At 45.2% G+C, this 288,358-nt stretch overlaps 2 protein-coding genes across 6 annotated transcripts; one reads left to right on the top strand and one right to left on the bottom strand.

Moving 5' to 3' along the window:
- Positions 1–32,903: 32,903 nt before the first annotated feature.
- GC (GC vitamin D binding protein) lies at positions 32,904–37,859 on the top strand. Its single transcript, XM_086464467.1, has 12 exons — positions 32,904–33,012; positions 34,236–34,305; positions 34,748–34,880; positions 34,972–35,183; positions 35,575–35,707; positions 35,841–35,935; positions 36,236–36,365; positions 36,507–36,709; positions 36,928–37,060; positions 37,181–37,278; positions 37,570–37,702; positions 37,806–37,859. The coding sequence occupies exons 1-12, from the start codon at positions 32,904–32,906 to the stop codon at positions 37,857–37,859; spliced, it is 1,503 nt and encodes a 500-aa protein (XP_086320593.1).
- A 10,797-nt stretch (positions 37,860–48,656) lies between these two features.
- Positions 48,657–282,696, bottom strand: SLC4A4 (solute carrier family 4 member 4). 5 transcript variants are annotated; one of them, XM_086464769.1, is made up of 29 exons: positions 282,627–282,696; positions 281,347–281,465; positions 278,942–279,135; positions 278,026–278,173; positions 276,555–276,670; positions 202,521–202,594; positions 184,446–184,625; positions 136,741–136,876; positions 130,944–131,104; positions 128,523–128,702; positions 117,197–117,273; positions 100,823–100,980; positions 91,571–91,658; positions 90,097–90,251; positions 89,529–89,642; positions 87,929–88,103; positions 82,607–82,740; positions 77,732–78,003; positions 74,628–74,698; positions 71,572–71,760; positions 69,347–69,460; positions 68,844–69,005; positions 64,045–64,223; positions 62,607–62,679; positions 58,522–58,590; positions 56,711–56,884; positions 54,027–54,188; positions 50,708–50,804; positions 48,657–48,700 (listed from the first exon to the last, which is right to left on the bottom strand). In XM_086464769.1, the coding sequence occupies exons 1-29, from the start codon at positions 282,694–282,696 to the stop codon at positions 48,657–48,659; spliced, it is 3,885 nt and encodes a 1,294-aa protein (XP_086320895.1). The 5 variants fall into 5 exon arrangements, with proteins under 5 accessions (XP_086320895.1, XP_086320896.1, XP_086320898.1 ...); XM_086464770.1 differs by lacking the exons at positions 276,555–276,670; positions 278,026–278,173; positions 278,942–279,135; positions 281,347–281,465; positions 282,627–282,696 and adding an exon at positions 122,414–122,509 and having other exon boundaries at positions 202,521–202,593; XM_086464772.1 differs by lacking the exons at positions 276,555–276,670; positions 278,026–278,173; positions 278,942–279,135; positions 281,347–281,465; positions 282,627–282,696 and adding an exon at positions 72,003–72,005 and having other exon boundaries at positions 202,521–202,593.
- Between the last annotated feature and the right edge of the window lie 5,662 nt (positions 282,697–288,358).

The following is a 288,358-nucleotide window of genomic DNA, read 5'->3' as shown; positions in this document are numbered from 1 at the left end:
GAGGAACCCCTCACATCAAGTCCCCGCAAGAAGGTTGATAATAAGCTCTGCGGTGTTTCGACTGGACAAGTGCCATCAGAGCACTTCTGGCTGTCTTGCAGTCATCTGCCACTGCAGTAATTCATTAAAAACTAAACACCAAGCAGTCACTCATTATAGCTAGTTACCAACATAACAACACGCGTACACCACGTGCAAATGTCCTGCTAGAAAAGGATCTCGTGTGCGTGCGTGTGGATGCAAACAACACTGAATGGATGCAAAGCGAACCCTCCTAGCTGCGGAGAGAGCTCATCAGCTGACACTAGCCATCTCTGCACTCGTTGCATTTCAGAGGCCAAAGAGGCCTCAACAAAGTCTCAACTGCGCATGGAAAAAAAGGGCTGTCAGCTTTCAGCTCACCCTGGTAAAGGCTCACAGTACTGGTGTGAGCCGAGAGTGTCAACGGCATCAGGAGAGAGTAGGCTGGAAGTACTGATCAAGGGCAATTTTCATAGCAAAGGAGATTTTTGGTAAATAAAACAGCTTTTGACAATTATTTTTGCCTGTGAACTAAACCCAAGATTTTCATATGCTCATCGTGTAAGTAGGAAGTCAGTGCACTAGCTCCACTTACAGTAGTTCAATTATGCAACTCAGGATGAAAAGGAAATGTCTCAGGTTAAAAAGTGTAGTTGTACTTGGAAAAGGGTTTCTTTGTGCGAAGCAACATATTGCCAGAATAACAGTGAAAAAATGAAAAAGACCATTTGCTTGCACTGAGATAAATTATCCAAACAAACTCGGAAACTCCATGGCTTTATTCTTTGATAGACTGTTTGCAGACCTAGGCAGTATTTTTGTCTAAATTCACTGTACATGTTCTGTTAAGGTTGAGGTATCTCGTTAACAAAAATGCTGATTTGAATGATGCTTTCTAGGGAAAGACTGATTTTCTAAGTGGTCTGCCTAGCCATTTTCTGGAAGACAAACATTTTGACATTATTTCATTAAGTCCTGACAATAACATTTTACTCTGATACAATTCAAAAGCAGATTACAAAAATTGAGAAGTTGTTACCAAGTGGCAAACACAGCCTCAAACCACCCTGGTCCATTGGTGCATTACCGATCTGCTGATCTTAAAAGTATTTGCAAATAATGGTTGCGGGGTTTTTTCCCCCGTTTTCCCACTTGTCACTCTAAAAATTTAAAACACCAGTTAGAAAAAGCCCGCTGCTTGCATTTTCAAAATAATTCAAACAATCATCAGAAAACTGTGAAAAGATCTGAAGCAGAACTGTGATATTCGGCAACTGATTTGCAAACCAGAAAACCTCTTCAATGAATTAATTTCTTTTCATCTCATAATATTTGACTAGTCATCTCATAAGCTATGGAAATATTGCAGTACTTAGGCTGCACATGCTGACTCATCTGTCAGCACTATCTTCTCAAAACAGGATTACGGTCTCCTTTTCAAACTGCCCCTGTCATTTGGTTTTCTCAAAGAGAAATTAAGACATTGCTCACAGCAGTTTAAAGATTAAGCTATCGCAAACGAAAGTAAAGAATAAATATTCATGTAATAGACTTTGTAATCTGCTGGGCTGAGTTTGGAAGGTTAAACTATTTGCACTACAAAAAGACGAGGACCTCAAACAGAAAACAAAGACTGTCAATTGGTCTATAAAAGCACCAGTTTGACAAACTAACTATTAGACTGTTGGGGTTTTTTTACTAACTTTTCAAATCAAATTAAGCTGATAAGCCTAAACTTTCAACAATGCTCCATCCCGCCACTCTGGAATCATCACACAGATGATGCATTTAAAGCACATTTCCAGAAAACATGTAGAGAAGGTATAGACGGCACAAACTGGTGTTTCAGGCTGTAAATAGATGCAAGAAGCACACAAATCCCCAGGTGAGGTGGTATTTGCAGTGACAGCAGCTCAGTGTGCCTTTGAGCAAGAAAGTATTAAGCAGCATGAGCAGAGCAATTACATTTTCTGTGTCCTTAAATGTCATGCTTACAAAGAAAGAATTCCAGGCTGGAAACGCAACATCAGGGACTGTTTTGCAACTCTTCAAGATAACCACTGCCAGACTTGTGAAGAGAAAATCTCACCTCTTCAGCTGACTAAATGGGTACTGGGTGCAACTAGTCAAATTAGACTGATGCACTTGTCTTCCTTGTGAAATAAAAGTTTGTATTCACCTAATAAAGTTTTGCTAGCAGAACAGTAGACAAGACCCTAACAGTATGGGCAATGAGAAAGGCTTTAACCCAGGTGTAACACACAGTATGACCTTCACTTCTTAAATCTCTGTGTGAGCAGTGAGCTAAGTGACTGTGTACACAGTGCACTCAATCAATCCATGAGATTTGAGATTGATGACTAACCTATCGACTTCTTGAACTCAAACTCTGGAAGAGGGAAAAGGCAGCATTTACACCATGCTGCTCCAGCTCATCTGAAGGTGCAAAGCAGCTCTGCAAATAACCTGTGTGGTTTAGATTCACAAGGCAGTGAAAAAATAAGCAGGAGAAAGTCCTATGTGTGAGGATAATGTTTCAGTGACATTCCCCAAGACAGATTTTCAGTTGCAGACATTTGTTACAGGATAGTATTGTTTCACAAGTTACTTGTACTTTTAAACTGGGCAAATTCGGGAGTTTCAAGGGTGATGGTTGCTGCTTTTGCATATATGCAGCAAGAAAAGCCTTATTTTGGACAACCACCATGACAGGCTTCAAGCACTGATTCCATTTCAAAACAGTATCCTTCATCACTAGAAACAAACCCTGTTGTGACCCATATTGACCCCTATGCAGGATACACACTGAGGAACAGCCAACTCAGCGCCGCTGGCACGCCTGCGAGAGAGCCTCCCTCACCTGATGCTCGAGCCAGCCTCCACCTGCACACCCAGGGCACACCCTCCCTCCCTCGTTCTCCACTATTTGACCCACTTGAACCGTTCTGGTTGATATTCCAATACACTAGACACAGACCCAGGGTAGGCCAGGCTGCTCAGACTTCATGGTGTCAGTAAGGGTCACAGACTTACCAAAATGCTCGAAGACATCTAGGGAATAATGTTGTCCTCTTTTCTGCAATTGCAAAAAACTGTACTTTCTGCTGGGTCCAGAGCCAGGAGGGAATGCAGAACACTGGACAAGCACTGTTTCTCACTCGGTTATAAAAAGCAAACCATATTCTTCCATGGAGATCACATGCATGGGATCTTTCTGCCTATATTGCACTGTGCTGTTCACATCCACAGAAACAATGATCCCATGAAATAAAGTGGCATAGAGTATTTTTCAGGGAAGGAAACGGAAAGCACTGGAACCGTATATACATTTTAATGTGCTTTACCACATAATCCAATTTATAATTGGACTGCTGACCTCCTACCTGGTTTAAAATACTGGGAGACCAACCAATTCCTGCTTTAAATCTACAGAAATCAGCAAAGTCCTGCCAGGATTAATTATGTTCTACACAGGCTTCTGAAGAGCAGAATACCTAGTTGCTAAGGTTATCCTGAAGCCTAAAATCAAGCCATTCTCATTACTGACAGAGCCACAATTTATGCGGAAAAATATAATAATTGCACACCAGGATAGTTCTCCTTTGGATGCAGTAAGCTTACTAGTTTTATACACTTAAACTGTTTAAGAATGCATCACTAAAATCAATCATATATTTGACTGTATCTATCGTCATTAAGTAGATACACATCAATATGGCCCATTCTATTTTACCCTTTGTCCCCCATGGACAAAGAACAGAGATGGCAAAAGGAGCTTTGCCTTGTAGGAGGCTTTTGGAAGCCCCACACGATTTGTGAAGGCTGGATTAAAAAAAAGCTGGTCACGTGCCGCAGAACAACCAGGGTATTTTCGGCACTTTCCAAATACACAGATAATCATGCATTAGAGTCAAAGCATCTTGATACAGAAATTACAAATAAACCACAAAATGCAATACATTTTGCTGCTCCACAGGCTTAGCAGCAGATACCAAGCCTCTAAGAAACAGCTGAACCTTCTACTGTCTCACTTGGGGCTTTGGAACAGGTCTTTATTTATCTGCCTCACAGATACCTCTGCCTTGTATTACTTAATAAATCCAAAGAGATTTCTCTGATAAAAGCCGCAGCGCTCATTTCCTCTGCATTTGTAGTTGTTACTGTTAAAAGGCAAAGCTAGGCAGAGCATTACATGACACAGCACGTATTTTTTTAAGTGAACAACACAGAAAAAAAAGATACTACCCTTTCGGGCTTAAGACATGGAGAACATTGTGCTTCTTCCCTTTGCCCTGCTCTCTATATTGTTTCTAGTGGCAGCTGATGCATCGTCCTGTGTTGCCAGTCAAACAGCCAGGAAGAAAGGAGAAAGATGGGAACATAGAGAGCTACTGACAGACAGAGCACAAGATTCTTCTTCCCAGGTGAGAAAAGACGCCTCTGAGTTCTAAAACTAGTTCTCAGCTCAGCTTTCACCAGTGGACTCAGCCTCAGGCAATGAGCTGTGCAGGAGGAACGGGTGCTGGACCCACTGCAGAGCTGGCAAGCAGCACAGCGTGAGCAACGTGCTGCCAGGATAGCGGACAGTGGGAACACCACCATTTCTGGGGGTGCTGCGACAGCCCGATGCAACAGGCAAACAAGGGGGTACGAGACACACCAGGAGTGCAGAGGGGCTGTGGGAAGGCTATGCAAGGACCTTGCCACTCACCAGTAAGAGGAAGTTTGCCTCCACGCTTCATTATGCTACACGAGCGCCTGATAGGAACGAGGCCTGTGCAGTCTTGGATGCAAGGAGATTTTTGTCTCTGCCAGAGCCACTTCGCCAATGCCCATGTGAGCACAGCCCTGAGGCTCACCCGTCCCATCCTGCCATTGCTTGGGCTACACAACATCATGGGAAATTCAACCCTCCTCTCCCCACCACCCTCAATTTTTCCTTGGTGCTTTTTTTCAGCTGTTCAGTACATCCTGCAGCAGTCTACAGACCCATGGCAGATCTTCATCTTTACACTAATTTCATCATCTGACACAGCTCACTGCACATTGGCAAAAGGTACCAATGACCAATTGCTTGCAAAGGGAAAAACACATAACCTAACAAGCCCCACAAACCCAGGAGCCCTGTCAAGAAACAGTAAAAAAAGGGCCAATTCCTACCACCACCCTGTGGGCCATTAATAAACTTGTCATGCAGATGGTGGGCAAATAAGAATGTAAATATAGGTAGGAAAAAAAGAAAAAGAAAATCCATTAATGAGAAACATGCTGAGCACGTTAACAGTGCAATGTAGAAAACCAAATAGATACTGTTATTCAGAACTGCACACTACACATCGGTGGGAACTTAACAGCTCTGGAAAAGTTAATACTCCCTCTAAAATATTGAATAAATGGTATATCATTTTTCACCATTCTTCACCTCAAGAGCTATGCTCACCTCTCAATGGGAATCAATGAGAATTGATCCTGAGTGCTGAAGCTGTGAGCCAAGCCAGGGACATAACTAACACATGATAGCAAGTCTCCTACCCTTCCCAAAGACACACACTTTTGCAAAGCACTTTGGCCTATGCAGTCAAAAGGGAGCCCAAACACCCGGTCCCATGAGTACAAACCTTGAGGGTTCAGAACCCATATGATTCCATCCATTCCTGGCTTGGTGCATAGTTCCCATCCTTCCCAACTCATCTTTTATTCTTTGTTTGTCTCTGAAATCCTGTGCTTCTCATTGGCCCAAATTTCCACTATAACCTGTAAGCAATCACCAAAACCTTATTAATACAACAATTATTCCATAGCAGACGTTACTGAAGACAGAAATATGAGAGAGTAATCCTCATACATACAAATGCACACAAGATACATAATGATCAAATTAAAAGGTGGTGCATCCACAAGTAAGTCCAAACACTTGAAAATTTCTTGGTTTATGGACCCCACAGTGGAGGTGCCTCTCTCCTGATGTCAGATTAAACCTACTGACAAGACACTGCCTTTCCTTAGTTACCTTTTGTGAAGCACACGCAAGGAGGTCACAAACCTCTGGGTACCAGAGACCGCAGGCAGCAGGTCAATGCTGTGCACTTTAAACACTGATTTTTACTGCAAGGTGCACTTAAGATCTCCGAAGTTGTTTAGAATTGCACCATGAAGAGGAAGAAATCATACTGTCTCAGTTTTACTGATGGAGAGCTCAAGTGCTGAATACTAACGGGGACACACTGACACGCATGCCACAAAAGCTACGCAACACCCGACTTCCATGACAAACCTTTCTCTGAAGGACAGGAAAAGGAAGGGACAGGAAAGCAGAAAGACTATTTCAGGGGAAAAAGGCTCAAAGTAGTATTTGTCACCTCTGCAGCCGCTGCCAAACTCCGTGGTCACTCATTTAAAAATGTCTTCACCCAATCCAGGCTGTTCAGCTGTAGCCTGGCAGCATCACAGAGGAGTCTTGTACCACACAGGCACACAGAACAGGAGACAGGACTCAACATATCGCACTTCTGCGCACAAATGCAGCTCAGTCTGGCTCTGACACTGCTGGCTTCACACACAAAACCCAGAGCCTTCTCCCAGCATGAGAAAGGTGACACGCTTTGACATCAGCAATGTGATTTTGAGCTCAGGGCCTTTCTCATCTAGGCAACAGGTTTCCAGCCTGTGCGGTTTGAGGCAAGCTACACATTTCTCCTGTCTCTGACAGCTGTGGACTGCTTGACTTGGCTCAGACCTGTTTCCACTGAAATTCATAGCACATGAGACACGTTCACAGGTGACAATCCCCTGACCATGGCAAAGCGGACAGCGATGGACAGGCAAGGTAAGACAGCTTGGTTCAACTCCCAGACTTCCTGGCTTGCCTGGGACATCGTTCACATGCTCACCCCATTTTGTTTGGTTGAACCACAGGATCCTCAGAACAGGGGCTGTTTTCAAGCCAACGAACATGCAGCGCCCACACAACGCCTCTCAAATGTAGGAATATGCAGAGGAACCACTGATCCCAGTTGGAGTTCTTGCCTCGGCTGGAAATGTAATTACCCTCCCACAGCCTGGGAAGTGGTTTCTGCAGCTCAGCCAGGACTTTGCAGAGTAGCTGAGCCGCAGGTGTCCCTGTAATGAACAGCTGGGGCTGAGCAGCATGACTGACCTCTTCCGTAGTGTCCTCCCAAACATTTCCGACAAATTCATTTGCAAAGAATAAGCAAGCACATAAATCAGCACCATTTTAATATGCCTACTGCCTTACTCTGCAAATCAAATACGTATTCTGTATGCTTTTTTCCTACTTTCCTTACAAATTATGTAAATATTTATATCCTCAGTGAGAGGCCCTAAAGAAAGCCTATACTTTGAATAACTGAATTATCACTGGCTTCAAACGCGTACTAATGCTCTTGCACGCCTTTGTGCTCAATAGCCCAAAGGTTCAGATGTTTGCAAGATGCAAATTATTTTCTAGTTTGATATCAAGCATTTAAAAAGAAAGATGATCTGCATGCAATGTATTGTTCCAGCTGACTGATACAGTACTATATTCTCTTAATGACACTCTACATTAGACCTTAAGGTAACAGCTTAAGAAAAAAACCAAAACACATTAGTGGGCATGAATTTCAGACAAGTTAACGAGAGCTAGCTTTGTTCAAAAGAACCCATGATAACACTCTGCTTCCAACAGCAAATTACCAAGTACATAAATCTCACTCTGGGCAACAGCAGCTGAGAGAACACTAAGAAGGAAGTCAGCAGAAGGAATTTCCCCCAAGTTTCACAGTCACAGTGACCTCCAGAACTAGAGCTATTGCAGTGTCTATACAACTTCTGACAAAGTTTTTATGAAGAGTTTACCTTGAACTCATCTAAAGACTGCCTTCAAGAGTTCAAGTCTTCAATTTTCCTTCAAAAGAAAATGGAAACATTCTGCCACCCTCCAAAGAGAGAGTGGGTTGCAGGGTTCAGTGTACGGTATCATGGCGCTTGAAAGAGTGCTGACCTACACTCAGGCCTGCTCTTCCACCCCTTTTGAGGTTATGGAAGTTGGGCTCCCCTCTCCTCCAGAATAACGGTGGTGAGGGTTTCTGTTTAAGCCTCAGGCTTATTTAGATACCAGGGATGGGCTTCGGCTTATTCTGTCAATGAACAGAGGGAGCAGCTCCCATAGAGCGATCCTCCCACAGCAAAAGGAGCGCTTACTGGATACGTTCAGAAAGAATGGAGAAGAAAATAGGCCCACACACGTGATAAAGGCAAAGCCTTCTCCCTCAGGCACATGGACTCATGCCCATAAAGTCTCTGCAGCTCACTGGCCAAAAATGAGGTGAAAGGCAAAGTGAGAGGAAACATAAAATTTATGAGCAGGTCTGGGAGTAAAAAGAAGAGGCATCGTGATTTATAGTGAAGACTGTTATAAGGGTGCACCTGACCACATTTATTTTCCTGCACACAGCTTTCTGATAGCATGAGCACTGCACCATCCCACGGGTCCAGAAGCACTAATCATTTCACGGTCACAGAATTATCTCACAGCTTAGGAGCCAAAGCACAGCAGTAGTATTACATACGCATGCCAGTGGAAGCATCCAAAGAGAAGCACCTGTGGCCTTGTTCTGTAGAGAACTATTATTCTTTCAGCAGCTTAGAGTGCATCCACTGGCCTTTAGCTGTGACTGCCCCTCACAGCTGTCAATCAGACCATGAAATATTCGCTCAGGCACCCAGCAAATGCCAACTGTGTTGCCACTGAATACCTGCCAAATTAGCCAGACTTGCCTAACATCAGGTAAAGGCTACAGCAAGAAGAGGTCTATTTTTTCATCCTGATCAACTTCTGCTTTCCATAAGAACAAGGCACACCATACACATCCCTTGCTGCTTTGGAGACAGCTTCAGAACACCCTTTTGCCCAAAGATAGCAAAAGCCAAGTTTTGCGTGGCTGCCTTCATATCGTTTGGGCTTTTTCTCTCCATAGCTTGCTTTCTCACTCAGAGTTTTAGTATCTCTTTTCTGTTAAGATATTCTCTGCTGGCATGTATTTTTAACAGACACAGCATTAGGTTCTTGTGCTTACAGGCACCCACATGCACACTGAGAAACTTAAGTGGTTTGATGAAAGTAATTACATTAAGTTGTCAAAATGAAAGACGCCCTGAAAAAAAGTGTTAGTTTTTGACCAGCAGATCATCATCTGGTTTTTGGAAACTTCAGCTGACACAGTAACTGCTGAACCGTCTACTGCTCTCATTCCCGTAGAGCAGACATTTGACTTCCCAAACAACAGCCAAGAGGAACCTGTCAGTCATCCACATCACAACATGCCCCCATCTTGGCCCTGTGAGTTGTACGTCCTTGCAAGAAACACTGCTCCCTTTCTAGTCCTAAAACTCTTCAGTGTTGGTGGGTATTTTTTATATGGTTAAACAAAGCATGTTTGCAATGGTGTTTCAACTGTTCTCTTGTAAGACTTCAAAAAATAAGTTGAAACAATAGAGAAAGGGTTTCACCTTTAATTTAATTTAATTTCCCCTTTCATTATCTTAACGTTAAGTCAACCAATTAAGTGCAACAAACCAAGAAGCAGCAGCTATTGTCAGAGTTCTTGCCCAGAAATAATTTCTTGCCATGCCACTGGAGAGATATGCCAAAGACAGCTTGAAAAGAAAAACAAGGACATATTAACAAAAGAATCTTGACAATAAATCATACAACCTAACTAAAAGCCTGCACAATGAACAACAGCAGTTCTTGCATGGCAATTAGTTGGCTTGCCTGAAAACAGAAAAAATACAAATTGTGCATATGAGAATAACGGTAGTTCTCCAATAAGTAGCGACACTGTGTTGCACGTCAGAGCCAGGACGGCTGGGGAAATGAGGAATTTCTTGTTGCCCCAGAAAATATACAGATTTAACTCATTAAATTTTTGACAACAAGTTCCTAAATTTTACAGCCCTCCAACCTTTGGAGCTGTTACTGTGTTTGTGAATGCATCGGTGAGAGGCTCTAAACGAGCTATCTTTCCCACACAGCCAGTGTCCTGTTGATATTTTTCTAAGTGCAAGTGGAGTAGAAATTGCACTGGAGCCTGTGAGCAAATGCTCATCTCAGACTCAAGTGGGAGAAAATGAAGAAAGCAGCTTTGCTCAAATAATCCACAAGACATTTCACCAGGTTTGGGCTTCAGACTTAATTTCAGAAGAATTAACAAATACTCAGGTGCTCCAAAGCACCACTGATGATACTAAATTAACAGGACTACTAGACTACTGCCACAAAACCAGACATGGCTAAAGCTCCCCAAGTCGTTCCCAAATGCTTTGGTGTAGGAGCGCATGGGTCACAGCACCAGGGAAAGTGGCCAACTAGCAAAAAATCCTTCCTTCCCTTCACAACCTCCAAAATGTACAAAGAGAGGATTGGTTTTCCTGCTGAAAGGAACCAGGTGGGAAAATTACAAGCAGAACAGTAGTGCCAAGAGACTGGTAGGAGGTAATTGATGGTTTTAATGAGATAGCTAGATTTGCTGGTTTGTGTCTTACTAGAGCCCCAGCTGCACACCCCCTCTCACAGTTTCAGTGCATTTGTTTTTCTTCCTCGGTCATCTTCTGTTCCTTTCTTTCCTCATAAGTCTCAAACTGTAGGACCGAACCTTTGCAATCAAGTGACAATAGAATTGTTATTAAAATGTGAGTGTCTCAGACTTAGTTATTATTTGGAGAACAGTGCTAGCACCAAGTGACTTGCATCTGCCTTGAGCGATTATCAGGTGGAGCAAGACAACGGCCCAGCTCTGTCTGGAAAGATTCAAGATAATAAAAAGTAATTTCACTTGTCTCAATCTGACCCATAATCAAAGCAGGCATGTAGGACAACACGGACTGTTCATGGAAGGCCACACTAAGGATGTGCGGTAATGTTTAGCAAGCAAAGGGCAGAACAGCAATCTGTGTCAACCGGCATAAATCCACTGAAAACAACACAACCAAATTACTTTTTCAGAGTGAGGGCTATTATGAAAATCTGAGGAAAAGTTATCTCTTGGCATTTAGAAAAAAAGAAAAAAAAAAAAAAGAAAAGAAAAAACAACACCAAAGCACACAGAGAAGCCACTGACACCAGCTGCTGTTCCAGCTCCATGCTCAGCTCGAGCTGGCCTGACAAAGGGAAGCAGTCAGACGGCAGGAGCTGACGATGCTGACCCAACGCTAACGAGCGGGTACAAAGTCTGCTACCGACAGGACTGCCTGATGTCTCGCTGTCCCCTGCAAGGGAGCTGCTGAAACCTAACACATGCAGGACACTGAACCTGCTGGGAAAAAATTGTGTTCAACAGAACATGTTGAATGATAAATCCAGACAGTCATAGCAATAGGGGACTTTTGACCACTTGCAAGTACCTCAGACTTCCACAACCCCCAAAGTCCTCATTCAGCTGGGGAAAAAAAAAACAAAAAAACCCCCAAAAAAACACAAACTGAAAACCAACCAAACAAAAAACCCCACAAATTATGCTAAAAATATGCTTCTTTCTTAACATGAATATACAAAACTAATTTAAGCCAGAGAGGAAATTACACACCAGAAAAAAGCAAAAAGTAGTGGGAGGAAAAAAAAAGGATTGAACAGAACACCGCAAGAAAACAACAGACAGGAGTTATTTTGCCGCAGACACCCTCCTTAACAGCTCCTTTTATAATCTGACTCAAATATTCTGTGCTGAAACACAGAAGTCCTTTGCAGAAGCGGTTTAGCTCAGGTGGCTACTGCTAAATGAAAGGGGTTGGCTCCCGCATCCCTTCCCACACAGGAGCTCTCACAGGAGCTGCACGCAGTTCAATTGCTCCAAGGCCAGCAGCCAGAAAAAGCCAAGAAGAGGGTTTAGCAGCAGGATAGCCTCGCCCCTCAAGAGCACGTTCTCAGCAGAGCCCCTACCAAGTCATCCATCAGGGAAGCACCTGCGGTGCTGGGTAACTTACTGCTTCTTGCTTCCCTAGCACTGAATGTGGGGAGTAGCGATGGCTCTTCTCATTTCCCTGTGACTCTCTCAGGAAAGAAGCTTCACCGGGACAAGGAAAAATTAAGAGAAAACTGAGCTGTAAATCTTCTGAAACACACTTGAGTGTCAGTCCCTCACTGTAACGCTGCTGCATCTCCAACATCTTCATCTACCTACAGACTCACCCAGTGATAAACTATTTGATCAAAGTAGATCCGTTACAACACAAGTTCGTAGTTAACACGAAAAAAATTAATCCTGAAATAACACTAGCTGTAATGTGCTCAGATCCATGCCTGCAACAAAACTAACTGCAGCCAGACTCTCCTTCAAATAACTCTCATCTTCACTGTATGTCCTTCAGAAAGCGAGGCAGTCGCAGACAGCCTGAGCGCTTGCCATGCAAGAGCAAAATCACAACACCCCTTTTAAATTTAACACCAACCAGAATCCAGTGAAGTGAATGCTACTGAGTTACAAGCCAGCTGCTTGACAGGACCAGCACTGATTCTTCTCCCAGAGGTGTTACAAAGTCAGGGTGCAGATTTACTCCGGCCTTTGTTCCCAAACAACCTCTCTCCAGCCCAAATCCAGTTTCTCACAGACACAAACTAAGCTAATCTAAGGCAATTGTTCCAATCAGCACCTTGAATTAAGAGTTTTCCATTATCTTGATCGCTTATCAAAAAACTCATAGCAAGCTTGACAACAGTCCAGAGATCTCTGTCTTCAACGGAAAATGGAACCTGATAGGACACAGCCCTGGCACCAAATTTTCCTCTTATTTCTGGTGTCATGGAAACAGCGATAAACACAGTTGCTCAGATCTTGCATCCCTGAGCACAGCTGCTAAACACAAGGCTAACTTGAGTTTTAACAAGCTCTCACAACCTGTAAAGTTTCATTAAAACAAGCACAAGCCAATCACTTCATCCAGCACCATCAAATACTCTCCTCCAATAAGTCTTCAGTGGTCTAACAAATAATGGTTTTCTGCTGTCCTGCTCCTTTCCACAGGCTCCTCCCCAAACCTTAACTGCATCTGTTCTCCCACGACCAGTGCTTGCATCAAGCCCAACTTAGAGGCCGTCAACCACTCCTGCATGAGTGGTCACCCTTGTAAGATCTGAGAATAAACAGAGAACTTGGGTTCCTGCTGTCCTAAACCCTCAAACCAATTCTTAGACCCTCCAGCAGCAGGGGATATCTGAAGGTTAAGCTGGCAGGGTTTGCCCTTTGGAAAGGTTTGACTGGAGGACAGACAGGTAGGTTCAGTGAGCGACCTGCAGCTATACCTGTCAGCAATGGACATGGCAGGGGGATGCTGGAAGTCCTGAGCTTAACAACACAGGAGAAGAGAGGATCTTCTGAGCCAGCAAGATCATGAGCTGTAGACCCTTGACCTGTTTCAAGAAGATATCACAGAAGATAATGATCACCACCGGGGAGAGAAGTAGCATGATGCTACCACTAATTTCAGTAAGACCTCCATCTTCTCATGACTAATGACCCATGTTGCTGAATTTGACTTAAACACCTATCAAGAAAACAAAAAGAATGAATCATCCTGCAAGACTGGTACAGAGCAGACCACGCCTCAGGCCAAAAGAGCTCTGCAGAACTGAAGAGATGGAAAAGCAATTGGCTAAAATTCCTGCATCCCCCAGTAGGTAAAGGTCCATTACAGGCAGGTACAGATAATGCTGTTAAAGCAGCCACACACTGGATGTACACAAAGACAAAGAGTGTTCCTGCTGTTGTTCAAACAAGTACTATTGACAGTAAGAACAAAGACTGCTTCTTAATGTGTTGGAGAGAGAAATCCTTGTAATTTTCCCCTCCTTCTGCAGAGATTGTTCTGTCGGGAAGTTTCCACTGTCATAGGGCAGTAAGGGAACAAAAGCAATTTCTCAGTGAAACCAATGATGACTCATTTCTTTACAGCCAACTCAATTTCAAAAACATCCCAGACTTTTGTGTTTGAACCTTTTCTGTCTGAACAGTTCAAGACCACAAGGCTGAGGAAAAAAATGAAAAAACCAAAAAAACCAAAAAACCCACTGTCATAGAATCCCCCAACATAGATTATAGGGAGAAATCACAAAGTTAATACAGAAATACCTCAAAAACGTGACAAAGAAAAGCTTCAAGATATTTCAGAAAACAGAAATATGTTCACGCCTTGCCACACCAATTCCATTACATCTGACCTCTGCAGATGAGGCAAATACTCAACTTCCTCTAGTGCAAACACCGTGTAACCACACAGATGCTAATCCTGGACAGCATCTATAAAGAACTTTTTAAAAGCAAAATTAAAATTACCTTTCCTGTTAGAAAATGAGTGGTTCTGATTAGCCTTTCAGAAATTCTGGACAAATTTAATAACATCACTTTCATGTGATAACCACAGGTTATGCATGTCTCCCCAGCCCAGTTAATAACAGGGAGGATAACTGAAGGAAAGACCTGTAAACACGGCCTGTTATCCGCACTTATTTCCTAAAGAGTTCTCTCTAGCTGGATGCTCTTTTGCACTTTTCTCCTTGTTGAATTGATCCATCACTGGATTGTGATCAAAACAGCTATTATACTGAAGCACTTCTCCGCTTCTTTCAAGAGGATGAGACATGAACAGCCCATGAACAAAGTAGAAATTATTCATCAAAATGAGGACAGTGATCAAGCCCCAGATACATTCAGCATCACGTGTTTTCAAACTTCACATAACTAATGAAACTGAACAAGAAGCAGATTCTTGCTTTCTTCTTTACCAACATAGAGCAATCTGGAAAAAACAATACCCGTTTATTAACATTCTCCAACTCTCCCCTCACACCTCACCTAATATTGTGCATAATGTGCTAACGCACTCTATCTACCTTGCTGTTACCTTTTGAGCTCACCATCTGCTTCCCATCTTGTGCTGGTTGTATCTAATAAAATACAGGCCTGAGATGTTTAGTGGAGATCCTGGGCAGCTACCATACCACTGATTTAAAGAAAGAAGAAGAAAACACCAAAACAACACACCTGTATCTCCAGGATCAGTTAAAGAACAGCACACAGAGGGGAAGATACAAGCTGTGAACACACTGCTGCGTAGACACCTTTAATTCTGTGAACAGTTTCAAAGTGGGCATGAACCAAAAGGGGATTATGTGTGTGCCTTGCTGTTTCAGAATTAAGCCTTAAATATAACATCAATTAAAAAACACCAACCAAAGGAGCGGCTGTGGGAAGAGGCAGCCGGTGGCAAGCAGAACACTTCCATCCCTACATGCTCTGCTTTAGTTGCTTCAGGAGCATCCAAGTCTGAGTCTCTTCCACAGTGCTAAGCAGACAGGGGAGCAAGTCCTCAGCCAACCCTGCCAGGTACTGCAATCTGCTGCAGCACCATTTCTCTGTTTAACCATCCTTTAGCTTTCACTTACTTACAAAACTATTACTACTTCTTTTAATCTCTTCATGTGAAGTGTTTCAACTATGGGCTCAATTGTCAGGCTGCTGCCTAGTCAAGTGAAACAGCCCTCCCTTCTATTACTCTTCTCACTGTAGGCCTTCAGCTGGTATATCACCAGTTCCTCACTGAAAATGCCTCATCCTACACCTAAAGACTTTAGCTCTTTACAGAAAGAACGTAAGCACTTTATTCTACCCATCTTATAAACCAGCATCTTATGAACCAGGATGGAGGTGACGATAAACGGTCTGTTATGCAAGGGAACTCTTATGCAAATCCACTCTGGGGAAACACTCTCCCGTAAGTAGGAAAGGGTGGTGTTTAATTCCACTTTTTGACCAAAACAGACTAAACTGAACACGATGCGTGCAGTAGAAAAGTTTACAGTCATTGACATAGTAGGGAAGCAGATAGTTTTATTACACACAAAAATCACACACAACGAACACTGAATTTTGAGCTGTAACACAAAGAAGTTCACAGTCAGCAACTGCAAGAGTTGAACACAGGACTAGAGAAATGACATCTGGGGCTGGGAAGAGTAAAATCTTATCAGCTTGCAGAGGCAGGGAACAAGGCCTTGCTGACCCAAAAGGATTCATGCATCAGGGCTAACAGTTTGCAGCAAGAAGTACTGCTCAACCAGCAAGTGAATTTGATATAATAACAGCAGGAGTGGGAGCTTCCACCTCTTACTCAAAGATCATTGAGGGCTGAAGCTTAAATTAACCACCAAGGTCCTGCATCACCACCACCTCCTGTCCCAATCCCATCCATGAAGATTCTCTACTCAGCCTTCTACCAAATCTCACCACACTCATAGCTGGCTACCGGCTGGCTGAATGCTGCAGAGCAAGCCAGCGCCAGTAGCAGAGAGCAGACAGTACTGGACCAGCCGCCTGGGGAACAAACACCAAGAAGAAATCACTCTGCTTGGCACAGGCATACTTGCATCCTAGTCAAGGCTATTCTTATTTTCTTCTTTCACCTCAATTAGTCTGGAAAGGGAACTTTTAAACAAGTCTATACAAAGGGAAAGCATTCCCTGGAACAGATCCTCCAAATAAATTTGAACTATATTTACAAAACCTTAAGCAAGGACCTAGAAAATGCCAGTGTGATACACGATTATTTGGAGTCACAAGCAACTGAGATTAAGGCTGTAAACAAAAGGGGAGTAAACAGCTTCAGCTTGACACTCTAGCCCCTACAGCAAGCAGAGCTTTGTTGGAATTTCATGTCAAGTCAGTCTCTTTCAAGCTGAAAAACAGGTAGCCCAGGATTTGTTGTCTTTGTAATTCAAATGGCACAAACTCACCAGGAGAAATTGGAATCAAAAGGTAAATCTAAAAAACTGCCTTCCTGCCTGCTGCTTTCTGCACATCTTCAGGTAGCATGTATGTGCACTCACCAGAGGCAGGAAACTGCCTTTCCATTCATTACAAACTCTGTCCTGAAAGACAAGGATGCCAGGGTCAAGGAGCAACTCTTCTTGGTGTTTCTGCTTACATGTGTTTTACTCCTCCTTTCTTTCACAGCCTCTTTTCTGCCAAGTTCATTTCTATATTTTTTTATCTTGAGAAACGTTCTAGCAAATTTGACTTTGTGTTAACTGTAACCACCACCTAGAGAAAAAGAAACGATCCTAAACCACTAGATGTTTAACACAAATTACATCTGATCCGTGGAAAGAATATCCACAACATAAATAGGAGTTAATTCCGTGAGACTTGCAATTTGCAACAACACTTCCATGTTTAAGCTGTTAAAAATTACATTTCCTAATATTTTTAACATAGCTCATATAAGCAAGGCTGCTTCTCCTAAGTTTAGGAGAGAGAGGTTACCTCCTTGGTAATTCATTCAAAAAGAGCAGAACAACCCCATAGCACAGCTAAGCTGACTGTTCATCCATACAAGTTCTGCAGAAGAATATGAAGGGCAAGTGCTTCAAAACAAACAGGAAAATCTTTTGGCCACCAAAGGTCAGCCTCCTGTCATGGTTTTGTTTCATATTACAGAGCTCATCAACTAGGTCTCAGAAGTAAAGCAAGAAAACAACTTTGTGGAATCACATTGGGCCAACCCACTCAATTAGTCCAGATTAGTTTCCCTCCCTCCCAAAGGCATGGTGTTCACAGGCAAGCTGGAGGCAGCAGTGACCAGCAGTCAGATCAAACCTGTAGACACAGAGAGTAAAGTTTTTCTTGAACTTAAGTCTATTCAACTGGGAATAGAAACCAGGGTACACTTACAGACCTGCAAGGTGCTAAGAGGCTTTGAGACTCTGCAGACTCCCAAAAGGCCTCAAAAAGTGGGCCACCAAGTACCCAATGAAGAATACACAGCTAGGCAGGAACAAACAAATCCTCTGCACTGCAATGGCAGCTTCTGAGCCATCCATATGGTGACAGCAATGCAGCACTCCCATCACCACTGAGAAGCAGACTGGAAGAGCAAGGATGCCATGTGCAAAATCACCCTGCCTCAACCTGCGCACATCACCAGGCAGTTAACTACAAGTGGTCACTAGTGTTAACTTGAAATGCAGGCTTACATCAGAGGATGGACTCTGATTCAAGATATAAGTACTACGATAAAAGCAATACAGAGTAATTTTAACTAGATCCAAGTAGAGCAAAAGAAGCAATATTCCCACATATTGGTGTAGCGATGCCTACAGTTTCACACGACAATTATTTCAAAGACCAAGAGTTTATGGTTTTCTGATGGTTTTGAACTCATTGGTTAATACCAAATTACTCCTCTGAAACCAAAGCCTATTTATTTTCCTCAGAAGAGCACAGTCAAATTCACTTATTGGACTACACTACGATTGCATAAGCAAAGCCTTCTGAGTATGGTTCATGACCACAGGTTACAATCTCACATTTATATCATGCGGCTGAGTGTTCAAACATAGTCATGCAGGATGTCTGGGTAGGCAGCTGTTATAAACATTGATATTCTGCACATAAAGCTCCAGAGCCATGATTACTTCATATATGTGGAAGACAGGAGACATGCTTAGTTACATACATGTGCTGGATGCAGCACCTACTTGGAGTCTAACAAGCAGAGAGGAAAGGAAACCTTTTTAGCACTAGTTATTTTAGTAGATCCAAACCTAGGCAGAGTCAGGGGATACATAGAAAGCATCCATAAGGCAGCAACTGTGCTGTGCTCTCTCAAACCAGTCCAAGTTACATACCCACATATTTCACTGGTCTCTACAGCAGCCAAGAGAGCACCAAGCATGTAAAAAACCCAAAGCTTAAACTCTGGGGAAGTTTTCTCCCTGCACTTAGTTTTTGAACCCATTGCTTCCTCCTCTCAATAACCAGTACAAACACACAGGAACCAGCACTGCCTGTCACAGCATGACCCAGTCCAGGAGTCATACTTATTGGGTGCAGAGAGGAAGAGTTGAAATAGCAGGGATAGCATCGCAGCAGCCGATTTATGTAGATCCAGACCTTGAGCCAGCTTGACTCAGCCAGTAAGCCTGAACTAGTCTGTGCCTGCTCTGTTTGCACAGCTGTACAGCTCATGCTAGGCTTTCTGCTACCCAAGGGGCTGAACCTCCTGGGCTGGTCAACAAGTTTACAAGTTGGCTTAGCAAATCGATTCAACTACTGTCCTTGTTCTATCATCTTTGCCTCTTCCCATGCCTCTCAGTGTCAGGAGAAAAGCTTCCTTCTTCACATTAATGCCTACACCATTTCATATCAGCCAGACACACCTGTAGTTGCATCTGTTATGCTGCCATGTATGACAGCATCATTGAACAAGTACTAACACTGAAGACTTTGCAGCACTGGTGCTTCAGGAAGGACGAGTTCAGGTATCTAGGACAGCTGAAGGACATACACCCCCAGACAGCCTTTGCTGCACTGAACTAAGTTTGCTTTTTCATAAAAACTGGATCATCTTTTTCTTCTTACATTTAACTCGGCAAGCGTAGTACTGTTAAGCTCCATGCTCCTTTTGGCAAACAGAACCTTGTAAAGGGCCCCAAGCCTTTGCATCCAGTTTTCTCTTTTCTACACAAGACAGGCTATTTCACTATTCTTTCAGAAAGAGCAGCATACTAACTTGAGCACTATGGCCTGCTGTGCAAGCTCAGCATACCACATAATGAAAAGGATTATTGAATTGTCTTTCTGAAGCCAGAACACCCCTGGCCTTGTTTTTCCATTAAATATTTTGCTACCAATGCAACTAAGGCCCTTTGAGTGTTTTTCAAGTGTCAATCAGGGAATTAAAAAACCCCATCCTGTCAGCGAGTGCTGTCTGTGCAACATGAAGAGGATTCCAAGCCAGCCACTGATAACACTTTGCTTCTGAAAACAGGGCAAATGGGCAAACTCCATGAGATGCATTGTGTACGAGGACAATGTCAGGCAGAGCAGCAACAGCACTTGAGCACAGCCATGGACAGCCCAGCTGGAGACTCTGCCTTGGGGAGGTTGTAGAGCTGAGAAATTGCTTCTGTCACAGAACACATAATAAACCCTGCATCCACCAGAGAACTGTTGTTGCAGGAACAAAATCTGGTTTTGGAAACACCACAAGTCAACCATAAGGTATCACTGGAATTGAATCTACAGCACAAGTTGTGAGAAGCAGTTAACAAAACTATTGACCTTATAGGTAAGGTAAGGGCACGTGCTTAACCAACATGCAGCTTAAGTAGTGAGTAAACACCTCACCAAAATATTATTAAAAGAAAAGCCAACAACTTTAGCAGCACTTCCTTTTTTACCTAACTTTTTCAAAAGCCAAACCAAAGAGTTTCAGACACTTTGAAAAGTTCATTCCATTTAATTTTAACAAAATTCTTGGACTTGTTTTCAGCCTCCTGATGTTCATTTCTCTTCTCAACTTGTACATAGCTGCCAGCATTAGAGCTAATTCTACAAACAAGTATAAAAAGGTTGCCTGCAACCTGTCATTTCACCAGTCCTTGCGAACATTAATATAACATACAACACATCAATGTATGCATTTTTAAGTTCAAGTTTTGTGCCTATAGATGAAATATTAAACACAGCAATGTCAGAAGATAAATTCCAAGAAAGGACCAGAGCCAATACACCACTTGACACTACATGCCAAATACCTAATGGATAAGGAACAAGCTCTTACACTTATCCAAATAGAAAGCAAAATAATTCTGTAAATACCAAACCCTCTCCCCGAGTGTTCTGAGTGAACAGCCTTGTACCAGCAACTTACACAGCATGGCTGTGACTGGAAAGACAGCACACAGCCATTAGCTGCTGCTTCAGGGCTGTGTTTGTGCCAGTTATCAGTGTCATCAGGATTACCCTGCGAAGGCCAGGGAGCCCACATACAAGCTACTTGCAGGGCAGGGCATGAGCTTTCCCTCTAACCCAGGCAAATCCTGGAGACACTAACTGAATAGCTAAGCAGAAGTTAGTTTCCACCCCTTCCTCTGTGGTTAAGCGTACCCTTCAACCACCTGTCTGGGTTCTGATGTCATGGACTTAAATTGGGAAACAGGTTAAAGCTATAGTCTTCAATCCTTCAGCAGAAAAATATGATGTAGGCAGCATCCTCCTGTTCTCTCTGTGCATTTTGGGCTATCTGCATACATTTAAGTCATGTCTTGCTCCTCAGTTATCTTCCAGCCCACAAGATCCAAAACCACATCATAAAAAGGGATAAACTAAATAGTTTTTCCCAGTTCTCTTTGAAACTCCTAAAGTTGTTTCACCCAGATCCCAAATGTTCATTTCTTGGACTGTTTGAGATGTTTATAACCCCAGTGTTTCTAGCATCACCCTGTGCCCCTTCCTTATCAGCCCGGTACTCCTCACTGCTCCATGTTTCTTCTCTTTCATTGCCTCCACTATTATGTCAGACTTGTCTTGTAGACATTAACAAGTACCAAAAATATCTGCCTTTACACAGTAGCAAAACACTTGACTGCAACCTAGATAACTGATGTGTTACACACAGGCTATAGAATGGTAAACCCCAAGTTCATCAGCTTCGGCAACAGCACCCAGTCATTACACAACACTACAGCTTCTTTTGCTTGTTACAGTTGAACTGAAACCAGCTCCACAAAGACAAGTTAGAATAGAGATGTGATACATGTCAGTCCTGAAACCTTGCAAAGTCCGTAGTAGGTCAGTGGCCCCTTACTAGCCATGCCAATGGCTCAGCAAGAAATCAAGCAAGCACTCTACAAGGCTGTTGGGATCTAGAGCACTGAAATTCTCCCTGCTACCTCAGTCTTCTTGCCTGAAAAACCACTCTTTCAGCTGCCTGCACCCCCACCCCTTATCTCCTTTAAAATAAAAACCATCAAGCTTCACCTGGATCCTCCTGGTGCTGTGCAGCTCCCTCACTTCAGCAAGTGGATGGCAAATGGAAGAGTGGTGTCTGTACCAAGATCAGGCAACACTGATACAACAGTGGGGCTCACACCAATGCTGAGACATCTTAGGGATATGTTCTTTTATTTGCAGTGTAAGAAACATTCAAGCAGGCACACTTTTCCACTAGAGGGAAACAAGGAGTGACAAACAAAATGAAGAGGTATGAAGAAATATCCCAAGTACAAAGGACGCTTGATCCTAGGTTGTGCTACTGCAGGAGATACAGTGGAAGAGAAGTTTCCAATGATACATTCTTTTTCCTCTACAAAGTGTAGGCCACAAGGGAGCCACAGACTCAGCACAACATCCTAGGACCTGACGGCATTCTCGCATCTGATCAGCAAGCTCCTGGATTAAGCACAACCTGCTCTGATGCAAAGGCCAGTGAACAAAGACTCAGAGGTAGAGGCTAAGTCCCAAAATGAAACTAAGGGGCACAGCTCAAAGGTACCTGGGCCAGCTACACGCAGGCTGGGACAGGACAGCAACAGCACCCACTAGTCTCTAGCTGCTGCATGGACCTGTGGCCAGATAGGATCCAAATCCATGTGCATCACAACAAGCCTTTGATGTGGTCCAGCTGCTCATTTCCAGTCATGACCAAACATCCAAATCGAAGCATCTTTAACTCACTAGTCCTCTCTGCCCTGAACCGTTGTAAACTAGACACACATTGCCACTACGGATTAAACAGCCAGAAACCCACAATGCCACTATGAAATCTGTCCTCCCACTGAAGACATGCCAAACAGCAGGAACATTTCTCTTGCTCTCCAAGCACTGAGACCTCCAGTTCAGCATACAGTTCAGGTAACATGAACTTAGCCCTGGACTGTGAAACAAGAGATTGAGAAGAATCATCTAAAAATCATCCCTGCCCCAAGGATGTCCAGGCCCAGGAGAAAGTCCTTCCCACCATGCTGCTCCCTGCATGTCCCCTCCCTGCTGCTCGGCTCTGTGTCCGTTTTTGGAAGAATTTATCTCAAGCTGCATTTCATTTCTGTTCAGTGCAGACATCTGGTGGTCAAGATGACGTTGGCAACTGAACAACAGTAGTGCTGTTCAGACAAGGAGAGACAAGTAGACTTGTGTTCACTGCCTGCTTGAGAAACAGCTATTGCAGTCCATCAGCTCTTCCCAGCAGGTCTTTTCCCCCTTGCAGTGGTAACTAGTGGTAGAAAAACACATTCAGTCAGTAATGTGTTGTCTAATCTCTCTCCCTCAACTCATTTCTTCTCTACCTCAGGCTTCAGGGACTTGCTGGTCCTAGGTCTTCAGTAGACCAAGTGCTGAGTGGGTGGTAGACCCAGACTGAGTTACTCCTGTAAAATCACATGACATCACACCCAGGAGAAAACAAGCTGGGATTTTATCTGCATACCAAACAGCACATTCCCCAGCAACATGAGCTTTGTGGATGCTCTGCATTGCAGTTAACAGCCTCAGTCAATCCCGCATGGGAAAGCATCCTGTAAGAGGAAAATGAGCTGACAGCAAGTACTGTTGCCAGCTGACCTGGCCCTCATGGACAGCTGCAGTCCCTGGAAGGGGTAAGACATAGTGCCTTAACTCTATTACTGTAAGCTACTGCAAGCCCTGTGGTACCAGGATTCTAAAAAAACCCACATTTAAGTCAGCAAAAAGGTCTCCAGCTGGTGTAGTTAACCAGTAGATCCTGAAATATGTTTCCAAGTGTTAAGGAAAAGGTGCTGAGCAGGCTAGAGTTAAAGGTACTTCAAGCACAGGTTACCTAAACTACTGGGAAATGGTCTTCTGGCTTTTGACTGCTGCCCCCCAATACTTTGTGCTTTCCAAACAACAGCCATCCTTTCTGGCTAGGTCAGGAAGAAGGGAAGGAGTGTTAGACCCTGTCTGGGAACCTCTAGTCCCACTTTCAGTGACCAATGACACTCAGTGTCTGCAGCAATCACCTGCGTTCATGTCACTCAGTAGATGGTTTCATGAGACTCGTTAATGACCTAGCTGCACACAGATAAGCAGAGAAAGCTCTAACACACAGGCATTATATTGGCATTAGCCTTAGGGCTTAAGGACATAATTAAGACAATGTAGATTGCATGAAAAAATACAAAATCATACTATTTATCATGCTCAGTGTTTTTCAAGTGGTATATCACACCATCTCATTGTAATCTTGAGAGCGTCAATGAAAAAAAAAAATTAGGCTAGCAACCAAGATGTCAGTTTTATTACACTCCTGTCACAGAACTACTCCCAAGCAGATTTTCTGTGGGAACCTTAAATATTTGTGCATTTCAAACTACACCCTTCTAAAGCAGTCACTCAGGAAGATGGCACTTCACATGTTGGTCTGCTAGGCTCTAATTAGTACTTTCAACACATGTAAAAACATTTTAAATAAGAATGAAGTCACTTGGTTACAGAACAGCATTAGATCAGGAACACCAAGAGACTCTCCAGAACATACTCATATCCATCCCCATCACTCTACAATTTTTACAATCCTTTTTTTTTTTTAAGATACTGACTTTCATTTCAAGGATTCCCATCAGAAAAAAAACACTGTTCCTTTGACTGCTGTTAACAGAAGGACATCACCAAGCCATTTTTTACTACCTGCAGGTAGGTCAGACTTAAAATTCAGCAGCTTTAACAGAAAAAAATTAACAGCATTATGATGACTAGACATCTTTATCTGCAAGTGTTTAATTTTTTAATTTCCATCTGTAAAAAAAAGTTAAAAAACTCAAAAATACCTAAGTGTCCTCCATGAGCATATATGCAAGACCGATAACAGCTCCTGTAAAGGAAGTGGAGCTTCTGAACTCCTGTTCCAAACACAAAATCAAACAAGATCTACATCCCTCATCTCAGATAAGCTTGAAGGCATTTCTCATGAAAAGAAGTTACCAATTTGCTTTAGATGGTTTTGTCATCAACAGAAGGTGTTATTTGGACATACCTAGGAAATTAACCTCTCTCTGAACCCTTGGAAGCGTAACACCATGCACCCCACAATTCTACCTACACTGAGTGACAATGCCCTCCCCACCACAGGGATCATCAGCTTCAGCAAAAAATCTGGTTCCATTCCCCATATTACACAGCACTCACAGCCCAGCTACACAGTGAAACACAACACCGAAGTACTACAGAGTGAAATAAAGCAAAAATTCACAGGTTGCTCAGGCCCCAAAGACAAATATATCACTGATAGCTACGCACAAGAAAAATCTTACCTGACAAAAGGAAATAGCTCTTGCCTTTTTACTTTGTTTCTCAGCTATACTGCTTTGCAAGTGGATGATGTACTCACCCTCAGCCACAACCTTCCCCAAAATGCAGCACTTCGTCCCTGCTTCTGAGCCCCAAAACTCAGGACTGCTTCACACCCCCAAAACACAGCACTTGGTGTCTGTTTCTCAGCTCTGAGCCTGGTTTTGAGTCCCCAAAACACAGGACTTAATCCCACTTCTCAGTCCTAAATACAGCCATTTCAAGCCCCCCAAATACAGCACTTTTAGTTTCTAATTTCAAGCTGAAACACACTCTCTTTCTGAGCACTACAATGCAGCACTTAGTCTCTGTTTCTCTAACTCTGGTTAAATGAACCTGGTTTCAAGACCCTAAAACACAGCACTTAGTCTCTGTTCCTGAGCTCCCACATGGTCCAGATTTCAACACTCCAATGTGCAGGACTGACTGACTGAGTTTCTGAGACTAAGCACACAGGACTTGATCTCCACCTCTGAGTCCTACATGTGGCTGCATCAGTGTGGTTTCAAGCCCCCAAACACACAGGGCTTCGCCTCTGTTTCCAAGACTGGAACGTGTGTAACCGTCTTAATTCTGTGCCCAAGCCCAAACCCCACTGGATTCACTCCCTGTTGATGGACCCCCCAAACCAGCCACTGAGCCTGGTTCTGACTCTGCCCAGTGCCAGACCTGGGCTCTGTTTCTGAGCTCCCAACTGGCCACAGGAGCCCAGTTTCAAGCTCCAAGGAACCAGGACTTGGTCTCTGTTTCCAGGTGTCCTGGTTTAACCCCAGCCCCACGCAGCCACTCGCTGCTCCTGCCCCCTCCCAGCGGGGTGGAGACGGGAACGGCGGGAGAAAAGCGCAACTCGTGGGTTGAGATAGGAACAGTTTAATGACTAAACGAACACACAACAGTAATAACACCGATGCAATACAATAAGGACGGTATTTGCAATGCAAAGGAACAGAACAGAGACACAACGCCCAGCGAAGCCCCGTGATGCAGCACCCCACCGCTGACCGATGCCCCGGCAGCAACCCGCCCCCGGCCAGCTGCCCCCAGTTTCTGTACTGGGCACCACCGCGGCCCGTGGGGTGGAACATCCCCGCGGCCAGTTCGGGTCGCCCGTCCCGGCCACGCTGCCCCTCGGGCCCCTCCTCGCCGGCAGAACGGGAACCCGAAACGCCCCGCCGGGGCAGAAGCTCCGCTGGAGCTCCCAACCCGTCAGGGGGGACCGCCCGGCCGAGCCGCTGCGCTGGTGCCGCTGCTGGGGAGAGAACGAGCTCCGCCCGCGCCGAAGCCGGGACACCGAGGCTGGAAGGCGCGTCGCTGCCTCGACGCCGAGCGCCCGAGCCCCGGGACTCGCTCCTGCGGGTGAGCCCCAAAGCAGCCGCTGCGCCCGGGCCCGAGCCGGCCCAGCGCAGGGCTCAGGCTCTGTCCCGGGGCCGGGCCCGGAGCCCCCCGCAGCCGCTGAACGCGGGGCTGGCCCCGGCCCGGGCTCCCCAAAACGCGGGGCTGCCTCCTGGCTCTCAGGCCCAGCTCCGGCTCTGAGACCGACCGACCCCCAGCCCACCCGCACTCACCGCGCCGGGGCCGCCACCGCCTCTCGGCCCCGCCCACTCCCTTTAGAGACATCGCCCCGCCCGCTGGAACCACCCCGGGTACCGCCCACTCCTTTTGTGGCCATCGCCCCGCCTGCCGGGGCCGCCCCGGGTCCTGCCGCCCGCCCGCCCGCGCCCCGCTGCCCACTCGTCCCCCGGCCCGTGGCCTCACCGCAGCGCCAGAAATCCCCCCCCCCCCCCGCAGGGGTGACCGCAGGCCGTAACGACACCCCCGGGGGTGCGGCGGCGGGGAGCAGCGCGGGTTGCTCGGCCCGGGGGGAAGCGGCGCGGCGGGGTCACCAACGTCCGAGGTGGTGGTGGTGGGGAATCACGGGAAATAAAACCCCCGATCAGGGCCGGGAATGGGACGGACACAGGAGCCCCGCAACAGCAGCGCCCCCAGCTTGGTTGTGACACTTCCCTTCACGCCCCCAACCAAAACGCGACCCCCAAAGGAGTGGAGGTTCCCGAGGGTACCTAGTCCGACGCCGCTAAACCCGGCCCTTTCGGCGCAAGGAGCTGGCCTCCGCCGGAAGCCCACCCCTCCTGCCGCCGCGGGAGGCCGGTGCCGGGAAGAACGGCCGCTCGAGTCACCGTCCGCTTCTCGCTGCCGCCTCCCTCCCCTCGCCCGGCTCCTAAGCCCAAACGCGCCAAGGCGGGGGCGGGAGCACGGGCCGAGTCCAAGCCAAAACGCAACCCCCGTGGGTACTTCGGCTCCCCCCGGGGCGCTCAGCGCTTCGGCCCGAACTGCGCCGCAGCGCTCGGGAGCGGCTTCTCCTGGCGCCGCGCGGCCCCGGGGCTTCCCCAACGCAGCCCTAACCAGCCGCCCAGGAAAAAACACTTCGCCTCGCCTCGCCTCGTCCCGGCCCCGGCCGAGGGGACCGAGGGAAACCCCGACACGGCCGCGCCGACGGCGCCACGCGCCCAACGAGCACCGGGCCGGGGGCGCCGAGCGCCGCCCGGGGAGGGCTCCCCACCCCGCGGGGCAGCGCTCTGGCCACGCGCGCTCCCCACTGTGGCGATCGCTCCTCTCCCGCCGCCGCGGTGCCCCAACGCGGCGCTTGCCGCGGCTCACGGCGCCGGGCTCCCTCCGGGGCCGGGCCCGCCGCCCCGCCACGCGGCCCAAGGGCTCTGCGGTACCCCGGGCGGGAGGGCAGCAGTGGAGCTGGAGCCTCAAACCCCAGGGAAGCTCAACAGCCCGCTTGCACCCCGGCTGCCCAAAAGCACACGTCCCGTCCCGCCCCCCGCCCACCCACCGCAGGGGCGGGCTCTTCCTCATCAGCGGGAAGTGCCCGCACCGGGGAGCTGAGCCGGCTGCTGCTTCCCGGAGTTGGGAGGAAAACCAGGGCGAAACGAGAGAAAAAAAATTTGAAAAAAGGCGGGGGGGGGGGGGGGGGGGAGGGACGCAAAGGGAAAAAAAGGAAAAAAATAACTAAAAAGCACAGGAAAAAAAAAAGGTTAGAAGGGAAAAAAGAAAAGCATTTAAAAAAAAATGAAAAAAGTGCAGAAAAGAAATTAAAAAGGGAAAAAAAGAAAAGAAAGAAAAAAGAAAAAGAAAAAACAGGGGAAGAGAAAACACGTGAAAAAAACAGGAGAAAAAGGAAAATACCAGGGGAAAAAAAAAAAACAAGAAAAAAAGAAAAAAAGCACAGGAAAAAAATTAAAAGAAAAAAAAATTAAAAGAGAAAAAAGATTAAAAACGGGAAAAAGAGAAACAAAGAGGAAAAAAAAATGGGGGAAAAGGGAAAAACTTAAAAAATATTTAAAAAACGCCCAGAAAAAGTAAGAAAAAAAGGACAAAAATATTTTAAAAAAGGAAAAAGAAAAGAAAGATTAAAAAAAAAAAAAAAAACAGAAAAAAGAAAAAAGAAAACAAAGCACAGAAGCACACACCCCGGCCCCCCAGACACACACAGACCCACACCCTCACACCCCCCCCCCCCCCTCCACACATTCACACCCTTCCCCCCCCCGCCCCCCGGAGCGGAGATGCCGGCGCAGCCCTGACCGCCCATTCCCAACCCCCCGTGGGCAGCCGGGGTGGAAAAGCCGGGGCAGCCGCAGAACTGCTCCCACAGAGATCCTGCCTGGGAACCCCACAAAGCCCCAACCCCCGCCCCGTGCCCGGTGACCCCGCACAGTCCCGCTAGGTGCCGCGGAGTACGACGCGGCTGCAGGTCGGCGCCCCTCGCCCCGGGCAGGGCAGGGCAGCCCGGCCGGGCTCGCCCGCATGGCACCAGGGCGGGGGTCGCTCAGGGCAGCCTCGGCTGCTGGCGGGGCCGGGGCCGGGGGCTGGGCCCAGCTTGATGCCCCGGGGCGTCGATTTAACGAGTGAACCGGGAGGGAACGGCCGGGTGGGCATCGCTGTGATGGAGGGGGGGACATCCCCGTTCTGGGGACGCCGCTTGGGTTTTTCTCCCAGCCGCCCAGGCCCGGGCTCAAGGGCCGGCCGCGGCCTCTCCCGGACCCCCGGTGCAGCACCGCCCCCGAGCCCGGCCCGCCCTGGCGAGAGGCGGCTCCCGGCCGCGCCCCGGGCCCCGCCGTTCCTCCGCCGCTGTGAGCCCTCGGGCTCCGGCAGAGCTCGGTGGGTCACCAGGTGGTGACGCTGGGGGCAGCCACCCATCTGTCCATCCCTCCATCCCTCCCTCCACCCTTCCTTCCATCACCAAGGGAGAAGAACGAGGGGGTTCACCCCCACACCCCGCCCCAGCACAGGGCTCCCACCAACGGGAGGATGACGGGGATAATCCTCTCCCCCGTCTCTCCCCGGCATCCAAACTGCTTTTGGGAGCCAGCCCCAGCCAAGGGCGGGAGCACCGGCTCCTCGTGCCCCCCGTCCCCACTGACTGGGCTGACTCCACACAGGGCTCAGAACATGGGGCGCAGCTCTGCACCCTGGGGTGTCACGGCCAAGGCAGGTGGAGGCATTTTAGCAGCTCCGGGAGTTTATTTTTTAATGGCAACACCCTACAGAAGGACGAGGGCCATGTCGATCAATGCAGCAACGGAGCTGCAGGTGCCTGGGTGCTGAGGACTCTCGACACAGCTGCCGTCGGTATGACCTGCGTGCCCGCCACGGGGGCCAGTTCAGCAGCAGAAGCCCCAAACCCTCTCCTGGGTGCCAGGCAGCTCTGTGCTGGGGCCTAGAGTGCTGCCATGAGGTCGGCGTTTGCAGATTCGGTCCCAAGCTGCAGTTCCCGGTAGGTGCAGGGCACTGGGAGACAGTAAACAGCTCGTAAACCTTCCAGTTGCACATAGATGCATGCCCCCGTGTCAGCTCTCGGCTGAAGAAATGGCTATTTTCACAGTCTTCTGTCCCAGCTCTCCTTCCCTCTGCCGCCACTTGCCTGCATCCAGAGCAGATTTTCACCACTATCAATTAAAACTCTGTATTGGGGAAAAAGGGGGCTCTCCCCAGCCCGCAGAGCAGCGGGGAAGCACAGAGATGGGTCACAGCAGCTGCAAATTGCATCCCTATAAAGATCCTGGCCCTCGGGTCCCCTCCCAGCCTCGGGCACTGCCTTGCAGCAGGACAAGGTTCTCCCTTTCAGCCCTTTGTCCTCAGCTACCCACCTCCTCTGTCTGAAATACCCTGAGGGAGCCCACCGAGGGGCGAGGTGGCAGAGCCTGAGCCTGCCTCGCTGTGCCTTTGCCCAGTCTGAATGACCAACTGGTTTTGGGGGTGAATAAGCAGTGGTGAAATGCTTGGCTGCCACTGTGAGCCAGGGGGGACTTAGGCACCCCGCTCCCTTTAACCTGCTCTGCCCTCACCCCAGAGGATCTGGTCTAAAGGGAGAACATCTGGTCTCAAGGGGAATGGAGGCAGCGGGGCCAGGAGATCCTGCTTGCTGCATGGTGCTCACAGAGGCTGAGCAGATTTGGGGTCTGGGCACAGTGCCGCACTTGGATTTCCATCCCTCCATCCCTCCGGACCCGCTTCCCTCTCAGCAGTGTGCTCCCCAGGCAGGATTGGTGAGGATCTACCCTCTGGGGTGCATGCTGGGGGACCCAGCCTGGTGTCTCATTAATGATTACACCTGACGGGGGCCGTTGTGCCAGCGGTTCGAAGGGACAGGAGGGCAGCCCAAACCAACCTCCAAAATCCTGTCCTCGTCGCTGCATGGAGTGAGCACGAGCTGAGCCGCTGCCGAGTGGGGACGGGAGGCAGGACCACCTTCCAGGCAAATATATAGCTTTTCATTACGTGAAGGAGGTGTTTATGCTTGGGTATTTTCTGATGACTTTCTCAGTCTCGCTTGGATTTCCCCCTCTCTAATTCTTCATTAACTTCCCCTGCCGAAAAGATGAGACTGGAGAGCAGTGAAATCTTGTATAAGGGACGACTTACATACATACCTTAGATATGCACAACCCCTGTAATTGAACATCATACACACACACACACCTTACAGAAGCATCCGAGCGCAGATGAGGGCACCCCCTCTCCCCTTATTGCGTTACAGAGAGACACCTTGCAGGACACAAATCCTGGGGGATTCAGGCACAGCGGGATGGTGAAGGTGAAAGGGGCCAAATTTGGGGGGTGGGGGGAGCAGGGCTGGCTGGTTTCAGCCTAGTACACCACCAGTTTTTATGATTTTTCAAGTCCTGCCCCACCAGCTGAGGAGCTCTTAAGCATCCCCGTGTTTTGCAGTGATTTTACAAGCAATTATCTTCAACTTGGTTTAACCCATACCCGTGTTTTTGTTGAAAACAGGCTGAATAGGTGGTGATTCAACAGCGAGCTGCTGGGAAATTACAGCTTGGCTCATACAGGCCAGTCACAAAAGAGACTGAATACTGTGTTTATACCCAAACAATCCATTACCCAGGTTTCTTCCCCAAGCACAGTGTAATCAAACCCTCCCCCGATGTCTAATGGCCCTGAACACTCCTGAGCATCCACAGTGTGCCACTGTTTCTGGTTTTGTTATTCCCCAGGTCTAAAAACATCACTCCTGTACTGAAGAGCATCTCAGCTGGCATGTTCACCTAAGTGGGGCTGCTCACAGGGGAAAAGCACCTTTAGTCCCAGTAAAACCAAGAAAAAAACATTTCCCCACACATCGGGATGTGCACACAGTCCCGGTCACCTCTGTTTTAACCCAGAGCCACCTCTAGACCAGAACCATTGCAGGACTGTCCCAAGAAACAAGCCCACCGCTGCAAGATTTGGAGGGTAGCCCAAGACTAGCAGCAACCAGCTCAAAAGCTGCTTGCCCCAAACAGCTGCAAACTCTCTGTACACTTGCCTGGAAAAAGGGATATTTAAGATTTCATTGCTCTAGTCACAGAGGAACTCTCTAAAAGCCCCAGGGCAGCACCAGTCTGTCCCCATGGGAAGCCACCCAAGAGGAGCCAGTTGCTTCAGCAAACATTGCTAACCTGGGGCAGTATTTGCTAGATATTTATTTTGCAGCAGCCTCGGGCCATGATGCCCACCGTCTGCTTTCCTAGGGCTGAATAAATAAGCTGAATAAATAAGTGGCTCTGTGGTCCCTCTTTCCCCAAGCTTGAGCACCAGCCCAGCACCTTGCCAGGGCCACATACAGCACCCACCGCCCCTTCTGCTGCAGCTCCCCGGGGGGCTCTGCTGTCAGCTCGAGGAGGGGAAAAAGCAACAACGTGCTCTCAGAAAGCAGCAAAGCTTTGGGCACACACGTGGGCGACACCCGGCCACTGGTCATTTCGGGTGGGAGTCACCCTGACCCAGTGCTGGTTCAACGTGGTCACAGCAGAGCAGGGCACTGCATCAGGCCACCATCGCCTTGCAGAGCAATTGTCCTCACCTCGTCCCTGCCCGGGAGAGTTTGGTGTGCTCGCACCCTAAAAGTGTGGGCTCCTTCCTTGCATGGGGCCAGGAGGACCATTTCTTGGCCTGACTGCACGTGGCTTTGTGATCATGGGATGCATGGGACACTTGCCCCGGCACTTCTCCTCTTGTCATTCGTGTTGTGCCCATGATCCATCACGGGCAGGAGGACCCTGCTTGAGGTCCCACAGCAAGGCATCCCTGTTTGGCTGAGTTAATAATTGAAATCTTTCTGATTTTGGAGGCGCCAGCACCCAGGCTGTGGCAGGCAGGCCAAGGATGCTTGCCCTCTGCCCTGCCGCTGGGATTAATCATTCACCTGGCAATTGGCACTACATCCATATAAACACCGGGATGAGGTTCCCAGAGCTGCTTTTTGGCAGGAGGAGGGAAACCAGCCCCGACATGAGGGCAGCTCTCGCCCTGCTGCTGCTTTTAGCAGCCACGCATGCTGAGCACCGAGGTAAGGGCATTTATCATGCGCCTGGGGCTTTGCTCTCCCCCGAGGACGAGGGTTAGGGGCTGGGGTCCATCAGCTGCGGTGATTTTCCGTGGCTTCCCCTCTCCCCAGCCCACTGCCAAATCACTGGGCAGGAATCAGAGAGAGGAAAGGGAAGGCAATGGGATGAAGTTTTGGTACCCAGGACTCCCCTTTGTGGTGATGCTGGAGGAGCTGGGAGGGCAAGAAGCTGGGCTGGGTTGGGGTGTGGAGGGAGGAGGAGAAGACAGTGTTGTAGGGCCCAGCTTCCTCCTTTTGCAAGAGAAAATGAGGTTTTCTGATCCTCTTCACAAGCACCGTTTCACTGCAAAAGCCACCCTCAAATGGAAGCGATGCTCTGTGCCACCCATTGCTGCCTTCACAGCTCTGCAGGGAATCACCCATCTGCCATGAAAAACACTTGAAATTTACTGGTTTATGAAAATGAAAAGAAATGCAACATGTTGGCACTTACAGTGGGACCGAGAGCTGCTGTTCCTGCGAGGAAAGGGAACTGCCTTTTACTAGGCTTTCCTTTTTTCCTGGTGCTACCAGCCTTGCAAAGGCCTCCTCAGCCTTACCTTGCCACCGAAGAAATGTGATCTTCAGTGCAATGGCACATAATCTCTTGGTTTTGGGCAGATGACCCCGCTCCACACTGTAATACCAGTAAATACTGATATCAGTATTTACCCTGCCGGTACCAAGTCTAACCAATGTGGCCTCTAGTGAGAATCGATAGCATTCTCCCAGGGATGACAGAGTCACAGGGATGTCTTCACTGCTGGGGCCATGCCACGATCCCACACCATTGCTGCTGCTAGGGAGGGAAGCGGAAAGTCAAAGCAAAAGATGGGGTCAGGGGGAAGCAGGCTGTTCCCCAAATGATTATTTTCCCTGGCAAAAAGCAAAAGACCCGAGCTATTTTCTGTAGGAGGCTCAATTAATCAGAGCCATTATGCTTTGCCTTTTTTTTTTTTTTCTCCTGCAAAGACAAAGGCTCGTGGAACTGAGCTCTATTACCACCTGAAGAGAAGGGCATAGGAAAGCACTACCGCAGGGGAAAGCAAAGCTGGTGTTTTTCCAAACCCCAGCCCCAGCAGATGCAGGCTTGCCGGGTCCTGGTTCCCCAGCTACTACCCAGGCTGCACCCGCGCGAGCCAAAGCACAAATCCTGCTCACAAACCCTCCTTTTTCTGTGCTTACAGGTAGACCTTATGTCCGGGACAAAGTCTGCCAGGAGTTCAAGACCCTGGGGAAGGAGGACTTTCGAACCCTGTAGGTACCTCCTGCCCTATTTGCCCTCCCAAGACACTCAGCACCTAAGCCCAGACTAAAAAAAAAATTAAATAAAAATAATCTTAGAAAGGGGAAAATTTATCCACACCCTGCAAACGAGGACTCTGATTGCTCTTAATGAGAGAGAAGTTTGCTTCGTTGCTGAACTCCTCTGAACCAATTAGGTGCCTAAATAGGAATTCTAACAGAGCAGGTGCGTGATCCCCTGGAGAGGGCAGCCCCCAGCCTGAGACTTGCTTCTGGTCTTTCCTGGTTGTTTTCCAAGGTATACGCTGCTATTTCTTGCAGCGTCACAGCTGCTCCCCTCCAGCGGACGGCGTTAAACCCCATTTGGCAGAATGATGCTGCAATGCGATTTTTTGCTTTAAGAGAGAGAAACATGCTGCCACCAGCTCACTCTCTTCTTGTTCCCTGCTCCCAGGAACATCATTGCCAACAGCAGGAAATTCTCCAACGCCACCTTTGAGGAGATCAGCCACCTCGTCCACGAAATCGTCTCCCTGGCTGAAACCTGCTGCGCTGAAGGTGCCGACCCCTCCTGCTACGATGCTGGGGTAAGGCTGGCCGAAACGGGTGATGGACCCTAAAACCAGGGGCTGGAGGATAGGATGGCCCCCAGCACGTAACCTCCTCTCTCTCCCGCAGTCCTCAGCTCTGTCGGCCAAATCCTGCAGCAGGGGCTCACCCTTCCCAGCCCACCCTGGCACGGCCGACTGCTGTGCCCAGGAGGGGCTGGAGCAGAAGCTGTGCCTGGCTGCCCTGCAGCACCCACCCCAGCATCTGCCCCGCTACCTCCAGCCCTCCAATGAAGAGCTTTGCCAGGCCTTCAAGAAGGACCCCAAGGACTTCGCAGACAGGTAAGCTGGGCTGGGGATAGGCACTGATAACGCCTGGGCACCCACCAAGCAAACGTCTCCCTCTCTCACCCCTCTGCCATTGCTGATGCGGCTCTTGGTGGCCGTGGGGCTACCAGCGCATCAGGGTAAAAGGTCTGGGTGTCCTGCATTTCCACATGCCCCAGGAACAGGATTTTACCAAAGGCATGAGGGGTGCCATTGCCTGTGCGAGTGGCCGGAGAGGGCCCACCAACCTGCTCGATGGCTTAGTGCAATAAACTGGCAGCATGGGGTGGTACCTAGAGACGGCTCCCGTCCCCGGGCAGCCCTAATGCCCCCAAACCCCCACACCTCCTGCACCTGAGCACCCACTCCTGGGGTGCAGAGTCTTCTCAGCCCTCCTCTGCCGCAGGTTTCTGCACGAGTACGCCAGCAGCTACGGCCAGGCACCTCTGCCCGTGCTCGTGGGCTCCACCAGGACCTTCCTTTCTATGGTCTCCACCTGCTGCATCTCCCCTGCGCCCACTGCCTGCTTCCTGAAGGAGGTGAGGCCCTTTGGACCACTGGGCTCATCCCCATCCTTGCTCTCCGGGGAGATGGGCAAGCACCTGAGGAGAGGTGGTTGGGAAAGGCTTGTATTTCCCTTGGAGGACACCTCCATCATCTTTTTTGTGGCAGAAACTGGAAAGGAAAACCATCTCCCTCCTCACCCTGATGTCAAACCGGGTTTGCTCCCGCTTCACGGCGTATGGGAAAGAAAAAGTCACCTTTAGGTAAAAGTGGGAAATGGCCTTTTCTCTCCTTGAATGCGGGTCAGGCTGGGAGCACACTCCTATTCCAAGCTGCAAACCCTGTTTGCAGGCAGCTTTCACAAAGACAAATTTTAATTAGGGTGCAAAAACATGCCTGCTGTAGCACCCCATGGAGATACTCTGTGTAGAGTGGAGGTGCAGAGCGAGCCCTGTGGCTCCCCGTCATCTCCTTCCTGCATCTCTCTGGCAAAACCCCTGCTGTTCAGAGGGGAAAGGGGAGCTGAGCTCCCTAAGCCCCCTGCATGCCTTGTGCCTGCCCAGCTACCTCACCTCGCTTGCTCAGAAGATACCCGGCGCTTCCTTCGAAGACCTTTTCCCTCTGGCAGAAGATGCTGCCGAGGGGTTTTCCCAGTGCTGTGACTCGGTGGCTGAGGACTGCATGCAGAAGAAGGTAGGGGAGCCAGGACCTCACCCCAAAACCAACTCCCAAGTCACAGGAGGGGCACAGGGAGCAATTCCCATCGTGGTGAGGGGGTCGCAGCCTCCCCAGCCCTGGTAGGACCACAAACACCCTCTGCTCCCCTTTTTGCAGCTATCTGAGCACACAGCCAAAGCCTGCAGCACGCTGTCAGCCCAAGACAAAAGGTTTGCCGACTGCTGCAAGGGGAAAAACCTCATGCAAAACTATTTCTGCATCTTGGCCTTGCCACCGGCGCCTGCCCCCAAACTGCCGGAGGAGCAGAAGCCGACGAATGAGCAGCTGTGCGGAGAGGATGGGGCTCGCCATGCTAAGAGGTGAGTGGTGCCTGCAGCTGCTGAAGAGCTGACCCTTCCTTCTCCCCTTATTTTCGTTATATGGTTTGATGATCATAAGGATAGCCGGGGAGCATCCTCTCTTTCCTCAGGGGTATGACCCCCAAGGGCTGCGCAAAGATGCGAAAAGCACCCCCCATCCCATCCTGAGTAGCACAGGTAATAAAAACTCGTACGGCAACTCGTTTTCCCCGCTCCAGGTACCTGTTTGAGCTGGCACGGAGGCACACCAGTGTCCCCGATGCCTTCCTCGGCAAGATATACGACACCTGCGAAAAAGTCAGGGGGGAGTGCTGCTCTGCCAAGGACACCTCCGCCTGCCTGGACAGAAAGGTAAGCGATGGGGACAGCTCTGTTGGCTCACCCTGCTCTCCCCCACACAGCCCTGTATTCCCCCCAAACACCCTGCAGAGGCTTTTCCCAGCCTGGTTACAGCCATCCTTTGCCACCCAGCACCAGCAGATGACAAAAGAGCTGCCCCTCTTCCTGGAAAAGGCCAACCAGCTCTGCGGGCAGTACAACGAGTTAGATTTCCTCACCTTCAAGAAGAGGTAAACCTTTGTGTGTATCGTCCCCGTCCCGTCCCGTCCCGTCCCCCCCCCCCCCAAGCAAAACCCCAAATCAGCAGATGCAATCAAAACTTGGCCGAAATATTGAGGACACACGAATGGAGCTGGTGATTTTGAGCCTAAATAGCAGTGAAATACGGGGAAGCACATAACACATCCCTTGCAGGGCATCTCTCCCTGCTCCCGCTGCCATCCGAGCGTGCTTCCCCCCATAAAAACACTGTGTGGGTATTTAACGTCCCTGCTAAAACCCACCGGTCCCCCCCATCGCAGGCTGCGGGAGAGCTTGATGCGGACGATGCCAGAGGCCAGCCCGGAGCTGCTAGGGCAGTTGGTGGAGCAACGAGCCGACTTCGCCTCCACCTGCTGCCCCCCCAACTCACCACCCCTCTACTGCGCTGCCAAGGTAAAACTATGCCGCCCCCTCCCCGCCCCCCACTCCCCACGCAGTGCCGGCGGCCAGCCCCCGCGCCCGGGGCTGCCCCTCGGCTCTTTCCCCCCTTTTGCAGGTGAGCTCGGAGCTGGGAGAAGCGTGCGATGGGGGGTCCTGCCTGCTAGGCTAAGTACCCAGAGGTGAGCGGCTGGGGCCGGGGTCCCACACACCGGCATCGGGGACCACTTCTCTGGTCATGCATGGATGGAAGGGGGCAGTTATGGGGGCTGGGGAAAGGGGTCATGGCCATGCGCCCGGGGCTGAGCTCTGCGGGGCACGCAGGGAAGCGGGACGTCGTAAGGGAGCTCGAGGGAACCTGGCTGGAGGACGCCCAGCAGACAGCTGCTTTTCCTCGCACCAGCAGAGGAAGGTGCCATGGAGCCTGCAGCTACCCGCTGCCCGCTGGCAGCACCACCGACGTATTCCTGCAGCTGTAATAAAGACTTTAAAAAAGCACCCTCGCTGCTGCTGGAAAGGCTTTCTGCACCGCTGGGGTTGTGGGGAGGGCTGGGAAGGGGCACAGCCCTGGCTCTGCAAGCAGGAGGAGGAGAAGGAGGTCCTATCTCTAGTCCTAGGAGCTAATGGTCTAAAAAAGTAGGCAAGAAGACCAAAAACACTCATCAAGTGCCCCCAAAGATGGCTCTGTGTGGGTATTTGGATATGCAGCCATTTGGAGGCATCAGCCCATCACCCGAGATGGAGCTTCTGTGCACACCTACTGCTCCAATTTTCCCATAGCCCAAATCCTACTCCCCTGCCCCTATGGGACCCCTGCAGTCTCCCCACCTGCCTGCCTGCTGAGCCCTGCCAAGCACCGTCCGAGTTCTGCAGGCGCTGCAGGCAAAGCAGCGCCAGGGTAGGAGGCAGGAGAATGGCAAACCCAGCTGGGAAAGCAATGAGAAAATCGCCTGAGCCCAGATTTGACAGTGTTTTTTGCAGAAGAACGAAATCTAAATACACCAATGTGAGCAGATAATGATACCTCAGCACGCAGAGCTGTGCCGTGCAAAGATAAACCAGCAAATGAAAACAGCCTGTGCTGTAGCAATGAAACATGGATGAGCTGAAGCAATGGTCAAATGAAAGCAGTAATTAAAATAAAGGGATACAACAGGAGCAATGGCCTCACCCACGAGGTGGAGGGATTCCATCTGAAAAGGCAAAACACTGCAAGTGACAGCGGATTAACAGGCAGAATTCGGGAAAATCAAGCTCCCCTACCTCTGACCGTGGTTACCCTTGCAAGCCACATTCCACCCATCCACCCACCCGCATGCTACATCGTGCTTTTGGCATCTATTTTCCAAAATAATTAACATTTGGGTTTTTTATCCTCTTCTGTGGGGGTGAGAGACCCACATCTCTTTGGTGTATTTGGCATTGCTGGCAAATTCTCTCACCTTGTGTTTCCATTCCAGTTTATAGCTCCCAGGGGGTACCCAAAACATCAACCACAGTCACCACTCGGCATCCAGGTCCTGGCTGGACAGAGGGCTCCATCCCACCACTCCTGTAAATGCGGTTTAGTCTCTGTCAGGCACAAGAAGTTAGTGATTGGCCTGAGCTTTCGCTCCCTTCCAGCGTCACGTTTGCATCCGTCAAATTCAGGGTGCACATGGTAAGGGCTAACAATTAGAGTGGCTTTCTGGATTCCTAGAAAAATTGGACAAATACAGTGAGATATGCCAAGAACATCTCCTCTGCTGTGCGCCTGTTTCTAGGAAATGTGGTGATAGATATTAAAAAAAAAAAAAAAAGAAAAGAAAACAGCAGTTCTTAATATCATTGCAGCTTCCCGGGCGAGAAGCCTGGGCTCACTGGAGAGAGCAGCAAGCCAAGCCCAGGCTCTCTCTGCAGCAGGCTGGGTCACTCACCCCCTCACGACCCCAGCACAAAACCTCCCTAAACCCACCCACGTTCAATGCGTTTTGACTCTAAAAGCACTTGAGAAAATGCTGCCTACCTTGGCAGGAGTCTTTGGGCAGGGACCTGCCTGCTCTGCCCTCTGTATTGACCAAGCGTGTTTATTAGCCTCCCGTTAGCTTTAATTACGTGTGGGAAAGCCCAATTCTGCTGCATTTTCCTCCCCACTGACTAACCAGGCAAGCGACCATGCCAAGCCATTAGACACTGCATCCATTAGTAAGGATTTAATTTTTCATTCTCCGAAACATCTCTCAGGACCTTCCCCACTGCTCCACCCCCAAGCCGACAGCCCTCTCCACCCCCCCCAGCCCGGCACGTGTCCCTTTTGCTTTGCACCAGAAGCTGCCCACGGTCACCTGGGGAGCTTCCAGCTTTTTGGACAGAGGAGCTATGTATTGCACCACACCAGTAGAGGAAAACTAAAATCAGGAAATGCCTTGAGCCCCTACCCCTCCTTGTTTCCCCACAGCACCCGGCAAGGGCTCCTGGACAACACCAGCCTTGCACGAGGCAAACGTACCCCATGATGGCAAAGCCTTCTCCGCTGTCACTGCTGATATGGGAAAAAAAACCCCACCAAAAAATAATCAATTGCTGTTTAAAAAAAAAAAAAAACCAACAAACCAAAGCACAACAATTTTTTTATTAAAAGTAGTCGAGTTCTGAGAAAGCCCAGGCTGGTTGGTGCAGCAGCACGGCTGCTCTTGGCTGATGCCACTCGGGAGCACTGAGTCAGCCAGCAACGCGCCCCTGAGGGATTCCCATCCAGCCCTCCGCCAACCCAGCCAGAAGCCGCTTCCCTTTTCTACTCCCCATTGCAGTGATGCTTCTTGTTTGGTTTTCTTTTTAATTGTGTTTACTGGGTCTCCTTCCTCCTGCCCTCAGTAACCGCAACAGGCACGAGGCAGATTTGCCTCCTGTGTTCTTATCTCGGCAGCTCTCTAACCTGTTTCTAAAGAGTTGAAAGAAGCAGCAAAGTTCCTCTTTTTTTTTTCTTTTCTTTCTTTTTTTTTTTTTTAAAAAAAAAAAGAAAAAAAGCCCAAAACCACCACCACCACCACAGAACCGACCACAAACCATCCTTGTAGCTCAGAGCAACTCTCCCTGGCTGGTCTGTCCGCACACCACCCAAACATCGCGGTGCCCAGGCCAACCTCAGGCCACCTCCAGCACCCTTCTGCCAGGAGGTTTACAAAGCCCGAGGCGGAGCGTTGGAGCAGGCAACGCAACGAGGACAGAGAAAAACCCCAAGCAAACCCCAAACCAAATACCTCCGCCAGGCAGATACCATTCCCAGCCACAGCCCTCTTGAGCCGTTAGCCACACTAATTGCACAGCTGGTACAGCAGTAATTAAGCAGCAAAGAATTGCAGGGGCAGGAGGGGAGTAACATCACTAGAAGCTTCCAACCAGGGAAATGCCATGGGGAAAGCGTGATGCAAATTGCTCGAGGCACTAAAAACCTAGTGGCGCTGAATAAAACAGCTCCCAGCATCTACCTTCCTGGTGTTCGCAGCCCATCCAGCGATGTGTGGGCTCCTGTGGACAGGAAAGTGTGGAAGTGTTCGGTAATTGGTATGCAGCAGGATGTGTTTTCCTAAAAAGTGGAAAAACCCCCTCCAGTCTCGCTGCGGCACCCCACAGCCTTTTGGGGGAGCATAGGGTGTTTCCTGCCTCCCGGCCAGGCGCCCCACGTGTGTGGCAAGTGATTTGTTCCTGAAGAGCAGGTGAGTCCAGCACAGAAGTAAATAAGCTGTCCAATATCTGTCTTTTTTTAAATAATTACTGTTTGAATCAGTTACTAGATTCACGGAAGCATTAAAAGGTTGAAAGTATTAGTTTTATCTGCTTTTGAGACCCACAGGGCTGTTTGCTTTCCCAGTGACTCCTTTCCGCAGCCATTCAAGACAGAGTTTGCTCTTTTGGGCCACCAGCATCCCTGCCATTGACTTCAACCTCACAAAAAACCCACCAAGTAAACAGGCTCATACCTCCTTTTAATTTTATTTTTCTTTTGTACTGCATAAAGCACTTTCCCAAAAGGAGCAACAAGTGTTTTCCTCTTGGCTTGACACCCCAAACACCTGCAGAAACAGGCTCAGCAAAGGTTTCTGGCCAGCTGCCAGGAGAAAACCATCAATCTATGAGGGACGGGACCAGCTCGCAGATGATGCTCATGCCACCCACTCACACCCAGGGCTTTCTGCAGTTGCAAGGAGTAAGCAATTTATTTCCCGAGGGGATAATCCTGCTACCCTGGTGCAGCAGTAGCTGCCCAAAACATAGCAGGGTCCCAAAGCATCACAAAACACCTTCCACACTCACAAAATGGGGGAGATGCTGGACAATATACGGCTTTTGGTCCCAGTTTAAGAGTGCAGAGCTCAGTGCTGCCTAAACTGAGCCTGCCAGGTCAGGTACAGGAGAGCAGCAGCCAAGGGGAGAAGGCTTTGGGGACCTGCAGCTTGGTCCAGCGCTGCCACTGCATTGACAAGACACAACCCGTATCCTTACTAAAAAGTTAGCTCAAAATACCCAGGTTAAGTGTTTTCACGACCCCATCTCCTCCTATGGCAGGAAGGGACAGGGTTGCTGGAGGAGCTGATGCCCCGTTACAATTCCCTGTCATTGGGATGGCCGCTCATAGTGTTGGTGGAGCTGGAGAGGTGTTGATGGTCACTCTTCCCCCAGCCCCACGTCTTTACCAATGGTTTCTCCTGGCCAAGGAACAAGCAACGGAAAAAGCAAAATTTGATCGTGACCAGTTTCAGCCCAGAAAACAGAGGTTTCTTGGAGAAGCCCAGGCCACTCTGGGCTCCCCCTTACCTGTCCAGAGGTGGGCAGAGAAATGCTGTGTCACTCCAGGGCCTCCTCTGGATCCAGCCCCATGGCTGCTCCCCCAGGCAAGAGGTGTCACCCAAAGCCCAGGGACCTGCTACCTACCAAGCGATGGGGCGAGGTTGCACCATGATGGATCACTCAAAGCCAGGGGCTCATGTGCCTTGAGCCGTGAGGACGGGTTCACCGTGGTGATCCTCAGCAAACCTCTCCTCTGGCTTGGTCTCACCCTGAGTAACACAGAAAGGTAAGTGCCCACCCCCAGGAGCACCGGGAAGGGCAAATCAAGCCCCAACTCGGCCCAGCTGAGGAGCCAACCCTTGGTGTCCCCGGGCTGCCAAAACCCTGGCTTCTCCCCAGCAAAGGGCTGGCCGCACTGCCCGGCTGCAGTGTGATTCCCCCCTGGTGATCCCCAGGGGGCGGCAGGAGCACGGACTCAGGCAGAACCCCGGAGCTGGACTGCTGGGGCTCCCTGTGCCTGCTCCCTGTAAGTTGCACACCCAAGATGTGTCTGTAACGCCTCCCCCTTGCCCTGGGGAGCCTCTTTCTGTAGGCAAGTGTTTTGCCGGAGCAACAAGGCAGCCCCGCGAGGAGGACGGTGCTGCACAAACCCGTGTGTCCCCAGGCCCTCTGTGGTGGTTGTATGCCACCCTGACAGCTCCAGCCACATTTCATGAGCAATATCGACCATTTTCTAAACACTTCTGATGCAAAAACACAGAGGCTGGTGCCTATTGAAGACATGTGGGAGGAGCAGCCCATCACCACAGAGATGCTCTGTGGCTGGCGTGCCGTGGCTCACCAGCTTCAGCATCGCGGTGCCGTGCCAGGGAAATGCCTGCTAGATAATGAGAAAAACCCACGTGAAAGGGATAAAGGGATTCAGCCAGCCCTCGGGGCAGGCGTAGCCCCGCTCCCTTCATAGCCCCGTGGCCACGAGGCTCTTTGGGGCACTCTTGGGGGCTCACCCCTTTCCCACCATTGCCCGCTGAAAAATTAGCCCAGTCCTGGTGATGGAAGCAGGAGCAGAAGCCCCAGCCCCACCAACCCCATCTGCCGCCACTGCCCAGCACCAAGCCCCTGGCACCACCACTGTTCCCATCTGGAATTTGGGGTGCAAATAGCTGTTGCTGAACCCATTCTCCACAATCTTTCTCTAACGCCAGGTTCGACTTGGGGTCCCACAGCATCGAGCCCCTCGAGGGCCTTCTCTGCATCTTTAACTCCTCTATGGTTCTGTTAAGAGACTTTCCCTACGTTTTCACACGGATTAGTGGGACCTTTCCCAAGCACCCCATCCCTCCGGAGAGTCGCCAAGCATCTTCCCTTGGAAACGGTGATCACAACAGTGATATGGGGATCTCAAGTCAACGAAAGAAGAGCGAGTATACAAGAAGGAAACACAAACACACAAACTCTCCAATAAATGCATAAAGTTACTTTATTTTCAGTATACATTTAATTTTGAAAAATATAAATGCTAAAATATCTCATCATCTTCATCTTTTGATTCCATAAAAGTCACAATAGAAAGCTTCATAAAACTGTAAAATACTATAATGTTATAAGGAATTTCATGTTTTATATTACTGGAAAAAAAATCATTTTAATATATTGAAATGTTTTCTGCTTTTTTTCCTGTTTGTTCCACCATCTTGATCCACTTCATTTTACACTAAGTTTTTATTCTTTCCTCCAAAGCAAATACAGAATTATGAGAATTAAAAACAATAATAAAGTATCTGAAAGTGCGTGTTGATTCAAAAAAAAAAACACCAACCAATAAAACAGAAATACAAAGATGTGTCGGCCACGATGACAAACAAGCGTGAGCTACAGAGGCAGATGGCCACCACGTTCCCGGGGCCGGGACAAAGCTGGCTGCAGCTGGGTGGCTGTCACAGCATCGCACCACGAGGTGGGACCTGGCTTTGTTCTGCTCTGGGAAATCCATTTCTTGACGGCCACCTCTGATTTCAGAGGGCTTTGGGTCAGCCTCCACACCTCTTCCTACAAGTGCTCACCCAGGCTCTTCCCACAACATACCCCATTCTGATTGAGAAGAAGTTTTCTTTTCCAAGGTCTATGCAGTGCAGTGAAACTTTCCTCGTGATGCCTGCAGGCTCGTTTCCCTGCCCACTGGCTCCTGGTGCCACCAGAACCCTCGGCTGCTTTCTTCATGTTGGGTTTTGTCTTGTTTTTTAAAGGAAAAACCAACAAAAGAGAGGCAACCGCCAATGAAGGGCCAGTGCTAGGCACCAGGAAAGGAAGTGTTTCTAGCCCCTGTCACCAGAGTTGTGGTTTTTTCCCATAAAGCTACAGAAACCTTTGTCCCGTCCCTTCGGCAACGCTATGCTTTGTACAACAGCTCCCTTGGGTTAAAATAAAAAATAAAATAAAAATAAAAAAAGAAAGAAAGAAAGACCTAGATCAGCAGTCAATACATTTCAAGTACATTTAACGCGGTTCGGAAGTGGAAGACGTCATTTTTGTGGAGACCCATCACCAGGTGCCGGCAGACGGGAAGCTGTGCGTGGGGGGGTGTGTGCGTGGGCGCAGTGCCCTGCCCGCGGAGCCTACCGGGAGCAGGAAAGCCGCTTCTCTCTGTTCATCTGGCTTGATCCTTCCTCCATCAGTTACCGGGATTCCTACAAATCAAAGGTCCGGGCAAAAAACAACAGGCTCCTGTGTACTCTGTACGTGACGCTCAAGTCCATTGCCCCTTGGGGAGCCGGGGACTTGTGTTCACCAAGGGATGGAAACTTGGTTGAAGCTGGCATTGCGCTTCCCACGTTATCTGTCCTCCAGCTAGTGGGAGGGATCACAGAGCTGCTCCTTTTCTGGCCATTCCCGACATCTCCCCAGCTTTTCCGAAGCGGGGTCAGGCTGGGTTCCCAGGATGCCGATCTGAGAGCCAATACGCATTTCATGGAAACCGAAATGGAGACCCCTCGAGAAGGAGTGGGGGGATGTACGGAGGTGTGGGCACGTGTGCACGCTGTGGAGGTGCCTCTGCAGCTCCATCGTCTTTCTGCAGCAATGACCCTTGGCAGCAGATTGAGCTCACGCTAGCAGGGTCCCTATCAACTCATCCTGTAACTGAAGTGCTGTAGGGAAAGTAAGGTGGCCAGCTGCTTCTACAGCACATCTGGGAAAGAAAAGAGCAGCCCTATTCATAGAACGCCAGGTTGGAAGGGACCTCAGGGATCATCTGGTCCAACCTCCTGTTGCCAATATGGTTACTACGAGTCAGCAGATGCTAAAATTTGGCATATAAGGTCTCAGCACCATCATGAAACTGTGTTTACTTAACCAATATGGACTTTGGTTTCGCAAGGACAAAAGCGTCAGCGACGTGCCTGTCCTCTGCGGTGGGATTTCTCTCAATTGGGGAATTAGCCCTCATAGCTGGGATTTTTTTCTTCTTTTAATGCGTTACATGTAGTCCTCAAGTTTCATCAAAGAAATGTCATGGTGAAGCCCAATTTCCCAAACACGTGTTTACATGCACACACATGTACATACGCATACATGCCACGGAGAGAAAATCGTCTCTCCCAAGGTGATATTTGCTCGCTTGGTTTACACCCAAAAGCCTGGGCATGCCCATGCCTAGCCTGCTTGGTACCGACGCATCGCCGTGCACAGGTCTAGGACCGAGCAGTCAAGATTTAGGGTAAATTCTGTAGATGATGGTCAACAGATGTGGGATGCTAAAGGATGCAGATGTTCGTGAGCCTGGCGAACACGAGCGTGGGGACAAACACTCTTCAGCTGCCTTCCTCCTCCATCGTGCCATCGTCATGTCTGAAGCGCACCCGGGGTCTTCTCATGTATACACACGCGCACGCACGCACACATGGGTATTTCAAAGGAAACAACTCAAACAATACCGCGTGGGAAATCAACAACACGAATACAATCAGCATCTGTCCACTGATGCCGGTAGCTGGTCAGTATTTCACCAGCCACCATTACATTTAAGACTTTTCCTAGATCACAAGAGATTTAAGTTACATCCCGTCTCCTTCATAGTAAAGTTAGATTACTCATAAACACAAAACAAAACAAAAACATAACCCTAAGCAAAACAGATGCTTCAGAGTAGAAGGTGTTAATCAAACTGATCCAGCCCTATGCCATGTCCTGGAGATTGTGGTATGGTGGTGTGGTTTTGTGGCTTTTTTTTTTTTTTGGCTTTTTTTTTTTTTTTGTAAAAATCACATCATATATGGTACAATACATTTTTTACAGAAAGCCTGGCATCTAGAAATAAGAGGTAGAACTACTCATAACTATATGTTTCCTGCTGCAGGAAAAATTCATTTGTCTTTACAGTAATTAAAAAAAGGTTAAAAAAATTGACAAAAAAAAAGTCGTAGGTTAGGCCCCCATAATTTAAACAAAATAATCTAGGAAAATAACACTCTTCAATGTACCTGACAGATTAAGTCCATTAAAGTGTTTCTTTAAAAAAAATTGCATAGGAAAGGGACATTGCAAAACACATGCTACAATGATGGCAATGGTTTGTCTGTGCTGGGAGTGAAGTACCTTTTCCTTCTCCTTCCTGTGTTAACTACAAGTACGGGCTTTAAGAGCAGGTTAGTATTAGCAGCACTTTCCAGCATCTTCGAGCAGTGTAAGCAAGACATCGAATTAGCCTGGAGGTCAGTTTTGTTCTGCCAGCTGACAAGCAGTCGAACGAACACGCACCGATTCGCACCGGCAGTAACGCCAGCTCCCCGCCAGCTCCCACCAGTACGACAACCACAGCCTTACTGCTTCTGCCCTCTGCTTGCCAACGAGCGAGACGCTTTTGCGAAGGCAAAACGAATCTTGGTCAGTGTGGGAAACCGGGTGAGGAGGGACTAGGGGAGATCTAAGGGGGTGAGGGCGGAGGGGCAGCGTGAGGTGTCTCATTTACCTATGCCGGTGGGGAGCAGAGAGCATTTTAATATTTGGCTAGTGACAAAGTAAATTCCATAAAAGATTCAACAGACAGACAAATTACAAAGTAGTTTCTGTTCCCTTGCTCCTCCAGAAATAACCATTGTCTTCAGGCTCAAGTTCTATTCTAATTTGAGGCACAACTTTTACTGGAGTTCGTGGAGGGCTGTGAAGAAAAAGAAAGACCAGGTAAGTGTGGAGGCTACCTCCAGGCTTCTCAGCCATTCTTAACGTGGTCTGCCGTGCCCAGGGCTTCTGCTAGCACAGCTGCCCAATGACCAAATCCTGAAAAAAACATAATAATCAACAACTTGCAAGAGGAAACCAGCATTTTACAAACAAAACAGAGGGGCTACTGGTGTAAACTGGGAAAAGTGCAGATCCTGGGACTTACTGGGACACCCATCAGACAGTATCACATCTAGAAACGGAACAAATGCTCGACTCCCAGTACCTGCATTAGCTCATACACCGCAGCTTTCTGAAACTGGCAGCGTACAGATAGCAAGTAAATACCCTTGAGAGCCAGTGATAAAATACAGCTGGTCTTCAGATAAGGCCCTTACATCACATAAGATAATTTTAATGAGTTGGTCTGAACACTGCTCATGTCAGGAGGTAAACACACCAATTTCGTTGACCGAGGAGCTCCAAGTATCCATCACTTGTGCTTGACACCAAGCTGGGGCTACACGCATAAACTGCCTTTGAAATAACCTGGTTATAGGCACCGAGATTCATTTCACACACTCTCCAACACCTGGAAGTGTAGATACTTTTTTGACACTTCTGGTGCCTTGGTCTAAATCTGACTCCTAGCACCGGGAGGTCCAAGGCGGCCCCAGGGGGCTGCGCCACGGCTGAGCTCTGAGAAATTGTTACTTAACTCCTCCTTGCTGTGATTTAAGGTTATTATTTATTCTATTTTCCACCACAGACATGGGAAAACAGATTACCGCCTCTTCGCCACATCCTGTTACACATAACAGCCATTTTCTCTCACTGTCTCTCTTTCTTTTGTTGGTAATCAACTTGGGGTGCTGTAGGCTCTCAAAGTGCTTTTTAAGAGTTTCCTACAGTGGGACAGAAGCTTTGCCTCGTTGAGTTTTGGTATACTGCGGCGTAGATGAGCTGCTTTTGAGGAATCATTACAAAGTGCATTTTTTTGGCTGCTTACCTTGGCATGGTGTGTGACTGAAGGAAAGGAATTGTATCAGCACGACGTATGGCGTTCAAGGAATGTTGGTGATTTTTCTCCTGTCAGGAAAGGAAGAAAGCCTTAGTTTTGTCATTGCCTGCAGCATTGATGGCTTCTCAAGCCCAGTCTCAGTTTCTCCAGTATACTCTCATCTATTTGGCAATGCTCTTTTACTGCTGACTGCCTGCCAGATGAATTTCACAGCTTATCAATAAAAACACTCAATTTCTCTCTCTCTCCTCCAACATAAAACCCCTTGAACTGCCAACACAACCCAAAAGACCCATTTCCCAGGACTTTCACCACTTTTAGGTCCTGACACTTACCTTTTATTTACACCTCTTTAGTTACCCTTGGCTCTTCACTGTCACACCCAAACCCCATGCGAGAACATAGGCGGCTTGTTGCCTGTTATGGCTTTCCTTTCCTGACCCAGCGTGGGGAAGTGCACTCTCTCTTAATAATCACCCTATTCATGCTATTGCTGAAGGAAAGTTAATGTTATTAGTAGTATTAGTAATATACTTTGGATCGCAAAGCACAGTTATATTCAAGGACAATACCACAAGGTTGATGGATTCAAGCTACTTGTTCTAGTCCAAGGGCCAGATTTTATCCTTTTTTTTTTCATTGTTTCTAATTAAAAAACAGGAAATCAATTACTGAATTATAAAAATGTACAGATACGCAAACCAACTACTTGCTCGGCCCACGGGTGATGTACCCCGTGTTGTCTCAAAGGGTGTTCCAACAAACAGGTTTGCAGCAGAATTAACTTTTCCTTAACTATTTCAGCCTTAAAGATGTTGCGAACAGTGCATCTGATCAGAAAATCCTGTGTAACGGCATTTAGGATACAATTTGATTTTAGCAGATCAGGGCATTTTGGCCAAAAAATGAGGAGGATCTGATTGGTTGTCTGAGGCCGATTTCGCTCCCTTTTTCTTATCAGCAAAACATGGAGAATATCTGAAGAGTCAGGGAAATGCCTCTTTCTCTTTGGCTTTGTTTTACAATGCCAATCTCTAAGTATTCCTGTAGCTAAAAACCACAGAGCAACGCTTAAGATTGCCGATGGTACCTAAATGCCACCGAAAGGCAAGGGACTTGGGTACCAGCTCTTAAACAACAGTTAAAGGATCTAAAGATCTGTGGTGTGTAGGTTCTACTCCTAGAAATCATCAGCCTCGCAGCAGTACTAATTTCTTCCTATCACTCCTACTTCTCCCCTCCCACCTCATGACAAAACACCATATTTATCTCCAGATGGCACCCGCTGCTCATCATATTTTAAAAAGTCAGTGCTAAGGCAGAAGAGCCAATGTCAGTTGTTATTCCCGATTCCTCACTTAGATTATAATATGTGAAGTGAAAAGGACTGAAAATGAAGATCATCGTAATCAGTTATGGATATTCACATAAGAAATGAAAAAGACACAGAATAGCACAAAAGCAAATCACCTACGAAGGGAAATATGTTAATCGGCAACTGATCACCGCCTTGTCAGTTTAATGCGCAATGCGGATCAATGACACACTCAATTTCACTTTTAAGCACTGATTTTTGCAACTGCTTGGCACCTAAGGAAACAAACAGTAATGGGACAGCGATGCAGTCTAGACATGCTGCAAATCCAGAACACCAGGCTCAGAGGAAAAAATAAATCAAACCATCAGCAGAGTCAACACAAAATGGGACAGGTCAGAGAAAAGGAGGAGAGAGTGAGTGGCCAAGAGACCCGTTAGTAGCTGGATAAAAGCGCTTCAGCTGGAGGCACCAGAAGGAACAACATCAATTTTGTAACAAGCAAAGGAAAAAAGCTCACAAAAGCAAAATCTGGCATAAATCAGAGGCCTGGAAATTAAAAAAAAAAAAAAAAAAAAAAAAAAAAAAAAAAAAAAAAAGGAGAAAAAAAAAGAACAAGGAAAAGTATTTCAAGTAATAGGAAAGGTTTTTTGGTTTGGTTTTTTTTTTTAAAAAAAAATCACTCTAAATATATACATATCTATATTTTTGTACTGCAAGGCAGAGTCAAGCAGGCATGCAAGAGGTTAGGTCTACTCACTGTCGGCAGGTTTGCTATCACTTAGGAAAGGTTCCTGCTCCATGATGTCCATTGGTATTTTAATACTTGGGACTTTTTCTGAGTAGGGGCAGTCAGACTGTGAAAGAAACGTGCAAAAGGTCTTAGAATATTTCCATTGCTCTCTCTCTTATTGTCTCCCACAAATTAAAATTATCCTTCACACAGTTTCTGTAGGAATGAGGAAAAGAAGAAAAAATAAAAAAGCATCGTCCAGCTTAGTTGCCTGCTGGTTTCCACCGGTTCCCCACTGCACCCTGCTTTCCCTCTTCTTTCACACTATGAAAGTAAAACAGACCAAAAGAATCACTTGTGTAACTGTTATCTTCCCCTTCCCCGCGTCCCCCCCCCCCCATCCCCATCCCCCCAGCTCCTTTGCCACCAGCTTAGAAGACACCATCCAATTCAGCTTGGACTGGGCTGCAGGAAATACAGACGGAAAACGCATTCGTAGGCAGAAACAGCAGGGCACTGGCTTCGGTGAAAGCTCATCAAAACATTTTATCCTGCTGTGATTTCTGTAAAACCCCTTTTTTCTTCCCAACTGCTCTGTGAGGACACGGTATGGCAGAGGTTCCTTAAGCCAGACTGTCTCAACTTCCCCTTTTATTTAAGTTGAGTTAAACCCAGTCTCAATGACACCTCTATTTACAGTGAAATAGTTCACCAAATCCAGGGCCTTGTACAAATTCAGTACTCCCAGACAGACAGAACAGCAATCTGGCCAAGAAGAGGCACACATGCGGAGAAAAGCCGTACACGGGGTGCCTTGGAGCTCGGGTTCCAGCAGGATTCACACCCCGTTGGCTTCAATAGTGCACCTGTTGATGCTTAGTAGAAGGTACTTGGATTTATCTCGCTTTTTGAAAATAAAAGTAACTTCTCATCACCAAGGAAAGGCTGATATTGCATAACTTGACAAAGGATGTAAGGTGGTATTTGCTAGAAATGTTAATACATCTTTGTTCCTGGAGAGAACCAGACATAGCATGACCATAATGCTAGGGTGGAGGGAGGGAGACCTCCAAGGCAGGGCAGGAAAACATTAGAGGCCACAGAATCGCTCTCCCTAGATGTTTCCTCAGGAGTATTTTTATGAGGCTGAGGGATAAGCATAGCTCAAATAAAGATGATTCTGCAGAAAAGCACTGAGGCAATAAAGCCATCCCAAAATCCCATCTGTCTGGGGCCATGCTGTAAGCAGAGCGTAAGAGTTGGGCGACCTCTCCAACATATCGCCGTTTCGGTGCCAACAAATAAATCTGTGGAACAGCAACGCTGACATTCAGGGTGTACTTTAAACTTCACCATCTAAAATGGACCGTGAGACACAGGAAGTATCTGCAGTTGGCAAAAACGCCCTGAGGGGGGAGAAGAGACCATCACACAGCACTTCTGACTCTGAAACTAGATATACTAGCCCAAGATTTTTCACAAAAAATTGTCTAGCCCTTTTTGGGTCATGTATTTGCTGACATAAAATTGGAAAGAAAAACAAGGCGCTTGAGTTTTCATTAGGCAAATGCAGCAGTTAGTTGCACTAATTCATACGTTGTAAAGACAAGCTGGAGGGAAAAATGGTGAGATTACCGAAAATCTATCTTTGCAGCTCTGTTTTTGCTGCCCCCGATTGCTAGCAAGCCCCCAGCGACAACTTTAGGTGAGCCCTAACTAGTGCTGGGAGCAGTCTTCACTAAAGCTGGGTTTTGCTGTACTCATTCATCTCACACCATCTGCACTAGCAAGGCCCAGCAATTCTCTTTGCTGAGCTCTGATCAATGTTATCGCCTGTCAAATCCCGCAGAACTAACTTTGTGGGGGCAGATTTCTGGAAGGGAAAGGGTGAAAATTAACAAACCAGTGATGCCAAGTGCTTTACATTCAGGAAGCTGGTAAAAGCAAGTGCTGAAAAAAAAACGAGATGAGTTAAGAACCAACATTTTGCACAAATTCTCTTACCCGTTAGATCAATTACTGTACCTGAAATTGATGAAAAGCCTAAGAAGAGAGGAGATAGCTTAAAACATAGGAGGAGATAGCGGAGCCATGGCTCTGGATACGATGCTGCCGGATTCAAATCAGTCAAGAGGAGGGGATGGAGTCAGAGCTTGGCTGGCTATTAGCTACGGGCATTTTCTCTTATTTTGGTTTGCACAAAGTTATCTGCTGAAAGAAACCCTCGGCCTCCCAGTTACTGGAGGAACGACAGAAAAGGCAGCTTGCTCTCTGAAATAAGAGCTAATCTTCCCAGCCAGGATTCAGCTTGATTTAAAAAGGCCTGGATCCAGGCGACCTCCTACAACGCCATACCCGCACCTAACAAATTCCTAGTTTTGTCTCTTGGAGTGTACATGCTCTACTTTAGACAGCACGTATTCTTTATAGAAAGGACTGTGTGTATTTCCTCATTGGAATAGCCTGACTTTGTTGCCTCTAACACTGATCTTCAGAGGTGTTATACGGCTCTCGCATAAAGGGCTCAAAGGACTACAAAGTGCTATATAATCAATGTGTTTAGCACTTCAGTATAAATTTACAGGATTTGAGTTCATGCTAGACCTGGGTAGGACAATGTTTAAAGGCACGAGGACTACATTCCTTCTTATTAGATATACAGTAAAACAGTCGAAGGCACGTGGATCTGGTCTAGTAAGGTCACTGCACTTAGTAATGACATAAGCAGCTACGTTTCACTATTTTAGGGCATGCTACAACCTGAGGTAGGACCAAAGAGTATACTGCAGAAGGGCACATATGCTTTGGAAACCTTTAGGTCATGAGTATTATCAACAGAAAGCAGTCTTTCCTGCAGTATGAAAAGTCACATCTCTTTGTGCTTTTAAAAAGAGTAATTAAAAAAATATCAAAAAAAAGAAAACCAGAATATATTCAGAAGTAACAGAGCTGCTGGCGAAAACCATCCTCCTCCTAAAATATAAAAGACAATGACGGGGGAGAAAGACAGAGGAGGGAAAGATGAACAAGGCAGGGTGATGAAAGGCATTCTAGTAAAGGGCACGACATCTCAGCAGGTAACTAGTGCTCTTGTGGAAAGTGTGATTTCATTCTTGGCAACACAAGTACCACCTACCACAGGCTGGTGAAGTCTGGAAAAGCGAAGGCAATGTAGAAAAGAAGTTTTGTTTGGGGTTGATTTGCTGCAGCAGCAACAGACCAAGCTGGTCGGCTGCAAAAGAGGCTGGGAAATCTCCAGCCCCAGAGCTGGGGAGGGGCACAGGCAGTCCCCCCGGGATGAGCTAGCTAGAAATGAGTGATTTGACAAGAGCAGAAAGCTCCTTACATCATCATTGTCACTGTCCACACTGCCCTTTTTCTTCTTCTTCTTCTTCTCGTCCTCTTTCTTTTTCTTGTCCTTTTCTGGAATGACGTCGTCAAGAAAGCTTAAGTCATGCTGGGAGAAGAGGTAGTCCATGGCTTTTCTGACTGCTACGAGTGCCAGGATCTGAAAAGGCAGAGAGGGGCTCCTCAGTCACGTTTTATCTCTATGCATCCCTCTTAATGCTGCTTCTTAATCCCCCACACTTTAATTCTGGTTGTAAATGAACATACAGACAAGGTGAACACCTGGGATAGCTCCACCAGCTTGAAAGTCTGAACTGTGACTGTTTCACGTCAGAATAAACAGCAGCAACGTACAGAAAATAAAAGTATGTAATCACCTAGCACTCCTGTAGAGACAATGGTCATCTTTAACATCCAACTGACAGGCATCAGGCAAAATAACAGAGACACAAAAAATGAGTATTTTCATTTACTTTTGGATTTGGCCTATATATGCAGGTTCACAGGGGCAGCCTGAGTAATTGTCTGTACTTTTTTCCTCTCCACTTCCTCAGATGTAAGAGCTCTTCAGAAATTAGACAAGGGCCAAATTGTGCCCTCAGAGTTTGCAGAATAAAGTTTACTAGGATTGTGGCTGCATGAAACCAGAGGAAAAGCTTTTTCTGTGTAAGACAGCAATCAAAGGCACTGGGAAAAAAAAAAGAAGGGACATGTCTGAAACAGGTGTTTACATCGATGCTGGATTTAACACCACCACCAGATGCCTACCAAGATCACACATACACTTTACCAAAGGGTACAGTGACAGACTGAAAGCTCGACTTGGCTACTAAAAGCTATAACCCATTCCTGATAACTGAAGACTGCCTTTAAGATGAAGTTTGCTCTGAGCAATGATGATCAACGGCACAAACAATTCCTAGGAAAGGATCTCGACCTTCGACTTACATAACTTAAGACGTGATTACAGAAGGGAGAAATTACTCAGGGAGTGGAAAGATGCCATATAGACACCCATGATTACCCCATTATGAACTACTTCTGTATTAGAAGTGCTTTTCTTTCAAATAAACAAGAAAATTGGCTGTTGGCCGGATCTTCGCAGACTGGAAGTTTACAGTCTTTTTGTTCATGAGTGCAAACAATTGAGGTTTTATCATCAGATCCAGCTACATCTAAGCTGTGACTGTACCTTCACTAAGCTTGCACCATTACAACAAACTGTAGCAGACCTAGCGTTCACTCAGATTCTCTCTATTATGGGCAAAAAGAAAAAGCATCCGGATTTTAGATTCAGCTTTCAATGGCAGTTCAGCACAGCCATGAAAAAGCAACGGAACGGTGTGTCAGTGGGAACTGCTGATTTCTAATGCCTTTATATAGGAGCGTGTGTCCCAGCAAGAACATTTGGAGGTTTTTTTTTCACTTGCATCATCTTTTCTCTCCTCATTTCACCAATATCAGAGAACAGACACTTGTCCTTGTTCTCTTTTCTGCTTTCCCTCCTTCTCGCCCTTAAATAAGCACTGCAGTTCATAACTGCGCCCACAACCGAAATTTTGCTTGGCTATAATCCTGAAACTAGGTGACATCGGGCCCAGATTTCTTAAGAGACTTCTATAAAGCTTTGACTTTGCAGCAGCCTGACCCATCTTGAAGCCAGAGATCAGACTCAGCAGAATCCCTATGTGTGCAGCTAGGGTCCCACTGGATCCACGCTAGATCCATTTGGCTCTACAACCACCTTCCTCCCAGCTGAGCTACAGGTCAAGCACAGAGATGGAGAAGGATCTACTTCGTGCTCCCTCATTTAGGGTCCATGGTCACTTGCTTTGATGCCTGAGGCAAAGCATACATATAAACTCCCCTTAACGCTCGCTTGTTTTTTTATTTGGTCTAAGTGCCTAATTGTGTCTGCAGCTCTAGTGATAATCTAAATGCACAAAAAGCTGTTTCACTATTCCCCTTCCTTGATGTAGAAATACTATACCAGACTGACTGCATAGTGTATATTTAAGAAACAGTTCTTCTGTGTGATGACATTTTATCTCTCAACATCCAAACCAAGTTTTAACATGACTCTGATACGCATTATTAGAAAGAGGACATGCACCCTACAAACTTACATACCATCCTCTGATGTGAAACACATGAATCAACATTATTGCCTTTTTCTAACGTTCAAGGAAAAAGACATCCTTTTTTTTCACTCTTGATTTAGGTCATCCTTTCCCTCTATTTGGCACACCTCTTCGTAGTGAGCCCGATTCTTGGTTTTGTCAGTTTGTGCTATTTAAAAGCAAGGGAGACATTTTCTGTATGGTAATTAGCGTGGACTAAAAAAGGAAAACTATGCACCTCTCATTTGTTCATGCAGCTCAAGGAGAAAACGTGGCAAACCTAACCTTGGCAGCTAAGAAGGGTCAAAACTAACTACACCTTTCTGGAAAAAAATTAACTTTCCAGGCTCATTCTCCTCCAAAGGATTTATGTAAAGGCAGCCATGGCAACATTGACCCTGTGCATGGTGCCATGTCTTACATCAGTGCCTTGAATGGAGGCAGAGCCCTGAGCTAGGGATTTGACAGGGAGAGGTTGGATTTGCCCGTTTATGGGAAGGTATGACATGTGTGGAAGGCACAGGCTGTGAAAGGGTGGGAGGTGAAGGAGAACGTCACCTACCATGACAGGGAATATGATAGCAGCCACGGTTGACTTGAGGATCCAGAGGAGGGCCAGGCACACCACCTGCAGGAAGGTGAACAGATGGACCCTGCGCAGCGGGACGTGGCGCAGGTAGATGAAGTCAGGCTGGTGTTTTAGAGGCATCAAGAGCAGCTTCAGACGATCCATGAACTGGAAAGCAAAAGAAACGGACATTTAAATGAAACCCAGGGCACACAAAAGATAGATACAAAAGCATTATTCCACTATGAAGTGTGACCTTGAATCAACTTGTTTTCCTTCCCTAAAAGAAACCCAGCAAAAAACCCAGCACAGCTCCTCTATCCTGACTGACTTGTGCTTAATGCAGGGTGGGCTAAACATATTAACTTAGGTGAAGGTCCTAGGTCTACAGTATATCTGGCCACTAAACAGAGACACAGGGGCGAAGCATCTCTCAAAGCAAGGCCTTGAGGTGCCTTTATTTAAGGAGCAGAACTCCACGTGCTCTGGTGATCAGTGTGTAAACCAAGCAGCAAAGGTGTTGGTGGAAATTGCTCCACTGTCTGCAAAAGAATAAGCCTGATCCGCTGTGGCTGTGGACACAGGGAATTTTGAAGGGAGAACTTCATTACCCACATAACAGGGAAAACAAGATGAATGCCCAAAATACGGGCAGCATCAAACTCTGGCTCACTTCTGCCACCCTCCCCTGCCCCGTTCCTGCCAAGGAAAATCATTCAGCATATAAAACAATGCGCTTTTTTCCAAAGAAATCAGGAGCAGAGGTCAGCAGAGGTGAGGGCAGACATCATGTTACCAGAGAATAGAAAGGCATCTAAGCGAAGAGTGAGGAAGACGGGCAGTTTTTCCAGCAGTGCCCCTTGCCCCATGCTGGACTGGATGGACTTGGAGTCAAACCAAAATTGGGATTTCTCATTGAGCGAAAAACATCCTTGATCAGGGAAAAACAAGCTGCCCAGTGCCCTGACCACCTGGGCCGGGAAGCAGGGGAAATCCCCTCCAGAAGAACCAACCCCAGGGTGAACATGACAATCCCCTTGTTGTTGGGGCTTGCTGCCCGCTGCTGAGACCAGCTTGATCTCCCACCAGTGAATGAAAGCTGGGGCCGTTTTAAAGAATACCCAAGGAAATTCTCATGGTGCTCACAGAACAGGCAGTCTTTTCCCGTTAGAGCACAACCGAGTGCTAAAAAGAAAGGCCACAATTAACAGGGTGCCAGAAAGCAACAAAACCACTTCCAGCTTCCTAGGGCCAAATACAGGCGCTGCACTGTGAGAAAGACTCCTTACGTAATATTTCCTCAACGACAAAGAAAGGGGCTTGGCTTCCCTTCCCCGGCAAACAGCAATGTTCCCGCTCGTTAACACTGCAGAATAACCCCGCCGCCATAAATCATCTTCCCTTGTTTTCCCTCAGTCTGTGACAGACGGTCTGAACCACCCCGGGAGTGAGCCTGGGGCTTCCGCAAGCATACGCTGTCCTCGGCATCGCTGAGCTAGGGAGCAGGGGAAGACGGACCCCGCGTCTTCACAGAGCACCCCACATCACTTACAGGCCCCAGACTTGGCTGCTCTCCCACTGAGCAGATTGCTCCCCTTTGGTCTCCATCTCAGGGCAGCCAGCCTGCAGCAATGTTTGTGAATGGTTGCTACCCTCCCCGGGATTTCTTGGGAAGGAAAAAGGGGGTGGTGAAAGAGAAGGGAAAAGCATGAGGGTTGTGAAAGGACCCCTGCACTGGTTAACAACTGCCATCTTCTGGAGAAGGCCCGGTGGGGAGTCTGCTCCCTGCTGTTGGAGGGACTCACCTGCACGCCATTGAGGGAAGCAACACCCATGTAGAGGAAGACGCCGTAGAGCACTGGCATGGGAATGAACTGCGGGCGGAAGAGCAGGAGAAACGGAGTGAACAACCTCCCCATACACAACGCGCCGTTAACACGCAGAGGGGACACAGTGCCTAGCCTGCGATCAACTCAAATTGCACCTATGAGTGGGCATTGCAGAGTTAACAAAGCAAGCAATCCTTCTGCTGTGTTTTGAGAGTCCCAATAACATTTGTGCAATCACTGGAGGGCTGAGGAGCAGGGCAGGGGCTGAACGAGCCCCAAGTTCTCCCACTTCACTGGGACTTGGATGTCTCTCCAAGAACCAAAGGGAGCGAAGCCAGCCAGTGCCAGTCAGTCAGCAAATTAAAGAGACGGGGTAAGTGTGTTCCAGTAAGCTTCAAACTGCTTTTCACCTCCTGGTTTCTGGTGGGACTAGAAGCAGAAGGTAGAGAAGAAGAAAAGGCAGCATGATGCTGTGGTACGTCCAACTCAGTAAGCTGTGGAAATCCACCCAGAAAGGCTCTTGAGTCCCACCTCAGCGATGACAGTCATGCAAACTAAATCTCTGACCGCTCCATCTTTCACTCACATTAATCCATATAACTATTCACAGATACAGGACTGTGAGTTACCTTCTTCACTGCCAGGAACTGTCTTTTCAAACATCAATCTCTGCTCCCTCAAGTGCTAAGTGCTGCCTGTTCCTCCATCGCTGGTCCTGCCACCGGGGACATCTTCCTTCGGCAGTGAGGAAGCAGCATGGTAACACCACACACGCTCCCCAGAACAAGCATCCGTCCCTCTGACCTGAAGCACAAAGCCTTCCTCAACGGCAAAAGCCACCGCGCGGCTGCCAAGAGGGGGAAGTGCTCCTCGGCCCCGCAACAGAACTGTGGGCAGCCAGCGTGGCAGGACGTGAACGGGGATACTTGGGTACGGACCACACGCGGAGCTGAATAACAGCCTTTGTGTGATTTATTTGAACCCGAGCGGGAGGGAGAGAACTCTGCCGCCGTCGCTGGAGGAAAGCATTCGTGCAGTGACGGGCAGCTGCCACTGAACGGCAGCCGCAGCGCAGCCAAGGCTCCCATGCAATGCCTGCTGCTGTTGGAAGGTTTGTCTTTCAACCTGAGCATGTAACTCATTAAAGAAGCAAGTAAACTGGCAGTTATTCAGTGTTTTACCGTATTCACCACCGTATTATTCATGGTTTACTGGGCCAGACACACAGCGTCATGGACATATCCCTGGAGCCTTGATCCCGAATGCAGGCATTTCACTTGGGGCTCATGAGCACCGAAGTCACCAGGCTACGTGCCATTCCAGACCAAAGCTTCCCTGCCTCTGTTTTTCCCTTCTCTCCCCTGAGTCTCACTCCCTATCACCTCCTGTGAGCTTCTTGATTGCTAATTCATCCTCCCATTGTATTTATTTGCTTCCTTGAGTGAGCTGCGTTGATATTTCACATTAAAAGCCAAATGTTTTTTCCACAGCCTGGGTTCAATGGTCTGCCATCACCGTGTGCCATTGTGAGGAAGGATGGGGAGCCAGTGTGCAGTTCACATAGCTGTGGGTGTCCAAGGGATTCAAAGCCCTCACTGGATCTGAGGGATTAGATGAGACAAGATAATATCTCCGCCGGCAAGCTGGCTAGGAGGCTTTCAGAATTTAGTCTTCTAGTTCATTTACATTGCTCTCTCTCCCTCCCCTTCTATTTCTTTCTGGTTTTTTAAGAAAAAAAATGTCCAAATATTATTTCACCATTCCACGATAATTAATCCTGTAAATCATCCCGAGGTGAAACTTCAGAACATTACCCTGCAGAGTAGCAAGCGGCGATTTCATTTTGGAAGACTTTCTTTTGGCAAAGTATTCATTAACTATGGGGTTGCTGGCTTAGGCACTCTGAGCAAACTTGCTGCTAGCCAAAAGAACTAAATAAATGTATTTATAGGAAAGCGCCTGTCATTCTCCTAGCAGGGCCGAGGATGTTTCTGTGGAGATCTGCCATAACTGAGCAGAAAACTTCAAAACCAGCACAAACACTGCAAAACCCTCAAAAAACAAAGATGAGATTGTGGATTGCCTGTTTGATTGAATTTGGGATAGTTAGCTTCCATTTGCCACTGGCATGAGGAGACTTAAATGTTCTGCAATGCGTTTAGCAAAGCAGTTCTCTCGAGCAGGAGACCCTGCCACTGGAGTTTGTTAAAGGTCCTGAAATGCTGCCAGGTACTTCTCGCTGGCACGTGGGCGAGGAGCGTGCCGATTTGTCCTCAGGCGTCCTCCCGCGAGGATCTTCCCCATACGCATTCTTAGGGGAAGCGCAGACAAATAAGTAATGAATGAAGCAATAACAAGGGAAATAATAGACCCCAGTGGAATAGAGGAAGAGAGATCTTGCAGGGAAAGGTCACATGAACTAACAAACAGGATTATTACAATCAGGCTTTAAATTAAGGGCTCAGAATGCCTGTTTGTGCAGAAGAGGACACTGTTAACAAGACATAAAAATTTGCTAGTTGTAAAAACAATCTTAGAAATCAAGAACAGGAACTCACTGACTTTGTAAAGCCACTTCAGACACAGGCAGCACCACTGCTCTCTGCCTGCCTCCTCCCCTTCAGGCTCACATCTACCTGTGCCTCACAGCCCCTGTGGTTTCCAGCCTCCTCATGACCACAAACTCGTTTGCCTCCTCCAGAAACGCTTCTCCCATCTGCTCCATCACGGAGTTATGCTGCATGGTGCCACTGTTTCAGTACATACGTTACTGTTTTGACATCATCTGCTTGTACCAGTGGTCTAAAGATCCATAGAGATGGACTTCTGCAGTTGACATCTCCTGTTGTGCAGTATGCCTGCACTTGGTGCCACATCAGTCATCATCCCCGGAGAAGGCAGCATCCTCCACAAGACATGGATAAACAGGTTTTCCAGTTTTGTTCTACGATCTGATGAGCCACTAAGGATGTGTTTCTCTGTGGCTACATGCCAACAAATTTCAGGCCTTGGAAAATAGCTACCTACCTAGATTGAGAGCTATATCAGCAGCACATCTGTCCAGAGCCTCGGCTAAACTCACAAGAAAAAAAAATTCAGGAGATGAAAAAAACCCAAATTTTTTTTTAAAAAAATCACATTTAATTGCACCGCTTCCTCCAGAAACACGTTTTCCACGCTGCTGAGCTGGGCGCTGCTTCTGAGTGATAAGGGATGTGCTATTTTAGGAGTACCCAGCCGAGAAGAGTGAAAATTTGATTGTTGTGCTGGCTTTTTTAAAAAAAAGCCAGGCAAGCTGCAGCAGCCTTGCACTGCTGAGGTGTGTGCCTTGGCAGCTGCCCCAGGCAGGGTACAGCTCCGCTATGGCAGTGGCAATGGTCCCAGAGATTTTTTTGGTCAAAACCATACCCGTGGACTAAAACCGTCAGATCTAGGCTCTGCTCATTGCCACCAGATCTGTGTATTCTCTCTCATCAAAAAACCCACACAGTGGGCCATGCATGCAGCCTACGAGTAAGCACTGAAGGAAGATTGTCTTCATGTGTATGTGCTAAGAGCGTGCACACCCAAATAAATGCACACGTACTTTTAAAACTCCACATCCATCTGTTAACCTGTGTCTTCCACACAGCGACTCTTCTGCATTGCCAACCACCCTGCCATCATGCCCCCAGCAGGATCTCAATCTTTATCCGCAATACCTTTTCCATAAAACACAGGCACAGCAGAAGTATGAGTGTGCAAAATAAAAGGAAACTTAGCTTTATGCAAACATGGAAGAAAAATCTTAAAACGAAAAAAATCACAGCCCCCAAGACCACCAGCCCTGAACTCTGTCACTATTACTATCTAGCACACTACGATGATGTTATTTTTTCCTTCCAAAACACTCTGTATTTAAGCTTCCAGAAAACTGTAAAACTACATCAGTAATTCTCACTAATCTCCTTTTCCACACTTCAACGATGAGCTTTTTTAGTAGCACAAAAAAAGCCTGGCAGTTGCTGGGGCCCTACTTTGGTTGTGTGAGCAGGAGGAAGCAGAAAAGGTGACGTCCTTACCTTTAGGATGGGAGCCATAAAGACAGACACACCGGTCAGAATGAAAACGATGACTCCAGTGACTCTCTGCTCCCTGAAACAAAATCATGGCTGAGCAGGATGGCTTCAGTTTTCACTCCAGTTTTATTCTCTCTCAGAGTACTCAAACCCAACATAAAGCCTGACAACTTGGTTTTGTAGCCACATTTTCAAAGCAGACTGGCCATTACAAGCCAACAGCATCAGGCAGGTACCTTGATGCTGACCAAGCCTCACACGCCTCTTTTTTTGACACATTGCACCAGTTTTTGTACGCTGCCTTAGCTCCGCTGTTTGTGGATCAACAGAGTACTGCTACTGAGTAAGGAGGAGTGTGTTTACACATTAAACATTAGAAACCGTTAACTGGCAATCCAAATTCTCTGCAAGGCAGTATTTATAGCATGCAAATAGGTAATAAATCATTAGCTCTCCACTCTTAGACTAGTAGCATACTTTGAATCCTGGTCATAGTACTCCAGCAGTTGGACAAACAGTCCAGACCTTCATGAGGTGCTGACCATGTGCCTTCATTGGCACCCACAGTCGCTCCCTACATCCAAAAATACTTTCACCAGTAATATTTCAGAGTACTGAAAGTCAGGCCATTAAATTTCTGTTTAGCTGTCTAAACAAGCGTCCTGATTTCCAGAAGTGCTCCTATAGAAAGCACTTCAGACCACTTAATTAAGGCAGCCAAATAAAGAAAATATTGCTTGATTAAGTAGAGTTGATTGCTCTAGGCATGACAAGTTTACATGTTTTACCATTATGTTTGCTAATGCATGCCTGTCTAATTTCCATGGACACAGAAATCTGCAGTAAATTTATCTCCTTTCTCAGACACCAGAAAACTGTGTCTGATCTGGCCAAAGAAACTTTTGAGGACTTACATGGGGATTTGTCCAAGGAATTGCCAGAGACCTGTGCTGCTACATCTCACAGCTGGGTTTGGAAATACAAAGAAAGCATCACGAAATTCCTCATGACAAGTTTGCAGTATCCCATGGGCACCAGAGCTCATTCTGTAAAGCTTTGTGTGTTTTGGGGTGACTTCAACGTGCATGCTCAAAGCAGACCAAGAAATGCTTTAAGCCCTGGTGCAAAGTTTCCTTCCTTTGCTCTCACACATTTACGGGCTCTCCCCCATCTACAGGCATGCATGTAGTACACCAGTTTTCTTCCTTTTCAAGAGAGGCTATTTACAAGAGGGCTACGCCAGATACGCTTCTAACTGTATATAGCCTCTGTGGACAAAAAAAAGCTGCAAGGAAGTACAGCTGATCTGAAGATTTACAGCAAATCTAAGAGCTATTCCCCTGAACCTCTGTACTTGTCCTGCTTGAAGCAAGACCATTTATAGCACAAACTGATCTTTGCAGGCAAACAAGGCAATTAAGGCCTTTCTGGTTTGACATACCTCACTCCCAAAAACTTGGGCTGTTCTCCAGGGGCTGAAGTTTCTGTCTCCATCTTCAAGCTGTCAATATGAGCAATGGAGATCACCGTAGCAGCAACATACCAGGGCAGACCCATAAAAGAGCATATGATCATCAGAATGGCCACCCAGAACAAATCCAGATGATATCCAGCACCTTTCTGCGAAGGGAGACAGACAACCTTCAGCTTAATTATCCTAAATACCCAGGGGCAGAGGCACACCAAACAAGCAGCACTTCCTTCTACAGCATCTTTCTGGCCAACAGAAATTGTCATAAGAAATAGCAGAGTAGGACACACTGCTCCTTAAAGGACGAATTGCCTGCCTCCACAGGGAAAACAGGTAAGTGTTACAGTTCTGACAAGCTCCAAGAACAACAGCACACAGCAAACACAGGAGAGCAGTAGACCTGCAAGCAGTCTGGCAAAAGACCAAGCGCCTTGGGTACACTACATAGTGCTTAGAGGTTGAGTTGGTACGAGCCAAGCCCTGCGACCAGTCAAACGGCTCTTTACAGAGGCACCTGACACAGCAGACCATGAGTTAAAGACAAGCAGAGAGCACCACTTTCATCAAAAAAATATTTGGTGAGATACACGTATCTTGTCAACAGTAAGGAAGCTCTCAATATATATCTCTATTTTTTATATATATATATATACACACACACACACATATACCCACATCTCTTGGTTATAATGGGTTTATAGTGTTCTAACATTGCCTCTTAAACAAGAAGAATGAAACCCCATTATGAAGTGCTATTTTTATAATGATACGTTCCCACTTTCCCAATGAGGTAACACAGTGACAAGAAGTCCAATACCCAGCACCACTCCAACCCTCTGCTGCCTCCTCGCAGCATGTGCAAAAATATGATGGCCCGTTTTCACAGCACGACAGCGAGAGAGTTCAGGGAGGGCGAGCGGATGGCAGATCCCCTGCAAAGCAGGAGAGTGGCTTGCAACGGCGTGAGCCATTTGTCCTACTGCTCTACGCGGGACTTCTGTTGAGGTGGGGAGAGGCCAAGATCGGTATCTTTTTGCACCAAGTCATTTCCCATCTAAGTGACAGCTTGAGTGTGCACAAAGCTTTAAACACCCAAACCACCCTTTAAAGACAGCCCCAAGCCTAATTTTAGTGTTAATAAGCTGTTGTGAAACAACTCTCAGAGTAATGAATTAATGAAGTCTACCTGAAAGCAATCTTACAGAAATATAGTGCCTGCCTAAAGGTAACATTTGCCATGTACTGTCTCAGAGCAAGATCTCAACTCCTGTATGTAGGATAGGAAGCAACTGCAGGATCTCACAACTGGTCTGAGCCCTGCTGACCGTGCTGGGTGCTGGAGGCATCTTTCTCAACACCCAGCCCTAGGCTCTCTTGGGGAAAGCAACAAGAAGAGTTGATGGGCTCATACGTACTTAAAGGAGAAAGCTGCCCTCCTTCTTTATTCCTTTTTAAATACCTCTGATCTATTTTTTAAATCCTTTACTGAACTAACACAGGAAAACCACCAGCCACGAGTGCCAAGAGAAGACGTGAAGAAACAGAAGAGCCACTAGAGAAAGGGATCTTCAGAAAAACACCAGACAAATGTCTAAGGCTTGCTATTTTAAAGAAGATTAACCTTTCTTTAATCCTGTTCAATTTGATTTTATTGGAAAGAATAAATGATCCAGACCTACTTGGTGACCCAGGAGGGAAAGCAACTCAGCTCATTGTGAATAGTCCTCATTGTTTTCCTCATACGTGCGCTGCTTACCTTGGCTGGCCAGCAGCGCTGGGACGGGCATTCAGTGACACCTTGCCAATACTTTAGCAAGGCACTACCAGAAAAACTCATGTCCTTCTTCTGACCTACAGTAGATTTTGTGTATGGAGGTGTTTTTTGGTGCAGAGCAGCAGGATCGGACTTGAGAACCCCCAATTCAACAACAGCATGTGCTCACAGCCATAACAAAGGAAGCAAGAAATAATTTTTATATTAAACAGGACTTTGCTGGAGTGTTTATACTTTGTTACTAAAAAAGCACACCCAGTGCTGATAGTATAACCACGTTCAGTGCCTATAAGCTGAAGAGATGAGGGGCCTCTTCTTCATGGGGGAAGAACAGTGAACATACTCTTCCAGTGATTAAGAAAACGATACGTCTGCTTAGTTAGGTGCAGGAGACAGACCTAAAACTGAGACCATGTCAATGACTAGCCTCTCCCCAAGAGAGATGTGGGCATGGTATTGAATATATCTCCGACTTTCTCCTCCAGGTCAGGCTCAGGACGGTCTTAAATCACATGTCAGTTGTCTAATGTCCACAATGACCATATGAACTGAAACATCCTCCTCTTTTTCAAGTAAAAGCTCCATTCATATTTCCAACAGCTCTCAATATAACTGATGAAGCAGGTATCTAAATAATGACCCTGCGTTACCCATGTTTTGAGAGAGTCTTTACTCTCATGGGTTAGACCACTTGAAACGTGTCCCATTAGCAGGAAGGGAGTCTCCGTTTACAGGAATTTAATATTTTTCAATAGAACTGATGGTGCAGGGAAAGGAAAAACCCTACAGGCATGAAAAACTGCATAGCGCTGGCCTGGAAAGTTTATTTTAAAAACATTACTACATCCTAGACTGTTACATGTCAGCAGATACAAAGCTCTTCTTTAAATAACATCCAACTGTGGCTATGCCCTTGGTATGTCCCAAATCTCTTCAGCTTATTGCTTCTATTTTACAGCGCTGTACAGACAACATAGCTCTCATACTTTGGCCGACTCTGGCCATACCCACCACTGGTGGGGTCCTGCCATCACCCCGGCACCCCAAAATCTTCTTTGGAGCGGCTGACAACCACACCAATGTACCATTCCTGCCCAGGGATGGCTGTGACACGAAGAGACCTTGTTCTGCCGATGGCTGGGAACATCCACCAGTGATCGCCTTACACGATAAACGCAGTAATAGGGGCTTGTCAGATCCAGAGAAACTTTGCCCGTTGTGATAAGGGTGAGAGGGATTTGGGCTTGGATGCAATAACAGTGCTGTGCAAATTAAAATTAGGTCCCAGCTCAGGTTCAAGTAGCAATCCTCAGAGAGGAGGCCCTCCCAAATTCACAGCCTCTGCCCACCACAAACCTGAGCTCCCAAAAATATGCAGATACGTGTGAGACCTGGTGGACCCGTTCTGGCCACCCTCATTTTCCTTTCCATGCTGATGGAATTCATAAAGTCCTCCCTTGTAGTCTATGACAGAAGCGCAGGAAGAAAACTGACCACAGTCACAAAGCAGCTGTCTCCTTAAAAACAGCAGCAGATGACAGGGACTAGGCCTGTGTCTTTGAGGGAAGAAGGTGGCAGGAGGACAATTAGATTTTAAGAGTCATTTGACGCTAGAAGAGAGGTTTGAGTCAGCTGGACTTGAGTCTGGGACTTGTTTCTCTAGAGAACTAGAGTTTGTGAAGTGAACAGCCATTTGGAAGCATCACCACCACCAAAACCCAGCAGTTTTGCACACCAGCTGTAAGGCAGCAAGCAATCAGAACCTTCTGCTGGCCCAAATGATCTTCCCAAACACCTTGTTTAAAAAAATGCCAGAAAGAACGTCTGCCAAGCATCCTCGCTGGAAAGCATCCTAGGTGTTCCTTAACATCAGAGCTGGGGACTTGTTTTAAAGCAATGAACAGTTTTGTAGCATGTATAACCATATTTGCTGGATATAGCTGCCAGCATACGTTTACCCTATGCAAGCAAACAGAATGACAGTCATCAACTTTTCTCCCCCATTTCTGACTGCGTTTAATTTAATGATTTCTCATCTCCTACTGCAGAAGCAGAGCATGCCAGATGGACAACTGAAGAGGACAAGCAAGTAACTTCATGTTTGTGGATAGATGTGTACCCTCTTTCCTTTTCTAATTCTTCAAATGTCAGGGTCTTGCAGAATTACCAAGGCAAATGACACCTCTGGGGTTAGGGCTAGTAGATTCTGAAATAAACTTAATCCAGTCCTTTACTAAGGTAGACCAGTACTACTAACACGAGGGCAAGGTTAAGAAGGCAGCGAGACGTTGTTTACACCAGTAGTCTTTACAAGACAAGCTTTGACTAGTCTATACATCCAAGTTTCCTATGCCATTCTCAAATGTTTACAGTTGGAGAGTGAAGCTCTTGCAAGGAAAGAGTAAAATACTGTAAAGGTTTTAAGAAACTTTCAGTTTTATGTTGACACAAAAAGGGTCTTTAAACAAAAGTTCTGCCTCTCAAAGAGGGGCTGCTCTAATTTCTTCCAGCTCCAGCCATGTCTTTGCCAGATGAGCCATGGGTAGGATCCGATGGGTCTAGAAGGGAAGGGGTGCCTGGCTGGTTTTGTGAAATCTGACTGTTCTTGGCACGGGATCTGTTTTCGAAGGAAAAGGGAGGAGCAATCCCAAAGCTTCTCATGTGGGAATGCTTCAGGCCACATGATGGCGAAGCCAATCAAAATTAGTAAGTGCTTACTGAACGAGACTCTGTGAGTTGGCCCTGCACAGGGTTCTTGCTTTAGGAGAAAGGCAAACGCTGTTTGCGCAATGCTCAAGACTTTCAACTGAATCAGTGGTTTTCCTGGCAAAAGCTCTGTGCTAGTTAACAAAATAAATATTGTTGTTGAACACCAGCAATGACGTTTCTGAGGTGGCATGTATGTTCAACACTGCCACAGGCTGTCCACCATCTCTAGCACAGAAAAAGGACCAGGCAGCTCCCTGCACGCGGGCAAGACACAAAGCACACCCACCTTGAGCTTGTGCTCCTTCCTGTTGACGATAACAGCTGTGATTTGCTGGTCCATGAAGATGAGGATAGTCACCAGCAGTGCAGGGATGGCTGCTGCCAGGTACACCCACCACGGGTTTCCTCCAAAAGGTGGGATAAACCAACCCCTCTCGGGACTGGTTGGCTTTTAAGGGCAAGGAAAAGAAAGCTGGCATTAGAGCCGCAACGTAGGAGTGACAACATCCTAAATACACTTGTACTTCCAGCAACGGGGCTACAGGGGTTTGCGACAATTTCACCCTTCCCATTAATAGCAACAAAAGGTTAAAGGTATGGAGGCAGGATTTAGGAGCTAAATCAGCCAACCAAAGTGATGCTTATACAAATGATGTCATCTGAGTAAAACGGTCCCTTCCAGAGAGCTGACTACTTTCCTGTTTTGAGGGCAAGTCATTTTATACAGGGCAGACGGGTGGAAAAGGAAACCTCTTCCAAAGGCCACCAAACAAGCTGACAATGACATACCTTGAATTCACTTGGCACAATTAGTTTTGGTGTGTCCACACCTACCAGGGCATCTATTCCACAGAAAATCAAAATGGACAAGATAATGGCAAAGTCACTGATGAGCTTCCGGGCCTGAAACAGAAGTTGATATCATAATAGTAATCAGCACTACGAAACACCATTTCACCCATGCTTTAATCTCTATGTGATACTCCAGGCTTGCATTCGGTGGCAATACAAGCTCATCATTTCTTCTTTTGTAGAAACAAAGGCAAACACTGTCGTGTCTGGTGCTATTTGCCTAAATGTGCCCTGGTACTTTACTGCATTGTCTGAAAGCCAAATGATTAAGCCTAAATGAAGGTACAAAAAACAAGCTTAAGGAGAAAGAAAACTGCTTTTCTAAGAAACTCCCACATGAATTCTTCGAGGCAGTCTCACTCATATTAGGTTCGACAGCAGCCAACAACCACTGGTATGGAGACCTAGTTCCTCTGCAGCAGTGTCTGCAAAGACTTTTCAGGATCAGCTTCCAATATTGACAGATATGGAACATTTAGAAATAAACCTAAAAAAACAGTGACTTTTTTAGACATATAAAATATCACGTCCTTCTGTTTGCCTTCTGATCTCATTCTTTAGCGTCCACATATGCATGTTTTCTATGCATGGCTTTTCTGACACGAGTCAAGCTTCTCGTCTTATCACAGGATTCCTAAGGTACGTGGCTTTAACAAAAAAAAAAAATACTGTGTTATCCCCAGACTCCATTCTTTTAATATGATCAATTTTTCAATGCAGATAAAAAAAAAAATGGGAAAGGGAAGAAATGGTATTTTACACCAGACAACGGAAACAGTTACGAACTTCCCTTTAGAAGACGGGAAGACCCAAACTTCCATGAGAGCTGAGACACTCTGCATGATTGGCAGAGATTCCACTGTTTTCTGTTCAAGTAATAAGTCAACCTAAACAGGCAGGAAAACAAACTGGGCTCCTCAGCTAAATCCTCAACATGCCCTAAGAGGGCAACTCTCCTGAAGACATCGGAATATCACAACTTAAAGCTTCCACTGGTCAGATCCTGAAATTTAACTGGGCAGGACCCACTGTGCTTGTTTGTATCTGTGCTATCTTTCCAGTGCTGTTGTTCCTTCCAGGTTTCCTGGGTTCACATGGTTACAGAGAAATTGAGCTGCATTCCAGCCCGGATGGAATTTGTTTCCTTTTTTATTAAAAATAATAGAGGTTCAATTGTAACCCAGCAGAACAGTAAACATCCATGCAGGACAAATCCCTGCATGTCAGAATGCCAGAAAATGGGAGTGGGGGGGCAGGTCCCAGAGAGAAACATGGCTTTGGACGCATGGAAAAGGCGAGCTTGCACACATGTCGTGGTAGTTGGGGAGACAAAACAAGCAGATGCACCTGAGAGGTGCATGTAAGTTGGCTGTAAGTCTGAACAAAATCTTGTTTAAATCAATGCAGAGGTTTTTCACGTCATCCTAATTTTGCATCTGATCCTCAAAGAAAGGGAATTTCTGCTTTAGGTCGCTACTGTCACAGGTAGACCAGGCATGGACTGTAGTAGAGTTCAATTTTTGCATTGACTCCCGAGTGTTTCAAACGCTATATGGTAACATCAAAGATGTGCCTCTCTTCTCCTGTTCTATACCATAGCTCATTTACCCGCTTGTACTCAGTGACAAAGCGAAGGGCTTCTTTTGTCCTCCCCACATACTCCCCCTGGCTATCAGCAGGGAGACTTCTGACAACGATTAATAGCCTCTCTTGGTCATTTATCTCTGCAGAACGGCCATGCATCCTACCTCAGAGTGAGGACATCAAGTTAAGCTGTGTATCTGACACTAAAAATGGCCAGCTGAAACTGTATTTGCCTGGAGGACTCTTCTAATTTCTTCACACTGATAAGCTACATCATTGCGTATCACAGCTTGGAAGTGTTGTCTTCAGCACTTTTAAAATCACTGCCACATCCCCACGACAGATTATGGCTCGTTTTGGCTCTTCTGCTGCCTTACTCATGCCCTCCAGAAACCCTGGCAGTGACAGCTGAGCAAGCCCAGACATACCTTGGTTAAGTAGTTCCATGATTCTATCTCAACCAATGCGACCTTCCTTCCATGCAAAGCATTTCTCCCTCTGTGTGTGACAGCTATACCAAAATGATCTTTGCACTCCAAAAGAGTAAAGAAACAGCTTGAGTGAAAGGAGATACTTACAGTGGTTGGAAAATACCGACTGGTCTTGAATTTCTTCAGGGCCATGGAGCAGGTGTAAGTGCCAAAAAAGAGGATGAAAGACATGAGGGTGATGTCAGGGACATATTCACAGCTGTTGCCCACAAGTTGTCCTCCGTATTTCAAGCACTCCTTCGTTGTCAGAGATGACCAGTCAATGGTGGTGTTGTACTGCATTAAAAAAAAAAAAAAATAGAGAACAGTTCCATAAAGCTGTGCATAAGCTGCTTGTGCTAGGACAGGAACGAGGAAAAATACTGAGAGTTTTCAAAAGGAGGCACGGCACAGAGGCTAAAAATCCCTGTGCTTGTGTGCAGACAGAACGGCTTTTAACCTGGACAGAGGATGGTATTACCTGGAAATGAGGACAGTCTGGGCCTCGGAAAGAAGACCTCTGCTGTGGTCTGCCAGACATGCTCTGCGTTTCCTCCAGTGGAAAGGCAATGCTGGAAACCTCACACAGAAGCTGGAGTGGCCTGAGACCACCTCTACATCCAACTCCCTGCTGCTTGCTCACTGCAAGCAACACCAAACCCAAACCTGCTTCCCTCGGCTCCAGACCAGCACTGTTCCTACAGCGGAAAATCTCCCTCCTTGCCCTTTCTAGAAACAAGGCTTGAGCTCTCCCAATGCCCGCTGGCAGCTTCTGCACACACCGTGCTGCACTGCAATTACCGCGAACCATGACACCAGACAGAAAGAATATTTTAAAGTTACTCAAAATGAATAAACCCATAGAGAAGAAAGAGTATTTTACTCCAAATAGTTAAGTTATAGAGAACTTATCACAAATGTGGGCACAGACTAATTCAGCCCAACTAGTAATTAACCAGAAAAGCATGTTCTTTAGGCAAAAGTGCAAGGCACAAAATATCCTTTTGTTTACAAGTGACATTTTCAAGTAGGAAAGAACCCGCTGTAACTTATATTAGAAATCTTGAAAATATCTAAGGTACTCGCTGAAGGCAAAACATTCATGGCCTCATGTTGCATCTATAAGTATCTTGGTCATGTGTGTACACTGAAAAATACATCACATATGCCCCTAGACTGGATGCTTAACAAGTCGTGGTCTGAAGCTGCATGTAATAAATTGCAGCTTCCCCAGCAAATATTGTGAATCCCAAGGGCTGAGGTGTGATTTTGCTGACGCTGATGGTGGTAGGGAGAAAAAAAACAAACAAAAAACATCAACAAACCCTCCAGCTCTGTGTTGTTCTTTGACAAGGCGCTGCCACATTTGCTCTCTCAGCACTGTCCCTCTCCACAGCACCAGGCAGCAGCACTTTGTCCCTCTGCAACAAGATTGCTGCAGATCTGCCCTGACTGCTAACTTCAGGATGGCAAACGGAGAGGAGAGTGAACACGGTTTTCAAAGCAGGGAGACAAACTAAAAAACCAAATATTTGGGGGCATATTTTACATCTTGCAATTTTACATAGACAGAAATAAGCACCAGAGAGTGTTTGATAGGTAAGATTACCACCCGGAGTATCGGAGAGCAGAAAGAAGAGGGCATCCCTCTTCTCTGGGAGATCCCCCAATGGGATCTTGTTTTGTCCTGCCACCAGCTTCCTGGCAGGATTTGTACCAAAGTTGCTCTTCCCCTTCCTAGCACCCTCATCGTGTGTCCCCAGACATTTGTTTTGCTTTGAAACTCTAAGGCATCCAAAAATGGGCCTGGAAACACAGCTAAGGTCCAGGTGGGATGAGGGCTAAGGCAGAGCATACCATGGGGAGAGCACAGCCCCCTGGCTCTTTTAAAAAGCAGGCAGAGAGACAGAGTCAGGACTGCACAGAGTTCCCTCCAGCCCCACTGCATTGCAGGAACGGTGTTGCAAAGCAAGGTTTTGGGGGAGGAGGGCTAAGATGCTGAGATGAGTGTTCTAAGAAAGGACAGCCTGAAAATGCAACTTGGGTTGATGAGTTGTTTTCATGTCGCCTTCTTAGGCATTCCTCTCCTCTCCCGAGACTGACAATCAAAGGCCAAACCCACAAAACCCAAGAAGAGTTGTTCTTGTTAACAGAACAGAAGCAGCAACGGGCACCCTCCTCCTGACAGGTGGATGTAGGTGTCCCGACAGCTGCTCCTCACTTCCCCAAGCATTATTTTCTGTGGTGGGCAGCTGAACAAGGAGGCCCTCATTTCCAGTCCTTCCAGAGGCAGCCAGCTCAGATGCTCAGGGACCACAGCCAGCCGACGGGGGAGGGCAGGGAAGAGGGCAAGGAGCAGTAAAAGGCACACAAGCTGCAGCTGGGCCATCAGGAGACCTATTTCTTCACCCTGAGACCAACCTGCTTGGGGACCTTGGGCAAGGCTCTTGCCTTCAGGTTTGTGTCTCGTGCTCCTAGTGCCTGCAGATAGCGTGCCCAGCTCTGAAACCATTCCCTTTCTGCTGGGCCACTTGATGCCACACAGGAGTTGGCCACCACATGGAAAGAAACACAGACAGGTAGGACCTGTATTCTTCAGAAGAAAGTTGTCATTCTGTGTCTCAGTTTACTCCCTGTGCATCAAACACAAATGTATCTGACCCAATCAAGCTCCATTTCTTTCTCCTCATCATCCAAAGCTCACCACTGGAGTGAAATGTGGAAAAGCCAAGGATAGATACAGAAAAATCAAAGAACGGGATAGAAACAGGACCTTCCAGAGGAAGAGCTGGCCACAACACTCCTACCATTACAGCCCTGGACAGAAGGATCTGGCTAATCCCTTGGGAGAACCATTTGCATCCTGCCAACACACACATATCAGACTGCAAGAAAGCGGGCGCTATTAGCCAGTAATTAATATTATCAAGTTGTGCCCACAGTATTCTGTACCCAGTACCACCAGAAATCCCTGCAGGATCAAGGGAGCATGCTGAAAGGAGCAGTGTCCCATTTTCACAGCATCACAGGCAACGAGGGAGTGTGAGCGTGTGGGTTTTCTTGATGCGATTGATTCCCAGTCTACTGGCACGGCCCAGCAGAAACACACGGCATTTACAGCCTTCAAACACCGTGCAACCCCTGCCCTAGCAAAGGGCACTTACCATCTCTGTAGAGGAATAAAACAGCTCATTGGCTGACGGCACCGCTGTCCTGTTAAATAACGAGCTATTAACTGCAAGAGAGGACAGGAAAAGGAATACCGTGAGTGTGGTGCTGAAGCAGCTAGGGAGGAAAGCAAATTTCAGCTATTAAATCATTTGTTAACTCCATCAAACTGTTCGCAATCTCTTTGCTCAAGTAAAGTGAGTAAAAAGTATTGTTTCAGAGTGACTCAAAAGCATCAATCATCAATCACTTGAAAAATGGAAAGAAAAGGCTAAGTGAAACATAATTCAAACCTAACTGGGGTTTTTTTTGGAGTTCATTGTAAAAAAAAAAATATAGAAAACCAGACAGACAATACAATATTTCATGGCTTTTCAATATTTTTCTAACAATTTCTGGATTAAAATAAATATCCACAGAACACTCCTAATTATTAATTTAAAATTAATGTGCAACCCCAAAGATAGCCAGAAAAGCAAAATGCATTTCAGAATCCAGTACAAACGTTTTCTGAGTTGAAAAAAAAAACCAAACAAGATAAGGAGTAATTAAAATCAACAGGATGGAGATAATTTCTTTGAAAAAAGGGGCAGTGTTCACTGTGACAATGATACGTGTTTCCCTTTTGTTTTCATGGGATCAGAAATCGTTTATTTGAAATTTCATTTAGCAATGCAATCCTTCCTGAAAATAGGCTTGTCAACTATGCCCTCATGTTTTATATAGGTTTTGCGTGTACTTTTATGCCTGATAATATTGAAGCTGTACTAAAATGCTGCATAGTTCACATTTGTTTAGCTGAGGAAAGAGTAAGTGCATTTGTCTTTCATACTACTGAAATCATACTAGGGTCTAAGTCAGTAGTAGGACATCTTTGTATGTAGGCAATCTTTCCAGGGCCCTCAACAAGTACGATCTCCTGGATTTTGCTGTGCCTCCAAGCATTATTGTAAATTTTGCCACTGGCATCTTCCTCGCGACGACAAGGATCTCTTTGGAAAGGCCAGGTACGGAAATGCCTATGCAGCCTGGGTGGGCATCTCAAGTCCAAACCCCCTTGGCTTGGCACATGAGGTGCCCCATTGGTGTTCAAGCACACTGCCCTGACGCTTTGCTTTTGGCTAAACAGTTGCTACGTGGATGCTATTGCTCCTGAAAGTGGAAGAAGCATGGGTTTGGCTGCTGGTTTTGCCTTTTAACTCCTTGACCCATGTTGTAAAACATCGTGTGTTTGCTCAAAGACACAGACTGGAGGTGCAAGGATCAAAGGCAAGTCCCTGTGGGACACACCAAGTAATTATTGCCAGAGCACACACAGAGATCCTGTCGGTGATTTCAAAAGCATTATTTCAAGGTCCTGCAGAAAGAGTGGTGGGGCTGGTGAGACGCTACTCCCCAGCTTCCCGAGGCCCCTGCAATGGTAGTGCGGGCACAACCCACTGCAGAAACGGAGCAATGCAAGCTAAGGGCTGACGCAAAACTCTGGAGCCAAATCTTAGTGATGCAGAGATTAAACCCAACAGTAAAAAGCCTGAATCAGAGTACTAGGGAAGAGGAGTCAGCCTCACCTGTGGCATGACAAAGATCAATAAGGCTTTACCTGCACTTACGTTGGAAAAAAAACAAATAAATCTCCCTCCTTCTCCAGCACAACCCTTGACAATTTATCAACCACTGCTTACAGTACCCCAACATCAGCAGACAGTATCTGCACTAGAGGAAAATTGCTGGGAAGAGAGCACCAGCTGCTGCATTATACTTTTTTTTCCCCTACAACCAGGCATCCCCTTTTGCTCATCTGCCACGTGTATTTTTATTCCATTTCCTGATGCATGAGAGAAAGCTTCCAAACTTTCAGGAAGGAAGTATTAGCATAAAGGATAATTGATATCCTAATGCTCTCTTGGTATCTGCTTACAAAACCCGCTGCTGCAAGACCTTACAGCTTTGTTTCGAAGACCTTCACGGCACCGCTGGGATCGCAGCTTGATTTGGGTCAAGTTCAGATCTCCTTGCTTATCTTACGCTGTGCCATGCTCCTCAGTGCCTCCATCCAGAGCAAAAGGACAAAAAGCCCACCCAGCTGCTGGGACACAACTGCCCCTTTCCCCAAGCTCCCTTGGTCAACTGACAGCGTGCTGAGCAGCTAGCAAATATCCCCAAAATGCAAGGATGATAGTCTGCCTCTGCTTTGCCATCTTATATAGGGCTTGAAAAAAATGCAGGACATGGAGAACAAGGCCACTTAGGTGCCATCCAAATTGAAGCAGAACTTGATCAACATCCAAGTGCTTGCAGAGATCCTACATTTAACAACTACCGTAAGCACACAGCTCCTAGGGATCCAGTTCCTGACCTTTTCCACAGAGGCAGCCAACATGAACCAGAAGCTTTTCCTGTTTGACAGGTATGTCGAGATAACCTGAAGTTTACTTTGAGCACAAACCAAGTTTCTTACTCACTCCTCGTTGTTTGAAGGATCCTAGGAGTGGTCACAGCTTCCTTAATGGTACGAGCCAGTGTATTTCTGTTTGTATTTGGGTTTTGTAGCCTTTTGTTCCCGGTTGCGTTGCCAGATCTATACGTATGCTGGCTATACCTGCCTCGCAGCCCACGCTCTAGTGATAGGCTGAACTTCCGCTCTACCGAGGAACTCTGTGCTTTTCCACTCATACAGGTGGCCAGGAGGTGGAAAGCCACCCATGTTTGGGTAACGCCTTGAATAAATCCAGCTCCTGCATTTGATGAAATGTCACAGGAGTGACCTGGCCACCACTTCTGCCCCTTCACAGACTTCCCAGAGGAATGCCATTCAGAATTAACAGCCACATGGGTGCAAGGAGACAAGGGTACACAGACAGCTTCTCCTCTGGTAATGATGCTCTCATGAGGAGTCCCAGGAAGGTCGGCTATTCCAGTTTGCATGCAGGGTGAAATTCACCCCTCAGCTTCTAAATAAGGCTAAAATAGGATACCTGAAGACAACTGATAAAGGAGGATTAATCTACCTGTTTATTATCTGGACTGCAGCACAACAGAAAAAGAAAGCAAGTGCAATCTCCCATCTGCAAATTGGAGAGCTAATTAAACATTTTCTTACCTGGATCTAATGGTTCACAGGCACAAGAGTAATGTGTGATATAGTCCACCTTGAACTCAGAGTTGATTGGGTAATGATCTGCCAGCTTGATCATCTTCTTGAATGCATCATAAATGAAGATGAAGCTAATAAGGGAGGAAAAACCTTCTTCGGTGAAGCGGGTGAAGTACTTGACCAGGAAGCTGGCATCGGTAGCGACGAGAATGAGACACTGGAAGGCTGACCAAAGGCCGATCCAGAGACGAAACTCCAGGTAGTCAAAATCATTGTCTCTGCAACAAGACAGAGGTGGCAGGAAGGGAAAATATCGGGGTCAGGTAAATCCATGCAGGATGGTGACTTCCCAGTGGGAAGTGGTGAACGCGCAGCCCCTGAGACCTGTGCTCATTTAGACTCAGGGGGAGTGTTCCAAGAGCTAAGCTCTCCGCTTTCAGCCAGCCAACTCCATAAAAGTATGCGGTGTAGTTTAATAGCCCGGGTGGCAGAAAAGTAAGCAGAAGTCATTAGTCTTGCTTATGTCCCCACTAATAAATGCTACCAGTGAATTTAAACTCTTTCTAGGCTTCCTGGTAAAAATCCTCCCTTGGCAGACACACACAGAGCTGTAAAGGCCCAAACATCCAGCTGTCCAGACCAAGAGCAGCTCAACGCTGTCAGCTTTCCACCAGCTGAAAAATGTAACCACAGTTTACAAAACTCCTTCAGAAAAGCCATCTCCTGCCAAGCCTCACACTCAGGAGCCTGCATTTCCATCTCTCAGGTCCTCGCACTATCTGCAGAAATCTAAATATCAACAGGAGAAGATCAAGAAGTACCAAGCAGAAGACGACAAACCCTGGTGCCAGGACGTGGCAGGCTATGGAGAACAATGGAGCGAACTCCATCGTTCCTTCCTGGGAAGCTTATGTGTCCTTTGTTTGCTGTGCCCTCACGGTGCAGAGTCCAAAGGCAGCTTTTAGGACTGAACAAATGCAAAAAGTGAACACCAGAGCAGATAAGGCTCTGCAAGGGAGTTTACTGCCTGTTCTGGGGAAGGGAGCGGGAGGTGGTGGGGCCAGTAGCCCCAGCCAGCCAGTCTTCCCTGAAAGCCAGGAGCCCTGCAGTGTTGAAGGACAGAGGAGAAAGGGCAGTTTCTGTGGAAAGTCTCAGAGCAAAGACTCTAACAGTGTCAGAAAGCTCTGGGGAGGGGATGGGGCCCTGGAGTTTAGTCCTTCCTTCCCCCAACTATGTCAAGTGTTGTAAGAAAAACTGAATGTCTCTTCCTGTGAGCCTGCATTTAAATAGGAAGCAGCAAAAGCCGTCTTCAAGATGCCTCAGGAATGCAGGCTACAACAAATAACCACCCACAGCTCTAAAAAGTAATAGCAAAAAAGCACCTTCAAGTCCCTCTCCAAGGCACGAGGGAGGAGGAGATTGCTAGATTGCCCTGCAGCAGGATCCCTCCAGGCCTGTTTGTGGCAAGAGGACAGGTGTGGGTTGGCGTCGGCTCCTCCAGAGACCCACGCGTGCCTTGGAGTGGGGTTAGCTCCTAATGCCAGTGTGCTTTTACCTCAGCAGCAAAACACCTCGTAGGGTGTTTGCAGCCTGGCAAAACTGGAGGCCTTCAGAGCTAGCTACAGGCTCGTCCCACCATTTACTTAAGCCCTGACTGCAGACAGACTTGCACAGTAATCATGAAAAAATGTCCTTGCATCTCCCATGTACCTGTTTCCACACACTGTTTCCAGGCAGACACAGTGTGCTGTCACACCTCGCTACCCTTTGGCAGCATTCAGCCGCAGGCAGCAATTTTCCACGGCACACCCCAAGCACCTATCCCACCACCAGCAGAAACCCAGGCCAACAGCAGGGCTTGAGGGCAATTTTCTAATGCCTGGTATAAAACTGCAGAGTGAACAAAAGAGCACCTGAGAACTGCAACCTTGTGATTGTAAAATGGGAGAGAAGGCTGCAGACCAGGCAGGGTGCCAGCTAAAGGCTTGCTGCTGGGCAGTGTCATGCATTTCTGTAAGGAACCCGGGTCAGATGTCAGGTACACTCAGACAGGGTCATGCATCTGCATTCAAACCAAGTCTCTGCAAGGCTTTCTCCTTATTGTAGATACACATCTCAGGGAGGACTTCAGCCTCCTCACACTGAGAGTCTGACCTGGAAGAGGGGTAAGGAGCAAGGAAGAAATGAAGCAATGATTTAGAAAAAGAGGAAAAAAAAAGAAAAGACCCCAGTGACAGCTCTTTGAAATATCCGGAGTCAGTGCTTTGGAGAGCAGGAGCTGCCATCCATCTGACTGAGCGTGGAGAAGAGGGATGGCAGAAGCCTGGATGGCACCCTCACTGCACACCATTAAAGAACTTCAAAAGGTTTTAAACTAATTTTTTTTTATTTTTTTTTTACCCCTGAAAGTCCTGCAGCATTTCTGAAGCTCACAGAGCAAATGAAAAAGCACAGGACATTTCACATACACAATACAACAGGCGAAGTACTTTTGCCATGATCAATCTTCCTTCCGAGGTCTCTGGAGGGGAAACTTTCCCAACAGCCTGCACCTCCCTTCCCGCTGCTTCCAGCTCAGAAACCCAGGCTCATCTCACAGCGGGTATCGGAGAGACCCTGCATGGGAGCAGAGCTCATCAACCAGCAGGAGAGTTAACCCAGAGAGTCCTGTAGCACTGACCCACTCTGCTGGCAACACAGCCAGCACCGCTCCTGTAGGCTCCCAAAGTTAGATGCATGGCTGGGTATGCGAGGCTTATTTAGATCTCACACACACACACACACACACACACACACAGAGTCAAACTTCAAATGAATCAGTAGATGGGAAGTCTTTCTAATTTTGCTCCCAGCAGGGAACAGGGTGTTGTGAATATGAACAACCACAAATGCATTATCGAAAAAATCACAGTGCTTGATTCCAATTTCCTTGTGAGAAAGACTCCCTCAAAAAATCCTGCCGTTCTGCTCCAGCAGGTTGTTAGGACAATAGCTTTTATAACCACCACCTCCTTGGGTTAAAAATAACCACCTTCTCCCTCCCAAAACCATACTAAGTGTTTTTCCATCTTGTTTTTTTCCTTCTGCGTGCCGCACCTGGGCTTAGACCTGCCCACCAGATGCAAACTGCTATAGCATGTCTATTCCTGATTTTATTCATTTATTCCAGTCAAAGAAAGAAAAGAAAGGTGCCCCCCTCTTGCTCTGCTGCAGAGCTCTCACCAGCCGGGCAGCTTCCAGCTTCCCTCCCCGGGCTAGTCTAATTTTCTGTCCCTTTTTCCTAGCCTCCATCCCTCTCTGCCTGTGCTTCAAGGCAGGGGGGAGAGACGGGCCCAACGTCCACCTCCTCTGCCCCTCTTTGGAAGGATGGAGCAGACTGTGCTGAGGACAGTGGCAGTCCCAGGGCCAGGCAAGAGGGGACTGCATTGCATTTGAAGGTGCAGGTCATCTCTCCATGGCCTCCTTGACTCCAAGATGAACTTTTCCCTGGCTTGGCTCTGTCTAACAGCAGTCAGAGCGCACTGGAAGGCCATTCAAGCTTCATACCCAACAGTGCTGATGATAAATTAACACCAACTTTGACAACGCAGCAGGAGAATCAGACCCTGCCTGTTTCATCCTGCCTTGCACTATCTTCACACACACTGCTCTCACTGCCACAAGTACTATCAAGTGAGCTAAGTAACCAAATTAAATCATCTCACTACAAAAGAGTCCAGTGCAGCACTGTGTATATGGGATCCCATGTAAACAAGCTGCCTTAGCAGAAGCTCTGTACCTCAAAAGACTTCTCCAACGTGTAGGGTATTCACAGGAAAGACATGATTATATGCTCTCAATTATTTCTAACTACCCACAGAGATTAAATAGAATAAGGAAGGAGATATAATTAAACAACCAAACATATACCATGACTCCTGCCTTATTGCAACCTGCAGCCATGTTCAGCTTAATAATTCAATAGACCTTTTCTAAAAATAACCAAACGGCCAAAGAGCTGTTCCACATCACAGGCGACTGCTTTTGAAAGAAAGCCTAGTAATGCCTTAACTCCAAAAGCTCCTGGTTTTGTGTACCGAAACACAAGTCTTGCACAGCTTGCCATGCTGTGAATGCTCCCTGATAGGCGAAGGGAGGGCTACAAGTGATTTGGGGTGTTTTCCTGTATAACCTAAAATGATCTCCTTGCAAAGCACCATCCAAAGTATCAGTAGTCCTACATGTAAAATCATCAATGAATATGCACGTAAAGTCATAAATATGCTGATTCCTTTAGGGATTCTCATACTATTTTGTCAGCATTGCAGATGTGGGAATAGTAAATGCAAATACCTAACAAAATGGGCTCCCTTTAGCTCTGGGTGTCACCTATCATCACTGCATCAACATTGACACGGTGGGGAGAGAGCCCAACCTCTTTATACCAGTTAAAAGTCATAGCTATTATTTCAAACGAGTACTGACTGAAGGACAAATTTTTGGTAACCTTGAGACCTGTGGGATTTTGTTAGTGAAATCACGGAGAGCTGGATTCCTTTCTTTGCTCCTACGGGAAATACACAGCAGCCAGGGAAACACGTGCAGCTGCCGGGGGAGGAACAGCACACTGACTGTAACTAGTGCAAACCCCTCACTGAGGACAGACTTGCCCAGGAATTTCCAAGAGGCCCCAAGGAGATAGGCACCACACGGGGCAGCGCTCTGGGACATGCGTGCCTATGAAAATCCCTGATGTGATTGCACAGCCGTCTCCACAAGGAACAAAGAGATGTTTCATTTCATGCACTAAATCCCCTCCTTCCCCACCGCTAGCCATCTCATTCCCTAGCTAGTATTTCATTAGCGTGAGGCATTCCTCCCCTCCTCCACCCTGGTACTTACCTGCTGAAATTAAAGAGAAGACGTTCAAAGACAAGGACAGGTCCTGTGCTGCTCAAAATTGTGAGTGGCTGACCAGCAAAAAGGCAAAATATCGCGCCGGTGACTGCTGTGCCCAGAAAGCTCTCCAACACGCCCTGTGGTAGACACAGAGAAGCAAGTTCTACTGAATAACCCTTTCTACTAGCACCGCTGCAAGAAAATGAGTAGTTACACCAGTGACCGGCTGCCTGCTGCTATGTCCAAGACTAAGGGAAGACCACCTTCTGCTCTTTCCTGCAGCTGTACACAATGATATGTTCATCCCACAACACTCAGAGTCAGGATAACCAGTAACCCCCTTTTGTTATTTTTGAGGCTCAGAGCTTAATTACACTATATTCCATTTCATATCTGGCAAGGGGAGGAGAGTGTTTTCAAAAAGCACTTAAAGGATTTGAGAACTCCTTGATCATCTCCCACATCTTTGACAGTAAAGACACATGTTTGCAGGGCTCTTCAAACAGCCACGGCAGAGCATGGCTAGAGGACAGCGTTGACATCCTCCAAGACAATGGAGGTGGGCTTTTTTCTTCTTTCTTCAATTGAGCAGACATTCTTTCTAGATAAACTTGATGCCTCTCTTTTAAGTAACTGTTTCAGTAAGTGAAACGCAAACCAAACAAGGCTACTTCATCCAGCAGTCACATGTTGAGACCCAAGTTCACCAGATGTCACCAGCAAGTAATAAATTCCATATTTAATGGGCTCTACAATTACCTTTGGCATATGCGGCAAAACAGCTTGGATAAAAGAGCATGCTTGATACATTCCTGGATTTTCATGTCCAATTATAGCTGGACAGTATCTACTTTTAAACTGCAAAATGTGGGTGAAATAGACGACTGTGTATCCCTCTACAGGAAAGGCAGAATTCGCTGGACCTTACCTCGTTTGCTCTTATGGAAACTAATCTGTTTACACTTGACTGAGTTTTAAAGGAACAACAAAAGCATCAATTCTTACTGATTAAGATGTGCCTAGGTGTCAGCATCACCCTCTCCAGGAATACTTACCCAACAACCAGGGGCAGATTTAAGTATAGGCCTATGTGCTTCGTTGTAGCTGTGTCTGAATCATCAGCCTCATTAATACTGCACATGCTGAGCAACCAGCAATTAACGGCACATGCAGATCCTTCTTTCCATCCATGACAAACTGCATAGTCAGGGCTGCAGTTTTTCTGACTTATCAGTGGTAACGCAAAGAATTTTAATGAAGTTTTGTGGCTTTCTTTCTTGGAAAGACTCAAGTTACTGTTTATACTGAGGAAAGTATATTCAGATTGTCATATGTCAAACCAGTATGTTACCATGGAGAGCAGAAGATTTTTTTTTTTTTAATCTACTAAATTACTAGCAGAACTTCAGAACTTTCTCTACAGCAATCATAAACTATTTTTCTGGCCACAAATGTTATCTCAAAACACCAGTGGTCAAGCACTGTTGTGGCTGGGTAATGAATGCAGTAGTATGACAGCTGTACAGAGAAGCAAAAGGTGACGAAGGTTTAAAAGCCGCCTGTTCTGACACACATTCAGTCACTTGTCAATCTAGACAGGCTGCTGTAGAGTGGACAGAAACAACCTTGCCTTGGCACGAGGTGACATCCTTGGTCCTTTCCGTTTCTAAGTGCTACTGGTGATGCCCACCGCTAACAGCCCTGGCCCTTGCAGGGATCAGGGCAAGGGAAAGCCACTTGCTGGGACACCCTGCAGCCTTCATACCAGGATGGCACAGGTTCTTAAAGGGGACACAGATGGGAGTCTATGGGCCTTTGCTTGTTGCCTTTTGACAGGGACTTGTGAGGATGCTCTTGGGGCAAGGAATGGCATTCGCACAGCTGATCCCCTTCGCTCCTCCCGCATTACTCATGGAGAGGGCCCTCGCGGCCAGCGCATCTGGAATCTCTTTTCCCTGCATTCTTCCACGCGTCTGTAGCTAAGAATAGTGTCTTTTCTCAGAAACATAAAACTCTGAAGTGAGATTTTAAAGAAACGTAGGCCGTGGCAGGCTCTCTGGGGCAGGCAGCACGGGACAGGCGATTTTTAGTGCCTCACCCAGCAGTAGTTGTTTATAAGAAACGAGCAGCATGATCTGTGACGTGGGAGCCCTCAAAACACTGTTTTCTATGAGGACAAAACACGTGGGGGAAAACTTCTAGGTGTTGCTCCTCAGCTGTAGGAGCTGGCATAACCTCACATTATGGAGTATGAAGATTCAGTGCAGCTCATGCTCTGAGATGTCTTACAGAAAACCACGCTTCCAAACTTTTTCCCACTGCAGGAATAGGCAATGGTTTGAGCAACACTTGACATGAACCTGGACTCTGATCCCACTGAGCAGCTCCTTGGAGGAACAACTTGAACCAGGTGCCTTGGGATGTTTCACTCTGGCTCTGATGATACAGGGGCATTTGAGAATGAAGAACGCATGATATTTCTCTTCTGTTGAAAACCTGCAGTCAAAACCCTTTCCAGGCACCCGCAGCAGCCAAGAGACCTAACACCTTTTCAAACAAATAATAATGAATAAAGGTGAATAAAGGTTTGTTGAAGGAAGATAGCAAAAGAAAAGTCAGTTGTGTCCAAACTCTCTAAACTTCTGATCCACCAGTGAATTTTTCAGAAAAAACTGCTAGTACTTCAATTAAATCAGTACATAAATAAAAACCCAGTAAATTCAACTAGTGGGTGTAAGATGGAAGTTAGTAAATGCTGAAGTGCACAAATCAGAAAATAACAGACAATGTTTTCCTGCATTGAGCCTTGGCTATGTTAGGAACTGACTTGAGGGATTTGTTTTTTCTAGCAACAGTGATGATTTTCCCTACTCCACTTCTGTGAAATGAAATTTAATGCCAAAATTGCGACAGGGAGCGGGTGGCCAGGGGGTCACATCCACAGACCACCTTGCTGTCAGTGCTCCCCCAACTCCCTCCTCACTGAGCACAGACCCCTGAGAAGCAAGGCACAAAGCATTCTACAGGACTTGTGTGTTGGGTCCTTCTGCTGCTCTTGGAGTTTTTGTCATTAACAGCTACACCGCGTTTGTACTTGCTGCAGAGCTTCCCCATTACCAAAGCGGTACTCTTAACTGCAGAGCATCGATGGTTTCCCTTTTCAACATGGAGACTAAATCACTGAGCTCAAAACAGGCTGTTCCTGCAGCTTTTGTCTTTCTAGGGACTTTTTTTTTTTTCCTCCAAGCAATAGGAAAATTCAGACTGGGTTATATTCCAGAGAAAACCAGGAACTAAAGGCAACCTCTGTTTTCTCTTCCTTCTGTCTTCACCTCATTGTGTCTCCCCTCCCATGCAGATCGCAGTCTCCGACACACTTTGGCAAAATGAGACTGTCACATTCAACAAATTAATACCTTTTACATCACAGGAAGGCTGCACACTCAGATATAATCCCATCGAGAAGGCTCCCAAGGTTCTTGGAAGAATAGCCTCACCCCAGCATGAGAGGTATTAAACGGGAACACGTCTATGCATCAATCCCTGACAGGTGGAAGACAGCAGAGGGGTCCCCCAGGAACACAGGGATTATGGGCTCTTCTCCAGGAGACTCACCTTCTCTTATCACCCCTCTCTTTCCCTGGTATATGCTGCAGGGCCTGGCAGAAGAAAATCTCTCAAGGAAAGAGAGGCGGCAGAAAAGAATAGCTGCAAACTATGACTGGGGCTGTGCGTGGCCACGCTGCCAAGGAAATCAGGCCAGGCCAGCCAAGGGCCTCCTGGGGAGGCGCTCTCTGCTGGAGACAGGGGCCGAAGGGAGGTATCTCCTCCCCTTGCAGAGCTGACCGTCCAGTAGCCAAACCAAAAGACAGCAAATGCATGTGTCTTACTCCAACAATAGGAGCCAGTGCAAGCAATGGGACTGTCACTGCTTAATGGGGTAGCAGTTTTACCCTTTGTCAGATGAATGGCGTATTTTCCAACTTCCTGACATGCCAGGTGCTTCTTTTCTAAAAAATGCCTTTTTTTTTTTTTTTTTGTGAACACTAAGAAACTATAGGGTCACTTTCAGCAGCAAAAAAATGTTTTGCTACTTGATAATATGTGTTCATGGGATGCAAAGGTAACAGAAAAGACTTTTGGACACAATAAAGTAATTAAGGGCACTGAATTTGGAAGCAGGTAACATTTCCCCTTCCTCCGAAAGACTGCACCCATACAGATACAGAGCAGACAGACTGCTCTGCTGCTCAGTGACAGGAGAGTGACGCTCACTGGTGGATCCTGGAGGTCTTTCCATTCTCCTCTTCCATTTGCTATTATTTAACGTTGTGCATGATGCGTTTGTTTGCATGACTGCTGCAGAGCTGAGTTTTGAAAGGGATGAACTGTATTTGTACAGGGGAGAGGGAAGTTTGGCTCTACTAGCTACTGAACCTTACTCTAGCCTGTAATTTATCACAGGAAAGCATAGAGCTCTGGATAGGTGCCCCCCTTTTCTACAATTGGTTTAATTAAACCTGTGTAAATTAATAATTTGGTCATTGTCACTATGAGCTTAATTATTGTTAGCAGAATCAATGTGTCTGCACTGAATCTATCTAAATACAACCTCCTATGTTTTCTTCCTCTCCAAAAAGCCAAAGGAATCCTGAAGTGCACTGCTACAGCATAACTCTGCTCCAGACAAACATGAAGGCCCTACAGCAGTGTTAATACAGAATCCCTCTCCTTTAGGGTCCATCTAAAACTGAGCCATCTTTTGAAGCCCCTAATTCTGTCTTCACTGCTGATCCAGCTGGTCTCTGGATATGCAATATGGTTCTCAGGATCTCATCTCCACTATTCCAAAAGTTGTCTTTCTGAAGAACTTGCTTTTTTTCTCTGTGTCGAATCTCCTGATTTACTATGGATCTTACGATTTTCTTTCCGCCAGAAAGGCCGACATCCAGGGATTGTAAGAGTCATGCAGAGAATACAGTGCTAAGCTCTGATGACATGGAAAGTCTGAATCAGGCTTAGTAAACTTAATTGGACTGAAACGGTACAACCAAGACACAAACACAGAGAGCAGATCAGAAGAACTTCTCTATATAGAAGGAACAAGGACCTTCTCTCATGCCTGGCCATCTTTCAAACACCATTTAAGGTAACAAAGGACAGCTGTCCAACAGCAGAGGAAGCAAGCCAACTTTCAATGGAAACGCAGGATACCTCTGTTCATTGTACCCAGAATTCAAGCTTTGTCGGTGGCCAAACACCCCTCTGACTGCAGACAGCAAAAGACAAATGATGTATTTGCTGCTTCTGAAAGCTCTTGCTAACCTGCATGTTTTCCGTAGCATCACCGAGCAATCCTCCAAAAGTGATAGCATTGGTTACTGTGGCCAGGTAGATGAAAAGAATGGCTGAAAGGGCTTGAATATTTAAAGCGTCGTAGAAGTCGCTGGCGAAGAACGGTGCTTTCCTCTTTATGTCTTTGATTAAGCCACCACAGAATCTGAAAAGGCAAGCAAGAGAAGACTTGTGAGAAATGTTTTACGGTGAAAGTCACCAAGATAAGTAATCAGAAACGTTGCCAGAAATGAAGTATTATCTGAAAGGAGTGAGATCATCACATTACATAATAGTCTTACTGCAGCTGCGACGGTCCAGGGATATCACTGAGATAATGTTGTAAAGAGATGGTATCTTGAACATGTGGTGCAGCTGGAAGGACACACATTTCAGGAACACAAGCCCGACTTCTGCAACAGACCACTAGAGTTTGCAGTTCAGGAAGCTTGCCTGTTGTTTTTTTTTCCCAACTGTATTGGTTGATGTACTAACATATGTTAACTCTGGTCTAAATCCCTGCTTAAATCTCTCCACATGGCAGACACAATGGCTGGGTGAGCCAAACAATCTGTTAAATGGAAAAATGCTTTCAAGTGTTAACCAGAAAAAGAACTAGAAGTAAAAGCACAAATAAGTGAAATCATCTTGGAGAACAAGAGAGCCCCACTTGCAGACATGTTCTTTCTGTACGACCACAGACAAGACAAGACAATATCTAATTATTATAAACTCCATGTGGCTCTGACATTGCCAGCAAGAAAAATGTTTCTGTTTTGCCTCGTTCCCTTGTACAGAGCTTGCCACCAACTCCAGGATGTTCAGACACTCCGTATGCAGAGAGGTACGTGGCAGATAGGTACACATCACTTTCTGACTCAGAATTGGGATGTATCGACTGCCTTGTACACACCAATGTGTAATTTCAGACTTTCAGATTTTTCTCCTAGAATTTAAACATTCTACTAGATCTAAAAAAATACAGAGTGGGAGGGAGGGCACAATGCTACCATGAAAACCCATGTATTGACCCTGAAATGCTGAGCACGCTGTTTTATGGCCCCCTGAACTGCACTCTCATGCTAGTGGACTTTTACGTGGCATATAAGCAGAGTAATAAAGCAGAGAGTAAAGCCTTGGGCTCCATTACCTTCTGTATTTCTATCCCATAAAAGCCTTCATCTGCAAAATTCAACTACAACAGGAACACCTGGAAAAGGGAACGTCTCTGCTTTTGGCTAAAGCACTTCGAGCAATCCGAGTGGAAACTGTAGCTGTACTTGCCACGTTTACAACCCTTACAGTTCGTCTAACATCACAGACTTTCACTAGCCAGCACCTACCTGGGCCTTCTTTCATTTTTGAGTGCCTCATTTAAGACGCTTCCTAATTTGCTGAGGCTGGATGTTCAGAACCCTTCAGTTTCAAGTTGAGCACTAAAAACCCCAGGACATGTTTTGGGGTCACAGCTCAACCTACACAAACAGCACGTCAGGATGCAAATCGGAGGGAGAAATGGTTCTGCAAGGGAAACATTGCCACCTTGCTTGGACCACACTGGGCGCACGACGCTGAGCGGCACATTACTGACCTGCCGGTTCGTTGCAGTTCTTCACAGTCCCCGTGGCCCCCGCCGCCGTGTCCTCCATCGTGAGGTGTGTCTCCATTCATCTGTACATTTTCTCCTCCAGAGTACATGTTTTTCCTAGCAAGAAGGCAAGCCAAACTGAGGCTCACTGCCTGGCCCGATGGCTCCACAAAACAGAATCCACACACAGCTCCTCCGAACAAGTGTTTCATGGCCTTTCCTGAAGCCATGGTGTACAAAGCAGACTAGAAGGCTGACCTGCTGTCAGCCAGGTGTTAGAAACACAAAGCAGAACCCCAAGGAGTCTTGATAACCACCATGTAGGTTATTACATGCCTACAACTTCACCTGGAACGGTACAGAATTGCATGAACATCCTCCCTCCAGCTACTAAGAAAAAACTGAAAATATCTCTAGCACTTTCTGAATACAGAAAGACAGATGCAGGTCACTTTGGAGTTATTCAATAAACCTGGTGTACTCAAAGCACTGGCAATTCCCATCACCTTTTCAGCACTGATGCACACTGTCCTTCCTCACAGAGCTAGACCTGCCTGCCTCCTGCTATTACCTTTTATCTGAAGAAGGAAGAGACTTGGGGGGCTCTATCCGAATGGCTGGATCCCACTCCCCAGGGGGAAGCACAATCACTTCATCCAGAAATTCATCAATGCCAGCAATCAGGTCCTGCCGGTCCTTGGCTTTATAGGCAATGTCGTGGAATACCTGCAAGGAAAAGAGAGACTCCACGTAGAAAAGGTCTGCTTTTTCTGCAGCCCAGACTCCAGAGCCAGCTACCGAGCTACAAAAACAACTTAATCTCAAGAACCTCTCAAAAATTATCAGGACACTTGGCACAAGGGTGTGTGAACCTCAGGAAAGCCCTTTCCTTTGGTTGGTTGTTTAATGATAGAGATTCTTTTCTTGTGGACATGTCTATAATTTTTAGCAAAATACAAATTTCTAACCTTTTAAAAAAATGTTACTAAAGCAATTACCCATTTCTTTGATCCAAAAAAAGTCTTCCTACAAATAAGGAGTTTCAACTATACTTTGAGAAAACACTTTTACAAAGCCATAAAAGTGTGGATCCTCTTTTCCTACCTACTTCAATCTATCAAAAAATAGCTAAGTTTTTAACCCCATGGACATGGAAACGATGACAATATTTACTCAAAAATAATAACAAGAAGCACAAACTGCTTTTACTGAAAGGCCTAGAATTACTGATGAAGAGCGAATGAAGAAGAGAGGAAAAAGAGCATTCACGCCGAGTTTTACAGAAATCTTTTGGACTATTGGGAGTGAAGGTAGATCAGTACATGTAGTAGACTCAGTAAGAACAGTCGGTTGTAGGAAGGAGGACTTTGGGGCTATGGAAACTAGTCCATTGCTCCGAGCAATGGAATGACAGAATACAGAAGAGCTGAGACTGAGCAAGTGGTAATTAAGGGAACCATACAAGAACAAAACAACACAAGGAGCAAGCAAGAAGCAAACGTAATGTAAATCAGCCCCAGAAGCGCAGAGCCCAAGGGACACTGGAAGAAGGAAGCCGTAAATGAATCCTGAAAGCCCAGCCATCTCACCGAGGTGTATGATTAGCGAGTAATTGCTAGCTACTCATGGATAATACATAAGGACTGCCTGAATGAAGAAGTGCTCTGGGATACAGCGCAACACACAACAATATGTCCTGGGTGTAACTATTTCTGTGGTAATTACCTGGAGCGTAGCTGCAGGTTACTGCGATTGTGGAATGTGACACAAGGCGCACACCTCAACAAGACTAATGTAAAGATTAATTGCTAGCAGGAAAATACACACTATGGACAAAACCTTCCTACAGTCATGCTTTTATAAAAACATGAAGCCAGATAAAATAATTATGTAAACAGGTGGAACTAGGAGGTGACATTTGGGTATTTCAGCTTTATATGTATGCCCATTCCCATCGACCATGCTGGAGGAAGGGACATCGTTATTAGCTAATGAAGTGAAACCTGGGAGAACCCATTTCACACAGGAGATGTCATGACACCTACCTCATCCGACATTAGGGTTGCGATGGCTCGGCCGATCTCATGGTAGGACTTCGCTTTGCCCTTCGGTCCCAGCAGAATGAATAGAAACCTGATGATAAGGAAAAACTTTTTCACTGTGAGGGTGACAGAGCACTGGAACAGGCTGCCCAGAGAGGTTGTGGCATCCCCTTCTCTGGAGACATTCAAAACCCGCCTGGACGCTTTCCTGTGTGATCTACTCTAGGTGGTCCTGCTCTGGCAGGAGGCTTGGACTAGATGATCTTTCGAGGTTCTTTCCAACCCCTAACATTCTGTCATTCTGTGATTCGGTGAAACAAACAGATTGTTCTCATTTAGGACCACAAAACGGATCATTGATTACTTACACAGTTATCTAGACAGAAATTCAACTTTAAAAAGTTGTGGCCCTTGTTAGAGATCCAGAGGCTGCCAGTGGCCTCCAGCTAACTTGGGAGCAGAGGTTACACCGTGCAGCACATCATGCTTACTTGGACAAGCAAGACACTACCCAGTTTTTCTCCCAAAAAGCCTTAAAAGCAGCCTTGAGACCACTACAGCCAAATGCTATCACAGCCCTACACAGAAGTCACTACCATCCAGCAACCTAGACTTCAGGATGCGGTGAAGAAAGGACCTCCTTCCAACACCCAGTACCTGGAAGTGAACTATGCACGACGGATGCAGCTCCACTACAGATCTGCAAATCCATGCCCTGAGCACCACAGAAAGCCCATGCACCTCCATGGTGATTTATTTGTTCAGATGTTACTGGCTCCTTGTAGCTGTTCAATCCTTGTATAAACTATCTGTGTTAAACATTTCCTTAGTGCTATTCCAGTGCCATTTACGCGACAATAGCAGTGACATAACTGCTGCTAAACAGCCAGGAGGGGACAGAAGATGTAAGGATGGCTTGCTCCGCACAGCTTGAAGGGCAGTGACACACCCAAGCACCCTCTGCCCACAGGATGGACCAAGTGGGGCCAGAGGTAAGATGCCATTAACTAGTGACATGGCTCACTGTAAACTACATCGCTCCCCCGAGCTATCAGATAGCACTCCACGTGCTTACTAATGCTCTGCTGGGGTTGAGATCTCTGTTACGGTTCAGCACCCAGAGTAGCTACCCGCATGTGAAAGGAAAGCACTAATAGGTCTTTAGCTATAAATAATTAAGCCCAACTTGTATGCCCTGAATTGCCATTCCGAGTATACAATACAGACCATAGACCTGTAAGCCCATCTGATGGCTTCATCTCACAGCTTAATTCTTAAGTAAGTGACTTGAAGCTATTCCTGTGGTAGGCACCATCAGCCAGGGTGACTGCATCTATGAGGTATTAGGAGTTAATTTCTAACATGATCTCTGTGGGCAGCAACTATATCCCAAGTCACTGCTAATGAGTTTGAAAAACACCATGATATGAAACCTTTGGAGATAGGAAATTACTGCTTTTTATCTTTCCTGCCCTTGCTTTTATCAGTGCTAACCTGCTATGAATCAGGACTTGCCTATATGACTGTATGTTCTAGTGAGATTCCTTAATGGAAAAAGCTATCCATGGAAAATGGATGCTTCTGCCAATAAAATTGGCAAGCAGTTGTGCCAGAACAATGGGAATGTTGGTGAAAGGTGGCTGGGTTTTCCAACCTCTTAACAGACACCCATTAGAAAAAGTTTTAAGTACGGCCTCAAGGCTGGATTTTCAAAGGTACCTAGATCCTCCTGGCCTGGAATGAAAAATTAAAAAAAAAAGATACACCCTTCAAATAACAAGTAAGGAAAGACCTAAGCCATATCTTAGGTACTCCCAGTTCCTAAACCAAGTTTCATACACAAGGCCAAGGTATCAATGCTGAAACAGTAAAAGCCATTACCTCCTGCAGAAATACTCTTACTTTAAAGTCAATTTCATGCTGCAGACAGGTGCAGACACAGTATCTGCAGCCTTGGCTGTAGAAACACAAGCTTCTTACAAATCCCCTGCTCAGATTTCTCCCAGAAAAGAGAGATTTGGTTCATGGCTATGGCATGAAAACATATCTGTCTTGAGGCTCACCTCTTCTTGTTAATAAAGCCCTGTTGGTTCTGTTGGCCACTCTGCATAATGGCCAACATTTGGTGGCCTGTGGGATTTCAATGGAGACCATCATGCTGGTCAGACGGTGTCGCTTTGAGTGTTCAGCCCGAGCTGGACTCTAACTAGTGACCTTGAGATAAAAGTCTCTCTCGCGTGCACATCAAGTCATCCTTGCAATTAGCAACAAAAGAAGTCATATGGCAGGAGACCAGCTTCTCTGTTTCACCTAATTTAGCTAAGACTGGGAATTACTGGGGCAATTTTCAGCAAACTCCATATTAGCATGCGTTTCAAACAGAAACACTAATAGCTGCTCAAAACAACTTTAAACCTTCCTGAATTAAGCCTTTTTCCAATTTCCAGCCGTACCTTTCAATCAGTAATGGAAAACAAACACACTATAACATTTGGTAAGTTGTCTCATCTAAAACCTTTTGCATTACTTCTAGTGTGAATTTGTGTTGACTTCAACTTCCAGTCATAAATTTCCATTGTCTCTCATAGCTAGCTTGAAGAATCCTCAACAACTAAATTTCTTTAAATATCCTTCCCTATCGATCCAGTCATCTGTAGTCATCTGTCAGTTAGGCTAAGCTATTTGAGGCTTTTCTCCTCTCTTCAGTCACTTTGATGGCTCTTCTGTGAACCTTCTCTGACGTATCAGTGTCTTCCTCAGGGAAATCATCCAAAAGCCAGCAGTTTTGTCAGTGAATATATAGATCAAACAACCTATGGCTACTTAGGAACTTTGTGTGTGCCTGCTTTCCCGTGAAAAAGAAGTCAGGGGACAGGCCTTCAGGACGAGCACAAGACATCTTAGGAAACATGGCAGGATGATGGTGAGAGCTGGGATTATTGCCATGGTGGAGCGAAAGGACATGGCACATACTTCTTGGAAGCCAGGTTTTGGCAGTTCCAGCACTGATGGAATAACCTGCTACACCCAGAGATGGCCCCAGTCCTTTACCTACAGCACCATGCAGAAGAAACTGGTTCTTGGAATGCAGCCCTTTCACCTGCACTCTCTGTCCCTAGAGGGAGAAGATGACATGGGGCCCAGTTAAAGCACAGATGACCAGATTGCTCTGGGCCATGGAGACACCCTCTTCGGTATCTGTCAACTTTTACTATGTTGACTATATGTTTCCTCAGAAGCTGCTGATAAAACATGAAACACAACAGGGTTGAGCAGTGTGACACCTCACCAGAAGTATTCCCCTTACAAGCATTGTATTAAGTGTTGTTTTAGCTCCCTAAATCAAAATGTCAGGAGGTATTAAATCGAACATCTTACAAGGTATATTACATCAAAACAAGTAATGTGTATTTAAAAAAAAAATTAAATCTAGAGTCCTATTAAAAAAGGCACCAAGTTAGTAGGACAGGATCCATAAAACCATATTAATTTGCATTACTAACAGTAACACTTCCTAAACGAGTTCTTCATGAGGCTTTCGAGTGTTTTACTTAAGGTTCACACGAAGGTGACTAAGCCATACACGCCTAGGTCATGTCCTCTGCTCTCCTCCTACCTCCTGGAACCTTCCCTGTGCTTCATAAGTTATCATAAAACAACATTAAAGACAAACTTTTCCTCAGCCAACTCTTTTAAATCTCTAGGATGCAAATTATACAAATATATTACTTTTTAAAAAAAGATTCCTAACTCCACAAGTTGCAGCTCAGCATTCTCCTGATTTTCCAGAGGAACATGACGTTTTCATAACCATCTTCTGAAATAATTACATCAGCTGGCTCTCTTCTAATGCATAACAGAAGTACCTGACTGCTCTGGCATTTACTAAAATGTTCTTGAAAACAAGCAGTTTGTGACACTTTCTAAATTCTTTGTCCTGACTGATTCAGCTCAGAATTGCCTTCAGCATGTAGAACAAGACCTTTTAAAGGGCCAAATATTATAAACACAAAAACATTAATGCATTTTAGTGGTTTAGACTAAATTATGTTTCCATGCATTTAATATTAAGTTATGAATACTTCCACCTAAGAAAGCCCTTGCTTCCAGTTGTGACATACTCTTCCTCTTCATCTGCCAAGACGAAAGCCAGCACAGAATTCCCCTGCTGCATACAATACATGCCGAGTTACCAAACTTCCATTTCTGATACTTAACATTGCTAAGGGTGCTTCAATGTGAGGTTTCACCTCATATCGCTCAGCTCAAAGTCTCTCTCAAGCAGCAACAAAACTCAATGTTTCTCCCAAGTGCTCTGGGCAGTGGCTTACAGACAGGGCTGACAGCCCTCACACCCAGGATACCTTGTCTCCAACTTTGTATGACAGCACAGTCAAAGCACTCAAAATCCTCTGCTTCCAAACTGATAATGAGCCAGAAACTCAGTAATTTGTTATTCTGTTTTACCTAAAGCACTATTCCTCCTGTCGTTTTTACATGCTTTACCCTTCTTAAGCAGACGATAACCACCGACTATGTATGATTCACCTTTTAATCATACGGACTACGCCGCCAAACCCAACAAGAATAAATTCATTCTCACAGATGAGTAATTCCAATTCGAAATGGAATTTTTGCCATCCATTTGGGACATCCTGCAAGAAATTTCTAATGTCCATGACTATCAAGATCCTATACTGGGTAAGGGTCCCTGTGAAAACTGTCTCAGGACCAAGCCTCACCACAGTCTCTTTGCAAGCTAACTGTCAGTGCAGGAGACAAGGTCATCCTGTCCCTGCCCCCCACCCCCAAATTGAAAAAAAAAAAAGAGGAAGAGCAACTAAACCAAGATTCAAGTTCAGCCTGCTCATCCATGCCTATCTTCAAATCTGGAACAAGCAAGAGCAGCAACTCCGTAAAGGTTAAAGGCACCTACACAAAGGACACTCAGTAAGTTCCTGGAGAAGACATTTTTACTTTTGAGAGGGGTGGGGGGAAGCAGTCCTTCTGTTCTTGGACACCATGTGAGATGCCTGCAAGGCATCCAGCATTCCCAATAAAGATACATGTTGATGGACTCAAGGGCTGAAAGAACAACCTCTTGGTGTACTTTTCTGTCAGAATCTGTGGCTTGGACCTCTCATGAAAGGAGCACAACCTGAGACTGCAGTCATGGAAGGAGATGGCAAAGCATTTGGTCCATCCTGTATTTCATACAGGTGACCCTTCAAGTTTTGGGCAACGTACCAGTATTGCAGGCTTCTCACATGGAGTCAAACACATCAATGCAGACAGACAAAGGTAGTCCTTTGCTGCCAGAGCTCTGACTTCCCAGAGCAAGTCCTTCTGCTGGAAAGGCTGCTAAGGACATATTGAAAATGCGCAGCAGTGCTGTAATTAATGAACGAGACATACATTTCATCCTCACTTATGAAGAAGAAAAGATGCCTTTGCAGTTAAAAGCTTAAGTTAGGAGGCAAGGGAGGAAAATCTGACTCCTAGTTCTGCCACATGCTTCCTAAGTGACCTTTGGGCAAGTTACTTCATTTCATTTGAGACTTGTAGACACAGGCAATTTCCCAGCACTACATATTAGACGGTGCAAGTCTGGACAGCTTATCTCCAAAAAAAATCTTTCCCTTGCTCATTCTTCATCTTTTTTTCCCCATCAACATTATATTAATGCAGCAGACCCGAAAGTATGATTGCACATTTCTTTTATGAAAATAAAAAACTACATCTATTGCATTGTCCAAGGGAGAAGCAGCCATACCCAAGCCACAGTGCAAGCACAGCAGCTAAGTGCTTGCCAAAACGAGGAGTTCATAGCACATAGTGGAACTAAATTCAACACGAGAAAACCAAAGTCCTTTAAGGTTTTTTTCAGTAAAGACAGAACTCAACACAGTGGAAGGCTGTGATCTCTCTATACCAACTTCAGATCTCTGATTTTTATTACTAGGGCTGTATGAAAACACTCTGCTAAGAAACTTTGCTTGGAGAGTCCATCAGATCTTGCTGGTTTCTTTTAAGTAAAAATTTACTTCTAAGTAAGTTTATGTATTCAAGGAAGAGTCATTTCTACACAGGAAATCTTACTTCTACAAACCATCCAAAATTCTGTAACTTACAAGAAAAATCCAAGCCAAAGAATGTGGGGAGTAACAAAAAAAAAAAAAAAAAAAAATCAGCAGAAATCACATAACCCATTTAACTAGAAGCCTACATGTCGAACAGTGACTACCTTATGCACACAATAACCCCTTTTCTTTCTGCTGTACTAGGTCAACACAAATAAACCAAACCAGGGCAGGGACTATAGATACCATGAGCCTTTCAACTCTGCAGGGCTTGGTGCCATGTTTGCTCCTACATCATGAGACTGTGGCAATGTCTTCCAAGTCCAGCTACGGATGCAGCTGCTATATTGATTCTCAGCTAATCTAACAAAAGCTATCGCTGGCCTCTCCCTGCAAACTGTGCCCAGTTAGTGCTTTGAAAAGCAAAACATCAAGACGGCTTCACACATTTCTGCAAGCTGTGTGACACCATGTCAGGGCTGGGAATGCTTCCTCTCTTCTCCCCATCCTTCCAGTTCCTTGGGGCGGGGGGGCCTTTCTCCATCCTTCTGCCACTGATTCAACAAGCCCTGCCACCACCACCTCTTTAGGGCAAGGCACTTTGCTGGCTCCTGGGACGTATTTAGTGTATCTGTAGTTGCTAAAGAGCTCAAGATTCTTCCCTAACATAGCACACCAGAAACATCAACTGGATTGCTGTGCAGAGGCACCTCCAGCAGCGCATGTCACTGTGGGAATAGATGGCCATGACGAAGTCCACCTCCCCTCTGCATTACAGACCAGCATACCCGCAGCCCTGTGCCGAAACCTGGGTGTTTAATCCCCAGACCACCCCACACAAAAACAACCTGCTGCTTTCTAAAGTGAGATCCAGGTGCAGGTCGTGCTGCAGTTCAACGATAGACCTGGGTCACCATACTGCTGCAGCAACCCACAGTGCTGACATGTTAGCTTATGTTTATTTAGAAATCCCAGGTGGTTTGCACTGCCTAGCTTCGCTGGTGTGGTTTTGACAAGTTTACCAAGAACTTGATAATTTAACAAAACAAAAGGAGAAGCGCCAAGGGAGAGAAAGGGGCTGGGGGGAGATGCCAAAGGCTCCAGCTCCAGCATCTTGCGGAGTCTGCAGGCTGTTAAGCGCACGTTCACAATAGGAACGCCCTCCGCGTGAGACGGCCAAGACACTCAGTGCTGACCGAGGAGACAGCCCGTCATAGCTCGTCTGGGCCCTGATGGGATTTCCTTGATTGAATTTCACAGGATGCAGCCATTGCAAATGGCTCTTCATTACTCACGAATGCCATCTAATGAGCCTCTCTGCTTTGATTAGGGCTAGCATTTGGTTTGGAGGACAGCAAATGGATAATACTATTTCCTGGAAAAAATTTTGGCATGGAAGGACATATTGTCTTGATTAATGCTATTGAGTAATGAGGTCGTTCAGCAATCCTAGATCTAACTTCCTGGCTCCCACCACCAAAACAAACAATACCTAATTTTTCATCTGCTGAAAAGCATTCAGAGATGTATTTAAAAAAAGGGGTAAGTGGGATTAGACTTCAAAGCCGAAATACTGCAGTATACAGAGCTTACACAGAGCTCAGTAATGCTGAGGAATGAAAAATAACCTTTTATAAAATTAAGCCACTGTTGTCTCCCCATACTCCTACCAGAATACCCAGTGTGTGCAAACAGCTGCCGACGCGGTTGTTGTAAGGAGCCACTTCATGAATCGCCAAGAAATACAAACACTGCTGCATTACTAGAAGGCAATTAAACTAATAGCAAAACTAGATCGTCTTTTTCCTTTGTTTTGTACATGGAAATAAGGTACAGATTATAAGCACCATATAACCCTCATTCCAGATTCATTCCAGTATCAGTAACGCACTAGCCATGTGCTACTGTCATGGCACTACGTCTCGTCTCACAAAATACTACTCAATACCACCTTGAACCCTCTAGGCACTATTCAAATGATTCAAATCATAGCTTCCCGTCTGTATTGAAAGCCCTTGAAACCGTTCACATAAAATATATATTTACACACCAGTGACGTGAAAGGTGCAATGTGAACCCCGTAATTACAAGGAAAACGCAAAGCACACCCTTTGTAAGCTGATACCCAACGCACAGCAGAGCCCAGGTGCGCAGAGTGCCAAGGGACACGGCACTGCAGAGACCACTGCCGAGCTGAAAGGGGATACGACAACCAGCTGCGGCCCCTCCCGTCCTTGTCACTGCAACTCTGCTGTGCTCCCTTCTCTGTGCACTGCATCACCTTTTAACACTAATCATTTTCCAGTTCTTACCTCGGTGGGGTGTTTGCGTATGTATGAAGCGAAGATATACTACCACGTAATGCTCACAGACAGAAGATGTTCTGGACATCTATACTGATAGTTTTTCTCTACTATTTTACATGATAAATGATATGCAATTGTATAACTAAGGGTAATATTGCCAAGAATTCAGACAGGACTTTAGCTTTGCTACTCTGGTAGATACGTACACTCGCTGTACAGTTATGCATATTCAAGCAGTGAATTCAAATACTTAAGAACGTGAGGTATATTCGTATTTGTGAGACTCAGACTAATTTGCACCATGAGTCACAACAAATAAAATATTTATATGATGCTTTTTGCTGAATCATTATGCATTACAAAGCAGCATACAGTGTGACCACCCCGACAGAACTGTATGCCCCAGGTTACCTGACTTTTTTTTTTTTTTTCACGCCAGCAGGACCAGAATCGCATCCTTCATCTAATGTGAGTTTTTAAGAGGAAAAATCTGTACTGCAAAAACACGTAGAGGGAATCTGAGCTAGGTACAGTGCATGTTGGAGAGGAATCATAAGGGGCAGGAAAAGAGCCCCAGTAGTCAAATTTCACATCGATAGTGCCCCTTACTGTTAAGTTGTTAAGCTAACGTCTTTGTGTAATGTCTGTGTATTTTACAGCTTATACCTTATAACCAAATTCAGGACCTGAAAATCATTAAGCACCTACAGTGAGTTTTGTTACTTTGAACCACTAACCCTGACCGTTATGCACATCACACGATGAAAAGCAACGGAGAATGTCTTCTTCTGGCCTGGTGTTTTTATTTTAAAAATGTGGAAATGCAGTTTCCAATTCTTGTGTCCTGCTTGGGGGCTGAATTCTCTTACCGCGTAGGTACAGGGACTTCAGTCAGAGCACCCAACATGACCGCCTGCTGCAGCCGGATGAAGGCAATGAAAGGGCTCTCCAGGAAGTCGACCTCCCCAACCAGCACATTGGAGGCCTCGGCATCACGTGGCAATTTCTTCATGAATTTATTCTTCAGCTGCATCAGTGAAAGAGGAAGGAAAAGAAAATCAAGTCTTGTTAGGCAAGCAAACAGGAATGGGCAATAACATTTACCCCGTTTTCACCTGCATTTCCTCCTTGGTCAGAATATATCTTCGGCCAACATGTATCATCCCCACAGACTGAGACACAAATGCTAAGAAGATCAGCCCCAGAAGAACAACGCCGATATTGGTGCTTGAAGCCAAGTCAATGCTAAGAAGATTATGCCTCTTAGAGCTGCTGTTTCTGTTTACAGACCTGACACAGTATCGTTTTGGGGAGAAAAAGGCATGCAGCACTAAGGAAGACTAGTAGACCGGGCAGGGTTTCAGGAAGAAGCACCGCACCACCTCGCTGCCCGGCCACTTGCACGACGGCCAAGGGCAGGCACTTTTTACGAGTGAAAGTGCAACTCCATGTTCTGCAGTTGCTGCTACACAAAGGACTGGCCTGAGGAAAACTAACTCTGAAGGATGGACGCCAGGAGCTGGGCACCTGCATTTCACTGCATGCATGTCTTTTCAAGTTCCAAGGGAAAGAATAAGCTTAGCACAGGCTTTTAGGAGCACATTTCCCAGCCTGTGGCTTCTCCCTTCATCTAAAATTTGCTTGAGGTTGTTCAAAGCCATTATTCCCACTGCCTGTGCAGGCCAGCACAATGAGGAGTCAGGAGGCAAAAGCAGCAGCTGTGCTGGTTTTGAAACTGCACTAATGGTCTCAATAACTGTCTAGGTGAGAGACGGGCTCGTTACTGCTTCCCACCATCACTGCCCAAGCCTCCAGCCCTCCCGCAGGCCCTCAGAGCACAGCATGGCCAAAGGGGGACAGAGGAACACGTGCCATCATCAGAGACCTCCTGTCCAGGAGAACCCCCCTTCTCAATCCTTCTATAGAACAACGCTGGATGGCTACTACAACCCTCACCTCCTAAAGACCTGAGGAAAGAGAAAACCTTGGGAAGAAGTGAAATGAGAAGGGGCATCCATGATAAAATATAAATCAGAGAGGGTTTCTGATGAAAAAGTACCAGGCCTGGACAGAGAAGCCAAGGTGGGAGTCTAGGGGAGAGGCAGGGAGATGAGGAAGGTGGTTGTGAGTGGCACACACGGCCTCTGCACGGGTCCTAAGCCAGGAAGGTTGGGTGGCACAGGGAGCACCCCCTCCAGCCGCTCACAGTAGGGGCTCTGTGCTAACTTTCATAGAATCACAGAATGGTTTGGGTTGGAAGGGACCTTAAAGACCATCTAGTTCCAGCCCCCTGCTGTGGGCAGGGACACCTTCCACTAGACCAGGTCACTCAAAGCCCCATCCAACCCCTCCTGAGGAGGCTCCTAGCACTTTGCTAGCCCAGGTATATACCAAGTATAGACCAAGCAAGAGGGCTGTGTACATATCTATACCTATCTCTCTCTCTCTATATATATATCTCAAACCCAACTATTTCTTTGAAGTACAACATCTACCATTAATGAATTTCCATAATTTGTACAACAGCAACACAACTATGTACATGGAAGTCAAAGGTAAGGGCACTTTTTTGAAATGGGATCAACGAGCAGGCAGGTAGCAGCAACCGGCTGTCTTCATCTTTACTCTGAGAGCACACAGAAACTCCTTCCTCCATTCCAGCCACGTAACTGAAACATAGCTAAAACTGCACCACTGAAAGGGAGCTAATGAGGTTGCTAGTCACCATGTAGCTAAAAGACCTCTCATGTTTTCACCATCAATTAAACATCCATTGCTTTACAATCAAGTTACTGCAGCTGTTTTACCCTGCCACAACAACTCCTAACTTGATCCCAACTCTGTCCTCTATCCCATAACACCTATCTGTCAGAGAGACATTTTAAGAACCTCACACAGAAGTTTAAGTAAATGAACTGCTAACATCTGGAGTACACACATACATACCATGCCCCCTGACCTGCTGAAAAATCAATGTGGCCCAGTGGCAAAGAAATCCACTTCAGCACAGCTACCTAACATCCACAGCAGCTCACAACACTGTCTGGCTCCACAAGCTCTCATAAGCCCCAAAGCACACACACACACTGATGGTTTTAATATTTATGAACCAGAACACCTTAAATGCACAAGAAAGGTGTATGATAATTCCCCAACAATCTTTGTAACTTTAAATTGGTGCTGCCAATTGTTCACCACTTGACAACATAGACCTCGGAGGAACAAGGAAAGGACAAAATGCTTGGACACACGAGTTTTAGGGGCACGCTCAGCAAAAGCTGTCAAGGAAATCTGGTGCTTGTTAATGGAGAGCTTCTCTGCAGCAAGACTTTGCTGAGCCAGGGTTTGTCTGTGGGGGGAAAACACTTAAGTGTCCTCCCCAAATGGGTACAGGACCCACTGCTGCGGACATGCATCCGAGTCAGGCAAGGCTGCGGTCAGGAGGAGAAGAAAGGTGAGATGCCCAGTGGCGGACAAGGCTGCTGCTCCTCAGCCCCCCTTTTCTAGGCAGCATGGTGGGGTTTTTCCCCCCTGCACCTCTAAGAGCCATGAAATCACCCCCTCTGCCAGGCCACCACAGCAAGATTCATAAAAACAACCTTCACCACACTCACAGGAAGCTTTTCTTTCATGACCAGTCCCATTTTCCTGCAAGAGACATGTTCATGAGCAAAGGAGGAGCAAACACTGAGAAACCTGCTGATGATTTGCCACAGGGTTTGGCAGGTTCTTCCCCCTTAACTTTTGGGCTGAGATACAATGTGGTGTCATGGCAGCAGCAAGGTCCCATGTGCTGCTGAGCTGCTGTGGCGCAAAGATAAAACCATAAAGATGCCTAACTCTTCTCTGGAAGAGGTAGAAGGACCTCCCGGGAAAAGGAACCAAACCAGCTGGCAGGCTTACTCTGATCAGCTGTTTATCCCCAAAGGCTCAGGTTACCCCTTCTAAAGGATGGTGAAGGGGCGTATTGAAGATAAGATCAAAATCATTGTTGGAAAAGGAGAGATTCGAAGTGCATCCAGGTAAAGAGAGACACGGCATATGAAGAACTCAGCAAGTATTCTGTAGCAAAAGAAATTCAACTAAGACACCAAAACTTCTCTGTGATCACTCCAGTAATCTCATTTTCTTCCTCACTCGGGTTATTTCAATGTGTCCTTCCTATGATGCCCTTCTAGCCTTACTCTTTCTGTGTACTCTGGTGATCTTTGACTGCTCCCTTCTCCTCAGTAACATGAGCCTGAGCAGCTATCTGAGCTTTTTTGGCAGTGGTGGTGCTTTTTCTAGTGTTCTTTCACTCTCTTCCTACATCTTTGCCTTTTTCTTCATTAACAGTGACAACAGCCGTGCCAGGAACATGAGCCGGTGAAGCCACCACGAACATACACCAGTGCAAGTGCACTGCTTGTCTTCAAGCTTTCTCATACTTAAGATCTGGATTTTAGTCTATTTGAAAACCAACACAACTTCATTTTTTAGTTTAAAAAAAATCTGTAGCGCAAAGCAAAAACAGTGTAGGTATTTACTACATTCTGTTGTATTAAAAATTTAAGTATTTAGTAGAATTTCCTATCAATTTTTGCTGCCTGATGAGTAAGAAAAGCACATGTCAATATACATATTTTTCATCAAATCTGGAGTTTTAACTCTTCATTCATGGCAAGCCCACTGTTGACTGTGGCTCTAAACACGGTGCATGCATGGCCTCTCCTGCCTCCTCCAACACTGTTACACCTGGACTGCAAAGCGCTGCAGTCAACATAGCATCACCTAAGGCAGCCTGTCACTATGGAGTGCAGATAAGCTCTGTGCATTTGACCTAGAGACAGCTACCCTGGTTCCTGCATCAGGATATGCACGAAGCCATTTTCTGACTTGAAAAGGGAAACCAGAGCAAGACATTCTGCTCTCTGCGTCTCAGGTCTTCCCAAGGGCTGTTTGCTCGCTGCACAAGCGATGGGAAAGCAGCACCGGAGGAGCTCACATGAGGTGAATCCACCAGCAAGGAAAGCAGCGTTGGGACGTCAGTCACGATATAAGCAGCACTTGTAGAAATGCAGCAAAGCATCTGTTGTGTTACTCAACAGTGGGGCTCAAAACTGCAGGAAAGAGAGCTTAGGAGATGACCTATAAAGTTCTATTTAGTCATTCCCAGCAATCCTTCCCAAGGCATCCAAATGGTATCCGAGGTCCAGTTCTGTGCTCATCACCATTAAACCAGAGTGCCACAAGGAATCTACCGACCAGCATCGTTCTCATCAGCAAACTGCCAGCGTTACTCTCATTTATACATCTTCTCCCAAGTGCAACTACAGTTTCACACTAAAAATAGTTCCTCACAGCCTGAAGGTTATTCTTCTCATCTCTGCACCTATCTACAGTAATTGTACCCCAGCGGACGTGAGCAGGCTCACGGGGCTCTGTAACATGCATCCTCCAGCTGACAAAATATTAACTAAGTCCAACTAAGGAGAAATGTCATCAATTGTTCCTGATTTGATAATAGGAAAACACTGCAGCAGCAGCAGCTGAGTTTCAAAAATCAGCCTCTCCTGGCTCTCTTCTGGTCTCTTCCTGGCACTTGAAATCTCTTTAGCCTGGCACAGGACTGCCTTTCTGCTAGGTTATTAAATTAGCTCAAGCAGGCCTGCAGCACTGATCTGAGCAGCGCAGCTCTTACGCCCAGCCTTCCCCATAGCACCAGCAAAGCTCCTGCAGTCTTGGCCATGCTGGTGGGGGGCACCACTGCCCCCATCTTACACACACCCCTCTGTCCGGCTTAGCACTCAGCCTGAGTCCTCGCAGCCAAGGAGGGATTCCTGGGTGTCCTCAGATCCGAGACGCCTTTGTTTGTACCTTCAACAGCAGCAGAATTAATTTGAAGTCGAAAGCTTTTAAAAAATCCTGCCCCTAGCTGGTTCCCAACCTGCCCCCCCGCCTCACCCTGGGTGATCTTTGGAGATGCTCTGTGCTTGGCTGGCTAAGGTTGAATGGCAAGGGAGGATGTACTGCCAGAAACACCAACGGGGGGTAACACTCCACTGGGCTATGTACCCACAACAAGCTTTGCCAGACGACTCGCGGAAGTAGAAAAATGGAAAAAGTCTCATGAAAAGGCATGTATTATTGATTCAGCAGGAAGAAAACTGCTGGAACAATCCTACTCCTGCATGCTTCAGTCGCGATTACCACCAGCAAAAATATGAAATAAGCATCAAGGAGCTCTGTGGAGGAAGCCTGTGCTTCCAGTTCTCCCATGAACAGTGTTTTGGAGGAAACTGGAGGTACAGGAAGGTGGCAAATCCCCAGAAAACGTTCAACTTTGCTGAACAGATTGGTCGTGCACTTATGTGTGACGGCCCAAACCCAGGGCCGTTTTGAACCAGAACCGACAAGCAGGATCTCAAGTCAGAACAGCATGACTAATTTTCAAGAGCTATCATTATACTGTTTGTTTTTTTTTTTTCTCCAAATGAGTTTTGCAGCACCACTCACCGCTGTCTTAAATCATTTATCAGATAGGTTATGGGAAGGGTGCAGTCAGCACTTACAATCAATTTTGAACCATTCCCCGAAAAAGCTTCAGAAAGATTCGAGTCCTCAGCAGCACCCAGGAGCAGGTAAGGAGGGAGGGAGGCCATGCAGCTGGAAGCATTACATTTGCTTTCCCTGCACTCTGCTAAATTGAGCACCGTTTCAACCCAACCGCTAATGCTATGTTAAGGGCCACAGATCTCGAATCTGTACTTACAAAAAGGCACGACAACCTGGAAATCACAATTTTCCTAAATGTATTTTATCACTCTTATCAACAGCATCGCTTAAGATTTATCGGAAATGAAAGTGATTCCTAAGTACACTTATTGCATCCATTGGTTTGCTCTCAGGCATGCTACCTGCCTCCCCCGCAGAGGAGGCTGCTACAGAGCCTGCGAGGCAGCTCTCAACCACTGCAGTTCCCAGCCTGAAACGCAGGTGCAGAGGAAAGGTGATGGGCCAGCTCACAGGCCTGGGAAGTGGGAAGGAGCAACCCCAGTCACCAGGGCCAAGAGAGCCCAGGTGAGCTACGTGCCCCTGGACCTCCTGGCAAGATATGAGAAAACAATTTAAGGGACCAAGTCAGACTGATTGTCCTAAATCACTCAGCATGAAATGTTTTGTAAAGGGTGGAAAGCTGCTTCCTTTCTTTTGGGAGCACCTAGCACAACCAAGAGCATAGCTGCCCAAGAAGATGACAAGGAGCACTTGGCTGAACCAATGCACGGCTCCTGCCTGTGACCCCTGGCACACTCTGCAAAGGAGTTTGTAGGCTTGTCCAAGGCAAGAGAATACCCAAGGCAAGTGGAAACTCCATTAAATGAGTCATTAGCTGAAGCATCAGAAACACAAAGCTAACCAAAAAACCCACGACATAGCACTAAAATCACAGCTAGAGAAGCCCTTTAGCTATTCACATAATGTAATGATGCTCCACTCTTTGCAGAACCGCCTGCAAGGGACATGTAGGCACTGATCTTTGGAAGAATCTGTTTGCCCTTATGTGTCATAGTCATACTTGATCACCCCTAGCCTGAGGAAGAGTTACCAAACGAAAACCTCCGGCTGTGTGAGCTGGAGTTCAGGTAGAACACACCATCTGTTCACAAACGGCCTCCTTTGCAATTGAGGTTACAAGCCTATGAAAGCTTCAAATCAATTGCTCTTTGGGGATGGAGTTCTGCAGCGTGCCATATGGCATCAACAGCCACCTCTGCCTTTGCACGGCACGCCTCAGCCCATTGAGCGCCGCGATCAATGCCACTTGACTTTGGCTACTCATCCGATCTGGGCTTAAATGCCAGGTGCCTGGCTAGACTAGTCATGATTAATAGAGATGGGACGCAGCTAATCCATTCACATGCCATCTTATACCCATTTCACACAACGTAAAGCTTTCGCAGCTACACCCTGTTTGAAAAATCAGCCCTAAGCGAAAGGAGAGCTGGGACAGGAGAAAACCAGTTAGTGAAGGGCAAGGCGGTGGCTTATTTGAGCTTTTCTGCTATGGGTAGAGCAGCTGCCTTTATGGGTTATCACCACTGTCCTCACCTGATAGAGCCTGCTGAGGTGTTTGCTCACAGCAAAAAGAAAAATAAAAGAAAAATGCTATTCAGGTCTAATGCCGTTACATAGACACAGTAGGCAATGAATAACCCCTGTTTCATCCTTACACTAACAATACTAATAGAACAAAATCTGAATGAAAGTGCCATCCACTGACTGTTCCTAAGGAAGCTATAAGCAGAGACTAACTTCATAACCTGCCTTCCTCCAGCCATGCAGGAGCTGAAGCGCCAGCTTGAATTCCCCTTCCCCTTAGCAGCATTTAGTTGCTACCGCCAGTGGAACTGAGCGACCAAAGCAAACGCCACTGACACGAGAAATTGAGAATGCTATTTATCTGGCAAACATCACAAATACAGCTTCCAGGCTTTTTGCTTAAAAGCCCAGGAAGGGGGCTTTTGGCAGCCCTGCTCTGAGAAAGCAAAGCTACCAGGGCTACTCCATCCAGAAGGCAAAGTGTTCCACCCCTCTTCTTTACGCCCTTCATAGGGCACACTTGTGCAGGCTGAAGACCCCTGGATTATATTTAGCAACCCCAACAGAGAGTCCATTCCAACCTGCTCTTTTTCACTCCACCACATCCCATTTTCAAGTTCAATATATTCAACAACCTCCAGCACTGGACTATCAAAACTAGCCAGTGCTGACACAGGGATAAGGAGTGGAGGAATCCATGCGAAAGTTAGGGTATGATTTGGCTGCAAGCTCCAGCTCCTGCTTAGCTCACAGTGCAGCAAAACTCAAACCCACCAAACACAGCTCTTCCCCCTCAAAGTATGGCTAAACCAGAGCATTCAGAATCAACACGGATCATACAGATTACCATCACAAGCCTAACTGCATATGCTTTGTGTAACTGAAGGAAGGTTAACGGTCCCTGATCACAGGGAGAAGGGATCCAGCTTCCCAGATTCCTGTTACATCAAAGCCAAGTGCAAAACGGGGGATCCTCCAGCCTGGCAGGTGGCACCAGGCTGCCCAAGAGCTCAAACAACGGCTCAGGGGAAGAAACCTCTCCGCAGGTATGGGGCAGGGGGGAAGAAGAGGTGAGGGCTGCACTATTTAACAAAGGTCATTTAAAAATTCACTCTACTTTCTGTTTACTCTGCGTGGCGGTATGTGTGCTCACCTCATCACAGCGTCAGATTTCATCACAGGGTTCCTGCACCTGAGCGCAGACACACAGAGCTTTTGTACTTAAGAAAGGTTAATTCTTTGGAATTTGAATCTGCCTTAGTCTCTGTTTTTCTCTATCTATTCACATATACGTTTAAGATTACCTTCCCATAAACTATCCCATGAATGCTTATTACCTCAAGGGATACCTTCAATCCCCTGTGTTTTGTCTATGCACAGAACTCCATCACCCAGGCATGCTTTAGAGGCGTGCTGCTGCTACACCGCGGGGAGAAGCGATGCAAGCAAAACTGCTCTCTACCTCAAAAAAAAAAAAAAAAAAAAAGGCCAAAGTAAATGAAATTCCAGAGAACTAAACTTCCTCAAAACTTCTCCTTTCCTTCAGAAAGGTGGCAGTGCTCTGTACTGGAAGACAGTCATTTTCCTTGGAGCTCCATGGAGTGAAAGTAGGTCATCCAGGCTGACAGACCTAAAAATTAGGAATGTCCGCTTTTGACTGTGGAGATGAGGAGATGTTCAAACAGGAAAAGCAGCAAATCACTCCTACCATTAATCACAGGACTTCATTCCAAACAGTGGGATCCCACCAGCACCCTCCCCGTCCATCGGTCCCCCAGGGAAGGCAGGAGGGTTTCTCTCAACAAGGCCAACTTCTTTTTGAACTTTAGAGCTGGCTTTGGCACAGATTCCCTGTTGATATGGAAACACCGGTTTGAATAAACAGTGCACACACCACAACAAATAAGAAGGGTTTTGTGCCTCTCTCTGACCGACCATATTCATTCAGAGCTGGTTTTTGTCCCATATACAAGCCCTCGGAAAGTGGATATAACATAAGGCCAGTTTACTGGCCTGGCATCAACTATATTCATTTTCTATATGCTATTGCATTAGCTCAGTAATAACAAGACCCTGGTAAAACAGGTTTTCTTTAAATGTCCCCTTTATTTTACATCTTGAACAGTAAAGAACTCCTAGGAGATTCAGTCATTGGGAGCTGCCAAGGACATTTTAACAGAGCACAAACGAAGGATTTCTCACGGGAGGAGGGACAGAAGTGGGAAGAGCAGTGGGAACTTCCACAGCTTCCTCCGGTCCGCTTGCACTACAGCAACAAAGGGGCTGACAGAGGCTGTACTTGACTCTTCTCAATCACTTTCATTCACAGATAAAGCTGAAAAAGCAATTTAAAATATTTTCAAATTATTAAGACTACACGAATCAAGAGCTAACTTACAACCCTGGCTGTAACACCATAAATCCCCTGGGCATTGCAAAGAAGATGAAAACCTTGTTCTCTCCAAACGGTTGCTCAAACGGAGAAGGGATGAGGCTGCAGGCACGGTGCGGTTTGCGATTCTTACACGGAACAGGCGGAGTGAAACTTCAAGCTATGTTGCCAAAGGAGAGCTCAGCCCAAACATGGCTTAAGCAACACTAAGCATAAGCAAGGCCACTAATATTTCCACAGATTAATCATGTGGGGACACTTTCATAAACATTCTCCTGAAGCATCTGTGATTCAGATACTGCAACTACAGGTCAGCATGTAGCAGTGTAATTTGGAACTGGCTAAAAAGCTGAAAACCACAAAGAACCCTGTCTTGTGTGCAACCTGTGGTGTGCACTGAAAACAGCAGAGAATGGAAGAGTAACACTAGCAAAACGCCCAGGCAGCTGTTATCTGTACCAGCAGAGGAACGGAGAGCAAAGAGCTGGGTGACAAGGAGCACAAAGCCAACCTTCCAGATCTAGGCACAATCCACACACAGAAGTTTCGCCAGTGTAGCCACATCAGTTGGCTGTATGGAAAAAACCCCAGAGCCTCTTGGCATACACAGCTCCTACCAGCAAAAGCATCGCTTCCCACCAGTGCAAGTCATCCAGTTAAGTGGCTCCTTCCTGCAAAGTCCTGGTCTTTCAGACACCACTCCAGTACCACTGATGTATCTGGCAATAGAGAGCTCAGGGCCCAGGAGAGAGCAGGAAGCCCAGACACTGATTTATTAATTGGAAAACAGAAAAGAAAAATAAATTGTCCAAAAGTGCCGCTGCCTCTGCTTGTCTATCTAGTTGCAAACGACCAGTACACCAACTGCAGCCAACACCTCATAAAACAAGACAAATGAAGGCAAATCACTTCTCCACACTGCTACCTCAGAAGCAGTGTTCTGCCAACACAAACACAATGAAAGGGAACATACCTCCTCTTCCCTAATTACCCTTACAAACTGCCAAAATATCAAACAAGCCCAAAGCAAAACCATGATAAAACAGCAAAACCAAAATTCAGTGGCCTTTACTGAAGCTCTTTATCAGCAGAGTGGTTTGAGTCAGGGCCCTGGCAGCTTCTGTAAGACACCCAGGATGCTGAACCAGCCTCTTTTGCAATCTCAGTGTAATACAGTCCAATGAATCAAGCTGTCATTCTCATGGCAGAGAGGAGCCGGTTCATGCAAATTACCTGATTTCAATATTCATAAATAATACACTCTTAACCATGCGGAGCTGTTTGGGTGCTCAGCACTGCTGACAGCCACAAGAGCGGCAGGAGGAACGAATCAAAAGCCTTTTGTTAAGCTACGGGGCCAGCTTCCCACGCAGGCTGGAGGCGGAAAGGGAAGACTTCCTCCGGAGCTCCCCTTGTCATTTTTGAGTTGTTACACCTCCTGCAAGACAGCATGTTTATTGAGCGTGGCAGTGAAAACGGCAATAAAAGCTTTCTTCCCCTCTTCTTCCCCCACAAACCTTCGCCTATTGTAGGCATCATTAAATATCCTGTTATGGCTTTTTATCCCACGAGCTCAGCTGGGAATCTGATGTGCAAAAAAGCTTTGTAACGCTTTGGTGGTCGTCAGCAGATCCCAATGCCCCAAAATAACAACGTAAGAGTAAATCAAGGCCAAACATCTCTCTGAGAAAATACACATACTTTTGCTCAACCAGAAATCCTGTCTCACTGCTGCCTGCGGATGCTCTCTACGATCTGTTCTATGCAGGCGAACACTGTACCAACAGCACAGCCACCTCGGCAAAGCTTCGGTGTTCACGCACTGTGTTGCCACTGACCGTAACCGACTCTGTGCTATCGAAATCAACAATAAAACACTGTCCCATTAATTTCCCTTTCCACAGACCACCAGTTGTGACAACCAGCCTACCAAGAACAGCCTCTATGTGCAGGTGAGGCAGGGGGGCACTGTGTTTTGTCTGTCACAGGCACATGAGATCTAAATCAATATTATTGATGCAAGCTTTGTGATGAGTAATCTGCAGTTAAAGATTTTCTGCAAACTCTGTGATTTGGTAATTGGCCCTTCCGCTTGTTTCAGCTTTACAGTCATTCGTTTTCCATAAATCAAAGGAGAAAAAGAGTAACATGACATTTTTAATTTAGCAGACATCCCAACCTTACAAGTAATCCAGGACTTTATTACTTTCACATTTCCCCATCATTTTACAATTTCATGCAGTCTTATTCTGAGGGCAAAATTATTTCATCCCGTCTCAAATATAAGGAAGAGAATTACATGAAACCCATGAGCATGTTCTAACTCCACCATTTTCCATGAAGCAATCTCTGCTTTGCTAAAGCTGCTAATCTAACTGCTTATCACACATCCGTAAATGCTTTATGTCAGAGGGGAAAGAGAGAATAAAGAGACATTTAAGTTATGGCAAGATTTTTTTGGGGATTTGATGGATGGCGCTTTGCCCTGGCAGTGAGAGAACGGGCAGCACTTTTTCAGCTGGTCCTTTGGAAAGAGCCTGAGCGTCCTCTGTCCCTTCCTGACTCCAGCCTTTTCCAAGAGGGATCCTAACTTCATTTTCTTTGTGCAAGAGCTTAATGATTACCCAGTAAGAAGATTAACTCTAAAAAGTGTATTAAGAAGGCAAAGAGTATGAGAAAAACAGAACAAAAGCAAAATCAAAGTAAATCCAAAGTAAGCATAAAAGCATCCCTTCCCTAAGGGTAGAGGAACCAATCTCACAACACTTAATACAGGTAAATCTGAGTCCTATCTACAACATTAATAAAACCATCTCTCTTGTTAATTACCACTGGCTGTACTCGTGTCAGTGTGCCTTGGGACCACTGCAAATACTGTCCCTTATCCTCAGTGCCATCTGTCTTCTAACTCACCTTTGCAACCTGCGAGAAAGCCACTGAGCTGAAGGGCACATCTAACCAGGTTCAGCACCTGTGTAGCAAAGCAAAGCCCGGCTCCTCCTTACACAGAGGCTCCAGTCACGGGACAGCTCAGGGTTCTTGTCTTCTCTCCCTCCTCTTCATGACTTACTGTTCCTCTGTCCCTGGAGGAGGCCAACCCAGTTGTCACCACCTCCACCGTGCATTCGCCTTTGGACACTGGCATCTTTCCTCGTTTCTCTGCAGGGCAGGACAAAACAGGCCCTTGCAAACCTCAGGGAGGATTCTCTGACAGATCTTCAGGGAAAACCTAAGCATGTCCAGTGCTCCTTAATACACCCCACTGCCATGCCCTCAGCTAGATCCCAAGCGATTTTAACACCTCTCTGCCCTGCTGTAACAGAAGCACCCACCTCCCCAGGTGCTGCTGCCGCACAGATGTATGAAAGCACAAATGCATCTGTCCCAGCTTAAGTCTCCTCACAGAGCCGTGTCTGTTAGCAGGACTTCTTCTGTAGCTAGCGAGGCAACTGCCCAAGAGGCAACCAGCCCACCAGCCCACCTGAAACTGAACCGACTGTGCAACTCCAGTTCTCTGTGAGAACTGGAAAATAAGCTCAGGAAACCAGACTTGACAACAGGGACCTCAAAGAAGTGTCTATGTTTGGAGGGATCAAGCTGGGCTTTTGCCTTTGTAGCTGAGGTCCCAGCTGCTTACTGCTACTTAATTGGATTATCTAAGAAAAACAACCACAACCCAAGCCACCTGAAAGCAGCCTGGCCCAGGTGACCATGCTCAAGCACTGCTGCCAATAAAAGTCCAGCTCCAGGAAGAGAGAGAAGTGGCCAAGTGTATTAGATAACACACCAACACATGCCACTCTTCTGCAGACAGCATTCCCCTCCCAGAGTGTCCCCTTCTGACCTTCCTTCTCCAGGCTTGTTTTGTTGCCTCTAACCTCAAAGGCTATCCTTGGAAACCACCAGTTGTTGCAAACATGGAACTGAACGGAAAAATTCAGTACTCGCTAGTGGTGAGGCAACCGCAGCACACCAAGAGATCTGCTCCTCGTTTAGCTCTACAGAGAATGATCCCAAATAAAGAATTATTAGTGTCATACAACAGGAGACACCAGTTTTCAACTCGGATCTTACAACGTCCAGGGAAAAGGAGCAGGGAAGCTGCAGTCGGATGCCCAGGACCTGCCTGCTTTTCCAAAAGTATGCAAGGGAACTGCTGCTAAGCAGAGACAGGGCATCTCAGGATGGAAAAAGTTAAATATCACTGGGTGTGGAGGCTAGTACTTGGGTAAGAAGACTTCCCCAGGTAGGCTTCCTGTGTCCCTCTCCACCTCATCATGTGAGTGACAATCACAAAACCTGCTCTGCTAACCTAAAAAAGGGAGGGCTTGAGGTCATACTGCAACTACAGAGCAGGGGCCACCAGCATGGCTCCATAAAGAGAAAGGGATAGACACAGAAAGAAAAAGAAATAAAAAAAGAAATAAAAGCATAACATCTTCAGGAGGAGCACATTTCACAGCTTGAAGAGAAAGCATCCGGAACTTCTAATTTAATTTTACTTAGGTGTCTTTCTGCTCAGTAAGAACCTACTGAAGCACAGATTAAAGGAGTATTCTGGTTATAATGACGCTACACTGTTAATTGCACCATTCCTGTTAGCATTAAAGGTTGCAGAACTGAAAATTAAGGATGTAGGTAGGCAGAAAAGTTATTGAAGGTGTACAGAAGTTTGTCCAGAGCCTTTCTTCCTTTAAAACAAGGGCACACAATTCTCTCCTTTATCTTTGCAAAAATAGTGACCAATGAAAGCGCTTAGGTCTCAGTCCTGCTCCAAGCAACTGTTATAAACTGACTTCAGCCTGTCACAGTTCTTAGACACACATAAATAAATAAAAACTGGAATAGCCTCTTTCTCCAGCAGAGTTATACTCACTATATGGCCTCGTTAACTGTCAGGCTTCCAGATGGGATACCAAAATAATGAAAGCAAATCACTCTGCTGTCAAGGCAAGAAAATCTGTTCTCTTTCCAGCTCCTGTTGTCATAACATGATGGATTATTCTCTTGCCTCCTGCTGTACGGCATGCTAAGTTCCGCTCCAGAAAGTTGCCAGGCATCACCACAATTTCACAAACCTTATCAAGACAGGAGTTTCAGTCAATAAGTAACGAAAATCGAGATCTAAGGTGATTTCTCAGGCCAGCTTCAAAAGGCGTACAGTACAAGGGTTCCATTGTGCAAAGTTCATCAGCAGGACACGGGCTAATTAACTAAGCGGCATTTTGGAACTAGTTAGTTTTCAAGGAACAGTTTTCACTACCAACAGTCAGGCATTCTCTACACTGGAAGTTAAAAACTTTGGAGTGGACTTCCAGACTGGATTTATTAACAGATTTCACCATTAGCACTAGCGAAACATCTATTTTTATACCCAATCCTACACAAAAAGTCTATTATCTGTATGTGTCCAGAGACATTTCGGCAAGGAGGGGCAATTGAGACTGTTTGCACTACTGAGATCTATGAAGCCTGCTGCAACATTCAGCTCTAGTTCTCTGCTAGTCTGTCTGTAAGGTTCCAATTATAAAGTGATTAAAACCAGAAAACATAGCAGTCTTTCCAATGAAAAAAAAGCTATTTTACAGTCCTACTCTTTCCTCAGGTGTATATTAAAGGAAACAGATATTTTGCAAAAACAACCGATAGGTATGCTACAACTCTGAATGACACAGAGGTCAATGCAAAACACATCGCCCTGCTTCACTTTCCATGAAGTACATTTATTTATACAGATACATGTTTATTTTTTAAATATTTAATTACTCTGAACTTTTCTGCATTGATTATGTTGCTGTGTCCCTTTAAGGCAGAGTTGCACTTACAGAAGATCACAACCAGCCATCATTTGAGGGCCTAGAGTCATTCTCAGCTGGCCAGCATTACTGCGTTACCCAAATAATTTTCCAAAGTAACTCACATTTGCATTCAGGATAACCATGGGACTAGAGAATGCAGAAAGACATGGGGGAAAAAAAAAAAGATTCTCCAAAAGAAACAGTCACGCTTTGAGAATAACCCACTTTTTGAATCAAGACAAAGGTGTTTTGAAATTTGCACAGAGACCTTATTCAGACAGCAGTTTTCTAAGAGCTGAAATAAACTCACTCTTACCCCTCACACTCTTCAGCTCTCAGAAAGGATGAGAACACGCAAAAAGGTAGCCCATATGATACACCGCAAACATTACCCTAGCCTAAGAAACTGGGCAAATTCATGGAGACTTGGCACTAAAGGCCAATTTTAACTTTATTACTTATCTCCATTTTGGAGCTGTTCGTCCACAGTTACCTTTCTGAAGTGATGCAGAGTTGCACAGGCTGAACTAGCGTCTATTACTCCACCAGCTGCTGTAGTTGGGACACATTCCCCTGAATAATCTACCCCATGGCCCTTGTGAACACACGTCCTGGACCGCTATAGGACCTTAGCTCCTGTGCAGTCCCTTGCTGTAACCCCTGAGGACCCGCTTCTCAGCAGGAAGAGGATGAGGAATACATCAATATCTGGATATTTCCCCTCCTTTCTCATGGGTATCAGCAAAATGCCATGTACATGGTGTTTTTTGCTCTGGGCCTTGCCTGAGTTTAATCTGCTGTTTCCAAGGGCTGGTGCTTAAAAAGTGGAGGATCCATTAACAGGACTCAGAAAAACTCTACTCACCTTGTTGTCCCTCTTCTTCTGCTTCAGTTTTATGGTACAGAGACTCTTCTCCCAACATCCAGCTCCTAACCACACACATCACCAAGTGAAGGCTGAACCTGAGGCTTACCTGATCTTTCTCAGGCTTGTCAGAGATGTCATTCAGACTGGTGGAAGTCAGGTTTCTGTGAGCCATGGCTGGGCTGCCTGTAAGAACAATGTCAACACCAATTAAAGCACCTGTTTCAATCCAGTCAGAAGAACACAGAGGCTCCGGCTACAGCAACACCTTTCCTTGCACAAGGGAGGTTTATGTGAGGAATTTAAGACCCTGACAGGCTGCTTTCTGCGACTTTACGTGGCACATGGGATCCCATGACTCTTAGGAGAACAAGAGAGTCTAACGACTTCCATAATTCCTGCCTGTGGGAGAAAAAGCAAAGGAGCAACAGGTTGCTGACACTGATGCTCTGGGTCACCCAGGACCCAGTCAAAAACACAGTGGTCACCCTGACCTGCACACCCCTCACCTTAGCTCTCTGATGTAGATGGCATCTGCCCTACGCTCCTCAGCAGCCCAGACTCTGGTGTGCAGCTCACACAGCGAGGGAGGTTGGCAGCTCCTGGTCCTTCAGAACAGCCAATAATAAAAAAATCTACCTTTCTTCAAGTAAGCTCATTAACTAAGATCATGAACCTTCAGCATTTTACCTATTAAAACAACATGTGCACCACATTGACAGGCCAAAAGTCACCAATTCCTGACACCAGATACCCCAGAAAGATGAAGAAACCTGCCAGAGACAAAGAGCTGAAGCCGTTCACCTCCACTTCTTTTTTCAAAGACAAACTGCTCATCTGTAAGCACGACACATTGGCATTCAGGCACTGCAGAACAGCTAGTGAAGAGCTGCTTGCTCCCTTACGGACTGCTTATCCTACTTACACTTGTGTTCTCAGAGACTAGCAGAACATACAGGAACAGTTCTAAAGAACCTGGAAAAAAGCCCCATGATTTCAGAATTCAGTGCTACAGTCCCACTAAAAGCATTTGTAGTTAAAACTGAAGAAACCCAGAAATAGCCATAATTGTAAAAAAAGAAAACTAATTAAAAAAAAAAAAAAAAAAAAAGGACTTCTGGGATGGATACAGTATCATAAAGCACAGCAGTCAGAATGCATTTTTTTAATTATTCTGAAATTTTCCTATCCCTTCTCAGACATAGGAGCTCATAGGAACCAGAAGCATAGCAACAGGAGCTGTTACCACAGAGTTTCTGCCCATAAACGTAAGGGGAAAGACAGAAAATACTCAAAAAAAATTGGTACTGAGGGATTTCCCAACTTAGGCTATGTTTCCAGAAAATATTGATTAAACTTATGCTTTGATAGTCATATCAAAGTGAAAGCCCAAGTTTTCAGTGTTCATCAGCTCCCACCGCAAACAAGCTCTATAATAAATCAGCATACCAAGCACCAAAAACAAACAAACAAACAAAAAAACCCAAAAAAAGAAGTGGGAAGAAAAAGATCTGGACTCTCAGAGTTGGGTTTTCTCTACAACACACTCAATGTATGTGAAGATAGACTTAAAGCATTCTTTCTTATGAGCCACTTGGTCCACACAGAAAAAACCAAGCACAAATAGATAAATCAGATACTATAAAAGGGGCACCCCCAGCTTTTCCTCTTCCTGCTGTTATTACAAGCCAGATTTAATACCCCATCCTACCTCTACAAAGTTTTTACAAATATGTTTACTCATAGAGTGGGAAACGCCACTTGGAAGACTGGTTTATGCCACATTTATTAGTAACCATTCTCCTAATTATCAGAAAGACAGTTAGAAATGCCTACAAAATTTGACTGAATGTTTGATATGAATCCGTAGGTAGGAGATAAACACACGAACGAAACAGGAAAAAAACGATCAATTTGCGTGTGTTCTGTCTGTTACATGGCACAGACGTTACTTTGTTCTTTTATTTCTATTTGGTAAAAATCAAAGGCTGGACCAAAAAAGAAACCAAAATAAAGCCAAGTTATTGTAATCCTGAAGCCTTACTGAAACCCAGGGCTCCTTTTTCTGGTATGTTGTAATTAATTATCTTTAAAGGTTTCAGAGACACTGCCAATTCTGGGAAATCTTTGACAAGTATATAATGTACCCATAAATTAAAATTAAAGACTGAAGCTCAATGCAGAGATACACATGGTTGCTTTGCAAATCTGAGCCAATAATATCAAATAAAGAATCACAGAAGCACCTTCTTTAAAATGCGAAGCTTGTTCACGCTGATAATTGGTGTCACGCAGCTTGGCGAGTCAAAGCAAAGTTTCTATCACCCGAGTGTTACCGAGTGAGAGAAAATAAACAAGAAAGTCTTCAGCAGAGTTAAACAGCTCTGGAGAAGTTCAAAGACGTGCAGTGATGGGAATGCTGCTCTCAGAGCTGGGTATCTCACACTGCCCAAAGCCAGTTCGTGGGTTGTGGAGAGCTCTGTTCTGCTGTGGATGGTGAGACAGCATTGCAGAGATGGATTTCCCCTTGTTCAAGCCTCACCACGAGACCTCCAAGTCCTGGCATGGCTAATGACTCCAACTGAGAAGGAACTAAGCATGGCTTCCAAAAAGCTTTGAACGAGGGCAGAAAATACTAAGGATTTTATTTTATACAGTCATTTAGCGCTGCTTCCATGGATTTTATTCAGAAGAGCTGCACTATGTAGCTGTAGAGAAAGGCATCTGCTGAAGGTATCCCTTCATTTTCTGCAGACTGCTTTGGAGGTTTTCCAAATTTCTAGGTTCACTTCTGGAGTAAACAAACTAAAATGAGGGCCCACAGCCTTCATAGCTGATATTTCTCCAGATTAAAACATTTGTTTGCTTTGTTTCTTGCATGATCAAGGCTGAATGTTTCTTAGGAGATAATTACCCTTCTTTCTAGAGGAAGCAGCTAATGACTTCACCGCCTCGCTAGCAGCCTCTTTCTCCCAACATGATCAACATAACCACATCAAACTCACAGCAGCTCTTCTCAAGACATCCCATACTTATTCCAGACCTGGACAGACCCATGTGCCAAAACACTTGTCTGCCTTTTCCAGTTTTACCCCTTGGTTTAATAAATACCACACTTCCCTACAAACATGACCTTGACTATACTCTGAAACCACCACAGCTACAGCAGCGCTACCACTACCAGGCTGAACAAGGACAAGTGCATGGAGCCTAGAAGTGGGGGACATCAGACAAAACCCTGTACAACAAGAACCTCGAACCTCCGGGCAGAAGAAACCCCTTTTGTCACAGTTAGAGCATTTCAGATGAGGAATATCCCCCTCATGCCTGTAAATCCCTCACTGGCAATTCAGCACTGCTCTGACATCTTCTCTAAAGAAACTGCTTGTGTGATAGCACTCCTATTTCAGTCAGTGACAGAGCTCCTACAAGGAAGGAGGACCTGAGCCCAAGAAGAAAGCTAGCCTGCCCCTGCACTCGTTTCTCAGTTATCCCCACAAAGAGCTGAAAGCACGTTAGCCATAGCTCCATCTTCTTGGCACAACACACAGACCTTATTCACTCCCTCTTTCCACCATCAGTCTGGCCTTGCATTAAGAGATCTGAGCACCAGAACTTCACAACATGCTCTGTTCTTTGGAGGTAGAAAGTGTCTCATAATCCCAGTTTAAATAGGGCTCTCACAGGCTAAGATGACTGGTATCTCCATCTTGCAAGAGTTTTTACCCTTAATGCTGACAGCCAAAACCTCTTAGACATGTAATAGGACTGTTTTCCCCTAAACTTTGCTGTCTATGCATATCACCTTTTCAAGATGCCTTACAAGGTCCTCAAGTTCAGACTAGTCCCACTCAGTACTGACTTTGATGATGTCTAGAACAAACTGGAAACCACAAGCCTCACCTTTTACCAGCTTTGCTGACCTAAGGCAGTTGACAGTATCCCAGCCTGCATTCAGAAGTTTTCCCAAAATCCATGATTTCATCTTGACTGCCAAGCAAAGTCACTAACAGAAACAGGCTGCTAGGAATGCAAGACTCAACACGCGCAATGTTGGCTCAGAAGCCATTTGGCTTTGTGGACACTGTGGCCCAAATCTGTACAGCCCAAATCCCTTCTGGTTGTGCCCCTTTGAAGACCCAGGAAGGATATGTCCAACACTCATTTTTTTATGTTTGTATAACAAGTCTGCTCATACCAGCAACTCTCTGCAGCAGACTCAGCCATTTGGAGGTTACAGTCTCTGGGGTAAGCCTAGCAATGCCACTTCTGAAAAAGACCTGAAAGAAAGGAAAAAAACCCTAACCTTAAAAAGTTGGGAGTCCTCAGGTGAGCAGCTTCTCCAAATCGAGAGGAAACATGGGAGCAGAAGGAAGCAACAAGCCTCTCAGAGCCCTGAACAAACCAGCAGAGTAAAAAGTTTCTGCTGCCGAGATCTCAGCCAAAGACTTCGGCACACGATGTTCACCCTTAGCAGTTTGCTAACCAAGGATAATTTCCTGATTCAGGCCTAATTTACATTACTGTCTCTCTGGCAAAGGCGATGCTAGCCTCTCCTTGGCTGCGTTCAGCCAAGTGCTGGTGCAAGAAGTACGGCAGGCAGTCCAAATCCCTCCGTGCTATTATCTCATTCTACCTACAGGCCCCATAGTCATCTTTCATGGGCAATATCCTGAAATTCAGATGCCTGTAGACTGCTATGGCCTATAAAGAACACATCTGCCACCAGTGCATGCGCTGTGCCTTGCCAGGGGAACAGGATGCTCCTCTGCTATCTGCAAGGCTCCTGATAAGTCACGTTTTACAAAAGATCATCAGAAAGAAGCAGGACCTGAGAAAGGTCCAGCTCTTTGCTGAGAGAGAAAGCTGGTGGGGCCTGCTAACTGTGTGACAAAGGGAGCCTATTTTTGTATTTAATTTATATGGAAAATCAAATATTTAAGCTCGTTGCATTTATAATACTGTAGTGGCAGCAAAAGCCCTTTTAGCAGCCAAAGGACACTGTAAATAGATGAAAGAAACGTCACTAGGTGGCTCAAGAGGGGAGACCACTGTCTGAAGAAGGGGACTGCAGGCTGACCTACCTGTTTCATCCCAGATGAAGGAAAAAAAAAAAAAAAGAAATAGGGTGAAACAGAGCAGCAGGAGGGGACAGTGGGGGTAACATAGACAGCCAGAGCAGCAGCCATTCCACAAGGAACACATTTGCAGTCTTCCCACTGTTAACGCAGCAGCAAGCGTTAGGAGACCGGCTGGTGTGGGTTCCCCCTTCCTCTTCCTCACCTCTCCCCCAACCCACCCGCCCTCGCCCCTGCCCGTGACTTACTGAGCCATCCCACGCTGGGGCTGCGCTGCACCCGGATTTCATCATCCAACGTGCGGGTGGCTAGGCAGGGCACGGAGCTCTCGAGCGGGCTGCGTGCTTGTACGGTGCAAGCAGGAGACAGTAGCAGCAACAAAGAGGAGGAAGAGAGCAAAGTTGAAAAGTCAAAGAAAAGAAAAAAAAAAAGGCAAGAAAGAAACGCTCAAGCAATTGCACAAGCAAGCCAGGTAGGAGACAGAGTGTTTGAACAGTCGCAGTTACACACGAGTGCACCTTTCTGCACAGAGGGGTGACCAAAGGGGCAAGCCCACTCATTGGGAGCATGGCATCCCCTTCATAGCTCCGGCTTTTAGTGTTCAGTTGGCAGGTCTGGAGCCAGTTTTCCAGCCCTAGTGTCTAAAATTCAGGCATCTTTGAAGCAGATTTCAAGCAACCGAGCAAGGTAGCAGCAGCGCTAACTGTGCTGAGCCGTCCCAGGCTGCAGGGCGGTCAGCCAGAGCAGTAGACATACAGCACTTTTAAAAAAAAAAAACAACAAAACAACCAAACCAAAAAAAACCAAAAACAGGTCACATCCCTGTAGGAGCCAATTTTGAGCATCCTGACAATGTAGGTACCCAGGCACACCAATTCAGGCTTGGAAATGTACACCTTAGTCTGCAATGCTTCAAATAATGCAAACAGCTAAATACATTGGTGTTTTTTTCTGAAGCATTCTTTGAAAAAGATCTCATTTCTGACTTAAACTTCTCTGCTCCTGTGCTGGTATTATTCAGCTGACAGCATCATTCAACTCTCTAAAGGGACAGAGGATGCAGTTTGTATGAAAAACACTTAACTGAATAAAGCTGAACTGTATCACAGAATAAAAACTTTAGAGAAGTTTTCATCTGTTGCTAGCTATCCTTCCTTCCTTCAGTGATCAGCCAAGGCATTGCAGACAGCCTGTTATTTTAACTCCACTGTTTCCAAACTACGCTGTCAGCACAGTGAAAATAAATAATGTTCACGAGGTGTTTGGGCAGCACAGACACCATCCACACGGTGATGGGGAGCATGCCATTATTCACAGTGGTTAACCACTCACACTTAAACACATCGCAGTTTTCTACAGCCTCTGCCAGCTCGGTTTTAGTACAGTTTGACCACCTCTCCAACGCTTTTGCCAAAGGCTCTCACAGGTGTTAAATCACGCAAACTGCTGGCAGGCAGGAAGCTTTTAAACAAAAATAAAAGTCAGAAATGCATAGCAAATGTCACCACTGAAGCACTGGTAAACACTGATCAGACACCTGCGTAAGGAATGGTGACCACGGTTCTCATTTTATACAGTGGGAAGCCCAGGGCAGACCTGCATTACAACCCAAAGGTGGGCAAGGACTGCTGGAGAGCTGCTAGCGTATATACGTTATTTATTGCAGGGCTTCACGTCAAGTGCCGTACCCTGTGCCAGGAAAGGACACAAAGAACTCTTAGAAAGCCAGTCAACAAAACAAGACACACACAAAAAACCCTGTCAAAAAACCCTGCAGGAGTTCAATTGAAATGTAAAAATCAAAATGTCCTTGTTGAACACTTCATACAGCTCAACCTCCTACCAGTAAAAGAAAGGAAAAGGGCGGTGTCTTTGTAAGGTAACTTTGAGTAATCACTTGGTACAGCTTTGTCTGCTCCGCTTTTTATAATCATCTTTTTGCTGTCGAATGGACAACAAAGGAGTGCTTTGATTCATCCTCCTCCATCCGATGCTGCACAAGAAATTACCATCTTTTGCCCAATTTCTTTCCTGAGAGCAAAAGGATTTCTGAGAAAACCTCCTCCCACAAGCATGATCCAAATATCAATCTTTATGACGCAGCAATGAATAAAAGGCATTCAGTGCACACCTTTGCCACTCAAAAGTTCTGTGTTTCTGCCAATCTGATTGCTACTGAGTCTTATCTTCAAAAAGAGCAGCGAAATGAAAGAAGGGGGTGGAGGATGACTTTGCTACCAGGGACCACAGAGCCACAGTCATCCCTGGTGAGGTTTGCTTTATGCATAAAAAATACGTTGGGACACACTCAGAAGTTTTAATTATGATTAAACATAATACCAGAACAGGAGCTTATGCAAGCTTACCATGAAGCTAAGAAAGACACAAAAAATTTTTGAGCCCCTGTGACTTGGTTATTTAAGCGCTCTGAAATAACTGAGATACAGGCACCTCAGTAGCTTTGAGAACACAGCCATGGGGATATTTCCAGATTTCAGATCTAACAAACACCCTTGAAGAAATTTGTCATTATTTAATTTGAGTTTTAAGCCTAACTGCCCTGGTAAAAAAAAAAAAAAAAAAGAAGGAAAATCATGGGCAGAATCCATGCCAATGACATTATGCTAAAGTGTTTCCTAAATAAATGTTTTTGAAAAGTAATTTAATACAATTAGGTATCGAAATCATAGGTTCCCAATCAATTGTGATTGCCCAGTAAGAGCAATAAGTTGCATAATATTTTGACCCATAACCTACAGCAGGGTCTGATTCTGCTTCAGTAATTAACAGCCCTTAATGAACACACAGGTACTGTGTCCATTAAATGCGCAGGGTGCTCTGTAATGTCCATCGCTGCATTTTATGGGTAAACTAGAGATGAGAAGTTCCCCCTTTCGACAACAGCAGCTAACGTCAGTCGAGCAGAAAGCCAAGCTGCTTCCCAAAGACACCAGGCTGTAGACCTATTGCGCCAAGGTGAGAAGCAAGTGATGCACGGGGGGGGCTGTCGTTCTCCTGAACCTGGTGGCAGCATGAATATTGGATGAAGGTTTCATTGAGGCTGAAATGAAAGGTAGACACTGAAAGAAATACCTACCTGGAAAGAAACTCTAGGGAAATTCATGAGCGCTTAGGGCCGATGGCACTTTCATTATTGTGACTAGCCACGTTGAGAGACAGCTGCACTCCTGTTGGCCTCATTAAATTTTTATCTATCTAAAGGACAAATTCTGCCTGTAGAAGCACATGAGAGGCACTCACTGAGTTCCAGGGAGCGTGGTATAACTTGATCAAATACATTTTGGAGTTAGTTTTTCAGTAAAGTGTAAATAATAAATAACAGTAACGACTATTCATGAAGTATTTCCCTTTGCATGTAAGCCTCTCCCTCCTTCAGTCTCAAAGCACTTTAACTGTCACGGAAAATAATGCATTATACATTCTCATAACACATAAACATCCCAGGTAGGGAAACAAAGGCAAAATGACATGAAAGGAGTAGCTGAAGGTCAGCCAGTGGGCTAAGCAAAGAATCAGTCCAACTAAGACAGGACCTGCACAGCCCCTTTGAAGAAGAAAATGAAATGAATGAAAAAGGAAGTCACCTAGGATCCGGGTAAAGGATGCCCTTAGCCATGAAAAATAAGCAGGGGCTGGAGTGAGAACGTAGAGGAACGCCCTTTGTCAGCATCGTCCTTCCCAGGATAAGCATGTTGTTATCTTCTCTGTAACCAGCCCTGAAAGTCCGGCTCTGTAGAGTGCAGAGACAGGGCTTACCGTCCAAGGGAGAGCTAAACAACACACCGAGCATGATGTACCTTCAAACCCCTTAAGTAAGTTCTAATTTGTCTTTAACGCCCTGAGGTTCTGATGGCTCCTCAAGGAATGACTTTAGCTGCAGAAGGGAAGAATTCGACATTCACCAGCTGCTGAGAAAACAGGAGGCTGTTACAAGCATACGGTGCAGCAAAAATAGATGCAATACGGGGCGGAAGGTGGATGGACACTGTAAACAGAGCTCATTTAACCATTTCAGTTCAGACTCTTGTCATGTCTGAAGGAGGCACTACTCATAGCAATGCCAGATAGTCAATCCCAATGGTTTCCTTACGTTTCTACACCTTAGGAACTCACTAATACAGGTACTCAGAATAAAACACTAAACTTGATGACTTGTTCAAGTGCAACAGAGGCCAAAAGCGTATCACTGCCCAAGCACAGAGGCACTCCCAACAGTCAGGAGTTTACCTGCTCGTCTCCCACGCAATACGGGAGTGGTTAGGTCTGCCTGTGGAATCACAAGTGTAGCGTGGGCCAGCCTGGAAACATCTCTCCACATTACTATAACCCTCGGTGTCGCAGTGCCTACCGTCAGGAAAGGGAGCTAGGCTGGAGCCAAGAACTGAGGGCATCCCCTATGCCATGCACAAGGCCACTGAAGCACCCCGGCGATGTGTGCTAAAGACCTGTCTGTCTGATGTTTTGCCTCCCATACAGCACAGCTACGATCCAGGATCCTTCTCCTCAAAGCAAACCTGTTCATCTTTTCAGTGGTCCAGAAAAAGCAGTAGTCACAGAAGGGGTAACTGATAGCTATTGACACCACCGCAACTACTGCCTATGCGTTTTACCTGCCACAGCTGTTTCCTTCTTTTAACAGAAAGCAGATGCCTCCCACACAAACAGTGTGGAGGACACAACGGAAAGCCCCAGAGTGTGTGCTGGAAAGAACATAATTTCTTAATCCCAAGTGAAAACAAACACAACTCACTCGCCAGGTGCCCAGTCCTGACACAATGGAGGCATCCTCCAGGGATCTGAACTGCCTGGCTGATTGAAGGGCAAAAAAACCCAAAGCACCTACAAGTTTTATGCCTGAGACTAACAGGGAATGAGCAGGGCAGCTTGGGGAGCAACAGTTCAGCTAGAGCTCCTGAACACCACCTCTCCTGGGTCTGGCCCTCCACAGGTACTCCTACCCATCTGTATTACCCAGTTAGCAAGGTGTCTGCAGGCCAAAAGCAAAGCTTGGTGGTGCCCAGAAGAACCTTTTCCCTCACTGCAGTGTGCCCTGGAAGAGGCTTCCCTATCTTTAGTATCTGGCCACACTGAGCTCCTTTCCCAGAACTGGAATTTCTTTGCAGCACTCTCCAAAGCACAGTCCCTCTCTTTGCTCCATTGGACTCCTGCAGGGAGATTCGCTGAAAAGCTGCACGCCCAGGACATTCCCTTGATTCATGTTATTGCGCCTTTGTGTTATTCTCTTAATCACGGCATTATCAAGGCACTTGTACATGACAAGATGCATCATCAAGAGCAATAAATATTCTTCACATGCACATACACACCTGTGGCAAAAGCAAAGAATAATAAAAAGTAGGAAATACTAATAAAGTATGATAATAGGTTAGGGAGAAATGTTAGGGTGAGTTTTAGAAGCAGAACACAGAAAGCTAAGAGGCCTTAAATGTAGCAAGAAGAAAGTAATTTCTTCGCTTGCTTTCATTTCTGCCTATTTTGAAATGGCAACTTTTAGACAAATTTCCAAACTGCAACAGGAGGCAGTTGACAGAACCCCAAGACACGATGACAGGCTTAGAATTCCTCTTTTTTCATTATCCCTAGTAAGACGACTGCAAATCTCAATGTACGGGTAAGCACAGAGTCACTGCCAAGGCCTCTATAGCTGACTGCATCCTCGAGCACACGCACATTTGTAGACGCCACTATAAACATGGCACTATCTAGAACACCTTTTTTAGAGACAGACAGACATATTCACAACATACGCCACAAAACAATTTTAGGATGAACAAAGCAAGATGGAAATCAGCTTTACCCACACTGGACAACGATTGTATGGCAATAAAATGCAAGCTAGATGTTACCACCACGTAAATTTTGCTTAAGAGTGCCATCGACACCATCTGTTACAGAAATCGAATGCACATGAAAGCTTTGTCTCTGCCCAAACATTTCAGATGATCAGCCTTTTAGGTTCAGGCACAGCTGGTATTTTGCAAACCTCTTTTTCCCATCACTGTTCCTACACCATCTCCTACATGCCAGCTGCAAGAGCATCTCTCTGCCTTTCCCTGTGCCTCCTGCACCCTGCTGCCTGCCTGCTGCCTCCCCTCCTCTCCTCTCCTACTCAGTCCAGTGAAGATACGGTTAGAGCGATGTGCCACGGCCAAAGCAGCCTTCGAAGCCCACCACTGATGTGTTATCAGTATGGGACTCGCTATACTAATCATGGGTTAGAAAAGCATTGTCAGGGCAACGCAGTTAGTTTTTGGCGGGCAGGTTTGGTGGGTTGCTTTAGAAGGGAAGGCTATAGCCAGTTAGCCTCTGCATTACCATTATCGGGGTTGGTAAACATCCTACTTGCACTGGAGACGGTCTTTCCGATGTCAGCCAGAGAGCGCAGGTTGGATTTCTTGGTCTGGTGCCGGTGCTTCCTGAGCAGCGTGTAGGTGACTTTGTCCTTCAGTTCTGATTTCAAAAGCCCCGTCTCGATCTGATTGTCGACGACCATTTCTGTCACATGCAAAGAAAGGGGTGAGGGAGAGGAGAGGACAATTAATCAGAAAGCACAAAATTCAGCTGCAAACGGAGAGCAGGGGGAGAGAGATGGACCATTTTCACCCTACCTTTTTGAAGGCTTTCCTTCCCATCTCAAAACCACCACAAGTTTTTGCCATTTTATTTTTAATGGGAATCTCTGTTAGCCACTTCTTTTGAAATAGAACATAAGCATTTCCATCCAGCAAAATCCATCAGCCATCGACACCTACCTATTGCACTGAGACTCTCTTCTTCATATATGCCACTGAGCCTATTTCAAACCAACTGTATCCAGGATAAGATGGTCCTTGGGTCACAAAGGGAATTTGCTCTGACCCTGTGCTTTTATGAAGAAGCTACAACACGGTAAAACTTCTATCAGATTCATCAAGGTCTGTTCACCTTGCAGGCCCCCAGTAAAACCTAATCTAATGACAGGAAAAAGTCCTGAAGATGAGTAACTAATTAAATCACTCACTCTCAGAACTGAAGTAAAATGATGGCAACTACAAAAGGCAGAACTTGCTCCAATTGTCACAGGACGTATTATGTGGCTCTGCCTTTAACTGAACCACCAGGAAAAAAGGCTCGTGGCCCACTACAAAGACTACTCACTTCCATCAGTTCTCTCCTTTCTGATCCCCTGTCCCAGAGCAGAAAGAAAAAAAAAAAAAGGTAGCCAGATTTGTTAAGACTCTCTATTGTGCATTAAATCTCCCATTAAGTTTTTCCCTTGATTACTTCAGTTAACGTGCTGTCCCCCAAGGGAAAGTGGCAGCTCTTATTTGTCTACCAGTAACTTTTATTTGTGCTAATAATAAAAGTTATGGGAAACGGGAGGCAGAACATGCATCACATTTGCTAACTCAGTGAGTCAGAAAGTCATCCTGTACATGCTGCCCAAGAATTAATGCCTCTTCACATCACTAGGGAAAAAAGCCTATTTCTTCCACCCAAACTCAGAAAAGGAAAGCTATAGGCACGTAGGCACAGTTACACAAAATGTTTGGCAAAAGGTTTATTTTTGTACACTGCCACTTTTCTGTAAGCTTTTGTTGTTCTTTCATTTCTGTTAGTGATTTTTGGAATACTTCCTTCAGAACAATATGTCTTTCTTCATTGAGTTTATCCTTCTCCATCTGGCGAGTATTTCGTCCCTTCCATGTTTCTGATATAACACAAATCAACAAAGAGAGCTCTTTTGAGTTTTTCTTTCCTGCATGTCACTATCAGACACCAACCAAGTGATCATGATTAAATAATTCTGGAAACCAAGTCTGCAGGCTTCTCGGACATCTCTATCTGATTAAGGACTTGGACCAGCAAAAATACCCCACTCGGGACAGTGTTACAGCAACAGCAGCCACAGATCTGTAATTTAATCTCCCAGGAATTAGATCTAATTTGGGTGTTGAAGAATGATATTGAAGGTGATGTCTTGAAGCAACTTCAAAAAGAAATTTAATGTTTGAGGGTTAAAGTACTGGACCACTGACATCAGCTGCTATCTTCTGAAGCAGGTTCGGCTTCAGCATAAAACTTAAATTTGCAAAGCTGTGCCTTTAGATACATAAACACAAAGATAAAGGAAGATAAATGCCACCGTAAGCACCTGCAAAACTAAGCTCAAAACTCTGTAGGTAACATCAGAGGCAGCTTTTGTAATTCCAAGTCTTACAAACTAGTGCAATACCTGATACTTGATAATTTCATGCCAGGACAATTTTGAGTCTGCTTCCTGAGCTTATAACTCCAAGCACTGAGTTCTGTGAGGGGTTTACTTCATTCTGCTCTTCTACACCTTTTCACATAATAGCTCTAAAATGTAGTGTTTTGGTTAAATGTACCTCCACTGGATGGCTCACTTTTAAAATTTATTTTTGTGTGTCTCCTCACACGTCATCAGGAACATGGTATAGCTCTCAGCAATGTCACCAAGTGTCATCCCAGGCCACAGCTATTTTGACTGCAAACCCCCTGGCATCCCATGCAGCAGAGTGAAGCACCAGCTGATGCTGTGGCTGCTCTCCACTCTCCTTTGCTGGAGGGGAGCATCCCATCCTAAACAGAGCCTCACCTGCCTGCAGTGGCCCACCCTGGGACTGAACCCAAAAGCAGCACTTTTTTATTAAAACCATCAGTGAAACCATCATGAGAGTTAACAAAAATTTGTGGGGAAGAGTTGAGGCAAAGAGCCAAGGCAGCTTTACTTACCCACTACCTGCGGGAGAGAAGAGGCCTCCATATCCAGCATTATTGAGCCTTTCTCTATACACGTCCTTAACTCAAACAAGCTGTGCAGGGACAAGGTGGCCACATGAGGTTTGCTCCATCGCTCCCCACCTTGTTCTACCTTCTCCTCAAACTTGATCCACCTACGAGAGGGCAGAGCAACGAGACCATGTTAAAGCTGTTGGCTCCCTGCAGACACACATCTCTGAAAGCAGTGAGAGCCCTGGATCATCACAGCATACTGACAAGTTCAAGCACACACATTTTCCCACACCCCTCCAAGGCCACAACTCCACGATCAAGTTGCAAAAGCTTAATGAATTGCAGTGTGTCGGCTGAGCAGTGATAATGCTCTGTCTGCTTGTAAACTATCGCAAATGTGAGGTAAAACATGTTATCTTTAATAGCTTTCACCAAGACTTAAACTAACACCCTTTAGCTGATGTTTGCTCCAGGCCAAAGGTACATCGGCAGCCCTAGAGACGCAGCCGAGACCCAGACGTTCCCTCCCCAAGTTTGCACGCCCAGTCCCTAACCTGAGGCTGCATCAAACCAACCACAACAACTCGACAGCCACTTTACCAGACCCAACGGGGAGAAAGTCAGGTAACTACATCACACTTAAATAATCAGTGAGAAGGGCTGAGCACCACAGCTCCACAAAAAGGACAATGGGGAAAAAAATAAATAAATCAGCACTTCTGGAAATAAGGTGACAAGTATTTGAGTATTCAAATCCAGACAATAAATTCTGAAAACTTCAGTCACTGCCGAAACTCAGCAGCACCAAACAATACTGCCCCATACCCACAGGCTGCATGAGGCAAACGGTGGAAGAGAGAAGCACATCCCACCCAAATCCAAAGATGTTCTTAGAAGAACAAGTGAGCCACCAAAGGAAAAGACACAAATTAAGGGGCTGGTTCTTTCCCTCCACTTGCTAGCTGTTTAATGATTTAACACAGTAGGTCTGAAAAAAACAGAAAGCCCATCTCTAGTTGAAGATTAGAGCAAAGGTTAAATCCCGTTCTGTGCAAAACACTCTTTCCACCCCTAAACCCATGTCCTAAGAGCAGGCAAGCAGGAGGCTTCACCTCCCCGAGCGCAGGGCTGCAGCCCACCTCCACCTCCAGGCTCGACCCTGCCCTTGGCTCTGCTGCACCCAGCCAGGGCTCCGCATGGGTGGGCAGCCCGGGACGAAGCAAACCGCTCCTTCGGGGGCTTGGGGAGGAGATTTTACCCAGCTCCTACCACCGCTTCACCAGGAGAAGAAAAAGAAATGCCACAGGCCTTTTTCCTTTATGGCAGCACCAGGCGACGGCTTTGCTATAAGCTGGGCGTGCAGGAAAAGGAAGGTGGTGTAATATCATCTAATTGCAAAGCAGAAGTGCTTTTTAACCCTGTCTTGAGATAGTTTTTAATTTATCTGGAAAATGAAAATTCCAGTGACTAATATAAAGGGGATTATTAAGACAAAAACTACACACATAAAGGTAAGGAAGCTCATAAATATCAGGAGGATATTATTAACACCAAGTGAAATTACATTTAATCCTGACAAATGTATTACTTGAGGATTAATCAATTATCCTTTTGAACGGCAATAATCTCTTTTTGAAACTTTTTTTTTAAAGCTGCTTTTTAACTCAACCTAAAAGACTGAATCTGATCTCAAATTAATAAGGTTCTATTTAGTTCGCAAAATCCAGGTATTTCCTAGGACACCTAGGTGACTTGGGTAGCTGGAAGCCTGTGAACTTCAAAGGCTATATATTACTATTTACCCTGCAAAAGCATAAAGGCTGCAAATTACAAAGAGTTTGTCTTTTCAGTGCAAGTGTATCATTCACAACTATCAATATTCTCCTTCTGTTTACTTTTCTCACTATAACCCACTATACAAACACAATAAAACAAATATTAACTTGCAAACCTGTTTGAACCATCCCCTGCTCTATTCGGTACAGCCCCTGGCATCACTCTACTCCCACCCATTTCGATGGGAAGATACAAACAGCGAGGTGCCTTCCAAACACCCTGAAACAGCTTAGTATTTAGTTAAGCAAAGCTATCCATGTGGCTTCCCATACCTCTAACAAATGCTGCCTTCTTTATTTGTTTTTGGGTGGGTTTTTTTAAAAAAAAAAATATTAAAAAAAATCTGCTGCTGCAGAACAGCTTGCTCCCAACTATACAGTTGCATGGGCAGCTGTCAAGCACAGGAAGAACGTGCCAGGCTTTCAGGGTGGAGGAGAGCAGAGAGGGCACAAGAGATGGCCACAGGGTTAAGGCTGCCCAGCGCGTGAATACAGAACCGTACAGCTCTCAGCAGGGCCCCGAGCACTGAAAGCAATGATGCTTGCAGCCTAGCAGCTGCTGTTTCAGGGCAAAAGATTATCTCCGCTGTTATTTGAGAAAACAAACAACCAAATTACCTTCCTCATCTCTGTCCCGCTCTGTTCTTGACATCTACATATCCTTCCTGTCTCAGCTGTACTTCACCTTCCCGTGACCACATTAGAGAAACAGCAAGGTATGACATAAACCACCCATGTTCTGTTATGCCTCTTGGGCCCTGGAAGCCAAGCTGACAGCTCCAGCAAGGCTCTCTTGGCACTGGAGCCTTCTTAATTCAGGTACCCATCAGCATCGCTGTCTCCAAAGGACTGAGGCTTGTGAGAAAAATCCACCACCAGTGCACTCGGTTGCCTCCAGAATAACACCCTGCACTTCTGGGAGCCGATGGTATAGTCAGTGTAAGCATACTGTGAAGACAGCTAGTATCTCTGCTCAAGGTGCAGTAGCCATCTTTTTTTAGCTATTTTTAGAGCTTCAAGAAGGATTGCATATAATGTGTAAGAGTGAAGGATATAAGTGTACTGCCTGACAGAGCTTATACAATCAAAAAAAGACCATAATAGAAGATTTAAACCCCCTATCTACCATCTCACAGACCTTTCATTCCTTTTCTCTGTAATCTCTTTCTACCATTTTCCTGCCTTGTGGAACGACAATCCCCATACTATGGTGGACACAACTTGGTCCCCAAATGTACTGTGCTCAGCCTCAAAATAGACTGGTGGCCTCCAGCTGCTTCAGGTCTTTTCCTGTTCCTAGTTTGTTCTGTATCCTGTAACTACTGCTCATAGTTCATGTGTTACTGCAAGAACTTGTTCATCCACGCCAGGTAAATCGATTACGAGCATCAACAAAATGAACGAAGAGCACCCAGCGACCCAAATCTTCAGGTTACCTTTTAACAGCAATAAACCTTCCCTTTTACTGTTCCATTACTAATGCACTTACAGGGCTTTGTTGTGAAACCTGGTGTACGCAAAGGATGCTTCCCCAAAATGGCCTTTTATGGCAAACCACGGCCCAACACCATGATGTGCTAACGGGCAAGAGGACTGTGCAAAGGAATACGACATCCTGAAGTCCTGGTCACAGGCTGATCCTACCTACTGTCAGACACGTCACCATGTGCAGGGGGACAACTATAGCCTGTTTGTACTGGGGTTGCAACGCAGACATGAATCAAGAACCAAGATGGTCAACTAAAGTTCCCCTTCTGGAAACATTTTTTAATCAGTAGCTTTAAGATTTTTGCTAGAAATTTTCCGTGACATGTGCCAGTTACTTTTCTATTGACCAGAACAGCTCTGGAAGGGAAGGTACCATTTGCTAAACCCTTTTAATACAAACACTCTTCCCTGACAGCTTCCACGCTCTCTCAAGCCTTAGACGGCAGGGCAGCAGGAGCAGCACAGCTGGCAGCTCCTCTGCCCACCGGAGCATGGAGCTAGCCAGCTCTCGCTGGTATGTCCTGCAGTAGGAGCCGCTCCATAGCTTACAGCAGGTTTTGTTGTGCAAGATTAAGTAATTTCAGGAAGATACCGAAAAATCCTGAATGCTATGCAAGATCACTATCAACAAAATAGCATGCAAGTCAGGAGCTCGGGCCAAGTTTAGGAATTACACAGTGCCCCAACAGGGTGCTTAAAGCATGTAATGTGTACATGTATCTTTAAAGAGAGAATCATACATACAGCTCCACCTAGCACTTCTACCAAATACATGTGAAAACACATAAAACCAGAAGTCATTTGCCAGAGAAGAAGAAAACCTCCCTTTTTCTCTACAGCCACCTGACAGTACGAAGAGTGCAAGGATGTCCCACTGTAAGGTCCTTCGAACGTAAGAGCGGAGGGCTCCTGACGTGTGTCCCTCAAGAAACAGCAGTGCTTTGTGACCTGCTGCGCAGGGCACAGGGCATCTTTCTTCTGATGGCTGACATGTGGTGGGCTTAAGGATAACAGAGCTTCCCAATATTCACACTATACAGGAGAGACCGAAGAGGCTGTGTAATAAGAAATACCACACTAAGATCTGAATCATGAAAAGGCTTTAACAAATTGCCGTTGAAACCCTCTTCCCAAAGACCCATCCATGGGCAGAGGAAAGCATAATTTGCTGTGAAATGCAGAGGTGGGGGGGTACAGGTGACAAAATGCAAGTAGTGAACGAATGATAAGAGGGAAGAAAAGCAATAAATGGAGAAAAGGATGACCAACAAGTAAGAAGTTAAAGGGTAAAAGGTGAAAAGTCTTTAAATAGGTTCTCCAAGCGACCGAGAAGTAAAAATAAAGATAGATAAGGGGGTAAAGGGGTAGGTGGTGGAGCAGTTCATTAAATCACAAGTAAAGAAGATTAAGGTAACCAAACAACACGGGCTAACTACGAACACAGTAGGTGCCCTTAAGACTAGAAGGTGGGGAAAGAGCTTAGCCCAGCCACAATAAAGGAAAACGAAAAACCCCAGGTTAAGTGAGGGGGATTGGGAATGGGGGAGATAGAGCCCCGGACCTCTCTCCGGCTGGATGAGCACCTCTTTCTAGTGGGATGTTTCAGGCTTTCACAGCAACCAGGCTGCAATTAGGCATTTACCTTTTAAGGCAAACCCATGAAAAATATTTTTACTGCATAAAAAACCCCAAAACTTTATGAGGCTAGAGGCTAAACAACAGCCTTTAGATCATGAATCCAATCCAATGGCTCTTTCGCTGGTGTTCAGAAATGAACTGTATGTGACTTGTGTCAACTAGATAAAAAAAGAAGCCAGTTTTTTGGCATGGTTTTTTGACCCTGGTTTTGGCATGTTTTTTTGGCCAAACCAACAGCAGCAGCAAAGAAACAGGCAGAGACCCTAACCAAGAAACTCAAAGCAGGCAACCCAATCCAGCATTTAACACATGCCTTGAAAAATTTCCTCAAAAGAAAAAAACTTTTCATTTTTTTTTGCCTATTTAAAATTAATTTCATCAGTAACTCGCTAGGAAAGGGACACAGTTAAAATTTCCCAACATGTGGTGGGGTCAGGCTCAAATCTACTTTTGGACAACAGAATTGAAGGAGTTTTGACACACCTGTAGAAGCTTTATTCAGGCACTGATTGCTGACAACTCTGGCCAAGACACCACCATTCTTTGCTAAGCACTAATAAGCCCATACAGCTGTTGGCTCTCCATAGGCAAATTATTCAAATAAATCCGGTGCTCTATTTTTGTCTAGTTTTTGTTTTAAAGGCATATTTAAACAAATCCTTGAATTCTCTCATTTATGAAAGAAAGGTAATTTCAGCTATACAGGCTCCTTTCTGTGGACTCCCCCAGTGATCCTGTAGCTCAGATATTACCCCAGTTGAACGTTCTAAAGGAATTTCCTACAGGGGTCCTGTGCGGCTGCCCTTCCCTTTTGGGGTAAAGGAAAACCAACTCACCTTGCAGTCTCCTTCCATTCCATCTCTTGTCCATCGATGGCCAGGAGTTCATCCAGCTCTGTGAAGAGCTGCGGGGGAGCCGGGCTGTCATCTTCCTCTCCGAGGATGAAGCGGATGCGTTCAGCAGCGGGGGAGACTGCAGAGGTGAAAATACTGCGGTTAACGGCCTGAGAGATGACCAGGGACATGCGGCTCCTCTCCTTCTCCTTCCCCTTCTCCCCAAAGCCATTCAGCTGTTTCTCCAGGCTGTCTTTTCCATTTGACATCCTAGTTGCTGCCGACGGAGGGGCGTGAGCAAGGGCACGTCTATCTCCCTCTCTCCCCTTCCTTGCCTCTCACCTAACTTCTTAAAAGTTTAAGCTGGGAGTAAAGTTCAGGAAAACTTGCCTCTTCCTACAGTCCTTAACTATGTTACAGCAATTTGCAGCCCTTGTAAAAAAAGCGCTATCAAGCTCAAAACCAATATGCTCTATGGTGCGTGCCCAGGGACCTTTCGTACTCTGATCAGCTGAGATCCTTCGCCCCCTTTTTTATATGACGTAAAACCAGTTTCAGCCAAACTATTTTGGGGCTTGCTGTGACAGCATCCCATAGCTGGCTTTCCCCTCCCTGCCAACAAGGCTCGGGCTCCCATTGGCCTGCAAGGCAGCTGTAACCTCCCCAAACCTACTCCTGGCAAACGCAGGAATATTTAACAGAAAGGCTGTCTCATCTATACATGAAGAATGCGACCCAACGCATTTAGTCAGGCACCAATGCACTGAAAAAAAACAACCATTCCTATTGGGAAAAGACTGCCCGTTTAGGTAAAAGAAACTATGTTCAACACACGCTCCTTTGATAGCACAAGTAAAGTTCACTTGCCTTATTAGCTCAAGAAAAATTAGCAGAAACCCCTTTCTGGTTAAGAAACACATGCCGTTCAAAATTAAAACCCGAGAACATCACTGTCCACATCCCAAGACCTAAGGGCACCTCCCCAAGGCAAATGGAGCTCATGCCACAAGAGTCACCTTGCTGGAGGAATTCTTGGGGTTTACAGTCTTTTTTCTGACCCTATCACCTTAAAACGAAGGTGTGATCATGTGAAATTTTAAGACAGACATCCTTTCTGCTGAATGTTTATTAGCATTAGAGTTAAACAGCAGACTATGAACTTTGAACAGTTCTGCTAAAAACTCCTTTCTTTCCAAAAGATCAGCTGTCTGTCTGTTGCAAAATAATTAATTACACCAGGTGTCCAATCACCATTGATTTTTTCCAGGGCAAACAAAATCTCAATTTGTAATGTGAAAAAAGGAACCAGTAAGAAACACGTCCTTTCCTCCCTTTTCTTTTCTTTTTTTTTTTTTTTAAATTTTATTTTAAATAAATGTTCACAGCTTTCTTCTTAAATTACTCGGCAAAGGTTGATATAAATCCATTTCTTCATTGGTTAGGGTGACAAATGCTTCCATAATATAAACCAGGTTTCTTTTCCATTGAAAGTATATTTACAGCCATAAACACTTGGTAGGAGGGATGACAACACACACAGCCACACATCCGGAAACCCCTGCAGCACCCAGGCCAGGATGGTATCGAGAGTATAGGTCGCTGGCCACCCCAGCACGTACCAGCCTCTTGGCTTTAAGTGTTTATAGAGGAGCCACGTGTCACTTCTTTAATATCCCAAACCAGCAACAGAGCAGGCAACCTCTGAAGAGGTCTTCAGAATACTGCACGTCCTGCTAAATGGGCTGTAAAGTGATTTCCTTCTCTCACTTAAATGGCAGCAGGGACATGTACACACTCCTCCTTTCTCCTGTCACAAAGTCCTCAGCAGCACTGCCTTTCATCACAGAAATCCCACTAAGAAAAGCTATAAAAGTCCATCCCTTAGTACAGAGCCTAACAGCCCAGCCTCTGTACCCGCCAACTAGGTCTATCAGCCTGTGTTTCCCACCTCTACCATTGTGTCTGCACAGTTGCAACCCACCAAGGCACCACACACCGGTGCTGGTCTATACCCATTTCCAGAAATTCCACCATTTTCACCTCCCTGCTGTGTAGCCCTTACTGCACCACCCTTGCCAATCCCCGACACAAAGAACTAACTGCGTATCGCCGCTCCTTTCCCAAGCTCATCATTTCAAGGGTACCGTTTCATCATCAGAGTTACCTTAACCACGACTGTCTCAGAACACGTGCTACAGCAGCCTTCCAACACAGACTGACTGTGCTCTGCCTCTGCCATCACGTAAGCCACACATTGCCCATCATTCAGTAAAATTCCCAGACTGGCTACACAAAGACTTTTGCATTTCCCATCGGTCCCTCCTTTGACAAAACCCATCACTTCCCACAAAACCACAAAGCTTTCCTTTGATATGCTCCTAACGTAGGACAGAAAAATATTGCTAAGCTGGATTTACAAACTTTTAGTTCTGGAAAAATATGCATTAACCCTCTTGGTAATTAGCTCTGTTATCTAACCACTAGTTCCTACAGAATTTACCTTTTTTTCTCAGATATTTTTCTCAGAATCTGTGAGATTACTGCATAATTAGTATTGGATTATTTGACTTGGATATAACATGCCCTTTGCAAAACAGTTCCAAAATATATCTGCAAACACCTAATCTTATGCATGAAAATTGTCCTTGCAATTATAAAAACAATTTGGACTAAAAATCTGCATCTAAAACACATTTAAAACGAACATTAGTATAAATAATTAAGATGATCCTATTCTAAAAACACAATTAGGCATAACACTTGAGCTCATCTTTATATAGTCAGCCTCAATCAACCACTGGTGCCAGAAGCTTGTGCCAAAACCAAAGCACCCGAGCATCAGGAGGCAGGGTTCAATTTCTTGCACATGCTCAAGGGCAGAATCTAGTCAAATAGAGGCCAAGGATTCAGCTAAGGCCTTTAAACACAAAGAGTTAAAAGATTATGCCTGGCCGAAAGAACACAAAACAGCTGACTGCATGAGCCCACAGACTTCCATGATCTACTTTCTCATCTTCCCTTAACCAGTTTGAATTTAGCTGAAGACAACCATCATCAAGCTGTTGCCACTCTCCAGCTGTTCGGTGGCTTCACAGCGGTGGAAAGGGCCTGGGGAATTTAAGATGGATGACTACAGCTCGTGTCTGAACTCTGCTGTCATCCTCCAGATGAAAAGCAAGACCTGCTGGCCGAGTACCCCTAACATGCATGTTTCGTCATCTTCCCCCTCCATCTGCACTAATGACTCTCAATATACTTTTATATCCTGAATAGAATTTAAATATCACAGCTAGAAGAGTAGCAAAATAAATTTACATCCTATTGCTTCAAAAGGCAACCTGGAGCACAGCAGCAGTTGGCGCATGGAACAGCCTGTAAGAGAAGTGACTGGAGAGCTTCTAGAGCTGCTGAAGCTGTCGGCTCCAGCCAATGGGGAAATTATCTCTTTTCAGTTATTTCAAAGTGGTTTTATCGGATGGAAGTACTACCCTAATACTCAATCCTATAACATGATAATTCTGCAACCACCCACAAGATTTTGCATCGTGAGAGGAATTACAGAAATGCTCCCACCAAACCTGGACATGCATTGTATGTCACCCCTTCCTTCTTTTCTCCTTTCTTTTGCTTTTGCTAATTTCCTATTAGCTGTGTTTAGCCCTGATGATAAGGTTCAAAACCCAATTAAAGCATTTGCTGGGTCACAGGTCTCCTATGGCTTGCTTTACCACATGTTCTTTATTGCGATTCTGCAAGTTAATGGGCCATTTATGGGTTGTTTATGTGCGCTCTTTAGCAAGGAGAACATATTTTCATCTTAATCTCCAGAGCGAACACTGTGTGCTCAGTGCAGAGTGGACAGCTAAGTATCAGGCTTAAGAACTGGAGAGAAATTAACCCGAGGGGTGAACTTTGCAGACCTCCCCCTGCCCGACCTTTGAGCACCAGCCCCGCCAGCCTGCCCCAGCCTTGACCATCACCTTCGCTTCCACCTAATCCGTCCAGTTTAGGAGCAGTTGGGACCAGCACCATTAATGACAGGATTGGCTGCCGCCACTGCTAGGTCTTTTTAATATTATTTTCCTTGCTGTCTCACTCAAGAACAACCTGATGATCAACAGCCATCTAAAGCAGAGAAAATGCTAATCCACAGAGTTAGATGGCTAGGACTACATTTTTTTTCTCCTGAATGAGAGAGGAATTAAGGTATTAATTGCAGATGGTAAAACGCTCCAATGCAACATGTGAACAGAGATACTGCCATCCATAAGTGACACCTCTTACCTCTCCCTTCTCCTTTGAGCAGGCAGTCCATGAGGCAGCTTATAAAAGACATCACTTGCAGGAGGGAATGAACACATCAGCAGTTTCTCCTAGTTCAGTTCAGGCCAATTACAAATACAATTTATACCCTCGGGTTCCCAAAGGCAAACTCAATCTCCATCAACAGAGAGCAATCTCAGAGAGCTCAGAAATAGAGAGAGACACATTCTAGCACGACAACCTCACATCAGCCACAGCTGAACTTCCCAGCCCCATGTCAGTCCTGCTCCTGCACTTGCTGGCTCTGGTGGGGAGCCCTCCCTCACTGCTGCGCAGGGAAATGCCTGGGGGCTTCGTGGTATCGGCCAGTATCCTAAAGTCACCTCCTGCCTCGGTGCCAACTTACAAGTGCCTCGCTTGTCGTGGGCGGAAGCTGGTTATAGCCTGGCTCTCCAGGTGTACAATGCTGCCTTGGGACAGGGTGGACTCGTTTGTGTTGATGTATAAGTAAAACAGCCTCTTCTCCAATCAACCGACGTGGTGTTCCTCCTGCTTTTTCATCTTGTTGTTACCAGTGACACTTTTAATATCCTTGGAACCTCCACCTCAGTCAACTGCTTCCTCCATTCAAGGCCAAAGAGACCATCTAACATGAAGTTCTCCGTTACTTCGAAGTACGTTGGCAGCTACAAAAATCCCCAAGAGACCTAGTGTAAATCCTTCCTCAAAGCCTGTGGTAACATTATCAAGGAAGGCTATTCATCAAATGTGTTTTACAAAAACACTTACTAAAATAGGACATGATTATACTCCCAGTAATTTCTGGGGTTGCCCTCACTCAGCCAAAACTTGGTTCAAATCCATCTGAAGTCAGAGTGAGCTAGTTCAGCAAAACACCTGTGCAGACACTTTTATCAGATTTAATTTTCTTTCTAGTTTAGCTGACTTCACTTCCAAAATTAATTCATTACCAAAACCAATTTTAAGTGTGTGTTAATGTCGATACAAGACCTTATGCAGTTGAATCATCTCCCGCATGATTTATACCTTCGATGAATTGCCGTTCAGTTTTCTGACCGCTCTTGCATGGACAAGCCCCAGAGTCTGAGCATTTTTAGATGCAATTCAAGGCACTATCTGGGGGTAAGTTTCTACTAAGGATAGCTGGTGACAAAACGCCATGCTCCAGCCAGCATTAACTACGAGAGCAGCAAAGCAGGCAGTTTTACTATTGTAATCCCCCTGACAGCAACAACCCCTTCTCTACCTAGGCTTCAGGCCCTGCAGAGCACACACAGTGAAATACAAGAACAGAGCTCTGCAGACTATAGGCAGTGCAAAACTGCTCCTAAGGACAGGAGACTAGGAAAAAAATAAATACTGCAACCCACTTGAATTTTGATTCTCCCTTTGTATAACTTCCAGCTGCAGGACAGACTGTGGACATTTACTATCTCTCCTTGATCCCCTTTCACAACAGGGACGTCATCAGAAGCAGCAGTAACCTGGACCAGCGCGGATTACACACGGCTGATAAGAACAGAATCCATGCTATCTTGATTTCACAGTGAGATTCTTGCTTTGCATGTACCTAGCTTGACTAATATAGGCAAGAGTCAGTTCAGTTACTCAGTTCGGCAAAACCTGCGGAGGAAAGTTGCTGAATCAAGATCGGGGTAAGATTTGACAGTGAGAACGTGAGATGAGACTCAAGAGCACCATCTAAAAGCAAGTAGGGAAGGCTTTTATGGCTCACTGTTTTATCAGCTTCCTTGAAAGACTAACCCAAAGAGAGGCACACCTAAAACCAGGAGTCACTAAAAATCACCGTCTTGGACATCTTCACGGGTTCAGGTACAGCACCTGACACATAGAGACAAGGCCACAGCGTGAGGCAAAGGACGCTCCCTCAGTTCACTAGCAGTACTCTTTGGCATTTCTGGAGCAGTGCTCCCATTAGAGCATGGCACATAGACTCTCTGTGCTAGTCTTGCACCTTTGCAGGTAAGAACTGCTACTCCCATTAGGGAAGAGATAACAGTCAAATGAAGTAATACAAATTTCTGCAGAACAAACCAGGTGAGAACGGATTCCCTGATTCCCCAAGTGCTCTATCAAGTGAACGCATCCTGGAGCGCCACTGAAGGAGTCAACTGCACAAAGATTTACATGGGACATCTGCTTCACAGAAATGCTTGCACCTGAAAACATGGCTCGGCGACCGCACATCGGGCCTTTCCCAGGGACTTGCAGAACCCACCTCTGGACAACCAACTCTCCAGCTAATCACTCTAAGCCAGCGTGAGAATTTATTTTTTTCTTATTTTGTTTCTTTTCTTATAGAGAAAAACAATTACTTTTTGACCCTGCACTCAGTGCCGGCTGGTTCTAAGTCAGATTAGACTTGTCCAAAGGCACAACTTGGCAGCCTGCAGGGAACACTCACCACGCTACCCAGATCCCAGCCTGGGTCATTTCTTTCACGACTATGGGCTGTGAAAGCAGAGAATGCTATTCAAGCTGCTTGATCCATCTTGAAGCAAATATCCCCCATCCCTTGATTGTGACCCTTTCCAGCACATAATGAATAGCACTGACTGCCTCTTGAATAATCCATTTTTGGTGGACTATTGTACTGCATGATTGTACACGTTTTACTGTAAGCTCTTCTGCAGCATGTGGCATATATTAAGTCTTTGATCTGCAAAAAATCTTCAGTATTAGACAAATGCTTACTAATAATATATTCTCTCAAGTGCCAGAAGAATGGCAGCTTTTACGTAACCATTCGCTGAGCATTCTCAGCTCCCTTTGTCTTTAGTGTTGTTGAGATCATGTACAAAATTTTTGCCTATAGACATTTCATTGAAACATTCCTTGGAGATACAGGGACAGAAAAAAGACTCTTCTTCCAAAATTACCTCAAACTCATCTATAGCAGACAGCTCCTGTGGACAAGGTGTGCACTAGGGACAATCGGTCTGGCAACCTTTTAAACAAAACCAGCATCATCTAATGCCAAAGACGGCCAAGCCTTAACATGAAAGGCACTGCCTATAAAAGAAGACAGACTGCTAATTCCATCCACACAGTCATGACAGAAAGACCATTGCATGCTATACCTCAAGTCTAATTATGAACTCTTCCCCACATTGTTCCACTTCAGAGAGAGACTGTCAATATCTGTCTTCAAAAATTGTTTGTTTCTTTCAGCTGCAGACTATAACAATAATATCTATGTAACACATAGAAACGGAGGCAGCTGCACATTCCAAATGAAATGCATTATTGATAGCCTCCCACAGATACACGATTAGCAAGCTGAGCCAGACTGAATATTTAATATATTTTAACAACGCATGTCTCTGCCTGCTCAAATCAATGCAAAGTTCCACTGACTTCAGGGGTGCGGAATCGGGTGTACATGGACCATGGTATTCTCCGTGGGTATGCTGTAGCTAGGTGTTAAGCAGCAGTGACTACCTTCCAAACTGCTAGAAAAGCATGAAATGTCTCTTTCTCTATCACTTTTAAAAAATTTCCTAGATCCACCAAGTGTCATTTTTAATTACATCAAAGGCAGCGATGCCTCTGACACCTATTTTTACGAAACAACTAGCCCATGCTTCTGTACCGTGGCCTGTACTCTGCAACAAACCACACTGTCTGTAAGCCCCAGCACAAGATAAACTACGTAACAAGCAATTCATTACAAAATATGGATAACAACGGTATTTTTTGATTAATCCTGGAGGTCAGCCATCTTACTTCAAGTTGTGTGAAACTGCTACAGCAGCATATTTTTAAGGAGCTATTACTGAGCAGTTGCCAAAAAGACTTTTATAAAGAAAAAGCAGCATCTAGAGGAAGCCTGGCTTTCCTCTGAGCTTTGTAACATTTCCCACTGTCACTCAGATATGGGATGCTGTCTGGCATCATCACCTCCCTCGGCCCTGAGTAACAGTCAAGTCTCCAGTTAAACCATTTAGCAGCACAGTGGCTGCCACATATAACAAAGTTGATAAATTGCTCCTAATTCTCAGCGGTTTTCTTTTTCTTCATCTTTTTCCTTCTTAAAGCAGTATGGCTTTCACAGTCTTCTGCAAAGACGTGTGCCGTTTACCTCTCTGGAATCCTGCTCGGGTCCTATTCTAGTATCTTAACATCTTAATCACATTAGTGATCACACACAACTACCCCCGTATTTCCACCAGCATCAACAGCACAATGTGGGCACAAAGCAACTGCTCAACAAAAGCTACCACAAAAGAAAGTTCCTGTTCCTCCGGTGAGCAAAAAAAGACACCATTTTCTTCTCCAACACTGTAACGTGGCTCCCTCCAAGACAGTTTAAAAGCTTGTTTTGATGCGATGCAGTCCCTGAATAAGTATTGTCATTTCCTTGCATCAGCTACAAGCCCCGCTGTCAAACTATTAATTCCGTGTACCACTGATCATTTACCTGTGCCCCATTTTTTAGGTAATGGTGTATAGCAACATTCTTAAGGACACAGCTCTAACAACTCTGGGCTCTTTTTCTGAATTTAAGCTTCCATGCAGTGACAAGAAGAAACTTCCCTTCCCTCTCTTCGCTTTAAAACCAGCCCTCCGGCTGCAATAGACAATTTTATGCTTATTAAGCTCTTCTCACAAGCAGGGTTTCATCATTGTCTATTTGTCCCATTCAATCAATCTTCACATCAGCTCCAACCGCTTCAGCACTTCTAGAAGTCTTCTTCAGCGAGGGCTCGACAGAAAAGAACCAACCCGCAGAGGAAGCAAGCCAAGCACAAGTCTGCAAGGATTTTCATTTTTTTATTCCTGCAGCTTCAGTGCATGCCGAGCCCTTTGTCCCACGTGCCTTTCAGCCAGTGTCTCCGGCTGAAATGGAGCCCATCTCTGTTGCCAGGCAGTGTTTCAAGGAGTACTGAATGTCTCTGGCATCCCAACACGTTTTGCTTTCAACTCTTTTCATTCTGCCCCCTCTGTTTTAAAAGTTGCCAAATACCTTGTCCACTTCAGGCATGCAGAGAAAAGCCCATTATTATTCCTTACAATCGTTGCAGGAGACCAGCTGGGGTATGAGAGCAAAATAACGCACCGAAAAGATTCTGGAGGTTGTTATTTCTTCATGATCACCTGCCCCGCTTTCAACATCATGTAAGACAGCGGTGCCACAGGCTCCCATCATCACGAGGCTCAAAAGCACAAATAACCGCTGGAGGAGAGGAAGGAGGGAGAGCTAAATAAGTTACGTCTAATTTTTCCATCGCCTTGCACACAGGACCCTTATTTACGAAATAGGTGTCAGTGGCTGCGTCCCATCCGAATAGCTTCGTTTGGCAGAGGTGTAAGTGGCAGGATGCAGTGCCAGGAGTCCGAGACCGAAGCTGGGTCCTGCAAATCTGGCAGAACAGTGTACAAGAGAAGTCCCTATCAAGGTGAATCTCATTCTCAAGGGTGACAAATACTCGTGCAGCATCCATAACGTGACCTTCTTTTCACTGCCCAGTGTAAAATTAACAAAGGCAGTATTCATTACTGGGCGTTGTTTGGAACAGCAATAACTGCTTGGGTTGAATAAAACACAGCAGAGGGGCACTGCAGTCAACAGAGGGAAAATGAAGATACAAACGAAGAGGAAGATGTCTGTTATTGACATAACTAGAAACAGTCTTCACCAGAGCTGGTGGTGGATATGGAAGGAACTCCCTTCCTCCAGGTGACGGAGATGAGGGATACGTGTTGGCTGTTCCGACAAATGCACATCTCCACGCTATAAGCACTACTGTGTGAATTCAGTAACCTAAATCCATTCGGAGCTTAGGAGGTCACCTCATCTTGAATATCAGCAGGAGTAAGGCGCCAACCTTCTTTGAGGTGCTCTGAAAAAGCTCAGTGGTTTGGTTTTTTTCATCACCTTCTGAAAAGCTTCATTCAGTGACAAACCACCCTTTTGGCTCTTAAAGGTTAACAGCCACTTATCTAAAAAGCTGCAAAGCCAGCGAGAGAATTCAGACAATGCTTTCATTAACTTGGAGAGCAGCAGGATTTGGCCTGACAGAGAGGCTACAAAACCAGTTAGTTTCAATGTTTGGTTGTTGGTTTTCCTCGTACCTCCCTGCTGCACCAAAACAAGTTTGATTAAGCGGATCCATCTCTTCAGACCTGAACTTCGGGTGGCTGCATTTATTCCATATTTTAAGTCCTGATAAAAGCCCGTCCTCAGCACTTCCCTCACTTGGCATCCCTGGACATGCTATGAACATCCTGGTGAAATTATCACCATCTGTTAGTAGTGCGCCAAAGCAAAGCTTTTGGTGGACAAATCACTTCTCTGAGGGCATTTTCTTTTTCTCTCAGAGTCAAAACAATTCAGAAAAGGGTGCTTGCAATGGTATTTCAGTAGCAGAAAAACCCTATTGAGATACAGACACAATAACCAGTTTGGTTCCTGCCTTTAAAAATTAACCACCATTAACCTCAGGCTCTGAGTGGCTCCAGGCTGCCAGCAGCTCACTCCTTCCAACTGGCTTCCCAGAAAGAAACTCCTGATTCAACTTGTTCTCAAAAGCCTGGTGACATTTCTGCAGCTCTTGCTCTTCACCGGTTTCCCCTTGCAACAGCAAGTAGAGTTCAAGCTTCTGCCTCCTTTTTACTCTTAGCTTCACAGACTCACCCTTCACCTCCTACACGAGCACTAAATCTCCACAGAACACGAATATGCTGGAAAAAACTGGCTCGTCATTTCACAGACAAGGTCTGCACCTTCAAATGTGCCCCACGACTCTGAAGCAGAACACAGACAGACCAAGACCTGCAAACCCATCCCTCCACATAAGAAAAACTCAGTTGGTCGGTATCCCTCACCCAGTGAACTTGGGAGGTTGCCTATTTAGATCAACTGCTGACAAGAGAGAGGTGCACATAGGTCCCTATTTTGAGCCATTTTTATATAAGCTCCCAAATGGCAGATGATCTCTTGCTAGCGAGAGGAAGGGAGGTGAACTGTCAGGGTATTTTAGCAAATGTCAACAGCAACAACAAATGTTGGAGGAAGGGAAACAAGTTGAGATAAAAGAAGCTTGTAAAAAAAAAAAAAATAAACCCAAAGAAATCAAGAGAAGGCAAACGAAACGTTCATGAAAAGCACTATCAAGCTAGCAATCTATACTCTTCCTTGACTGCAAGTCAACTGGCCAGATCCCATGGTTGACCTTGGTGCCTACTGTGCAGAAGAGGAAAGAGCTGTTCTCACCAAAATACAAGAAGGAAAACTGACTCAGGCAAGGCAAGAGCTTCAGTGGATTTGCGAAGGACTCACCGATACTCAAAGACCGTTTTACTGCTTTAAGCAAATTTCTGTAATTCAATCGACCAAATACACATTTAAAATATTTCCACTTTTAGGAAAGGAATACAACCAGGATCTATACTAGTAAAATTGTGTGCAAGAAAAATAATAGACTGTTATCCAATGTATTTATACAGTAAACCTAAGCATAGGCCAGCTTTCAGTAAGTGACTGTACTGTAATTAACATCAACATAGTCGGGAAAAGGATACTGCCAAAACTGAGGAAGGAAGAATGCTAGTTGCAACAAACCTAACTTTTTTTTCCACTGAGAAATGAGAAATTTGGTATCTAAAGACGCATTTGGAGACTACTTACGGAATGCAAAGGGAGCCAACACAGAGATATACTTTTACTGCAAAAACAGAGAGGCTCAAGACCAGTAGGGAAGCACAAATGCACAGAATAAGGAGGCAAAGCCCCACTTCACTGTACCATTTAGGAACATCTTAGTCCAAAAGAAGCCTAGGTCAACGCAAAACTAGCAAACACAACACATAAGGAAGATGCAACCAAAAACTGGAGAGCAAGTACACAAGGCATACAAGGAAAATGAATTAAGAACATTAGCAGCAGGAGCTTGAGAACCAGTGGGTGAACTGGACCACCTCGGCGTGAGACAGCCAATTAAGAGGATTAAAGATTTTGCAGAAAAGCAAACCAGCTGCTTCGTGTGAAACTGCACCACATAGGTGGGTGGAAAGACACTTAACCTTTTTCAAGGGCTAACACGTGAAGCAGCTCAAACATGAAGGTGTCTGCAGAAAGAGGACAAAAAGATAGAGCCGAACTCAACAGCAGTAAGTGGCCAAGACCTCTTGTCCTCACACCTCACAGGACCCTGTTGAGCCCTGAGGTTTTAGCGAGGTCTGGAACATTTTGTACAGCCTGAAACAGAAGAAAACAATAATCAATCCAAAAAAATCACCACAAACTGGCACCCAACTAATTTCACACACTTTACGACGGGATACCACCTACCACAGCAGAAACAAACGAATTATTTTATCTGATTGCCATTTCTTTCTAGGCTCCAGGTACTACCTTTTGGATGTTTTCTATCATTGTTCAGCCACACTGCAGTTTAAAAAAAGTGCACAAGGTTAGCATGCCTTTATTTTTCTTCCACTACTAAAACCACAGCGAATCTGAGCTGCCACAGCCTGTTGGGACTTACACAGACCGGGGCTGCTGTAGTTAAAAACAAACCCATTAGCAGAGTTCTCGGAACCAAAGTGCTACTTAAGCAGATTTTTTTTTTTCTTTCTTTCAAGCTCTTAAATGCAACTTTAGCAATTATTGGTTTATGTAATTGCCTAACATTTAATGTTTACAGCAACATTTTACAACTAATTTACATGTAGTTCACTAAATGCTTTAGGGTTAATTGGTCTTTTGTAGTGCATTAAGTACCTTGTTAATTATTAGACAGCTGGGAGGAAAAAACAAGTAGGAGGTCAGTTTGAGGATGGCTTGGACTGTGCGGAATGGCTGCTTGTAATTAGCAAAATGCACGGGGGTGATTTTTGCACAGACATTGACCTTCCTAATGGTCAACCCCCTGTATAGCCCCAAAGCAGGCAATCATGGGTGTATTTTACAGGATCATATTATCTCCTTGGTTCTACCTATGAGAAGGAGGATACAACAGGACTCATCTGCTGACTTCACTGCTTACAGCACATGCATGTGAAACAAAGATGAAACCACAGGAGAAGAGAGAGAGAAGTTGCAATTCCTTGTGCTTGACACAAAGAACATAGCAGGGAAGACGGACATTTTTAAACACACCAGACAAAATGGGTGGAACAAGGAATGGAAGGAGGATCCAGAAGGATGTTTCCCTGGGCCATCCCTAGATGACCAAAATCAAGCAGCTTCTTGATTAGAGCACACCCAGGCCACATCTCAATAGCATATTTTGGCAAGAATAATTTTGTACTACCTGTGCTAAAATGGAGCCCCAGGACATCTAAGTGTTCTCTGCTCGGAGCTCAGATACATCCAAAGAGATCAGAACGATTCAAGAGGAAAAAAAAAATTAAAAAAAAATCAGTGTGCCTCCTTGGGGCTCTATTCCACCTGCACTTCTATCTAACAACAGAGTGTTGTAGGCATCATATCAGATAACTTAGAAACCAACATTAATAACTTAATTACCAAGTTGGCCCAGCTTTGAGCAGAGGTTTGGACCAGATGACCTCCATAGGTGCCTTCCAACCTAATTTATTCTACTCCATTAGTGAACTCCACATACAGCTAATCTCCACTCGCACTTATCACATCTGCTGCCCAAATGTGAGCGCTTTGCCAGGTTTTCAGAACAACTTTTAGTAATGAAGAGAGACTGGAAACCCCATGCTGGTTTTAATGATCTGCTTGGCACCATGGTCTGGAAGTTGAGATCAGAAACTAAAAGTAACAAAAAGCCAACTCTGTATATAAGAAGCATTTGCAAAAAAACACATCCAACTTGAAAAATTTATGTGCTGTCCCTTCCGTGCAGAGCGTTCCCGTGGCTTCTTCTCACCAAATGCCCCAGCTCCAACTTCTTTGGCTTTTAGTAAGATGGAACTATTACTAACCACATGTCCTGTGGCAGCCCAAAACATGACATTCAGGAGTCCAGACCCCCATTACTCTGGATGCTGCAGACATACTGATGTAGGCTAAATGGAGACATCAGCCACAATTAAACCGAACCGACTGGAGGATTGGATTTAAAATGCATTAGAGAAATCACGCAAGTTTCTTGCACAGACATTCTCATTCAGAATTGAAGCGTCCTTTATCAGACACATCTTGACTGGAGCTATCACACACCTAATCCCACAAAATCTGTGGGTTTTTTTCAAGACCTTCTACGCTAACTAACTGTTTGGAAACACCAAGGGCTGCCCCAGCACATCCGGTCCAACTCCATGTGCTGTCCCTCAAGACCAGCCAGAGGAAAACAGCAAAACAAGTCCAAACCAACTCTGCTTCCTCTGTCTTCAGGGAATCAACCTTGACCAACTCAACATGGAGTCAAACTCTACCTGTACTTTTTAAATCCCTCCTCAAGCACAGAAGTGTCCTCATCTGCAAAAAGTACTAAGCACCCAACAGCATAGTTGGCCTTAAGCAGCGTTCAGGACTTAAAAAATAACAAGGCGGGCGTGTGTGTGGGAAGAGAACAAATCAGCCAGGTACTAGTAACAATCTTTTAAACAACTTGGGATGGAAAGGGCAAAGCGGAAATGAACAGTGTTCTCCTAAACATATTCCATCAAACCAGCATTTCCTCAAATGTAAATTGCTTTACAAGTACTGATCTCCTTAGAGTCGTTAAATGCTATCTTTATTTCTTTTTAATTGGTCCCATTGCATTTTAAATTGCTTTTTGAAAGTATAGTAGAAGTACATAAACATGGTGTGTTGAAACGCTGAACTGTTAAAATATGTGAATTAAACTTAAAAACTCTGTGGTTTTACTGTTGCTCAAATGTCATTACCCAGAAATAAGGAATGTACTTGTTTTTCAAAAAAACAACACTTGATTATTAAGAAAGTCTTAGTGTGTGGCAAGTTTCTGCAAATGATTAATTATTATAACTCCGCAAGGGGTGCTGCTCCTTTCCTTCTGACCCCAGGAACACGCACACACTCCGGGTAGGTTTAAGAATAGCAACACAGAAATGTCACCCTTCCTGAGATTTAACGCTTTTTTACTCCCAGTGCTTCAGCCCCTCATTCCCCCTTCCCCGCTGGGATCAGTGGTCTGTGACTGGACCAGTCCATTTTGCAGATTCAGCCTAGTACGCGGCCACGAAAACAGTTAAATGGCTGCAGAACCAGTTACATGGCTGCAACGGCGAGGGTACGCGCCGCTGTCAGGAAGGTTTTTCTTTCCAGAGTTGAGGTGCGATGGGAGCTTCATACAGAAGACGTGCCTCTGACACAGACGTGAAGTTAAAGCTGCAAACCACCCAGGAGAAGTGCGCCGTGCAGTTAAGCGACCTCAGGCTGCGCTGTCAAAAGTTCACAGCCCGGCAGCTGGGCAGGGCTCAGTTAATACCGATATTCAAAGGACCGTGTCCCAGTGCCAAGCATGCAGTTCGTATGACAAGGGTCGCTTTGTCTCACATCCCCCTCCACCTCCCAGCACATGGGAAACTTCAGAAATTCCCTTGCCAAGGAGAACAACTAAGCTGAGTAACTTGGAATTACAGGCTTTCAAGGTTAGTTCGCTGCTGGAGCCAAGACATATTTCCAGTGCTTCTCAGGACTGAAAACAACCTTCTACTTTTAATGACTTGCCTTTTATCTTTAATAAGGGATTAGGAGTTATTTTTCCAGCTAATACCTTAAAATCCAGATAATCATAAAAGCGATCAGTAATACCCAATATATGTTAATTACTCATTTTCTTCTCGTCTCTCGTTGGCGCGCTGTCACTCATGTACATTAATTTGTCTATAATAAGGCTGCAAAGCAAAATCAACAAAAGGCTTCAGGTCCTCTGGGGAGTCACAGGTTTAGACTTGGGGGATTAACAACAGATTATATCTGGGACGACAGTGAAGAAAACAGCATTATGGCCAAAGACATGCTGAACTATCCAACCAGCCGTTTCCTATACCCGGACCCACGATCTCCCTGACTTCCCACAGGAGTCAAAGCAAGCACAAGACTGCTCCAAGAGAAGCTAATGAGGTGCTGGACAAACTTTTCAGCTAGATGGCAATAAGGTGAGACAAAGTCGTGCCTGCCAAGTTATTCCCAGTGAAATATGACCCTAAAAGAATTCGAAATTTTCAATAATAGGCTGCACTGGCCTTTCTAAAGGGAATCTACAGGAATAGCAGGTGTAGAAGCTGCACGTTCAAGATCAGATGTTGGCAGAGAGAAAAGCTGAAGGTGCTGGAATAATGACGATAAACAGCACGTTGCTCAGACAGGTAATACCTACGACTGCCAAAGATCTGAATGGATAGGCTGTCGTTAAAAGGCAATGTTCCAGCTACCTGTACACTCTTGAGGGCACAGAAATGCAAGCACCCAGGTAACCATCTTCTACCCCGGCTTATGAAAACACTGGACCAAACACTGCTGCTGACACTTCCCAAGCAGCTGTCTCAGCTCAGGAAGGTTGGTCTGGCAAGGACTGCTGGAGAGCACCAAGTGAAGGGCACACTTCTGCAAGAGCAGGGGAGGGGCGTCCCTCAGAAAGCTGAGTTCCAGATAAAACCCTCAGGTCACAGCCCGCTCTGGAAGGAATTCTCATCAACACTAGCAAAGCACCATACAACCACATTCAGTACAGTTCCCCAGGCCTGCTACTCAAGTACAGAGATAGTACAAAACAAAAGAGCTTCTAAACTGCAAATACACTTTGTGACAAAGCAGACACCCAGAAACTAGACATTTGCACCTCTGAACCCAGCTTCAGGAATACAATGTGAAACTGAAGGGAAAATATACATTTCACAGAAACCTCGCTACAGCACAAAATTAAGAGACTAAGATCTTGGTGGGGAAAAAAAAAATAAGAAAATTTAATGCAGCACAGATACTGTAACAAGGAAACAGCCTTTTCTGCTCACAAGAATAGCATCTCTGTCATAAATCGCTAGTTAAATCCTTCTCCTCCAGATTTTCACCTGCAGACCACAGAATTAGAGATGAGCCTAAATTGGAAGAAACCTCTGGAAACCATCTGCTCCAACCTGGTGCTGAAAGCAGGGCCTTCGATTAGGTACCCAGAGCCCCATCAAGGCGAATCCTGAACATCTCCAGCAAAGGAAAATGCATCATTTCTCGCTCCAATGTTTGCTCTCATGGTGAAGAATATTTTCCTCGTAGCCAGACAGAATTTGCCCTGGAGCAGCTCACGCTCGTCCCCTCCGGTCCCATTGCTGTGCAACCCTCTGAAGATCTCTGTATATCGGCGAGACAACGGGCTTCACTTACAGCTCTCCTAAGAGCTCTACAACCGCACAGACACAGACAATTCAGGCTAAGTTTCAGGACTGCCCTTTTCTGTTCAGCCAAAACCTAATTCCACTTTATTGCTTGGTTCATTACTTTCTTCTTCATATCCCAGCGGCATGCAGGAAGATCACAATGAGGTGGTTGTCCCACATCCAGTGCAAATTCTATTCAATCCCTGCTCTTTATGCTGAGGGCAAGAAACATTGAGGCGAGTCCCTAATGTGGATCGGGACTTCAGATGCAGGCTGAATCGCTCCCAGGGAAGATCAAAAGACTCTAGAGGCTTCAGCTATGAAATTCAAAGGCCTTCCTACTGCACGTGTGCAAGCAGGCTTTCACAAAACTTAGACTTTTGGGTGGTTCGGATAAATTTTCACCTGGGCCATGACTGCCAGACATAGCCAACTGTTTTCATTTCAAGTGTCTGGTGCAAAACACAGGAGGGATCTAGTTTCCCGAGATGAGGGTCACTTAATTTTTTTTGTTCTCCGAAACCTTTTCTACAATTTCAAACAGAAATTTATCCCTGCCTTCCTTCCTCCTCCTCTTCCCCAGAAGAAATCTGAGCCCAAGGCAGACATCTAAATGGAAAATTCAAGTCCCAACGATTACATCTTGGCGAAGACACAAGCAAGGACCTTAGATTCTCTGGTTTAACTGTCTATGTGCTATCGCACAGGTATAAGAAAAGAGCTAAGAAACTGTTTTAGCTTTATGTTTAATAGTGCAAGCAGCCAAGATGCAAGTAGCCCACCATCCAAGTGCTCCGATATTCAGATTGCCTTTGCTACGACTTTATGGTCCTGTTGAGTTCATCTTCAACGGCCCCACAAGTATCTGAGTGCAAGGCTTCCCTGTTTGCAGAAGAGTATTGCCCTAGGAATTCATACTTCGTTGGATGCCATGAATTTGGAGAATTTCCTGGATGTATCAGAATACGATTTGGGTGGCAAGAAAAAATAATTCAGTAGCAAGTACAGATGTACCTACTTGTAATTACATATAGCACTTACCTTCTGCCCTCTGTGCAGTAATTTCTTCAATTGCCTGAGTCCCAAATAGCCTAAAGCTGGCTGCTTTCATTCAGCTCACTTTACAATTCTAAAACCATACATCATGTAACTTGTGGGAAAGGAAACAGCAAACCATGCCCTTCAAAGAATTTTTTCATATTGCCCTGAAATTTACACCATGAAAACTGAAGCACTCTGTGAACTTACGACAGAATTTTTGGAAAAGTCACCAGTAGCAGCTTTTAAAGTCAACATAGATGAGACTGACAGCATCCACTTTTTCTACCCTACAGCAGCAACAAAGCTTTGTCAGAAATAAAAGCTTAAAAACAGACCACTGACAACCTTTCCATTGGACTTCCTCCACCACATTCATGTACGCTTTCACGTTAATGCAGCTTTCAGTTTCAAGACGACAGTATTTGAAATCCCAGCGCTCTCGCAAACACACGCATCCCATAGAGTTGATTTCCCGATATCTCAAAACATCTCCTCCTGTAACCTCTGGAGTCAGCACTCATGTAACACCAGGAATCATCTGGTTCTCAGCTCTATTAATAGAGGCTCTGCCTGTGGACAGTGTCTGTGGCCAGGGCAGTCTCCCAGGTCACGTAACCCTGTGCGTGTTTCCTCTCTCCGGAGCACGACGTGCGGACGCCTGCTGCTGCCCGGCCAGCACAAGCCAGCAACTGCAGCATCCCAGGAGCCTGCACAAGATGTCAGCACGCGCCGCGTTTCAAGCGAGGATAACTAAGTCATCAACTGTCTCTTGTGGGGAAAGTACAGAGACCTGACGCTTTACCGCAGCAATTACACCGCTGACATAGACGCGCAGATGAAAGGGAGCAAATCCAGCTCCTGTTTTCAACCGCAGGTGACCATCCCATACAAAACACAACCACAGTGTCAGTTCCTTCAAACCCCACTCACAGCCTTCACCACAGCTGTGGTTTTGTCCACATGACAAATCCACACATTCATTTTAACTTGCCTAAACAGAACTTGCTTTTAAAACACATCGAATTTGCATACAGGCTAATTTTGAAGCTTCAAATGATCTCTGTGTTACCAAGTCATCATGTACTTTAGCATAGTTACCTTCCCTTAGCTCTTGCCCGTAGCTGCCAATACATCAGCTACCTGCATGATGTCGGGCCCCTACTCATGACGTTCACCATTTCTTTCTCATTTCCCTGGAGCTGACGTAGCATTTGCTAACTGCAGTGGTGCAAATTCTACAGTGCAAGTCTCAGCATACACTCATAAGCCCTGCATTAAAAAAAAAAAACATGCAAAAACCCAAGAACTTTTTCCAAGTATCACAGCCACTTAACACATATCGTAAAATCAACCACAGTGCTAAGAAAAAGGGAGATGCTGGCGAAGCTCTGGAGAAGGCTGGCCTGTTCTTTCACAGATTTGTGATTAACACACAATTCTGGAAGGAAGTGGACAACGGGAGAGGTAAACTGGCCAAGATCACCCAGAGGGTTAGTGACAGGGAGCCAAAAATGCAACTTGGCTCGCCTGACTCCACTGCAGTGCCCTCCCCATTAGATTACATTGCCTATTACAGAGCCATGGTATCCTGATCTTCTTCTCTTCCCTGCAATACCATTTAGCACAGGGCCCTAAATTAATTCATCTCCTATGGAGTCAAGGATGAGCAAAAGTATGAGAATGCATGGACGCGAGGGGGAAGAAGTTACAATCTTGGGTTTGCTTGTTTGTCAGTGTCCTAGAGATTGTTGACAAGAAAACAACTCGTTATTTATCTATTTATGTCCTTTTCTCGGAAGTTAATTATATTTTTTAAGCAGAGCATGCGATTTTAGGGATAGGTATGAAAAACAGAAGTGGTTTTCATAGAATTGAAAAGCTTGCTGGACTTCTGACCTTCCCCTTTCATCCCAAAGAACTGTAAGAAACCCCTGGAGAATGACAGCCACCTTCATACAGGATCTCCCAAGGACATGCAAGGCAGGTTATTCCTTTTGTACTCCATTTGGCAAGAGGGTAGGCAGAAGAATCGCACCTTAGAAGTGATAAAAGCAGTGGACTCTCACGACAAGAATTCAACTCTGGCAAGTTGGAGAACTATTTTCTTCTCATGTGGATGCAAAAAAAAGTGAAGCTTCTCTTTGAGATCCATTACAAAGCCTGCATCATCAGACCACCAAACCCCACCTCTGGGGACCCCTGTCAAACTCAAAGGAAGGGAGGACCTCTGCAGCCACAACGCGCTCCTGCTTTTGCAAGAGAGGCTGGATGTTTCTCCGCTGACTTCCCACCTGCTACGTACCCTTTCGTTAACCTTGGAAAGTCACTTGGGATGCCACAGGATTGGAGCACCAAGTCATTACTTCAAGACAGTGATAGAAAATTTGTTCATATTTTTCTCCATTATTTGCTTTCAAATACTTTCTTAACAAACTGATTTAAAAACTAACAAACGAAATTAAGACCTGAACTGTACTGTAATCTACCAAGAACATGAAAACTAGTAAGATAGCCCTGAACAAAAAGCAGAAAGTACATGTCTGATTCCAAAGATGAGGGCAAGCCAAATTGCTTAATCTGAGTGAGAATGACTAACTAATGATCTCAGCCGAGACTAAGCAAATGTGCTAAACTAGTTTTTGAAAGCGGTATCTTCTACAGTGCAGAAAGAATACTTGAACTGTCAGTTCACTTTACTAAATTATTCAACTCATTAAAGAAATTAAATGGGAGGTGACAAAACAGGAGAGGTTGTTTATTTCTTCTGAATTCTGAACTAAAAAGAAGGGGCAGGAAGATGAGATCTAAGGAGAACGGGGAACTCCACTAGCTCATTAGCTCAGATAACACTTCCCTTGATTCCTAAAGTGATTTCAACTAGTGAAAAAAACCAACCCAAAACCCACCAAACACCAAAACCCTCAAGTAGTTGCACCAATACAAATAAAGGCGGCCTTCCCCTTATACATTTTTAACCAAATTTCAATTTCCATCCACACAGAACTTGACAAAGATTATACAAAAAGGTAGTCCTCTTAACCTCCAGCCAGATACCAGCATGTGCTCCTGAACTTGGACATCTACAGGTAGCACTGCCACAGAAGGGGAGTGGGCAAGCTCCCGGGAGAGTCAAAGCCAGGCTGAGCAAGAAAGTTGAGGGAGCAATTCATTTGAGCAGCCAGAAGGTATCTGCTTCAGGGGCTGCTGAATCACTCCCCAGACTTGACTGTGCAAGTTAACTACACCTCCAGTGACCATAATGGCAATTTATAAATGCCTATGGTGTATGCTGACACCCACACAGAGCTGTCTATATTCAGGTGTTTGTGTTCCGTCCCTAGTAAATAAAAAATGCATTGGTTGCTATTTTCTAATGCACAAAAATTCAGATGCTGAATACCCGTAGATAACATTATCGAATTAAAAGAAGTATTTATAAGTGTGACTTGGCTACCAAAATGGAATTATAGATTCAGTGTGAAAGAAGTATTAACAGCAAATCAATCATTGAGAATCAGCTTCCCTTTAGGAAATGATTAAAATAATACAGCCAGATTAAAATCCATTATTTAAATTAAAGTTTCCTACCCGCTGATTCCAACCACTAATGACACCAAGATTTTTATTTTTATTTTTTAAGGCAAACCAGGCTCCCTGATGAACATTACATTACTTCGACTACTGACTTAAATTCTCCAGAGCGTGATGCACATTGTCACGGTCCCAGAAAAAAAGAAACACTACCCCAACCAACAAGGGATGGAGCCCTCTGCAAGCAAGAGGCAGCAGTGAAGCTGCAGAATGGAAAGGAATTCATTGAATGCCAAGACACACATGGATCCATCTCAGCCACTTCAGATTGCAGAATTTTAACAGTTTTATTTGTGTATGCAAAAACACACACAGAAAAGGGATTTTTTTCTTTTAAAAAATTGGCTTAAAGCCTATTGCACTTTTAAAGAGAGACAGGAAAATTATATTAAGAAATACGCAGTTAGTTTTCAGGGAAAGGAAATTCCCCAGCTCGCCCTGCTCTCCAGTTCAAAGTATTTGCTTAAAGCTATATGTAAAGCCAAGTCACGGCGCAGAGAGAGGAATCTCCTCATTTCCCAATCCTCTACAACAAAGCGCTAGGCAAACCTTGCCAGGGACACATCTAAGAGCCACAGGAATATGTGTTACTGAAACCCCCTTTCCCAGAGTCATCACACCTTGCTATGCCACTTACACTGAAGAAGTTTTCAAGAAGGAAAATGAACTTGTTTGGGGGCTTCATTTATTTCAGAGTGAGCAACAAACAGCAGTTTGGTCCCACAAATGGATAGACCCTTGCCTCAGCAGCTACTGAAAAAGAAGCCTAGGCTGTTAACTTGAAAAGCATCTCCTGCGAAGGGCTGCACTCCTCTGTGCAGACGAAATGTTATGAAGTCGTCGTTGTCTGCTTTAAGAGAAAAGTTTGAAGAATTTTGAAACCTTGACTGATCCAGTAGCATATGTGAAGTCAAACTGAGGACAGCACATGTGCTCATATATCAACATCAACCCGTTTTCCTCCCTTCAGTTTTCAGTAAATGGATTTCATGCAGCAGCAAATTCAGAAAAATAAAATAAATAATAAAATAAACCTGCCAGCAATCTGCTGTGCATGAACTGCTGTACTTGGACTACACCAGCACTTCTCCCGCCCATGGGCTGCAATACGAACACTGTGCACTGCTCAATATCCCAACCTTATCGAATATCCTAAGGACAACTCCATCCCATGGAAAAGTACCTTCAGAAGAAACAGGCAGGGCCTATTTGCTACACGTTTCCATCAAATGCATTAAAGACGATGTAGAAATAAAAGTCAGAAGCTGTTTTCCAGGTGTTTCTCAACTCCGTAGCAGCTGAGAAGTCACAAAGCAGCAGACAGCTCTTTCAGATACCTGTTCCCTCAACCACAACCCAGATTCTTCTGCTTCATTTTGAGATGAAGTCAAATGCCTGCTGACAACAGCACGTCAAAGACGGGAACAGTTCAATTCACTGCAGGTTCATAGACAAAGCAGGACCTGGTCTAGATCAAGAAAGCTTTTCTTCAAACACGTTTGGTTTTTATCCCCCAAAGAGACAGGAAATTGTGAGCAGTAAACCTCAAGGATTTTTCTAAGATTACTGCATTTGAAAGCTGTCCTCAACTAGAGATTCCCATTTTAAGCAGATGCTTTGCATAACTGAAAGAAAATACATGACCTTGATAGGAAGCAAAATATTTCTTGCAAAACATTTACTCTTCCTCTTGCTATGCAAAATCCGTCTGTTCTTCCTAAATGAAGGACACCAAACCCACATTACTCGAAAAAATGTCACACAGATTTAATCGGAGGAGGATGTTTTTACAAGTTAAGCACTGACCTTATGTTTCTGAAGCCTTAGGCTTCCAAGAACAGAGCATCTTCTCTTCTGCACCAAGTTGCTGCCTTGTCTCTGGGGGCGTTTAACAGGCGCTCCCCTTCCAGTGTCAGGACTGAGAAAGGCACCACTGCAGTTCAACCTGAGTCCACCGAGCTCTCCACGTGTTGGAAGAGGACAGTTCAGAACCACCAGCCAGATGTGCAAGGGACCCTCTGGCTCACTGTGTCAGCCAAGGCCCTAGGGGAGGCCACCAGGTACTCCAGTACCATCCTGGCTCATCCCAGCCAGCTTAAGAATGAAGCTGTCATTGACTGCAAGAGCAACATACCTATAGCAACACTAAGTTCAGCTCAAAATGAACTTAGAACTAAAGGCTCCAACAGCCCAACACAGGAGACCCACGTGAAGCTGCTCTGGTATGAGCCGGAAAACTGATCTCACCTCCAGCCCATGCCTAAGAACACAGTTGGTACACTCTAGGAAACATCTTTCCTTTTTTTTCTTGCACCTTTCCCCATGAGAAGGGATTGCAGAGATATTAAAAAAACACCACCAACACAGCAAAGGAAAAAAGGAAGAAAAAAAATAAAGCTCAGAATTGCACTCTGCAAATGACTGCCTAACAGCAGAAGGCAGATTAATCAAAAAATGCATACATACATCAGGACAGCATGAAAATGAATTGCAAGTATACTGCCTGGAAAGTGTATATGTAAAGCTGATTGATTTCTGTGTGCCTACAGCTAAATCTACTTGCAGGTCTTGGAAAACCTGGGACCACTGTGACTCTGTGCGCCAGGTGAATCAGAGCACCCAAGTCATCATAAATGCACTCTGGTCTTCAGAGAAGTTACAAAAGAGGAGTCGCCATCCCAATTGCTTTTCATGCCACAGATACATCCTGGGTTTAAATGGTTTTCCTAAGAAATAACACACTTCTCAGTGCAGAACCTGAAGCAGGCAGATAACCCTCTTAGATAAGCACACACAGAAGTATGCATGCTGGCTTACTTCTGGGATATTTCCCAAGTTCAGAAATACTACTGTTAGGATTTTGTCTCCAAGATACCATTTGTCAAAGTGTTGCCCACTCTCTGCTACAACATCGTATTATCCTCCCTTGCCAACAGGCAGGGCTTTGGATACCCCCACGGAATTGCTGCCTCCTCTTTGTTCCTCCCACAGACTAACCCAAGAGAGACCAGCAGTCCCTCGAGACCCCCAGTAGGTGCACTACTTCTCCACTTTTTTCCCCAAAGGCACACACTGACATCCACAGCAGACAGATCGCCTGCAGAATCCACGTTTACGACAGAAAGGCAGGCAGGAGCTAGTGGCACCCCTTCTTGCACAAATCTCCCGGAAGGATGTTCTTTCACAGATGCCACCACTTCGACATCAAGGGCATTCAAAAGTGCACCAAATACCACCTAACACTGTCCTACACCCATACAAAGGTCCCAAGCTGTCTTAAAACTTGTGCCTAGGGCCTCTCCTCTTACAACCTGAAGCTATGGTGGTATCAGTGTCCAAATGATCAACCCCTGCCAGAAAAGAGCTACTGACAGCTGCAGCTCCTACATGTGCCATGTCCAAATGAAAGCTGACCAGGCAAAAACCTTCTGTCTTTCCATTTCTCACAAGCACCATGTTAAAACGCTTGCAGAAAAGCACAGCATCACCACCACTTCCAAACATTTCGGACAAGTACAGGCAGCAAGTGAAACCGCTTGCAATAAATACCATAAGCCTGACCCACACAGACCCACAGTCAAAAAAGATGTAAAATTACAGAAGGTAATCAAAGGCGAGGCCCGTGGCTACTCACGCTGTGATCTCAGACTTAAATGGTCACCATTTTTAAATGCGCAAAACAGTTTATGTTATTCACACCAAAATGGACTTAAGAAAATCACTTGCCGTGAAAAACAGAAGGAGCTTTAAACACTTCTCAAAGGCTGCATTTGCTAATAAGTACTTCACAAGCAGGAAAACTGAGGTCATTAAAATGCAACATCTGTTAACGCTAGTGAAACGTATTGATTTTTGTACTGGTGGTTCACCCAAAAGAGAAAGTGATGACAATAAGCGTAAGTCTTGAGTCAAGTCATTGAGCAGGTGACTTGGTTTCTCCAGTCACTCGAACTGTCACCACTGACTTCATGGAGAACAGAAGTAACCCCAGCCCTCGGGGCTTCCAAAGCTCTCCCCTTGAGACCTCGTTTCCAGCTGAAACCTCAGAGCACATCAAAATACTCATTTCCAACACGTGCTGAAAACCAGCAGGCTTCAGCCAAAATGGCAATCAGCTTCCCAAGTCTCCAAATTTCAAAGTAATCTGAGAGTAAATACTCTCCATCGAGTTCTCCACTTAAAGCAAGCAGGTGAAAAGAAATACAAACGCCTTTTCTGGTGAGTCTCAGCCTCACAATCCAAAAGTAAAATAATCATTACCAAGGGTTCAAAAACAAAAAAGCCAATATAAGCATGTATCAATGGAGTGTTTACACATTGGTTAAATGGAATAGGACAGAGCATTCCTGCCATCTATAAACACACAGTTCCTCTTCTCTCCCAGAAAGCAATCTTGTCCGTAACTCATTACATGTGCATATTAACATTGCTTCAACTTTTGATAGTTCTTTCTATCTTCAAAGCCCTTCAATTTGATTAAAAGCAGCCGCATTCCCTTTTGACAACAGGAATGAACAGGTTCTTCCCCAAAGCACTACACCTTCCATTTCTCTGCCCTGCTTGCTTCCGTGCCAAATTCCTTGGCAAAAATGGCTATAAACATAGGAACTTTGATCAATAGGTTTTCAGCCATTTAAAAGTACGCAATAACCACTGTGGAATGATGAAGCAAATACCCTAGTATTTTTCCATTTTTAAAGAAGTACACAATTACGTTAACAAATGACAAAACTATGAGATTAGTCACAGGACAGTATTCACGGGAGTCAAGTCACAAACCTTAGATTAGCTGTAGATGTAAAGAAGTCAAACTAATTATCCTCCAAACCCCAAAATAACATTCAGCTGCACTGGGGATATTTACGGTCTCCCAAAGCACTCAGAATTAGCCACGGAGAGAATTGTCTGCTTCTGGTGCAGGATGGCAGTTTTGGAAAAATCTAACAAATGGATCCACTAGACTATTTTTCACTGTAAACAATCTATATCCTCTCCTGCAGAACGGCAAGGAAAAACCCCTTAGTTTGTTAATAGATATTATATCCACTTCCAGAAAATGAAGGGAAAGAAAATGCATCCACAGCTTCCCAAACACTGCCAAGTTTCAGTTATGAGCCTACAGCTCCAAGTGTTGTGAAATATGGGATGTCCTGAAAGCCAACACTTTCCACGGATGGTACCAGCTGCGAGCTGTTAACAGCGTTCAAGTCCTCCGCAGGACTTGGCTTCTTGGTAAGCAATTAATGAGGATGCAGCCTGCTAAAATCTGGTTTGCTCTAGTGACTGAAGAACAACGTTACACAAACGCTGGGTAATACAAACTTCTTCATTAGCAAACCTTACCCAGTTGCTGTCTTCATCAGCTTCTTAATATTTAACCAATAATTAAGAAGCACCTTTCACTGCATAAGCGCGAAAAATGCTTTATATTCTGCAGGCACAGGTTTCGGACAAAAACCCACATGTGTTACCACTTTCACATGGAAAAAAGAGCCTATTTTGAGACTGGAAATGAAAACTGAAGGCAAAGGAAATGTTTGCTAGGGCAGCACGAACACAGCTGTGTGAGGCAGGTCTGGCCAAAAGGGTTAGGGGGGTGGCAGTGACCACCACCACCAGCTCTTGCCAGACGTTTGCCACGTAAGATAAGAGTCAGCGCATGACCTCCGGGCAAGAGGTGGGAAGAAGCTTGGCTCACTTGTGACTCAGGGAGAAGGCCAGCAACTGCATTACCACTCCCAAGGGGAACTCAAAGCTGCTCATTGCCCTCACTTTGTCCGACTAGAGAAAGATCCCAGCCCACAGGCTACTAGGTTTCCATTTTTTATAACTCCTTTTTCACAACAGGGAGAAACCAGGAAAACACCTAGCATTGAATTTTGTGACAGCTTACCTGGCATTAAGAGAAGGAAAAGTAATAGGGAAAATGAGAATGCTCCTCATAAGTGATGCTGGGAGAAGAAAGCCCTTTTACGTTACTCTACTTACAAAGGGAGACCAGGGCAAGCTATATAGAGCATGCTGGCAGTCTTCCAGTGAAGAGATAGCCCTGCTCATCCTCCCAGGATCAGTTTACAGTAAACTCCAGCAAGGGGGGGGGGGGAAGCTCTCAGCAGAGCCACGCTTCTGGAAACCCGCACAGCTCCAGGGTCATCCGGGGTGGTGGGTCAGAGGCGGGGAATTGACAGTCAAACTCCGGTCCTATTTGTGCACCATTTCTCCCACTTCTGACAAAGGAAATTCTTTGGTTCTAAAACCCAGCAGTCATTAGAAAGCGAGCGAAAGGCAAAAGGACGCTGAGAATCTATACCAGAAATAGTCACCTGGCACAGCCACGCTGCTTGCATCATCCCAGAGCAGCCGAAAGCGCTCCCTGCAATCCAGCCCGCTCCTAGGTTTCCTCACGTAGACAGAGCAGCTCCTGTTCAGCAAACTATTTATATCAGCAAGCTGCACAGCACTTCAACAGATGCTTAGCTTTAAATATGGATTTAAATCTTCTTGAAAACAGCCAGGCTAAATATATGCTTTAGGTTAAACTTGTCCCTCGGTGCTGTCCTGAATCACAGCTCTCTCTGCCTGTGCTGTTTCTACAGGTGCTGATAGAGAACCTACCGGCAGCCCATCCTCGTACCACTGAAGTCCCTCAAACTGTTACGGCAAAGCATGACCAAACTCTAGGAGAACATGATGCTGGGACATCAGCCCTCTTTCCATAATGAAGGGTCCAACAATCAAAAAATGCTTATGTTTAACCCCAAATGTGGTTTTGTCTGCAGCTGGAAGCTTCTTATTTATTGCCAAAGCATTAAAGGAACCCACAAGACAGACAGCAATCTCATTTTGAAGGCAAACAATTAATTAAAAAATACTGCCTGTTTTACATACACATGCATATATATTTTAAGTAGACCGGGTAAAAGAATTGGAAATCTTCCCTTTTCACCACTGAATAAAAGTCACACAGACACAGCTGGAACAAAAACCAGATCCAGATTAGTAAAAAGATGACAGTGTCATTTATTTGTATAGAGCCCAAGGCACACTGTTCATTCCCTAGGTCTTCAGCAGTTACCCTGTTTCCTCCTTCTCATACACCCACTGTAAGGCTATCCACATGTGACAGGCTTCGCTTGTAGGACCTGAAAGGAGCTGCAAAACCCTTGCAGCCAGGCCAAAGGAAAGTCACTGAAATGCCCCGCTGAAATGGGGAGTTCAGAGCATGAGCTTGATACCTGAATTATACAGCTGACAAAATTTAACTCTAAAAAAACCATGTGAATAATTTAAATCAGCATATTTTGTGGTTACATAGCTGGATTTTTGGCCTCCAATTAGTAAATGTGATTCTACAAGCCATAGCAGCCACTTATCTGAAACAGTCCATCCCCAAATAAGACCCATTTCTTGAAGCGGACATGAAACAACTGTTCTGGATGGCACTACTTTTCTGCCACTAGGAATGCAGAGTATGTTTCAGCCCCATTTTAATGCAAAGCCTAGACTAATCCCCCAAGAGAGCTTTAGCTAGACTTTGCCAAAGGAACAATTGTTGCTGTTAAATAAGTTTATACTGCTTGGTGGTGAGTATTTTCCTTCTGCAGAGTGAGCTCTTATTCCCACGATGAAATGCATGCTGGAATTAAGTCACTTGACTACATTTCTTTTTTCTATAGACTCATCCTTCTGAAGTTTCCCATCCTAAGCAATTTACATAGAAACAGGCTGGAACAAGAAAACCATGATATACAAAGTAGGTAGAACCAGTCCCAGAGAGATAAAGGGAAACCCAAATAAGAGCAAGTCCAACAAAACGGGGTCAGACATGTTCTCTAGGAATACCCAAAGCGCAAGGAAGAGTCAGTGCCCAGCTGAACAGTCAAGTCAGCACTCCGCCTGCGAGAAGGAGTGGGAAGCCGACTTCCTCTTCTCTGCTGCATCTAGAGCTCGACAGATTCGCAAGATGCCCCAGAAAGCTTTGAGAGGCTCAAGGACCAAAGAGCCAAAGTCACACATTAAAATCCTCCCACATCCACGAAACTCCTTCCTAGCCTCAAAGTTTCCATTGGACTTGAAACCACACCGTTTTGTGCAACTTCTACAAGCACAACTCCTCACTGGGAGCAGACCTACCCCATCCACGTAATCATCCCCTAAATGGCTCCCAAAACTTTGTGGATCTATCATTTGCCATCTCCCAAGTTTATTCTTTCCACACTGCAGTGACGAGCCAGTCTCACCATCACCCACAGACCACAGTAACCATCAAGTGTTCGACTCTGAAATACAACAGCTCCCACAGCACACTGTTACCACCTTCTTACTGAGACACCACCAGGCACTGCGTACACCGCATTCAGCCCGTTGTGCAACATCGCTGCAAGGACACAGGTACAGTGCTGCCCATCCAGAACTCTTCAAGTCCATCTTTATTTCAGACAGGGAATTCACAGAGGCTCATCACCCTCCGTTCCCGTACAGTTTGTGGAGAGAGGCTCACTCATCTGGACTGCAGGCCACGGCAAAAATCTTAATTTAGCTTCTCCCGGTCTGTGTGACACCTATCTCTGCCCAGATTTGGTGTGGGACACTTGGTAAGCATCGCAGTATCTAAATCTTCTGTTTTCAATGGAGCTTTCCTGGCCTCTCTGTACAAAAAGCCAAGCACAGAAAGTGTCACTGCCTACAACAAACTCTTCTCGATGGCTCTTTCCTGTGAGCAGTGCTATGTAGTCTGTGTCCTTTTTTCCTGACAGATGATTCACATCATAAGAGCTACTTCTCCAATTTAAAAATAAAAATAGCCCCCAGACCCCACAATGCTATCAGTGCTTTACAGCCAAGGACCAAGCTGATGCCGTAGCACTGTAAACTTTTGTAATTATTTCCAGTATTGTGTACATAAAGTCAATCTATCATCTGTCTCATCCGTCCCCCCTGTCAGACCGTATTTGCCCAGCTCCCACATGGCCAGGCACTCCAAGACATGCTTCTGTCATGATGGGTGGCTCTCTGAAGGTGAATGTACGGCTGACTTATGCTGGAGCCCAGCTCTTCCCTTGTGTGTGCAAACAAGTTTTGACACCTATGCTTTCTGCTTTGTTTCGACCTTCCAGCATCCTTCCACTCGCCACTGCTTTTAAATCAGGAAAATTGTTTGGTTCCAAGGAAGCGAAAGCGCAGACTGAACAGCCGCAGCCTTCTGCTGCTGGTCCCAGGTTCCCCTAGCAGAAGTGCAAGTACAAAATAAGGACACACACACTTCACCTCGCAAAAAATAACAAACTCCCACGTAGCTGCAACACAGAGGAGCCAAGTTATTAATCAGAGCCTGAAATCCAAGCCTAGTAAGTCATATCATTATGAAACTACTCTTGGAGCATGAACACAACCGAGAGTAACTGCTGGAGGTCTCCACAGACCAGGATGCTCAAAATACCTCTCCTTTCATGCACAGCCGTGTAATTCACAGGGTATTACATACCCATAGCTCAGAGCTAAATCAAACACCCCTCCTCAGTTGGATGAACTCAGTTCCCATTACTATATTTAAATATCAAGGTCTCCACTTGGAAGCAAGACTTGAACGCAAGCCCAACACCACATTCAGGTTGAGACTAGTCCATTCATAGGTTTCTTTACAAATAGAAGGAAAGGCTCTGCTGATTTATGCATACTTTTATTTCCATTTAACTGCTGAGGTCTACAGTACTCTTCCAGCGAGTATACAAACCATAAGGCAAAATGCACCAAAAGGGATCTGCCTTTTTATAGACATAAATCTGGTGATACAAGTACAAACACATCTATAAAGAATCGCTTACATTTCAGTTAACATCTGCTTTCCTCTTCAGCTTTCAGATGACCAAGCTCTTCCCTACATATAATCTTGATGTACTTGGTATCATTATTTTCAAGTTCACTCAGTGGGTAAGCAATCAGCAAATAAACCCAAACAAAGACTCTCCCATGCTTGAACAGATGTTGGATCAGGATTCAAAGCTGAGCAGAATAGCCCGCAGCTCTCACAGCTTTCATTTCAGATATCATACAGATTTACTTTAATGAATATACTGTTTTTCTGGGAAATGGCTGACACTAAAAAAGAAGAAATAAAATAATTTGTAATGATTAATGTATCAGAGCTGAGGCCTTTTCCACCTTATTTTGTTTATTTTTCAGGTTTATGACATCGAAATTCCAGTGTCATTCAATTTCCATTTCCTTTGGTGGTGGTTCTTTGGCTTCCAGTCCTTCAGGTCACAGGTGAAATAGTTCATTTTGGCTCATCAGAAAGTCGAAGAGATAAAAGAGTCAGAAGAGATAAAAGAAAGGCAGTTCTTGCCTCTCGGTAAATTCTTGTTTCTTCAAGGCATGAACACATTCACAACACAGCACCTGCTCCAATGCAACAGAAATTTCAAAGCAAGTTCACCACCCCAAAAATAACCCCGGCAGAAAGAGAAACCCAGGAGTGGGTCCTTTGACAAGACCCACAGCTGCAGAAAACTCAGCCTGAGAAGGTCTTTCCTCAAAAGCACTTGTAAGAGTGTAATGATGCTTGCTTTTTGTGAATGATGGCAGACATGGATTTATTTTAGGTTATGCAAGCTAGAGCTCCAGCAAAGCACACACTGGAGCAATACTTTGTAGGGAGGTAGAAAGCCCTCTGCTATCAGCAGGGTATTCTGTACATGACTGATTTACTTTTTATTAACACTCCCAGTTTGTAATACCAACCTACTGGCATCTGAGTAGAACAGGGATTTGGCCTCGAGATCTCTGGTTTGCCCTTCACACATTTCTTAATCATCTAATTCCCTAACAGCTTCCTCGTGCAATCAAAATCATCCATGTTATCTTTGTGCCAGCCCGGTCTGGAGGAGGAGAAAAGTGTGGGGGTTTGCCAGGAGAAGAAGGGAAAGGGCCCAGAAACAACTGGTGTGAGGGAGAAGGGAGCAGCTCTGCAGTTCTACAGACATCCCTACACCACTCGCCACGATTTTGTTAAAACGTCTATTGATCCTACTCATTAGATCAGCAGCATCTGCTGTCATCCCGAGAGTAGCCATCTGTGCGCTCATTTCCCAAACCCACAATCCCAACTGGAGGAGGTTAGTAGGTCACGGGCATAATTCTCTGCACCTCCAGGGATGAGAGGGGACTCAGCTCCTCGCCACGGGAAGCACTCGGAGAGCCCCTCTTTTACCCACCCCTACCCTCTACCACTTTCTCTGCCAGCTGACCTCAGCTGCAATGTGTGTTTCAGTCCCTCCAAAGTGGCTAGCCTGCCTTCGTGCTAGTGCAGAAGCAAGAAGTGATAGGCAAATCTACAATAGCTCAGCTGATAGATAAGCAGATTTCAACACATGGAAAGAAAAATTAAAAAAAAAAAAAAAGGACACCAGCTTCAAGAATAACTAGACTAAGGATCAACATTTTAAACGGTCCCAACAGAACAGTTCAATGAAATTCATAAGAGCCAACACAAAACACAAAGTAGGGCTTAGAGAAGAAAATCCAGATGTTGGTTATATTTATATTAGAGGATTTTGCACAGAGCCTACATTAAGGCTTCCTAAGAATGAAGCAATGATTTTTCACTTGTCACAGGGAACAAGATCTTTCCAGCTCACAGTTCTATTTCCAGTGTTCCCTGTAGTGACAGACCTCAAGCCCGCCTCGTGCCTCCCTCCATCTCAACTTCAGTACCTACTGTCATCGGAACCCTCTCCCTTTGGTAAGTCTCTCTGGAAACCAAGCTAAGTAGAGAAGTCATGCCCTGCCTGATCAACGCGTACTCCAGCCAGCCATTTCTCTGTCTGGGGTGATAATGACTGAAGAGTGACAGCAGAGAACATCTAACACACAACATTTCCACCAAGTCAGCAAGGATCTCAACGACAGTTACTTTTCCTCTCTTTATTAGTACAGCACTTGCCATTCAAGAGCATTCAACTCCAAACAGCATCCATGCTACATATGCCTACAAAATAAATGAAAACAGAAGTGATGTGACGCTGCTGCTGACCAGTCTGCTTGTTAATCAGTAAGACTGAGCCTCTTTTGAACAAAGCCATGCTTTCTGGTAAAACATGAGTCAGAAAACCCACCGTATGAAACGCTGTGTATGAAACATAAGGGCAATGTTGAAACTGCTACCAGTCTCCGTGGACAGGTCCAGCGTATATGCTTTGAAGTGCTTCAAACTCTTGTTTACACATATACAGAGAGAAACCCAGAGCTCTGAGATGGTTTGTTCCCACGCTGTCCAACAGATTTGCAAGGACTTTAATCCAAAAAGGGCAGCTTTACAGTACCAACCATCACCTACACAATTCAGTCCTTCTCAGCTATAGAAGTATCTTTGGCTTAAAATCAAAATGCTTCTAAATGAGATTTTTTTTCCCCCTACATGGTAAATTCCTTAGACTTTTCTGTCCCTTAGCAGTTTCACGTGAATGCAGAGAACAGAATTAGGCAAAGAATTAAGGTGGCTTAGGTAATTATAGCGGCACATGCTATCAGTTCAAGACAGAAGATTAGCACAGCAAGCTTCCAGTTAAAGGAGGTCTTCCCCTGCACTGAAAAAGGAACTGGCCTCTTTTTTGCTTTGTCTGTCTAAAATATGAACAGCATACCATGTCAAAGTGGCAATATAGACCCCATAAAAACATCCCAGAGGCACTTTTTCTGATACATAAAAACTGAAGAAGTTTCAAGACAAAGTTGAAAAACCTCTTTAAATCCACAAATCAGACAGCTATGCACCCTGTGGCTTTAAACTCAACATAAAGTTTATACTGAATTATTTTCTTCTACATCTAGCATGATTAGTTGTGTCACCTTTGGCCAAGGGAGATTTCCAATAAAAACTGCCTGGTAAAGAAAAAAGCAGCAAAGACCATTCTTAATCAAGAACGGCTTACTTGTAAAGCTTCGAGCAAACACGCAGTTAATCAAGGCAGAAGTGACCAGTAAAGGAAAATGCTTTGTATCGGTCATACCTACCACAAAACGAAGGTATTCTGAGACTGATTCAACGCTTCATTTTGCAGTTAATTTTCTCTGTTCTGCCCAGACCACATTTATCAAATGCACAATGCTCAATTCGTATTATTTTATCTCAAACTTTGCAGCAATTAATTCAATGTTATCCAGATGGGGTTTATCATTTTAACTCCCCTCTTAAGGGGAAGTTAAAGCTATAGAAGAATCTTGACTTTCACTTAACCAAAAAATATTTGTAGCAGTTCTTCAAATTGTGGTGAAAACTTAGAAGTATGGCAGAAGTGCAACAGCTTTTGGGTGTCAAAACCAGAAGGCCAACTGAAACAGCATTACTTTTGTATTGTACTTCATATTCAAATTAATTTTGTTCTTTCAGGGTCATGAATTTTGGTAACTTAAAGCTGACAACATCAAGTGGAACTGCTCAATAGCTCTACCATCCATATTGGTGTTATTACTATGGCAATTTTTGTGTTTTTTAACAATGAAAACAGTGGAGGCAGGTTTAAAAAAAAAAAAAACATCTGAAGAGATCACACTGTGCCTTTAAACACACTGCCCCTAGAAATAATCCTCACCAAAAGCACATTATCATTTCTCTTGAGAAGAAAATGATCGCATTCATTCCCCTCTTCTTCCACTGCAGTGGAAGACACATCCAGAAATCTCTGAAAGCAGAATTCAGAGCTGAACAATTTTATCCCGGCCTCTGCACAGGTGGAAGATTCTCTCCTGCGTACTCACGTTATTCCAGGCCCAGGCATTTGCGACGGCTTCACATGGGCACACTACAAAGCTGCTTTTTTTAAACTTTTTCAAACTGGAACGACTTCTCAGCACCGGTCTGACTACACCACAAATCCTAGAAATACAAGATGCTTTCTAAAGCCTACATGACATCCCTCTAAGTCACTTCAATAAACCTTCATAAGCCAGCAAGCTCTACTGAAGCACCCACCAGCTTCAACGCAGTTGAAGGTGACCCAACACAAACACCGAATGACACTACTGCTATTTGAAACGCAACACTCAAGCAAGAAATAAGCAAAGCTCGAGTACAGAATCTCGCTCTACACTGCCGATTTCTTCTGAGGAACCACACATGATGGCAAAGATGGGGCTGTTTTTGCTTGTGTGGCTGAACAGCCATTCACTTCCTAAGGACGCTTTTGCAGCACTTTAGAGGCTGGGGAACGTATGGGAAAAAACCTTAAAGAAATGTTGCTGGAAAGAAAAAGGTTGCTGATATTGGAGAAAGGAGAAAGATGTTGGAAGCGAGCTGAGATGTTCTGTTGGGGAAGAACTCTATGATAGACCCTTGTGCTCGCAGCAGCCTGTACAGTTCCCTCAGCACCTTGACCGCTTGCAGTGTTCAGGACGAGAGGAAGCCCAAGAGATGGAGCTTTTATCCCCTTGGTTTTCAGCCCCTTGTCCTCGGAGCCTGGTACCTGATGGGGACAGCTTCAGATGTCACAGCAGAAGAGAGAAGGCAAAATTCAGGGAGCAGAGTTCGGAGCTTCCCTTAGGCAGGGGCTTTCTCAAAGCAAAGGACATGCCAGAGCGAGATGCAGAACTGCGTCTATGAAGAATGCCAACCCGAAAGGAGAACGTGGGAAACGCTGTTACATTAGGGTGAGATTTATTTTCGCTCACACGAGATCCCTGACATAACTGTCCCTTCGAAGACTTTCAACACTAGGCTTTCAGGACTTGCCAAAGGCACACGGGGCAGCTGGTGGCAGGGCGAAGCTCCGACACCATGTGCTGCATCCAAACAGGTATGTGCACATGTACGTCCTACCGGTACTTGACTGATGTCTAAATTTAGTCAGACCTAACATGCACATAAACCGCTTCTTTTCCCCAACCCTTACTCTCAAAAACAACTTCAGAAATTACCCTAAAGGGAAAAATCACAGCTGCCATACCTTTCTGACAGGAAAAAGAACTAATCCTCTGCTCCAGAGGCACTCAGTATTTGCCTTAACAACCAGCACTGCCTGGAAAGATAATTTTCTGTTATTGTGTGTGGGAGCCTCAGTGCACACCTACTGAGGGAGGAACAGTTCAGCCCTACCTTTTATCACACCTACCCAAAATCTGGACTTTGCAAGAGAATACAAAAAAATTCAACAACTTAGCTCCTTGCCCAGCTGTCACAAGCAAGGAACGAAAGCTTGGCAAAGATATGAGAGCTTTGCTCTATGTCAGCAGGAGATAACAAAAATGCACTTCAATAATTATTTTATAGAACATACCGAAAGGCAGGAAGGGGAAAACATAGCACAGGAGGGTGCAGGCGAGAGCAGGGAAGCATACTTGGCAGCGATAAACAGCTGCACCATTCGCTCACCTGGAAACAGGGAACAAAGAGCAGCTGCCTGCTCCTCTCAGCCTCCCAAGAGCAACTTGCCCACTGACAGGCACCCGCTGGCCACTCAGATCAGCTCCAAGGACTGCCAGCCTTCAGCTGCACAGCAGAGGCAACCCAAGGCAGGTTAGCACTGTTCTGTGCTGCTGTAAGCCAAATTTCAGCCATGCATTTATCTAAATAAGGTGGATGTTATGTGTAAGGGTAGCAAATAGTGTTTTAAACAAACCAAAGTGTTCCTAAGAAGCCCTTACGGGATTGGCACATGTACAAATCAAGTTAAAAAAGAAAAAAACCCGACACTTCAGTCGAGAGGTATTACAAAGAAAGCAATTTTTTTAACTAGCTGTCTGCAAAAACCCTGTACTCTTGCCAAGAAGAAAGCCTTTGCCTAGGGTGACAGTTCACATCTAGACTCAACCTCAGATCTCCATGTGCCTTCATCCTATCCAAGTGTTTCAGTGGGAGCTGTGAGTCTTCACAGCTAGAAAGGAGCCACAGAACAAGAGAAATACCATCCAGACCACCTCACACCCACAAGACTTGGAGTAATTAACAGGTGAAAGGAAGTCGCTGCTTGAAGTACCTATAAGTCCTCCTAACTGCCAGTCAGCTACGTCTTCAAGTAACCTCTCCTGGCACCTCCTCTCCCTGTCTTTCCTCTGGATTTTTTTGAGGTCACAGCCTCTTCCCTGAACCCACCCAGAAACCCCAAAATACTCATCTTGAAACTTAACGCAACTCCAGGTTTGCATCCCCCGCAGTGAAAAGCAAGAAAGTTTCCTGACCCCACAAAACGAGGCAACCTGCTGGGGATGAAAGGGGTCCCACCTTAGAGGAGCAGGCCCCACCAAAAGAAGGTCCCTAACCAAATATTCACCGCCAGGCTGTGGTCAGCTTTACCCTAGGTCATCAGATGCCCAGCCCAGGTAATTAGCAGTCTCTCCCTGCATTATGCAACCTCTCCTCTGCAGGGTGAGAGGAGAGGAAGGGCCGGTGCCATGCCCCACTGCTGGCTCTGCACTTCGCAGCCTGCCTGCCCCCGGGCACCTTCCCATGCCCTTTCCCATTTACTCAGGCACCTGCAGCCCAGCAGCCTCTCTGACAGGCCCCCAGCAATGCAGAGGGTACGTTTGCAATGGAAGCAGTAATTATTTCTGCGTTTGCAGTTGCACTGTGCTACTCTCAACATTAGAGACAGGAGGGGCAGAAAAAGGCACGCTTGAGCTGACTCCACCACCTTGCACCAATCCACCAGCCTGCTGGGCAGTTCTTGAAGACCAAAATACCAAAGATTCCCTTTACACTTGTGGGAAAGTCTCCCTGACCACCTTCCCTATGCAAAATATTAATATGAAAAAAAATCGAGCTATTTGGCCATCCCGCCTGGTATTTTTCAAGAGCTCTCAACACGGGTCTGCCGTTGCTCTGACTGCGGTGAGCTGAGGCTAAAAGCTGTTGGAAAATCCCACCCCATGTCTTGAAGAGCCAGGAAAGAAATTGGATTGCTGTAAAATCCAACACTACTAATACAAAGAGGACTCTTGGCACACCCCTGACTGTGCTGCATCTGCTCTGCTAAGTAGGTACATTTATTTCAATCCCATAGCTAGCTGTTGCTATTTATAGCTGCTAGCTTAACGAACTTTCAGGGTAGACACCAAGCCTGAGCCTTCCTAAATTGATGTTTAAATATCCTTGTTGAATTAATTTGATCTCATTATAGATGGACTGTTCCACAGTTGGACCAGCAACTTCCACTCCTTACTGGAAATCAACTGGAACGTTCTCCATAATACAGGATCTTTTCCTGCAAGGCAGGCACTCTGAGTTGGGAAGCAATACCAGAAACTTACTTCATAGTGAACCAAATTGCACACCAAGAGGTAGGAAGACCACCAAAGAGATCACAAACATTTTTTAAAGAGAAATGCAATTAAATAGCCACCTCACACTCAACTTCAAGACAAACAAGCAATTCTGTGCGTGTCCCAGGTGTTTTGACAAGCCCTCTGGCTCGGGCTGCAGACAGGTGTACCTACAGATCAGGCGTGCTGTGTTCTCCTCACTTCAGTAACCCTGCATGCAACTCGTTTCCCATTTTGTGTAGAAATGCTCCTGAGAAGTGGCAATTTTGTGCTGGAGAGCTGCAACACTCACTCTTTGTAAGAAGATGCCTGCCGCAGAAAGCCTGGAAAACCCCTGTTGAATGCATCGCCAAAGTCAAACGGAATGCATTTAAAACCAGAAAGAGATGGTTACCACACTGGTGGGCTCAAATTGCTCAGCACACCGCTCTGGATATTTTACTTGTTGTGTTCAAAGAGACAGACTTGCCTACTTCAGCACCCCATTTACAATGGTAGATGCGAAACGTTATTTCAGGCCTTGTGCAAGCAAACTGCTCAGTGGTATTGAGCAAAGGGGCAGATATACACCAAAATACAATGGTTCTCAAGAAATGCAAAGCACGAGGTGAACAGGCTGTAAATTAGCCACTGGCGGGACAGTCAGTGTTCCAGAAACCCCTGCACACATGCTCAGGTCTTAAGAGATTGCAGCAGCAATTATGGACGTGATGAAGCATTTGAAGAATCAAGAGCACAAAGGAATCAACGGGCATTTCAGCCCCACACGTGGGCTTTGTCTTCTGATAAAGATTGTGTTGGCGAGTGAGAAAACACAGCAAAAGAAGCAAAGTAGTTTGGCCTCTGGGGATACCTGGCTAGTACCGTTCAGAGGTACTGCACTCGACAGGGAGATGTTACAAAACTATTTACACACACACAGAGCACCACTCTGTTATCTAGGCACTTGGACCCACTAGAAGACCTGAAGAAGGACCAAAAAGCCGTATTTGTTATGCAAGAAGCAAACCACAATGTAAAGGAAACTAAGGATACTAATGCCATCAACTTCAGGGTGTCCCACATTAACCAGAAGCAATCAACCAGACAAACTGTTGTACTTGGATTAAATATGAAAAAGTCTCTGCTTAAACAAATCAGCGTGGTGAATTCACGCTGCAAGAATGCTCACCACAACATCTCTGACACTGCTAGGCTTCTTGATAAACCGAGCATTGATTAACCAATTTAAAAAAAATAAAAATGGTGCCAACTGATGTTGCAGGCTCTGTCAGGTTCAGACAATCTATTAGAGAGAATTACAGTTCTCCCTCCACGTCAAACATCCTCCCGAGCACTACTTAAATGTAGGTATTTCAGCAGCAAAGTCTTAGCACACATACCCAAAACTGACCGGTAGCTTCAAGCAAGCAGGATTCTCTAGAGTTCCAGCTTTCCTAGCCTCAGATTACACAGAACTTACTTTCAAGAGAAGGCTGCATTTTAACTTAGAATTGTTAAAAGGTGCATATTAACCTGTAGCAAGGGATGACGCTTGGACATCATTACAGAGGGACACAGCGGTTGCCTAAATAGCAAATCTGATCTGTCCAGACCAACCTCACCTTCACTGGGAGAGGTGCCCTCCATCCAGAATGACAGCGTGAACCTCAAACAGTACCTTAATGACATGACTCTGCTGCAAACGTTTTCTCTTTCAGCAAAATGCTCCTCCTAACCCACATCTGAGGGCTCAGAGAGGTTTGGGGTTTGTTTCTTTTTTTTTACTAAAAACCTTCAAGAACTATTGCTGGTGGGTGGAAGAGGAATTTCTCTGAGCAAACTGCAAAGCTTTACAAACCTTTGATGGGATGACATATCATCCCTTCCCTCTCTTGCTGTATGGGTCCTCTAGAACCCACTCCAACAGAGCCAGATTTTCAACCTCTTTTCCCGTTTCTGATTTTGTGTCCTGTAAACAGGATCATAGTTACACCCTTCAACTGGCAAAGAAAACTTAGGAAGCTTAGCCCACGTGTGACCATACGCAGAAGAGCCGTAACTAAATGAAATGTAAAATGAAAGGTGGCTCAGCTCACAACCACTTATCCATCCTTTAGCATTTTCCAAAATTTAGATTCTGCAGTTATATTTATCCACCTGTCTACGTTTTGACTCCTGCCAAAAAGCAGGCTTTACTCTCTTCACAGATGCAAGCATTAAGAAAATTCTATTACAACGGAGTTTATTAGTTTCACGGGCCCCTCATTATTGCTTGTTGCTTTGGGGTCCTAGCACCTTGCTGAATCCACTGCCAAGGCGAAATATCACCATTTCTGAAGCCCAGCACTGCATGGGGCAGAGCACTCTGAATGCCCGTTTCCAGTAAACTATGAACTCTGAATTTCCTTTGCTCCCACTCCATTTTCTTAAGCATTATGCTGAGCTTTGACAAATCTTTCGCTTTGGCAACAACCATTTTTCAGACCCGCAAGTGGTTTTAATAAATAAAGGTCAGTAAACCATAGAGTATTGCAGGAAGGCTCTACACCCCACAGCTTGTGGGATAAAACCTTTATACTTGGCCAATAGCAATAACAAACCTTTAAAGGAAAAATCAAATCTTACAGCCCTTCAGCAAAGGGAACTCCTGAAGACTCCCTCTTGGTCTCTAAAGGCAGGGCATTTACATGTACAAACATGTTCATATGCACGTGAAGTACTAAGGATGAGGATGAAGATGTTCCATGTTTATAACCGAAGAGTAACATCAATAGCAGCTTACTGTCCCATCAAAGTGAATTCCTTCTTTATCCTGTTTCCACACGACCGTTAAAAATGAAAGTGGAAAGAGGCTGAAGTCAGGCAGACAATGAGACTTGGTGATTCAGAGGAGAAAGACCTCAAGAGCGTCAATCCACCTGCCTATTGCCTTCGTCCCATGAACTGGGAAGGAAGGCTTCATCCTCCTCAAACCCACAGGCTGCAGTAACAGCTCTGCCAAACGTCACCAAGCAGAGCAGAGGAGCGAGCACCACTTCGCCCGAATGTGGGGCATGGAAATGCCATGCTCACACCTTCTCACCCCTACTTTTTAAACTGAGAAAAAGAAGTTTAAAGTGATGCCTGTAGTTCACTTCCTGAAAACAAGGTTTGAGGATGTTTATTGCCAGCTAGCTTTAAAATCACTCCAAAGAATGGAAAATTTTCAATCTTTTGTTACCGAAGTTACTAGCATCATTTTTGTGATCATTTTGTGTAAAATGCCTTAGGGCTTGAGCTGCGGTGTGGTATTGCAAGTCATCACTTTATAGGTTATACTACTAGTCCTCGACTACACATGAAATTCCCCAAGATATTTTGGACAGGGACAGGTATTTTATATTTTGGGCTTCTTGCTCTCCATTTCCTTGGAATTGCCTTTGCCTATAAAAGGGCTTTTACCCCAGCCACTGAATTCAGAGTCACCAATACACACAGACAGTTTCTTACCTTCCAGAAACCATGGGCCACACACAGATCAACTAAACAAAGACGAGAATTTCCATTCTGTCAGAGAACCATACATTTTTCTACTTCTGTTTCTTCTGACACAGTAATCACTCGCATCAGCCCAAGTCTGTACCCCATATTCCAAGCGCTTCTGTTCTAAACATGCTATTGGAGATTCAAAATAGAGAGATTTATGTCTTCATTAACACATACCTTCTGCACATGCTGTGTGTCTAAGGGTCACAGAGCCAGGCCAGGCCAAGGATAACCCAAGCAAGTTCAGCACAAGCACAGGCATCTCTGTGGAGCACCTCCTACTGCTGCGTATGGAAACACGGTGGCTACGCGCTGCCTGCTAAGACAAAGCTTACCAAGAGACCTGATTTCATTGGGTTTGAGCCAGGGAGGTGAGCCAAATTAACTTGGAGGGCAACCAGACAATGAGAAGAAACCCCTTCCCAGATCAAGCAGAGATGCATTTCCTCATGGGAAAATCTCTGCACGTCTGTAGTAAAGAATGAGGAAGAGGGAAATGGATTCAGATCTCAGCCTGTCCCAAAGCAGAAACTTCTATCTGCCTTCCTTGTTTCTCCCTTGCCTTGTCCCTTGCAAGTAACAGCAAACCCTACCATCTGCTTGGCATTGAGATAAGCAAATCAACCAACCTGAGGAGGCAGAACCAGACTTGACAACTCTACCCATGCCAGCTGACAAGCCTCCTGTGGCTTTCCACCATCAACTCTGTCCAGCTGTATCCTTCCTTCCCCCCACTAAGTGCCTTAACTATAGTTAATCATAGGCCAACTGAATAAGCCCAAAATACTAGCAGGTCAATACTCCAGCCCTTAGACTGCTGAATAACCACTGCTAAAAAGCATTTCCTTCTTACCAGTCTTAAGTGGAAACCAGGGCCAGGCTGGTTCTAGGAGGTGCTTTGAGAAATAAGGTGCTGGTATGCTTCACCTGGAACACGCATTTGTAATAGTCTGCGGTTAAAGGCAGCCACATCTCAGCTAGCAGCTAGCACCAGTGTCAGCACTCCTGCCTGAGAACGAGGGTGTGAACTCCAATTTTCTCTCTGAGCGCAGAGACAGCCCCTGCAGGCCTGGAATATACTGAAAGGGCTCTGCAGAGGGAACATTGCCTTCCAGCCTCCTCCTCAGTGTGTCAGAGAATATCCCTGTCTGGATTTTTGAAGGAGGCACCCTTCCCAAGCAATAATTTATTTAGGATAAAACGTATCTGTACATGTTCAATTTCCCTAACTCTCTCCAGAGCGGAGAGCTGAAGGTTGTTTATAAACTTCCAGAGTTTGGCTTGTTTGACTCAACAGAACACAGATTGAAAAAAAAAAAAAAAAAAAAAAAAGGATTGACATTTCCAAACTGCACCAATTCCCAAATGCGTAAGCGCAGCTAGACCGGTTTCGAACCAGAACATCAGATTTATAGGGAAGGTTTCCATTACAGGACCTGTTTACTTTCTTGCCTGTATCCACAGACATGTTTCATCGGGTTCATTTGTTGTGGGACAAGCAGCTTGACCTGGTAAGTCAAATCCAGATTTGGTCAAAATCTGATTGCACAGTTTTCACCAAAGAAGCTGAGACATCATCTTCAGGTAAGATATCTAGGCTGAGGCTTCATGGTCCTTAGGGACAGATCAAGAAATAGAAATGATGTATAAATCAAAGCTGACTTAAGCTTTCTACTCAGTAGAAACAAAGCTCTCAGTATACAGAAACAATCAAGTAGTTTCCTAGACTTCTAGGAACTATTTTAACAACTATGTCACTCCAGATTTTGCAAATCAAACTTCATATGCTTGTCCTTTTATTTAGAGATGAAATAAACTACCAATCATATACAAGCTGAACTGACAGTGTGTAACACTTGGCCAAGTTAGTAACTGCAAAAATCAACAAAAAGGAGCAGCGATACGAATTCTGGCTTTTATAAACTGAGGTTCACCGTACCTATCCTCAAGATGTTTGGGGCTTTTTCATGTAAAATTGGATTTTGCTTGTTTTAAAACATAGTTAACATAGCAATCCAAAATATTCTGGTTCTAAGGAAAGATGGAAATGTCCTCCAGTTCAGTCCCTCCATCTCACCAAGAACTACATAAACAGCACTTCCATTTTATTATCTCATTAAACTTGCAGACACCTGCAGCCTTTCTCAAGGCAGTGTCCTCCAGAGCACATTCAGGCAGGCACCTGAAGCATGCAGGAATCTGATCCCATTTTTTAACAGTGAGCGGAGTCCCTGGCTAGAGCCAGCCACCACGATGTTATGCAAAGGTCGTTAACACAGTTGTCCCAGCAGTCCTTAATCCTGGGAACTGCAACACCCTCGCTCTTCTATTCCTGGGTCCCTTCATGAGAAAGGCGCTGAGCTGTGTAAGATGGCGCAGCGGGCTCAGGATTTCCTCTTCCCCTGGTGTCCAGCACTTCTTTTGTTTACTCCTCTTCCAACAACATGGAAACACTGTGTACCCCACACGCATATCCCCTGCAGAGCTGGCCTAGCTCCGACGGATGCGGTCCCTTTACAATCATCCATCCCTGTAAAACCACCTCAAGCACGTTAGATTAACGCTCACTCTCTGGTTGTCTCCACGCTCTGCATTTCACTTCTTGCTCAGTTTCTGTTCTTTCCCCCCTACACTTCAAAGAAGAAAAGCAAAATCCAAAACTCTCTCCTTCCCGACCACAGTGCAGTCACTGGCCAACTGGCACCCCTACTCCATAGCAAATGCGTTCATTCTGTCCCACTCTACTAAACCACGCAGCCCTAACAGATATCTCAGCTTCTGAAGCCACACACTCTCTACTGTCTCAAATATACGTAATGTATTTCACTTCAGCTTTCTCCCAACTCTGTTAAAATTGCTGTTCAAAATTCCCCAGTTCTCTGTCTCCAATATTCTTATTCTTTTGAAACCGAATTTGAGACACATACCCTTCATTCATTTACTATTAACAGATGAAGACTAAAAAAAAAGTGTTATAACTGACATTTCTTCCCATGATTGCCAGTAATGAATATCAGATTCAGCTGGTAAGCTTTGCCTGAAGAGAACTGGTCTCCTCTTAGACACACTTGCCGTGACACAGCAAACACAGCAGCCGGATACACAGCACACATAAGCCATTCAGACCCTCAAAAAGCCGTCATCAAAGGTCCAGTAAGAGACATCTAAAGCTGGAACAGCCTGAATATCCAACAACTGTATCAGATCGGCAACCACCTAAGAGACAGAAAATGAAATGGAAATAAAGAGCCATTTATAAATGGTGGAGAACGTCAGAAGCGGAACAGCAGAAATTTCGGAAGGAAGCCTGACATTAGTACATACGCAGAACTAGAGAAGAAAGGCTTGTTAGCAAGCAAAAAAGTGTAGGAAACAAATAATTCAGGTCAGTTATGAAGATGAGTTTCAGAGGGGGAAAAATCCTGGGGATAGGAGGTAACATGTAATTCAATGTCTGGAAATTCAAGACAGTAATCTGAACTACTCCTATCCTTTACAGTGTTCTAAATTAACTGTGCCAGCTCGTAAAAAGATCTGGCCACCAGCATAAAACAGCAAGTCACTGCAAGAACCTGGTAAAGTATCTGGATACACAAGACAGCGAACAATACTGAAAAAGTTACAAATGATGTAATATTAATGCTATTGCATGGGACACCTGGAATATTGTGTGGTATTTAAGTGACCCCGCTCCAAAAATACGTGGTGCAAAGAAGTCAGGGTGGAAAAGACTGGGAAAATTCTCAGATAGAGAGAGGTGAAAAGACTGCACATTTGTACATGCAGATAAAGAGTAGACAAGAACATATTAACCTACAGAAACAATAGAAGGAAAAAACCAAACCATTAACCCTTTCTCAAATGACAGAAACCAGAAACAACGATGAACAAAATGAGAATCAGAAAATCAAAACCTGATGGAAGAAATCTGTTTTCAACCATGCACACAATTAGCCTGTGGAAAGGACTGCCCTAGGATATTGATACATCCAGAAGCCAAAAAGGAATTTCTACAGATCTGGTTACCTGCACACCAAAGAATAGAAGAAATGTAAATATTAAACTTAAAATATCTAGAGTTCTTGAAGACAGGTAATTATGTCTTTCAGTGTAAAACCAACTCCTGGTTTCTGAGCGTTGACAAGAAAACTTCCTTGGGACAACTAGGGAACTACAGTTACAAAGAGCAAATGGACTTTGTGCCGTGCCTGCCTTTCCAGTTGTGCTCTCTCTCTCTCTCTCTCTCTCTCACACAGGAAGCATTCGCCCACTTACAATCAAGTTCTTGAATGAAACTCCAACCATCTGGAATTACCCTCAGGCTTGGTGCTTCTAATCAACCTGCTCCTATGAGGCTGTTTCTAGCTGAAACCACAGGGTCCTTGAATTCTAGAGGGGGTGCACATCCTGAGAGCCAGGGCAGAAGCTGCAATAGATCTGTTCAGGCATCTAACTCAGTCTTTGTGTTTCCTTGCTCTTATCACAGTGTCCAATTGCTTTTTAAAATTCAGCCTGTTCCTGGCTGGCATTCGCTCAGGAGCGAGCTCAGGTGATACAAAGGGATGAAATGTCTGCCCCAGCCTGTGCCTTTTCCAAGCCACAGCAACCATTCGACAGCAACTGATCAAGACTACTCTGACCCCGAAATAGGAGATGACCATTTTTGTAGATCCAGTTTCCTCCTCCATGACCAGATCCAGAGCAGATCACTAGACAACAGACCATTGTACTGAGTGACAACTGAAACCAGTACTTACTGAGTGGTTTAAGGATGCTGCTGCTCGTCTCATCAGCGTTTTCTACGTCTGATTTGTCGGAGTAGTTCTCAGAGATTTTCTCCTTTTCTTTCTTTTCTTTGTGTCCAGGTCTTCTTCTATGACGCCTCCTTCTCCTATAGCTCTTCGGCACATGGACCCCAATGTAAATAGTGTGATGACCTAGGGGACACAAGCACAGCAGACATTAACTTCAACTGCGTATGGTTTGTGCATCACTGGCCGGCACAGCTCATACTATGTTTCATTCGAACAGGCAAGCAAAGTACCTTTCTTTGCTGGCCTAACATTAACTAGTACCATGTTTCTTGTTTCCAAACGTGAGCTAGGAGCTCTTTAGCTACCATTCAGAAAAGCAGTTTTTGTACAATCATTTCTGAAGAGTGCATGCCAGTGCAGACTACCTGATAATTATTCTGTCCTTTTGACTCATTTAAAAATAAAAATAAAAAACCACAGAATGCCATCACACCCATTTTGCAATAGTGAAGACAGTGCTCTTCGAAAACATCCTACATTAACTTTTCCATTTGTTTTACCAAATACATTGGCAGGACTTAAGACCTACCTTGTGTGAACTGATCCAGCTTAATTGAAGAGCTTAGAGCATCAAAACTTACATCACTTGACTACGTAGCCCATTGTATAACAACTGTCAAAGTAAAGTACCATTAGGGTATTACTACAAGGCAGCAGATGAGGAATGACTACTAGCATAAGTTACCATGAGCTTCTAAGTCCTTGACACTTTCCAAAATAAAAATTAAGTAATAAAAGAGTAAGTGTCAAATTCCACATGTTGCCTGTAAACACAAAGTATGTCTTTTCCCTTTCATACAGGCTTTCATTTCAAACTGGAACACTTAAACTACATTTTGATGGGCTGAATAAATATGTCTTATTTTCAGGGGTTTCTGCACTTCTGCCTACTTGGGATAAGTATCTTTCCTTGTGCTCATTGAAAGCATTTACATGTCTTTTTCTGTGCCCAGATATTTCAGACATCTTACTGTAAGCTTTAAAACCAGCTCCTTCAGACTTAACTCTTGATAAATGACAGCTGTATTCGATGCATTTGACCACATTTGGTTTCCCCACCCAGGTCTCGGCATAGTCAAGCAGAGAGCGTCAGATGAACACGCAGGCCCCACTACTGACTGGAGTGCATTTATCTGAACAAATAAGCCACAAATGCACATAAGAGTAACCGTATTTATCTGTAGGTACAGTCATCTACTTCTGCTCACAGCAGAGCATTTCTGCAGAACTGTCCCTCTGCGGAGTCACTGTCTCGGTCACCTCACATCCATCTATTCTTAGTGGATGCTTACACCTTGCACAAATGCATGGCTATTAAAAGCCCATGCAAGCATACCAGATGACGTACTCAAGAGCAGGCAGAGACTACAGCTTTTGGAGAGCTGCACTCCATCCTGCAGCACTGTCCCACCTCAACTCATTTGGCGGGTGCCTCCGCAAAGAGAGGGGAGGCCCCCCAAGTAGCAGCCTGGTAGATAGCTACCACAGAAGATATTCAGCCAAAAGACTCTCTGGAAACGTGCTCCACAACATGAAATCACATCATTCCTGAAACCACAGGAACTGCTGTCAAGTGGGTGGGCACCCAACAAGTGACAGCAACCGAGTCTGAAGACAAACAAGATGTGCTTCTGTGTCATGGGACACAGAGCTTTGCAACACCTCTGCGCCCAGCTCGGAGCTGCGTCCACCTCTCTTTTGCAGCAGCCATACTCCCTTTTGCTCAGGAATGAGAATTAAACCAATTGAGTAACAAAAGTCAGGCTCCACTTGATAAAACACTCACGCACTTGAGAAACCTAGAGAGAAAGCTGTCCCTGGCCACCGACCCATCTTCACCGATTTCCCCTCGTTACAGTGTATGCATTGCTCTTTCCTTTAAGTTGCACTTATTACCACTGTCTGCCTTTCAGCACCATTACAAGGTTCTGGATGAACTACCTACTTGCAAGACACGGGACGCTGCTCTAGAAATGTGAGCGCAACAACAAAGCCAGAGTCTGCAGCCACCACTTAACTTCATCGCTAAACATACGTCTATAATTCCTCGTTATGATAAATCACAATCTTTGAGACAGAACAACTGAAAATTTAGGCACAAAATACCAAATTTCCATAACTGACTTTTCAATGAAATGCCATTTCAAATTCCACACTCCTGAGGCAAGCTGTGAAGTCTGGGAAGTCCTTCACCTGTTTTGCATGTGAATTTTCATACTGAAAGCATCTGAGGTCTTTTAAAAAGCTGCCTGACCAGAGTGGCCCTCTTTGATAGCAACTCTAAAATAGCTAACTGAGTTCCCCAAGGGCTTTGCAGATGACAGAACGATGAGCTGTATGCAAGAATGGGGCCAGCAGCTTATGAAAATAGCTCAAGCCCTACGCATATTACACCATCTCTCATACCCATCTACATATGTGCTCTATAGCCCAGCAAGACTACTGAGGTATACAGATCTCCAGCAGGAGCCCCTTTGAAAAGCAATCAGAGGACAAATTATAAAGTTTAAATGCATGCTATTGTTGAGTTACTTAAGTATAAAAAAGCATCTAAAAAAGGCTTCTTAAATACTGCATTCTTAATTCTCCAAGACCAACAAAAGAAAAAAAAATTGTTCTCCAATACAACCACTTGAAAAAATACGTTCATCCCCAGACTGACACGAAGTGTGATACATTTTGGCTCCAAAATAATTTGTTATGCGGAAATTGTAACAGAAAGCAGAGGCTTATAAAGAAATTCCCTTCTCGCTCACAGACATGATGGTGCGACAGCCCCGAAATGGATCCCACCATCATTCCAGCAGCTAGAGTACTGCAGCAAGCTCAAGTTTATGTACTGGTGGTAACCATGCAGAAGACTGTACTAAATAAATAGAACAGCTATACAGATATAAAGATATATACTGTCTGTGATATCAAGACATAAACTAACAGCTATAACGAGTCAGTGAAAATCTATGAGTGAAGCTACAGATACCTTTTAGCCAGTATTACCTAGGCTGAAATAGTAAAAGTTCACCATCACGTGCGCATCTCCTGCTGCTGCCGCTGGGCACCACCAGCTGTACAACTGCCCAGTACCATACCAGACACTAATAACTTGCTATCTAGGCAGCGGGACAAAAAAGAAACAGAAATCTGGGGTTGGGCAAGGTCCAAAAATCACAACAGTGACAAAAGAAAAGGGACCTGCATCTGCTGCCTCCAGCCCAGCACGCCAGCATCGTGGACTTCGAGAAACTGGCTCACACCACAGACAGAACAGGCAGAGCCACAGTGCCAAAGCTGGAGATATCCGCAGCTAGACTGCACAGATCAACACCTGAAGATTTGATTTAGCTCTAATGTGCCAAAGGAAACCAGGAAAGCTGTTCCAGCAACTGGAAACATCAGCGTTAATACGGCAGATGCCATCAGTGCTGCATAGAGACAGAAAAGGGGAATCTTATCTGAGCCCAAAGCAGGAGCTGCAGGGTAGGGGTGGGCAGCCAGGGCAGTGGTAGCCGTTCCCAAGGGATTCTTACAGCCAAGATCGCATCCAGAAGCAAAAGGATGGGGAGATTCCAGTATCTGTATTAAAACAATGTCCTCCTTTGAATCACTTTGATTCTGTGGTCAGCTTGATCATAGCACACATCATAGCAAGCTTGTAGTCTTAATACTTTAATATGCTGCCAACAGAACTGGACAATCTCTTTAATCTTTTGACCACGTGTGCACAGTACAGATTTTGGTAATATGAAACGAAGTTGTATACACGCAGGCGAACATCTGCATTACTTAGCTGCTTTTCCCTGTTCTGCAAGGGAGAGGCTTACTTAATGTCGCTTTTTTTCTTCCCCCCTCCTCCCAGTCTGTTCAGGGAGGCCAAGCAAGACATTTTCCTTTTCATGTGCACTTGAAGTGCTTGGCATCTGTTTATACTGTTGCAAATGCTGAGATAAACTTCTAGGCTCCCTTCCCAAAGCGCCTGGAAGGAAACAATTGACACATACTCTCAATGCACTGGCTTTCTGAGACATTTCCTACTCACTGGGGTAACAGAGCCTTTCCCATGAGAACCATTGGCTACAAACAGTAATGCCTGATAAATTTCATGTGACACACATGCAACACACTATTATCCTACAGCTTGGTGGAGGATGGGGAGCACAGGTCTCCCTCAGCCGTAATTTCCCCATGTAAAACTGACACAGGCCAGTTGCCAGTTTCCTCCTGTAGCCCCTACTGCATTCACAGCCTTTTCTGGGGGCTGTTCCTGTCACCCTCCTCGCTCTCCTCCAGGAAAATGATTAGCGTCTGTGTGCACCTCATTAATTTTTAGAGCTGTTTGGGTTGACCAGAGGCATGGATTTCACAACACTAAAATCCTGTAGGCAAGACGCACAGCAAGACCTGCAGGTCAAAGTAGCACCTTCTTCCTCCTAAAGGACGGTGGTGGCTCATGGCTTCCTTGAACTGACACCTGCTGTAGCTAAAACTTTTGACGTTAGCTTCTTGTGCCGGAGGAGAAACTGTGCTGTGCACCAAATTCAGCGCAAAATCATCTCATCTGATTAGTAATAGAGCAAGAAGTAGTCATCATCAGAGAGGTATTTCCCTCCCCCTCCCCGGAAAAAAACTTGGTTGAAACCACTTCTTTTGCTTTATTAAGAGCTACTAAAGAGTAGCAGCTCATGATTCAGAGTCCAGATTTAGAGTCTGGGCACAGGAGACTCCCTGAGTCAGTTTTACTGCTGAAAACCCACTCATGTATTAGCAAATCTAAGTTCTGGCAAGTGCAGCATTCCCTCCCTGCCTGCAAGAATATCTCTTCATCTCCTGCCTCCATTCTGGCCAAGCATGGTCTTGCTGACATCCTGAGAATGAAAGTACCTGAATCCCAAGTGGTGCACAGCATGCACACAAAAAGCAGCTCCAGACACCCTGCCTCAGCGAGTCAGGCCCCCCAAGCATACTGCCTAGGTGTAGCGCCGGGCTATTGCTTTTCTGAGTTATTCCATTTAAGGAAATGTAGGGGTTAAAGAAATGTAAACATAGAAAGAAAAAAAAAAAGCGTACTGAAAAATAAAAACAGTAAGAAGTCTGCAGGCTTGAAGTTGTCCAACCTGGGAAAGTTTCAGCTACCGTTAGTTCCTTGGGCGTGTTTACACAGCCAAATCCGTATGTTAGCACAGCCCCATCACCTACTAGGTACACAATCCCGGTCTCCTTTCAGGTGCTCGCTCCCCATCACCCACCGTGGTTTGCAGAGAGCTTCACAAGGCTTTCTCAGCAGGAAAAGCCAGGACTTGCATTGAACACACCAGGTTCCTGTACCTCTATACCTGTAACTTTCTCTAAGTGTTTTTGCAGCCGCTGTGGCACACAGCTGGAATCGGACCTGAACTGTCTGTCAGTGAGGATCCTTTTCTGTCCCAGGAGGAAAGGATGGCAGTTGTTTAGAGACCGAGAGGCAGGGCACATGTGCAAAACACGCACTGAGCAGCTGCCTTCTCCACTGCTAAGCGAGGGGGGAGCGGAGCTGTGAAAGAACCAGGACAAGCCTGGCATCGTCAGCTGAGGATCTGGTTAAATGTACGTGACGAAAAGACCTAAAGACCTTAGGATCTGCCTGCAGGAGAAGCGTGCTGGGAACAGGGGAATTACTCACTCTCTGCAATCACGTCAGCCCCAAATTGGATGTCCCAAGGCCTGTAAAGCACAAACCATCTATTTTGCTCAAAACACATGGATCTATTCATGCTGCAATAGAGGCAGCAAACGATAAAAACCATTTATATAGAGAGAAATCCCTAGATCAAGTGTTGTTTCCCAAACTAGTTCTGGAACCACATTTGCCTTAAAGAGCATTATCACTTCCTACCATGGCCTTGGTAAGAAACCAGTTCCTCCCAGAAGAATCATACAGAAGAGACTCAATGTGTGACGCACTTATGGAGAGTTGTAGAGCTCAGGTTTCTCATGAAGGTTGAGTTTAGGCAATTGTGGGGAGTTCATCCTGCAACAAGTCTTTCCCCAAAGCCTTTTGTACTGTTATTTCAACACATACACATATGTAATAGATTATCAGTAGCCACAGTAGTAATCTAAAGGTAAGTACTACCAGAAAACCTGTGTTACAGGAAACGCAAACTGAAATCAGAGCCTTAGCATGGGGGAAAAAGGAAAAAAAAAAAAAAAAAGTAAATCAGCAAATACGATTAGATTCCCTAAGTGTGCTCATACCTTTTGTATCTGAGGTCTCTGCATTCGTCTGGACACTGAGCAGAGTCTACAGCTTTCTGCAACCTTAATGCATGACCAAGTGCAGATTAAAGCCCGACACTGCATAAGACTGAAATTCTTTTTTCATTATAGATTCATTAGATAGATATCTACAGCCAAACGAACAAGCAGAAAAAGATCACTTCTTTCATGACCCCCTCCATTTTCAACCACTAACTCTTCTAAGAAAATGGTGACAGTGCAGCGGCTATTGCTTAGCAAAAATAAAACTTGGTGATTTGGGGAAAGGAGCCGAAAGTTACAGGATCAAAGGATCAAGTCTGCCTGGTGCATAACATCTAAGAAGGAATCCCTTCCACATGACCGGGGTTGTTGAGACTTAGAGCCTGGTCAGACTAGTCCATAAAAAAAAATCTCAGACTGCCACTTTAGAAGGAAACGAGATAAAAACCTAACATTCAAAAATGTATAAAGCTGAGTATTAGCAGTTTTCATCTGGCCCTTGTTTCTACTTTCAAGGCTCCTTTCCAAAGATCCAGGAGAGTCATGTCAAGACCGATCAGGCTCGGACAGACTCATGTGGTTACAACTGACATGTCTACACAGCCAACCTCTTCTCTCCAAGCTCTGGCCACTCGCACCTCCTGCACTGGGCAGCAGTGTGCACCCAGGCTCTCAGAGAAGACTGGGACAGACATTTCGGGTTGCCCAAATGAAGAGCTTTACTCTGGATGCCCCAGCCATTTAGCTTTGGGGTACGGCTGACCTACAACAAGACAAAGGCAGGTAAACGTGTTGTTCTCTGCCCATTTCCATCACCTAGCTATCAGTCTCATACCTGGATGGAACTGAAACACAGTGTACCCTCAGGGCAGAGAAGCTTTACTTACTGATGTGGCTTCTGAGCTCTTACTCCCTCCACTAACGAGTTGTGAACTTTATGAAAACTTGCTCTGTAGTGACACCTAACATTTAGGAATCTGCAGCTACTGCAGCTCCAAAGTCACACAAGATGGGCAGGGGAAGCAGCCCGCCACATGCTTTGTCAGCAGAAGACGGCACGGCACACCTTTGCCGCCAAGAAGGTGGTGTCGGCGCATGGCCAAGCAGACAGCAAGATGTGGCACTAGCCAACACGCCACTGGGATTACAGCCAGGCTAGCGCAGCTTTTAGCGGCTGCTTTTCAAACCCGTGGCTGGTGGCAGACGGGCACTTCTCATTTTGTGTGAGAATCAAAGGAAATAAATGACATAAAAAGCTGATGGCCCAGAAGGACAAATAAATCACAGGGATGATCCATTTTAAAGGGGAGATACTAAAAGTAGCACTAAGCAAGTCCCAAACTAAGCCCTGCTTAGTTTCAAATCAGCTCAAGAAATAAGAACAAAAGGCCACACCGTCACGTGCCAAGCGCCCTTAACCCTACCTGATTTTAAAGGGGTTACGGGTGCTGGTGCCAGCAGAGGAGCAGGCACAGGCCCTCCACCCCCACCAACGTCACCTCCCAGGCTCTGTGCATGCTGGCACGCACAGGATCGAAGGCACAGTCTGCCTGACACCCCGCTTCAGAGAATTGCGTGCACCCATGGAACAGCAATGACTCTCCCAGTCCCTCCCACGCAGTCATCATTATCTCACCTACAAATTTCCCAGGAGTGATTTGAAAGAGCATTAAATTTCCACACAGCTGAAAACAACAGGCAAATGGGAACATTTTCAATGATACATTAGGAAGATGTAAATTCTGAGTAGGAGGACAGACATGGAAATTCAGACCTGTCAGTGAACATGGCTGGTTCATGCGGCAGAAACAAGGAACATGACCATCTCCCCTAGCACTGTGTAAGAGCTAAGTACCATCCCCATTAACAGATATGAACACAGATACTGAAATTCAGAAGAAAACAAAACCAAACCATAGCCAACCCTCTAGATGGGCTGACCAGGCACACCCCCAGGCTCACCACTCCATCCCCACAGGGTTTTCAGAACACCCTAATACTCAAGTGACTGATTTTCCATGCAAGTAAAAACCTATCAATCAGATAAAGAGCAGAACGATTCATTGAGCATTTTGTTTGCTGAAATCTGGGTGAAATCTAAACAAGCTATCAGTTGGAGATAAATCAGGTCCAAATCCCTCCTGTTTTCTGCAGCACAACAGCCCCGTCAAGCAGCAGAACCACAAAAAGATGCGTTTCCATCCAAAGAGAGCAGCCTGCACAATTGGAACAGACGTAGCTCTGTGTCACAGTAACGACTTTATTCGTGTAGAAACATGCATGTATGTCTTACAGTGGCGATGCCTGGGCACAAAATTACCTCTGCAAGAGGCTCCCGTGAAGGGAACGCAAGGTCTTTTGAGGTCCTCAGGACCAGCAATGGCAGGTCCTGGAGCTGCAGAACGAGTGCTAGGTGAGAGACCAGCTGGGAGAAGCAGAAGAAATCATGTCTGTATGGCAAAGACTGGAATAAAGAGGCGCAAGTCTGTAACCAGGTAGCTGAAAAAACTGAGATCAGGAAGGCCCTCAGGCATAAGGCCTTTAAAATAATAGCAGTATGCAATAAACTCCTTCCACGGTCTGTGGAGTTGGCCAAAGAAAACGGTCAGTATGAACCCATGAGGTGATGGGACCAAATACTTGTGAAAGGACAACGATAAAGTTGAGTAGTGGGTTCACAACCTAATAAATGCCACCAGGAGAATAACCTGCAATGAGAGAGAGGCAGTAAAGGGCAAAAAAGAAAACAGAGGCTCCAAGAGAGACAAACCTCAAGCTACTACGCAACTGCCAAGTAAAACAGAAAGGGATAAGATTAGAAACAACAGGGTGCTCTTCAATTCTGCTAGCTCTGACAAAAGAACCCCAAATTCATGGCTAAGATGAAAGTATTCAAGAAAGGACCCCAGCCTCAGCAATGAAGATGCAGTTACTTAAACAGGGAACTTGTCCAAAGACCATTTTACATATTTGCATTACTGCACATCTTAATATGCAGTCCTTCACTAAAATCACTACAAGGGGCAGGGAACAGAGCTGTGTAAGGGGAAGACAGCACGTAAATCAGAGATTCTTCTTACTGCTTTTATAACATCAGGCTTCTAGAACTTCAGTATCTCCAAAATCTTTACATAAAGTGACCTCTGCAGTCTTTAAAAGGTTCCCATGTAACAACACTATATTTAGTTAGAAAGAAAGTCTTCCTAGCCATCTGTTTAAAGCTTTCACTTCCCAATTTCAAACATGCACTCACTACCCACCAATGACCCAGACTTGAACTACAAGATTCCTAACAGGATTCAGAGGCCTCTCCAGCAAAGCATGTTTAAAAGGTGAGTTAGCACTGTGCCCTGAAGAATGGGATGGCTCTAAAAGATGGAGCTCACAAAGTCAAGTCAAGAATATCTAAACAGGAAAAGAAAATGAAAAAATGAAATGAGGTCTTCATATGACTTATTGAAGATCCTACAAACCCTGTTTGTTTAGAAGATGACGACCAAGGCAGTCACCAAAAACTATGCTAGGAATGCCAGGAAAGGATCACAATATGAAGACACACACTGATGACACCTGTTAAGTACTGCTTCATGACAAGAAAACAGAAGGAAGTTGGCAACGAATTAATGGGTGGACATTGTTTAGACAGAACAATAAACATGTGTTTGGGGTATTCTCACTGAGCTTTATATAAGCCATTGCGAGACTCTTACCCACAACCCCATAAGCTGCTTTTCTTTCTCTCTTCTTTGGAGCCGTGAGAGGTTACAGAAGCCACCGAACCTGTCCTGCTGTGATCTGATCTAATCTGGCCAGCGCTGCCTGGATTCCACAGACAGAAAAGGAAGACTTTAAAAACGCATGGCTCTGGGGAACAGGGCAGAGGAGGGAACTGTGCTGGACTGTTTAAGTTTTAGGCCAAGCTGTTCAGAAGGATGGTACCTTTGGATTCTCTGGCATCTGTCTCGAGCGCTGAGCACAGTTTCTTTAAAATTATGTCTCCTTCCAAAATTGCCCCAAATGACCACCCAAAATAACCCATCTTGGCTGAAAATCTTGGCCTCATTCTCCATATTTCCATCTCAGTAATTACCAAGGCTGACTAAATGAATATCAAGCTGTACTTGGCCCTATCAAGTTCATAGATGCAAGTAGGTTTTAGATTACCCTCCAATCTAAGTAAGAGCTGTGGTATAATGACTAAGGCATCAAGCACTGCCCCCATTTCAGAGAAAGAACCTCAAACTGCTTTCTAGGTACCAGAGCTTGGCTGCTGCTTTACCACTTGCGCACATGCAACAGGAAGGCATGCTGCAGAAATCTGCACTCTAAACCCTGAAGCAAACACTGTGGTCTTTTTAGAGCCTGAACTCCTAATCACTGCCAATGACTGCTTAGAGCAGCACGTTGTCCAAGGCCTGAAGAACAAACCGCAAAGGCTGGGCACAACACAACCAAGATAGCTAACTGCAACATGCCAAGCAGAGAGCTACCTAAACAATCACCCTGTTCCCTTGGGCTTGCAAAGTGCCAGGAAGTCCTCGCAACTGCCTGACTCTGCAGTACTGATGTCAGTAGGAAAACAGCCCAGCTGCAAGCTAACCTTGGTTCCAAGGCTACAGTTATAATTAAACATATAGAGGCCACAGTGTGCTTTACGAAATGCAGACTGCGGCCGGAGCTGGGGTTGCTAGAAGGCCAAGCTGCTGCCAGCAGGGCACCACAAAGGAATGCAAACACCACGGTGCTCACCGGCAGGAACCCCACTCACACAAAGGCCTCCTGACACCTCTCCAGCAGCACAATGCATCCTTCAAGGAAGCACCCAAGTTTCTTACGTCCCTTCTCAGGCCTCTTTTTACTGCTAAGGAAGCTCTCCCAGCATTGCGCAACCAGACTAGGATCATCACCCAAAGGGACAGACCTTCCCGAAGGCTGAGATGATGACCGAACCAGCGTTCAGGCTGCACTTATCCTAGCAAGCTATAGAAACAGCTCTAGCATCAGTTTCCAGATTAAGCCCAGCTCTACTAGTTCTGGGTGCACGGATGAGAGAGGGAAGGATGCTCCTGTATTCCCTAGCTACATGAAGGCTGTGGCTGTTTGACGTGGCCAAGCTTGAAGGAACCCAACCTTGACATGGGCCAGCTATCTTCTGCTTCCTGCCTCAGTATTGTTCCCTGTTTGCCAAGGGAGTCCTGTCATTTACCTTCACTGGTTCTCTATGCCATGATTTATGGCATGCAGCATGTCTCTTAAAAATCTGTCAATCTGGCAAAAAAACACAACAGAGTTCGGTAAGTACAGCCAAACAGGGCAAATACTGGCATCGCGCATTTTACAACTGCGACTGGGCCTCCCCAATAGATTTTGTGTTACCTTTTAATTTTAAGCATCTCAGAAAAATTCAGCACATCTGGGGCTCACATCTGAAAACTTAGCAAAGGCTGTATCGGTTCTTCAGCCTCCATCCTGAACTGTCATACCCAGTACTACCGTACCTTAGAAAAGAGTTGTTGGGCAGAGGAAGGCATAAACGATGGGGGCAGAAGACAGTCAAACAAGCCTAGACTTGAATCCCAACTGAAATCACCCAGGAGAAGACCAAACCATCGTGTAACCAGCAGATGCACAACTGCAACACCAGCCTGCATGCACACCAATGCTGGGCAGCATCTACAGGAACTGAAGCACAAAAGAGGAGAGGGCTTAAAAAACAACCTTTGTAGAGTTGTTATCATGAGCACACTGACACAACAGAGGCCCATGCCCCTGGACTGGACAGCTGTGCACTGTCCAAGCGCCTGCTTTCTCTTGGTAGAGACCAGCAGCTTCAGGATGGCCCCAGTAACTGAAAACATACACTCAGAGAAGTGGCTCCCATCAAAGGCTGTAAGGTGCCATGTGAGAGCCACCTTTCTAATTAGCACAGCCCTCAGCAAAATTAGTTTCCCTGCCAGGTCAGAGAGCTGATGATGGTTTCTAAACTGACCAGAGATGGAAAAAAGCCAGACACTGTCAGAACAATACAGAAACACTTTCCTTCACTGCCACAACGACACGGAAACACCTTCCTTCACTGCCACGTACCTCACATAGTATGTGTCAGTGCAAAACTTATCATTGCTTAAAAGAAAACACCTTTCCTTTGCAACGGGCAAACCAAAGCATACACTGACTCAGCTGTTCTTGTAACATTTTCTCGATTTCTCCTGCGCGCACAGCCAACTTATGACTACCTTACGTAAAAGCAGTTTATCATCATCTGAACTGGGATTGCGGTTTTTCTCACAGAGCCTGGAGTAGGCGGGCATCAACACCTTCTCACACAACCCCGGCAACTTTACAGCTCACACCGATTCCTGACAGCAGATAGGACACATCTGCAATGACCAGAACGACGTTCCATGCAATGATGGGGAACAGACACCTGCTGGAAATTGCCAATAGCAAGCCCAGTCACAGATTTACTAGCATCAAGCTAACAAATGACTGAAAAGTGGTGTTATCGTAATGACAAAAATTTCTGAACAAACCACCTCACGAGCGATTCATATTTCATAGACCTCACAGCATTTGTACTATTGACTTAATTAATCTACACACATACAAACCACTCCCAACTTTTCTGTAGGGATTTACCGTACTATCAAAAGTCTGCAGTGAAGTCATAGCACTAGACCTTTTCATTTACAACAAACCAGTTAACGGCACATTTCAGTATCCTGCAAAGCGTTATGGAGAATTAAAGCTGGAAGGAAGCTCATCTGCTATCTGTCATCCAGATACTTCAAAGCTGAGAAGATCCAAATCACCCATCTTGTTTTTACTAGCTGTGTGCAGCAGCATCTAGGTCCCAGCCTGTGCCTGCCATTCCCAAGTTGTGCCAGCTGCTGCACAGAAAGAGTGCAAAAAGGCCGTGCCTGAGTCCTCATCATTTTGCTTTTGCACAAGCAAAGCCTGACTCAGTTCTACCAAAGCAAAATACAGCCTACACTGTGTCTGAGTGTAAATTAAAAGTACCAAAGAATATTAATGAAGTACATTCTGTGCTGAGATTTTATCTGATTAATTTTTTAATCATATTTATTTCAGAAGCAATTAAAAACTCTGACTGATATGAAACAGGTCTTCTGGTTATTTCTGAGAAGGGAGAAGGTCTGCTTACAGTCAGTGATCAAAAACTGAGGGCAGGGGTGGGAGAAGAAAAAGAAAACAAAGTAAATGGGTAAATACAGCTCATTTCTCCTACCTTCCGCCTGCTGTTAATAACAGCAAAGGTTTTCAGAATTATCTTTACCCTTTCAACCTCTCTCCTCATTGATCCAACCATCAAATAATAATCTTAGGCTTATGGTAGCACACAGCTTTCTACCAGCAGAGTGCAATGACACAACAGGGTCGAGAATAGAGAGCGAGGAGGAGGAAAGTGTGAGGAGCAGTCAGCTAAAATGGAAAAATTAGTTATGGAAAAGTTGTTATAAAATCTCTGGTTTAGGGTCCCTATATAGGAAATGCCATAATGGTAACGGGGTCAATGAAAAAGTTTCCACTGTAACAGCACTTTTTCCTGAATTCACTCCTACATGTTGGTGTCTAAAAGAGCCTCTCGAGACCTCTACTTTGCAAATCATTTGAAACACAGGACAAAACACCTGACACGAGCGCTGGTCCCTGTCTCCAAATACATGCAGCCAGGGTGCCCCTCAGGCTGCCGGCAAGAGAGCTGTCAGACTTGAAATCAAGCATCCTCCACCCCACCACGAAGTCAGGGCAGCAGCAAGCCCGGGGGAAGTTACGCTTAAAGAGCCAAGAATACCTTATCTCAAAGGATAAGGTGGAGCTTTACTTTTCCCCTCTTGCAAAATTGGTTATTAAGTAATCTGTTTATGTCACACATACCAGCACTCCTAACAGTGGCACTGCAGCAGTATGTCATTACCTTCAAGGAAAGGAACGTGCAGTGCTCTGAATGAATGGGAACGGTTTTCTCGTACAGGAGGTTCAGCTTAGGGCAGTGCCTCTTCCTGACTTCCGCCAAGAAAGCCTATGTTTTCACACTCGCTTTCCTTCCATGCTCAGAACCGGATCCAGGCAGACCCCTTGTCTCGCCACGTCACATTTCTGGGCACTTAAGTGCAATATCAGCGATGGCTAGCAAAGCAGCTCTTCATGACTAATCAACTGAGCCCGTACTGAACTAATCAATTGAGGCCTCTCACTGATAAAGGCAGTAGGGGGTGACCTGGAATGGAATCATTTTCAAACGTTAACATCTGATATCACTAACAAAACAGCAACACATTCCAGTGCAGGACCAGACTGAGGTGCCATCCCACAGAATCATTAAACTATCTCTGGAATCAGGCCAGAGGGACATACTTTTGTCAAGTATGTATGGTTTCTACTAACACTACATTTACGCAGCAAGGGCATGACCGACAATTGCCCCAAGCTGAAAGCCTCTCAACATCCTACTGACCAGAAATGCCCGTTTTCCCCCCTCCTTAAAAAGCAAAGTCCCTCCCTCTCCCCCACCCCACTGCATAACTAAATTAGCGAGTGACAGCGGTAATTCAGAGTTGCTATCTCCATCTCACAGAGATAATGTGAAGTCATCAGCTACCAGTAAAATGACACCACGCTGTTTCTCTCTTCTTGCAAAGAACATGCCGAAGAGGGATGGTCAAAATGACAACTTTAAAATTCCGTCTTAATCAAAACGATTCACCGGCAACAAAAGCAGTCTGCTTTCTAAGCATGTTGTAACTGTTTTGCAGTAGGGTTTTCCCGTTCTCTCCTGCAAACTCCTGCAGCTGGGGAATCACCAAGTCCCACCACCCTAACACTACACTGTCAGCTCTCTTCTGACAGAGGTTACAATGCCCCTTTCCCTAGCAAAAGGAAAAAGAAAACAGTCTCTCCTCTCTGCTCAGTTTTTCTTTTTTTCCTACAGGTTTAGAGAAATTTAAGAGTGGCTTTAAAGAGTGTTCCTGAGAAATTTTATCAATACTGACTGCTAGGTGCAAAAAACCATTGGGAAAGGAAGAGGAAGGAGAGGAAAGAGAGGCAAACGACTTTATGATACATATGTTGCTTCCCCACAAAAATGGGCTAAAAATAAGAACTATCAGAAAAATTAAATACACTGGAGACAATAACTCCACTCACCATTACCTTTCTCTACAGAGGATGGAACTACTGTAAGCCTTTTAGAAAAGCAGGTTATAACCATACCATGAAAGTGGCTGAAGTAACGGAGAGCACTTGAGAGCTAGCACCTTCAGCTCTCCAGACAAATGCTCTCCTCCTTGAAACCACTCCACTTGCCATGCAGAAATCTGGCAGACAGACTTAAAAGCATCCGCACCAAGTGTCAGCCAAAGGTCTTCAACCTGACATTTTAGCCCTTCCATTAGATATTAAACTGGAAGAGAGTAGATTTAGACTGGATATAGGGAATAAATTCTTCACTGTGAGGGTGGTGAGGCACTGGCACAGGTTGCCCAGAGAGGCTGTGGCTGCCCCCTCCCTGGCAGTGTTCAAGGCCAGGTTGGATGGGGCTTGGAGCAGCCTGGTCTAGCGGAAGGTGTCCCTGCCCATGGCAGGGGGGTTGGACTAGACGGTCTTCAAAAGGTCCCTTCAAATCCAAACTATTCCAAGAGTCTACAGTTATTCTACACATGCAGACTATGATCGCACATGGGGTGCATGTGTGCATATCAGACACACACACACATTAAGTGTACTTATATACAGGGTGTGCATCTGTGTAGAGCGCTGCATGTAGCTGAGGACATGCAGAGAATCACAGAATCATTTAGGATGGCAATCTTCCCCTCTAAGGCAAATTAGATCTTCAAAGCACCAAGGCCTTTAATGATTCCTTGCACTGTGGTAACACCCCGAATTTGCCAGGAACACTATGGATTTGAGGCTGTCCCGCTCCAGAAGAGGGGAGCGGCTGAGCAGCAACCCCCCAACCACATCATATGTGCGCCATACATGCATCGGGACGTTAACAGATGCCACAGCATCAGCACTGGCCCCGCACAGACGGCAGCTCCTTTTGTGATTTAGCTAGGTCATTTGCAGAAGCCTGGCGAGAATCAAGGCGCTGCCTTTAGCACGAACAAGGGAATTAGCTGGCTACACAGCTCCAAGTCTCTCCGGAGGCTCAGACAAGCAGCTACAGTTCTCAGAGGCCTGTCGTGTGCAATTAGAAATACTTGTTTCCCCTCCTCTTCTCCTTTCCCCAGCGAGACGAACTGCAACCGGACTGTTTGCCCAACTAAATCCAAGGAGGACATCTGCATTGAAACATGGAGATAAACACACCACATCTACAAATATAACTTAAAGCGTTAACCACAACCTTTTTCACAGCACCTGCAGGCAGTTAAAAGGACACTCCCGTGACGCTCTTCACAAACAGCAATTTGTATTATATTCCTGGAGCGTCACATATGGGCAACACACACCACAACAGCATGTGGCAACATTTAAGACAGTAAAATACAAGAAATATTCTCCCTCTCTGCCCTCTCAAATGTTTCTGCTGTGCCAAAGTATAAATTGTTCTACAAGCAAAAGGCTAACACAAAACCCCTGTCATTCAGATCCTGCAGACAGCAAATGGCCTAATTAAACCCAACATGATGATTTATAGCTACTGAGCACAGATTACTTCATATAAGAGAGGAAGAAAACACAGGCTTTTTTATGGAAATGACTGGTTTGATTTGCAGGAAGTGTTCTAATCCATCTTTTTCGAAATTATTTTCTTTCATACTGCCTGATCCTTTACTGTCCGTTGCCGGTGACAATGACACGGCAGTAACCTTACACCTTTCAAAACATTTTAAACCAAAAAGCCACAGGCATTTGTTTGCAAACAAAGAAATCAGAATAAAATTATATACCTAAGACAAGAGGGGAAGGATAGCACTGTGAGGTGAAATGCTGGCCTCCTTTCCCTTCTAGGTAGAGCACGTACTCTATCGTCCCTTCCTCTTTCTCCCCCACTAGTTTATCAAGTACATGGTCAACTGATCCTCACTTAAAAAAAAAAAAGAAAGAAAGAATTTGCTGCAAATAATTCATTCCTATCAGCTTAATAATTTCCCACAAACAACCTTAAGCTAAACTTCTTTAAATTCCTTTCACCTTTTGGATTTCACAATATTTTTAGTGAGAGAGAAAATAAAAACACTTTCAAAATATCCTACTCTCTTCTTAAAGAGTGAAGAAACTGTTTGCTCTGTTAAAAAGTTCCTCTTCAAGGGAAAAACCTTCTCTTTATGCCTCCTAAGCTAAAAGGATAACCCAGGCAAACATCCACTTGCTACCTTATAACCACCCCCAACACTCGGTGCAAATTCTGCTGGTTTTTCCAGTTTGCTTCTCCCTCTGCGACACCGTATTCCAGCACTTTCAAGTGTAGTGGTGATATGCAAGCGTTGCCAAGACTGTATTCACAGAAGAAAGAAAAACAAACAGCCCCGATATTTCACAGCCATTATTCAAGACACAGCAAACAGGGCTTTGTGGGAAGTGGAAATGTGTGCCAGCAGCAGATAACAACGCTCACTCCTGAACTGAAAAAGAAGATTTCTTTAAAAAGTCAGTGTCACCTGAATCAAGCTTACCGGTGCTTCAGTCCATTTTAGGATTAATCACTCGCAAAAGAAAAGTGCCCTTTTTCTCTGCTGTCCGACTGTGCTGATCTTACGTACAAATACAAATTGTGAAGGTACCCTTGCTCCCCAGCGGTCCAAGGTCTCTTACCTTCCACTTCTTCTTCATCACATACATGTTTAAGGAAGGAAGCCCCTCTATCCAGTACTGCCTCGTCCTCCATCCTATAGTAATAGAAAAGAAAAAATGAATGCTCAGACTTCTCCTGGAGCGAGCTATTCGAACCAGCCCAGGTCCTGGGCAGGTTAACTTGCAAGCTGTTGTTCATGTTCCTGTGGGCACTGCTGTTCTCCTTCCAGTGCCTGCTGTTCCTTCATAGAGCTCCTTTCAAACGGCGTTTGGTTTAAGCTGGCCTCACGTAGCTCGAATTCTAACCTTGAGAGGACATCAGTGGTGACAGGTGTGAGAAAGGTAATCCCGGCTAGAAGTCTTTGGATTTTTTTTCCTGTTTCTTAGTTGTTTTGTTTCCTCCTCCTTTTTCCTTTTTTTCTAGAAAGGACATATATACACACAGGCAAGTTTGGGACCGTCTGTGCAATAGCCAAGAGTTTGTGGGGTTCCAGTTTCCCTTTAAAGTTCTTCTAAAAGACCACAGCTGCAGAACCACGTACACAAGCACACAAGCACACTACACACCGACACACACGCGCGTTTGAATGCACAGTGGGAGACCAGCCTTCAGCCAGCCTCTTAATACCAGCAAAGCACGCTTGTCTGTTGGGAGGCAAGCCGTGTGTCACATGCTGGCCTTACAGAAATCTGGCATATGAGGATTATCCAGAGACCGAGCTACAGTAAGTCAGACCATCACAGCAGTCATTTATGTGTGTCACCCATTCATTCATTCATTTGGGGACGGGTTTTAGTAGTTGCCTTTTTTCCCCTCCCTGTTTCTCTCCACCTTGGATCTGCTTCTCTGTATAGAAGAGACTCCTAATTCTACAGCTCCACCAGAAAAGTCCTGTGGCACTGCCCAGAACTCGTGCTGCCATATTTCACCCACAAAATCAGACCCTGCACACTTTCCAAGGGTTCATCTGCAAATTCATTTTTGACAAGGAAATAGAAAAGTGATAAAATAACAAGGAAAAAAAATTCTAGCTGCATTAAATAATCTCCTTTCATATCGCTTAGAGCCTAAGCACACATTTGCTGCTCACTGCTGTAGAGTCATTGTGGAAGCTTTCTCTCTTGATACAACTGCAGACCAGGCCGGTAACCTCTTTTCCTACCAACGGCAAGAAACAGGTATATATGGTAACGATGACAAAAACACCACCTTTTCCTTATATTCCCTAGATGGAATAGGGATAAACTTGGTACAGAAAGAGACAAAGCCTTCAAAACCTCTTCATATCCATATGGCTTGCACTAGTCATCCCACAAGATCGTGCAAGGGCAGTAGCAGCAAACAATGTTTTGTAAGGGCAGATTCCAAATCAGCAGAGTACAAAAAACGAGTGGATGAATACCAAGAAATCAGAATGTCTTTGGATATCTAACCTTGCATGTCAACGCCTACCTGAACAAAACAAGCCAACAAACAAACAAACAAACAAAAAACCAGAGCCACAAAAGAAAGTACCAGAGCCCTCATTTTCTGAAAGCAGGAGCACAGCAGCCAGTCTCCCATCTTTGCCAAGTTTTCCTCCACCTCAAGCACCTTTACTAACACACCGTTGGCCTCATCCTTGGCTCCTAGTCTGCAGCTCAGCTCACTCAAAGCCAGCACTCAGGCACGCACACAGAAGCCTTCCCCGAAAGCTCCTGTTCTTCATTGAATTATTCAAGACTATTTATGCATCTTTTCTAAAGGCAACAAAAGGGAGCATATTTCATGGATGCTCTTGCCCATTTGCAGCAGTTGTGAAGGCACACCCTGATATTTTTTTTCTTTTTTTTTTTTTTTTCCTGCCAAAGCAGCACAGTAGCTACTTGCTATAATCACAACTGAAAACATCTGGAACAGATGGGACTGGATTTCCAGCCCAAACACAAACCGCACATGCTCTACTACTCTGTAAAGTCCGTTCTTACAGTTTTGCACACAACATGCCCCGGCGTTTGCCTCCATTCCCCGAGCACCGACACATTCAGGCTGCTCACCACACGTGTAGGTGCGTGACCACACCTGCGCATCCCACAGCCCCTGCTCAAACACCAGTTTCCAAAGCCAGTTTCTCCACACCACCTTAGGCTCCGTCTGCAGCAACTGAGAAGCAACAGCCTCATGGCAGGGAGGGGGGAGAGGGAGAAAAGAGAGGAAAGGAAGGGAGCGATTCCCACCGCCTGCAAGGAACACAGTGCTGAAAATTCACTGGATGCCATCCGCCTAGTAAAATCTCGAATTCCCCACCACTGCAGTGCATACTCCCAGCATCACCCTGCCCACTGCTGTGCCTCGCTGGCTGCTGAGCATCCGAGGCAGCAGCTCACGAACAGACCCCATGCTTCCCCCCCGCCCTCCCAGTGATGGCACCTTTCCTCCCTTGCAGCAGTTTATCACGTTTAACAGCTGCGCTTTCTAGCTGGAGGGCGTTGGAAAACTGCTTACGACACATCACAAGCCTGATGCTTTCCCCGAAACGCACGCAGAGCAGATCCGAAGGAGCTGGGGGATTTTAAGGGCCAGGAATAGAGCTTGGGTCGCCTTGGCACAGTGCCCTGTCTCTAATCCGCAGGAGTTTAGTGATTAGACTCCCAAGCGCCACCTCCCTTGACTTGGTCTTTTCTGCCCTTCTCAGATTACTGCAGGATTTCTCCAGGTCAAAACCCAGCAAGAAAACATCCTTTATGAATTTGCATGGGGAAAGTATTACAGCCCCCTGGAATTGTTCAAATAACATGAAATGGGAGTTGCAGAAATTAAAAAAAAAAATTTAAAAATCACGTGAAGCAAAAAGAAAATCTTCACTTGGGTCTTCAGGGGGAAACTAGCAGAGTCCTATCAGTGAAGCACTGCTGCAAGAAAAGGTATTTTCACCATCTTATAGAGTAGGCACACACACATGCACTGGAGGGAAGAAAGGGTGGAAATCTGGGGGGGGCCTCTGAACAGAAACGTGCCTTACCTAAAGCCTGGTTTACCAGTTTTTTGTAACAAGGAAAAAAGCACGGGGCATTCAGACACTTTTTATCTAGAACCACATCCTCATTACCACCTCTGCAAGGTTTTGGAAAGAAACCTAAAATATTAATTACAAAATAGTAAGTTTCTGTTTTCAGGGTCTAGATGTGAGGAAGTTATGTACTCTGACAGAATATACTCAAGTGAAAAAATACGAGCTGCTTGACTCATTGGCCTCTCTGGGTAGATAACTGGATCGGTACCAAACATTTTTAGAAATGACATGACGTGCCAACAGGATTTTAACAAGAGTCACACGCAGCCTACGCAACACAGCATACAACTCAAACCTAAATCTGCAGTCCACTCGCAGGTACAGCTCACAGAGCTGTTCTGCCAGACTACTCAGAAAGAACAAGACCAATTTAACCCTGACAGGGATCCCAGAATTCATGACAGCAAGAAAAGTCAGCATAAAGTGGGCAGAACTGAAGGAAATCGAATGGCACAAAGCTGAAAAGACGACGAAAAGCCTGTTCTCTGCTGGGAGATGGGAGTGCTGCCACCGCCCGGCCACCCAGCCCACAGCCTTCCCCGACCGTCGTCAACACCAGCGCTTTTTATAACTTCAGAATTGATGACAGGAGAAGAAGGAAACTAGTGTTTGGCGTAAATAAAGCAGAAAGGCTGATGTGGTGACACGAGCCGTTGCGTGGAGATGCAACTCACTCAAGTGAATAAACGCGTAACGTTGCTGGGGAGCAAGAAACAAGAGTTATTACTTGCTGATAAGCTTTTACTATTCTGCCCGTTTCAAACGTCTTTTGCAATCAGGAAGAAACTCTAGCAAGCTCTGGACTGAACAAAGAAAGAAAAAAGAAAACACGGAGACAGCTTTGTAACTGAAAGGGAGAGCACACTGCAGAGTCCCTGCGAAAGTCACATTTAAAGAGCAATCCTTTTGGAATAAGCCAGGGCACGGGACGCGCCAACGGCTTCAGGGAGGAGAGAGCACTGCGAACGCTGGGTCACAGAGCAGTAACACCTGCCGGCCCTGACAGCAGGGATCGGGTCAAACCTGCTCACCGAAACGTGCCTGCCCAGCCACGCAGCGCGACAGCTCCTGCTGTACAGCCCTTGCGGGCAGGCGTGCGGAAGCCGTCTACACTCGTGGGAAAGGCAAGTGAAATAAGATTTTCCTGAGTGTGCAGAATCAACTGCCCTCGTCTGCCTCTTGGAGCCTGGCACCGTTTACCTGGCAAGACTTTTTCCTCAGGAAACTGCTACCCATAAAGTGGAGTGGGAGCGCAACGGAAGGCTCACACAGAAGGGGTGCACAGGACCTGGACCTGAGCAGAGAGAAGAGCCACCAATTCCCCATCAGTGACAACCAGTGCTTTCACCAAGCCACTCAAGTTAGATGCCAAGTGTGTCCCAAAGATAACAAATCAATAAGCCAAATGGGCTGCTTCTATCACCAGGCTGCGGAGAGACAGAGAAAACATTATTTCTTTTCTCTGCAACCTGTGAAGCCTTCAGATACTGCGATGAGAGTGGCCAAGTAAACAGGAAACTAGGAAGGAGACTTGGTCCCAGTTGATGCTCTCACAGCCCATACGCAAATGCTTGAATAAACAGACCTAATACGACCGATTCCTTTTTAGGGGCTAGATGTGTTTTGGTTTTGTCACATACTTGCATATGGGCTCCATCACACAGGAAAAAGAGCTTCTGACTATACTCAGCACGGTCTGGTTGATGCACTTTTAGAACACATTGCCAAATTTATCTTGGATGCATTTTCCCCTGTCAGCTCTAAACCAGCATTTACTTACATGCTTTCTCAGCAAAACGTTGTACTCACCAGGAGCAGAGGAGGACAGAAGCCTCTGCCTTCTGCAGGAAGAACTTGCACTGTAATACCTTTAACTCCAAACATAAACCCAGCATCTTTTAAAATAACTCTTGATAATCAACAGAGAACTAATACCCAAGATGACTGCTTTGCACAATGCTGTTGAGTAGAGCAGATGCAGACTCATCTCAGCTCTTGCCCCTCCTGCAGATTTCTTTTCTGAATGGAGAACGTCATTTCCTCTCTCCAAAGGAGTGCCAACTGTCTCCTGTACAGAACCACCAGACAACTACAAGGGCTACAAAACTAAAATCTGGAAATGCCTTTCATTGCTTGACACTGAAGAGTGCTTGTTACAAGGGCTTCGGAGGAAGGACAAGCAAAACTGAGGGTAAGTACGTATGCCCCTCAAGAGCCCACGTAAATCACTGAGGTTACGCTTCTCATCTTCCCCTCCCTGGAGGTCCTTTCATGGAAGTCCCCCTAGGTCAGTCATGACAAGACAGAGCTTTTGCACAATGTGGCACTGGCATAGGTTTGTAAAGCAGTACCCTAACACGCTCTTTGCATACAGCTGCAAGACCGCTTTTCAGATTTCATGCTATTTCACCTTTTTTAAACCACCCTCACCCCCAGTAGGCTCTTGAGAAAAAGTCACTTAGAGACACATTCTCTCAATACTTCTTCATCTCCCAGAACCCTCATTTCTGAGAGGTTGCCTCCCCATCAGCATTTCAGATGGTGTTTTCTGCAGACAGACATTTGCCTTTACACTGCTGCCCATTCATCCAAATACTTTCCCACTTGTCAGCTGGTTATGCAGGCCTAGGATAAACCACAAACCAAAGCTACTGGGTGCCTCTGATCAATCACACAGCATCAAGTAGAATACAAACCTCGATGCAGGCTATCTGCTTGAAATGTCTCAGTTACATGGATTTCACTCAGGAAAATGCAGCCCGTTCATTCAGTAATACTGTGCCATGCTATTTAGATTACCAAAAGTGGTTTTGGTATTAATGAGACATTGTTGAAAACTGGAGAGGGTATGGGGGGGAGGGACTTCTATTGGCTTGGGTTTCTAATAAATTCCCAATTAAGTCATCCCATTGTTATGTGAAACGTTTCACTCTACAGAGGTGTTCTCAGGGATTGAAATTAAGTCGAATTACAGGATTTAAATGAGAGTCTCAGTTCTTGACTAAGTCTTGTTTTCAAAAACTCTTACTGTCTGGAACAGCAAGAACTCTAAAGGTTTATCTCAACTCACAGGTGAAACCTATGAGAGCACCTTCCTGAAACCAAGGTAAGAATTATTTGAATTTATTTTGACAAAATAAGTTATGTCATTCAGATTTCAATTTAAATGTCTGACAACTCTGGAAGAACTCTTCTACTTGGATAGGTTCCAAAAATTAAATAACTACTAGGAAAACCAATTAGGAGTGAATGAAACTGAAGCTTTCTTCTGCACAAACAAGAAAGTAACTTTATCAAAACACAGGGAAATACAAGGAGGTATATTGGCACTGGACCCTAGGGTAGGTGCAGCAGTTGAAGCCATTGTTTTATTATGTTTAGATTGCTTACCATAAAATGAGACAACACTGTAAAAAATGATAAAAGTCAGATCGTTTTCATTTCCTTCTCTTAAAGGAGCTGTAATTGGAGACCTACCAGCAAGGAAAAGTCCACGTTTCTTTCAAGCTTCATTGGAAAATTGCAGCATCTCAGTCACAGCCCTCTCAGCAACAGGACGAGGTGAATCTCTGCAGCTGAGCTCCTTGTTCCTGACATTTTCCACATACATCTGCTATATTTAATATAGCTAAAGCCAGGAGAGGGTACAGAGACACTCTGAAAGGAATTCAAGACTGCACTTACGTAGAAGCTTTATGAGATGAGCCAATCAACAGGAAGAAGTGATTTCTGACTGCAAATATTATGAATATAACTGTTTGAGGCTAACATAAACCAGACATTTTTGTAGCTTAATTTCTGTAAAGCATGAAATACAAATCACAAAAATGTTTTTCTCTAGAGGCAGAATGGTGTCAGGCTTTAAACGTACAAGCAATACTGGCTTTTTCCTAAAAATTACTATTGTAAGACAGCCTGCAGGATCAGATTTTTTTTTTTTTTTTGCAACATTCATTACCGTGACAATGCCATGTCCTGCAGTAGTTTTGTTACAATTTTATGGCTTGTAGGCAACTTCTTACTGGACTATGTTTCACACATCCAATTGACTATCCCTACTTCCCCCCACCTCCAGTTTTGCATACTACTGGAAGAAACAACTCAAGAGTTCAATTCTGGCATGAAAAAGTTCCTAATATACTCCCACCTGCTTCAAAACATGTGCTTGGGAAAAAAGGGTCAGCAAATTCTTAGAAGTAGTTCAAAAATGGGAAAGTGGCAGGAGGAGAGACCTCATTTCAGGAGTGAGCTAAACAAGAAGGCAACCAGGAAAAGATGACTTCAAGCCATACAGTGTACATTTGCCCCACTTAAAGAAAATTAGGTAGCGTACACAGATTCACAATTTAGCGCATGACTTGAGGCTCAATAAACCTTAGATGAAACTGCTCCAGAGGGCTGATTTATGAGAGCATTTTCATGTGCTCTTCAACTAAACCCGTGTCTATTTAAAAACAATCCTGTTTTATTAAGTAGCTGCTCGTTGTTCAAGCCTCATGTAAGAGCTCTTTTCGAGAAATCTGTGCCTAAGTGTATTGTGTCATGAGACTGGGTATCACGGACTAAGAACCACCTTCCCTATTACAAGCATGTATTTTACATCACCTCAGCACGCAGCTTAAAAATGGGTGCAAGACTTCAAAAGTACATAATAGACAGAGGATCTATATACACCTATATAGAAACATACACAGATATATAAACCTAGACAAAGGAACAGCAACTGTGGGACATCTTTCCAGCATCTGCTGAACGTTGCCTACACAGAGCTCAAAAAGTAAGGTATGGGTAGCTTCGACCTGACACAGCGTTTCCTACCTATAGATAAGGATGTTGAAGTGGGCGTCTCAGCCTTGCCAGACTGCCTTTTAAAAGAAAAAGGTTATCTGAGATGGGAGTTCCTCGGTTTAAGTCCATTTCCCACTCAGCAAAAGAGCGGGCGGTGTGTACAATGTGGGGTGGGGCAGCACACCCAGTGGCACCATTAACCCAGATCTGGTTTTCCTCAGGGGAAGCAATCTAGCACTCTCAATCCTGGCTTCCCAGCAAGCAGCTCCTGCACTCGTCCTCCCACGTGCCTGTTTTGGGGGAAAAGTCTCCTCTCCACAGCAACAACCCCCAGCACACAAAAACACCCCCATTAACACAAAACATGCGAGACCACCTTATATCTCAATTTCAGTTCTGCAATTAGAGTTTGGAACTTTTCCCTTCCTTCAGGCTGCACTTTCAAATGCACAACTCCTAGAGCTCCACGTTTTCCTCCCCATCACCTTCCCAAGCATCTCCGAGATGCTGAAGCCATTCTAAAAGCATCACAAAACTCTGGACCACTGACACTAATCTCAGGCCTGAGCCAGGCCAGGTCCCAGCCAAGCATGCATACAGAACGTATGCTGGCTTTATGCTTTCTGCTGGGAAGAGGACAGACAATACCTGATCCAGCACAAAGCTCAACCAGCAGAGGCAGAAAGCCTGGTTGTATAAAACGTTTTGGACATATCTGAAGCAGCCGAGGGAGCTAATGCACTTTCAGCACTTCACAGAGTGCAGTCACAGCATTTCTGATCCAATTCTCGGCATTCTGAAGTGATAAGCTGTTTCACGATATGCTGGTTTCAAAAACATAATCCAGTATAAAGGATATTTTTAACATGGATGATTTCAGTAATCTGCTTCAACACTCAACCTCATACACAGTCCATGTGGCCCGACTGAGCAGCACAGAATAGCATCACACGAACAGGAACTTCTTGAAGCACGCTTATCACCAAAACCCCCATGCAACTATGGTGTGTGCTGTCCAACTGTAGACGGGGACCTGGAGAAAGAGCATGACTAAGAATCATGAGTATGTCAAGGGTTTTATCTGATTTCTAAATAGTGGCAGCAAAGGGGGGGGATAGAAAAAGAAGAAGGAAAAAAAAAAAAAGAAAAAATCAATCTCTGCAAACTTTACTGCATTACTAGATGAAAGTCCCTGTAAGATTATATATTTCTACAAGTTACTCACAAGTACAAAGGGATGTGATATCATTTAAGATCACATCAAGAGGAGTATGATCAGAGCACACAGCCGTAAAACTAAGACAGAAGAGGCAGAGTCACCCAATCCAAATGTCAGCACACACACAGTTTAGGCAGAGGAAAGACAACTTCTCCAAAAATATTAGACAAGCAAGAAAACCAGCAGGCTTTCAGAGACTAAAGTGCTCCAAGCTAACCTCATCCTCACTGGAGTGATACCTGCTCGTCCAGAAGACTTTATAGCGACTGTTCCCCAGGGGAGATATGAGGCAAAACCTTTTCTGAAGAAGGTCACTGGCATCAGTCCCAGTGCATGCATAAAATGCTAACTTAATAACAGTCAATCAAAACTAATGCAGACCTGCTAGCTAGAAATGCAAACAGCCAATTTTCAACTAAGCGCCCTTTTTGCCTCCACCAGCTGTAACGGGGGGGGGGGCAGGACATAAACAAACCCCCACAGAAAACCCCAAAACACAGACCAGTGCAAGTTTACTGAAGATGAAGAAACATTTTTGGAGAGAAGAGGACAGAGGGGAAAGAAACGCAAAACCAAGTTATTTTAAAGCCATCTGAGAATAAACTGAAATAAAGAAGAATTTCATCACTTCCACCAATTTAAGCTGCAGTCAGAACAACAGAAGAGAGTCAGGCACAGCCCACAGCACCACGAACCCAGGAAGCCATTCTGTCTCTCGAGCATCAAGTGCTTAGCAAAACACCGATTACCCCAGCAGAAGTCCTGGAACCCAAAGCGTGCAGGTCCCTTACAAATTACACCCATGAGGATCACTGAGCAGAAATGTGACTGCAAGTGACAATCCCTTCCTGCATCGCCACAGCAGCCGCACCATCCTGCTCAAGGCGAGTGGTCTGCTGTGCCTTCCAGGGACCGTGATCAGGCTGTTGGGACAAAATCACCTATGCTGGATCCCTGGCTATTGCTAACCAGACTTGAGCCCACATGCAGGAAAACTTTTCTGTCACTCAGAATTTCACATCATGGTATCAGAGGGTCAGGTTCACATGTGGTTTTGCCAATAGTATCAAAGAAAATAGTTGTCATGGAGCACCAACAGCCGTTGGGATAAAAGACAGTCCAGGTGAACCTCACAGCCATGTCCACCAGCTTCACAGAAGAGCTCATCCACACATTCACTCCCTTGACAGCACCTGCAAAGAAAGCCAATGCAGATTTTGTACACTTCCCAATAAAATTCCCTGCAGCGGGCGACAGGGAGCAGGTCACTGGTGTACAGAGCAAAGCATTACCTTCGGGCACCCCTTGCCCTTCCACGTGCTTTGCTGATAGAGCAACGAGAGTAACGCATTGCAGTGACCTACCTACCACCTTGACTTCGAAGCAGTGAAGACCAGACCAAGCCTGTGATCTTTGAACTCAGACCTGCAGACCGTCAATTAGTCATTAATAACAGTTTGACCTGGACGAGGCAGGAGCACATGATCGCGATTTTGCTGCATTAGTCAGCAAACAAAGCAATACGGGTTTTTTCGCCACCAGGACACCAACTTAAACGGGAGGAACATGATGCAGCATAAAAGCAGAGGGGTATAAGCAGACAACACATGATCCTGCATAAAGTCAATCCATTAGAAACATTAAACTCACTTTACCAGCAAAATGAGTTTGCTACTGGACTGGCATTTTGCTTCATGGGAGAGTCATGTTCTTAATTTGGTTCTAAGTGCCCTAAAGCTGGATTTACTGTATCCTCCAACCACAGCCAAGAGTGCATAACTGAACTGCTGAGCAGGCACCTCCCAAGTTTTAACAAGACTGTCCTCTAGATGACATCCATTTAAGGGCAGTGCAAAACAGACTTACTCATATCAGCCTAAAACAAGACTGAGAACAAAACAATAAGCCAAGAGCTGAAAAGTAGTTTCTTGCCAGAAAGCGTTCATAGCTCCTCCTTATGAACTCCCTTCTAGTGACCCATTGTCATGGAAGAACAACTTGGGGGGGGAAAAAACGGGTAGGAGCACAGGGATGCTGATAAGCAGCACTGTCGCAGGAGCTCCTGGGTCCTCCAAAGTAACCTAGAAACTAGTGTGTTGATGAATGAGCTTGTCCAAAAGGCCAAGCAGATTTCTGGAAGAGAAGAGAAAAGTGGAACTTGAGCGTAGGTATTTTTTTCAGACAATGTCTGAAAAACCTCATCCGCTCTAAGAACGGACTTTGAAAAAAATCATTCTTCTGGATAGACAGCCTAAAAAATTAAGACCACTTGCATCTTCCTTTACCAAAGGGAGGCTACTCATGCCACTCAGACTCCTGTAGCACTTTTACAGCCATTCAAGCAAGTTTGTCACTAGAATGAGTCCCTCTCTCTGTACCAGTAGCTGCCTCCTCCTCACTCCAGTAACACAACCCAGCACTAGTCCATCAACATGAACTTCCCAGTCATGCGTAAAATGTTCTCTTCAGAAAGGAGATATTTCCTGTGCAACTCAGCCCTTTATCAATGAGGGTTTCAAGCCATGGCATTTTAACGCAAGCAAGCAATATAAAAAAAATATTTTATAGCTCCCTCGTTCTCGTTCCTCTTCTTCCTGAACTCTGTAAAGTAAGAGTTCCTACTTCTGCTTTATGAACTATAAACTCAAAAGCATCTCCAAGAGCCACAGTTAATGTTAGCACACTCTGTGTGACACAGGGCCTAGAACAAAACAATATGCAGGTTGGTTTTAAGTCAAGAATGAGAACTACTGTGTGGTGCCCATGAAAGTCAAGTTACAAAGGTAACGGGCCAGCAATCGCGTGCTAAGATCTGATACACAAGCACATTGGACCAGGCTTATTTGCTCGTGTTGATCATCCACTGTTTGCTTTCATCCTCTTTTTCACATGCATCTGCCTAAAAAACTGGAGGCAATCATTCTTTGGGAATAAACCGCAAAAAAACAACTGTCTCTAATAGGCCTGAAACAGTTGTTTTGCTTTGGCAATATATATATTCATAAAAGCAAAACAGGATAAAGTAACCTTTATACTCCTTTTTAGGCTGGCAGGGACAAGCAAATGTTTTACTGATCTCCTGATTTTAAAAAAATAAATAAATAAAAAGATGAAAGCAGTTGTGCGGTTCAGCACATCTGGAGGGGCCACAAACCCAGCCAGCATCCACGGGGATGGAGAGGGCAATGCAAGGCAACACGCGTGGTGAGCACCCACTGAGCATAACCTGCCCAACTGGGTCATCACCTGGCCTCTCCATAGCCGTTCTGATTCACTCCCAACTCAACAGAAATCCTTCCGACCAGTGTCCCTGGGTACTGTACTTACATAAGTTGCTGACCGCAAATTTCACCAGTCATCTTTAACTAGAAATCTCCATTCCAGAATAGGGTACAACGGTGGCCAACTCCAGCTAATTTTCAACAGTTTGGACATGAAGCTGCCTTTTGTCCTTCTGCTGATAAGGGCCTCAGTAAGCAAAAGAGATAAAAGTTACTCCTGGGTGACTCTGGCCGAGTCACACGGGTCTTAACCATGAGCTGCAGGCACCTTCTTAACTACAGGGTACAATCACCTACCACTGAACCCAGCTTGTAAATCACAATGCAATCACAATTTTCTTGGAGACACCTGTCAACAAAGAACAGCTTTATGCCCAGCACCTAATTGCAACATGGCTGTTTAAAGGTAAAAGGAAAATAGTCTACAGTACTATTAAATCCCAGTTATCTGCACCCATTATCTTGCACTTTTTTATTGCCAAGTGGAATGACTGGTCTGGGAACAGAGCCAGAAAAGTTGGGCTGATACCACAGTTCAAGACTTCATAGACATCACTGAGAATTTCAAATTAAGGGTCCTATCCAGCAACTTATTGATCTCTTTCTGACAAACACTAGGTGCCTTCACTGTGTGACAAGTCAAGCCACCTCAGGAAAATACTAAGCTGTTTGTAACCCAAGGCATTATTGTACCAGGAATACTTAATGCAAAGTTGTCTTATTCATCATTTAGATTTAAAAAGGCAGAAACAGGTTCAAGAAAGACGGCTGCATTTGTAGAAAAGTAATTACAGAAACTGAATTTTTAGAGTTCACAGAAATGTCTATGCATTCCCACATTTCTCCAACGCTGAAGGCTCAGAGGACTTTCAGGTTACTTGCTGGGAGATATATTTTGAGCACAATGAGCTTAAGTTGGTTTTGCAACACTTTTTAATAAATTAAGTTGTATACCTAATGTTCAGTGAACTGCACTGGCTCTGGGCTCTTCTAGCTTGATCTTTAATTTGAGTAATTATTTTAAAAGCTGGAGACACGATCGCCCTTTATTCAGTGTCTGGAGAGGATTCTGATGCTGTAAGAAACAGTCGGGGTTTCCACAGAGCTGTTTTGCAGCGTATTCCCTATCAACAAAAATTATACATTGCATTTTGGCAAAGGGAAGAGACAGGTGATCCAAACAAAACTTACAAAATACGGAGATTTTTCTTTTGCAGCAATTCCTGCAATTTCACTGTTTTATTCACAGGTCCAGAGCGTCCATCCCAGGTTAAACTGTATGATGATGATGAGTTACATGCCCACTCCTTTAATTTATACTGCAAATAGGAATAAGCCATGAAACTGAGTAGTCAGAGCATCATGGTTGTAGTTCAGTGCCCACGATAGTTGAGGAAGGGTGCCTGGGCTTGCCTACATTGTCAGCGAAGCACGGGCCCAAGCCTACGCTCAAGCCCAGGCTCGCTCACATTCTTTCCACACGAGCAGGCTCTCAGGCTTAGCTTCAGAGCACTGCTAAGGCGCAAAATTCAAGGCCTACCACAAAGCCCAGCAGGCCCAGGTCTTTTCCTCCTTGCCAGTGGACACCAGCAAGGTCCCACGTACAAGCCAGCTCCCTCTCGTGCAGCAGCGGGAACCGCAAGCCAGTGTCGACCAGCACAGTGCACGGTTGCTCCCTGTGGAAACCACGGGGCTTCGAGCCAGGGAAGCTCCGCGCCATCAGGCTCCACACGCCGAAGCCTACTGGCAGAGCCGTGCTTCAAGCACCACTGCGACACGGCCAGGGACAAAGCGAGCTTGGCGTGGAACAGACCCCTCCTGGCCCCTGCAGCCCACTGAACTTCGGCGGGTACCCAGCTTTTGTTTTGCATTCGAGGCTTGGCTAAATTTTCTTCCAATGGTTCTTATCTTTTCATCCATATAACACACCATTTAAAAGAGCACTCCATTCTTTTGGACGGATCTATTTTCAGCTTAAATGTTTCACAAAACTTTTAGTTCTTTTCACAGTTACACAAGCTGTCTGTACGAGGCAGAGCGAAGCATCAGGCAGATTAATGAGTTAACCAAAGGCAACCTTTTTCAAATTCAAAACACAGAAGAGGCACATACTCACCTTTTCCTCTACTAAAATAACCAAACCACTTCTTTTGTCTGACATGAGAGCGCATATTCAGGACACCAATTTACCCTAATAAGGTGTCGAAAGCCACTTCCCTAGGCATGGTTAAGTATAATATATACCAGCCGCTGAAGGCCACAGAGGGCATTCTCAAAGCATGTAGGACAGGGAAGGCATACGTTGTGGGAGACAGACTGCCTTTCCCTCCAAAGGCCCACCGCAGCTTTTCAATATATAAACTGATCACCTACTCTTTATGAAGAGGTAGAAAACCATTTTTATACAAATACTATTTTATGCTGAGTGAGAGGCATTTGCACAGATAGAGGAAAATCTTCGCATGTATCACATTCCTGTAGAAGTACATTTTGCTCTTAAGCGAGAATAATCTTTTCTTTCCAAGCACATTTTGGTGATGCATGTGTCAGTAATACACTGGAGACATGAACTCACTCTGAAGTGGGAAGCGTTTAAAGTTAATACTCTGCTAACAACATCTGTCTACTCAAGATGGTTTTTCAACATCAGCGATGCCACCTGACAGGGCTACAGGTGAACTGTGACTAAACACACAGCCTAGGCAGTTGGACTGGATGATCATCATAGGTCCTTTCCAACCAAAGTATTCTATTCTAGTCTCAACATTCTGTTCTACAATCTCTCTCTAACACCACCCTTCAAGTCCCTATCAAAGATGCACTGAAGACTTTGCACTGGTCTTCAACTGATTTCCAACCGCACCCCATGAGCGGCTTACGGCTGCAATCTAGACTTTGTTCCTACACCCCTCTGGCCCCGTTCGATCAGTTCTCTCCACTTGCCAAGCTATCTCACCTTGTGTTTCTCCAGTTCGTACCAGTGGAGCTACTCATGCGGAACTCAATCTGGCATGGCGCTTCAGCATGGCCCTAGAGGTCCATCGGTTGAATTGCTCCGAGGCCAGAAGTCACCTGTGCCGAAGTGCTTTGCAGGGCTAAGGCAGCAGCCCCCTAGAAACGAACATCCCATGAACGGTAAGAAAGGTACCAGGATCAGAGCCCGCCATACCGTCAGCCACGATGTAAACCATGCTGTCGCACTCTGACAGCACAGCTCCGGATTTCCACACCTTCTCTATGCACCGATACAGGTGCTTACCACACTGAAACTCCATTCACCACCTTTTTTTGCTGACCTACCAGCAGCACGACAAAGGCATCTGGTACTGTTTCCGCAGAACGCCACATTCACACAATGCTCCTCAAACTTGGTTATTACTCACAAACCCAAGCCTAATAGATCATGAGATGTTAAACAATTTCTGTGTAACTACTCCCAGGGGACAGAATAGAACAAAGTACCCATCTATTTTTTCATTGCGATTATTGTTTCTGCCTAGAAAGACACACAGGCTGGTCTGTTGAACAGGGCTACTGTTCGTTAGCTGTGCTGTTTGTCTGCTGAATGCAGGAACTGTCAGATGTGGAAGTGATATCAGACTGCTCATATTTAACAAGAATTTGGTTAAAATCCACTTCATGATCACCAAATTTGCCAACTACGAGACCTAAGCAAAATTTGCATGTATGGTTCCTGTATAGGCGAGATACACTTTCATTCAATTCCAGTGCAACGGAGCAGATTTAATATGCTCAAATGCTACTTTTCCTTCAGCTACTGAGCAACTATTTCCCAACCTCCTTCTAAACACAGAGACTTCTCATATTTAGCAACCTCGATGAAAGATCTTTACACTTACGTATAAGGGTTGACAATGCGTCGTGTTATATAGTCACAGGTACAATAAAAACAGTTGACTTTTGCAACCTTCTGTTCAAGGTTACAAGTTGAAATTAGAGACTCAGATCAATAAACCTTCAACAGGTAATCAATATTAAGTAAAAACTTACAAAAACCTTAAGGTAAAAATACTCTCATCTTCAAGTTGCACACTCCATCGAAAAAGGCAAGTTCTGTTTCTGCACCTACTGTACAAAACTGACAAAACATGAACATTTTAATAAAGATGATTACTTGACATGCAAGACTCCAGTCATCATCTTTGACTTAAGATTACACATCCGCATAGTCATTAAAAGCAAAAAATTTGCATGTTTTCCTCAGAAAACAGTAGCAGAAAAAGACAATACACCACAGGAGTCAATCTTAAGGGAAAAAAAAGCCAAAAATTTGTTGCACCTGCAAACCCCCTAGCATTTCTTGCATAATACCAACTTATTGTGATAGCTTGCAAAAGAAAGTAAAATTCAATCTCCATCGCACATAAAATTTTATCCTGTTTCACTCATTCCACAGATTAGCAGCAGTCACCTTTCACAGGCTAAAAGAAGAGGCACCGTTCCCACCGTGGCCCCCATAGTTCTGAGCACAGTTTTCCACCCACGATCATTTGTGTCCAGAGCTGGGCACATCATGGAAATATCCAAGTTCCAGATTTAGTGGGAGGAACACTCAATTGGAAAACCCAAAAGTTCAAAAACACCCTCAAAAAAACCTGTAGCAAAGCAATCTGTTGCTAATGGAAGTGAAAATAATAACTGAGCAAGCTGAAAAAAGCATCCCTTAAAATATGTCTAAAAAGGAGCAACACAGAGAAACCTGCTCCAGTTTAGAAAGAACTGCAATTTGTTTCAGTCTCTGGCTGGACCCAAGCTGTCCTCCTCTGAAACCCAGACAAAATATTCACTGTGGACCGTACCTTGCAGGAAAAACTTGTTTACAAGGTGAGGAAAATTACATCATTCACCAAGCCAACATTTTATATTTCAGAGTATTTTTACCTACTTTCATTTATTATGGTAACATTGGAATCAAGTGAAGCAATTTTTATAATTATCACTAATAACAGAATAAAGTGATTTTAGTAATCCTCAGTCTTCAAAGAAGTCATTTGAACAATTCCCACCACCAGCAAGTTCAATTTTTCAAGACCCGCTTTGAGATGCAAGATGCAAGAATCGGTGCTTACAGAAGGACAATTAAGGCTTATTTCAAGTCAGATTTAACACAAAGTATTAGCAAGCATGTATTATACAGTAGCAAATAGAAATAGAACCCTGTTCCCCTATGAATGTAGTTATATAATAAGGGCAGGATTCGAAATGCTGTGACTTGGAAGATTACACACCACCACCCCACCAACCCCAGCAAGGATTTCCTTAGGAGTAGTAAATACACAGATTAGCCATATTCTCTCTCTCTCTACACACATTTATATATATATAAATAATATACACACATTAAAAAAAGATCATTCAGTCTTTGTTTTACTTTTGCAGCAGAATTAGCTCTGCTAAGAGCACACATTTCTGGAATTCAGATGTTAAAACTTCATTTGAGCCGCAAATTAAAAGGATTCTGATTTTGGCGATGTCAAATCATCTCTTCTGGTTTTTCTGGTGAGAAAATCTGTTAAAAACAGGGCCATTTGCAATTTTCTCCAATGGGCTCAGAAGGATCAGTCATACTCAGTATGGATCACAGCTGACTATCGTATACTATGAGTCCTGCTCTCCTTTTCTTGACACAGCTGTAAATTTGGACAGAAATCCCCAATTCCAAAACAAACAGAACTGAATGCCAACAACAGAGATGTAGGTTCCCCAATCATCTGCTCCTTCTCCCATAAAACGCATGCAGATTTGCCCCGCTGACGGTCCTTGGGGCAACTCCAAAAGTTCCTTATGTGCAAAACTAGTAATTGCTAGAGAGTAATTCGAAGACATTTCTGTCTCTTCAGTTAATGTAATTAGGCAACTGAGAAACAAGAGGACAAACTATAACATGGAGCTTCCTGGCTCGGCGGGTCACAGCACAGCTGCTCAGTTTACAAACACCCGACGCCATACAAACACAGCTTCCACCCTCCTACTCCCCAAAGGCTAGTGCACAGTGCTGTACTAAATGCTTTCATTTCAAATGAGGTATTTTCATGATAACTAAAATCATGTACTAGTTTTCAAGGCTTAACAGTTAACTCCATGTCATAGAATCTGTGAGCTCAATCTCCGTGCAAGCTTTGATCTAAAAGACTATGGCCACTTCTTGAAGCCACCATTCGATATTGAGTGATCAAGGTCTAGACAGACCACAGAAGAGATTTACCCGACAGCGAGCGCTCCAGCAGGCTGTGGTACAGATTAAACCACATATTTTAAAAAGTTCTGTAGCTTTTCACTTACGCCACACACTGTTTTATCACCCAATTATAGGTGCCATAATTGTCTTCAACACTGTCCAACTGCAATAAAAAGCACTGCCGCCACAAACTGCGCACAATCCTGAGCTAACTCAGTAGAAAAGAGATGCTACGGCAACTCAAAGTTCAAGGGCAGGGGAGCAGAAGCATTGCTTTGAACGGTTGTAGGACTTCGCCGCAACCTTGGTAATTTTATTTCTGCATTTTCATTTCAAGCCGCGCAGTGAAACATAGTTAAGAGAAAGATCTCTGCCTCCCCATTCAAATTCTGTCATTTGGAGGGAGCACAAAAGAGAAGCTTTCCTTCCACCAGAAGTAGCACAAGGACACAGAGACACACTCCTTTATCAACATTAACCGTAAACTGCTATTACTGGATTTTCAAAGAGCACTCCCTTTTGAGCTTTCTAAATGGATTTGAAGCCGGAAGCAGCTAATTGACTTTGAATGAGAAAACCTGATAGTAGTTATCAGAACCCTTTTAATTTGCTCAAAGCAAGAATTCAAATGCTAAATATAATGGACGAAGAAAATACGTGAAAGGCAGGTCGCTGGAGCGTGACAAGGATGCTATCGCACTAAGGCAATGAAGTCATTTTTACCAGTGCCACAGAGGTAAAGGACCCGATGCCATGGCACCAGAGTTAGCAGGCTGTGAACACTGCTTTCAGCAAGGCATCTTTAAAGCCAGGCTAAAGTCCTCTGGTGCTCCCAACCCATAAGAAGGGATTTGAGTGCAACCAGTGAAAGCTATGCTATTTTTGACAGGGACATGTATGACAATGTAACACATAAAATTTTAAAAAATTAAATTAAAAAAAAAAACAACCCAGAAGACTAGCAAATCCACACCTACAGACCGGCACACAGGAGCATCACCTTCTGTATCCACAACAACAAGTGTTTTCACGCATCCACCTTCCTGAAGCAGCTAATTCATCCGGTATATCTTTGCTCAATCAAGGCAACACCTTGACTTTGCAGTTGCTTCTCTCTGGCAGGACAGCAGCTCAGCCTCTGTTCTAAGGACCGCTACCTGAAAACAGCTGTTTGCAGACCTAATGGCAGAAAAATAAGTATAGGTTGTTCCTTTCACACTATCGCACCGCAATTTTCATTCACAACCTTGCCCAAAACACCTTCCAGCTTGTTATTTATATTACAGGCCTTTGAGGTGGCAGTACAGCTAAAAATCCTTCAGACAGAAACACAGACAGCTTCCCCATCGCTGCTGGAAGAACACTTGTGTACGTGAGCAAGGCGCCCTCTCTGATACACAGGTAGATCAGAAAACACACGGAGTTCCATATTTTCCCTTCTCACAGTGATGTTTTTCTTTGAACTGTGCTTTGTGCACAAATGCAACCTTTCCTTATCAATGTAAGACATCAGTGACCGAAGCATTTGCCCTAAGCCCACAGCAGGGCTGCGAGAGCAAATTTTGAAAGCTCCTCTACAGAACTCCTTGTAAAAACCCACTGTGAGGAACACCACCATACACCACCAGTCTACGAGAGTGTTGTCGGACTGCAGAGGAGTTGTAAGATTTAAAACCTTCACAGTTATGAGCTGCAGAAAAACCTGCCAGACCTTGCTGGGAGCTGAAGGGATGTGCACAGGGTGTTAACTTGCTAGGAATGCCCTGAGCACACAAATGAAAACGTCATCCTTCCTCCCCCCCAACTGAAAAACAGAAAAAAAGCCAATCACGTATTTCCTTCTCAGCCCACTTTCAACTCTGGACAGCAGCAACACACCACACTGCCAATTCCTCCTAGGCTACTGGTCATTCCTCTACAGTTGCCAGTCCCTTGAAATCTTGGAAATGCAGCTCGGAGTAGGCTCTTCCTTCAAGTCCAGCCACAGCTTTTCCAAACGCGAAACTCGGCTCGGCAGGAGTGAAGGATAAGTTATAAGTCAATCCTTCCTGTGATTTTTTTTTTTGCAACTCTGAAGTCTGAGTTTTCTTCATATTTGCATCTAAAGGGGGGGGGGGGGGGGGAATCACAGAAAAAGCTTTGCCACAGATTGTATTAACCTTCGCCCTTCGGGTCACACCGACACTCACAGGCAGGTGAAGTTACTGAGAACTAACATCACCAGCTGAAATAAAGCCTTGCAGAACTGCACTCTGCAATCTTCTGACATGACAGAAGTCACTAGAAAAGGTCTCTCGGCACTTGCTTCAGGATGGCAGGCAAGAGAAGGAAGCGGACAGATTGAGACAAATCAGTTCACGTACATGCAAGCATGCAAACGAGCACACGCACAGATGCCAACAGTCCCATTTAATCATTCTGCATACAAGTGGAAACTGATGACAAAATCAAGCCTGTCATGAAATAGTTGCTGGGGTTCGGGATTCCGAATGTTGGGGTTTTTTTTTGGGGGGGGGGATGTCTCCGTACCCTGCTCTTAACGCACAAACAATTTCCTTTTGATTATCAACTGAAAAAAAGAACCATATTCCTGGTTTAACGATGACACAGAGCTCCGGCTGCAGGCACAGAGCCACCCTCTCCTTGGAACGCAGAGCCCGGCACCGTGCAATGCCAGGAAGCTCTCGGCACATTCGAGTACACCGGCTCTTCCTGAACGCAAGTACTAAAAGGATGCGCTCCTAACGAAGGGGAAATCCATTAATGATTAGACTTGTCGTAAAGTAAAAAAAAAAAAAAAAAAAAAAACAACACAAAACCACCCCAAAGGTATGCAAACAAAAGGATGAATAAATCCTCACTTCCATGCCTGCTCTCGAGCAGAGCGGCTTTGGAGCACAGGGCTTAGCAAAGCTTGGAGCACAGGGCTTAGCAAAGCTCACACTTCTGGAGGGGGAACCAGCAGCAAGGAGCTCGTCCCAGCTAAGGAGATATCCCCACAATGCCACATAGACTCATTAGGTTGGGAAAGACCTCTAAGATCATCAAGTCCAACATCCCAGGTGGAACGCTAAGAACACGAAAGGAAATAGGATTTCCTTGAACCGGCTGCTGCTGCTGACAACTCACTCAATAACATAAATTGAAACCGTAGGGAAAAAAAAAAAAAAGTTTCCAAGCGCCGTGAAGCGTTTGTAAAGTTACCACCAAGAACCGCCCGCCAGCCCAGGGCACCCTCAAACTCCGTAGGGAAGAAGCCGCGGGCGGAGACCCCCACCCCGACGGCCAGCAGCCCGCTTCCCGCCGCCGGGCAGCTCCCCGCGGCCGCCGGCCGGACTCCAGCCCGTCCCCGGTTCGGATGCTGAGGGAGCGGCGGCTCCGCCTGCCCGTCCGAAAAGGGCCGGGAAGGAGCCGGGGGCAGCGGCGGGGGCAGGTGCGCCGGGGCCCCGCCAAGCCTCCCCACACCCCCGGTCCCTCACTCCCGCTCACCTCCGGGGCTCGGGCTTGCGGCGCTCCTCCAGTTTGGCGGCGGGCGGGGGCTGCGGGGCAGCCGCGGGCCGGGCGGGAAGCAGCGGGCTGAGGGCGGCGGCGGCGGCGGGGCGGCTTCAGCAGGCGGTGCGGGGCATGGCTGCGCCCCCACGCCCGGCTCTGTACCTGGCTACAGACGGACAGACGGACACACACGCACACACACGCACGCCCCGGCCAGCTGTCTACTATCCGCTGGCGGCTTCGGCCCGGGGTGAGGGCGCCGGTTTGCCCGGTGAGCGCAGCGCCCGTGGCCGAGCGGTGAGGGCGAGGCGGAGCGGCTGTGCTGGCGGCGCCTGCCTCGGCCCGCATTTAAAGCCGCCCGCAGGCTCGGACGTCCCCTCTCCCGCTCCCATCCCCGTCCCATCCCATCCCCCGCTCCCCTCCCCGGCCGCTGCTCGGCCGCAGCTCGGCGTCACGGGGCCCCAGGGCGGGGAGGCCGGAGGAGGAGTCTGGAGGGGGCCGGGGCTGGCTGGGGATAGGGGCTGGCCCGCTTTCCCCGCCCCGAGCCCCGCCGGGGCAGGTGCTCGGCGGCCGGGCGGCGGAGGCGGGGGGGTGCAGGCGGCCGCCGGGCCAGCGCGGCCCGCGGCGAGGGGAAGCGGGTCTGGGACCCGCGGGCGGTTCCCCATAGGGAGCCCAAGCCAACCCCTCCGCGAACAGCCGCCTCCCGTCACTTTTTCTGGGTTTTTGGAGCTATTCCCGCACGCGGGTTCCCCAGCACGCTCCGGCAAAGAGCACGTCGCACTTCCACAGCACAGCCCTGACACCGAAAACACACAGCCCGGGTCGTGTCTTGGCGAAAAGCACATGCAGCAGAGCAAAAAAATACTGCGGGGGGGGGAAGTAGACAACATCATTCGGTCAGTTCGTTACAATTTTGCAGTAAGGTCCCAGCAGGTGCTCCTACTTTGCTTCCAGCATGACAAGGTTCACCTATCACCAACCCGTCTTTGCTGCCCACATGCATAGCCTCAGTTCCTCCTCTCTCTCTTCTGCACACACACACTTCTATTAACACTAATTGCTCTTAGAAAACTTCTTTCCAGACTGCACTAATACCAATATCCCAAATCTTGTTCAGCAAACTGCGGCTCCTGCGCTCAGCTTTACTGTCCAGGCCAAGGTGACAAGATCCAGGAAATATTGTTAAACAACGGGGCCCTGCAAACAGCTCACAAATAACATGGCAGAACAGCAATCTATCAGTGGAAAGGGCATGGATAAGGCAGACTATTGTAGCTCTGTAAAGGAAAAACTCCACTTCTTCAGCAAGGTTTAGGATTACTGCAGGGCAAATGCCTCTTCAGCTACTCTTCAACTACCAAGCTTCACTTTTGTCACCCATCCAAATTCTGTATTAGGGAATCGTACGCAATCCATTGGAGAGGCAAAAAAGCAACAGAAACCACAGCACTTGCAGACTGGAGCGAGCACTGCAGAAGCCATGTCCCTGCTGAATTCCTCCTCTCCCTTCTGCTGCTGTCACCTCGGTGCTTTCCCCAGCCCCTGAAAACAGGTTATTGTCTTTAAGCCACTGTCCCCTCACCCCCTTTTTCATGTTTTCCTGAAAGATTTCAGGCCTATGGGCTGCACATGAATTGGTCAGGACTTGGCCTCCACTGCTCCCTTTAACAAATCAAATTCCTTAAGTAACGGTTGTTAAACAATCAGCGGGTTTCCAATGGGCCACTGACAGCATAGCAATGCCTTTCATCACTTAGAGCCATATTTCATTTGAACTAATGACAGTCCCTGTATTAACAAAAGCAAAGCATTCAATCAGTTGAGCAGCTTGAGTATACTCAAGCCCTAACCCAAATAACCATACATCTTCCCCTCTTCTGAAGGCGTAGGCAACGGCTGAGAATCAAGGACTGCTCTCTTCGTGCTTTAACTCCCTAATGATATTCCAGTTAGTTCCTACCTTCAACTTTACAACTAGTTATAAATGAACTGGGAAGCTCCTGGACAGACACATTAGCTACTTCAGAAGATTGCTGTTGCAACTTAGACAACTAATGGGGGTTTGGCGATCCCTCCCCAAGTGGTGAGACGCCCTAGCGAAAGCACCTCTTGGATGGTCCTCAGCAGCTGGCTCCTAGCTCACTTTTAGTAACAAATCTGAGTAACTCCCATAGCGATTCTGTTTCCTCACCCTTCACTGTAACTTCAAGTACTGTCATCTTAAACCCATGCATTTAATTTTCTGGGTAAAAAAATGTTTTGATGTTAGGATGCATGATTTTAAGTCAGTCTTTAAACATACCATCACTACCTTTAATGATCTAAAATCCTACCCAAACCATTTCCAGGAGTCCTTAAATCTAGAGCCAAGGCAGTTATCTCAGCCAAGTTTGAAACTGAGTACAACTCTATGTACAGAGAAACACCCAGGTAAAATGACCTAATAATCCTGTCTGTCATTGTGATTGACAAAATGAAAAACCACCAGCTAGAGCAGACTTGTCCGACATACTGTATATATGTACCTTTTGGCATCATTTATACACTTTGGCCCGCATATTCCCTCTCAAAAATTACCCACTCATTTCCAGTATTTTTGCTGTTCGATTTAATAAACGGACATAATCTCGTCACTCAGCGCTGAAGCCCGCTAACTTTCCATTCACAGAACAGGCAATGAAGCAACAGTTTTGTTTGGGAAGCCTTTGGCTGTCTGTTTAAACCTGCCTTTCGAGTCCGCTGGCTTCAGCCCTGCACACAAAGACTTTGGGGAAAAAAGGTGTGCTGGCGGCCTTCGCTAAAGCCACCCTCCCACTCACGAGCAAGGCAATAAAAGCCTGCCTCGGCAACGGCACAGGACAGGATGCCACGTTCAACTAAATGTCTGCCGATACACAGATACTATTTTTCTGCCTCCTCGTCCAGCGCACAATTTTCCCATGAGGTCACACAAGGCATCACCAATGACAGCATTTGACATGTATATGGAGAGAACAGCCAAAGTTATGATGGCAAAGATTAGAGAACACACAAACGCGCACGCTCAGTGGAGTCGGTAGGGTAAAACTTTCCCCGTGGGCAGGTTATTCCATAAATATATCTTGCAGCATTTCTGGTAGATTCCTCAGAAGCCACTCATGCTGACCACAGCATTGTCAGTCAGAGGCGATGCTGAACTAGATGGAAACTGGCAGCTCCTGCATTTCCAAGGTTTTGTGCCGACTACCGAGTGATAAAATATTTGCATTGGATTAAGCCAGGAGTAATTCAGCCTAAGCCAGGAAGTTTCAGAGGCTAAAACTATTTCAATAGAAAGAACTAGGTGCAGAGACACCACATTAATACTTGTCTAAGAGGCTTTTTGTATCTTTTCCTTTGTTGACAAACTGCCAGCGCCAAGTCATCATTAACAAAAGCAGGCTCAACTCTGAACACACTTGTGCAAGTAATCCTCTTTACATCAACAAAATCAATCACACATATTTTCAGGACTCAATCTTTGATCGTAGCTGTTCCTAAGATCCTTGGGGTTTGGGGGTTTTTTGTTTTGTTTTGAAAAGATACAGGTATGCAGCTCATTCTATCTGCTGAACTCAATGGACCAAATTCCTGCATGGCATTCCTTAGTATTACAGCTGAATTAGTCCAATAGGACTGATTTCTAAGGGCAACCACAAAAAACCAATTCTGTAATTCTTTGCATTTGTATTCCCTGCTTCTGTTCGAGTTGCCAAGAATCAGGACGCATCTGTCCTTTCCATCTGCTTCCCAGGAAAGCTAGACAGAACTCAACATGTCAGCAAACATTACCTGATAGCCGGTTATTAGAGGTCTAAGGTAAGTAAACCTATTGGCTTTTGGAACTTGATTAGCAGGTTCTGCATTTTCTAATAGGCCTGCCTCAGTTAGCTGTGAAAACAGCCTGCAATGGGGAGCTGACTTTTCAGACTTGTCAGAGTCCTCATTCAGCCCCCTGACTGTCAGCCCACTCGCTGTGCCACTACACGCAAGGCCCAAAGACACAAATTGCCAAATTCCAGCCGACTTCCCCTTCACTGGCTCACACTTTGATCTTTTGAAGGAGGCAGAAACAGGAGGTGCTGAAAAACATTCAGCTGAGGTAAGACAGAATTGAATGTTGGAGGCTTCAGGGCTTTTTTTTTTTTTTGTGATGTGCACTTGATGTGCTTATCATTAATAATACATCATGTCTGCTTGAAAGCAATGAGCAATCCTGTATCACTCTGATAGCCATATAGGCCACCACAGTCTCTTCGTTCACGTCAAAAGGAGGAGAGCGCTATGGGGATTTCATCCTCTGGGTCAACTGCTTCTGGTACCTTCCAATACTCCTTGTAACTGCTGATAGCACCGCACATTCACCTCAAAAGCTTTTTCAGTCTATCTCTAGTTAAGGCTGGAAGGTTAAACGCTTGGAGATCAGAATATTTCAAAATAAGTGTTGTGTTTACTTGACTGGGAAGCAACACAAGTTTGTGCTTTGCACAGATCTGTAAGCCAGACCTGCCAGTCTCTTACCAACTACTGCTTCCAGGATAGAGTTTTCCAAAACGCTCATATTTCCTTGCAAAAACATCCCTTATCTTTCCAGCGAGAGTGACTCCTCCACGCACAAAGCTGCCGCACCTAGCACATGGAGTAATGAAGAGCTGCTCAGGGCCAGGCCAGCAGCACCAGGGAAGGAGCCTGCGGCGCTGCTCGGGGGCCCTCTGCTGGAAACCTGCCCCCCCACCCCACCCCCCCAACACCCCCAGATCGGCAGCTCCAGCCCCCCCAGAGCTGCCGGTGCCCCCTTTGCAACAAGCAAGGTGGGCTTTCTGCAGGATGGCCTGAGCACCCCAGCCTCGGGGAGCAGAGGAGAAAGCTGATTTCATACTCCCAAAGTTGTGTCCTGCTCCGTGCTAGAGGGCGTGAAGCCAAACCAGCCTTTGGTCAGAGCCAAAAACACAGGGCTTTGTTAAAATAAAGAAAGTGTGTTTGTTCATACACCCACAAAAACCACCAGAGCATAGGATGCTGAAACACACGCTTCCGCCACCGACAACTGCCGGGATACTGCAGCAACAAATACTCACCCTCTCTAGGACAAGAAGGGAGGAGAGGGCTGAAGATTAGAGCAGCCCAGCCAGCCGAAGCACTTGTGTGCTTTCAGACACATTGCCCCTCCTCTGCTTCAGAGCCAGTTCGTGCAGAAAGCAAGTCAGAAGGGATACAGATTCCTGTCTGGAGATGGGGGGGTAGAGAAATCATAGGGCTATAGTCAACCCCCTTCAGCACAAGGCTAGTGGTACCTACATGAAAACAGGGTACAAAACTGGAAGCACTTCTCTGCTGTGTGACAGATATGGGTGGGCTGCTAAGGAGAAAAGCTGTATTTACCATCAGGAGGATTTATTCTTTCCCCAGTTTCTCCCCCAGCTGTCATTTAGATGAGTTTCTTTCTCATCCTCATTCCTCAGCTATTGGCATCCCAGGCCAAAAAAATGAAAGCTCAGAGACACAGCCCAACATGCCCTCCAGTCCTTTTGTATAGCACCTGTACAGTGGTCCAGACCAATTATTCTAAGCACCAAATCCTTACAAAGTATTAGCCATCATCTTTATCAAAATCCTTCTCACTGTGCACCAGCTCAGGAAAGCTCCTAACATTTTATTGCTGACCGGAAGGACATGGAGAAGTCTCAGCCACTCTCAGGGTAAGGCCAAGTCCACCAACATGACTAGCATGGACAAAACTTGCAACTTGCTGTCAAAAACCAGCAGCCATCTCAACGAGCCTTCTTACCCTCTGGTTCCAACAAGCAGATGGTGACAGGCATTAGGGTTAGGAGGCAACATGCAGCAGGAAAACAAACTGTGACTGCTTCTCTAAAACTGAATCCTTGCCCCCCCTATGCTGACAGCATCTGGTCCCAAGCACCAACTATCCTGCAGGGAAGAGCAGCTCGAATGGCAGGTCACTGTGATCCCCTTAACTCAAGACTACATCTTTTACTAACACAAAAAAAAAATCCCAGCTGAATATGTAACTATGCCCGGGTGCCAAGCCCCTGAAAGGTGGAACGTGGTAAGGTGATGCTGAAACAGAGCTTTCCTTCCAATGCAATTGTTCACAAGAGATAGAGGATAGCTCTGGGCTTAGCTAAGGGATTCAATCTAGCGGCTTTCCAGCTGGTAACATCCAAGATCAGATATTACAGTCTTCTTCAAAAGGTGCCCTATATCTGACAGCCTCCATCAAGGTGAAGCGTTCTGTGGACACCTCCACAGGGTTTTGGAGATGCCAAAAGGCAGCAGCGGGAAATCCGAAATACAGCATGTCACAGTAAAAAGCAACTTCCTTGTGAAATCCCTCCTGCTGCAAAGCGCTTGGCAGACACCGCCAGGACTATGCCACAGCATCTGATAGGCTTTGCTTAAGACTGAATCTGATCAAACAGAGCAATTTTATTTTTTATGCTAGAAGCCACAAACTGACTATTTATAGGAAATGCCTTTGATAAACACATTTGTTATCTCCACAACCATGAAGTCAAGATATGGGGGGCTCCCTCTTATTCTAAAGGCAGCATCAGTAACACAGGTACTGTATTGATAAATTCCCAATGACTCTACCTAATCCAACCATATATATACCTGGGCGTCCTTCTCGGGTGATGTCTTGTGACAGATACTCGAAAAAAAAGCTGTAAAACTCTCACAACAGGGAACTACATAGTAAAGTCCACGGAGATCTATACTGCTTAGCTCCAGACAATTAATCATTAATTGGTTTCCAGTACTGCTCACGTTATTGTTCTTGGAACATCGTTTTTCCCTTACTTAGCCAATTTAAACAACAGATATTCATCTAAATGTTTCTTCTTCTCAGTTCATCTCAGCTCTTTGCCTATAACCATTTTCCTATGGTAACAATACAGACTTTTTATTCCCAGTGAACAAGTGTTTCCATTGATTACTTTTAAAGTGCTGCCTATTTCCCACCCCCCCCGCCCCCCAGAGAGGGGGGGGCCCTTTTTTGGTACAGAGAAAAAGGCTACAAAGGAGCAACTGGTACTTGGAATAAAGTTCAAGTAACTCGATCTTATTTTCCCTTCTGTCATTTCATTTCTAAACTCTAGGTTGTTTTCATGCAGGACACAATTCATCATGTTATATACCAAAGATTGGTTTGGTTTGTTGTTTGGAATTTTTTTTTTTTCCCCCTTTGGGAAGGGCTTCAGTTTTTTATCCCATTGTCTATTCTGGGTCATCAGAGAAGTTTGCTTTTCTTTTCAAATAATTAAACAGTGGCATTATCATTCATTGCTTTGGACTTTCACATCTCTTGCTGTTTCTCTACCCTTTTATATAAACATATCCTAAACAAAACATTTAAAACCAAACATTGGCAGGTCACACTTAGCCAGAACTTTGTGCTTCATAAATAAAGCTTTGAGGACATAACGATTTTTAAATTATTTGTTTGGTAATTCAAACAGAAACAGACTATTTTATAGCAAACAACAACTCCTCAGGAGCACATGTAACTCCAAAAGGTCTTCGTCACTTTAGGCCAGCCTGAAGAGCAAAGCGTCCTAGGGAAAAAAAAAAAAAAAAGAAAAAAAAAAAAAAAGAGGGCAGAGTGAAAGTGAAACTGGAGAAATACCTTGTCCAAGCCAAAACAAGGCCCAAAACCATCCCATAAAACAAACAAAAAAGAAAAGTTTGAAATGCTTTTGCTCTTTTTCACTGAGAGATCAAACACAATCACAAGTGTTACCAGCAAAGGCTTTGTCCTGTCCCTCTTGGGCAAGCAAAGGCTGCGCCCCAGCAGCTGTGATGCCTTTGCTATTGTCACCGACAGCATTCGGACAAGAAGTTTTAGGTACTAAGGGACTACCACGGCAACGGGAAGATCCTGACAACAAACCACTGCCAACAGTTGCCCTCTGATCACAACAGCTCGTGAGGGAGCGGCGCTGCTGTTGGAGCCCTTCTCCCATCATAACACAGCGTTAAGCAATGCAGAGACAAGGAAAGGGGAAGCAGAACACAATGCTGCCTGCGAAACAACTGCTCAAAAGCCATGGGCTAGAAGACAAAAGGCATCACCGAGAGCTGGCTGCTCTTTCAACGCTCTTCCCAGCCCAGCAGCCTTCTGCTACAGCAGCTTCTGCAAGCTCGGGCAGACGAGGAGTAGACCCCAGTGTGCTACCCCAGATCTTAGGGATTCATCACAAAGGAAGGGAGAAGTAACCTGAGCTGAAATCACCCAAAGGCAACACACTCCATCCAAAGACCCTTGGACAGATGCCTTTAGGCATGAAAACCCTCCCTGGCCAACCCCATCAAATATGCTGACCATCATTCCCAGCGCTCAGCCATAGCTGAGCCACGTGCTTTACGTAAGGCAACATCAGCGAGTTCAGAGGAACTGCGCTGAGGAGAAATCTGCCCGCAAGACCTCTTGCTGAAACCACCTATTTAAGTACCTCCTGCGGTTACCTCCAGCAGCCATCCCTAACGAAGGCTGCAGCCAACAGCCCACATCAGAGCAAACCCCTATCTCCTCTCCACAGGAACGAGGCAATTGGTTGAGCAGAGGTTCAAGGGCAAGGGCTGCCTCGTGCTCTGCAAGGAACGGTAAGAGCAGGCAGTGGAGCCTTGTTGTGAAGCACCAAGCTGCAGGGACAGCTTAGGGGACCAGGCTGCCACGTACAAGACAGATGAAGTATGCAATTGGCCTCAAGTTCTACAGGCTTCCAGTAAGCAAAATAAATTCAAGGCATATCGGCTTAAGACTAATAGAAATTAAGGCACCGTATGAAGTAAAAATTTGCAGAAACAATAACTGCTGCCTTAAAACCTAATAAACTCAGGCTTCACCTCAACATTTACGTAGCAACAGGAGATGACTGTCTTGAGACAACAGGCTGCTCTGTGTGCTTTATGGGGCTTGGGACACGACAGAGTATTGACAGGTATGAAGGGACAGCATGTACGGGTGGAGCATTTTAAGAAAATAGTGGTGCTGTCAAAGGGCAAGCTTTCATTTTATGCTTACACAACACCAGAATTAAATATTTCCTTTGGAGTATTTCACATATCATTTTATTAATACAAACATACGAGGAATATTTCTATCTCTCAGAGCCTTGAACTTTTTGCCTGTGTTTCCCACACACACACTCACGATCCCATCTCAAAGCTCCCATCCTTCCCCACCACAGGAGAGGACATCCTCATGGCACCCTACCAGGTCTTCCTCTGAGACTAGAGCACTTTCTTTTAAAGCTATAATCTGCAGTGGAGCAGCAAAGAGTTGCCTTCCAGGGCATTTTCAGTCTTGCTTTTGGTGAGAAAATGCAGCCCGTGGCACTAAAATCCTTTGTTTCTCTACTGCAGCAGAGACAGCGCAATACATGTCCAAACACCAGTGGTATTCCTGTTCCAGGTGCCATCTATGCCCTAGAAGTAGCTTTAGCTCAACTTTTTTTTCCACCTGAAATATATTAACACTTAACGTGTGCTGCAGTGAGATCCCAGAAGGGTGAGTGTCCCAATGCGGTTCAAAGTGTACAAACGCACAATGAAACTCTCCACCTGGAGCACCTGTTTCTGGGATGCTCTCCCTGACACAATCCAACGGACAAACCAGCTCACAGGCAGCCCGGTGACAGCCAAAGCCAGGGTAAAGACACACAAGAGAAATGAGAGCAAAGACACCACCAGGTCATGGGCTGATCGCCAGGTTCAACTGGGAAGGCAGGGGAATGGCGCTTGAGTGCAAAGGGGACCCCAAACACACACCAGCAAGAAATTTCTGATTACCCTCTCCTGTCAGTGTGCAGCTGCTTCCCATTGCTCCTCAGTGAATGTTTTACAATTCCCTGCCCAAAAGGAACAGGGACTGTCACTCGGGCTGGGCCAGGGCAGCCTCCTGATCCAGGATGGCATCAGAGGCAGTGAGGACACCGATGAAGCCGAACTCGGGGGAAGCTGTATTCCCATCACTCAGGACAACGTCTTTTGGTCTTTTCTTTCTACTTTGCTGCCTATCTTATTTTGTGAGGTTAAATTCCAGGTTCCTTCTCACATCAGTGTGACTTCTTACTGAGTTGATGGGGAGATTCCACTGGATATTAATTGTTGTTTGAAATCACTTCAAAGGACTTTTTTTCCCCTCTTGTATTAATAGCCGGAATGAGGAAATTGGTTTGGGTTTCATGCTTACATCTGCTCCCCAAGTCTGTGAGCATTTCAAAACCCCATCTTAAGCCAAGCCTGTTTCTATTAAAAGGCTCCTACTCCACACAAGCGCTCACACCCATTCCTTTCCACTTCCACACATATCTATAGCCCCACGTTCCAACTGGCAGCCAGAGGTGCCAGAAATAACCACAAGAAAGGCTGCCATGAAATCTCCAGCCAAGTTTTGAAAATCCAGGCACTTTAGACAAGCATCTATGCTTAGAGTACTTCATCTGAAGTCAACCTGAACTCGGTCTTATAGGGTTTGCCTATCACAGATCAAATATGAAAAAGCGTAAAAGAGATTACTTTTTTTTTTTCATAAAAACGTGCAGGATAACAGTTGTTCTACAAGCCTGTTAGCGCATACTTCCAACAGCCTGCTGATGTTCCTACCCCACTAGTACTAGCTAATGGCTGGTTTTTCATATTTAAGTGGTTCCCCCCCACCGCCTCCTTCAAAGTCTATGCTACAGTGATTTTGGAAACTGGGTCAAAATGCAATTACTACATTCCCATGCTTTGGGGTGGGGAAAGAAAATAAGAGGAGGAAGAATGGCAAGAAGAAATACCATTGGCTGTAAGCCAGCGTTACGCTTCTCGCATTCTCACCTGGGCTGCAGCCCTGAGCACTCCCACAGCGAGTTGTTGTTTCCCAGCAAGCACGTCAGGGAAGAGCATGCTTTGCCCTAACGCAGGGTTTCCTGGCCAGACCCCAGCTGCCCCTGCCCTCCCATCTCTGCTGGAGGATGGGAGTAGGCACAAGATGTACCTGGTGACAAGGGAAAGACCCAGAGAGCGGGGCAGCAGTTCCTGCAGAGAATAAGCTCCATTTTCTCAGCAAGTGGCCACCGCTTGCCCTTTGTCTCTCAGTCTCTCAGGGGAAGCCGTAACAGGCAGCTCAGATCTCCACAGCTCTCCCCTGCCTTGCCATCCCCATCTTGTCTTTTCCTTTCCTGTGCCATAAGCAATATAAACCTAGTACTTCAGTTCCCCCACACCACTGAGAAGCGTTCGCTGGCCCCAAATGGCCAGCAGGTCTTCTTCAATGGAGAACTAACCATTGACAGCTTCCTATGTGACCTCGCTCGTCACTGACTTGCATTTTGCAAAATCACTCACCTTTTTGTGCTAGCAAACTATATTTACTCTTACAGCAATACCAACGGACTCCCTGCCTTTTTCCTTTCACCCATGAGTCTGCACAAACCAACTATTCATTTACTTACTACAAGAAATCAGGTTTACTAGAGGCATCCGCTTTTGGTGTCATTGTCTGCTGCTTGAGCTGACAAAACCTAAACTCTGCTTTCATGTGTAAACATTTTCCACAGGAGAAGGAAAATATTTGCTGTGTGTTTAGACATGCCCTTATTATTGTCACACTTATAACACAATCTATCATACCTTATCAAATTGCACATCTTCATCATGCAAATGGTTTGTGACGACATGTTTAGGAGGCTTTCAAATAGGGAAAAGGGAATGACTCAGACTGATTTATTCCACATCTTCCTAACTAGGTCTCTCTGAGAAACACAGAGCCCATTATACACGTCCCCTGTCTTCCTCTGTCTCTCATTGTTTCTTGTACAGGCAGTTATCACAAACCAGCTCCCTTCACTGCTCCTCTCCCCGGCTTTGTTTTCCACAATTCTCAGAATATCAGTTCTAACTCTGCAGCATTTGCTGGCTTTGCTCCCAATTAATAATTGCAGGTTAGAGTTGGGTAGTTATGGCTGCAGATTAAGGCCTAAAAACGTTCAGCAGTTTCCCAAACACACAGACCAACATACAGCCTTTCTTTCCCTAACACCGAACACAGTTTGTCTTGCTATCACAACGTTCCAGGGAGATGTTATGCCACTTATCTTAACGATTTAAACAGATGAAAAAGTTGGCTCAGCAAGAGCATTTGCCACTGACAACAAACCACGAGCCTGATGTTATCCAAGAAGTAACTGTAATATGCTAGCACAGGCTAGACAGATCACACACAGGATAAAAAAAAGAAAAGAATTTTCATGAAATCACTCCATAATCATCCACACAGCACCAATTAAGCAAGCAATAACAAAAAGCAAAATGGACAGGTTTCCACTGGACCTTTGTATTCTTCCAAACGTGTGGCAAGGCATGGGATTTCACACCCACTTGAGAAAACCCAGGAGCTTGCTTTCAGAGGACTCTCCAGCTCCTAAGACTGTCTAGAAAGCTCTCTGGCATTGCAACAACAGAACCTGGTGCAAAAGACCCTGTATCTGAAGAGAGTCTTATACTAGTTATGTCCTGTATCCACAGAAAAAACTCTGTGAAATACCAATCCCCACAGAGGGAAAAGGAAGCATTAGGATTTCAGGCTGGAAGTCGCTGCATCCCTCCTGAATGATTCTGCCCCTTGGCATCCAGTCCCAAACAAGGCTACCCAGACCTACCTCCAGTCCATCCAAGAATCCAGCTGTTCCATCAGATTCTTTTAGCAGGAGGAGAAACAGTGGTTCGCAGCAGCTCACCTTCCACATTCGCTCCAGCTCAAAGGGAGAGGCAGAGCCCAGCAAACATTGTCCAAGCTTGGAGGAACACTTTTTAAACTTCTGGTCTGTTATGACATTTACTATGGCCCCCTTCTTCCCTCCCCTCAGCCCCCCCAGTGAAAGGGATCAAAATAGTTCCCCCCTGTGACATTTTGCTTCATTTGACCAATCGACTGTGCGAACGTCTCAGTTCAAGCCACTGAAAGCCAAGCAAGAGCAGCAGTGCCAGCCACCGTGCAGGTGAGCACAAAAGTAGGGGCAATACTGTAAAAACCTAATCTTTCTGCTGCCAGCAAAGAGGGTGTGGGGTCCAGAACAAATAGGAATATCCCACTACTACAATTTGCTTTGCATACGCCGTAGGTGGTGTAAGCTGAGCCCTTCACCTAGTGACACTGTAACTAATACGTGTCAGCTATCTGTCTGTGGTCCAAACTACCCATCTTGGGGCTGACTGGAGCTATTCTGGCCTTCTCCCTGCCTCTGGGAGGCTTTCTCCAAGCACCTGACCGTTTCACCCCACTCACCTCATTTAATCCTTTCTCTCATCTATTTTTCCTGCGAACATGGTTCCTCAACAAGCCAACTGCACGCACTTCAATTGAAGTCCTTACCCATACTCCTGCCATGGGACCCCCACCATACAGCAGCATGCACACATATGTACAAGGACACAGAACACAATCGTAGTCAGCCTCAGGCTGCCCAGAAGCCTAAGCAGTAAAGAATTTTGCCGTGCTGAGAAGGGAGATGTGCATCCAGCTCCAAGTGAAGACCAGATCACAGCTGCCACCAAAATAGAAAGAAGGTAACAAAGCAGAGCTGGGATGGGGAGCCAGGAGAGATGAATTTGCTAGTCCCCTTACTGAAGGGGGAAGAAGTGCCTTGGAGGGCGGGAATGGCCATCCCACCCACCTGACCCATCCCTCTGCAGCAGGGTGCGGCGGCCAGGCTGTCTCCTCAGGGTGTTAGCACAGGCAGATTGAACAGCAGGGCCACACCGCATTTGTCTCCGCCAGCTGTCTGCTGCTCTAGGTATCTTCCCGTCTAAAAAGTTTGCATGCATGCTTCCACACTAGGATAGAGTCTTCACAACCAAGGGGCAAGCAAGAGAACAGAGCCTCCTTATTTTCCTGATGTGCATCCGCACTGAAGACGCCAGCAACCTCTGGGCTCAGGGATGAACTCCATAGCGTTCCTCCCTTACACCACTTTGCTTACTCTTCATGGCATCTACACTTGCCTTCATCCTGGTTCTATATCCAAAAGCAAGGACTTGGCTACTCACTCAGAATGCGGGACGTGCCTCTGCAAAAACTGCAACACAGACACTAAGATGGATAAAATTTTTTAAGTATATTAACTCCCCACAGCCAATTCTCTCCAAACACAGAGTAAACCTTACTTACTACTCTACCTAAATCCATCACATACCTTACTTAGCAGTTACTACTCCTGGTAGACAAGGCAAGAGAGCACATTTGCCTCCCTTTTCAAGGCAAGCGTAGGAGATAAAATACAAAACTCAAAAGCTGTTCCCAAGGAAATCCCTTCTCCCCTCCATCTTGGACACTGCAAGTCTTCTGGAAAGTATTTCATTTCCAGTGTGAATTAGCTCAGATCACGTATGGCTGAAGTACTTTTTTTTTTTTTTTTTTTTTTTACACTTTTTTTTTGGAAGTTGTTGAAGGAGGCGTAGCTGTGGTAACGACAGCTTTGACTATAGCATTTGGATATTACTGTGCAGAACTTGCCAGTGCCCTGCTTTGACTGAGGCCCTGCTGTGCTGTACAAAGATAGACTCAGAGACAGCCTCTGCTCCAAAATGTTTAGTATCTAAGTGGCCAGGCACACAGAGAAGGTGCTATCATCTGTAATTTACAGATGGAGGTACAAAGAGGAATGGACTTATTCATCTGCCATCTGCAGCAGAGAGGGAACAAAACCAGCTTTAGCCCCACCCCAGCATTGGACCCATTTTCTTCTCACCCCAATGTACCTCCAGGCAATGGAAACTCATTATTAGCCTGCAGTTAAGCCTCAGAAGAGATCTTCCTTCCATAATTAACTCTTCACAACACCTACTTTTTCTTGCTACCTTTTTGCTAGGACTTTCGGGAAACAGGGGAAACAAGTTTTAAAACTTTTAAAAACATTTTTAATTTAAAGAATGGTAGGAAGTGGTAGAAATAACATTCAGACCAGCACGTTAACTGTGCAGTGAAGAAAACTTTGGCTGTTTCTTGCCCCCAGAAGTTAACCAATGGATAGTTTCTACGGAAATAGAAAAATTCAACAGGTCTGAACGCTGTGATACAGGGCCTTTTATTTACAAAGCTACCTAATACATAGCTCCCCTAAGCAGCCACAGAATCAAACAAGGAGACAGCTTTTGTGCTTGCAGCTTCACGTGCCTTTCAGAGTACCCAACACAGAGCAGCTTTCCTTCTCGAACTCACAGGGCGACGCTGTCTATCTCCAAGCCTATTGCTTCCAAGCGCTTTCTCTCTCTATTACGCTGGTACTTTTGCTGGTTCTCTTGTTTGAAGACAGTCCCAGTCCTACGATCGCCTCATTGCTGCAGCTTGTTAGGCCAGTTGCCATAGGTGTTCTCCGAGCCATTCCAGCTCCCCTTCAAGCTTGGATGCGCAGCTGTAGCCCTCCAGAAGTATTTCTCATCTCCCACAGCCTATTTACACAGCAAAGTTTAACGGGGTCCTTACGTGTAGCTCCTGTCTAATGCAGCTCTTAACCTGCATCCCCTTCCTTCAAGGTTTCTCCCAACCCCACTGCTACATCTTCCCACTTGAAGCTCTCCAAGCAAACTGCCAAATTTATCAGCACAGGAGTAAACAAGGAATAGAAGTTGTGGTGCCCAAAAGCAGCAAGCCTGGTTTTGGGAAGCACTGCAGTAGAGCAAGAACTGCACCGCCACACATCACAAAGCACCAGGCCACACCAGCTCACCCTACCAATGCAAGATTTTCAGCATTTTATGGAACAATGTTTATGGCTGACTAGATATCTATTCCACCACAGCCAGTCCAGTTACTGTGTGCTCTAATGTATTCTGGTTTATGAAACAGAAACACGGCTGTTTTCATACCTGGTCCAAATGAAGTAAGTACTGCCAAATTATCTGACAACATACAAGTCTGATGCACCTTAACACGTAACCACAGCCTGATAACTAGCCTGTCAGGTTATTCTGTTGGGTTTTTTTCCTTTGGAAAGCTGGAATGGCACCCGTACATTACCTTGTACTTAGGAACAAAGCCAAAGCAATACTGCTACCAGTCCAAGAACACCTAATGAGGAATTGAATCGTGTTCAATTCAAATGTACAAGAAAAAAGAAAGAGAATGAAAAAAACATGGAAGAAGAACACATAAGAGCATTCAGCAGTTATCTTTCCTTTTAAGACATAAGAGTTTGCAAGGATTTCAGTATGTTGGAAGGAACTTACTGTTGATGTCATTAAAACTCTGTTTGGAAGGGGTAGTAGTCCAAATTCAGTGTGTAGCCATCACAGAAACCAAGAGAATTTAAAATTCTTCGACTCCATGGAAATTAATACCAGGTGGGGGAGGGTGCTTTAAAACAAAGCAAGCTATTTTTAACTGCGTATTAAAATGTACATTTCTGGCTTCTACAGCTAGCACAGTTTTCAGACAAGTAACAGGGCATACTAAATCACACCATGGCACTGAACACTTGAGATGTGCCTTTAAAGATAAATTGCAAAAGGAGATATCAAGGTTAAGTGAAAGCCAATTCCTTCTTCACACCACAGGACACACAAAACCTGCCCCTGCTGAGGCAGGGCACGCATCAAGCGCCAGGAAATACGTGTAAAGCTGCAGCAGGAATAAACTCCAGAGGAGGCAGTTGATTACAAAAAGGTGTGTTTGAAAGCCAAGGTAGAACTGCTTACATAGCAGTTCACCTGCTCTGCCTGAGGTAAATTCAAGACACTCTTACTGGTTTCTCTTTCTGACCTACGAGTGACAACAAGAGACATGGTACCAGGCCCTCCTTGTCAGATATACATGAGTATCAGCCTCTCTCTTGGTTAATCCCTTTGAGAACTGCTTCTTTCTACTCCTTTCAACATCAGCAGTCCACCACTCCCATCCTGCAGAGCTGCCAAAAAGCTGGAGATGGAAGCTCGTCATTCTCACCCAGAAGCCTGCCCAGTCCTCAAGACCAAGCAATGCTAGTCTCTAGTCCACACTCCGTGCCTAGTTCTGTGCGCCTTTCTCCAAGGCCCTCTGTGAGAAAAAGGGAGGAAGCTGCTTGCACCGCTCTGTCTTGCCAAGCCTCTGGGCACCCTACTAGAGGGCTTCAGACCTCTCTCTCAGGGATGACGGGCTGGAGTCAGGTCACTGCTTAGGCCAGCTCCATCCCAGTCTACTGGCTTTTGCCACATGTCAGTATCACCCTCTAAATCCCTACTAAAAACACAAGGAAGCAGCAGATTCTCTTGGAACACAAAGTTCAGTCCCATATTAGAGGTGTTTAAAAAAGAAAAAAAAAAAAAGAGAGAGAAGAAAAAAAATCTATTTCATCTCTTGTAATTGTTGAAGTAGCACTGAAAATCTCTTTAAAATGCACCATTACATCCATATGTTATAAAATTACTAGTTTATGTATACCCTGTCTACAAATCTGAAGACTTGTACCATGCTCTTGCTGAACATATTTTATTCATCCGGTTTTCAGTCAGTATTAAGGGAAGGATTGTCAAGAGGTCTAAAGAGGACCTGTCACCATTCCTGCTGGATCAGAGACAGGTAATTTAAAATTACTTTGAAGGATGCAGAGTTAGGCTATTAGAGATGACTCAGAGGGCCCCACCGCAGTGAAAAAGATATGAAGGAAGCAATCAGAAGGAGATAAAGCAGGGCTACAAGGCCCCAGAATACATACTGGTGAGGAAAGGAGGGGGAAACAGTATTCAAAGCAATGGACAGAAGAACATCCACCCCGTAAATCATAGCTTCTGCTTATCCCAGCTCTTCAGAAACATCAGAATGCCCTATCAGCTACAGGGCTTGCTCTGGTTCCCATTAGGGTCAGGCATGTACAGCTTGTATTTATAGAAATGCGTTGTCCTCACCGCACTGGCTCTTGTATAATATTGCACGCATTGCTTCCCCCTGCTTCCCTTATCTCCGATTACACGCAGGCAGCGCAACGTGACGCACTGGGGAGAAGGACACTTGGCCCAGCTATCACGCTGCTGGCCCTGCCAGTGAGCCCTCCCAAATCCCGCCTAGCGATGACACACCACTTACCCGAGTGGTGCGTAGCAGGTGACAGCAGGGGCGTCTAGCGGCTAGGGCACTCGGCTGGGACAGAAGGGATGTGTGGTCATTCCCCAGGATGCCACTGTCCTGTTAAATGGCCCGAGCAATGGCATTTTGTTGCATGTGGCCTGAGTTTCCCTGTCTGTAGAACAGGGATAAGTCATAGAATGGTTTGGGTTGGATCCTAAACTCCTTTTATAAGGCATTTTAAAAACCACAGAAGAAAGAAACCCATTTATTTGTGTTATTAATACTAAGGAAGCGCAGAAGCCTGCTCCTCTCAGTTGTTTTGCCCGTAGGACCAGGACTTCACTCAGAGGCCCTGACTTGAATTTCAGAAAACACTGCTGATGTATCCAGAAATCCCTGTCAAGTTTCTGTAACTTCTCTATGCTTTAATTTCCCCATGCAAGAAGCAAGGAGAGCTTCCTTCTCAGAGAGTCTGAAAATTAATGAACACAAAAGCGCAGAGACCCTGAAGTGGAGGAAAAGCATTCCCAGCCATGCATTTCAGCCGTTTGGGAAGGAAAGGTGTGCGCAGCCTTAAAGGTGCAGGTTTGTTTCCTGGAAAACTTGATGCAATTGATCAATTTACAAGTTCAAGGCTTTCAAAATTAACCCTTTTAAGAATTTTCTCGTCAACATTTTTTTTTTTTCCTCCTTGCTTTGTTTTTAGAATGCTTGAAGAGTCTAAAGCATCAAGTAGTGAACAAAATTAAAGACTTAGGATTTTTTTTTGAAGCAACTTTGGAAAGCTGAAAGCAAAAAGCATTGTATTTGTCAGCATGTTATTGTCACTGCAGATTTTAAACGAGCTACGGTAGACAGCAGATAAAAACAACCTGAGAAACCTAATGCATTAAGTACAAAAAAAAAATTATCAAAACTCAGATTTTGAAAACCTTTGAGCTTTCTTTTTCAAGAGGAAGAAAGCAGTGTTTCACAGAAATCAGCTATGCTGCCACAGGGCTCCGGCCAGGGAGACAACGTGTTACTGTCATCTATTGGTCTAAAGGACTGTTCCAGTTGAATTCATACTCCTGTGGTGCCTTGGGCAGGAGAACCTCTGCCTTGAGAAGCTTATAGACAAATTAAGTCTCAACAGAGACTAAGGCAAGAAGTGATAAGCCATCACATCTAAGGAGCTCCACTGTTCCAAAAAGATCAGATCCCCTCATTTTCCTTCAGCGAGTACTCTGTCCACACCACCAAGTACCCAAGAAAATTCTTTTACCACCTGAAAGCAGTTACTAATTTCTATTAGTCCTCTGGCATTTCTGTTTATCTTTTGCTGTTCACTCTTCTGACGCATTGCAAACCATGGACAACACAGTACTTACAAGATGATTTCTCTTAAGCACTTTGTGATAGAGACAATCAGAGACAGAAAAGACAGGAGACTTGCAGCTCACTGTATCGCAACATATAGTGTCCCAAACCTGCCTTGATGTTCTCCCCTTTAAGCATGGCACGTATGCGATTATGCAGGAAGAGCTGGACAGAAATGGCACCTCCTGGACTGTGAATTATTAGCCGGTCTCCTGTCTGTGTATCCCATCCATATCAAATTCCTCTGGTGCTCTACACCCAAGTACTTTTTTTTGTTCTCATCTTTGTTTTCTCTTCCACCTACACGTACAAAGTTTCACTCTATCCTTGCTGGTATCATGTTTTTTCATATTCTCAAAATTTATTGCAGGAGTTGCTGCAGGATCTAATTAAAAGCGATTATAATTAGCTCTGTAGTATTTCTTCTCACACTTGAGCATGAGTAATCAACTAAAGACGCCAAAACTCAAAACACAAGGGAATTTATCTGCGAGGCAAAGACATAAAAAAGGCTGCTTCCTCACTGAGCTGACACCCAGTTGTCACATTTGTAGAATTGTCACCAGAACGCTGTAAAATGTTACGTGCCACAAGTGTCACTGGCTCAAGTAGCCCAGCTTGAGAAAATAGGTTTCATTTTTCTGAAGCCAAGGAACTTGACCACTGCTACTTTCAGTCCTGCTGTGCATTATTAAAAGGTCAGCAGAAACAAGAGCTCTAAAATGGTCTTTGCCATTCTTTTTAACCGCATCTTTCTCCTCCTCCTTGTATTGCAAAGCAGTGAAGTTTAACTCAATTTAGTAAGCATTATCTCAGAGTGTGAGTTGGCACCCAGTGAAATAAGTGGGAGAATTAATTTCTCCTGAAATCACTTGAAATTCTTTGCTACCTCAGACAAGCACCAGGTTGAAGAACCTGTCAAAGCCTTTTCTTACTAATGAACTTAAGTGTTTAGATTACTCCTCCTAACTTGAGTTTTGAGTGGCCAGACATTTTCAGTGGTGATTCAGCAGCTTGCTGGAAGATCCTCCCTCTTCTGTCAACCTGCCAGACCCTCCGTTTGTTGACCCTGAGAACACAGTACAAAGCTAATCTATTTACCACAGCACTTTCCCCCGTGTGGGATGGAGTAAGGTGCGCCTGAAAGAAGAGCAAGAACAGGCAGTTAGGCAACGAGGGAGCGCTGCTGCAGGCATGAGTAGCTTATCTTCTGTTTGATCTCTTCTGCTAAGGGAAGACAAGAAGGGACATAATAAATCTGCATAAATGCATGGAAGAAACAAACAACTGTCAGGAGTCTAGGGTGATTTAGGAAGTGAAGACAACTCTATTGTTACCTGGCTGCTCTGACAGTTGGAAGAAAAATCACACTATCAAAAGCAGTCATCACAGAGAGAGCGGTCATCTTTTTAAAATGAAGAAGTATCTAACTAAACAACAAGATGGAATAAAGTATGAAAAAATATTCAAAGTTTAAAAAAAAAAAACCTCCCATAAATATTTTTGTGGGACTATTTTCCAAGGAAGCTCTCCAGACTCCTTGGTGTAGGAAAAAGTCCTTCTAAGATACCATGGGATCAAACAAAAGTGCCACGCGTGCAGATTCCTACAAGAACTTTTGCCAGTGTTTTAACTAGGACATCTATTCCTTCCTGCCTACACGTCTTTAATGCTACATCACCCTCTCTTTCCCTTCACTGTCAAGGTTCTTTATCTACCTCCACTTTACTCCCTAGCACATGGCATTACTGAGACTGTCCTCCACTCTCAGATCTCTACCCCTCCCCAGATCTCTACCAATTACTTCCATCCCTTACCAATATATGTTACTTGATCTCTTTGATGAGTTATGCAATGTTTATCCACCATTTGATCTTCTCTGATTGTATCATAGCAACAGACAACAGTTTATGGTGGATATTGTGCGAACACTCTCCAACAGAACACATTTATGAGTCCTGCTGGTTTCTTGGGTAACGTTACGCTCTTTGGAACAATAACGCTAGTCAACAAGTTACCTTAATTTTATGTTAAAATTAGAGCACTTAACATTATTTATTTTGAGTCCTTTGGTTTTATTGAATACCAGGAAGCAGCGAGAACGTGTCACAAGCATTGCAACCCACAGAACTCCATCTATGACATTCATGCAATACCATTCGCCAATCTGAGCAGTCGGAAGAGAAAACACTACATGGCAACCACACAAAGTAACATCTAAACGTGCTCACCGCATTTCTTCGTCTAAATACGTTCGAAAAAGGGAGATGTAAAACCTTTAGATTTGGATTCAGAAGAGCTTCTCGGTGTCATAAAGAAAACTGCATTCAAACGGAGACCCCCAAAGTACTACAGGAAAATGTAAACAATCTTTCTTGTCCCTACATAATTTGATAACAACTGCACCACCACCTATGTTCAGCCGTCGCACTAAGATCAGCAGCTATAGTCACATTACTCGCCCTCCGTGTGTCAGCATCCCTGCCGTGGATATAGGGATGACACAAGTGTCAAGCCCTGTCAACACCACCCACAAATTATCAGGAACACAGCACAAACAATCTATAACACTAGCAGAGCTGTACAAGCATGAAAAGCGACAGTTAAAAAGAAAAGTTTCAAAGGAACTTAAGCAAGGGAGGGGCGATTCTTGCTTTTTAGGGAGATTGAGCTCACTCAGTCACTTGATCATACTGCAGCATCCCACAAGGGGAGGGCTGAAACTGTCCTGTGAATGAACCCATACTCGCAGAGGTTAATAGTCCTGCAGGCTCAAGAGCTATAGATATCAGCTCCCACATATTATAAAGTCACCTGAACTTAATCAACTTTTTTTCAAGTGGAAAAGGTATCTGGACAGCTCTTTGAAAGGATCGTCTTTCACCCCCATCATCCTTCTGCATATCCATTTTCCAGCTTGTGCTATAGACCAGCTTACAAGAGAACTAAGTTTTGGTTAAGCCTGAGGAGGATCTCTCTCAAAACTTCAAGTGAAAACAGGCAGCAAGATTTACAATGTGGCACCCTTGTTGTCCTTTAAATCGCTCTGAACACACTGGTCATTGGCCAATGTCATAAACCACGAGTCAGTCTACCCCTCAGGCAGCCAAATTTCTCCAAAGGCAGTTTTGATCATCAGTGAAAGTCTCTTTTATTGCTGCCGAAGGTGCTGGGTTAGGAAATAGCACTGAACACAGCTCCCACGGACTTAAGGAGAAGAGATTTCAGATGTCTTTTCCTATGTACCACGGCATAAGGCTAGAGTCATGATCCTATCCAGAGGACCGCACTGCAGCTACATGAATTCCTCCAGTTAAGTCCCAAACTGCTGCAGGTTTCATACCTGCTGACTGAGTTGTAGCCTGTCTCCCAGAACAGGCTGCATCCCAGCAGCAAGCAGAACAATTCAGACATTTCTTACCAAATCAGTCGGGCAGGTATAATGCTCAAGTAACCTCTAGCATCCACTCTTATTTTATGACTAAGCACTCCTGGAAGTGTTAAAACAGCCGCCTGTCTTCAGCTTCACACGGAGAAGTGCCTAAAACTACGGAAGCACCCCAGCTTTGCAGTTTTCTAACCTTTGCTGGTAAAGTCCCATCAACAGCTAAGCAGTACATTCCCTCTCCCTTGGCAACTGAATCATGTTCTTCATAATCCTTGCAAGAGTTCCTGCTTACAAGAACAGTCTCAGTATCTCTCCTACAGGTTCTAGGAGAAATCCTGAACTTTGGCTTCATAATCCAGTGTTTTTCTCCCTTATTCTGTAATAACTTCCATCTGGCCTTTCTTTACTGACTTCTCCTCTGCCTACCCTGGGCAGGCATGATCTGGAAGGAAAACTTGATTATTCTTTTAGGGTTTAACCTTTTCCTATGTGCCTTCATCTGCCCAGATCTGTATACTCCATCCAGTATTACAGAAACACATTCTCATGTGCAGCATCTGATGCAATCTCTTGTCACTGACCACCAAATCCCTCCCCACTCCATTCCTTTCCCAATTAATAAATCAACGGTGACTTAATGCAGCAGACAAAGAGGAAAACAGTTTTTCAGCCCTAAAAGACTGTCGCTTCTCCAACTCAGAGTGCTTTAAAGCTTCTACCATCACTGTGCACACCAGCACTGAGAACTGCTTGCAGGGCTTGAAATCAGAGCGAAAACTCACTCAGCCTGGGACATGAAAAAGCAGGCTTTTCTTTTCTGCCCCGGCATCTGATCAGTAACACCAAGAAAGAGATGGCTGCAATATTGGAGACAGAAGAGAAAAATACAAGTTGTTCTTTCATTCCTGTAGTGGCTTATTATAAGTCCATGTGGCCTTTTGCAGTGAATAGCTAACACACACACAGCAGAGACAGTAAGATGAAACATTTGCCCACATCAGAGTTACGTTACCTAGCTCTTAAAAGCTGCAGGCAAAGCAGCAACTCACTGTGGACGTACTATAAAAAGCGACAGCAAGGTGGTATCTGCACAGCAAGGCCTGGCCACAGTTACAGACCTGACACCCAGGGTACCACACAGATGACTGCAGAGGACCAGTCCCTGACCTACAGCAGTCATCACCTCGGCTTACAGCACGACACAGCAGAGGCTGTAGCTGCAGGGGCCAAAAATGTGTTATAATCATGTGATTATAACACATTTTATAACATTATGACAAACAACTGACAAATATTCATCAGTATCCTCAGCTAATTTTCAGCTATCCTTCCACTAAGGAGGAATTAACTTTATTAGCACTAAAGTGTTCTATTGCACTCAAACATTCTGTCCCACATCATCTGAACCTGCTGAGGACAAAGGTACAAACCCCAGTGTGTTCTATATTTTTGGCTGCACAGACAGCTGAGTCAAAAATTAAAAAAAGACAAACCAAAACAACCCAAATAATCTGAAATCAGATTTCTAAACTGAAGACCTTTTCCAATTTACACAACGTTAGTAACTTTCTTACATCTAACAAGAGAAGTGAAAGCTTTGTAATAACAGGTTGCACCCATATATTCAGATTTCCTGCTGTTACTTTATTTTACTTGCTTGAATAGGTCACTGGCTTCTACATATATATTGCTTATAATTCAAATTAAAACATAGCACGCTCAATTCATTCTCAAATTAGCTACTAATATTTTAAAACAGAAGGGCCCAAATACACACAATACCCAGGCATGGATACATGCTTATCCATTTCGTTTTTTCAACGCACGCTTTCTTCACAGTGTAGGCCATTGATGAGATTCTTGATTGCTTTTGTTTTCTTTGGTATGGATTAGCACGCAAAGCAAAAGCCGTACTTCTGACCACAAGCAGTTTGATAGATTTCCATGTCCGCTGCATTGTTGCGATATTTTATAATATACAACATCCTTCCCAAATTATATTTTACAACACCAATATTTAAGATTTAATTCCTTGCACCCTCAAAAGCAATACTTCCAAACATGCACTGGACCTCAGATTTAGTCACCTACCAATAATAATAACCTCTCTAAACTATACCAGGGCAGGAAGGAAAACAACAAGCACTCTTGAGGCTTAGCCCCCACTTACCCTGCTCCCCCCGCAGAGCAGCGCAGTGGGGAAGAGGCAGGAATGTGCCACTAGGGTCAGGGTGAAAGAGTCCTTTTTGGCAACAGTATAATCTTAGACCAGGAATATCCCATTCCCCTTTCATCTTCCTTACTGAGAACTCGTGCCATCAGCACCCAAAAGGGGAAGGAAAGGTACAAAGTGTTCAGATATATTAACTCCATTTTACGGGAGAAGCCATTGAGTTTCAGGCCATGTAAATAAACACCTGACTGTTACAGAAGTGCGAGGGCCAGAAACAGGTTCTTTGACACGCTCTAGAAATAAACACGGCTGTTCCATCTCCGTTATCAGACGTACCTGATCTGAGTCTCAGCAGGGTCCACTTTTCTAAGCGAGCAACATCACGTCTCAGGATGACAGAGCTCTCATGACCTTTATTGTTATTAGTGTTATCAAGGACATCACAATATGGTGTTCCTTGGAAGCTCAATTTGGCTTTGATTTGTTACTGGAGCAAGGATTCCGTTTTTCCTTTTATTTGTTTGTTGTTGTAGGGATCAGCCCTTTTAAGGTGTTTCACATTATGACTTTTTACACGGAAATAGATGCTGACTCACTGGAAGAGGACAAAAGACGAAGAAACTGAAAACAGGGCTGTTTGTACTACTAGCTAAGCCTGTACCACCACAGTCTACAGCTATGGAATCCTAAGCCCTGATAACACCTGTGTTTAATATGTTCATAACCCCTCGCTTTCCACTTAACTTGACAATCATTCTGAACACATTCAGTCCTTCAAACAAGTAAATACATGGCAACAACATGGATTTCCTTCTCTGCTGCAAACAGTAAAAAATCAAGGATAGAAATACAGTTCCAGTGCTAAGGATAGGTTGGCTGCACCGTCTCCCCATTAGAAGACATCAACTTAAACTCCCAAATGACTGAACAGTTTGCATTGCCTTAAAGCCTCATTTCCATTTTCCATAAGTAATAGACTTGTTTTAAGCTGTTTTCCTAGATCTGCTTTAAGTTATTTTCAACTTAACAGTACTATAGGATGTGTTAAATGTTGAATTGGAGGTAATAAGCCTCCAATATTTACAGGCTTTGCATTTATTAGAGATCCTAGGCCTCTTATACATATGTGCCAGCACCTCCATTTAGCAACAAACATTATCAGCATTCAGACAGGAAGAGTTTATATGTACCCCAAGCTAATAAATCAGAATTGTCACATTAAGTGATAGGTTTCTTTCTGTTTTAATGGTCGTTTAGAATATTATTCAAAGATGACATATTTCATATTGCTGAGCTGCAGAGTTTATCCACTAAAATAGTCACTAAATACCATATTAGAAAGAGGTCATTCTTAAACACAGTTGGCCATAAATTAAGTGACACAATTACCAGGAAATTCTAACAGTTGGTGAGAATACTCTGCACAACACTTACACAAATAGACTTCAGCTTGTATCTAAATGCCAGTCTGATTTTCAAAACCAGGCAGTTACGGTATCTTCATCACCTAAGTAAGTTACAACATAACTCTGGGCTGAGTTAAGAACTAAGAGCAAAACTAGCCATTAGCACTGACAGGCACGTTGACTACTGTAGTTTTATACTCTTTGTCTACATTTTGGGCTGTAATTGCATATTAGAAGATAGCACCTACTTAAAAGCAAGCTTCAGCATAGTACTTTGTCCTTCCTAAGCCCATTCTGCTGCTCGTTCCCTGGAGAGCTTTCTCTTCACTATTCTTGCAGTCAAAGCTCAGCAAGCAAGCAGGAATTTGGGCAGAAGAGTTCCTGCATGCAGCTTACACTGCAGAAATGCCCACGTTAACCTTCCCAATGACCCTCATATGCACCTAGGCATAGCAGAGTTAGATTCCCAGCTATGTTACTTCTACTCACGCTTTGCCCAAGTGTTTACTCTTTTGGGAGAGCAAGGCCAGCACCGGCAGAAGTAGAGGAATGCCTGTTCTGGGTAGCCACCAGGTCTGCAGACACCTGCCTGGCCACAATCCCTGTCCTGCATGGCTGGCATCACACCCCTTTCCCTACTCGGGGTTAGCATGTCACTTCTCTGTGCATCAGCTCGTCCCACCCAGTGTCTCTGGGCAGCTGTCGGTGGCTCTTCCCACCCATGAGGCAGGTCGCTCTGCTGCTGGGATGACTATCTAACGATAGGCACTCACAGTTGGCAAGCGGTTGCAATCCCACAAACCTATAATAAGCACAGGGCATGACTAAACCCGAAAGCTGTCTCCTTTTCCAGTGGCATCATGCCATAACCCATATGTGATCAAGAATTTTAAAAAAATGTGACCCACATCCTCTTTCAATTCCTTACCCCTCTACCAGCAGCATCTTATCACCCACAGAGCTCCCTCTAGCCAGCAACCCAAATGGCTTTGGGAAGCCATTTGTACAGCACGGGTGCCCTGCCTGCCGGGACAGGGAGACAGACGCGTGGCCCACGACCGGCACGTCACGGTGCACTTTGGCTGAGAAAGGAAAGGAGCGGGGCAAGGCAAGCAGGTTTACTTTCTCAGTGTGATCTTTCGCGCGCTAACCAAAGTTCCGTCTCTAGAAGCCACAGTGAGCTCACCGCTATATGGCTGATCCCGCCCTATTGTGAAATCAGCATCCCTGCTCGGCTGAGCGCAATCGTTATCATCCCACTGCCACTCTGAACACAGCTCATTTCAAACTTGTTCTCACAGCACCTTTAAGGTACTCTTTCTTGCAGTTAGACAGGTTGACTTTATCTGCAAGGTCACAGAGGGCGCAGTGGCAAGAACCATGTAGCCAAAGCTTCTGATTTGAACTGAGAAAAAGTTCTAGCTTCAAAACTAGCTGACAGGTAACAAAACAATACTGCTTGTAGCACTAAGCACCGCTTTCTTGTAGAGGAATAAGCCATTTTTTGTCCAAACAGTACCAAGCAGGCAAAATAGCTGGCAGCACAGTCTAAAAAAACATAAAGAGAGTGACACCTTGCACCATCTAATTGTTTGCTTTCAGCTGTATCATCAGCCCTCTGGCTATCACTAGCACCTAATAACTTTCCTAAATCTTTGCACAGACAGGAACGAGGAAAGCTTCAGGAATTTTTAACAAGAAGTGCCATGACTCTGAGCTGAAAAGGCGGAGTTAACTCTTCCCTGAATGCCAATGGGTGAAACAGCCACATGTGACATCCTGGACAGCTTCTGCTGAGAAAACAAAGCGCTGGAAGCATAACTGCATCTCAAGCACTCCATCTCAGGCAATGAGCTAGCCCCAAATTCCTGCAGTAAGCGCTTAACCCTTTGTCTTCTCCGCTTTCACAAACACTCTTTGGATTCAAGTATTTTGCAACTACTTAGCACAAACTGGTGGACAGAAAAAAAAAAAGGTAAAAAGAAAAAAAAAAACACCACAAAAAAAAAAGGAGGCGGCAAGCCAGTCCTTAAACCAATACATTCTGCAACTTGATTTTACAGTCCAGAGGTCACAACAGTCAGCATCCTAAAACTTTGCACAAAGGGGTGATGAAACAGGCACATGCATGTACATAGGCATAGACACAGATACCCACTCTTTTTATGGGAGCAGCAATGAAACAAAGGAAGAAAATGTTCCTTTCTGAAGGCACACACAGTTTATTTAAACTGGATTTTGGAAACAGTCCAATTCTAGTCTCCTCCTGTCAAAGAACTCCATGCTTTAAACATATATAGTATGTCATAAATGCCATTTCAGTTTTCCTTTTAACTCCTAACCAGGTGGGCAACTAGCAATGGTCCTATTTTAAACACATGGTAAAAGACATGTAAAATGACATAAAATGGCTTGTTTAAGTTCAAGGAAGCCCAAAGGTCAAGTCAAACAATACATTTTATTTGCTTGGTTTTGGGACGGGTGTGGGGTTTTGGTGGGTTTTTTTTAAATATCAATAGATTTTGAAGAAGCGTCTTCCCCTTCTTCACTTCCAGAAAGAAAAAAAGACAGATGTTTTAAGCCATCTTAGATTGTGCACCTGAAAGCAATGGTACTCAAAAACACTGATCTCACTGAAAAAAAAATCCCTCTTGACCAACATCTTTGTCACAACATGAGAGCACACTAAATTTTGAAAGCTTTCTGCTAAAAAGCACTTTCCTTCAGGACACGGCTCCAAACCATCACCTAGAGCCAAATAAAATCACATGGTCTTACTTTGAACCCTCACTCCGTGCAACCCCTGATCCTAACAGCGTTTGCTTCAGCTGATCTAAGGCTTAAACTTTGCAACTCTGCTTCTCCAGGCCAACAACGGGAATGAAGCTGGACCTTGCAAGTCTCCACAGAGCACTGTACCGGGTTTCTCTGAAATGCTTCTGGTTTGACCTCAGTAACTACATAAGCTGTATGTACACAGAGCTTTTCTTCTGGACTTATTACTCCTTACCTCTGGAAAAGTCCGTGTGTAGACTCCCTCTTACAGTGCACAGATACACATGCTCACTCGTGTTCTCTGGGATAAACGGTCTTCCTAAAACAACTTCTGACTTCTCCTTCCTTTTTAACTCTTCGTTGTTATTGTGATTTTCAGGTGACAAGCTTATTTGAAATTTGAAATTTGAAATTTGAATTTACAACTTGGTGAAAGCTCAGACACTGGTTTAGACCAAATCCTTACCTACTACCTTTCATACCTGGGGTTTTTATCCAGATTGGTGGTGGTGCTTACTCGTTTGCTCACCATTCTATAGCCTTTATGAACAGGGTCTCCCAAATGCTCACAATTAGCCACCATACTTGAACTTTCCCTTCTTGACCAGGAGGCACAAATTTCTCAGAATAAGGTTATTACACATCACCACTGCACTTGTCAGTCTTGAATCCCAAACCTTACCTTTTAAAAAGAGACTGTAATTTTCTAGTGGAATCCCTTAAGGGTACAGGTCATGTCTCTTAGGTAGGTTCTTTGCTGGCCAACCATAAGACAACAGCACCATCCAGCGGCCCCTTCTTCAGTCAACGCTTTCAAGAGCACCTTCTGAGGCTCTCTCAGAAATACCAAGGTACTTCAGCTCCCTCAGTTTCGGGTTATTTCCCTGAGAGAATGGGACTTCATTTCCAAAGGGGATAAACCCCAACAACACAGATAATCACAAATTATGGTCATTTCTGAAATTTTAGGAGTCTTGTTTTCAGACAGAATGGAGATTGGTTTCCACAGATATCCCTTGCATATTCTCCTGAGGCTGAGACCTTCAAACCATTCCTTAATACAGGTCATTCTAACAAAAAGTTCCTGTATCCAAGAGCTGGCACGTTTCCTATGCAGTCCCCAAGCTTTGAAGAGAGAACCGCATACGAGTCTGTGACAGTGGTGTTTCATGTTCTTTGAGAAAAGCACCAAGAATGCTTGCGAGCCACCTGCAGTTGGCAGTGGGGCTGCATATTGATACGACCCATTATTAAATAATATATAAACAAAAAAATTTGGGGAAAAAAAAGACTATCATTTAAGTGAAGCTATGCATTAATAGTAGCTTATATAAAAAAAACCCTAATCATGCAATACCAGGCATCCCCTCATATTGTCTGATTCCACAGCTGCAAGTTTTTGAGAATCCAATGTTCACTGACAAAGAACCTAAGCCCCGGTTAAAATGTACATTCGTAACAACTAGAAACTAAGTTAAGGAAACAGCAGACCAGACAGTTTCCACCAGTTCTGAGGCATCAACCACTGCCTTCATCATTGAAGATGATGCTCTGAAACCTGTTGGTGACCAAGGGAGCTTCCACATTGGCTAAGAGCTAAAGGGCACCTCAAATATGGAATTTCCAACCTGCTGGTCCCAGAGTGCTTCAGACCACAGAAAAACTTAATCACTCTCGTCTCAAGACAGACATAAACACGCTAATTTTCAGATGACACTCCTAATATCTGTGGTATAAACTGATCCTTTTTTAGCGTGGGACAGTACTGTCCTTTGAGAACAGTCATCTTTGGGCATGCATTCAATTGCTTAGCAGCTGGGACCAAAACAATCTAAGTAGTCTGTATGTAAGCTCTGGTCATTCATCAGCTGTTTGGATCACACCAAGCATTACAGCACATCCTAGCGGCTACCTGAAGCTATAGTAGGAAGGGACATTTTAAACAGCAGCATGACTTTTGGAGCTATTGCTGTTTCTACCTCACTACATGGTCTCAGGAGACCACCTATGGTTAAGCAGAACCAGTCTGTTTCTGGTACTTTTTTGCTCCAAAGCTTGGACTTCATCAGTGGAACATCTCCTTTCTCTGAGAGGCAAGTTTCATCTGAGGTCATCCAGTCCTCTCCCTAGTAAACCCACACATTGATTTTGTGAAACAGTAATTCCAGCTTGCTTATGCTGCTCTATTTTCTATAGTTTACCTAGGATGAAGGGTTATCTCTCTGATCTTTTCATGGGTGATGTAACAACATGTTGAAGGAAGATCACTGTCAGATCACTAAATTCCTCTCAGGTGCCTTGTAATTATAAGGCAACAGTCACAGGGCTGTAGCAATAAAAGAAGAGAGGTTAACTTTAGTTAGTTGAGCCAAAAGACCATTTAAAAAATAAATGAATAAAGAAAAACCCAAATAGCAGTTATATGAAAAGCAGGAATAAACACTGTACGCCCTTGTTACAGAAAGAACTGGCATGATCTCATCTCCACAGGGATTTAGGTGCTTAATTGCCTCTGCAACTAATTCAAACACTCAACATTCCTAAGTCTGTGAAGGCAAGTGCAGATTTAATAATAAAATGTTCTTTTACCTACAAGACAGACTGTTTTAAAAGTCAGCTGTAATTAAATGCTGACAGGTCTCTGAGCTAAAACCTTTTGTAACAGTAGCACGGACACAGTGTCCCATTGTTAACACTACATTTTACACTCTGCAGGAATCAGTTTTCCTTTTCTTCTGTGGCATCACTCAGGCATGGAACAATCCGAGAGTCTAATCTCACTTTCCTTTAGGTTCACAAGACCGCAGAAGTTCTTCCCACAAGATATTTTCCCACCAGCCTACAACCCAGGGCACAGTGGCTCAGCCCACAGCCAAATCCCAAACTGGAGTATGTCTGTTTACCTTGACACTAGAGAACCGATTTGGGTTTCTCCTCTCTTCCCGTCATATAATCGCAAGCTGGAAGTGCCCAACCAAAATATTAAGTCATGTGTACGGCTGAAGCATACATTGGTTGTGGATTGGCCAGAAAGAAACGACCATAGCTGTCACTGTGGACTTTCTCCGTTACCTTTGATGCATTTCTGCTCTTTCTTTGTACTTCTGGAGTAAGTCACCTTTCAGCTTTACGGCAGTGTATGCTGGAGGATTGCAAGAGTCTCAGATACTGCCAGCCATACCAGGAGCTGTACAGGTGCCTATGACAAATGAAAGAGATTATTTATCTTGTGTCCAGAGGCCTCCGAAAGGGCCCAGGGCCAAACTGCAGCAATAAAAGGACTGTTAGTTGCCAGGTGAAAGTCAGCAGCCTGGATGAGCCAGGCTTCAGCTTAAAACTTTTCCCAATTAGCTGTGCAGAACCTGGGGCCCTGCTATAGGTGGATTCCCATCAAGACACCAGACCAGCTTATTATCCCAGAGAAACAAGAAGAGTTTTTTTCTCCCTGTGACCACGACAAGCAACTGTGAGACTTGACGAAAGCAGTTAGATTGTTATTTTATCACAAGCATTTGGCTTCTGCTCCTACCTATCCTCATTTATACAACAAACTCCACACACACATACACATACCCCTTTCTTAACAAGCAGGAACAGGAGGAAGGACTTTCCAGGAGATGGATGAAATCAGGTGGTTTGTGCTGCTCTAACTTCAAGAGTGACCAGAGAGACCAAGGCTATTTTGGCCATCATTAAAGCATCAGATTAGTCAGTCTATTCCTGAACCACACGCACTGGAGAAAGGAGGAAGTAAAATCAAAAGACAAGTGCTAAGGCCACAGTAGCCAACTGGAACAACGAAACCCCACCATGACACACATGCATGCACCCAAAACTGTTTAACATGGGGCCAAATCTGGGAAATCCAGAAACTGAGCATCAAGGACAATTCTCAGAAGGATCAGTATGGGAATGACTTATTATCCTCCTTCCCCGCCAGAGCAACTCTGACAGCCCTTCCTCACACAGTCCAGCTCTCCAAGGCTACAAAGACCAAGGGCATCCCTTCTCCAGCATCCTCAACAAACAAGATTTGACTGTAAGGCCCAGTTTGCTGAATCTCTCAAATGCTTGCTTAAAGAGTGACCACCAACCAAAACCAAGAGCTATCTTCCGGCTTAGGAGTTACTGCCAGGCTGCCCAATCTCACTGCCTTAACTCAAGCCCCCTCTCCTAAAGCCAAACTTCCCTACTCCTGCCTGCTATGCACAACACCCAGGGCAGGCTGCCTGGCAAGCTCCGGGATACCTTGCCTTCTCTCCTGTTTCCCATTCTATGCGTGAAGCCTGACAGCATACAGAGCAGTGGAAAAAAAGGGGGATGTGAGCATTTAACCATTGTTGCAGAATGCCCTCTTTGAACCAAGCAGATAGCACACTTCACTGCAGCTCACCAGAGAATAAAAAAGTAATGTGTATGGCAGCAGTACCATGGAAACGAGCAGCAGTCTGGCATGCAAAATACCACGAGATTTATGTCTTTGGTTAGGACTGACCGAACAGGAACATGCAGATCCAGCCTCCTTGGCTTGCAGCAATGCAGCTCCAGATCTTGACAATCTATTCACACAGCAAGTGAATGAAGAGATTCATAACCCAAACAGGAGTGCAGGGCAGTCACAAAGGGCCCAGGGCATCACTGCCACCCTCCACTGTCGGCACAGTTGATGTTCACACAATACACCGAGCACTTCTGAGGCTAACTCAGGAGGCCTGAGGTAAACCACTTAGTGTGCTTTCCATTTTTCCTTTTCACCTTGAGATACCTCAACCTCAGTTTGGTAAACTCCAAAGCTCTAAACAACCTCAGAATGACTCTTTACTCAGCCATCTCCTGTTGCAATGGTCTGGGTATGTAGCCTTGCTTTCGCCACTATGCTGGGTACCCTAATTACCTCTGTTCCAAATCTATGAGGGGAAACAGCCTCTACATAACAGCTTTTTTCTCTCACAAGAGCACCAGTAAAGCCGAGGTCACACCTGACTGCCAGGCTAACTGTGATGCGTCAATGACATTGCAGAGAAGTCAGGGTAGCTTGCTGCCTCAACAGGAGAGGGGCACGGAGAGCAGACACGTACAGTGACACCCACTGTTTGTCTGTCATCTGGGACGGATATGAGCTGGCCAGAGTTTTACACAGAAAACGTTCAGAGAATCTTTCTACTGAAGAAAACCAAAACCCAGAACCCATGTACTAAGAGATTACAGGAAAGGCAACCGTGAGACAGCAAAAACTGAAACCATAATTAGCTGTTACGATTACTGAGTAGTAACTATGTTGTGTGTGGTTACAGAGCAATAATCCACATTTGGAATCACTGACTGACTACAGACTCTGCCTAGATGCTGCAGGCACATTTTTCCATAAACGCTACGATACCTGAAGCTCCTTCTAAAGCCCATGCAGAACACGGCAAAATCTGTCAGGCACTTAACAGGCACTGCTGGGCAGGAAGCATTTCTGAAAGCCCAGGCGACTTCACCTTACGTGCTCACACAGAAGCTATGCTCCTTTTGAAATCTAAGCACCGCTGAGAAACCAGACCAGCAGTTCACAAAGAGAGATGCCGAGTGAGTTAGGTGACATCCCCTGCTGACAAAGGGTCACAGGATTAAGCCAAATCACACACAATCCTTGAGTAAGAGTAAAGACTGATCTTGGACTGCGCTAGGTTCAGCAGAGTCAGAGACAGAAATGAAATGAAGCATGTTAACACAGGCTGCATTTTTCTTCTACAACAGATAAGGAGAGTGCTAGAGGGCTCTCAGCAGGGAAAGAACACAGTTGGCTTCGAGAAGTTGTGAAATATTTGCCTATTTCCAACCAGCTGCCTCAGTGATGGGAAGGGATGAGCAACTGTTCCTGGACTGGGAGGAAAAAAATAAGCAGCTTTCCCAAATCGTTATGGAAAATAAAGCCAACAGTATGTCATATAAAAACATGAGCTGCCCAACAAACCTCAAATGACATGGTAAACTTGTTGAGAATCTAGTGGAAGAAGGAAGCCCTTTTTGCTACTTTCTAGCTGGTACCCAACCACCTAGTAGAGTTGATGGGGAGTTCCCAGGGCCACAATTACACCATTTTATCTGTGGCAAGTAAAAGGAAGAAAAATCTTTCACAAGGAAGGGCTCAGTAGGTCTCTTGGCAAAGTCCCCACTGGAGACCACCAAATACAACCCCTTCAATCCCAGAAGGCCAAGTTCCATTAAAATGTCCAGCAAAGCCAACAAGTCACAGACAGCGAAGAAAATGCTGAAGGATTCAGGAGGATGGAGCTCCTGAAAAAGATTACAAAGGCCGGAGGGTGCCTTTGTAACAAATAATACAAGGAAAATTTGAATTTCTTAATAGATACAATTCTGCACAAAATGTAAATTCTGCGCTACAAGCATATGAGAAACTAGTTCACTTGAGCCAGCCTACCATCAGGCTGAACTACTACTAGTGACTGTTTTGATGGAGCCTGTTCTATCAAAAGAAATCCACAGTTCGGCAAAGCTACTTCTAAGTTCTTCAATAGCCTTTTAATGACTCTCTACTGCCTCTGAACTTTTTCTTTCAGCCACTCAAAAGACATTTATCTAACTCACAGCATCCAGCTTTAAACAAACAAATAGATAAACACCAATAAACAATGTAATTAGAATATTGCTCCAAAACACTGGACATGGAGGTTGTGCAACATTGTGCCGGGGTATATTGGTGAGCAATTTGTAACAGTAGTTAGGACAATAGAAGAAATCAGAAACGGGGCTAGGGTGGAGATTTTCATCAGCCTCTAGAAAGACTCCCCACTCTAGAGGAATTATAATCAAATCCATTAATTACAAGGAAGTAATAACGCTAACGCCCTTTTCCTTTTCTTAGGTAACATCTAAACATACTGAATTCCTTACTGACAGGAGGAAAACAAAGAGCTTGAGGGTGAGATGGATCTCTAAATACTATAGCACTGCATATTTCACAAACGAAGGCAATTTTTCTCCACATCATTCATATTTGCGGTATATTTTTCATCTTACTATCTCAACAATACTCGTTTTACGTTCCTGAAGTCATTTTTTCCACAAGCAGTAAGACACAGCCCAGTTCGGCCCCTTGTGATGTCACTTCTGCTGGAGCAGCATCTGCTTGGGAGGCGAGGGAAATCAACTTTCTCACAAAACAGAAGTTTAGACACATGCTGTCTTCAAGAAGCATTGCTGTATGTTAAACATCTCATTTCTCCATCTCCCATCAGTGACTTTTAAAAATGGAATACACTTATTCTCAAACCCAGCAGAATTAAAATAGCAAGAAGTGGGGAAAAAAAAAATTAAAAAAGGAGAAAAACCACAGAACTCTATCCAATGCACAATACAAGTACTTCAAATTGTACAAGTGTCAGAGCAAGCCACCACTCTAACTCCTTTCATTAAACATTTACAGAGAGCTCATCTGCATATCTCGATCTCAAGCAAACAAACCGAAGTTTGGAGTCAGATGTGTTTAGCTGGATTAGAGATCACTTTCGCTCTCACCCCACCAAATTAGACATGAAACAGAAATAAGAGAGGTTTGAAAACACTGTCAAGTTTGGGACTAAAAACGACTTCTAAGCATGTTCTCCTAATGTGGAGATGCTATAAAAGCAAGTTAAAAACAAATAAAAAACAACCCACACACTAATCTCATGGGTTCTCTTTGACAACATGGTACATGTGAGGGAAAAAACCCAAACAAATAAACCGTCATTCTCTTACAACATGTGCTTAGCTAAGACCTAGTTCAAATAAACAGCTTTGCCCAGACCTTTACACTGAGGCCAGGTCTGCGCTGTGAGCTGTCAGCACAGCTACACCTTGCTTCGTGCCAGCAAAGGGCTTGTAGGGTGAGTATAGCCTTTCCTGGTGAAAATGCACTCTTGCTACAAGAACTTACTCCAGCCTTCCCAGGCAAAACCTGCACTGACAGAAAGGTCTTTTTAACCAAAGTAACCGTGCCAGCAGAAGACACAATGCCAAATAGCCTGCCAGATTTGTAACAGCCTTCTTAATTCTTTAACGTACGTTTATTTGGCAGGGAAAAAAATATCAGTCGATCCCCTTCAAAGCAGTTCTTATTCACTAACTCTATCAGGGGTGCAACCACCTGACCCTGCTACTGCCACTGGAGCACCTAGCCCCTTTAAAACTGCTTCTTCCTACGGGCATTACCCTCTAGATGCAGCACTGTCTTGTCACCTCCAGGGTCTAGATATGGAACTGATATGGCAGAGCACGACCAACTTCATCGTCGCTGTAGGCTCAGAGCAAGTCTCCTTCACCCCGTCAGCCACCATCTACAAGGAGCAAAACACTGAACACTTGTCTTGGTAAGTGGCCCAGGGTGTACAAACCTCCTACACAGGCAGAGAGAGAAAAGCAAGGATATTAAAATTCCTCAAGGGACTTACCCTTGCATTTTCTTGCTCCCATTGTGTCTCCCTCAATTGCCTAGCAGGCAGGAGCCAGAACAGAGGTTTTGCTGTGTCACTGGCGAGGCGGAACTCAGCTCCCACCTGCTCTCTGAACGCTGAAGCCTTGGCAATTGCTCAAGGTAACAGAGGTTAGCGGCAGAGACCATTCTAGCTGAAGCAGTGCCGGGATTACCTTAAACCGCACTCTGTCCCTGCTTCCTTCTATGAGGTACAGGATGTAAACTTGATGTATTGTAATAGCTCCTCAAGCATGTCTGTAAGGGGCACTTGCCACTTCTTTGTACAGTTGTCTTTCACAGAAAGGCAGGTCAATTTTTATCCTTCTCTTCGTCAGCAGCAACAACAACAAACCTCACCGCTGAGCAGAGCTTTCAGCATTGTGCTTCCAAACCTGGAAGTAAAATTCCATCAATCCATTTCCTTCTAACATCTCTAAACCTACTTGGTCTAGTCTCTGCTCGACCCATTCGCTCAGCATGTTACGTGACACATTCTGCTTTATTCAGGTCATTGCCCGTTCCCACCCCTCACACAGTCGTTTCTACAAGGAACGCAGCATAGTCCAAAGAACAGTTCAAGTCTGAACCAGATTTCATTCCCATCTCTGACGCACAAGGTCACGCAGGAAATGGACAATCCACTCCACGCTCTGTCTCAACTTAGTCCTCTCCAAAAGGGGGGTAATACCACTTCATTTGTCATTTACTGTCACATTAGCAGATGAGACAATCTTAGTGACTCCTTAATTTAGGTTTCAAGAAAACCCACAAACTTGATGTAGGTTTCAAAACCACTTTTCAAGCTCAACTTTGTTACTGTAATAAAATATCATACCCCTGTTACAAAGATATGAAACATCTCCTAACTAGTACAATGCACGTTTCGCTGGTAATCTATATAGGTAGCATGTAAATGATACACTGGGCTTACTTGGACTGTGCCATTTCACTGTTCCTTAGAACACCTTTAGGACATTAAAATAAGGCATACCTAAAGTATTTACTTTCCCCATTCCTGGTTTAAGGGCCATATAACTTTCCACAAGCACAGTAGAAAGCTCTACCGATTTCATCACTTTTAACACAACTAGCTCCTCCTCCAAAAATGCTAAACTAGTCATAAATTGCTACAACACTAACTTCAAGCTGTAGGCTCAGACCCCTGAGGCCAAGAGTCAAAGGATTTGCAAAAGGTAACAGAGAAAGCAAAGGAAGCTTATGTTGGTTCCATAAAAGTATATTGCCCCTGTAAAAGTGGTCTAAACCAGCGCTAAGAACATGAGTTCCAAATCTACCAGCCATCACAGGCCTCACAAAGCCAAGAGCCTTCATTTTGGCCACTGAAGGACAAAAAAATACCATCCTGTGGCTGCGATTCTCCTCTCTCATCACTCGTGCACAGCAGAAGCAAGTTGATCAAATGTTGGTGTTTGGCAAAAAGAATGTCCACATCGTACAGACTGTTGCCGAAGCAGAAACGGTGTTTGTATTACTGGTGACAGCATAGCCCCAGTAGCCTCAACCGGTGTGTGCGAGTCACTCCAGTCTTATTTCCTAAGACTCTCGGTGGATTTTTGCACGCTACAGAGGTCTTAATGGATTCCATTTAGCACTAGTCTACTTTAAAGCTAGCCTACACATACCTCAATCTCACCCTGGATCACAGGACAGCTATTTTCCATAAAGACAGAACGCTTCTCTGTCTCTACGATCTCTGTTTCTTGGTTTCATTTCTCTGAAACTGCTTTGAAATGAAGCTTCAATAACGAACATGAGCCAAAGATTTAGTCCAGGGCATCTCATTCCCTCTCATATCCTGCCAGACGAATAAAACTGTAAAAGCCCTATCAATAAGAAGAGAATCAGCTCTACCATATGAGTATCTCCCTCTCCAACATCTGTCTGCCTCTCCAGCTTGTGGGATCGAAGAGGAGCATTTTTAGCAGGATTGTCCCTGGACCATTTGTCAGTCTCTGCGATATCAGTAAACAACTTGCCTCTCTACGTCTCCAGATTTTTAAATAGAAATCAATACATGAAATACCTGGTCTAGCACAATTAAGGCTGTACCTTAGAGAGCACATGGGATTTGCTGAATACCATGGAGATCGTCTAGATTTACAACGCGTCAAGACAAAATCGGATTAACCGCAAAATATTCTCAACCTAGCACGTTCCTTATGTTAGCTTATTGAACTTCAGCCTGAGCTTTCTCTCACTCCATTCCTCCTGTTAAAAGGTTACCAGCCTTTATATTACCCACCTTGCCTCTGCTGCACCAGAACTCTTCAACTACAAGTTATTCTTCAATGCCTACATTCTCCACCTTTGCCTTTTTAGTGAGGGGGCAGGTATTATCATCAACCACGTATCAGCAGCAAACATCTGCTCACTAGTTCACTCGAGCAAAGACTGACAGCTACCTAACCGTTGCTCTCTGAAACCCCTGCTGCCAGGGCTGACTACGCTGCCTTTTGAAGCAGTTTCTCATCTTCCAGGGGTTTTAAGTTTGCAGTCTGTCTCCACTGCCACAGACAAAAGTTTGCAGAAGTTGCATCAGGAGAACTTTCAAGTGCAGTCCCCTTTTCCCCCATAATTTGACAAATGCCATGCAGGTATTTCCACCTTTAACGTTTCCCAGATGTCTATTTTTCGCAGCACCAAGCATCACTTACAGAGACCACATGCTGGCTCCTGCCAGCGTTACATCTTGTTCAGGTTAAAAGGTGCACTACTCATTCACGATCTGTTTACATCTTACTTTTCATTTCAGATGTTATCACACAGTAATTATGTCCAGGCTCATAACAAAATTTCTTTCCCTTAATGTCTGTCCCAACTCCCTCTCTTTAAAAAACAGCAACTAAGAACTTCCCTCTAGCTCCTTCCACCCTCCTCAACCATTCATACAGCAGTTAAAGGTTAAAAATACAGAACAAATCTTAAGGCACTCCTTGCCACCCACAGTACAGGTGCTACCAATGGGTCCTACTCAGAAAAGCAACCTGTCCAAGACCACATAGTGGCAGCAACAGTCACAACTAGAACGAAGGTCTTGCAAATACTAACACTTTTGTTATTTCAGATTAAAGCTGATTTTACAAACAGCCCACAGCCCCCTCAAAAACAAACAAACAAAATCTGAAAACCAAACTACACACAATCATGATAGCCATTGTTTAACCAGTACTGTGATCCTGCAACTGTTAATATTGGTCAGAGGCAGCACTGACAAACAAAGGTGAAAGCTGCACTGGGGTCGCACCAGCTCCCAAACCAACGGTGTTCATGAAGGAACTCACGGGGGAGATGCACAGCGCCTCAAGCACAGCATTTCATTTGTGCACACACGCCTAGGGAGCTGCGCTGCAGCTCTGATCCTCTGGTAAATAAGGAAAGCCGACTGCACTTTATGTGGAGTCCCGACGCGTTATTCAGTGTACGATACATGAAATACACTGGCAGCACATCAAGGTAACAAGATTTACAACAAATGACTTCAAGAAACACGGCAGAAAGGCAGGATGTTAGGAAAAACCTTGCTAGTAACGTTAGCTTTCTTGCCTAGAAATCCATACACTGAGTTGGCCACAGGAGATAAAAATGAAAGAAATAAAGCCTTCTTCTGTCTCAAATAGAAGGAGAGGGAAAAAAAAAAAAAAAAAAAAAAAAAAAAAAAAGAGAGAGACAGACCCTTTGCAAGTAGTAATGCTTGGAAAAAAAAAATCAAATTACTTCCCTTGTTCAATGAACACAGTGCTCCCTTAAAGAGAGACTAGGAAGATTTCTAATAAAACATACCAACAAACAAAAAAAGCCCAAAACATAACACCCTGAAATCAAGAAGCACAAGTGGAAATCAGTACTTACATTAAGAGGTGAGAACTGTAGTATCTACATCTAATTTCAAGACCTGAAGTATTTCCTAGTGAAAGACAAGATCATTCAATGGACATACTATTCCAACCAGCAGGAAACGCTGCAGGACAGATCTAATCCCCTATAGAAATGTCTTCCAAGACAAGGATCAGCACACTAACAGCCGGTTGTTTAGCCTAAGTACACAGGCTCAGACCGCAGGACCTTGAGAGGTAAAACTACAGCCTGAGCAGTGCAGGTGTCACCATCCAATGTATATGCTGCTGTAAGGAAATGAAATGCAAAAAGGTTCAGTCCATGGGTGGTAGCATGACAGATGTGGAAGGAGAATCAGCTTATATTCCAGTGCTAGAGACAAGCAGAGTGGAAGAACAGGCAAAAAAAACCCTCAAAGACAGCGCAACAAACGTGGAGACAGGGAAGATTCCAGAAAAAGCGACTAAAAGGAGGGTTCTGCAGAGAGACTTCAACAGATCCAGACCTTCAGTCCCTGCTCCATTTTCAGCAATGCTTTTCTGACCTACTGCCAATACAATTTCAGCTGGATTGTAAAGGCAATCCCAGAAGCAACGCTAACAGCAGTATTTGAAGCCCACAGTGCAACCAGATGCTGGAGACAACCTCATCTGAGAGCAACGGGCAAGTGCAGACCGTCAATAAAACATAAAACTAAGATGCATTATCACTTTGAGTGTATCATGGGTGAACAACCTTGGGAGAAGAGGAAATTTTCAGACAGAACGAGATAGTGACTCATATCTGGCACGGACAAATTCTGTTAGCCCCACTGAATGTGTAGACTAACTATAAGTCATTAACAGGTATCATGAAAAGCCATTACTTATGTGAGCTAAGTAACTACCAACGTGATCAAAAGTCTAGCTGTATCGCACATGTTTAAGTGCTTGATACAGCTCTAAGACTTGGCAGCTACAATTAGAGTTTCTAGAGTGTACCGTGCCATCGCATCTTAGCATCACCAAAAATCAGTCCTGCCCAGCCTCAAATGCTGAACAGGATGGGAAGCCACAAGCGACAGAACAACCATCCACTAGACCAGAAGCATCGCGCTGTGCTCTCAGGAAAAGGCTAGTCTTGTGCATAAGCCGTGATTACGTTCAAAGGGGACAGAGAGTAAATCTCAGCAGGTAAGAGCTGAAACTGTGAGATCGAGATGTACTTCACAGCTGAATGTCTAAGAATAGTAGGGGCCCTCACTAGAGACAAAAACCTGATTGTAAGCGTGCACACAATAGCATGAGGCAGGCTGAAAATAGAGACTGCCGGGGAAAAGGAGAGCTCCCAGCCTCAAGGAATCTCAGTTAACTCTCCAAGACCTCAAACTGCTCAGTTCCACAAAATGGAGCTATATTCCTGTGTCACAGTACACAGCAAATCTACCGTTCAGAAACCAGAATGTTCAAAGCACGCTCCAGCAAGAACTGCAGTTAAAGCAGGCCCTAAAAGCTACGACATCATAACATGCTGTCATCAGACTGCAGCCATAGCACAGTGCAACAGAAACCCCACTTGAACAAGGTTTTTAGTCACTTGACACGATGCCTATCCCCTAGACAGTAATCGAGCAGAGACAAAGAAACTGTTGATGAGGACAAGCACACATGAAATACCCACCCAACTATGCTGGACCATTGCAATAAACCCTCACAAAACAAGCAGCGGAGCAGAAACCTAAGAAGTCTCAAGTCCTGCTTTCTACGACAGCGGGTCTTCTCCTCCCGAGGCGCAGCACAGACAGGACCCGAGCAGACGATCCAGACCAGCACTCTGCTGCAGCCAAACAGTCGATGACCTGAGGCCACTGTACACAGCTGAAAGGGTCAGGGTAAAGGCCAGGAGCTAGCCCCACACAGAGGACAAAGCCAAAGGTGCAGTGGAAACTTATCAGAGAGCAATAGCTATCGGTTTAAGAAATTGGTGGAGGCAAATCGGAGCACAATAAACAAAAAAAGCGCACCCTGCCAGCATACATCCATAGACGGCACTGAAGGCAGGAGTTAAAAAGAGCCTCAGCAATCAGGTGGGCTAACACAGGAGAATCACTCAGAAAAGAGGACTGGAAATCCTAAGATACCAAACTGGAACAGAGGCAGAAGTCACACCTTCAAGTAGGCTGCATGCTAGTGAAATCTTGGCTTTAACAAGTCTGTTACAACTTGTATGAGGTCATGTTTTTAGTAGGTATTAAAAGACAAGTTACAACAACTTAGGAAGAAATTGGAGAGAAAAGCACAAAATGCAGGACAGAAAAGTCTGGAGAAAGCAGAGGAACACACTCTAACTGAACTGCAGCGGCACCATCTCTGTAAATAACTCTCAGGAACCAACTGCCTTTTTCTATGTCAGTCCGTACTAGTAGCCAGCAAACAGACCTGGCACAAGCTGGACCACCTCGACATTCTGGAGCTACTTCTATGTAACATATACCCTGCCTAAGGCACTGCAAAGAGCAGTCAGCAGAAATCCAAGAAATGGGCAATTCTCATTTAGCATGCACTATATCCTTATTTACGCTGCTCTCCTGTTACTTACTCCCATGCATTGAAACCTAGACCTACAACAGAAGCCACCTACACACAGCAGCCCGGACTCTTCAGCTCTGCGCACTACATTGATTTTACACCCCTGCTGAATACCAAGCTAAGGTAAAATAAAGCACTTTACCACTTATTCCCTGTATGGAATCCACGCTCCTGGATTTGAAGCAGAATTTCAGAGGAGCCGTACCCAGGTCAGGTTTATATTTGGCACAGTAAGCACTGTGCGTGACTTCAGTTAGCAGAATTCGTAACTGCTTTCTTTTCCCAGCACGCTGCCAGCATTAAGACTGCTCCCCGGCTGCAGTCAGGCCCGAGAGCTCAGCACGAGAAGACTGCTATCGCTCAGACCCAGGATTAGGGTTATTCATGCGCCAATATTCCCTCACAGAACAGAAACAGCTGGTGGCTGCACGGAAGACCTTCTGGTGTCAAAACCCCTCCCATGAGCTCAGCCTTTTCTAGTCTTTCACTTAATCCGATGGGGGCTTGCTTTATTCCCCTCCTCCCATAGATCAAGGTTTATCTCATTCAGTAGAGTATTTATTAATCAGTGTAATGTTTTTGCTCTGGCAAAGCAAGGAAGTGACCTCTTCCTTTACCTTTTCCAAAGCCATTCACTGGTAAAACACTAATGCTCTTCTCGCAGCCAGCTCAGCAAGAGAGAAGCGAGGACACGATGACCTCGCGTGGCAGATTCTGCACATAGCTTCGCCACTGCCACGAGCCACAGGGACTGCAGCGCAGCTTTTGCCATCAATTTTTCTTTCAAGATTAAATTAGTAATAAGTTTCCTTGCCTCACAAGTGGCGACAGTTTTCAGTGGCCGAGTTTTTCAGCGAACTTGAACACAACTGACCTTGCACTGATGGCTTGTAATATCTTTTAAAACAAATCATTTCTATTGGCCGTGAATCTGGGCCAGTGACCCCCTTTCATGAGGGCATCAAAACATCCCAGCGAAAAATCTAAAACCAGGGCCGCCTTCCTTCTGAATTATTTACTAGAGCACTTCAGACCTACTAAATAGCACATCAGAAGGCAGGGAGGATTAGTTAGTTAATACTGAAGACATAGGGAGATATCAATATTTTAAAGATTAAAAGACTGAGGCAAAGAGCAGTTCACTCACGGTCACACCACGAATCTAAACGGGAGCCGGGTAAACAACCCTGGAGCCCCTACACCAAGCTACACTGACACCTCTCGGCAACAGCAGTTACACACCGTTTTTTTCCTAAGATATAACTTAATTATTACTACATACGTACTTCTCTGGTCTAAAGTTTGCAGTGAGTTTCACCTGTATGATTTTTATTTCATTAATAGATTCCTGGAGTCTTTAATTACTGGAAAAAGAATAGAATAATCTCAATGCCAATCACATCTTATATACAATTCCGTTATTACGAAGTCTACTTAAATAAACACAAAACTGCAGAAATAACTAACTGGCACAAAATTATAGAAAACTAAATTCTACCTACAAAGTTGGTTGCTGTTCTAAGAAGCATTTGTACTAAGGGAACTTAAAGTCCACTATACAGAAAAAAACTACAAGGACTGAAAGTAAAATGAGGCAATATTATGCCCATTGCTCACACATGTACTTGCACAGCAATTAAAACACTACCAATCAGTATTTTAAACTGTACCCTAACTGGGGAAAAAAAAAAAAAACAAAAAAAACCCGCATACCCATTTTGCTTCCCTGATCGTGAGGAGACTCTGTAAAGACAAGCACTTCTATCCAGTTCCATCAAAGTATGTCTTACCCATGGGAAGAGAAAGAGACACAGCACTCAACGACTGAAAAAAAATCATCACCAATCAGTAGGTATCAGTTCAGAAACCTTCCATACCTCTAACAGGCAAAAAACCAACACAACCACCCTACTTTGTGGTAGCCTGGGAACGGACTGAAGCAACGAAAAGAACACTGACAAATGTGGAAGTCTGAGGCACTGGTAGAGCTGGGAGGTTTAAGCCGACGCACGGACAGAACAGTCTAAGGACATCTCTGCTTCTCTTCGCGCTGCGTCTGTCCTACATACAAATAACTGCAGCTTCATGTGCTTCAGCCCAGCTGCTTTCAAAGCCCCAAGAAGCTTGGGGGCGGGGGGGCGTGTGTTTGGGGTTTGTTGTTGGTTTTGCTCCACAGCAATTAAAAACATTCTAATAATTGGTCATGACTTTGCTCCTTCAAACCCAAACTTGGCAGTCAAGAGATTTTGTAAAGCTTTCTGGAACAGGATGCAGATAGCCTGCCACAGAATTTCTGTGGGCTCTGTGACTGGTTTAAAAGGAAGACTTTATTAGAACTCGGACTTGTTTACTGCTTGCAATGAGCACTGTCATTCCAATTCCTGTAATTAAATCCACAATTTTGACAGCTGAAACTGTAGGAGTAATTGCACTGTTAGTCAAAATAAGTTGTTACTGTTCAGACTTTTGCCAAGAATTTTTTAAAGACTTCTACTATGTGTTTCAAGTAAATCTGAACTGCATCTTCATCCACTCCACCTCACTTCATTTCTGGAGCAAAGATTTAAAAATCTTTCCTTATACTTGGCAACCCTGAAGCCCAAAACAAGATTTTCTGCCATACTATCGCTACATTCCACTACCACATAAGTATTATACAAACCACCTCTGCTGATCAGTTAAGTTATATATGACACATTTTATATAATTTCCCACACATGAAAAAACAATCTGAAGCCAGTCACGGTGTTTCAGAAGTCTTCGAGAACTTGTGCACCAAATACACTAAAACCAGATAATCTTAAATTCATCCGTTGTACTAGTATTACATACCAGCAATCTACAACAACATTTCCTTTATGAGACAAGAGCACCCACACTATTAAGCATTGAAAAAGTCTTTCCATCCACTTTTATTTTTCAGTCAGCGGTTAGAGAACACCAGCACAATACCAACCACACAGGAAGAAATTTCATCTCAAATTAGCAGTAACACAAGCACCACATAGGCAATAAAATGCTTTACAATACAATCTTGCATTTAAAAGCCAACTGTGCAGTCATTCCAAAAATGTTTAAAGCAGAACAAAGCAGCTCAGAAAACACAGTACTTGAGATGTGTGTACTGTATAGTTTATATTTTCTGCACCTGAAACAAATGTGGCTCAGTCCATAAAAAAAGATGCACTAGAACAGCAGCTACTCCACACAGGTCTCCCCTTCTTACTACGACAAGATGAGAAAGGACAGCCTACGTCAGTATCGCAGTATCTTGTGTAAGCACCCAGAGGGCCCAGTTCACGAATGGAGAAGCTGGAACAAAAGCAGGAAGCCACCTCTGACATCCAAAACGTGATTAAGGAAGGGTTTAACAACTTGGCATTTACAGATGGAGGCCGTTTGCAAAATTCTCTTCTTCCTTTTATGGTACCCATCGAGCAACCATACTCCTCTCCAGGAAGAGAGGACTCACCAACAACAAACAGCAGCTCTGTTTTACTAAGAGCTTAAAAAAAAACGTTGGAAAAAAAAAATTCCAAACATGCTAGAGAACAGAAAGCTGCTTAAAATCCTAGTTTGCAGTGCACAATGAAAACAGATATAAAAACGGATTTGGTATCTACAGAATTTCTGCCATATCTGGATTTTTTTTTTTTTTTAATTCAGTGCATTCTGTGAAGAACTTCCTCTATCAAAATTGTCAGACATGTTTTTTATACCTTACAATATAAAACTCCAGGTTCCATTAAAATTGCCTCACCAGCAAATGGTTGTTACTTTTTTCTTCCTCAGAACAACGAGACATCCATTACAAATCAATTCTACTAAAAAAAAAAAAAACCACTCAAGAGATCTAAAAAAACCACTACCTTCTTGAAAATTAAATAGCTACTGGGCACAAAATAAATTAAAAAATACAATAAAATACTCCAGAAGAACTTATTCGGTCTGATGAGAAACTGGCACAATATTTGGGAACTCCCAGAATTCTAGTATCTTCAGAATTTGTGTGTGGTACTTAACAGAACACTAAACAGACCTAGTGATTTATTTAATAGTTTCCCTATTCACAAAATGTTTTTGTTGCCCACAATTAAACCAACAGGATTGAGTCCTGCCTCTCCAGAGGCTTTCTGTAAAAGCAGAAGCTGTACTTCAGACTTTGATTGCACAGATGTTTGGAACAGTTTGACTCTGCCTGCGCTTCAAAGAGGATTATAAGGTGCTCAAAAATTCTTTGACCTGCAAAAAGAAACAAATATTATCAATCAAACTAAGTATTTATCAACAGAAATATACAGCAACTACATTTACCTCTCCACTGCTTTATGCTTTACTACGAGCTACAGAAACAGGAACTGGCAAAAATAATCTTAGGCTCAGCTATGCCATTTCTTGTCCATCAGGAACTTTTTCAGCCACGGTACCTGTAATTTAGCAGGTGCGGAGACGCACACATTGGAATGCTGCTCATTCCACCCGTGGTCCTAAACTACAGCCCTACATCACAAATGAATTATCTTAAAATCAGGTCTAACCTAAGCACGAGGAAGATAACGACCTCCTCAAAAGGTCCGTCATGTGGACAACACCATGTCACACCCACTACCAGAACATCATTCATATTTCAGGTCCATGAACAACCCAATGCATCTAGTTAGTATGTTCCTTGGTATTTCAGGTTGGCAAATAAATAATAAAACAATACCTAGCAAAACCGTAGTCCTTGGAAAAAAGTCAGTACTGCAGAACAAGGAAATATTTCAGCTACTGTCCATTTCCAGTATTTGAAGAGTGGCTCAAATGGCTACAGCTACCCAATAACTAACAGTGAAGTTCTGACCCACAGAACGCTGTCTAGAATCCTGAGTTGGAAATCCACAAACCTACACAGAGCACCAAGAGCCAGTACAGCCCCTCAAAACAGTCCACGCAATTGCACAAGAACTGGATCCGAAACAGGCAGCGTGCCAAGCAGCGGGCTAGCGTTACACTCGTAAGCGTGGTCACTTGCAACAACGTCTTAAATTCAGGTCTGTACCAAAGCTTGCAGGAAGACAGCGTGCTGAGAATGAGCTTCTTGCCACAGGTATGAGTGCCTTCTTGTTGTGCCCCCTCCACCCCCTCCCCAGAAGCAAGAGACTAATTTCTCCCTCCCTTTAAAGCGTAGGAAGAGGTGGCAGCAAGGGTCCAGCCACCTTAAAATATAACAACCCAGCAGATACAAGACCCAAGGAATACAGGGCCTAGGCACACAACTCCTGTCTCTCAGTTTCAAGAGCATCCTAGCAGCTACGCTGTGATGCTACCTGAGCTGGGAGCGTTTTCCTCTGTCCACTCAAGCCAGACCACTGCACAGAAAGGAAGCGACAATTCACTAGAGACCGTGGTTTATTCTTTTGGCAGAGGCTCTCACACACAGAGCACATCTGTAAACGTTTTGTCCAAATTCTTGATACTAAACGGAAACTGATCGTGGATCACATTCTCCAGCTGTGACCCTTCCCTTCCTAGTTCACGACTCGAAGGGGGGGGGGGGGGGGGAAGGTCAAATTCCTTCACTTAGAGAAGGGAACACATAGCTGTGCCAACACCCTAACCTGGAAGGTATCACAAGAAAGCCACCCTCCACTTCAGAGAGCCGCAACAGCAATACTGCGTGATGAGCCTTACCACAACTTACACACCAGGTGCAGTTTCAGGACAGGTCTCAAACTGAGCATCACACCAGAAGCGAGAAGGAAGCACAGAGGGTTTGGGTCCCCACTGGGCATAAGTATACACTGAAGGCCAAAGCGGCCAGCCTCACGAAGAGCCTCTGGGACCTCACTTAGGAAATGCAAAAAACAAGGCCGACACTGAGCTTAGGCTGTTCCAGAAAACCTGACAGCCACACGGGAGTAAACTCCTCTGAAATCCCTGTTTAGGTGCCTGAGCTTGGCCTTATCTCACAGCACAGAAGGGAAGCATATTCACTCCACAGCTGCCATGTCCAGTCATTCCATCAATTAACAAGCTTTAAAAGCGCAAATACCGTGAAGGCTGGTTTTAATCAGGTGAACAGTTCTACTTCTCCATGGATAAACTGAGATCAAAGGACAAAGCTGCTTTTCGCATGAGGTAAACAATTTATTTCTGAAAAGCCAAAAACTGTGCACATACCATTACTAAGGTCTGTAACTCGCTGCAACTGCCCTAATAAAAGCCAAGTTGTTCCCAGCTGAATCCTATCACGGTTCAAATATCAAACACCTGAGGAGTTAAAATGCTGATGGTTTGGCCTAGCTTTAATATATATATTACACCTTTTTGTGCTAAGGATTAGATCATCTTAATGCAAAGAGAAATGTCAACTTGAATTCTTTTTGCATCAAATAGACATTATTTTTTCCATGCCTTCAAATAAAATTAAAAAATACTTCCAATTTATATTCTGCATTACTTCCTAAACAAAGTGGAATGCTATGTTTGAGAAATACTCCCTGAAACTTCAGACCACTGCTTGTGAGAAGGATTTTGACTAACACTTTAATAAACAAAACTGAAGGGAAAAACTTTAATGATAGTGCCAATTTAATTAAAAAAGACTAAAATTCAAGAGCATTGCAGCAGGCTGTAAGACTGTTCGCTATCTGAATGTAACACCATGACTTAAATATTTTAGAAGGATGATTATACAGTGAAGTATATTTTTATTTTTAGAGCAAAGGATCCCTATTTGCATTAGCTGTACTGCCCTTTGCTGCCACCCGCTAACCAGCAGAGAGGATAGCCCATACTCTATTTTGTTGCACTAGAAATATCTGTAAAAACTACAAGTTCGCCATTGGCTCACTGCTTTGGGTCAAAACTCTGCTGCAGGTTCCATAAACTCATCCTGCAGTTTTCCATTGGAATGGTTTTGTCCTGTATTTTCAGAGCACCTGGCACCAAAGTTCTTTTATTGACCAGCACTGTAGGTTAGACACTTCCACAACTAGTACAAGACTTCACCCCCAGGCATCCAGCTCGGACCTGTGTTGCCTTTTTCCTCTCTCCTGCAACAGCTACCCTCATCCCCTCACACCCCCATCACATTTCTTAGGATACCTGCACAACGCCAAAAGGAGGATGTAGCAAATAACAGTTCTTTCAAACACTTGAAGGTTATTTAATTTAGAAATTGTATTTGCAGACAAAGCTACTAGAGAATGTCTTCTCAAAATAAGCCCCCCTTTTTTTTAAATGGAAAATTTATGTAGGAAATAACATGAAGAACGACAGGTTCTAAGTCTAGTCTGACTTCAAAGAATGCTACACTGCAAGATGCAAGAAGTATCCTGAATTCATTTTGACATGCTGGCAATAAACCTAAATCATCAGTTCGTTCCACTTGTGAAATTTTACCTTTTCAGTCATGTGATCGTATCTGTCCTTCTTGCCTTTGAAGTCCTCATTAACATCTAAGGTTAAAATAGGTATTTCCTGTAGATACTCAAAATCCGTTCTGTATTGGGATAGGAACAAAGAAAATATTAGTAGCTGAAAAAAAGTATACATCATTCGAGTCTGTCAGCATTTTCATTGTGAAGAATCCTGTGAGAAGAACTGCACATCTAATTTACAGCCATTAATTCTGAATATAAAGAAGCTTGAATTTACAGTGTGGCTCCTAAGATATATTATCGATTCTTGAACATTCTGTTCCCCCAGCACCCAACACTGAATTCAACTGCCTATTAAAATTAGTTCAGATGAATCCTCTGCTATTCAGAGCTCTATATGAAAAGAACTCAAGGCACGCTGCATGTCCTAGCAATAATTAACACGCTGCAAAGCCAGTACCGCTAAGCAACTACAGACAGAAACATTCCGGGAGTTGAACTTTACACATCTTAGGAAAAGTACAAGTTTCACTGGTGGAAAAAGCATTACAGAATATCCTCACAACAAAGCTTTATCCATCTTGAAGTAACCATTAAACCAACCCTACCGCAGTGTCCTATGCTGAAGCCAGCTTTCATGTTTGTAGTGAAGCTTCTCCAGATATTCAATGGGAATTTCTTGCTCTTCATCTCTTCCACGCAAGTAAATCCTATTTAAGCATTTCTAATGGCAAAAGATATTAAAAAAAATAAAATTGGTTGCTTTGATGAAGTTTTTTTTGTCAACCCTTCCTAGTGTGCTGAATATGCCAATATTCAACTTGCTAACTACCACACGACCCCAGAAATGTTATGCCATGTTCAGCTCGCGGAGCCCACAGATGACACACAAAATCAAAGGACCCAAGAAAATGCATCCCGTTATTTCCCCTCTACAAGAAAAGGTCTCAAATCAGCTCTTTATTAAAAGAGGGGGTACCAGTGCTTTGCATCAGAAGAGCACAGAAATACCCATTTAACATTATGGACATGCATTTCAAAAATCTCACGATGCATTTCTGGCTCTTAGCAACCCAGCTTCCAAAACCAGTAAATCATTTGTTCCTGTCCCCAACACATCCAAAGCCTCAATCAGAAGCCAATCAAAACTGTTTCAAACTGTTGTACTTTGTAATTTGAATACACGTTCTTGACTTAAAGAGGGAAAAAAAAGCCCTCAGAGAAACTGCACCATGTTACATCACACAGTTGTTTACAACAATAACAAAGCTGAAAGCAAGGAAGGACGGAAGTGACCTGTGAAGCTAATGACTGCAATTAGAGCTCTTCTAAACTCTCCTGGTTTTCTCTTGTTCATCTCAGTTCCATGCTCAGAAGACACCTTCATTATGTTGTTCTCTCCTTTTAAACAGTATTAGATGCCCTAAGATCAAAACCTTGTCATAAAGATGCACCTACTGTAGGTGCATTCATCTGGCTTAGCGCCCTGCTCCAGGTGAAAGGGCTGCCCGTGCAGCCCCAAATCAGCTGTGACAAACTATAAATTGTTTGTCACAGCAACATTCCTATAGCTTTTTTGTACTTTTTTTTTTTGCCCCCAGTTTCAGTGGTATTTTCTGGTTTGCTCTTGTCACACATTCTGTTTTTATAATTAGAAAATCGTTATCATCACATTTTGTTTAAAAATACACAGGCTACATTTGAAAGAACTTTTTTTTTTTTTAAAGTGTTTCCAGACTGTATTAGTCATAACTCAAGTATTGCAGTCTTCAGGGGAATACTACAATCTGAGCTGAACTCTCATCGTTAGGACTCTTACAGTCAAAGAAAAGGGCAGCTCAAGATTTTGAGAACATTACATTTCAAGGAGAATTTCTCAACTGTTTCCTTGCCAAAGACGTTCAAAGCAATCTCTAAAACAAAGATATGGTGATAGGCAATGACATGCAGCTGTGACCTTACTGGAGCTGACTGCAAGCGTAATATTCTTTTATCATAGAAAAGGTCCAGATCAAATGTTACAGGCAAGGCATAGAACATGCGCTATCCTCTGTGCGGTCACAAATTTTTGTTCCTCACCTCGGGAGTGGCTCGGAGATAAATGATCCCATCCAGCACCAGGCTTTGACCAAACTGCTTATTCATCCAGTCATGCCAGTCTTGGTAAATAGTCCATTCGGTTTCATTCATGCAGTCAGACTCGTACAAGTTCGCTGCAAAGATGTATCTGTGAAAACAGAACGGTCACGTACACCAAAATTAGCTTGAACACAGTTACTGCTTTGTTTGCCTGAAGTAGGAAAAGAAGCTGAGTGTAGTAATTCTGTAACTTCTCGGATGTATGCTTGGACTGGAGATACACAGCTGGCACCCCCATCCTGTAACTGTGTCCGCTGCAGCTGCCCACAGCAGAGTCCACAAAAAGCAGTCCCATCTGCAGCTCAGGTGTCTCTTCAGGAATAACCTACAAACCACCACTGCTTTGTACACTGTGGTCATTTATTTGCAGAACAGTAGAACACAGCCGACACTTAAGGATTTGTGACGGGATTTAGTTACCAAACCTTCGGAATCCAAAAACAGAGGGGACGGCAATCTGAAATATCTACACCTGTTTCAAGAAGCACAAAGGAAAAGAAGACTAAGCAACAAAGAAAGAAATTGCTCTTGACTCTTCTTGATGCCGACTCCCCTCTTTCGTTTGAAGGGAAACGTGCATGCACAAATGATAAAAGACCTACCCGCAAGAATAAGAAACTACATGTAGCTCACCACGGTGACAAAACTGTAACCCCTCAAACCGGTAATTTTACTTCCCTGTCAACAGCCATGAGAAAAAGACAACATGCCAATTACTGAGGTTATTGAGATTCACCAACACCAAAATTAGGACGAAAGGAGGTACAAAACTCAGCCACGCTCTGCTTGTTCTTTAATTACATGTTTTGCCGAGGCGAATTCTGCTCTTCACTGTAAGGACTTCAGGCCAACGTACCTGTCGCTGTAGACAGATCGCTCGAAGAAGACCACAGGATTCTCTGCCGCTCTGAGTTTGCCATCAAGGGATCTGAGCTGAGCCCGGATCCTGCTGAGACATGCGTATGTCTGGAAAGTGAAAGACCACCTCTCTGGTTTCTCGTACATCATCCGAAGCACATTCCCGCCACTCTTCTGTGATTCAGTCAGCTCCTGGTTTGAAACAAATACAGTGACCCTTTTACGGTGAGAAGGTGCACGATTAAGGCAAGACAGAACTGCTCTACTACATTAAAGCTGTTCAGCTTTTATTTCAGGTTTACAACTGCATCGTTTACCTCTCAACCCTATTTGTAATACAAGGCATGAATGCCAGTAACATTACTCCTCCTATGGCACCAAGCCGAATAAGCAACTCTGCAGTCTACAATGTCAAAATGCTCAAGTACCAAAAGACTTTGATCGCTATTTACAAGCTCTATTAAAAGAACAACGTCCCATCAGTGCAAAAAAATTAACAACATCATCGTAGAAAAATCTGTGCTCCCTTGACAAGTGGGAGTTTAAAGTTGGGCTTGGTTTGGTTTTCCATTTATTAATTCCAGTTCCTGCGGTAACAGCTGCTGATGGAGGTGACCTAACTGTACCTATGCCAGTAACCCAACCGTACCCAGCACCACACGGCCGAGTGGCACACAAGACCAACACCCACAGCACTCAACTTTCAAAGCCTCTGAAAGGAGGCGGCTGCCTGCAGTGCACTTTCGGCAGTCCCCGGGCTATCCTACTGCCCAAAGCGTGCCTGGGAACTGCTCGGAAGGGTCCTAGCTGGCACGGGACACAAGCCTGCAAGGGACAGGGGACACGGCCTGGTTCTGCTACCCAGCATATGGCCCCCTACTCCACAGTCAAGCAGAAGGACCACACAGCGCAGTACTGCACACCGCCTGTTTTATGGCAGCCGCTGCCCTTACTGTGTGCGTTAGCCAACAGCAAGCACACAACCGACTGACAATGCACACAGGACTAGGAGACACCCACAGACACCTGCACAAACAGCTTAACTCCTCGGGTACAGCCTTGTCTCTAGGAACCTTTTTTGAAGTGTTTCCTGACTCACTTTAGAAGTCATATATAGCGCCGTATTTCTACAGAGCAGCCAAAGCAAAAGGAGAAAAGAGTGAATTAGTAAGCCAAACTTCAGGGATGACTATGGCGGATTTGAAATTTTATGTTAAGCTTACTGGACCCAACTGGGATGGAGTTTACTTTCTTCATGGCAACCCATACAGTGACACATTTTGTGTTTGTGGCTGAACGAGCGTTACTAACACACCAGTGTTTTGGCTGTTGCTGACCAGTGCTCGCACAGCATCAAGGCTTTCTCCCTTTCCCACTTGCCCCCAGCAAGCAGGCCGGGGTGGGCACGAAGCTTGGAGGGACACAGCCAGTCTGGCTGACCTGCCTGCCCAAGGCAGAAGGGTTTGTCTGCCAGGGGGGCTGTTGCTCAGAGACTGGCGGGGCACTGGTCTGCCTCTAGGAGATAAGCAGCACCTTGGCATCACTCCTTGCTAAGCCTCTTCCCTTTGCTCACTGAACTGTCTTTACATCAACCCATAAACGGTCTTGCCTTTTTGTTTCCTATTCTCTTCTCTGCTGGCAGGGAGCTGGTGTTTGCGGGGGTCCTTAGCTGCTGGCTGGGGTCAATCTACCACACTAAAGTAAAAAAATCAACCTTTAACTTGAAGTTCAAGTCTATTAAACTAGATTGTTTGCTCAGTTCTTAAAAGGAAGGGCTTCAGTCTGCTTTTGTATTTGGATTTACTTCAGTATCATGAAGAAACAAACTAAAAAATGAGAGTTCGAAACAAACCCCCATTAGAGGTTTATATCTAGTTAACCAAAATACATTGTACTTCTTACCAGATCTAAAAAAGAAAACTATTCTATGGCTCACCAAAAGCAGTGACTTTGGCCACTAGGTAGCAGCTGGCTTGCCAACAGAATTACAGGTAGCTGACAGAAAAACCCAACACTATAAGCATACTGTTATTTCACAGACATTTTAGAGGACACCCTCCAGGACCCTGAGCACCCCTCTGCTCTCACCTCATTAGTTTGCAGTTGCTAAAAGTAACTTTTGTCTGCTTTTTTTTCATCCCTTGCTTTTATATGTAAAATAGCATAGGCCTCTACCGTTTTTATCATTTACGTCCTGATGTTGAATAACATTTATTCTATAATATCCCAAGCAAACTGGAAAACAGGAACTCAAACACTGATAAGAATGAGCAAACACGTTGCTGTCACACACATTTTCTAAAAGACCTAGTCTATCAGATATATTGGTCGTCTGAAATTAAAAGAACATTTGGGTTTGATTTTGTTTCTTAAAAAGTTTTACCTTACTTCCTTTGACCCTACCTCGCAATCCTCTTCAGAGTTTTGCTGAATATTGCACCATCTAGCTACAGGCTCAGGAACAACTTCCCATTCCTCATCAGCTTGTTTGAGAATATTCACAAATGTTGACTTCCCTGCAGCTGTAGAAGAAGCATTCATACACAAAGAACAGTCGTCAAAACACACCAATAGTGTCATTATTTAACTACTATGCAACTGTGGTTTCAAGTCCCATAACGAGTCTCCCACAGCCATGTACTTTTGCAAATTAGAGGCCATCAAGTACCACAGATCATCAATACGTGAGCAACAGTGTTTCTCATTTTTGTTTTGTACCACACATCACCGATAGCCAATGAAACAAAAATCAGTAATGACAAGTCTCAGTCCAAACCAATTACCAAAATTCTAGAATTAAAACATCAAGTCTTAATTTTTTCAAGATACTCAGTGGTCCAGTCTTAGGCATGAAGTTGCAGTCTTCCTGAGGTAAAAAAAAAAAAAAAAAATGCAAGCAGTGACAAAATGAACGTAAAGTAAAAGTGACGGCTCCTCAAATGATAATCCAGAGGCTTAACTTGTTACTTCCTACAGCACAGCTTTCATTAATTTGCTACCAATTGAAGAAACACTCAGGAAATTTTAGAGATACTTAAGCCTGACAGAGCCCCATCAGCCACCAAAACAAGGATCAGTAAAGAAACCCTGGCAACTCCTAGCCTCAATTCTAAGCAAAGCCTCTTGCCAAAAAACCTAATCAACCAAAAAAAAAACCCCAAACCAAAGAGTATCTCATTATGAACAACCCATACCTTCTGCTCTTTACAACAGCTAAACAGGCTTCTCTTGTTAATCGGGGGAGTGCCGAACAGTTCAAGCCTGACCTGGCAGTCTGCCCTTACACAGGTGTGTTCCACCACACCCAGGAGAGGCGTGGGAGAAGTCTTATCCAGGGCTTACGTGCATCTTTAAAACAGTGAATAAATTAAGAACAGTGCTAGAAAGCTTTTATTTCCCCTCCCAAATCTCTCCAGGGTGAGAGTCCCTGAGGTTCCCCGTCCGCGCGGCACAACTCGCCTGCCCTCCTCCGCTCTCCCAACCCGATGGAAAGCCATCTTCGCACAGAAAAGGCCTTGCGGGCGCGCCCCCGCCGCCACGGCGGGAACAGCCATCACACCCCACCCCTCCGAGGGGAGCGATGCTCCGGCCCCGGAGCCCCTCAGAGCAGGGCCGAGGCCCCCGGGCCCCGCCGAGGGCCGCCACCTCCCCGGCCCCGCGCCGAGGCGAGAGGCCCGACTCACCGATGTTGCCCTCCACGGCGATCTTCTTGATCCGGCCCTCCAGCCGCCCGCGCTTGGGAGGAGTAGCCATGGCGGCCCAAGAGGAGCGGGAACGACGGGAACGCCACCTGCGCGCGAGCCCGCCAACGGCCGCGACGGAAGTAACCGCCGGCGCGCGCCCGGCCCGCACCCGCTTTCGAATTTGGCGCGCGCGCGGAGGGCTTTGACAGAGCCGCCCCTGACGTCACCGACGGCGACCGGGCGGCCAGCCCGTACGGGTGGCGGCGAGGGCCAAAAATGGAGAAGTGAAACCCCCTCCGCTTCCCGCGGCGGCCAGCGCGGAGGGCGGGCGGCGGAGCGCGGCGGTGCGGCTCCAGGCGGAGCTGTGGAAGATGGCATCGATGGGCGGGCGCCACCCCTGCGACGAGTGGCTCGGTTCTCGGCGCGGCGCCGCCCCGGCGGGAGGGAGCGGGCCTGGCCCTGCCCGCTCTCCCCGCGCCCGCCGGCGAGGCTGCCTCGGGCACCGGACCGCAGGGGTACGCGCCTGCAGCCGGAGCAGGACAAAGGCCACATGGAGGTGACCGCCAGGCGCTCATGAGCAACCATTTACGTTAAAAATCTTCCAGAAATATCTTAAAAACTGGCGCACAGGCTGGGTTTAAAGAGGCTCACGGCCGTTGGTTTGGGGGGTAGTGCTGAAAACCCAAGAACGCCCCAAAGAGCCCCGAACCTGTGCTTGGCAACGCATTTCCCAAAATACTGTCACAGCGTAGGACCGTTTTGGTTCTTGAGGGACCAAGATAAATGGGGAAAAATCCTCAAAACGATGCGCCAGCAGTGTGACACTCGTGACCAACGCAGAGTCTCGTGTAAAACCGCACACAACTGCGAGCACAAGGCCAGACTCTCTTTGCACTGTCCTTCAACCACATGCCAAATCCCAGATTTGTGGGGACTGAAGTAAAACCAAGATTTTTAACCTCTTTTTGAACTTGACGACACGCAAGATGACTTACCAAGGCACAGGGTGCTTTGGAGCTATGGAGAAGGCGGAGGGCAGGCAGAGAGGTTCAGATGCGGATGGCAGGGCAGGAAACCTGGACTGTGGCAGCCGCCAGGGTGACAGGAGGCTTTTAGGAGAGAGAAAGGAAGGAAAAAAGACCAAAAAGGCACCACAGGCAAAAGCAGAGTCTTTATTTGCATGAGGCTGTTGCCCTCAGGACACCTTTCTCATAGCAGACCTTTCCAAACCCCTCCCGGGGATCGGGGCCGAGACGCTGTTACCACGATACTACACTTGCTAGCGGGAATCCCACACCGAGCTCCAGCCGTAGCAGGTAAATTCAGGTCATGAAACGAGGAAATGAAAAGGGTATCAGGTTGTTTTATTGCTATTGTGTCTGCCTGCAATACAAATATTCACAAATTTAGCCATTACAAAAATCTAATGTGTATGTGTAATGTTCGTATGTGTACAATATACAGGGAAAAAGACCTATCTACAAGTAGAAGATAATTTAGAAATAAATTCAAGAAGGAAATAAAGACAATCATGGTCGAACATAGCTATTTATTTTCTCTTATAAACAGCCTTCAGTTTCTTATTGAAAAAAACCTAGAATTTAAATATTTTGTCCCATCACATACAACAATCTGTATACATTATTTACAACTCTCAAATAAACATGTTGCAGATTTTCAGACATTCAACTTTTTTTTTTTTTTAAAAATCAAAAGCTGTTCTCATTGAAAACTAAAATATCAATCAGTGACTACAAACTGAAGCGATATTGGCACAGTTAGCTTACAGTAAGGGTTCTCATCTGGCATTTTACACCACATTTTCTCCCATATATTTTAGGATTCTAAAGGAGGAGGAAAGGTTAGTGTTGCTTTCGTAATAACTTTTTTTTTTTTTTTTGCCTTCAAAAATAGCCTTTTATTGAAACCTCATTTGCTTTTATTGCATTCTTCTCTCTCTTCCATTGCACATCGAGGTATGTGCTCTAGGTACTAAGCAACACAACCACAGCACGCCGAAGTAGTAAAACAGCCATGAAAATAAAGTGTTCCCTCCGCGACACGTCTCTGAAAAATGTCAGAAGTTGCAAACGTACAAAAATAATGAGTATAGTTTAGTGGCTATAAAAATTAATCTCCCCTAAAAATACAATACTCTATGAACAATTCAGGGAATTGGTTCTTCAAACAAAAACGGCATTTGATATTTGCCTAGACTGCAATCTTAACCTGGCAAGAGGAAATTGTAGGGAAAGCAGGAAAATAAAAAGGTTTAACACTTAAAATAACCAACGTTAGTCTCATCTTTGATATCCGGAAAAGATGACAGGCATCCACAAAACTGCTAGTGGTTTTAGTAGTGCAGTCTGGAAAAGAGACAACTGTGAAGGAAGCAAGATTCAGTGTCACAGGGAATCTTTTAGTGAAAGAAGAGGAAGGAGTCTGTGTCCGTGCTGCAGCTTTTTAAACAGCCCAGCTAAAAGGGGGCGGTTTATATACAGTAATGCAGCACTCGGGCAGGGAGGAAGGGGCAGAGGGTAGCGAGAAAAAGAACAACTACCCAAAAAGGATGTGTTTATAGTACAATTGTGTCTGGTGATTCAAGAGAAAGCGAGGGGGGGATGAGAAATAGAAAGGAACAATCTGAAAGGTAAGTCAAGTCCATAGCAGCAAGTAGGTATCCTTACCTGTCAATGAGCATCGGGGAGACTGGGGGAGCGTTCAGTTCCTAAACACTGAGCGAGGACAGTGCTCCTCTAGGTCTTAAAGTAAAAACGAAAGCTCAAAGCTCTACATTGCATAGTAAGCAGTAAAAGAAACTTGATACTTGGGGATGGGCCACCTGCCCCTTGAAACCGGTTTCCTCCCTTCACCTACCACCCGGCTACCGCAACAGCAGAACGTGGCATTTTTGTTTGCCATTTGCATGATTAACTTGTATCCCTGACTTGAATCTGAAAGACTTGAAAAATGACTTCTGCGAACATAACGTATCCACACCATCCGAGCAGCGTCAGCGGTGGCTGCGCTGGATGAACTTCGCAGAGCCTGCCCCATCCCGTCTCGTCTCGAGGTAGATGGCCTCCTGAAGTTACCACCCAAATCACTGACACGGTCTAACGCGCTGGGAGCTGAAAACCACCACACACCACAGAATTTAAGGACACTGTTACACTGGAAGGGCTCAGCCTGGCTTAACCCCGCCAGCACCTTCTGCTCCCAGTGACCAGAAAGCTGAAGGTTTTTGTCTCGAGGCGTTCGTGACACCTCACAGAGTCCAACTGTAACGTGGGCCTAGAGCAGCGCGGGGTTTGTCAGGGTTCATTCCTCCGGGTTTTATCTGGGGGGTGAGGGGTGTCCTCCCCCTTCCCCCCAACAAATGCACTGTTTCATAAACACATTCACTCAATCCCGATTCCGTCTGTACAACATGGCAACTTTTGTTTAGCATTTCAATGTGCCCTTACTTCAAGAGTGTAAACACACACCAATGTCTGGTCCCACACCTTTTTGAAGCAAAAAACAATTAAAAGCTGCAAATACAAACAGCATAGGGATACTAAACCCCAAATACTGCATACATATCTTTAATGTTGCTATTTTCAAGTGTTGTATAATTAAACAATGTGTTCATACAGCTGTCAGGCAAATCATGATCTCCAAGCTTTTATTACATGCCTAGAAACTATTCTGTCAAAGTGTTTGCTGCTGCCAGAGACTAAATACAAAAAACACACTATCCACGTGAGACTAAATTTTTTTACATAACACATTCTAATTCCAATTGGCTGAACTGCAGCAGATGCCTCTGAATATCTAGAATTGGCTATTTAAAATAAAGTAAAACAATAATAATAAAAAACTGATGAAAAAAACAACCTTCCAGAGCAAAAATATGCCAAAAATAGTAACTGCTGCACCGGTATCACTCCAAATAAATGCTCACTTTTAAGTATTTTTGAGTTCCTTGCCGTACATGACACCAAACCAATCAGACAGCTCTAAATCTAACGGAGGATATCTCCTATTTAGCACCTTGGAGCGGGCTTCTGCCATTCTCACTCTCATGTCTCGCTGATAACACGAGCTCTACCACCAGTTAAAAGGCTCCTCTCCAGCAAGCATTATCAGCACAGTGAACATGCAGCCTCTTGAGCAGCACTGACTCAACTCAGCAAAGCAGTTTTCATTGGAAAGTTTACAGGATTTTTAATATCAAACTGCATCTGCAGCGCTCTTCACGCCTCCGTAGGTGGAAATTTGCTGTGGTTAAACACTCCTCAGATAGAAGCACACATAAAAGGCCGCGTGTGTAAGGTCATGTTCTTAAACTCAGGTTCATGCACGACTGGAGTCTGTTTAAAATCGTGCAGGTCCAATTTGGGAGTTCACTTGCTTTTGCTTAGCCAGGTGGGTGCTGACTGCCCCCGTAACTCCAGAAAGACGACAGTCTTCTGTGTTACTCTGGCCTGAACTAAGAGAGCCCTCCAACCCTGCACCCGCAGCCAGCACTGCCAGCCCACTGCTCCCAACGCAGGCTTACTTAGCCATGTCCAGGTCAGGCACCAGGTATGCTACTCCGCTAGAAACCACCCTGCGGCTGCAAAGACACCCCACGAACGATGCACACAGCCCGCAGAAGCACTGCATTCCCAGCTACCCTGTCAAACATACCATTCAGCACATAATTAGGGGCGCCCACCAAAGGAATGCTTTTTCTCCGACTGTTCAACAGGATGGTACTTGCCCAGTCCACCGTATGGAATACTCTGCCCATGGGAGCTCCTTCTTTCTCAGCAGCCCATGACTCGACTCCAGACAGCAGCACTGAGGTGCTACAGCACTGACTGACTCTTCTGCTGGCCAACAGAACTGCACGGGGAAATGCAATGTTCGCCAGACCAGGTACGTCCTACGAACAGCGGGACTGACTAAAGCGTTGGGTTAATACTGCAGCCACAGGCAACTTGCCGAAGGAAGTGGCGCTTGTGCTTCTTATTTGGTTTTGTCTCTCGTTTTCTTATGCTTTGCGCGTATTTTTCCAACCTCCCAACTCCCTGAAGAGTTAGCAGACATTGAGTATCTCCCCTTTTCGCCTCCCACTTGTGTCTACACACAGGGGAGATTCAAGATCTGCACTGGCTGAGAAGGGATAGGACCTTACTCCACCTTTTTTAAACTAGGAGCTTGTTAAAACATTTGAGGGAAAGCTCTACTTCTATCATCAGCTTGACTCAGTGTGGACCGTGGTAACTCAAATCCAATCCCAACACTTGACGTTAAGAAAAACACAATATAAAAGTCCTTTCTTTTGACATACACACATGGAGAAAATTTGGTGTTTCATTAAAACCAGCCAAAACATAAGGATAAATGAAAATTTCACTTGTCCTTTGTGCAGATTGTAACAGGCAATGACATTGATCTGCAAAGGAGTCAAACATATTCTCTGTTTTCTTGAACTGTAATGAAGCTTCGAATGAAACCAAGGACTGCCTTAATTACAAATGCTGAACTGCCAGGCGTTCTGCAAGCAGCCTCTCTACCTAACATTAGTGCAGCCAAACCTGAATTCGGTACGAACACCACTGCACGACCATTCTTCGCCACACAACGCTCCACCTTTCCATTTCTAAACACTAAGCAGTGAAACACGTACACAATGCCCATTTCTAGCTCAATACTAGGTTTTCTCAATTGTTCTCAAGTCTGTTCGGGAAGGGACCAGGGGG

The sequence above is a fragment of the Leptosomus discolor genome, chromosome 4, assembly GCF_034619465.1.
Source record: "Leptosomus discolor isolate bLepDis1 chromosome 4, bLepDis1.hap2, whole genome shotgun sequence".
NCBI classification, from domain to species: Eukaryota; Metazoa; Chordata; class Aves; order Leptosomiformes; family Leptosomidae; genus Leptosomus; species Leptosomus discolor.
This window is presented reverse-complemented; position numbering and strand designations above follow the sequence as displayed.

Bases quoted from the DNA above. Each gene is read 5' to 3' on its own strand.
- GC (XM_086464467.1), top strand. From the start codon at position 32,904: ATGAGGTTCCCAGAGCTGCTTTTTGGCAGGAGGAGGGAAACCAGCCCC. The intron at 33,013-34,235 runs GTAAGGGCATTT...CTGTGCTTACAG, and splicing joins CACGCATGCTGAGCACCGAG to GTAGACCTTATGTCCGGGAC. The intron at 37,061-37,180 runs GTAAGCGATGGG...TTTGCCACCCAG, and splicing joins CCGCCTGCCTGGACAGAAAG to CACCAGCAGATGACAAAAGA.
- SLC4A4 (XM_086464769.1), bottom strand. From the start codon at position 282,696: ATGGCTACTCCTCCCAAGCGCGGGCGGCTGGAGGGCCGGATCAAGAAG. The intron at 131,105-136,740 runs GTGAGTTGGTTT...GCCCTCTCGTAG, and splicing joins GAATGGAAGGAGACTGCAAG to GTGGATCAAGTTTGAGGAGA. The intron at 50,805-54,026 runs GTAAGGAGCTTT...TTTCTTTCACAG, and splicing joins TGGACAGTGACAATGATGAT to TCTGACTGCCCCTACTCAGA.